The following is a 288,358-nucleotide window of genomic DNA, read 5'->3' on the forward strand; positions in this document are numbered from 1 at the left end:
ATAAAGATTATTATATTATTACTATTATAATGCCTGAAGAATTGACAGGTCACTTTTTTTTTTTTTTTACTGTGCGGAGCTGGTTTTTAAAGGTGTCTGGTGTAAAACATTGAAATGTTTGCACATCTCAAAAGTTGCACAAACATTTTGCTACTTTGTTGTGTTCAAACCAGCTCCGCTAAGGCTACTTTCACACTTCTGTCGGTACGGGGCCGTCGCCATGTGTCGGCCCGACGTACCAACTGACGTGAAATAAATGAACAACGGGGCCAGCGGATGCAGTTTTTCAACACATCCGCTGCCCCATTGTAATGTCCGGGGAGGAGGGGGTGGAGTTCCGGCCGCGCATGCATCGTCGGAAATGGCAGACACGTCGCACAAAAAAAGTTACATGTAACACTTTTTGTGCCCACGGTCTGCCAAAACACGACGCATCCGTCGCACGACGGATGCGACATGTGGCCATGCGTCGCTAATGCAAGTGTGTGGAGAAAAAACGCATCCTGCGGGCAACTTTGCAGGATGCGTTTTTTCTCAAACGACGGATTGTGACGGCCGTCATAAGACGGAAGTGTGAAAGTACCCTAAAGTGGCAAGTTAAACAAAATTTATGCCACCTTGGTGGCATAAATAACGCAAGAGGTGTACTTCAGTCTCTGACAAATATTTCTGGAGGAGTAGCATGCCAGTTATATACCCAATTCATTGTGTCATGTGTCTCTTAAAGGGAGGTAAGATTTGGCTAATCATGGTAATTAGAACCTGCTTGCTAAACGCCAGTCCTAATGAATCGAGCCTTTGGTGTTTTCCAAAACCTTAAGTTAATTAAAAATGATCAAAAGCCTGAACAAACTAATTTTTATTGAAAAAATACATGTTCATAAGAGCCTTTCAAGCATTTTATTGTAGCCCCTTTCAGGTATATTTTGGATCAGACATGCTCCAAAATACTCCACAAACTTCGTTTGAACAGACATGATCTAAGTGGGGTGTGCATAAAATGTACTTTTTTCCAGCAACAGCTACATTCGCATATATGGAGCACATTTTTAATCTCAAACTTCTTCAACAAATCTGCATGTAAATTCGCCCTTCTGAATTTTGGTCGTTAATATGATCATAATAGGCCCCATTAACATGTCCATGTTCTGCTAATGTTTTCCAGAGAGCACATTTATCCACTATATCCTCTAGATGCATTCAGACATTCAAGATTTGTCTGACTGGCCCAATTTGCGGACCAACCTTATGTCTATTAATGGGTTCCTAATGGAACACAAAATACAACAGGTGCTATTCATTTTGTATCAGTTTGGTGATTATCATGGATATGTGAATGGTGTCTAACTGTAGAGTATTTCCTACAATAGTAAGTGATGGCACATCACTAGATCTTGCCATCGCTTTCTGATCAGTAGTGATCTGACTCACTAGATCTTGCCATCGCTTTCTGATCAGTAGGGATCTGACAGCTACATTAAACACTAAAAATCTGATTCTTCTGTTCATCAACATACCAGTAACCACAACTTGTTGAAAAGTGAGGGACAGAATCTTTGAACTGAGAGATCTTCCTTAATCACTGTGGCAGATTGCTACGTGCGTAGGCCGAGATGTCAAAATTGCGTGTCTCAGTGGTTAGGAGAGCAATGACGAACTGGAATGAGAGCAAGAGATGCTCTAAAGGTACCTTCACACATAACTATTTCGTTAACGATATCGTTGCAAAGTCACGCTTTTTGTGACGTAGCAACAATCCCGCTAACTATCTCGTTATGTGTGACAGCGACCAACGATCAGGCCCTGCTGGGAGATCGTTGGTCGCTGGGGAATGATCAGGACCTTTTTTTTTTGGTCGCTGATCACCCGCTGTCATCGCTGGATCGGCATGTGTGATGCCGATCCAGCGATGTGTTCACTGGTAACCAGGGTAAATATCGGGTTACCATTATAAAAGTAAAACAAAAAAAAACAGTACATACTAACATTCCGATGTCTGTCACGTCCCCCGCCATCAGCTTCCCAGCACTGACTGTCAGCGCAGGGAAGTTTTTTTTTTTTTTTTTTAACTTTTACAATGGTAACCAGGGTAAATATCGGGTTACTAAGCGCGGCCCTGCACTTAGTAACCCGATATATACCCTGGTTACCCGGGGACTTCGGTATCGTTGAAGACAGTTTCAACGATGCCGAAGTCTTTCCCCTGATCGTTGGTCGCTGGAGAGAGCTGTCTGTGACAGCTCCCCAGCGACCACACAACGACTTACCAACGATCATGGCCAGGTCGTATCGCTGGTCGTGATCGTTGGTAAGTCGTTTAGTGTAACGGTTCCTTAAGGCTAACCTCTTCTTGGATGAATAATCAGATTAGAAGAATGGTGCGTACTGAGCCATTATGTACTATAAGTGAAATTGGACGTTGGGCTCATGTAAGGCTTCTTTCACACTTACGTCTTGAGAAGGCCGTTATAATGCGTCGGCGCGAAGTATCGACAGACGTTGTAAAAAGATTGGCAAACGGATGTAACGCATCCAGTAAACTGATGGATCTGTCGAATTCGGTAGTACCTGAATTTTAATGCCTAAAATTCTAGAGAGAGACTAGAAACTAGAAAATCCTTCCAGGCATGTTCAGAATGAAAAAATGGGATACGTCGCTGGATTCCTGTGTTTGACGGTCAGCGACGGATCCTGTGTCCATAGGCTTCCATTATAGCCAACGACTGACAGTTCAGGACCCGTCCGTCGCTGAGCAATTTTCCGACGTGCAAAAAAAACGTTCCTCTGAACGTTTTCTCCGCCCGACGGACCACTATTTTCCGAGAGATCCAGTGCATGACGGATGAAACGGAAGGCCATCCGTCACAATCCGTCGCTAATACAAGTCTATGGGAAAAAAACAGGATCCTGCAGAAAAATTTGCAGGATCCTGTTTTTTTCTAAAAATCGACGGATTTCGACGTGAGGAAAAAGACGTGAAACTGTGTCTAAACAAACCATCAAAGCTTTTGAATGACATTGGGCTACAAACCACAAGTTTAACTAGAGGTGTTCCATTCATCCCACACCACCACTTTCAAAGTCTATCATGGTGCAGAGCAGGACAGCAATAGAGGTTTGAATAGTGGCTTATCCTCTTTAGCATCTATTTGCTTTTGTCTTGGACGTAATGTATCCCAGGGATGAGCAAACCCTAACTAAAAGTTTGGGGTTCGTATTGGACGCTTAGTGTCTGGTGCTAAACTTCGAACACTAACTTCTTCTGGAAGTCTGGGAGGAGAGAGAATTTTCCGGCTCCAAAGTTCGGTTCCCAATTGTTTTCAGGTCTTGGTATTTAACTTAGGAATAAAGTTCGTGTCGGGTACCTGAACCTGATGTTCCACGGGTCCGCTCATCCCTAGTAATGAAAGTCGGAGATTGGTTAGGAGACCACATGGACAACACCGTGAAATGTCTTTCATGAGGAAACTGCATACTGTTCCTACTCATGGGATTATATTTTAGACCAGTCACTAGCATATGGCATCTGAAGTGACAGCATCGGATGTGATACGCTAACGCTCTGCTATGCGCGCGTGAGCCGAGTGTTCCTGCTCTGTGCTTTGAGCCTCTCATGCGATAATCGGAGCACAGGTGCAGAGGAGATGGTGAAATTAATTTCTCCATTGCCGGAATCTCCTGGACTAAAACTGCACTCTGATGCAATCCCAGCATGCTGTGATGTTTTCACATGCCGGATTGGCATGAGAAAATAACTGTAGATGCGAGCTGCATCAAAGTTTAACATTGGCCTCACTGCAATTCGATTTTTTTTTTTTTTCACTCTTCCGATTTCATCGCAAGTGTGAGCGAGCCCATAGGGTGGAATAGTCTTCATTTCAGGTACACTAACAGCTGAAGGTAAACTTTCACTGATTGACAATCGTTTAATACCCTGTTTACACAGACTAAGCTCAGGACGCATAGGCTGCCATAGTTCTCAGCAGTGCGAGTTCTATTTTTGCGCTGCACAAATGACAATTTTCTTGATGAAAGAGCGTTTTTGCTATGTGAATGGACATTGCATAAAAAATGTTATTAGGCACACGGGACTGACAGGTAGTCTATTATTACTCACCTCTGGAAAGATCTGATTGGTTGAGGAATCTGACAGATGTAAAGGCCATAGTTGGACCTCCATTGCTGCAGCAACCCATCCGTAAACACTTGGTCATGCTGTAGGGTTCCAATTAGCTGACACAGGGAATGATCTCCCCCTCAATTCCTCACATGACGCTGTCACTATTGACCGCAGAATGTGAGGGGGTTAAGGTGCTGGGATTGGAGCTCGCTCCTGTCCCAGCACAGGCAGCAGGAGCTTAGCCGTGTATTACTGCCATATCTTGTGGCTATCGATCACTACTCATGAGATCCTGATCGCTTTGATATGTCACTTACCAGGCTGTGATTCTGTTCCAGTAAAATCAGTGTTTTTTCAGCAGGAAATCATCACTACAGGACTAGGTGTCTGGTGCCTCCTAGTCAACTGATCTGTGTAACTATTCTCACACTAATTAGCAGCTTTCTGTCAATGTAAAGTGTACACAGAAAGCTGCCAATCAGTGGTGTGTGCGGTGTTGTTATACAGGGCTCAGCATCTGAGTACTGCTACATTTGAAGCAGAGAACACATGCAGGCCACCAATGACACACCGCTGGAATCAGTCTCTGCACCTACACCATGTTGCTCTTGATTTGCATAGCAAAAATCTGGTGCCAGATTCCCTAAAGTGCATACTACAAGTTACGGTAAGTGTGTCCTAGGTGGTATACTGCATATGGTAATATAATTTTACAATTGTTACGTTTGCCTTTTGGTTAAAAATAACCCAACACAACCTTGTGGAACAAAATTTTATTATACATATTCATAGCTTTCAATATATAAATTTAGAGGAAACTAGTATAACATTCCAGTTCAGTCACTTCCAGTGTATAACAGACCCCTGTTCCTATTATAAAACATTCATTATCTAAAAATAAAAAAAGAAATATATAAGACAAAATTGCCATCAATATTTTAATTGTGGAGCAATTCTTCCCTTTGACCAAATGCTTTACTGGTAACACTGACAGTGCAAAGTAGATTTCTTTCACACAGATATTACTAACCTTAGCTATAGATACGGTTTTCAGCATTTAAATACCTGGCAACAGTTTTATACATTTAGAAAAATGTGCGGTGAGGAAGATCCAGTCATTTCTCATTTACATATAAAACCCATCCTTCCCCTGATAAGTCTTGCCTATAGTGATAAGCAATCTTAAAGGAAATACTTATCACTGTCCTGTTGGCTGTTATCCGATTATATCCTTCATCCGTTTTTTCATTTTTATTTACCAAGAAAAAAAAAAATTAAAAATCAGTGCATTTTTTTTAAATGTTTCAGCAAAATGCCACTATCCTTTTTTTCGAAAAATGTGTTCTTGTATGACCTTTTGTGGAAATTAGAGGGAGTGCAATGAATCCCAAATATATTTTCACTAGCAGAATTGCCCCTCTTCGTAACTATCATGACTGAGAAGCCATAGAACTCCAGTGAGGTAAGCAAATTCCCAATGGTTGCCCTTGGCACTGTAACCTGCCACCGTGCTTCACTTTTGCAGCTCCCAACACTCCTCCTTGTAGGCCAGTGTTCCCCAACTCCGGTCCTCAAGAGCCACCAACAGGTCATGTTTTCAGGATTTCCTTAGTATTGCACAGCTGATGGAATTATTGCCTGTCCAGGTGATGCAATTATCACCTGTGCAATACTAAGGAAATCCTGAAAACGTGACCTGTTGGTGGCTCTTGAGGACTGGAGTTGGGGAACACTGTTCTAGAGGATGTAGTTCTGTTAGTAGAGAGCAGAGTTTCGCAAACTCCAGTCCTCACGGCCACCAACAGATGATGTTTTCAGGATTTCCTTAGTATTGCACAGGTGATGGAATAGTTATCAAGGCATCAAAAATTGCTAGTGTTACTCTCACCTGCGCAATATTAAGGAAATCCTGAAAATATGATCTGTTGGGGGCCATGAGGACTGGAGTTTGCGAAACATCAGTATGGAGTATATACAAAATAGCAAATAACTGCTTCTGCATTCTCCTTGCCAATAATTGTTTCACATTTTAAAATATAAGCCTATAATATAAAAAAAATATATTTACAGTGCAGATTTAACCAGTTGCATCCTTTTAACCATGAACTCACCCGATCTCTTCGCGAAAGGTAAATATTGGAAATGTGCAAGTTACCACAAAATGACTATTTGGGAATGAAATATAAAGGTATGTAATTATATATGAAATGAGTTGTATCCTTCATTAGCTGATAGTCTGCATATATCATTGTCAAGTGTCAAAGATATAAAAAATACAGCAGTGATTGCCGCTCCAGCTGATGCTATACGAAATCTATTTTACATAAATATCTCTATATTCAAAGAAACGCTTCTTTTAATGCTGCCAATGTCTAAGGGATTTGGTCTGTACAAGCAAAAATGTGCTAGCCACTGTTTGGCAGAATTGTCCATTTAGGCTATGTTCTCACTCTGGATTTTCACTGCATTTATTTTCTGCAGGCAGGTATTTTTGCTGGGTCTTTGCTTCATTTTTGCTACGTTTTTGTTGTCTTATGTACATGCTCATAAAGTTTAGTGCCCCTAAAAATTAACTATGCAACTTGCTTAAGGTTTTTGCACCAAAACCGCAGCCAAACACGATACGTGTATCTTTTTCTGCGTTTTTGCACGTACTCATTGCTTTCTAAGGGTGAAAAAATGCTGAAAGAAACATGCTACAGTTATAAAAAACGCAGCAGTTTTCCAAATCCGTTAGAAAAAAACCCAATGAGTGTGATTTCTGAAATCTCATATATTTTGCTGGTACTGTAAAACGCATCTTAAAATTTGCATAAAAAAGAAGGAAAAATGCGTTGTGTGAACATAGCATTAAAGCTAATCTGTCAGCAAGTTTTTTGCTATATGTGATTGCCAAATAATGTGGGGGCAGAAACCCTGGTTCCAGAGAGGTCACTGGGCTGCATAGTGCAGTTTGATAAAGTTACGGATCTACCAGTTCCCGAAATGCGGAGCTGTATACAACCCCGCCCACACCACCGATTGGCAACTTTCTGATTGGCAACTTTCTGTAAACAATGTGCATAATCAGTGGGCAGGGTTACACAGTAGGAGGACTACATCACACGTGACAACTAGTCCTCTATTGAAACTAACAAGCAGAATCAGAGTCTCTGCCCCTATATTATGCTGTTCTAAGATTACTTGGGAAAAGCCTGAAGTCACACACACATTGTTATACTAGCTAAGAGATGATGGGACCCGGGGATAAGAATTTCTGGAAATGCCACGGTTATATATTGTGCTTGCTAGAACACTGCCAGTCAACATAGAAGACTGACACATTTTGTATTAAATGTTCGTAAAATCGATTCAATGCTGCAGTGTTTCTATATGATAGTTGCAGATATTCAGCCAATTCTATCATCTAGATCAGAACCCGGAAAGATAATCATTTGCTTGACTTAGAATAAATAGATATAAAATAAAGTATCAAAATTCACAAGAACAACAAATAGGAATTGTAACCTATTGGGCTGGACGGCTTTAATAATGCTTGGTTAGAGAAGTAGCATATTCTATCTACTGTTCTGGTCTGATAAACCGTGTCCTTGATGGGTGACCTTGCATACCAAATATAAGGGGCTCTGCTACCCCTTGTCCTGCACTGCTGCCTCCCCCTGAACTGGGCTAAGTGCAGGATGCTTTATAGAGGTATATATTTCATAATGCTGCCCCCTGCAGACATGGGTTCTAGCTACAGAAGGCAAAGTTTGCACTTGATGGATTGTGCTCCACTGCCAATCAGATTGTGCCCCTAATAAACAGCCTTGTTTTTGCTAGTTCTTTTCTCAAAATGGCAGCACTATTTTATTCAGGCTGGGTCTTTTTTTTTTAGCTATTTGTTCCATTCATATCCTTCTGAAAGCCAACGATATCCTGAACATTCTTTAGTTAAAGGCATAGTTAAAAAAAAAAAATTCAAGTTTGGTCAAGATTTGGTCCATCAAACAAGAAGCTATGAGGCACAGCATTGCACATGAGATTCTAGTGAAACCTACAGTAGATTTTAAAGAACTTGTCCAGGATTAGACGAACATGGCTGCTTCTTTCTAAAACGGTGCCACTCATGCCCACAGGTTGTGTGTGGTATCGCAACACGGCTCCACTGAAGTCAATCTTCTAAAATACAATACCACACCGAACCTGTGGACAGATGTAATACCATTTCTACAAGAAAGCAGCTCGTTCTGGATAACCCATTTAAGGCAGATCTTCCAACATTTTTAGCCTTCTACAAATCTTTACTCATTACGAAAGAAATAATTTGCCAAAAAAGCTATAAATTCAATTCTTGTAATACAAATACTTGACCAGTGAGAGAAGTTTCTAGTTTGTCAATGACTTACCTACTAATATGTGCAGTTAGTAATGTATTATGTGGTGATTGACTTGAGACACGCTATGAGTTCCGAACCATTCTAGCTAACACTTTTTCTATTACTGTTCTCTTGGATAATAGACACGTATACATGAAAACAGAGTAAGAAAATGGTTTTATAACATTATATATACACCCATATTCACATTCTGTTGGTTTATCCCTTAAAAAGTAACAGTATACTCTAGTACAGTATACGCTAATGAAAAAAATCAGCAAATTCATAGAGATAAATCCAGTAACACACTGACCCCGGTTAATAAATGCATCAAATAAATGTCACCTTATTGCTTAAAGCAGTGTATCTCAAACTTGTTTTTTAAAGAAGTGGCAAAAGCTGCAGAATTTTCAGCAGCTACAACAATCCCCAATTTAGCAATATAATTACCTAATTTTCTGCAAATTTCATTGTTATGGAGAATTTAGGTCACAATTGAAAGAAATCTTAGCAATAGTCTTATTTTGGCCAGACTTCGTCAAAAGAAGGTGAAGCCCAGGCATCACCTTGGTCTTTTAGGCTTGGTTCTTAGAAGAAGTTTGAGAAGTTCTGACTTCAAGAATACTGTGCTAAAGCCCAAATTGTAGCTGGTCAAAACCTTGTGGCAAATGCTTTCTAGTTGTGCTGTCAGCAGTAATTCTGAAGATCTGTTCTCTTCTGTAGTCGGAAGTCCAGCATCAAATTTCATTGCTTGACATTTACCAAACCTTTGGTTGTGTATGTGACGTAGCTGGAGGCAAGAACTGCCTTTTTTTGCATGGCACCTTCAATGAGTGTATACCTCAAAATATAGCTTCATTTGTTCACTAATGCACTTTGTATTGCTGATTTTTTTTCTTTAGTTTTATTGGCTTTCATTTGCTTTATAAGTGGGTGTCCTCCTCTTCATCGAAATCTTCCCTGGTCAAGTTGTCAAGTGGAACAATCCAGCTATCTCCAAGCTCTCCATTAGGTCCACCCTTTTTCTCTTGCATTTCAGGGGAGGTCTCCATCACTTCAAGGGTTGGATTGTCATGATAACCATTTTCCATAGTCTGCAGCTCTTCAGTTAGTCTCTAGAAAAAAAATCACAATGAGATTGGATGTACAAAATCTTGTTCATGGCAAAATAGCGGCCTTAGAGTCTATCGTGACCTTTTCAGAAGTTAGCGACATTTAGGTGGTAAAAATAAACTTTTTTTTTTTACTCTTATGTCATTTTGTATTAATTCCTGAAAAACACCTGAAGGGATAATGAACCACCCGACAGCAGTTTTTAATATGTCGAGCGGTGCTGTTTTTAAAATGGTATCACTTTTTGGAGGCTTTCCAATATGTAGGACCCCCAAAGTCACTTGAAACCTGAATAGGTCCTTCAAAAAAATAAATTTTGTTAATGTCCTTGAAAAAATGAAAAATTACTGCTACATTTTTAAACCTAAAAGGTTAACAAAATTAAATAACACTTTACAAATGGTGCTGATGTAAAGCAGACATGAGGGAAATGTTATTTATTAAGGTTTTTCTGTGGTATGACTATCTGAATTAAAAGGACAATCATTCAAAGTTTAAAAAGTACAAAAAAAATACAATTTTGTCAAATTTCTGATTTTTTTTTTTTTTTTATAAATACAAAACGTATTGACCTAAATTTTACCATTATTATAAATTTTCATGTGCCACGAAAAAAACAAACTCAACATCACTGGGATTTGTTGAAGCATTCTAGAATTATTACCACCCAAAATGACATTAGTCAAATGTTAAACATTTGGCCCGGTCACTAAGGGGTTAATATTTTTATTAATATTTCAAGCATTTGCACAAACCACACTTAACAGCAAGGAGGTCCTAAAAAAATCCAAAACATATACTCACCTTCAGAAACCCACTGTTCCTTGGAACTGCTGCCCATCCTCCTCACTTCCTCTCCCATTGGGTGACATCATTTGACCACTGCAGCCAATCAGTAGCCACTGATTGGGTGTTGGTCACTCGCAGTTCGTGTCAGAAGAGGGAGGAGGAGGGGATTTGTTAGACAATTATTATTTAGTTTTTTTCTTTAAGACCACCTTGTCCCAGTTTTAAAATAATAAAAAGTAGTTGACAACACTTTTAAAGTCATAGGTCAAATATGTACTTTTATTTCCAGATTTCATCTTTGAACCTGTCATAGTGATGTTGAGCATGTCCATTTAGTTCCAGATTATAAGTTTGAACCTATAATACTTATGTATTTTGGCACAAAATCATGTTCCTAGCACATTTGAGATAAAGATACTCTGGAAAACTCCTTTAATGGATGGTTTCAAAGTAAATACTGCTGCTATCTGCAGTAACCTAATTTTTGCAATGTGTTTGGGAAATTCTATATTTTAGATGGGCATAGTTTTGGATGAAGATCCAGAAGGTGCTTCCATTTGAAGGTTTAAATTGCAATTCAATTGTCAGAGGTCTATTAGCAAAAAACGGTTTATTTTTGGCAAATTATAAAATATTTTTTGCTGTGATAACAGTTGAGCACTTGTCAATTTTCACAACCAAATGGATTTTAAAAAAACAACAAAACATTAAAAACATTGTACACAACACTTTTCAGCTATATAAGCCTCTATCAGGTATCTAATACAATATACCTCCTATGAACTATTTCATACCCTAATCCATTAGTTATGGGTGTGATTTCCGAAACTGGGGATCCAATCAATATTAGTCTTTTCCTTTTGTGTGTCTCATGAAGTGAATATTTAAATGTTTGTATCTAAGCATTGTGAAATCCAAATGAGGACCAGTGTTAGTGGAAAACTAGAAAAACAGCAAGAAATAGGGAACTTAAAACTTAAACGTTTAATACACCGATTAAAATTCATGACACATTTAAAATCAGACACCCAAACAATTAGAATATGCACAACCAAAATAGGGGAACTGATTATGGGCAAAGAGACTGCGAGTACCACTAGCAATATTATTACAATTTAGACACACAATTATTTAAATAAATCTGATGATCCTGTAAATTGTATTTAAATGGTCAAAGGGTTCATAGGAAAGAAGGAAAATCAGAACAATCTCACCAATCCGGTTGAAGATGCCACCTTCAAAATAATACCCTCCTAAATTTCAATAAAAAGCAACCCTTGAAACCATCACTTGATATTCAGTGAGCCATTCCAGATGGGACCGCCTTCCAACGCGTTTCTTCCTGAATGGAGTCATCAGGGGATATGGCAGTCAAACAATAGAGTGCCCAAACATTTCTGGCACTCTAAGAGCCTCATGCAAAGGGGATTCCACTTAAAATGTCTCTTTATATACCCCAGATAAGATAGAAAAATGGTCACTCTACCACTTCTTAATCATGTGCTGCTACTCTAATCGCACACCTGGCAAAGAACCAATCATCATGCGGTCAAAATCGTATACTCACATTTAATTGGAGACATACATGTTCCGTACGCATACAGGTTGAACACCCCCTTTTGCTGGAACGCACGCCACTATTGAAGGAAGTGCGCTTACAAACCATGCCTCGTTATCAATAAGACCCGAACGTCCGGTCTATGGAGCACAGGGATATCTGTCCAATAATGCCACTTTGCGCACCCATGAACCGCATGTCACCAATCAATGAAGCGCACCCACAAACCATGCCTCGCTCTCAACAAGATCCGCACTTCCGGTCCAAGGTCATCAGTCCAGCAGCATCGCTCTGCGCATGCGTGAACCGCACAGCGGTGAAACGCATGAATATATGCACTGGTTATTCAAAATACACATTTACGTACAGAAGTTTGGGACTGCGATGTGGACTCTGGTCGCCCCAAGTTTTGCAAACTTGTTCAAGGGGATGTTTGAGTCCCTGCCACCAATCAAGTCTCATAAGTACAGTGGCAATGTTAAATATTACCGCTGCTACATATGACTTATTCTTCATCCCGTGTGGCACAGAACAAGAGGCATTATTGTTTGTGGAGGAATTCAACAATAATGGTTGGGGACTCTCATTCATTGCAAATATAGCTAAAGCAAAAATTGTGTTTTTCGATTTCGAATTATATCCTGAAGATCAAAAGCAGAACTCTCTTCAAGCCGGTTGACACAAATGGCTATTTAGATTACTTTAGTTAACACTATTCCAAATGTAAAAAGAACATAACATCTAGTTAATTCCGTTGCATTAGACATAATTGTACTTCCACTACATGCTAAGTCCAACAATCATATGCTCTACTTTCTAGGTACAGTGAAAGATACCCTAGACCTTTAGTTTAGACAGCATATCCACATAATCTACTTCTGATTGCAGACTCCAATATGTTGGTCACACTACACAACGACTGCAGAACCGCATGAATGGCCACAGACATAATGTCAAAAGGATTTCTAAAACAAAATCTGTCCAAACACATCACCTTAATTCATAATAAAAATTTTTATTCCATACGGGTTATACCAATAGAATAAATTCCCTTATGGTACTAGAAATAGAAAATCAGTTCTTAATGCCAAGGAGTCCTACTGGATTTACAGACTAGGTAGTCTGTATCCAGATGGACTCAATGAGGAACTGGAACTTATAAACATAAATATTAGACATCACACCAGATATTATCCTACTTTCCAACTTGTGACTGTCAGGTTGGGCAACAATGGCATTCTCTGTGTGTATGACTGTCCCCCTGTATGAGAGAGAGTCTAAGCGGAGAGATTTGCATTCTTTGGGTGGTTTTTGGTGGCAGGCACGTCGGGCCATTTGGTCTGCAGGAAACCCCAGGCTGGCTGGTTGCGATGGGTGATCGCATTGGGCAGGGCACAGGCGTCTCCTACCTGAAGCTCACCTAGTGACCTCTGTGGGATCACCTCTTCTGTGAGGAATTGAATATTCACCATGTCAAATGAAGGCTATCAGACTGTCTGATTTCCAACAACATGTCTTAGTAGTAGCATGTTGCTCGTTCCTAGTGAGTTCCGTTTGTGTTTAAAAAAAAAAAACAAATCAGGGGCTCATGTTCACTATATTCACTTCATGAGACGCACAGATGAAAAAGGGTACTATTGATTTTATCCCCAGATAGTGAAACCGCACCCATAACTAATGAATTGGGGTATAAAATAGTTCATATGAGGTATATTATATTAGACACCAGATGACTGCTTGTATAGCTGAAATAACGTTGTGTAGAATGGTTTTAATATATCTATTTTTTTAAATCCATTTGCTTGTGAAAATTGACAATTGCACCCTGAATGCTAAACTTATCACAGCAAAAAATAAAAAAAATATTTTAAAATAATTTGCCTAAAATGAATACTTCTTGACTGATAGACCTCTAATCGAATTGGGATTTAAACCTTCAAATGGAAGCGCCTTCTGGATCTTCATCCAAAACTATGTCCACATGGAAAAATTTCAGGGAGAGGAAAACTACCCCCCATGGGTATGTGGCGGACTTAAACACATTCAGTACATCTTAACTACACTATTTGTAAGTCAGACAGACTTACCTGTTCTCTCTTGCGGGTTTGCCTTTGATGCCAACATCCATAGATAGCTGCAATGATAAGTAGAGCCACTGCAAGGGAGACTATTGCGCTGATCAGGGGAATGCTCACTACATCTTCTTCTTCAAATTTTGATTCATCAAATTGAAACAAATTGAAACTATCCTGAATATTCAGAAAAACATTAATTACCAAAGATGACATAAAGCAACAAATATGTACTGAACATAATACATAGTGATAGTGCAGTATCTACTGATGCATATGCCATTTATTTCCTATTGTTTATCGCCAACATAGAGTGGCTTGCGAAAGTATTCACCCCCTGGCAATTTTTGTTTTGCTACCTCACAACCTGGAATCTTTTTTTGAGGGTTTGCATCAGTTCATGTAAAGAACATACCTTCAACTGTGAAATTTTGGTTTTCTTTCTATTATGAAGCAAAGAACAAATAGGACAAAATAACTGAAAACTTCAGAGTGCATAACTATTCATCCCCCTAAAGACAATACTTTTTAGAACCTCCTTTTGCGGCAGATATAGCTACAAGTTACAAGTTAAATCTCTGAACTTTCCACATCTTGCCACTGGGATTTTTGCTAATTCCTCAAAGCAAAACTCCAGCTCTTTCAACTTGGTTTGCTCTGGTGAACAGCAAGCTTCAAGTCTGCACACTGTTCTCAATTGGATTAAGGTCTGGACTTTGACTAGGCTACTCCAAAACATTTACATTTCCCCTTAAACCACTTGTGATGCTTTAGCAGGATACTTGGGTCATTGTCTCAAATCCGTCCCAGTCTCAAATCACTGTCAGACTGAAACAGGTTTTGCTCAAGAATATCCCTGTATTTCGCACCATCCATCTTTCCCTCGACTAGAAACATTTTCCCTGTCTATGCTGCTGAGAAACATCCCTACAGCATGATGCTGCCACCGTCGTGTTTCTCTGCGGAGATGGTGTTCTTGGGTTGATGAGCTGTGTTGGTTTGGCGTTTACCTTGGTGGCCACAAAGTTTCATTTTGGCTCTCATCTGACCACAGCACCTTCCTCAGTACATTTAAGGAGTGTCCCACATGTCTTTTAGCAAACTCAAAACGAGCCTTACAATTTTTGTGTGAAACTAAAGGCATAATTTCTGCCCACACTTCCATAAAGGCCACTTCTATGGAGTGTATAGCTTATTGTGATCATGACCGACCATGTAGACAGATACTCCAATATTTGCTTGGGACCTCTGAAGCTCATCTAGGTTTACCTTTGGTTTCTGTGCTGCCTCTGTGATCAATGCCCTCCTTGCCCAGGCTGAGAGTTTTGATGGATGGCCCTCTCTTTGCAGGTTTGTTCTGGTACCATATTCTTTCGATTTGATGATTATGGATTTGAAGGTGCTCTGGGGGATCATCAGAGATTGGGATATTTTTTTTTTTAAAACCCAACCCTGAGTTGAACTTTTCAACAACTTTGTCCCTGGCTTGTTTGGAGATCTCCTTGGACTTAATGGTGTTGTTTGGTTAGTGTTTACTCTTGATTGATGGTGTTGCAGCCTCCGTGGCATTTCAGAAAAGGTGTGTATATACAGACAGACCATGTGAAACAGATTTCCTTTCACTAAGCATGTGACTTATGAAGGTAATGGCTTGCACCAGAAATTTTTAGGGGCTTCATAGCAAAAGTGGCGCATACATATGTACATGCTAATTTTTAGTTATCTAATCTCATGAATTTAATTTTGCATATAGTTTTCTCACTTCACTTAACCAACTTAGATCATTTAGTGCTTATGCATCACACACAAATCGGATTACAAAAATATTTAAACACAGGTTGTAATGTAACAAAATAGATGAAAAGTCAAGAAGGGTGAATACTTTCGCAAGCCACTGTATTTTGCTGTACATTACAGAGATTGTCATGACACATGTTCTTTATCTCCAAAATACAAATGGCAAATATTAATGGGAAGCCAATTACCCAGTGTGTTCTTGGCAGTGAACTTGGAGGAAACCCACACAAATTTAGGGTGGGTGCATACATATACTCCATGATGAAATTGTCTTTTGGCAGATTGAAAACCCAGGACCTGAGATGCAGAAAGTAACAGTGCTAAATATTGGAATAGAGAGCACTTTCTTTTTTTATCCTCTTGGTGACCTCTACAGTGGCTGTAGGCACTTACTGTATGGAGAGGACGAAGTAGTTGAAGCCACGCTATATAACATAGAAAAAACACGATCAAGAACAACCAACAAAATAATAATAGCAAATGATACAAATCCTTTATTAAATATGAATAAAATACAATATGTGATGAGGCCAGGGAGGGAAGTAGAAAAAACTCAGGTCACAATGTGCACCATGAAACGGCCAGGGGTACAAACATGTAGACCATATAAACAATATCAGTCAATATCTAAGTCCTAAATGAGGATTAATGGAGATGGCCATAGCAGGAAGACAATATCCAAATAGGAAGTACATCTAGAGAGTACAACAACAGTGGTTGCTAGACAAATACATCATATTTACCTGCACAGGCGCAAAATAAACCCCGGTCCACAGCGTGTACCCACCCCAATGCGCGTTTTGGCGTGATGAGCCTTTCTCAATTCATCACATATTGTATTTTATTCATATTTAATAAAGGATTTGTATCATTTGCTATTATTTTGTTGGGTTTTCTTGATCGTGTTTTTTCTATGGTTGTTTATCCTTGTGTAGCGATTATCCCATAGATTTGTCCGTTATGGCCCATATATAATATTGGATTATATATCAATTATTTTACAACTGTTATATGGGCATGCTTCTCATGAAGTTGTGGTTTTCATATTTTGCTATATAACATAGGTATTGGCTGTGTTATGACATCCAAAAGAAACTGCTTTGATTGAAGCAAGATAAGGAGCTAAAGGTACCGTCACACTCAGCAACTTTGCAACGAGAACAACAACGATCCGTGATGTTGCAGCGTCCTGGATAGCGATCTCGTTGTGTTTGACACGCAGCAGCGATCTGGATCCCGCTGTGCCATCGCTGGTCGGAGCTAGAAGTCCAGAACTTTATTTGGTCGTCAGGTCGGCGTGTATCGTCATGTTTGCCATCAAAAGCAACGATGCCAGCAACATTTTTACATGGAGCTAACAACCAGCGAGAACGATAAGTGAGTCGCCGTTACGTCACTGGATCGCTCATGCATCGTTCTGGAGTTGCTGTGTTTGACGTCTCTACAGCGACCTAAACAGCGACACTCCAGCGATCGGCTCGTTGTCTATATCGCTGCAGCGTCGCTGAGTGTGACGGTATCTTTAGGTAGAGTGGATTAGTTTCCAACAACCCCCCACTATTGTTGTGCAGATGAAATGCCTTGGCAGTTGTGTGCCTACTGAAGGTGCCTATGCTTGCCATGTTTGTATACCTATAAAGGTCCAGCATGTAGTGGGCTTCATAGATCAGTAATTATACAATAAACCATAATACTGCAATACTGAACTGCTATCAGGTGATCGCAGGTTCAAGTCCCATAACAATACCCATAAAACAAATGTAAGAATGTAAGAAATATTTTTTACAAATATAAACTCCCCTAACTTAGTTTATATCATCCACCTTTATCCAAAATGGAAAGAGTGAAATCTAAGAATTAAAAAGATATTATGGTTAGCATAATGTGGTGATTGAAGCAAGTACTAAAAAAAACCTATATAAACTTGATATGTTAATAACCATTTTGACCCATAGAACAAAGTAACCAAAACGTTTTTGCCCCAAGGTGAATATTGTAAAAACAAACCCTCTAAAACTACAACATTTCTGGGTTTTTTCTAATTCCATACTACTTCGATTTTTTTTTCCTGTTTTATAGTGCATTATATGGTAAATGAATGCTGCCATTCAAAACTATAACTGCATTCTAAAAAAAAGCCCCCCTTTACTTTGATGGAACAATAAAAAAAAGTTATGGTTTTAAGAAGGCTGGGAGGAAAAAAACACTAAAAATGTCAGTCTGCCAAGAATTAACATATATTTATCCCAAATAATGGCATACATTAGAGATACTAAATCAGAGTAAGGGCTCATTCACATGAATGTATTTTCGGTCTGAGTGCAAAACATCGGATCCCACTCGGACAAATGTTAATCTATTTGGCCGTGCACATGTCCAATATTTACCTTAGACCAAATCATTAATTGGATCAGATTATCAAATCGTACTTGACCATGCAAGTCAATGGGTTGGTAGAAAACATCGGACTGCTATCAGATGACATCTGAATGTGGTCTGATTTTCATAGACTGACAAAATAGAGAAAATGGAGATTTTTTTTCTTCCATCCTCTCATCTTAGAAAATCAGATCACACTATGATTTGCATAATCGACCCGATTCTCTTGCATGAAAGAAAATACGTCGGTGTGATGCTGGCTTAAGGCATGAGCATCATGTAGGAAGAAGAGGATGATTTATCCAAAGCCAACCAATCAGATTCCAGAAACCTCCCATTGATATACAGGTGCTTCTCATAAAATTAGAATATTATTAAAAAGTTAATTTGCTTAAGTTCTTAAATACAAAAAGTAGAACTCGTATTATATAGACTCATTACAAACAGAGGGATCTATTTCAAGTGTTTGTTTCTGTTAATGTTGATAATTATGGCTTACAGCCAATGCAAACCCAAAAGTCATTATCTCTGTCAATTAGAATAATTAACAAAAATACCTGCAAAGGCTTCCTAAGTGTTTAAAAATGTTCCTTGGTCTGTTTCAGTAGGCTCCACATTCATGGGGAATACTGCTGACTTGACAGATATCCAGAAAGCAGTCATTGACACACTCCACAAGGAGGTTAAGCCACAAAAGGTCATTGCTAAAGAAGCTGGCTGTTCAGAGTGTTGTATCCAAGCACATTAATGGAAAGTTGAGTGGAAGGAAAAACTGGTAGAAAAAGGTGCACAAGCAACTGGGGTAACAGCAGCCTTGAAAGGATTCTTAAGAAAAGGCCATTCAAAAATTTGGGGGAGATTCACAAGAACTGGACTGCTGCTGGAGTCATTGCTTCAAGAGCCACCACACACAGACATATCCAGGAGATGGGCTACAAGTGTCGCATTCCTTGGTCAAGCCACTCATGACCAATAGACAACGCCAGAAGCGATTTACCTGGGCCAAGGAGAAAAAGAACTGGACTGTTGCTCAGTGGTCCAAGGTGGTGTTTTCAGATGAAAGTAAATTTTGCATTTCATTTGGAAATCAAGGTCCCAGAGTCAGGAGGAAGAGTGGAGAAGCACACAATCCAAGCTGTTTGAGGTCTAGTGTAAAGTTACCACAATCAGTGATGGTTTGGGGAGCCATGTTATCTGCTGGTGTAGGTCCATTGTGTTTTATCAAGACCAAAGTCAGCACAGCCGTCTATCAGGAAATTTTAGAGCCCTTCATACTTCCCTCTGCCGACAAGCTTTTTGGAGATGGAAATTTCATTCTCCAGCACGACTTTGCACCTGTCCACAGTGTCAAGTGTACCAATACCTGGTTTAAAAACAACAGTATCACTGTGCTTGATTGGCCAGGAAACTCCCCTGTTCTTAACCCTTTAGAGAATCTATGGGGTATTGTCAAGAGGAAGATGAGACACCAGACCCAATAATGCAGACGAGCTGAAGCTATCAAAGCAACCTGGGTTTCCATAGCACCTCAGCAGTGCCACAGGCTGATTGCCTCCACGCCACGCCGCATTGATGCAGTAATTAATGCAAAAGAAACCCCAACCAAGTATTGAGTGCATTTACTGAAAATGCATTTCAGTATGCCAACATTTCGGATTTTAAAATCCTTTTTCAAGCTGGTGTTATAAAGTATTCTAGTTTACTTAGATAATGACTTTTGGGTTTTCATTGGTGTAAGCCATAATCATCAATATTAACAGAAATAAACACTTGAAATAGATCACTCTGTTTCTAATGACTTTATATAATATGAGATTCACTTTTGCTATTTAAGAACTGAAATTAACGTTTTGATAATTTTGTGAGAAGCACCTGTATGTTCTGATGAAGCTCGCCCACTACCCCCTCATTCACATTTATACTGTAAACTGGGAATGTTTGGGAAACAATTTACCTTTTTTATGTGCTTTAACGAGGCATATAAATCATCTGGTTGTAAGGAACCTTAAAAAAAAACAGATTGGTTATAAGTTGCTTTATTTTCCAGGGTTCATCGCATAGCAAATATTTATAGAGAACTATTGGACACAATATTTCCAGTAATATGCTAAGAGGATTAAAAATGTAAAAACATTGCCCCATAATTATTACTATGCTGACATCTTTTTTCCACATTTTACTCCCTTGTGTGACACATTTCTCAAACAATCTGTATCATTACTTAAGGGAATTTCCACAGTACTGGTCAATTTGTAAAAGTGGAGTAAAACTGGCTTAATGCACGAAGACCACTCCTGCTGGCAATACCCCTACTAACGTCATGTCGAGAGAGCAGCACTTTCTCTTCCACTCTGCTTTGTTGACTAGGCGTGACTGCTGATGTCATGCTAATTGGCAGCCAGTTCCACGCTGCATAACTACAGGGTGCCAGCTGTCAATCCACAAGATGTTGGTAGTCATGTACGCTCGACAAAGCAGCTCGTAAGAGGAGCTGCTGCTCTATTGATGTGAAGCAGCAGAATTGCTGGCAGGAGCAATCCGTCACCACTCAAAGCCGGCACCAGGTAGAACAGGCAGGTGCATGTCAGTTCTTGAGCCCATAGTTAAAAAAAAAAAAAAATAGTCCTGGACACCACCTTTAACTGCTGATTTGGAAATTACTCAGGTCAGAGCATCTAATCTACAGTGGGGCAAAAAAGTATTTAGTCAGTCAGCAATAGTGCAAGTTCCACCACTTAAAAAGATGAGAGGCGTCTGTAATTTACATCATAGGTAGACCTCAACTATGGGAGACAAACTGAGAAAAAAAAATCCATAAAATCACATTGTCTGTTTTTTTAACATTTTATTTGCATATTATGGTGGAAAATAAGTATTTGGTCAGAAACAAACAATCAAGATTTCTGGCTCTCACAGACCTGTAACTTCTTCTTTAAGAGTCTCCTCTTTCCTCCACTCATTACCTGTAGTAATGGCACCTGTTTAAACTTGTTATCAGTATAAAAAGACACCTGTGCACACCCTCAAACAGTCTGACTCCAAACTCCACTATGGTGAAGACCAAAGAGCTGTCAAAGGACACCAGAAACAAAATTGTAGCCCTGCACCAGGCTGGGAAGACTGAATCTGCAATAGCCAACCAGCTTGGAGTGAAGAAATCAACAGTGGGAGCAATAATTAGAAAATGGAAGACATACAAGACCACTGATAATCTCCCTCGATCTGGGGCTCCACGCAAAATCCCACCCCGTGGGGTCAGAATGATCACAAGAACGGTGAGCAAAAATCCCAGAACCACGCGGGGGGACCTAGTGAATGAACTGCAGAGAGCTGGGACCAATGTAACAAGGCCTACCGTAAGTAACACACTACGCCACCATGGACTCAGATCCTGCAGTGCCAGACGTGTCCCACTGCTTAAGCCAGTACATGTCCGGGCCCGTCTGAAGTTTGCTAGAGAGCATTTGGATGATCCAGAGGAGTTTTGGGAGAATGTCCTATGGTCTGATGAAACCAAACTGGAACTGTTTGGTAGAAACACAACTTGTCGTGTTTGGAGGAAAAAGAATACTGAGTTGCATCCATCAAACACCATACCTACTGTAAAGCATGGTGGTGGAAACATCATGCTTTGGGGCTGTTTCTCTGCAAAGGGGCCAGGACGACTGATCCGGGTACATGAAAGAATGAATGGGGCCATGTATCGTGAGATTTTGAATGCAAACCTCCTTCCATCAGCAAGGGCATTGAAGATGAAACGTGGCTGGGTCTTTCAACATGACAATGATCCAAAGCACACCGCCAGGGCAACGAAGGAGTGGCTTCGTAAGAAGCATTTCAAGGTCCTGGAGTGGCCTAGCCAGTCTCCAGATCTCAACCCTATAGAAAACCTTTGGAGGGAGTTGAAAGTCCGTGTTGCCAAGCGAAAAGCCAAAAACGTCACTGCTCTAGAGGAGATATGCATGGAGGAATGGACCAACATACCAACAACAGTGTGTGGCAACCTTGTGAAGACTTACAGAAAACGTTTGACCTCTCATTGCCAACAAAGGATATATTACAAAGTATTGAGATTAAATTTTGTTTCTGACCAAATACTTATTTTCCACCATAATATGCAAATAAAATGTTAAAAAAACAGACAATGTGAATTTCTGGATTTTTTTTTCTCAGTTTGTCTCCCATAGTTGAGGTCTACCTATGATGTAAATTACAGACGCCTCTCATCTTTTTAAGTGGTGGAACTTGCACTATTGCTGACTGACTAAATACTTTTTTGCCCCACTGTAAGTAAAGACAGTAATACACTAACCACTATATTTCTAGTCACTTGCTATTTTTCTATTTGAATTTTGGAGGCTGTGTATATTTCAGGAAAAAGGACAAGACCGTTCACATTTTTAATCTCATCTAGTTTTTCTTTTATGCTTCTCATAATCCTATAAATAACTTTATAATTCAATAACTCCAGACCTATCGGAATATTACTATGCACATAGCCTGCAAAGAACTTTATTACATTTGTCATACTCACTTTGCACATAGGCGTTGACAATCACCAGTTTATCAGAAGTTTCACCCAGATCAATATGGCATTTATCCTTGTTAGGCTGGTATCCAGGTTTTAAAGCTGTGCAGATATGTTTCAGTATTTCCTTTGCATCCTCTTCATCTTTATTGGCATTTTCCCCCTGAAAAAAAACAAAGACAGATGTAGTATTTTTTACCATCAAAAAGAATAACTGCGCATCATGATCAACACTATATACAGTACAGACCAAAAGTTTGGACACACCTCATTTAAAGAATTTTCTGTATTTTCATGACTATGAAAATTGTACATTCACACTGAAGGCATCAAAACTATGAATTAACATGTGGAATTATATATTTAAACAACTGTGAAACAGCTGAAATTATGTCTTATATTCTAGATTCTTTTGCTTTGATGACTGCTTTGCACACTCTTGGCATTCTCTTCATGAGCTTCAAGAGGTAGTCACCGGGAATGGTCTTCCAACAATCTTGAAGGAGTTCGCAGAGATGTTTAGCACTTGTTGGCCCTTTTGCCTTCACTCTGCGGTCCAGCTCACCCCAAACCATCTCGATTGGGTTCAGGTCTGGTGACTCTGGAGGCCAGGTCATCTGGTGTAGCACCCCATCACTCTCCTTCTTGGTCAAATAGCCCTTACACAGCCTGGAGGTGTGCCTTCAGTGTGAATGTACAATTTTCATAGTCATGAAAATACAGAAAAATCTTTAAATGAGAAGCTGTGTCCAAACTTTTGGTCTGTACTGTATATATATATATATATATATATATATATATATATATATATTGTTTTTTATTTTTACTTTCATTTCTAAAGTGGGTATGGCTAGGACTTGTCTAAGTGCTTGTTCAGATGAGCATCATATACAGATTTATGCTGTCCAATGTAATTCAATAGGATTCTTTGGTCAAAAGTTATATCACCCAGACCATGTGAAAAAGTGGCAAAATGCACTATTCTATCCTGAGTATTGGATGAGAAGCGCTTACACAAGCCTATATTTATGCATAAAAAAAGGATTCCATATGGATCATCTATGTAGAATCCGATTTTTATAGATACGTTGCTATTGTTAACCTAGAAAATGCCACACCGATCTCATATGGAGGTAAAAAAAAAATAGACACACGGATGACAGTATACATAGCTCTGGCAAAAATTAAGAGACCACCTCATCAAAACCCTCTCATGGGCAGCCCAATCTCCTGACCTGAACCCCATTGAAAACCTCTGGAATGTAATCAAGAGGATGATGGATAGTCACAAGCCATCAAACAAAGAAGAACTGCTTACATTTTTGCACCAGAAGCAGTGTGAGAGACTGGTGGAAAGCATGCCAAGACGCATGAAACTGTGATTAAAAATCATGGTATTCCACAAAATGTTGATTTCTGAACACTTCCTGAGTTAAAACATTAGTATTGTTGTTTATAAATGATTATGAACTTGTTTTCTTGGATTATTTGAGGTCTGAAAGCACAGTTTTTTTGTTTTTTTTTAAATTTGACCATTTTTCTTTGTTAGAAAATACAAAATGTATTGCTTGGAAATTCGGAGACATGTTGCCAGAAGTTTATAGAATAAAAGAACAATTTACATTGTACTCAAAAATATACCTATAAAGAGAAAAATCAGACAAACTGAACATTTTGTAGTGGTCTCTTAATTTTTGCCAGAGCTGTAGATGAAAATTTAAATAAAAAAAAGTCAGATGATTTTTGATATGCCATCTGACCTAAATTGTAGGCACATTTACCATCCTGTAAATACTGTTTTTGCAAAATTATGCCAAATTCAACTTCGTTTTAAAAGTTCAAAACTGTCCTGCTATTCTTCGGTAATGAATTAATGACACATTTTCTTTAATTAGTTTCAGCCTTAAAATTAACCCCTTAATCCCATATGACGTACTATCCCGTCCAGGTGACCTGGGACTTAATTCCCAGTGACGGGATAGTACGTCATATGCGATCGGCCGCGCTCACGGCCGCGCTCACTGCCTATCGCAGCTGACATCCGGCACTATGTGCCAGGTCACGGACTGCTCCCGGCACATTAACCCCCGGCACACCGCGATCAAAGATGATCGCGGTGTGCCGGCGGTGCAGGGAAGCATCGCGCAGGGAGGGGGCTCCCTGCGGGCTTCCCTGAGACGATCGGTACACGGTGATGTACTCACCGTGTACCGAGCGTCTTCTCCCTGCAGTCCCCGGATCCAAAATGGCCGCGGGGCTGCATCTGGGTCCTGCAGGGAGCACTTCTGGGTCAGGATCAGGCTGCAGCTGCAGCTCTAATCCTGCCCGGCTGTATGTCAGATCACCGATCTGACAGAGTGCTGTGCACACTGTCAGATCGGTGATCTGTGATTTTCCCCCCTGGGACAAAGTGAAAAAGTAAAAAAAAAAATTTCCACACGTGTAAAAAAAAAAAAAAATTCCTAAATAGAGAAGAAGAAAAAAAAATATTATTCCCATAAATACATTTCTTTATCTAAAAAAAAACAAACAATAAAAGTACACATATTTAGTATCGCCGCGTCCGTAACGACCCGACCTATAAAACTGGCCCACTAGTTAATCCCTTCAGTGAACACCGTAAGAAAAAAAAAAAAAACGAGCCAAAAAACAACGCTTTATTATAACGCTGAACAAAAAGTGGAATAACACGCGATCAAAAAGACGGATATAAATAACCATGGTACCTCTGAAAACGTCATCTTGTCCCGCAAAAAACGAGCCGCCATATAGCATCATAACCAAAAAAATAAAAAAGTTATAGTCCTCAGAATAAAGCGATGCCAAAATAATTATTTTTTCTATAAAATAGCTTTTATCGTATAAAAACATAAAAAAAAGATATAAATGAGGTATCGCTGTAATCGTACTGACCCGAAGAATAAAATTGCTTCATCAATTTTACCAAACGCGGAACGGTATAAACGCCTCCCCCAAAAGAAATTCATGAATAGCTGGTTTTTGGTCATTCTGCCTCACAAAAAATCGGAATAAAAAGCGATCAAAAACTGTCACGTGTCCGAAAATGTTACCGATAAAAACGTCAACTCGTCCCGCAAAAAACAAGACCTCACATGACTCTGTGGACCAAAATATGGAAAAATTATAGGTCTCAAAATGTGGAGACGCAAAAACTTTTTTGCTATAAAAAGCGTCTTTTAGTGTGTGACGGCTGCCAATCATAAAAATCCGATATAAAAAACGCTATAAAAGTAAATCAAACCCCCCTTCATCACCCCCTTAGTTAGGCTAGGTTCACATTGCGTTAATGGGTTAACGCTAACGGACAGCGTTGCACGGCGAAAATGTCACAATTAACGCCGTGCAACGGGTCCGTTAGCACACCCATTGACAGCAATGTGATTTTCGGGTGTAGCGCATCGCTAGAGCGTGCCATTTTCGGCTCACGCTAGCAAGGTGCCGTTCTTTTGTGGCGCGCCTCGGACGCTGCTTGCAGCGTCCGCGGCGCGCCCGAGGTCCGATCCCCGATCTTCCAGAGCGGGGACGTTAACGCGACCACTAAACACGACACCTAAAAAGACATTGCGTTAGCGCAATCCGCTAGCGCTAAACGGATTTCCCTAACGCAATGTGAACCTAGCCTTAGGGAAAAATAATAAAATTTAAAAAAATGTATTTATTTCCATTTTCCCATTAGGGTTAGGGTTAGGGCTAGGGTTAGGGTTTGGATTACATTTACGGTTGGGATTAGAATTAGGGGTGTGTCAGGGTTAGGTGTGTGGTTAGGGTTACAGTTGGGATTAGGGTTAGGGGTGCGTTTGGATTAGGGTTTCATTTATAATTGGGGGGTTTCCACTGTTTAGGCACATCAGGGGCTCTCCAAACGCGACATGGCGTCCGATCTCAATTCCAGCCAATTCTGCATTGAAAAAGTAAAACAGTGCTCCTTCACTTCCGAGCTCTCCCGTGCGCCCAAACGGGTTTACCCCAACATATGGGGTATCATCGTACTCGAGACAAATTGGACAACAACTTTTTGGGTCCAAGTTCTCTTGTTATCCTTGGGAAAATAAAAATTTGGGGTGATAAAAATCATTTTTGTGGAAAAAAAAAAAAGGATTTTTTATTTTCACGGCTCTGCGTTGTAAACTGTAGTGAAACACTTGGGGGTTCAAAGTTTTCACAATACATCTAGATAAGTTCCGTGGGAGGTCTAGTTTCCAATATGAGGTCACTTGTGGGGGGTTTGTAGTGTTTGGGTACATCAGGGGCTCTGCAAATGCAACGTGACTCCTGCAGACCAATCCATCTAAGTCTGCATTCCAAATGGGGCTCCTTCCCTTCCGAGCTCTGCCATGCGCCCAAACAGTGGTTCCCCCCCACATATTGGGTATCAGCGTACTCAGGACAAATTGGACAACAACTTTTGGGGTCCAATTTATTCTGTAACCCTTGTGAAAATACAAAACTGGGGGCTAAAAAATAATTTTTGTGAAAAAAAAAAAAAATTATTTTAACGGCTCTGCGTTATAAACTGTAGTGAAACACTTGGGGGTTCAAAGATCTCAAAACACATCTAGATAAGTTCCTTAGGGGGTCTAGTTTCCAAAATGGTGTCACTTGAGGGGGGTTTTAATGTTTAGGCACATCAGGGGCTCTCCAAACCAACATGGCGTCCCATCTTAATTCCAGTCAATTTTGCATTGAAAAGTCAAATGGCGCTCCTTCCCTTCCGAGCTCTGCTATGCGCCCAAAAAGTGGTTTACCCCCACATATGGGGTATCGTCGCACTCAGGACAAATTGCACAACAACTTTTGTGGTCTAATTTCTTCTCTTACCCTTGGGAAAATAAAAAATTGGTGGCGAAAAGATCATTTTTGTGAAAAAATATGATTTTTTATTTTTACGGCTCTGCATTATAAACTTCTGTGAAGCACTTGTTGGGTCAAAGTGCTCACCACACCTCTAGATAAGTTCCTTAAGGGGTCTACTTTCCAAAATGGTGTCACTTGTGGGGATTTCAATGTTTAGGCATATCAGGGGCTCTCCAAACGCAACATGGCATCCCATCTCAATTCCAGTCAATTTTGCATTGAAAAGTAAAATGGCGATCCTTCCCTTCCGAGCTCTGCCATACACCCAAACAATGGTTTACACCCATATATGGGGTATCGTCGCACTCAGGACAAATTGCATAACAACTTTTGTGGTCTAATTTCTTCTCTTACCCTTGGGAAAATAAAAAATTGGTGGCGAAAAGATCATTTTTGTGAAAAAATATGATTTTTTATTTTTACGGCTCTGCATTATAAACTTCTGTGAAGCACTTGTTGGGTCAAAGTGCTCACCACACCTCTAGATAAGTTCCTTAAGGGGTCTACTTTCCAAAATGGTGTCACTTGTGGGGATTTCAATGTTTATGCACATCAGGGGCTCTCCAAACGCAACATGGCATCCCATCTCAATTCTAGTCAATTTTGCATTGAAAAGTAAAATGGCGCTCCTTCCCTTCCGAGCTCTGCCATACACCCAAACAATGGTTTACACCCATATATGGGGTATCGTCGCACTCAGGACAAATTGCACAACAACTTTTGTGGTCTAATTTCTTCTTACCCTTGGGAAAATAAAAAATTGGTGGCGAAAAGATCATTTTTGTGAAAAAATATGATTTTTTATTTTTACGGCTTTGCATTATAAACTTCTGTGAAGCAATTGGTGGGTCAAAGTGGTCACCACACATCTAGATAAGTTCCTTAGGGTGTCTACTTTCCAAAATGGTGTCACTTGTGGGGGGTTTCAATGTTTAGGCACATGAGGGGCTCTCCAAACGCAACATGGCGTCCCATCTCAATTCCTGTCAATTTTGCATTGAAAAGTCAAATGGCGCTCCTTTCCTTCCGAGCTCTGCCATGCGCCCAAACAGTGGTTTACCCCCACATATGGGGTATCAGCGTACTCAGTACAGATTGCACAACAACGTTTGGCATCCATTTTATCCTGTTACCCTTGGTAAAATAAAACAAATTGGAGCTGAAATAAATTTTGTGTGAAAAAAAGTTAAATATTCATTTTTATTTAAACATTCCAAAAATTCCTGTGAAACCCCTGAAGGGTTAATAAACTTCTTGAATGTGGTTTTGAGCACCTTGAGGGGTGCAGTTTTTAGAATGGTGTCACACTTGGGTATTTTCTATCATATAGACCCCTCAAAATGACTTCAAATGAGATGTGGTCCCTAAAAAAAAATGGTGCAAAAATGAGAAATTGCTGGTCAACTTTTAACCCTTATTACTCCCTAACAAAAAAAAATTTTGGTTCCAAAATTGTGCTGATGTAAAGTAGACATGTGGGAAATGTGACTTATTAAGTATTTTGCGTGACATATCTCTGTGATTTAAGGGCATAAAAATTTAAAGTTGGAAAATTGCGAAATTTTCTAAATTTTTGCCAAATTTCCGTTTTTTTCACAAATAAACGCAAGTTATATCAAATAAATTTTACCACTAACATGAATTACAATATGTCACGAGAAAACAATGTCAGAATCGCCAAGATGCGTTGAAGCGTTCCAGAGTTATAACCTCAAAAGGACAGTGGTCAGAATTGTAAAAATTGGCCCGGTCATTAACGTGCAAACCACCCTCGGGGCTTATGGGGTTAAGAAACATTTTTTTTTTTTTTTGTTCAATTATTATTTTATTGGGACATAAGTGTTTAATGATTTTTTTTTTCTGCTAACAGCCACTAGAGGACATTGCTGGTGTTTTTGTGTGTGTTTTTATACAATGCTATATGTATAATAACAATTTAGTTAATTTACAGATCATGCAGACCAGCTCCAAAAGACTCCTCAATTAGGCTAGTTTCACATTTGCCGTTGAGTCCACAGCGTATCGTCTGCAACCGAAAACGCATGCAAAATTTTTTATCTGCATCAGCTTACGCATGACAGAAAAAAATGCTGTGTTTGCATGCGTTTTTGCATGCATTTGCACTTTTTATGCACATGCGTTCGATAGGAAAAATATTTTACAGGAGGATTTCCTTGAGACAAGCCACGCCCAATGGGCGTGTCTCATGGGATTTCTGTATATAGACCCTTGTGCAAACGCACGCGAACGCATGTCCTTGCTTTCCCCTAGACTGTAATGCGTTGTTTTGACGCACTCCTTCCGCAAGCGTCTGCATGCGTGTGGCGTTGGAAATTTGACACCTCAAAAATTGCAACAGGGTGCGTTAGCCGTGCCCCACCGCACACCGTGAAACGACGCATGCGTAAGCAAACGCAGGCGAACTCATGTAAACGCATGTACATGCGACCACAATGTAAAAGATATGAAATCAAGACGCATGCTGATTTATGTGTCAGAAACGCTGCGGACACAACCACAAATGTGAAACCGGCCTTACTCTGTGTGCACAAAGTCATAGACTTTAGTTGAGGTCTGGCAATTGCAACTACTGTACCTATACCAGATTATCTCAAAACATTTGCTAGTCCAGCATGGGATTACATTAATTTGATCACTGGTTGTTAAATTATATGAAAATAATTAGAGGTGGTTCAGTACGTTGGCATTGATGACTAGTGATGAGCGAGTATACTCGTTGCTCGTGTTTTCCTGAGCATGCTCAGGTGGTCTCCGAGTATTTGAGACTGCTCGGAGATTTAGTTTTCCTTGCCACATCTGCATGATTTGCGGCTACTAGACAGCTTGATTACATGTGGGGATTCCATAGCAACCAGGCAACCCCCACATGTACTCAGGCTGGCTAGCAGCTGTAAATCATGCAGCTGTGTCTACAAAAACTAAATCTCCGAGCAGTCTCAAATACTCGGAGACCACCTGAGCATGCTCGGGAAAACTCGAGCAACGAGTATATTTGCTCATCACTATTGATAACCTATCCTTAGGATAGATCAGCAATGTCTGACACCCAGCATCTCTGCCGATCAGCTCTTATCATTGTAAGGAGTGGCTGCCACTGGCTGGAAGCTGCTCTGTCTTCTGGTAGTGACTGAGGCTGGGTACTACACATCCACATCAAATTCAAATTAATAGGAGGCATTTGTATAGCAACCAGTCTTGGCCACTATCAGAAGTTGGCCAGCTCCACAAGTGAGTACTTCCAGCCGGCGGCCACTGCCATCGATGATAGCTGATCAGCGGGGGTGCCGGTGTCAGACCCCGGCGGATCAGACATTGATGACTTATCCTTTGGATAGGTCATTGATGCTACAGTAGTGATCAACCTATTTAATAATCATTTTACATACACACATACTCTACCCTAGAATCTTATATAAATTATAACCATACCTAGATGTAAAGAGGTAATATATAAAAGGTCAAAATGAAGGAAACTGAATGTCAAATATGAAATCTATATCAGCTAAGGAAAATTCGTAACTTTAAAATGTTTGTCTCTCAAAATTATTAATTGTGCCCAATCTGGTGATACACAGAAGAAACACAAGTACACAAGGAAATGACACTTTTAATAGGAATCTGCAGATGGCAGTATTGGAGTTCTGAATTACAAAACTTTTTTTTTGGCTTTTCTTAGCAATTCATTTTAAAGGGCTCCTGCATGCAATAAACAGTTCTCACTAAGGAAGCAAATATTAAAATGTAAAAGACATGACATTACATGCATCTATAAGATTAGTTATAAGAAGATGAAATGGACAAACAGCGCAGCTTAAGCAATTGATGAGAACAATATAATAGTGTATTGCCCATGACAAAGTAAACTAAGACCTCATTCAGATATCAATATTTTTGCATCAGTGTTTGTACTCCACAGCCAGGAGTGGATCTAAGGCCACGTGAACGCATTGAGTATTTGGTGAGGTTTTTTTTTAACTCTATTTGTAAGCCAAAACCAGAAATGGGTGAAAAATGCAGAAGTGGCGACGGGATTCTATGATTGTTCCTCTCCTGGTTTTGGCCTACAAATACTGTGGTAAAAAAACTCACCAAATACTCAATGTGTGCACGTGGCCTTACAGAGAAAAACTATAACACAGGGGAAAAACATTTTCTGTTGAGTTAGGTTTTTGAGCTGATTTATACTAAAATTGGCATGCTGATTCCAAAAATGTAGTCAGTTTTTTTCTAGCACGTCAAGTTTTTCCTACACAACTTACCTGCCAGAGAAGCACAATTGCACTGATATCTGTAATAAGACTTGTTATCTGATTACAATTCGACTCATATAGAGCTACGTGGCAACTTGTAAGAGTAGTCACAACTTTGTCATGCCTATTTCTTATATATTTCATTTTTTGTTCATATTTGTACTATTAAAAAAAAAACAACACTTTTTAGGTACAGTAGTTTACATAGTTTTGAGAAGACAAAAATCCTATAGTTCAAAAACTTGACGTGATAGAGAAAAACTGAGATCATTTCTGGATTCAGCATCCAAAAATTAATTAAGAACAGTTGTCTGACCTAACTCTTAAAAAATTGTGTTCCCCAGTGAATTGAAAGATTGACACTAGTGATGAGCGAGTGTACTCGTTGATGGGTTTTCCTGAGCACGCTCGGGTGGTCTCCGAGTATTTGTTACTGCTCGGAGATTTAGTTTTTGTTGAGGCAGCTGCATGATTTACGGCTGCTAGTCAGCCTGAGTACATGTGGGGGTTGCCTGGTTGCTAGGGAATCCCCACATGTATTCAAGCTGTCTATCAGCCGTAAATCATGTAGCTGCGGCAAGGAAAACGAAATCTCCGAGCAGTTACAAATACTCGGAGACCATCAGAGCGTGCTCGGGAAAACCCGATCAACGAGTACACTCGCTCATCACTAATTGACACCTCTTCTCTGTTTTAGAGACACTCTTAGCATTAGCATACAAATACTGATGAAATACTGATCAAAAATACTGATGTGTGAGTGAGGCCTAAGAAAGTTCACGTCTTGCTTCTCACACGTTTTTTTACCCATGTTTTTGGCGGCGTTCTTCTCACTCTGGTCATGTCACTGCAGAGTCATACGTTAGTAGTACAGACCGGGAAATCTATCAGTTCATACGTCAGACACATCCACAGGGATCTATTCACCTGACAGATGCCGAGAGATGCCAGATATTCCTATCAACAGACCCTTTTTCTCCTTCGTATTCTATGCTATTCTATACAGAGGTATCTTGGGGAAAAAAAGTATACCATAAAAAATAGATTTTGTTCATGGGAGTCTATGGCCTGAATCCTTGTAAAGCAAAAAAATGTAGGGAAATCCTCCACATGCCCACAACAGGAGGCGGCTCAATATAATGCGAACAGAGCTCAACCAGTGTGATAATTTAATAAGTAGAAAATTATTTCCCAGTGATGTATGTAGTGGAAAAGATAAATGTTATGGAGAATTGTGTGATTTCTTCCAGTTTCAGTGCAGTACTTACACAAATTCTTGAGGATTTTATATTAATCTTCACCAAAGATCCCCTATGTTCGTTTTTGCAACTGACCTACAGAATAAAAAAGAACATAAATGCTAATATAAGTTAAACTAGAAATAATGAAAAATGAGCCCATACAGAAACACATTCTTTTGGTTAATAAACCATGCATTCAATTTATTCTACAAAATAAAAAAGGCTTTTAGTCGTGACAGTGGTCAACATTTATAAAAAACAAAAACAACTTCATAGACTTTTATAGGGTGTAATAAGAATGTCGTTGTGGTGAACATGGAAGCAACTATGTAAAGCATCTACGGTATATATAAATGCAAAAATGGATCCTTTAAAATCAGCTCACTTCTCCGTGTCATTTATTTTTTATGGATCAGAGCAGGGCATGTACTTGGTTTAGAGAAAGGCCCCCGCTTAGATTCTCAGGAACCGCAGTACTAGGGCCAATGGCTGTAATTTGATGGCCACCAGCCCACTAATTTCTTCTTGTTCTATGAGCACGCAGACCGAGCTCTGCCATGTGCCCAAATAGTGGTTTTCATTCATATGAGAAGTATTTGCATACTCAGGAGAAATTGCACAACAAGTATTGGGATCCACTTTTTCCTGTTACCCTTGTGAAAATAAAAAAAAATTTGGGTCTAAAGTTAAATTTTGGGGAAAAAGAGTTAAATGTTAATTATTTTTTTTACCACATTCCAAAAATTCCTGAAGGGTTAATAAACTTGTTGAATGTGATTTTGAGCACCTTGAGGGGTGCAGTTTTTAGAATGGTGTCACTTTTGGGTATTTTTTCATATAGACCCCTCAAAATGACTTCAAATGGTTTTTTAAATTTTGTTGGAAAAAGGAGAAATTGCTGGTCAACCTTTAAACCTTATAACTTCCTAACAAAAAAATATGTTGTTTCCAAAATTGTGCTGAGGTAAAGTAGACATGTGGGAAATGTTATTTATTCACTATTTTGTGTGACATGTCTCTCTAATTTAACCCCTTCCCGCCGCGGCCCTTTTTCGTTTTTGTGTTTTCGTTTTTCGCTCCCCTCCTTCCCAGAGCCATAACTTTTTTTTTTTTTTTTTCCGTCAATATGGTCATGTGAGGGCTTATTTTTTGCGGGACGAGTTGTACTTTTGAACGACACCATTGGTTTTACCATATAGTGTACTAGAAAATAGGAAAAAAATTCCAAATGCGGTGAAATTGTTTTTTGTTTGGCTTTTTTGTTAGGTTCACTAAATGCTAAAACTGACCTGCCATTATGATTCTCCAGGTCATTTTGAGTTCATAGACACCAAACACGTCTAGGTTATTTTTTATCTAAGTGGTGAAAAAAAATTCAAAACTGTGCTAAAAACAAAAAAAAGCGCCATTTTCCAATACCTGTTGCGTCTCCATTTTTCGTGATCTGGGGTCGGGTGAGGACTTATTTTTTGTGTGCTGAGCTGACGTTTTTAATACCACTTTTGTGCAGATACGTTCTTTTGATCGCCTGTTATTGCTTTTTAATGCAATCACGCGGTTACTGAAAAACCGTTTTGAATTTCTGGCGTTTCAAATTTTTTTCTCGCTATGCCGTTTAGTGATCAGGTTAATGCTTTTTTTATTGATCAAGCGATTCTGAACGCGGCGATACCAAATATGTGTAGGGTTGATTTTTTTTTTTTTTATTGTTTTATTTTGGATGGGGCGATAGGGGGTGATTTAAACTTTTATATTTTTTTTTATTTTTTTCATATTTTTAAAAACATTTTTTTTTAACTTTTGACAAATAGCCTCTATGTTAGGCTAGAAGCTGGCATAGCCTTATCGGCTCTGCTACATAACAGCGATCATCAGATCGCTGCTATGTAGCTGAAATGCAGGCTTGCTATGAGCGCTGACAACAGGGGGTCGCTCACAGCAGGCCAGCATCAGTAACCTTAGAGGTCTCAAGGACCTCTATGGTTACTATCCTGATGCGCTCATTTCTGACCCCGCGGCCGGAAGTGCCGGTTAAATGCCGCTGTCAACGTTTGACAGCAACATTTAACAGGTTAATAACGGCGGGTGAATCGCGATTTCACCTGCCGCTATTGTGCGCACATGTCAGCTGTTCAAAACAGCTGACATGTCGCGACTTTGATGTGGGCTCACCGCCGTATTAGTCGAAAAGGGGTTAAGGGCATAAGAATTCAAAGTTTGAAAATACCCAAATTTTCCACATTTTAGCCAAATTTTTTATTTTTTCACATACGATAGAGGTATGTATGTATCTGTGTGTATGTATGTGTGTGTATATATACAGTGGGGCAAAAAAGTATTTAGTCAGTCAGCAATAGCGCAAGTTCCACCACTTAAAAAGATGAGAGGTGTCTGTAATTTACATCATAGGTAGACCTCAACTATGGGAGACAAACTGAGAAAAAAAAATCCAGAAAATCACATTGTCTGTTTTTTTAACATTTTTTTTGCATATTATGGTGGAAAATAAGTATTTGGTCAGAAACAAACAATCAAGATTTCTGGCTCTCACAGACCTGTAACTTCTTCTTAAAGAGTCTCTTCTTTCCTCCACTCATTACCTGTAGTAATGGCACGTGTTTAAACTTGTTATCAGTATAAAAAGACACCTGTGCACACCCTCAAACAGTCTGACTCCAAACTCCACTATGGTGAAGACCAAAGATCTGTCAAAGGACACCAGAAACAAAATTGTAGCCCTGCACCAGGCTGGGAAGACTGAATCTGCAATAGCCAACCAGCTTGGAGTGAAGAAATCAACAGTGGGAGCAATAATTAGAAAATGGAAGACATACAAGACCACTGATTATCTCCCTCGATCTGGGGCTCCACGCAAAATCCCACCCCGTGGGGTCAGAATGATCACAAGAACGGTGAGCAAAAATCCCAGAACCACGCGGGGGGACCTAGTGAATGAACTGCAGAGAGCTGGGACCAATGTAACAAGGCCTACCATAAGTAACACACTACGCCACCATGGACTCAGATCCTGCAGTGCCAGACGTGTCCCACTGCTTAAGCCAGTACATGTCCGGGCCCGTCTGAAGTTTACTAGAGAGCATTTGGATGATCCAGAGGAGTTTTGGGAGAATGTCCTATGGTCTGATGAAACCAAACTGGAACTGTTTGGTAGAAACACAACTTGGAGGAAAAAGAATACTGAGTTGCATCCATCAAACACCATACCTAATGTAAAGCATGGTGGTGGAAACATCATGCTTTGGGGCTGTTTCTCTGCAAAGGGGCCAGGACAACTGATCCGGGTACATGAAAGAATGAATGGGGCCATGTATCGTGAGATTTTGAGTGCAAACCTCCTTCCATCAGCAAGGGCATTGAAGATGAAGCGTGGCTGGGTCTTTCAACATGACAATGATCCAAAGCACACCACCAGGGCAACGAAGGAGTGGCTTCGTAAGAAGCATTTCAAGGTCCTGGAGTGGCCTAGCCAGTCTCCAGATCTCAACCCTATAGAAAACCTTTGGAGGGAGTTGAAAGTCCGTGTTGCCAAGCGAAAAGCCAAAAACATCACTGCTCTACAGGAGATCTGCATGGAGGAATGGACCAACATACCAACAACAGTGTGTGGCAACCTTGTGAAGACTTACAGAAAACGTTTGACCTCTGTCATTGCCAACAAAGGATATATTACAAAGTATTGAGATGAAATTTTGTTTCTGACCAAATACTTATTTTCCACCATAATATGCAAATAAAATGTTAAAAAAACAGACAATGTGATTTTCTGGATTTTTTTTTCTCAGTTTGTCTCCCATAGTTGAGGTCTACCTATGATGTAAATTACAAACGCCTCTCATCTTTTTAAGTGGTGGAACTTGCACTATTGCTGACTGACTAAATACTTTTTTGCCCCACTGTATATATATATATATATATATATATATATATATATATATATATATATATATATATTCATGTAAAAATGTTTGTAATACACAACTCGAAAACAGTATTTACCTCAATATTCTCCTCAGTATAGTTCACGGACGGTGATATCATGGGTGCTTCCTCTTTTTTGGAACCTGTGGTAGAATCTGAAATGGTGCCTGCTGTAGTCTTAGATGATGTCATTGGAGATGGTGACACACCAAAGGACGATGCCACAGTGCTACTGTAGTTTGTAACATTTTTATAAATGGTGTGTTCTGAAGTGAAGGCACGAGATGTCACAATTGGCTGCGTTGCATTTTCTGTAATGTTTGATTTTGATATACCTGTGAAAAGCCCCAAAAAGGACATGTAATGTAGCTCTGTAGTTTATTAGCGCTCGTTATTTCACATAAATATTCATACGTCGTATATGTACGGCACAAGAGTATGTAGTACAAGAAATCTGAAGATCGCAGGTTAAAGTCCACTAAAGGGACTAATAAATACAGTAAAAAGTAAAAAAAAGGTTTTTAAATGTATGAACAAAGTAAATCACCCCACTTGTCCCCCTATTAAAAATAGATATTTAAAATATAAATAAAATACATTGGTAAAGTCTGATCCATCAAAATATAAAATTAAGTAACCCAATTAGGAAACACCGTAAACAGAAAAAAAAAATACTAAATTGTGTTTTTGTGATTTCAACACCACCATAATACCCATCAACTAAAAAATAAAAACATTATGAATCTTCAAAAATGCTGACAATTTTTTTTTTAAATAAAATTTCTATTTTTTGGGGGGGCACTACTAACATAATAAAAAATAACTTGACAAGTTTAGGATCACTGTAATTGTTCTGAACTGGACAATTATGATACCAGGACACTTAACACACTATATACGCACTTGGAAGAAGGAAGCAAAAAATGTATACACAAAAATGGAAATTTGCCTTGTCGGAAAGTGGTTAATGATATCAGTTAATGCAGGGCCTTGACTATATAGAAATATTTTAACATGCCACTTTGCATTAAAATTAAAATCAGTGTCCATAGGATAACCATGAGTTGTGTAACCAAGGGAATTATTACCAGTTTGACGGTTAATGGAATTGTGCACTAATCTAAAATTTTTACTTTAAAGAGCCATACAATTTATGTAAAACTACATGAAAAAGTGATTTACTAGTCTCAGTTATGTATTTTTCTTATTGTGAAAAAGGTTAAGTGGCTTAAAGAAGCAGTACTCCTATCAAAGTTTTTTGCCCTTAATATATTGCAGTCATCATATTATATAGCACTGTGTACTTACAATTTCTCATTTTACCTTTCTACCCAGATAATTCTTCTCTTTTCTCTGCTCTATGTAGAAACAGGAAGTCTCTTGCCCCTGCATTTATCATTCCCCTCTTCATCTCCTGACCCAGCTGCTCCCTCCTCCCCCCTGCCAGGGACTTTTGCGGTGACTGATGACTCATGCATGAAAAATTGACCTCCTGTTTCTACTTAGAAATCAGCTAGTTAATTTTTAATAATGTGATGTCATAGACTTAATGGAAAAAAGAAGATTTTCCTGGGTAGATGGGCAAAATCAGCAATTGTAAGTACACAGTGTGATATAATAGGATTACAATATATTAAAAAGATACAAATTTTGAAGGGAAGAGTTCTTCTTTCAAGTGAATTTGTCAGCAGGTTTTCGCCACCTAGTCTAAGAGAATGTAGAGATAAAGACCCTGATTCTAGTGATGTCACGTGCTGGGCTGTTTGCTGTAATTTTGTCTCATAAATAAATATGACACACTTCACACATTTTGAACATGAACCTATTTGAGCTTAGTGTTACCTTGTTTTTTTGTATTTCAGTCTTCCGTTCTTTGATTTTTGTTAGTACGCATATTTCAATAAGTGAAAGAAGAACAGCAATACATTTAAACTTAAAAACGTAGCTTACCTTCGGCAGTACTGCTTTTGAAAACTAGTGTAGATGTTTTTGGCAAGTTTGTTGGTTGTGTGGCGTGGACACTAGGGCTTGCTGCAGTTGGCGTACTATTCTTTGTGGTTCTGACATGCGTGGATGTGCTCCTACTTGTTGCCGCGACTGTTGTTTTTTCCGTCTTGTCAGTTACTGGATGTGTGGCACCTTGGGAACCACTTATTGCTGTGGTACTTGGTTTAGTAGTTCCTACAGACATTTGGGGTAAAGCGGTTGTTGTTGTATGGGTTGTTGGTGCTGGAGTAGCAGCAGCCGTAATGGGGACTGCTGGTTTAGGTTGGGTCACAGTGCTCATCTTACTCATTGTTGTAGCCACTTGAGTAGTTACAGAAGGTGGAGATGAAGATGGAGCCACTGCTTTGGGCGTAGTTGCTGGATTAATTGTTGAATCTGCCCTGATTCCTGAAAAAGAAAATCAAGTGTAGTTTTCAAGTGCATTGTCATTTACGTCTTAAATACATATTTTCAAATTCATTAAATAAAAGAAAGTTGTAGGAAACTACAGCAGTTAGAAGAAGGCACATACGGTAATCTTTTCAGATGCCTTCAGGAAAGTTCTGCTCACCTCCAAGTGCTATCATAACAACATGCAAATATGGTGACAATGGTAGAAAAGATTGAGGGTCAAAGGCCGTGCTTCTATTTGCCTAGCCATCCTGCTTTTTTTTTCAGGGTGCAGTGAAACGTCAGAGGGAAATTGAAGTGGGAACTGATTCCTTTGTATTCTATGGGATTTTTCCCATCCATATGGAACATCAGTTATTTACCTGACTATTAAAGGGGATCTGACACCAGGTTTTTGCTGCCCCGCATGATGTAGGAGCAGATACCCTGATTCCAGTGTTGTCGCTTACTGGGCTGCATGCTGTCATTTTGATAAAATCCAATTGATCGGCTTCAGCTCTAGCAGTTATCTGAATGGAGTTCTGTATATAACCCTACCCACAACACTGATTGGCAACCTTCTGCCTAGGTACAGTGTATACAGAAATCATTGATGGGGCAGGGTTATACAGAGCTCATGAATATGGAGGACTTCAGTCCGGTAGAAAACAACACGGCCCCGATTCATCAAGACCGACATTTTTCACGCCAGTATTGAAGAGGTGTTGTACAAGCCTCTTAATGAATCAGGCAAGGCAGAAAGTGGCATGTGCGCCTCACCACATATTTTACTTCAATCAGGGACTAGATAAGATTTATGACGTGGGGTACGCCACAGCTCATCATGAATTTTACAAGCCATAGTAACCCTGCCTCTATCCGGCCCCAGCTGCACTGACTTCATTGGAGCTGGGTGAAAATGGCTTAAAAACACCAAAAGTCACAAAATGATTGCCTAGACCAGTGAGGCGTAAAAGATTCTTTGCAAAGATTTTCACACCATTTTTCTGGTGTAAAAGCTTTTATGAATCGAGGCCTACCAGTTTTGCTGTAGAAAGCTTGATAACAATTGATGCCGTTATGACATCGGTTGTGGTCATTTGAGGCGTAGTAAAATTGAATAATAGCTATGGAGGATACCCGCTACATAAAACATAACTTTTAATATATGCAATTAAAAAATATGGATCCTAACCAACACATAAACAAAGAAAACGTGCTCGTGTGAAACAGTGCTCAAAGATAAAAAATTGGAATGGTCTTACCAATTGGACGGACATATAGAGGAAATCCCTCAATTGTAGAAAGGAGGTGGTTCCAATTATAGTAGTCAGGTCAGAGGGTAGGGAAATAATATGTAACTGCTGCCTTCCCTGTATACCCCCCTAAGAGCTCCTGTCCTGACAAGGACAGGCCCCAAGTATGTCCTGCTATGGATACCCACCAACCAAGAGAGAAAAAACAGAAAAAGAGGACAAAAAATGGTGTCTCTTGTCTCCCAACGCGTTTCAACTCCAATGGGGGAGAATCATCAGGGGAGTTGTATAAGTCACGACCAATGGGTCTCTAATAATCCATAAAGAAAATAGTCAATTTTGTCCATAAGAGTCCGTGTAAAGCATGGGTCCCGCAGTGGCCGGGAATACCCATATAAGCACAGCAGATGATATTTGTGTCCGCAACTTGTGGAAGGTCCCCGCATACTGACCAAAGTTCCCTCCCTATATAGCCCCGCTCTCATGTCAGGTGTATAAAATAATTAACTAGATTAATGGTACATACCCATTTACATGCGGCGTGTGCCATGCCGCCAAGTTGTAGGCAGTTCCTGTTGCTGGAGCGTCCGTTACCGGAAGTGTGGACGCCATACTGCACGCGTCACTTCCGCCCACCATGTTATCGGAGCATAGTGATACTCCCCCTAGTTCCCCGTGCCTCCAGATGGCCATAATTCTCGTTCCCGGAAGTAACGACGCCATATTGGAAGCGTCACTTCCGTCCACCATCTTACTGGAGCACAACACTCTCCCTAATCCATTATGACGCCGGGACTCTCCGGCCAATACAGACATTAAACCAGAGGTCTCAACGTCATAATAGAGGGGTCAATATCGCCCACCATATTACCGGAGCGCATAGTTACCCCTGGTAAATTATGATATCGGGTGGTGGAATAATTCCAGCCACTATAAAATAGAAATATCATGGTTATATTAGAGGCGTTAGTACCACCCACCTTATTGTCAGGGCTCAATACACCTAAAAGAAATTATTAATCTATGCCAGATGCTATACCCATGAGTGCAAATACAAAAACACTGTAAGCTGAATATCATAATGGGCACATCATATGTATATGATCTCAAAATTGAAAATAGTAAAATTGAACCTTAGCTATGAATAAATGGAAACCCAGCTTTAGTAAGGAATGATAGGCCCCTTCTCAGTTTGTTTTATGTAATCCAGATTATAGTACTAGTCAGTGTTCCCCAAATCCAGGCCTCAACAGCCACTAACAGGTCATGTGTTCAGGATTTCCTTGGTATTGCAGAGGTGATGCAGTTATTCCCTGTGCAGGTACTTCAATTATCGCCTGTGCAATACTAAGGAAATCCTGAAAAGATGACCTGTTAGTGGCTCTTGAGGACTGGAGTTAGGGAACACTGTGCTAGATAGTAACATAGTAACATAGTTAGTGAGGCCGAAAAAAGACATTTGTCCATCCAGTTCAGCCTATATTCCATCATAATAAATCCCCAGATCTACGTCCTTCTACAGAACCTAATAATTGTATGATACAATATTGTTCTGCTCCAGGAAGACATCCAGGCCTCTCTTGAACCCCTCGACTGAGTTCGACTGAGATGAAAACATTAGCTTCATAAATAGATTGTCAGGGCTGTCCCCGAAAAAATGAAGCCGATTAGCAAAAGATAATTCATTTACGTATATAATAACCACATTAATCAACATAAAATAAATCCACAGCTTTTATCATTACTCTAAAATTCTTATTGCCAATTTTGACCAATTTATATAAGCAAAGTCTATAAATAATTGAAGAGGAAATTAAAATAAATTGCATGGAAATTAAGTGAATGCACCCCATTCAGACAGACAGGCAGGCAGACACATTTTTATACACAATGCTGGAAAACTTTTCACTTTCTTCTCGAGTTTCAAACATGGGAAAATCACAAATGGTCAGGTTATGCTTCCCAACATAATTAATACAATTGTGTACTGAAATATCCTTTAAAGTTAAGATGTTACTGAAACATGTGGAACAATGGACATCATGAAAGCTTTTAAATGGTATTTTTTTTTATTTCGGATAGTCTGATAGATGCGGGTCCCACCGCCAGTGACAGAGACAAAGGTAAGCACAGGTAGGACCTGCATCTTTCAGATATTTTTGCCATTTCTTGTGGATATGTCATAACTGTCTGGACAATTTTTTTCATTTTTGCACTTTCATTTTTTACTCAACTTCTTCCAAGAGCCATAGCCGTTTTAGTATTACGCCCACACAGATGTGCGCTATTTTTTATTCGTGGGACGTATTGTAGTTTTGAATGTTTTATTTTTAACATACAACATACTAAATAAAAGAGAAAAAAAAATCCAAGTGAGGTGAAATGGTGAAAAATGTGCAATTCCGCCATAGTTTTTGGGTTTTGTTTTGACCGAGTTCATTATATTGTAAAAATGACCCAGAAGAATGAATTTCCAGGTCAGTATGACTACAGAAATAATAGGCATGCATATCTTTTTTTTTTTTAATTATTTAAGTGGTGAAAAAAATTCAGTAAAAAAAAACTGGTGGTGGGGAGGTCTCTATTTTCTCAGACCAGTATGATTTTTACTTTTCCATCAATTGACCTGTGTGAAGGCATACATTTTTATTGATATTTTGAGGCCCATGTGACTTCTTCATAAATTTTCCCATTTGATCGCTTTTTATTGTAGTTTTTAAGAGAGGTGTGGTCACTGATAAATGGTGTTTTAGCTTAATTTGTTTCATATTTTTTATAGATTGGACATTTCCGAACAAGATACCAAAAAGGTTTGTTTTTTTATTTCTTTATTTTTAATAGGGAAAAAGTGGGTGATTCAAATTTGTATAGTTCTCTATTATTTGTTAGTCCCTCAGGGGACTAGAATCTGCGGTAATCTGATTGGTTGTACTATATACCGCAATGCCACAATGTTGCTATATAAAGTGTAAACCATTGTCTCCTTTACATTTCAGCATATAGCAGGTTTCCGGCTGACATAGTAACCCATCTGAGCCCCACGATTAAGTCAGGGGGTGCATGCACCACTTGTGATGTAATTAAAATGCTGCTGCCAGAGATGAAAACTAAATCTTCGAGCACTAAAAAATACTCTGAGGTCACTCGAGCGTGCTCGGGAAATCTCGAATAACGAGTATATTCGCTCATCACTACTTACAGCCAATGAAAACCGAAAAGTCATTATCTCAGTAAATTAGAATAATTAACAAAAAAACACCTGCAAAGGCTTCCTAAGCATTTAAAAAGATCCCTTAGTCTGTTTCAGGAGGCTCCACAATCATGGGGAAGACTGCTGACTTGACAGATGTCCAGAAGGCAGTCATTGACATACTCCTCAAGGAGGGTAAGCCACAAAAGGTCATTGCTAAAGAATCTGGCTGTTAAAGGAAACCTGTCACCCCCCCCCCCCCCCCGCCCCCGGGCATTTTTAAGTAAAAAAAAAGCCACCTTCAGCAACAATAAGGCTGCATTCCTAGGGACACTAAGCATAAGAGCCACCTTCACAGAATGCAGCCTTAGTGCTGCTGAAGGTGGCTCTTTTACTTCAAAACACCCTTGGGGGGTGACAGGTTCCCCTTAAGACTGCTGGGTCCAAGCATATTAATGGAAAGTTGAGTGGAAGGAAAAATTGTGGTAGAAAAAGGTGGACAAGCAAGCGGGATAACTGCAGCCTTGAAAGGATTGTTAAGAAAAGGCCATTCAAAAATTTGGAGAAGATTCACAAGGAGTGGACTACTGTTGGAGTCATTGCTTATAGAGCCACCACACACAGATGTATCCAGGACATTGGCTACAAGTGTCGAATTCCTAGTGTCAAGCCACTCATGACCAATAGACAACCCCAGAAGCGTCTTAACTGGGCTAAGGAGAAAATGAACTGGACTCTTGCTCAGTGGTCACAAAAGGTCATTGCTAAAGAAGCTGGCTGTTCAGAGTGCTGTATCCAAGCACATTAATGGAAAGTTGAATGGAAGGAAAAATTGTGGTAGAAAAAGCTCCGCAAGCTTCTTGGTACATATGGCCACCATCCCCATCCTAGTAAACATGGTTCACTTCATGGTGCAAACATGCAAAAAAAATAATAATAATTGTACTTACCTTTCTTCCTCTCCCTCGCAGCGCTGCGTCCTTTGCTTATGAAAGCATCTGATTTCCGCATGTAAGCAGTGCATTACATTACTGTCATGCGCCATCACACGCCAAGATCAGCTGCCAGAAAATTCACTGCTCCTCATGCCTGGGACTATGGGTGTGTGGAGCAGTGAATATTCATCTTGTATAATGGCAGGCACACTGTTTGCCGCAGCCGCCGGCTTCCTGCAGTGGCTAGGCGATCACATGTGGTCGCTATTAAAGAGAATTAATATTCACTGCTCTCCACACTCCCATGGGCATGGAGAGCAGTGCATATTCATTCTCTTTAATAGCGGGCACAAGTGATTGTCTGGCAGCTGCAGCAGCCGGCGGCTACAGCTAACAGTGTGGCCGCTATTAAAGAAAATTAATATTCATTGCTCCCCATGCCCATAGTTCCTCCCACCTCCCAGTGCTGGTTTCAGTGCATAGAGGTGAGAGCGACTACATGTGTGGGGAGCAATGAATATTCATTTTCTTTAGCAGCGAGCACGGTGTTAACTGCAGCCACCGGCTCCTGCCTCTTGTCACCTGCTGTTCCGCCTCTGCTGCCCTCCCATCCAGAGCCAGACTATAAGATAAGGTATATCCATACCATAAGATGCACCCCCCACTTTGCTACAAAATTTTGGAGGAAAAAAGTGCATCTTATAGTCCAAAAAATAATATATATATATATATATATATATATATATATATATATATATATACTGCTCAAAAAATAAAGGGAACACTATAATCCCACATCCTAGATATCACTGAATGAAATATTCCAGTTGCAAATTTTTATTCATTGCATATTGGAATGAGTTCAGAACAATAAAACATAACAATTATCATTGTAAATCAAAATGAATATCCCATGGAGGTCCGGATTTGGAATGATACTCAAAATCAAAGTGGAAAATCAAATTGCAGGCTTATCCAACTTCAGTGGCAATGCCTCATGACAAGGAAATGATGCTCCGTATTGTGCGTGGCCTCCACGTGCCTGTGTAACCTCCCTACTGCACAACGCCTGGGCATGCTCCTGATGAGCATCCTAGATATCACTTAATGAAATATTGCAGTTGTAAATCTTTATTCATTACATAGTGGAATGTGTTGAGAACAATAAAACCTAAAAATGATCAACGTAAATCACAACTAATATCCCACGGAGGTCTGGAGTTGGAATGATGCTCAAAATCAAAGTGGAAAATGAAGTTACAGGCTGATCCAAGTGGATTCCAGTGGAAATGCCTCAAGACAAGGAAATGATGCTCAGTAGTGTGTGTGGCCTCGACGTGCCTGTATGATCTCCCTACAATGCCTGGACATGCTCCTGATGAGGTAGCGGATGGTCTCCTGAGAGATCTCCTCCCAGACCTGAACTAAAGCATCCGCCAACCTCTGGACAGTCTTTGGTGCAACGTAACATTGGTGGATGGAGCGAGACATGATGTCCCAGATGTGCTCAATCGGATTCAGGTCTGGGGAATGGGCGGGCCAGTCCATAGCTTTAATGCCTTTATCTTGCAGGAACTGCTGACACACTCCGGCCACATGAGGTCTGGCATTGCCCTGCATTAGGAACCCAGGGCCAACCGCACCAGCATATGGTCTCACAAGGGGTCTGAGGATCTCATCTTGGTTACTTATTGGCAGTTAGGCTACCTCTGGCGAGCACATGGAGGGCTGTGCGGCCCTCCAAAGAAATGCCACACCACACCATTACTGACCCACTGCCATAACTTTCAATTGTGAAGAGCACAAGGTGCCAGTGGCGAATTTGCCAGTCTATGTGTTCTGTGGCGAATGCCAAGAGTCCTGCACGGTGTTGGGCTGTGAGCACAACCCCCATCTGTGGACGTCGGGCACACAGGCCATCCTCATGGAGTCGGTTTCTAACCATTTGTGAAGACACATGAACATTTTTGGCCTGCTGGAGGTCATTTTGCAAGGCTCTGGCAATGCTCCTCCTGTTCCCCCTTGCACAAAGGCGGAGATAGCGGTCCTGCTACTGGGTTGTTGCCCTCCTACGGCCCCCTTCACATCTCCTGGTTTACTGGCCTGACTCCTGGTAGCGCCTCCAGCCTATGGACACTACGCTGACAGACACAGCAAACCTTCTTGCCACAGCTTGCATTGATCTGCCATCCTGGATGAGCTGCACTACCTGAGCCACTTGTGTGGGTTGTAGAGTCCGTCTCATGCTAATACGAGTGTGAAAGCACAATCAACATTCAAAAGTGACTTAAACATCAGCCAGAAAGCATTGGTACGGAGATGTGGTCTGTGGTCCTCACCTGCAGAACCATTCCTTTATTGAGGGTGTCTTGATAATTGCCAATAATTTCCATCTGTTGTATATTCCATTTGCACAACAGCATGTGAAATTGATTGTCATTCAGTGTTGCTTCCTAAGTGGACAGTTTGATTTCACAGCAGTTTGATTTGCTTGGGGTTATATTCTGTTGTTTAAGTGTTCCCTTTATTTTTTTGAGCAGTGTATATACAATATATACACACATACATTTTTGGTATCACCAGAATTGTCACTTTTACAGCACTATGAAAAGCATGAACACAAAATACTGAAAAAATAATTGCAGAATTGTTTTTTTTTTACCACTTCAACCAACTTGGATTTTTTTCTAATTTTTCAGTACATTATGTATTAAAATGAGTGGTGTAATTTAAAACTACAAATAACCCACAACCAATAAGAAAGTTATGGCACTTCAAAGCAGGGGAGGAAAAGAGCGAAAGCACAGAACTAGAAAATTGCTTGGTCTCCAAAGGGTTAAAGCCTTGTTAGTCATTGCTAAGGCTCTGAACATATTTCAGTGGTCAACTTAAGGCAGAGTGTTTCTTGGCTGAGGGGAGAGACAGGGAATAAGAGGAGAGTTAAATTACAGTAAGTAGGCAGCAGAGTTGAGGTTGAATTGGCACAAGAATGTTAGATGGGAGACCACAGAGAAAGATATTGCAGTAATCTAGGTGAGGTATGATGAGGATTTGCACAAGCATTTTTTTAAATAGAATTAAAGAAAGATAATTTAAAAAATGTTTTTGAGATTGTGTTTGTTAGGGGTCGAGTTCCTGCCTCTGCACAGGGGGAATCTCGAGCCATCTCCGCTGCGGTCTCCCATTCTTCTCCTGCTGCAGTGGAGCCTGCTCAGTGGAGGCATCGGTCCCAGCGTCATGCTCAGTCTGGCACTGTGCAAAGGGTTACTGCTGTCCTTCCAGCTTCTGCCATTGTAGCCAGTACTGGTCAGCAGCGAGCAGACGTCTTTGGGACTAAGTCCTACTTTTCCCCTTCTGAGCATGCCCAGGGTAAGATCTCTCATTGGAGAGCAAGGGTCACATGTTCAGGTACTGCGGCAAATCCTATTGGTCCACTAGGAAGGTCCTGAAGGTGTTCAACGTCTGTGGCAGCCTCTCATTGGTCCTTCTAGGAAGGTCCTGTACGTGCTGCAGCTATAAGAGGTGCGCATGACCGCACGGCCATGCGCTAGTATCAATTTATGTATGAGCTCAGCGCCAGTGTGGTCATGTTTGTATGCAGTCAGGGACCCGGCTGAAATAAGCCCCTAGAATGCTGGCACCTCCGGCGAGGAGTTTCGTGTGTGTATTCAGGGACCCGGCTGAAATAAGCCCCTAGAATGCTGGCACCTCCGGCGAGGAGTTTCATGTCTGCATTTGACTGCATGAACACCATCTGCTCTACTAAGTTGCTGTGTGCCTCTGTGAGCCAAACAGGGCACAGCGTTATCTTTGCTAACAGACTCTGTGAAGTAACAGAGTCTGTTTATACTACTATATTGCACCGCCATATCTAGCTGCAGGTGCTTTCCTGCACGGTGGATCCCAGGTTGCGAACGCACCAACTTCTTTTAATAAATATATATTCGGTGCGTTCCGCCAACCCTAACAGTGTTGAGAAAAGGGAAAATTGCTTGGAAGAGTGGATTGAATGACAGGGTGGAATACCAGGAAAGCAGAATTCTGAGATTGGGGAAAGCATGGAGCTATTAGCTGGGATTGTTAGATCTGGTATGGGGTTGTGCAAGGTGAAAGCGGGAAGACAGTAAATGCCAAACTTGACAATTTCAGAGTGAGTAGCCAACCACTTCATTTGTATGGAGCATCTCTACTTACTGCCGGTCGATGATGTTGCAGTAGAAAATGATCAAGTAGTTGAATATACCGTATATACTCGTGTATAAGCCGAGTTTTTCAGCACTTTTTTTGTGCTAAAAACACCCCCCTCGCTTAGGCTAGGTTCACTTCGCTTAGGCTGCTGTTAACGCAAGTGCCGACATTCCATCACGCTAGCGCAGATAGAGCTAGCAGATGCTCTATCTGTACTAGCAGTGACGGACCCAGAAATGCTGCAGCCTGCGTCCCAGGGTCCGTCACTCAATGTCGGCACATCGCTAGCACACATCCATTGTGGGCGTGCGCTAGCGATGCGTCCTTCATAGGACTTAATGGCAGCGTTAACGGACTGCGTTATGCCGCGGTGTAACGTAGTCCGTCTAACGGACGCCACAGATGCAGTGTGAACCCAGCCTTATACACGAGTCATTGTCCAGAAAGCTGGCAGGGGAGGGCGAGCAGTGGAGCAGCGGCAGGAGCCGGTGGCTGTGGCTGTAACTGTACAGCTGCTAAAGAGGAATGAATATTCATTTCTCATAATAACGCACAGTGACAGCTGCAGTTGCCAGCTTCCAGAAGACATACTCACCCTCTTCCATGCCTTTGCAGCATCTGGTTGGTCCCGGCACCGGCAGCTCTTTCTGTGCTGAGCGATCATGTGGCACCGCTCATTAAGGTAATGAATATGCACGTCTCCACTCCTATAGGCGTGGAGCGCATATTCATTACCTTAGTGAGCGGTGCCACGTGATCACTCAGCACAGGAAGGGCTGTTGGAAGCCGGAATGAGATGCTGCGACGATGCGGAGGAGGGTGAGTAGGATGTTTTTTTTTTGTAATAGGAAGCATGCATACCAGGACCAGGGGAGCCATGCATACAACGATGAGAAGGGGAGAGCCGCGCATACCAGGACAGGACAGGAGGGTGAGCCATGCATACCAGGACAGGACGGGGGAGCCACGCATAGCAGGACAGCAATGGGGGAAGCGACGCATAGCAGGACAGTGACAGGGGAAGCCACACATAGCAGGACATTGAAGAGGGGAGAAGGCATACCCGGCTTATACTTGAGTCAATAAGCTTACCCAGTTTTCCGTGGCAAAATTAGGTGCCTCGGCTTATACTTGGGTTGGCTTGTTCTCGAGTATATATGGTAACTGCCCAATCCTTTTGATTTCCAGAGAGATACACATAGCGGAGGCTTTTTCACTTCGGCCTACTGAAGGGGCAGTTGTTAGAGATAGGTTGAAGAGATGGGTTAGGACTTGGGAGTAAGGTTGTAGAGATAAGATGGGATTGGTTCAAGTGCACAGATGAGGTGGAAAGTAAAGCCTTTCATCAGTAATAGTGGAAAATTAAGATATTGGGAAGTGCAGTGAGCAGTTGTGTACAAAAGTTGATGGGACTGGAGGTTTAACATTTTGGTAACGTTGTCAGTTTTATATTTGAGAAATATGGCAATGTCCTAATCTAAGATGAGAAATGCAGACTGAAAGCACCAGGGTTGTGAGACAAAGAATATAGGACACAAGAAAAACAGTTGGGTATTACAGAAATAAATTCAGGATTCAAATATATGAAATGTATGTGTTTCTACAAACTTCACACTCTGCATTCAGGTTGGAATATGCAAAACAAAGACATAGTGTTATCACAGTTTTACCTCCCACCAGACTAAAGAGATAGTCTACACGCTTTGCTCTCCTATAAAGATAACGGTGACCGATTCCTCACTAGTTGAATGGATCTGTCCTTATCATCCTAGTACACATTTGCTGTTGTTGACCACTATTGAGAATTAAATTAGATCTATATATCTTCATGCAGAACATGCTATACATGCATTAAATTTAGCAGCAAATTAAAAAACACACCTTAGATGTAAACATGATGCATAGTCTCAGTATCTGTTTTCTACCTGTGAGTATGAAGCCTTACTTTACATTTAGGTGTATCATACTCTCAAAAACCTACATCTCTGTTCCATTGGCTGTGAAGTGGATATTGAAAACTCCTACTTACAACAGTATAGCATTCAGTAAAATACCAAGTACAAGCTACCGGTAAATGTTCTTTTATTTATTTAACAAGCAAATTTACACTACTGACAAGATTTATTGGTGTTTTGGTTTGAGACTTAGGCCTCAATTCATCATTACTACTTTACCGTAGTTTTCTGGAGGAATTTGCTCTCTTTGTTGATGGCCTTGGTAAATGCTCATTATTCTCTAAAATTTACGCCATTTTTAAAGTTGTCTTTATTATTTTTATTCAACGACTTTGCTGGTCAAATGTTTTAGACTGATTCATGAAAAGCTGGAAATAGCAAGTGTAGGGCAGCACCTCACCACAAATAAATTGATATGTAGTTAGTGGTTCTAAGTATAACCAAAAGAGGATGGTCCCAATTCTCCATAAGATCCAAAAGTGAGAAAGCGACAACAGAATCCACAGTAGTAAACAGTATCTTCTTCTTTATTAATGCATCACATAATACAGGGTTACATTTCGACCTTACATGATAGATCTTTATCAAGCCAAGATACGTTTTGCTACCCTGGATGATGTTGTTGCTCTCTTCACTTTTAGATTAATGAAAAATGATTTTTACTAAATGTTGCATTTTTGGGCTCCTTCCTGGAGTAAGTTTTCTCTCAAAGTTTTTAATTTGGCAAATTTTTTTTCTTAAAACTTTGTTTAAAAAAAATCAATGAATACTATAAGACAAGAAAAGAAAAGTGACTTCAATAATTCACAGATGATGAATCAGGCCCATTAAGTATTATTGCTCCAAATATTTTGCACATTTTACTTTTAGTTAATAAAATTGCACTAAACTTCAATCTGCCATCGTCATTTCTTCATTGATGTTTAGACCCCTGATAAGCTGTTTGCAGCTTTTTCCAAATTTGGCATTTTTCTGTTTTGGCAGTGTCCCTACCAGTAATAAAGACTGGATGTTACGTATGTGTGTATCCAGGGTGCTACTGTCTTCATCAGCTCATATATCAACCCGACTCCAATATTTCATGTGCTTTCCTCCTTTTCTATAGCATATTTTCTCTGCCCTATCTGAGATGGTATTTTCTCCCCTTCCAACATTGTGGAAATCTGTGTATGATCCCATCTCCACTGGTATTTCTAACACTGTGAGAAAAAGGGAATATCAGAAATATTTGTCAGAATTGACCAACAGTTTTCATGGATTAGTAATATTGATGAGCGAGTGTGCTTGTTACTCGAGTTTTCTGAGCATGCTCGGGTGTTCTCTGATTATTTTGGGTGTGCTCGTAGATTGTTTGCGTCCCCCGCAGCTGCATGATTTGCAGCTGCTTGACAACCGGAACACATGCAGGGATTGCCTGTTTGCTAGGTGAATTCACACATGTATTCAGGCTGTAGAGCAGCTGCAAATCATGCAGCTGCGGGGACTCAAATAAAATCTCCGAGCACGCCCAAGATACTCAGAGAACACCCGAGCGTGCTCGGAAAACTCGAGTAACGAGCACACTCACTCATCACTAATTAGTAACCATTTAACTGCCCGATTATGCCCCATAAACCACCATTGATTGGCTATATTCAAGCTGATCAGCGGTAATTTACATAGTAACATAGTTAGGCCGAAAAAAGACATTTGTCCATCCAGTTCAGCCTATATTCCATCATAATAAATAACCAGATCTACGTCCTTCTACAGAACCTAATAATTGTATGATACAATATTGTTCTGCTCCAGGAAGACATCCAGGCCTCTCTTAACCCCTCGACTGAGTTCGCCATCACCACCTCCTCAGGCAAGCAATTCCAGATTCTCACTGCCCTAACAGTAAAGAATCCTCTTCTATGTTGGTGGAAAAACCTTCTCTCCTCCAGACGCAAAGAATGCCCCCTTGTGCCCGTCACCTTCCTTGGTATAAACAGATCCTCAGCGAGATATTTGTATTGTCCCCTTATAGACTTATACATGGTTATTAGATCGCCCCTCAGTCGTCTTTTTTCTAGACTAAATAATCCTAATTTCACTAATCTATCTGGGTATTGTAGTTCTCCCATCCCCTTTATTAATTTTGTTGCCCTCCTTTGTACTCTCTCTAGTTCCATTATATCCTTCCTGAGCACCGGTCCCCAATTACTGGTCAGTTTAAATCAGAAAAAGGAAAAACACCCTTAAAAATATCTTTAATGTATCATCATTAAAATGCAATAATATAAATAAATAATAACTACCAACAACATAACTCGAAGGTATTGCGGGGTTTTATTCCAGCCATAGTACAACAGGAACTCTTTACTAGAGAAAAATATTCCTGGTTAAATCCCTATTAATCCTCCTAATAGACTTTATACCTTCCTGGCAGTGGAGGTTGGCACCCTAAAATTCGACACTGCACCCCCACTCAATGTCAGCTGTCCCTTCTGACCCTAATCGGACCCTGACATCTACCCACGCCCACACCCCAACACCATACACACAACAAAAACCTAGGTCATGTTGTGAAAATGAAAAAATACATAAATATAAAAATAACACACAAGGTATATTGCTGCACACCAACTATAATATTTGCACAGACTATAGCACAGAAAAATATGCCCACCGATTCCCTTCTATACACATTAGAAGCCAGGAATATGACCTGGACTATTATTGTGTATTTTATACGCGTCTGCAATCTGCAAAACACAAAAAATAAATAGAGTAGAGGGGAACAAGGCCTTCCAGAACTTAATAGTTAGAGACCACAATGATGTATAAAGTGCTCTTGTGCATATTAGACTATTCTGCTGCCATTATTATTAGCTGCACGACAGACTTGCCATGACCCGGTCAAAGACATAGCGGACATGAACAAAAGCTTCACATAAATGAGAAATTTTACTGGTTTCTCACAACCACCGCGCTACAGATTGGCACACATTTTAGACAAAGATCCTGCCAGGGAATAACAGACACAGGCTACTGTAACCGCAATAGGTTGCTTAACTGAATGTATGTAGCATAGTGTGTCCCATGTCTCCATCCAAATATAGCAGACATAAATAGAAGCCTCACACAAGTGAACAGTTTCACTGGTCTCTCGTGGCTACACGTTATTGCGCTTAGCATAATCCTGCTATTCCTTATTGGCCACTACTCTCATATTTACACAGAATGATGTACTGCAAAGAACGATGATACTAATGCTGACATGTATGATCCAATCATCCGACAAATTGTTCATTCATTAAATACTGTATTTTTCAGAATATAAGACGCCCATGGCTTCAAGAAGATGGCCGCTGGAGGCGGCACTTGCATAGATTGAGATCTTGGCCGTGCTAAAATTCCAGTTTGCACAGGTGCTGCCTCCGGCATCTCATGGCTTAGGTAGAATGGGTGTCGGAAAAACAATGTACTCCACTCTACCTTACCAGCAACACAGGGTCTGGAGCATCTGCTCTGCTTCACTGCCGACATCAGGCTCACAGCATCTGGTCTGCCTCACTGCCAACGCCAGGCTAGCATGATCGCATCGCTTGGGCACCCACTTCTCCCACCCATGGCCCGCAGCATTGCCCCAGTTCTGCCACTGCCAGCAACCTGAGGAAGGGGCCATACTTCCTGTGACCCAGCTCCACCGCCGTCGCCCCCAGGTAAGGTACCTTAAAGTCGGACTATGAGATGGACCTCAATTTTATAACAAAAATTCTTTTTTTTTTCCTTATTTTCCTCCCCTAAATTTGGGGTGCACCTTATAGTTCAGTGTATCTTATAGTCCAAAAAATATGGTAATTGCCATCATGTTCACATTGGCCTGTGTAAATGGGATTTAATAAATAACTCGGCTAGATAAAGGTCCTGCAAACATTCTGTAGCAGCAAAATGGTAGAACATTTTTTAAATCTTGTTCACACAACTATATTTTCAGTCCGAGTACAGTCCGTGACAAAAAAGGACAGGGCTCAGACCAATGTTATTCAATGGGGCAGTACTGATAAGTGATTTTTTTCACTGACCAAATCTGCATGTGAAAAAAAAAAAATCGCTGCATGCACTAGTTTCTTCCCTAATTCCGAGATGAGATGCAACCCATTTAAGTCTATACACATGCAAAAAAAATTAGATGCCATACAGTGCCACGGTATAGCTTCGTGTTTAAAGGATACATTGAAATTCTGTAACATAGTATGCTGTAAATGGTCCAGCAAATGATTAATAGCTGCTGTTGTAAAAAAAAAAAATGGATTGCATACTGATGACAAGTGAAAAAAATCATCAGAGTTTTCTGAATGAAGCTATGAATGATTTTATTATACGGTCATGTGAATCTACTCTATTTAAAAAGTTTGTATCAATAAATGTCACAGTCAAAGAGTAAACTAACTGGATATATGAAGTATACACTGTATTTAATAATAAAATATAATATTGTACTTAATAAACAACTAAAAACAATACAAAATAAAAATGGATACCTCACAATGAAGAGGTACAGAACACACTTCACATATAACCCAACATAAGTATATTCATGGTAACTTAATGAAAATAGTTTTTTTGTGATCTAATATTTAAAAAGTTGATTAGCTTTGTATTTAGGAAGCAAATGAAAAACGGTGTGAAGCTGTACATAGCCTTTAAATTTGTTTTTGCATGTTTGGCTCTCGTGATGACTATCAGATATGATGAATGTTTTCCTAAAATGCAAAATTCCTAGAATCGTAAACCTTAGACAGAACAATTGTAAGTGAGGAATTCAAGGTTACTTCTGTTAAACACTGTAAAAAGCATCAGGGACAATAATAGCAACGGATTTTAAAAGAAGTATTTTCAAGCCTTAATGCATATGCCTACTTTTAGATTCATATATGTATACATATACTCACGAGCAAAGCCCACTCCATATAATGTGGGTTATGTAACTGTGTTATGTGGATTGCATCAAAAAGTAACTTTTGGGATCAGCAAGCTACGAGCATCTGCCACTTGCTCAAAAAAATTTAGTTTAATACCACTCAATAATCCCTGTGTTCCCAAGATTCTGCTACTCTTTTCTGTTATGTCAATCCAATTCAGAGATACTCACTCACATTTGTTGCTTTCGGAGTGCAGCATGTGAAATCTCTGCTTTGCAGTCCAACTGGGTGTTCCTTCAGAGTTTTCTCTGGGGGTGTGCACTTCCCCCCTTCTTCCAGACACTGCCAGTCACAGATGGGCAGTATCGGAGACTGATAGATCAGTTGTCTATCTCTGATTGGTAGCATCTAGTAGGGAGGGATGACAGTGCACACCCCGAGAGAAGATTGTGAGAAAATGAACAGTGGAAATACAAGCAGAGATTTCACAAACTGCACTACAAAATAAACAAATGGTAATATGTCAGAAATGGAGTGACAAAGTTCAAAACGGAAACGAGCAGCAGAATCAGTTGAGCTCAGGGATTGGTACAAGGTGTTTAAATAATTTTTTTGAGCAAGTGACAGATCCTCTTCAGTTTCTTAGATACCACTGTCTATCACTATAGCAGCTTTTAAAAGCTTAGACATGGGGGGAACAATTTCTGATGCTCATCGACACCTCGGTGAAACAATGGTAGGGTGCTGATGTGTTGTCATGCCATTTGTTCACATTTTCCTGTACATTTTATGGTAAAATTAATTGGGTCATGCAAACTACATCGTCTTACAAAAACAGAAGCCTTAATACAGCTATGTGGACAGTAAAAGGTTTGGGCTTTTGGAAGGCGATGAGGAAAAAAAAAACTAAAGTTGAAAAACTCAAAATGGCTGCTTCTTCAAGGGGGTTAAACATCACTTAACATTATATACATATAGAAATATTCACCTAATCCTTATTTACAGCCAGTAATACAGACAACAATTTTATTTACAATTTTATAGGATTCCGAGCTTTCCTCCAGCTTTCCCATGTTTAGTGTGTTTAATTAGTGGAGGCCAATGTACATATATGGTCATGTTCTCCTACAATTGCATTTTGTGCAGGAACAGAACTTTTAATACTTTCAAGTTAGGCCTCTTTCACGCTTCCGTTTTTTACAATCCGTCACAATCTGTCAAAATGTTGAAAAGACGGATCCTGTTCAGATTGTAAAAAATGGGTGCACTGGGACCGTTTTTTTGATGGATCCGTCGAGGCTATGTGCACATGTTGTGCATGTGTCTTTGCTTTGTTTTTCCACTGCAAAAACGCATACACAACACAACCCAGGTTAAAAATAATTAAAAAAAATAAAAAATAATGATATTCTTACCTTCCGGCGTCCCTCACAGCCTTCCCATGCTCGCGATGCCGCTCCCGTTCCCAGTAATGCTCTGGGAGCAATCACCTGTAATGACTTAGCGGTCTCACAAGACCGCTACGTCATCGGGTCATTTCGCAATGTATTACTGGGAACGGAAGCTGCCTGCAGCATCGCGAGCATTGGGAAGGCCGTGGGGGCGTAGGAAGGTAAGAATATCACAATTTTTTATTTATTTATTTATTTTTAACATTATATTTTTTTACTATTGATGCTGCATAGGCAGCATCAATAGTAAAAAGAGAGAGAGTGATAGAGAATTTCCCTGACGGGAAATTCTTCAGGGCATGCTCAGTTTCAAAAGACGGCATCCGTTGCTGACCGTCAAAAGCAGGAATCCAGCGACGATGCCATCCTGCGCCCATAGGCTTCCATTATAACCAACGACGGACAGCGCAGGATTCGTCACTGAGCGATTTTCCGATGTACAGAAAAAATGTTCCTCGGTGCGTTGTCTCCACCCGACAGACAGCAATTTTAAGACAAATCCAGCACACAATGGATGAAACAGAAGGCCATCCATCACAATCTGTCGCTAATACAAGTCTTTGAGAAAAAAACGGGAACATTTGCTGGATCCGTTTTTTTCACAAAACGACGGATTGTGACTGTGACGGAAAAAGAAAGAGGAAAGTGTGAAAGAGGCCTTAAGTGTCAGAAAATCACGTCCCCAACATAAACCTTACTATGATGCTTGAGAAATAAGGGAAATAATCATTCATTTCATGCCCTTTATGATAGCCTGTCTATATCCTGATGTCTCCTGTTGTTCGGAAAATGGATCAAGCTAATAGGATATTTACTTGTTTAGCATTTTATTTCTTCCACATCACCGCACGAACATACTGCCGGAAAAAGCCAAAGACTGCCGAGTGCAGTGAATACCGCCGGAAGGTAATGAGCGGCCCCGGAAGTAGATGCGGCCGAGAGACAGCGGGATGGGAGGACGTGTCGCTGGACAGGTAAGTATAATATTTATAATGTTTATTATTAATTTTGTTTTCTTTTACAGCCACCCTTGACCCGAACCGAACCCGAACTGTAAACCCGTGTTCGGGACCTTGCGATGGTACGGTCCTGAACTTTACAGTCTGGGTTCGCCCATCTCTAGTCACTATGCAATTAATATCCCAGATGGAAACAGCTCTTTGACCACTGATAGCCACAGGCTTATTATGCTGTAACTTATAATATCTTTGAGAATAATGAGTCAAACAAACAATACTTTGACCATTCACACGTTTGTCCAATAATGCATGGTACAGATCACTTTAAAAACAAGTTTCATTTTAGAAAGTTCCATGACTCTCACAGATGTGTCTTTAAGTGAGGATATCCGTAACCCTCTAAAGAAACTGGCAAAAGTCCAGATCTCAAGTAAAATGTATTGTGAGTGAGACTCCAAATATTTATACAAGCCATTCTCGGGTTCCATGTTGATGATTTTGCAACCTTCAACTCCTCTGGGGTCAGCAATAAAAAAAAATGACAGGTCATTGTTAGCTCCTGCAGAAGTTTCATCTAAATGTAACAATAAAAGAAATTGGATTAACAGGAAAATTTTGTTCTAGAAGTATGAACAGAAAACTAAAAAAAACAAGGAGATATTTTTGGGATTCAGTTGTATAAGCGTTTACTTTAAGTACGTAAACATGATGCTTATAAAGTTTAGTTTTTTAAAGTTGTCCCAGTTTATAAAACTAACACTTGCTATTGATGCCGTTGATCAGTGTTACCCTGCTTAGCCTAGTACATTTTACCAATATCTTTCACATCCATATTTCCATGGACACGTATTTCTATTTGATATGGAAGTTAGTGCATGAAAATTTCAAAGCCTTTTTAAATTCATGTTCACTAATAATAATAAAAAAAGGGCTTAAAGAGGACCTTTCAAATTCTTCATGTTGAACTGGAAGCACGATGTAAAGTGGCTGCAGAGCAAAATAAAACATGTTTTTTTAATTATGTCCCTCCGTTGCAGAGATATTAGAAATCAGAGATAACTTTTGTTAAAGTGGTTATCCAGACATAGTTGATTTTAGCACATCAGACAGATGTGTGACTCTGGATAGGTGGTGTGAAGGAGGTGGCAGTACAGCGGAGCTAATAGTGCTATCAGAGTAAGAGAGCTGTTAGAGGAATTTATAAAGTGAAACAGCTAAACTCAGTTGTGCTGCTTCTTTCGCCAAGGTGTGAATCATCCGTGCTCTAATCTCCAAGCACTTTCTAATTATGTACAAGGTTAGGCCAGGAGATCAGAGCTGTATCCTTACATCTCACACGCTGGGAAACCGAACCTATGGTGGGGACATTTTTTTTTTCTGCTTTGTTGCTGCTTGATTATGATTCAGTAACTCATACAGGAGGTAGAAGTAATGGAAAGAAATACCATAGAGGATGGATCTTTAACTGAGCTGCCAAAGACACCATATGATGAAAAAGGAGATCTAAGAGTCGATGTGTTGAAAATTTCGGTTTATTAGTCAGCGCATTTCAAAGTTCCCAGACTTTTTCATCAGGACAAAACCACATGTGGTTTGGTGTTGTGGTACACAACCCTACCAGGTGAGCACATCTCTGCGCCTATCGTTGTCATATCCTATATCTAGGTAAGACCCTATTTTGCGCTGATGTCTTCCAGTTTTCACCATATTCACCACCTTAATGAGCGGTACCACGTGACCTCTGAGCACAGGAAGAGCTGCAGGAAGGCACCGGCGGCCAGAACGAGATGCAGTGCCAGCGCCGAGGGCACGCAGTTAGGTAAGTATGATGTGTGCGCTGGCTCCTGGCACCCGCTGCTCCGCCGCCCCCTCCCCTGCTGGCTTTCTGTACCGTGATTCGTGTATATGCCGAGGGGGGTGTTTTCAGCACCAAAAAAATGTGCTGAAAAACTTGTCTTATACACGAGTATATGCGGTATTTCTTCCAGAAAATTATTGCAATTACACATGCTTTGTTACACATGTTTATTTTCTTTGTGTGTATTGGAACAACATAAAAAATTGGACATAATTTCACACAAAACCCCAAAAATGGACAGGACAAAATTAACACCTTTCCAAAATTGTGGATAATCAATTTTGTTTAAAGCATGTGATAATCGTATAAACTCAACTATGGCAGGTAACGCGTGAGGGCAATATGAAAATTATGCCTGGAACCAGATAAAAAGGGGAGACGTTGACTCAATCATTGCATTGTGCGTTTGTGTGTGCGCCACACTAAGCATGGCGAACAGAAAGAGGAGAAAAGAACTGTCTGAGGACTTCGGAACCAAAATTGTTGATATTTTTCAACAATTGTTGGCATTTTTCAATAATTTTAAGGTTACAAGTTCATATCCAGAGGTCTTGATGTTCCTTTGCCAATGTTGCCCAACATAATCAAGAAGTTTACAACGCATGGCACTGTAGCTAATCTTCCTGGACGTAGACGGCAAAGAAAAATTGACATAAGATTGCAACGCAGGATAGTCCAGATGGTGGAAAAGTGGCCCCAATCAAGTTCCAAAGGAAATCAAGCTATCCTGCAAGCTTAGGGTACATCAATGTTGGCGAAAAATATCCTTTGACATTTGAATGAAATGAGGCGTTATGGCATGAGACCCGAAAGGACCCCACCGCTGACACAGAGGCATAAAAAAGCTAGACTAGACTGCAGTTTGCCAAAACGTGCACGAGTAAGCCAAAATCATTCTGGGAAAGTGTGTTTTGGACAGAGGAGACCAAGACAGAGCTTTTTGGTAAAGCACATCATTGTAATGTTTACCAAAAATAAAATGAGGCATACAAAGAAAAGAACACAGTACCTACAGTCAAATATGGTGGAGGTTCAAAAATGTTTTGGGGTTGCTTTGTCTGGCACTGGTGCCTTGACTGCATGCATGGCATCATGAAACCTGAAGATTACCAAAGGATTTTGGGTCGCAATGTAGTGCCCAGTGTCAGAATTCTGGGTTTGCGTCCTAGGTCATGGGTCTTCCAGAAAGACAATAACCCCATACTTCAGCAATGGATGGAAACAAAGCACTGGATAGTTCTAAAGTGGCCAGCAACGTGTCCGGAACTAAATCCCATTGAACACATGCAGAGAGAATTTAAAATTGCTTTTGGGAGCAGACACCCATCAAATTTGAGAGACCTAGAACAGTGTGTAAAAGAAAAGTGGTCCAAAATTCCAGTTAAGAGGTGTAAGGGTATGTGCACACGTTGCGGATTCGTATGTGGATTTTCCTGAAAACACCGTGCGGATTTACCGCGGATTTACTGTGGTTTTTGCGCAGATTTCACATGCGTTTTCACACCTGCAGATTCCAATTATGGAACAGGTGTAAAAAGCTGCGGAATCCGCACAAAGAATTGACATGCTGCGGAAAACAAACCGCACGGAATTTTCTGCAGCATGTGCACTGCGGATTTGGTTTTCCAGAGGTTTACATGGTACTGATCCGCAGCCAAATCCGCAACGTGTGCACAGACCCTAAGAAGCTTGTTGATGGTTATCTGAAGTGATTGATTGCAGCTATTTATTCCAAAGGGTATGCAACCAAATATTAAGTTGAGGGTGCCAACAATTTTGTCCTGTCATTTTGGAGGTTTTGTATGAAGTTATGTACAATTTGACAATTTTTTCATTTTTTGTGTTGTTCCAGTACACACAAAGGAAATAAACATGTTTATAACAAAATATGTGTAATTGCAATTCAAGAGTGCCAACACCTTCGGGCATGTCTGTATTATCATATGATAATAGATAGATTAGCGAAATTAGGATTATTTAGTCTAGAAAAAAGACGACTGAGGGGCGATCTAATAACCATGTATAAGTCTATAAGGGGACAATACAAATATCTCGCTGAGGATCTGTTTATACCAAGGAAGGTGACGGGCACAAGGGGGCATTCTTTGCATCTGGAGGAGAGAAGGTTTTTCCACCAACATAGAAGAGGATTCTTTACTGTTAGGGCAGTGAGAATCTGGAATTGTTTGCCTGAGGAGGTGGTGATGGCGAACTCAGTCGAGGGGTTCAAGAGAGGCCTGGATGTCTTCCTGGAGCAGAACAATATTGTATCATACAATTATTAGGTTCTGTAGAAGGACGTAGATCTGGGGATTTATTATGATGGAATATAGGCTGAACTGGATGGACAAATGTCTTTTTTCGGCCTTACTAACTATGTTACTATGTTACTATAATGTTACTTGTCTTTCTATTAATTTAATTTTGACATACGACTGTGTGTCACGACTTCAGCATTAAGTTTCATTGTTGAGTTTGGTTTGCAGTACACAGTCTCCATCTAGTGGCTAAATTTGCTTAATCAGCAGCAGCAGTATTATGTCTCTCTCTTGCGAACATACTCTTCACTTGTAATGGTGCAAGAAGAAGCTCACTTCCTCAGACTGGAGTACAGAGGACAGCTACCTTTTTATCCCTATTGTGACAGCATAGCTGTTAAGAATGACTATATTGCACCTGTTTGCAGTCACCAAATATACAAGACTCAGTTCTGAATTAGTCAGCTGCATTTATAAGTCTGGAAGAGCAGTCTGGTTTAACAACGTTTGTTGTTTGTACATTGTTGACTCTATTTTGCCTCATGTATTTCTGGGTTGCCTTAACCCCTTAGTGACAGAGCCAATTTGATACTTAATGACCGAGCCAATTTTTACAATTCTGACCACTGTCACTTTATGAGGTTATAACTCTGGAACGCTTTAAGGGATCCCACTGATTCAGAGACTGTTTTTTCGTGACATATTGTACTTCATCTTAGTGGTAACATTTCTTTGATATTACTAGAGATTATTTATGAAAAAAAACGGAAATATGGCAAAAAAAATTAAAATTTTGCAATTTTCAAACTTTGTATTTTTATGCCCTTAAATCAGAGAGATATGTCACAAAAAATAGTTAATAAATAACATTTCCCACATGTCTACTTTACATCAGAACAATTTTGGAAACCAAATTTTTTTTTGTTAGGGAGTTATAAGGGTTAAAAGTTGACCAGCAATTTCTCATTTTTACAACACCATTTTTTTTAGGGACCACATCACATTTGAAGTCATTTTGAGGGGTCTATAATATGATAGAAAATAACCAAGTGTGACATCATTCTAAAAACTGCACCCCTCAAGGTGCTCAAAACCACATTCAAGAAGTTTATTAACCCTTTACGTGCTTCACAGGAACTGAAACAACGTGGAAGGAAAAAATGAACATTTAACTTTTTTTTGCAAACATTTTACTTCAGAACCATTTTTTTTATTTTAACAAGTGTAAAAACAGAAATTTAACCATAAATTTTGTTGTGCAATTTCTCCTGAATACGCCGATACCCCATATGTGGGGGTAAACCACTGTTTGGGCGCACGGCAGAGCTTGGAAAAGAAGGAGCGCCGTTTGACTTTTTCAATGCAGAATTGGCTGGAATTGAGATCGGATGCCATGTCACGTTTAGAGAGCCCCTGATGTGCCTAAACAGTGGAAATGCTCCACAAGTGACACCATTTTGGAAACTAGACCCCTTAAGGAACTTGTTTAGATGTGTGGTGAGCACTTTGAACCCCCAAGTGCTTCACAGGAGTTTATAACGTAGAGCCGTGAAAATAAAAAATCGCATTTGTTTACACAAAAAATGATCTTTTCGCCCACAAATTCTTATTTTCACAAGGGTAACAGGAGAAAATAGACCACAAAAGTTGTTGTGCAATTTCTGCTGAGTATGTCGATACCCCATATGTGGGGGTAAACCACTGTTTGGGCGCACCGCAGAGCTTGGAAGAGGAGTGCCGTTTTATTTTTTCAATGTAGAATTGTCTGGAATTGAGATCGGACGCCATGTCGCGTTTGGAGAGCCCCTGATGTGCCTAAACAGTAGAAACCCCCCACAAGTGACCTCATTTTGGAAACTAGACCCCTTAAGGAACTTATCTAGATGTGTGTTGAGCACTTTAAACCCCCAAGTGCTTCACAGACATTTATAAAGTAGAGCCGTGAAAATAAAAAATCCTTTTTTTTTTTCCTCAAAAATGAATTTTCAGCCTGCAATTTTTTTATTTTTTCAAGGGTAACAGGAGACATTGGACCCCAAAATCTGTTGACCAGTTTGTCCTGAGTATGCTGATACCCCATATGTGGGGGGAAGGCACTGTTTGGGCACCCATCGGGGCTCAGAAGAGAAGGAGCGCCGCTTGGAATGCAGACTTTGATGGGATGGTCTGCGGGCGTCATGTTGCTTTTGCAGAGCTCGTGATGTACCTAAACAGTAGAAACCCCCCACAAGTGACCCCAGTTTGGAAATTAGACACCCCAAAGAGATTATCTAGATGTGTGGTGAGCACTATGAACCCCCAATTGCTTCACAGAAGTTTATAATGTAGAGCCATGAAAATAAAAAAAATCATATTTTTTCCACAAAAATGATCTTTTCACCCCCAAATTTTTACTTTCACAAGGGTAACAGGAAAAATTGGACCGCAAAATGTATTGTGCAATTTATGCTGAGTAGGCTGATACCCCATATGTGGGGGGACTACTGTTTGGGTGCATGGCAGAGCTCGGAAGGGAAGGAGCGCCGTTTTGGAATGCAGACTTTGATAGAATGGTCTGCGGGCGTTATGTTGCATTTGCAGAGCCCCTGATCTACCTAAACAGTAGAAACCCCCAACAAGTGACCCCATTTTGGAAACTAGACACCCCAAGGAACTTATCTAGATGTGTGGTGAGAACTTTGAATACCCAAGTGCTTCACAGAAGTTTATAATGCAGAGTTGTGAAAATAAAAAAAAATTTTTTTCCACAAAAAAGATTTTTTAGCCCCCAAGTTTTTATTTTTACAAGGGTAACAGGAGAAATTGGACCCCGAAAGTTGTTGTCCAATTTATTCCGAGTACGCTGATGCCCCATATGAGGGGGTGAACCACTGTTTGGGCACACGGCAGAGCTCAGAAGGGAGGGAGCACCATTTGACTTTTTGAGCGCAAAATTGGCTGTCGTGTTTGGAGAGCCCCTGATGTACCTAAACAGTGGAAACGCCCCAATTCTAACTCCAACCCTAACCCCAACACACCCCTAACCCTAATCCCAACCCGATGCATAATCCTAATCACAACCCTAACGATAATCACAACCCTAACCCCAAAACAACCCTAATCAAAACCCTAAATCCAACACACCCCTAATCCTAATCTCAACACTAACCCTAATCTCAATACACCCCTAACCCTAATCCCAACCTTAACCCTAATCCCAAACCTAACCCTAATCCCAAACGTAACCGTTATGCCAACCCAAACCCTAACCCTAATCCCAACTCTAACCCTAACTTTAGCCGCAACCCTAGCCCTAACTTTAGCCCCAACCCTAGCCCTAACTTTAGCCCCCAACCCTAACCCTGACTTTAGCTCCAACCCTAACCCTAGCCCTAACCCTAAATTTAGCCCCAACCCTAACCCTAGCCCTAACTTTAGCCACAACCCTAACCCTAGCCCTAACTTTAGCCCCAACCCCAACCCTAGCCCTAAGTCTACTTTGACACTTGCGTCATGTGGCATCCATCACAATCCATCGTTTTGGACAAAAAACGGATCCAGCAAATGTGCCCACAGGATGTGTTTTTTGCCAATAAACTTGCATTGCCGACGGATCACGACAGATGGCCACACACCGCATCCGTCGTGCACTGGATCTGTTGTGTTTTGGCAGATCATCGTCACAAAAAAGCGTTCAATGCAACGTTTTTTTGTACGTCGCATCCGCCATTTCCGACCGCGCATGCATGGCCATAACTCCGCCCCCTCCTCCTTAGGACATAGACTGGGCAGCGGATGCGTTGAAAAACTGCATCCGCTGCCCACGTTGTGCACAATTTTCACAACGTGCGTCGGTATGTCGGGCCGACGCATTGCGACGGCACCGTACCGACGCAAGTGTAAAAGAAGCCTAACCCTAGCCCTAACCCAAAATTTAGCCCCATCCCTAACCCTAAATTTAGCCCCAACCCTAACCCTAAATTTAGCCCCAACCCTAACCCTAATTTTAGCCCCAACCCTAACCCTAAATTTAGCCCTAACCCTAAATTTAGCCCCAACCCTAACTCTAAATTTAGCCCCAACCCTAACCCTAAATTTAGCCCCAACCCTAACCCTAAATTTAGCCCCAACTCCTCTAGCTGCCGGCCGGCAGATCATGGCGGGCGCACTGCACATGCGCCCGCCATTTTCTTACCAGATGAAGAAGCCGGCGGGCAGGAGAGGACGCAGGAGGACCCAGGGACACCGGTAAGTATAACAGGGTTCCCGAATCCCCCTTTTTCTCTGTCCTCTGATGCGCAATCACATCAGAGGACAGAGAATTACATTTTTTTTGCCGCCGGTAAACCGTTAATTACCGGCGATCGCAAAACAGAGGTTGGTAAAAACCGACCCCGATCATGTTCTTTGGGGTATCGGCTACCCCTGGCAGCCGAGACCTCAAAGATCTTCCGGGTGCCGGCCGGCGGGCGCACTGCGCATGCGCCCGCCATTTTTTGGCCGGAGCAAGATGGCGGCGCCCATCGGGAGCCACGAGGAGCACCGGGGGAGACAGGTGAGTATCGGGGGGCTATCGGGGATCCCATTTCTCTGTCCTCTGATGTGCAATCACATCGGAGGACAGAGAAATTAAATGTTTTTTTTTCTTCTTGCGATCACCGGTAAACTGTTAATTACCGGCGATCGCAACCCGGGGGTCGGTAAAAAATACCCCGAATCATGTTCTCTGGGGTCTCGGCTACCTCCTGCAACCGAGACCCCAGAGAAAATCTGACTCTGGGGGGTGCTATTTACTTTTTCCACAGCGCCGTTAATTAACGGCGCTGTGGTTTAAGTACCCTTAACTGACGCTGTTAAAAGGCGTATCTGCGGTCGTTAAGGGGTTAATACATGGTCTGATTCTTTGTTATTTCATTTCTCCTAGTTTCACCAAATGTATTTACTAACATTCAATAAACTGCACAGACTTCATGATACAGTCTTCTTATTGGACTACAGTAGATTGGTTTAGCTGCCTGTCAGACTACGCACACACCTCAACATATACTGCAGAGATGACAGAACAGTAAGACAGCGGCTACCCAGCCAGTAGGATTTAGGACAGCTACAGCAATCTCTGCACAGCCAACCATTCACTTAAAGGCACCATGTCCCAATAATCTTCATACAGAACGAGATCTGTACCTTCTGTCTCTTCAAAGGCCTCATCTATAAGCATTGCCTGCACAAAAGCTGAAGCCGCCAAAACACAAGTAACCTTTTCTAACCAAGAAATGCAATTGACATTAGGTAAAGCGCGCTTGGAAGCAACAGTATCAGAGCGAGGAATTGAGAAGGCATACCTGAATGCTGCCATACTAAGGATAGCAGCAGAAAAGGAGGCTGTAGCCGCACTAGCTGAAGCAGGGTCCCTAGAAGCTACACAACACTCTGAATTCCAAAGGCAAAGCAATATGCCGAGCCAAACGCTTATACCACAGGATTAATTCCAACACACATCACAGTATAGTAATAAACTCCATGATTTAAACTGCAACGCTGAGCCAGTCCGAAAATGACAACACGATATCTTCAGTAAGTCAAACATGACTCAACATAGAGTCAGTGTGAATTCAGGACAGCTATAATCGTGAGAGCAATATGAGTTGCCCGCCAGGGCCGTGGGGTACTCGGTACCGGGTCCGGTCGGCTTAAAGGGGGATGTCACGGTGGCGGCGACCCAATCCGTAGCCCTGGGCGCCCATGTTCAAGGGAAAGTGTATAAAGGGGTTTTTGAATAGTTTGTGTTCGTGATGACACCTGTGGTATATGGTCAGTGGGGACCTACGCTGCTTAAAGGGGTCCACTGGGGTGATGTTAAGGCAGCGGAGATGGTATAACTTCCCATGGGTGAAGTAGGTCCCCAGGGCTCCCGGCATGTAGGTGAAGATGGTGAGTGGTGCAGTAAAGAACTGAGGACATGGGTTTGCTGTCTCTTTACCTGGTTTACTGAAGACTTCAGGCAACCACAGTCCAGGGCACCAGATCACAGGTACAGGCAGGGTCTGGCCGGCTTGGAAGCAAATTCAGAGTCCCCTTTACCAGGTGGAGTTAAAAGCCTTCCTATTAGCGCGGTGGTGTTGTAGTCCCTTACTGCCTATGGCTTCTGGCAAGGTCCTCACAGTTCTCTCTGTCCTCCTTAAAAGAAATCCCATATGACAGGTGGCTCGAGCCATTTTACAGGGTATCTATCATGACCCGGGCTCTATGCGCCACTGTGTCTCCTGGGTATTAGGGCAGACAGGTGATGTGTAATCCAGCTGTCCTGCCTGTTTCTGCTGCGCCTCCTAGAGTCCAACACAACATCGGTCTTCCGGCTACCGAAATCTGCGCTCTGCCAGGCAGGTAGCCCAGGTGCAGCTGTCCTCCCCAATTGTCACTCTCCTGTGCTTCGCTCTCCTGCATGCTCGCTACATGCTGTTCTTCCTTCTGTATATCACTATCCAGGAGCTGCAGCACCTCAGGCTGCACGGCCCCTCACACTGCTCTATGCCTCAGACTGCTCCAGTCTGCTGTCTGGCAAGAACTCCCTCTCACCAACTTTCCCTCCAGACCAGAATGTATTTATAGGGGAGCCACCCATAATCAGGATCAGAGCTCCCCCTTCTGGCCTGGAGTGTGAACATGTTGTGTGCTTTATGATTACCTGATAAGAAGATCTTCCATTGCTTCCAAGCGTGACATCACTCTCCCCATGAGGAAAGCAATGCCACTGTGACAACCAGGACCCTGGGGTGTCACAAATAAACAAGACAACTCTGCAAAAGACAACCCTGCCCCTTACCAGGCAACTGAAACAGATTATCTTTTGTCACGCCAAAGCAGTACGACACCGGCTGGTGCCACTCAGAGGATGAGCACACCTCACATCATTACCAGACTGACCCACCACCAATATATCCTGCTGATAAGCGGCTCACAATCGACTTTCCTAAGTTATTTACACCGTGTCAACTAGTCGTCTAAAGGCTCTTAAAATTCAATGACCGTGCTGAAGGCTAGAGACTGGAGAGCTTCTTTCCAAAATGTTACTAGAAATTTGGGGTTGTCACGCAGAGAAGAAATAGACCTCTTAGGAAAATATCTGGGAGAAGAGTCAGGCTTACATGTAACAAGGATCAGAGACATCAATATAAACTGCTCTGAGAATGGCCTCAAAATGATCTGGGATAGGCTAGATGAGTGTTACAGCCCAGCCGAGGCAATGGAAAGACCATTATTCAAAAGAATTGACGACTTTCCTAATATATTTAACAAAGGTCATCGGAAACTCAGAGAAATAAGTGACCTGCTAATGGAAGTCTAGGTTGCTAAATGTGAAGAGGACTTACAGGGTTTTGCGTATCTTGACACAACTAGATGTGTTATGGTGTCATTCACGAATATAAACACAATGTCCATTTTCATCTCTTCTCTTTTTTCGCAGAATTGGTGCACCAACAAGCTAGAATTAGGAACAACCCTAGTTTTGACTTTACACTGTGGTATACCACGCCAGCAACAGTTTCTAATCCACGCAAGACGTCAGTGGACAAGACTAATGTTTCTTCTCCTGGTTCTGTTCCCAGGTCTGTTGGCTATTTTCAGGTAAAATGAAGGAACAGGATCCCAGCAAGCAGTGCCCCCTCTATCAGAAGCCTCATCCTCTTCTGAAATGCAGAACCTTTAGAGGGAAACCCATGCAATATAGGGAGAGCTTCCTGAAAGAAATTTACATCTGCAACAAGTGCTGCTCACATACAACTCATTCCGCCAAGGACTGCAATCTCCGTGTAAAATGCTCAGAATGCGGCACTTTAGATCACAACACTGTGCTAAATGCTGGCCCAGCTCTATGGAGTGCACAATACACTTCAATGAGACAATGAGTATGGTGGGGAGGAAGAGAATACTGCTACAGCTTCATCAGAGATCACTTTGTAATGTACAGAAGTTTGCAAATGGACAATAGACAGTATGTCCTGTTCCAAAATTTACCTTGACAGAATGTATTCAAAAGGGACAAAACTGTATGCCATCTTGGATCATCAAAGTAACAGATCCTTGGCTAGATCAATGTTCTTCGACCTATTCAATATTAAAAGGGCCAAGCTACTCATTACTAATATGTTCAGGTACTGTGACCTCAGCAGGTAGGAAGGGTAATAAGTACAAAATTGAGTCCTTGGATGGGCAGGTCAGCCTGCCACTATCTATGATAATTGAATGTAACCAGATTCTTGACAACAGATCTGAAATTCCCACACCAGCTGTAGCAACCCACCACATTTACTTAAAACCTTTTATCAGAGCTTGACCACCAGGCCATATAATCCCTGCTCTTGGGAAGACATATCCTGCAAGTTCATAAAGTGAGATATCACATCAATGGGTTTCGCAATGCTCCCTATGCCCAAAGGCTAAGTCCAGGATGGGACATAATAGGAGACACATGCCTTAATCATATGCAAACTCATTCCTCTATTACAAGTATACTTAGAAATAAGCTGGTGAATGGTCATCCATCTCTGTTCCAACCCTGTAATAACAAATTTCATGTGAAGGAATTGCACACGACATCCAACTACCCAACCTTTAAACAGACTCCACTCATGAAAGCAGTATAATATCCAACAGCTATGAGGATCAAAAAAAGGGATAGGAACACATCGGCGCTCCCAGAGAAAGTAGGTTGAAAGCTGCTGGTGCCTAGACAGCTACTGTGCTATATCTGTCATGTATCAAAGGAAAAAAAAGTGTATGCAAATTAGGTCACCGCGCTAACCAAATATAAGAAGGTTCAATAAGCAAGTTTTACCATAACATAAGCAAAGACCAACAAAAATCTGAGTGACATTATATGTCAAAATACCATATCTCATTAAGTATAAATAGTCTTAACGTCACTACTAATAGGACTGGTGAATGGTCAATCATCAATTAAACTAGCAAACAACAGAGGATGATACAGAGACCAAAATTGGATATAAAAAATACACAACTTTTATTAGAAAATTTTTTCTTTTTAAAACAACAAGTGAAACACTGGATGAAACCACAGTGCTATATACAACCAAAAAGAAACACGGGATGGGTGAACCACGGCTACTCAATAATAAATCCTTTATATCGCTTGTTATATGTGCAATGCTGCATACACATATATCCTCAAAGTATAAGTCATTCTGTTAACCCCCTGATGAAGGCTCCGCCGAAACGCGCGTCGGGGTGATGTGGTGACCGCTGGCTCTCTTCTGTGCCCCCCTATGACCGCGGCAGGTGATTAAGGTCGTTTATACCTGGGTATGTTGCATCCTTCTTTACCTTTTTTGCCTGTATTACCACCGTAGTCCTAGCCATGGGCAGGTACATTCATCCTTATTCTAATCATTGGGGTTAACAGAATGACTTATACTTTGAGGATATATGTGTATGCAGCATTGCACATATAACAAGCGATATAAAGGATTTATTATTGAGTAGCTGTGGTTCACCCATCCTGTGTTTCTTTTTGGTTGTATATAGCACCGTGGTTTCATCCACTGTTTCACTTGTTGTTTTAAAAAAAAAAAAAAATTTCCAATAAAAGTTGTGTATTTTTTATATCCAATTTTGGTCTCTGTATCATGCTCTGTTGTTTGCAAGTTTTACCATAAGCACACTTGAGTGAATCCCAGGGTGTTAATAAACATGTAAATGAACAACCAATCCAGATAAATAAATCAATAACGTACTAACAGGCAGTCACCAACAGTGGTGACTAGAGTTGAGCGACCTTGACCTTTTTAGAGTCGAGCCGGGTTTCGCGAAACCCGACTATCTCAAAAGTCGGGTCGAGTGAAATCGGCCGATTATGACGTAAAGTCGGGATCGACCGAAACACGAAACCCAATGCAAGTCAAATGGGGCAGCATAGTCGGCAGTGAGTGGGGGCCAGGAAAACACCTAGAGTGCCCATTTTAATGTCAAAACCATCCATTCTTCTTAATGAAGCTTGTCAAGCGTAATTTACCTTATAATAATTGGAAGGCATTTGAAATTGGGGGTCATTTGGCTAAAGTTGTGGTGGGTAGGGCTGGTTCAAGTAATTAGTGGGCCCAGGAAATCTGGACCACGTCACGGCAGTGGAGCAGGGAGAGGTAAGTATTTCAACTTTGCAAGTGCTGTGAACCTGAGCAAGCAGGGGGGGCCCACTCGTTGGCATTGGCACTGGCACAGGGCCCCTCAAAGTACAGCGGTGTGTTTGCACGGCGGGGGCGCCTCCCACCGGCAGCAACACTTTTGCGTACCATGAGAGGCCCTGTGCCAGTGACGTCGCCAACTAGTATTCCTCCCCCCACCTGATGAAGGAACCTGCACTTTCATCTGCACCTTCCTGTTTGTCCCCGTGTAAGGTGGTATGGTATGCGGGAAGGGGGACCTGACTTTCAGCAGGGTCACAATCTTGCAGTGTAGCGTGCACGGGAAATGTTGCGTTATGGGTCAATGTACCAGCAGACTCATCTATCACTGGCTGGGCAATGGGCAGGATGAGGAGGAAACACAGATATAGGCCCAAAGAATAAAGTGGGCTAAATGCAGTTCAAAATTGGTAACACAGGACTAATCAGGGGGCATTGCAGTGGAGGACAACTGGAATGAGAGGCTGACACAGAGAGTAGGCCCAAATCAGTAAGTAGTCGAAATGCAGTTCAAAATTGGCAACAGTAGTAAACAGGCGGCACAGCTTTGTTCAGTGGAGGAGAACAGCAAGGAGTGGCAGACACCGATAGTAGGCCCCAACCCAACTAGTAGGCCAAATGCAGTCTAACATTAACAACTACTTAACGAGTGCCTGAAAACGGAATTTCAGGACAGGAAACCAGGAGAACAGCAAGGAGCGGCAGACACCGATAGTAGGCCCCAAACCAACTAGTACGCCAAATGCAGTTGTTCCGTTTAACCACAATTTAATGAGAGCCTGAAGATAGAAGTTCAGGAAAGGCAACCTGGAGAACACCTTGGAGTGGAACACACCATCTCTCTACACCCCATACCCAATTTGTAGGTCTAATGCAGCGTAGTTTCCAACAACTACTAAACGAGAGCATGATGATCGAAGCATTGGCGAGGAAACCTGGGGAACACCTTGGAGTGGAACACACCATCTCTCTACAGTGGAACACACCATCTCTCTACACCCCATACCCAATTTGTAGGCCTAATGCAGCGTAGTTTCCAACAACTACTAAACGAGAGCATGATGATCGAAGCATTGGCGAGGAAACCTGGGGAACACCTTGGAGTGGAACACACCATCTCTCTACAGTGGAACACACCATCTCTCTACACCCCATACCCAATTTGTAGGCCTAATGCAGCGTAGTTTCCAACAACTACTAAACGAGAGCCGGAAGATCGAAGCTCAGGAAAGGCAACCTGGAGAACACCTTGGAGTGGAACACACCATCTCTCTACACCCCATACCCAATTTGTAGGCCCAATTGTTGTGAGTTCTGTTTTTGGGCTCCCTCTGGTGGTTACTGATGGTACTGGGTGACTTGTCTTTCCTGGGTTTCTGGGTTCCACCTGTTCCATCAGCATATGGGAGTTTCCTATTTAACCTGGCTTTGCTGGCATTTCCTCGCCGGTTATCAATGTATCCAGTGTGTCTTGTTACCTCTGCTCCCTGCTCCTAGAACCTTCTGGACAAGCTAAGTTAGGATTTTCCTGTTTTGTGTTTTGCTTAATTTGGTTTTTAGTCCAGCCTGCAGATATGTGATTCTCTGCTGCTGGTTGCTCTAGTGGGCTGAAATTGCTTTTCATGTACCATGAGTTGGCACATGAGTTCAAGTAATTTCAGGATGGTTTTTTGAAGGGTTTTTCGCTGACCGCGCAGTTCACTTTTGTATCCTCTGCTATCTAGCTTTAGCGGGCCTCATTTTGCTGAAACTGTTTTCATACTACGTATGTGCTTTCCTCTCATTTCACCGTCATTATATGTGGGGGGCTGCTATTTGCTGTGGGGTATTTCTCTGGAGGCAAGAGAGGTCTGTGTTTCTTCTGATAGGGGAAGTTAGATCTTCGGCTGGAGCGAGACGTCAAGGATCATCGTAGGCACGTTCCCCGGCTACTTTTATTTGTGTGTTAGGTTCAGGGTCGCGGTCAGCTCAGGTTCCATCGCCCTAGAGCTTGTTTGTATCTGTGCTTGTCCTTTTTGTGATCCCCTGCCATTGGGATCATGACAGTATAACCGGCCCACAAAGTGTTAATTGTATTGGCTGAAGTAGGAGGATAAGTAGTCTGAGGAAGTTTTTTTTTTTTTTTTTTTTTTTCCCCTCAGAGTTTGCTGCCTAGCCTTATTGCAGCCTGGCTACTTCCTCCTCCTCTTAATCTTTGAATGGCTCTGATCTCAGCTGTTTATCATGGACGTCCAGAGTTTGGCTTCCAGCCTGAATAATCTTGCCACTAAGGTTCAAAATATACAGGATTTTGTTGTACATGCTCCTATGTCTGAACCTAGAATTCCTGTCCCAGAGTTTTTTTCTGGAGATAGATCTCGTTTTCTGAATTTTAGGAACAGTTGCAAGTTGTTTCTTTCTTTGAAATCTCGCTCCTCTGGAGACCCTGCTCAGCAAGTCAAGATAATTATATCTTTCCTGCGGGGTGACCCTCAGGATTGGGCATTTGCATTGGCACCAGGGGACCCTGCGTTGCTTAATGCAGATGCGTTTTTTCTGGCATTGGGTTTGCTCTATGAGGAACCTAACCAAGAGATTCAGGCTGAAAAAGCTTTGTTGGCCCTCTCTCAGGGGCAAGATGAAGCAGAAATTTATTGTCAAAAATTTCGGAAGTGGTCGGTACTTACTCAGTGGAATGAGTGCGCTCTGGCTGCAAAGTTTAGAGATGGCCTTTCTGAGGCCATTAAAGATGTTATGGTGGGGTTCCCTGCGCCTGCTGGTCTGAATGAGTCTATGACTATGGCTGTTCAGATTGATCGGCGTTTACGGGAGCGCAAACCTGTGCATCATTTGGCGGTGTCGTCTGAACCGTCACCTGAGATAATGCAATGTGATAGAATTCAGTCCAGAAGTGAACGGCAAAAGTATAGGCGGAAAAAAGGGTTGTGCTTTTATTGTGGTGATTCAGCTCATGTTATATCAGCATGCTCTAAACGCACAAAAAAGGTTGATAAGTCTGTTGCCATTAGTACTTTACAGTCTAAGTTCATTCTGTCTGTGACTCTGATTTGTTCATTATCATCCATTTCCGTCGATGCCTATGTGGATTCAGGCGCTGCCCTGAGTCTTATGGATTGGTCATTTGCCAATCGCTGTGGGTTTAGTCTGGAGCCTCTGGAAGTCCCTATTCCTTTGAAGGGAATTGACTCTACACCTTTGGCTATGAATAAACCTCAGTACTGGACACAAGTGACCATGCGTATGACTCCCGTTCATCAGGAGGTGATTCGCTTCCTGGTACTGTATAATTTGCATGATGTTCTAGTACTTGGTCTGCCATGGTTACAAACTCATAATCCAGTCCTTGACTGGAAATCAGTGTCTGTGTTAAGCTGGGGTTGTCAGGGGGTTCATGATGATGCACCTCCGATTTCTATCGCTTCATCTACTCCTTCTGAGATTCCTGTGTTTTTGTCTGACTATCGGGATGTTTTTGAGGAGCCTAAGCTCAGTTCGCTTCCTCCTCACAGGGATTGCGATTGTGCTATAAATTTAATTCCGGGCAGTAAATTTCCTAAAGGTCGTTTGTTCAATCTGTCAGTGCCAGAGCATACTGCTATGCGGGATTATGTTAAGGAGTCCTTGGAAAAGGGACATATCCGTCCATCTTTGTCCCCTTTGGGAGCAGGTTTTTTTTTCGTGGCCAAGAAAGATGGTTCCTTGAGGCCTTGTATAGATTATCGTCTTTTGAATAAGATTACCGTAAAATATCAGTATCCTTTGCCATTGTTGACTGATTTGTTTGCTCGCATTAAGGGGGCTAAATGGTTCACTAAGATTGATCTTCGGGGTGCGTATAATCTTATACGAATAAAGCAAGGTGATGAGTGGAAAACCGCATTTAATACGCCTGAGGGCCATTTTGAGTATTTGGTAATGCCTTTTGGACTTTCTAATGCTCCTTCAGTCTTCCAGTCCTTTATGCACGATATTTTCCGTGAATATCTGGATAAATTTATGATTGTGTATTTGGATGATATTTTGGTTTTTTCTGATGACTGGGAGTCTCATGTTCAGCAGGTCAGGAAGGTGTTTCAGGTCCTGCGGGCCAATTCCTTGTTTGTAAAAGGCTCAAAGTGTCTCTTTGGAGTCCAGAAGATTTCTTTCTTGGGGTATATTTTTTCCCCTTCTACTATTGAGATGGATCCCGTCAAGGTTCAGGCTATTTGTGACTGGACGCAGCCTACATCTCTTAAGAGTCTACAGAAGTTCTTGGGCTTTGCTAATTTCTATCGTCGTTTTATAACTAATTTTTCTAGTGTTGTTAAGCCTTTGACGGATTTGACTAAGAAGGGTGCTGATGTTGCTAATTGGTCTCCTGCGGCTGTGGAGGCCTTTCAGGAACTTAAGCGCCGGTTTTCTTCTGCTCCTGTGTTGCGTCAGCCAGATGTTTCGCTCCCTTTTCAGGTTGAGGTTGATGCTTCCGAGATTGGAGCGGGGGCGGTTTTGTCACAGAGAAGCTCCGATGGCTCAGTGATGAAGCCATGCGCGTTTTTTCTAGAAAGTTTTCGCCGGCTGAGCGGAATTATGATGTTGGTAATCGGGAACTTTTGGCCATGAAGTGGGCATTTGAGGAGTGGCGTCATTGGCTAGAGGGTGCTAGACATCGTGTGGTGGTCTTGACTGATCACAAAAATTTGATTTACCTTGAGTCTGCCAGGCGTCTGAATCCTAGACAGGCTCGTTGGTCACTGTTTGTCTTCTCGTTTTGTTCCTATGAAGGTCTCTTCTCCTAAGTTCAAGCCTCGGTTCATCGGTCCCTATAGGATCTTGGAAATTCTTAACCCTGTGTCGTTTCGTTTGGATCTCCCGGCATCGTTTGCTATTCATAATGTGTTTCATCGGTCGTTGTTGCGGAAGTATGAGGTACCTGTTGTTCCTTCTCTTGAGCCTCCTGCTCCAGTGCTGGTGGAGGGAGAATTGGAGTATGTTGTGGAGAAGATCTTGGATTCTCGTGTTTCCAGACGGAAACTCCAGTATTTGGTCAAGTGGAAGGGTTATGGTCAGGAGGATAATTCTTGGGTGGTTGCCTCGGAAGTTCATGCTGATGATTTGGTTCGCGCTTTTCATAGGGCTCATCCTGGTCGCCCTGGTGGTTCTTGTGAGGGTTCGGTGACCCCTCCTCAAGGGGGGGGTACTGTTGTGAGTTCTGTTTTTGGGCTCCCTCTGGTGGTTACTGATGGTACTGGGTGACTTGTCTTTCCTGGGTTTCTGGGTTCCACCTGTTCCATCAGCATATGGGAGTTTCCTATTTAACCTGGCTTTGCTGGCATTTCCTCGCCGGTTATCAATGTATCCAGTGTGTCTTGTTACCTCTGCTCCCTGCTCCTAGAACCTTCTGGACAAGCTAAGTTAGGATTTTCCTGTTTTGTGTTTTGCTTAATTTGGTTTTTAGTCCAGCCTGCAGATATGTGATTCTCTGCTGCTGGTTGCTCTAGTGGGCTGAAATTGCTTTTCATGTACCATGAGTTGGCACATGAGTTCAAGTAATTTCAGGATGGTTTTTTGAAGGGTTTTTCGCTGACCGCGCAGTTCACTTTTGTATCCTCTGCTATCTAGCTTTAGCGGGCCTCATTTTGCTGAAACTGTTTTCATACTACGTATGTGCTTTCCTCTCATTTCACCGTCATTATATGTGGGGGGCTGCTATTTGCTGTGGGGTATTTCTCTGGAGGCAAGAGAGGTCTGTGTTTCTTCTGATAGGGGAAGTTAGATCTTCGGCTGGAGCGAGACGTCTAGGATCATCGTAGGCACGTTCCCCGGCTACTTTTATTTGTGTGTTAGGTTCAGGGTCGCGGTCAGCTCAGGTTCCATCGCCCTAGAGCTTGTTTGTATCTGTGCTTGTCCTTTTTGTGATCCCCTGCCATTGGGATCATGACACCCAATGCAGCGTAGTTTCCAACAACTACTAAACGAGAGCATGATGATCGAAGCATTGGCGAGGAAACCTGGGGAACACCTTGGAGTGGAACACACCATCTCTCTACAGTGGAACACACCATCTCTCTACACCCCATACCCAATTTGTAGGCCTAATGCAGCGTAGTTTCCAACAACTACTAAACGAGAGCCGGAAGATCGAAGCTCAGGAAAGGCAACCTGGAGAACACCTTGGAGTGGAACACACCATCTCTCTACACCCCATACCCAATTTGTAGGCCCAATGCAGCGTAGTTTCCAACAACTACTAAACGAGAGCCGGAAGATCGAAGCAATGGAGAGGAAACCTGGGGAACACCTTGGAGTGTAACACACCATCTCTCTACACCCCATACCCAATTTGTAGGCCTAATGCAGCGTAGTTTCCAACAACTACTAAACGAGAGCATGATGATCGAAGCATTGGCGAGGAAACCTGGGGAACACCTTGGAGTGGAACACACCATCTCTCTACAGTGGAACACACCATCTCTCTACACCCCATACCCAATTTGTAGGCCTAATGCAGCGTAGTTTCCAACAACTACTAAACGAGAGCCGGAAGATCGAAGCTCAGGAAAGGCAACCTGGAGAACACCTTGGAGTGGAACACACCATCTCTCTACACCCCATACCCAATTTGTAGGCCCAATGCAGCGTAGTTTCCAACAACTACTAAACGAGAGCCGGAAGATCGAAGCAATGGAGAGGAAACCTGGGGAACACCTTGGAGTGTAACACACCATCTCTCTACACCCCATACCCAATTTGTAGGCCTAATGCAGCGTAGTTTCCAACAACTACTAAACGAGAGCCGGAAGATCGAAGCAATGGAGAGGAAACCTGGGGAACACCTTGGAGTGTAACACACCATCTCTCTACACCCCATACCCAATTTGTAGGCCTAATGCAGCGTAGTTTCCAACAACTACTAAACGAGAGCCGGAAGATCGAAGCTCAGGAAAGGCAACCTGGGGAACACCTTGGAGTGTAACAAACCCTCTCTCTACACCACGGAAGGGCTGATTCTTAGGAAGGAAGGCTGTCGGAAAGAAGCAGGGCGCGTCCGAGGGTGATTATATTCTTATTAGGTATATACTCACCCTCGGACGCGCCCTGCTTCTTTATTTGTAATGAATGTTTATTTGCAATGTGGTTTTGACTTACTCTATTTTTTTGGTAAATAATGATTTTATTATTTTCATTGTTTTGCATCTTCTTGGCAATAATATAAAGAAGACGCGACAGGACAACACTCGGTGGATGCCATATCTGTGTTTAAAATTGAAAAAACCTTTCAGTTAACTACTTGCAGGAGAAAGTTATTGTAGCTGGTGGCCATTTTTAGTACTGTACCAGATTTTTGTTGTATGTGTTTGTTTTTAATGTTAAAATGTCTGCATTTGATATCTCTCCAGTATTTTCTTTTTTATAAGCAAAATACTTATTTTTATATTTTCTGATGTTGGTTCCAGGGGTACACGGGCAGCAGTGGTGTGGTCAGTGGAGGCCTAGTGGAAGGAGTGACCGCAGACAGGCATCGAAGGCCTAAAATAATAACACATGGCTGTAGGCAATTTTAAATTGGTTCCAGGGGTACACGGGCAGCAGTGGTGTGGTCAGTGGAGGCCTAGTGGAAGGAGTCACCGCAGACAGGCATCGAAGGCCTAAAATAATAACACATGGCTGTAGGCAATTTTAAATTGGTTCCAGGGGTACACGGGCAGCAGTGGTGTGGTCAGTGGAGGCCTAGTGGAAGGAGTGACCGCAGACAGGCATCGAAGGCCTAAAATAATAACACATGGCTGTAGGCAATTTTAAATTGGTTCCAGGGGTACACGGGCAGCAGTAGTGTGGTCAGTGGAGGCCTAGTGGAAGGAGTCACCGCAGACAGGCATCGAAGGCCTAAAATAATAACACATGGCTGTAGGCAATTTTAAATTGGTTCCAGGGGTACACGGGCAGCAGTGGTGTGGTCAGTGGAGGCCTAGTGGAAGGAGTGACCGCAGACAGGCATCGAAGGCCTAAAATAATAACACATGGCTGTAGGCAATTTTAAATTGGTTCCAGGGGTACACGGGCAGCAGTGGTGTGGTCAGTGGAGGCCTAGTGGAAGGAGTCACCGCAGACAGGCATCGAAGGCCTAAAATAATAACACATGGCTGTAGGCAATTTTAAATTGGTTCCAGGGGTACACGGGCAGCAGTGGTGTGGTCAGTGGAGGCCTAGTGGAAGGAGTGACCACAGACAGGCATCGAAGGCCTAAAATAATAACACATGGCTGTAGGCAATTTTAAATTGGTTCCAGGGGTACACGGGCAGCAGTGGTGTGGTCAGTGGAGGCCTAGTGGAAGGAGTGACCGCAGACAGGCATCGAAGGCCTAAAATAATAACACATGGCTGTAGGCAATTTTAAATTGGTTACAGGGGTACACGGGCAGCAGTGGTGTGGTCAGTGGAGGCCTAGTGGAAGGAGTGACCACAGACAGGCATCGAAGGCCTAACATAACAAAAATGTCAATACAATGGTATTGTCAGTGGCAGGCATTGAAGGATGTCAGCGCATAGACTAAACATTGGTGGAGCTGTGAGATAATTTTGCAAGTGGTAGAGCACTGTTTGAGCTGGGGTGGGGGGAAACTGTCTTGTGGCCGGCGGTACAGGCCCAGGGCCCCTCATATTACAACGGTGTGTCTGACGTTGGGTGCGCACCACCACCGCCAGAGACACTTTATTGTACTAGGAGGGACCCAGTGGCAGTGCCGTCGACCAAAAGCGGGCTCACCCACCTCTTCAGACAAACTGCACTCTCACGGGTGCTGTCGCCAAGTGTCGATACCACGGCCCCGTGTGGGGAGTTTGGCCATTTAGTGAGGTGTAAACATGTCGTATGCTGGACAATCAGGTGCAGAAAATTACGAGATTGGAAAAGGCATTCAGAATAGTCCACAGGCAAGACCTTTTCATAGGAAAGCTAGGTGTCAGCCGGGCAAGGTGGGGCAAAAGATTTCGAAATCCAGTTGTGGTTCATTTTAATGAAGGTTAGATCATCTACATTTTGGGTAGCCAGACGAGTCCTTTTTTCTGTTAGTATTGAACCTGCAGCACTGAATACTCTTTCTGATAGGACACTAGCTGCCGGGCAAGCAAGCTCCTGCAATGCATATTCTGCCAATTCTGGCCAGGTGTCTAATTTTGATGCCCAGTAATCAAATGGGAATGACGGTTGAGGGAGAACATCGATAAGGGATGAAAAATAGTTTGTAACCATACTGGACAAATGTTGTCTCCTGTCACTTTGAATTGATGCTGCAGTACCTGTCCTGTCTGCGGTCATAGCAAAATCACTCCACAACCTGGTCAGAAAACCCCTCTGGCCAACGCCACTTCTGATTTCTGCCCCTCTAACTCCTCTGGTCTGCTGGCCCCTGCAGCTCGTGTGAGAACGATCACGGGTGCTGTGTGCAGGGAATGCCAGAAGCAAACGGTGAACAAGAGTTGATTGTTTGGTTGCTAATATTAGTTCCAAGTTCTCATGTGGCATTATATTTTGCAATTTGCCTTTATAGCGAGGATCAAGGAGGCAGGCCAACCAGTAATCGTCATCATTCATCATTTTAGTTATGCGTGTGTCCCTTTTGAGGATACGTAAGGCATAATCCGCCATGTGGGCCAAAGTTCCAGTTCCAGTTGGTTGAGGGGCAGTTTCAGGCAAATCCACGTCACTTGTGTCCCTCAAAAAACCAGAACCCGGCCTTGCCGCGCCACCAATTTCCAGTGGCCCCGGAAAAGCTTCCTCATTAAAAATATAATCATCCCCATCATCCTCCTCGTCCTCCTCCTCCTCTTCGCCCACTACCTCGTCCTGTACACTGCCCTGGCCAGACAATGGCTGACTGTCATCAAGGCTTTCCTCTTCATCAGCTGCAGACGCCTGATCCTTTATGTGCGTCAAACTTTGCATCAGCAGACGCATTAGGGGGATGCTCATGCTTATTATGGCGTTGTCTGCACTAACCAGCCGTGTGCATTCCTCAAAACACTGAAGGACTTGGCACATGTCTTGAATCTTCGACCACTGCACACCTGACAACTCCATGTCTGCCATCCTACTGCCTGCCCGTGTATGTGTATCCTCCCACAAAAACATAACAGCCCGCCTCTGTTCACACAGTCTCTGAAGCATGTGCAGTGTTGAGTTCCACCTTGTTGCAACGTCTATGATTAGGCGATGCTGGGGAAGGTTCAAAGAACGCTGATAGGTCTGCATACGGCTGGAGTGTACGGGCGAACGGCGGATATGTGAGCAAAGTCCACGCACTTTGAGGAGCAGGTCGGATAACCCCGGATAACTTTTCAGGAAGCACTGCACCACCAGGTTTAAGGTGTGAGCCAGGCAAGGAATGTGTTTCAGTTGGGAAAGGGAGATGGCAGCCATGAAATTCCTTCCGTTATCACTCACTACCTTGCCTGCCTCAAGATCTACAGTGCCCAGCCACGACTGCGTTTCTTTCTGCAAGAACTCGGACAGAACTTCCGCGGTGTGTCTGTTGTCGCCCAAACACTTCATAGCCAATACAGCCTGCTGACGTTTGCCAGTAGCTGCCCCATAATGGGAGACCTGGTGTGCAACAGTGGCAGCTGCGGATGGAGTGGTTGTGCGACTGCGGTCTGTGGACGAGCTCTCGCTTCTGCAGGAGGACGAAGAGGAGGAGGAGGGGGTGCGAACGGCTACAGCCAATTGTTTCCTAGACCGTGGGCTAGGCAGAACTGTCCCAAACTTGCTGTCCCCTGTGGACCCTGCATCCACCACATTTACCCAGTGTGCCGTGATGGACACGTAACGTCCCTGGCCATGCCTACTGGTCCATGCATCTGTTGTCAGGTGCACCTTTGTGCTCACAGATTGCCTGAGTGCATGGACGATGCGCTCTTTAACATGCTGGTGGAGGGCTGGGATGGCTTTTCTGGAAAAAAAGTGTCGACTGGGTAGCTCGTAGCGTGGTACAGCGTAGTCCATCAGGGCTTTGAAAGCTTCGCTTTCAACTAACCGGTAGGGCATCATCTCTAACGAGATTAGTCTAGCTATGTGTGCGTTCAAACCCTGTGTACGCGGATGCGAGGCTAAGTACTTCCTTTTTCTAACCATAGTCTCATGTAGGGTGAGCTGGACTGGAGAGCTGGAGATCGTGGAACTAGCGGGGGTGCCGGTGGACATGGCAGACTGAGAGACGGTGGGAGATGGTATTGTTGCCACCGGTGCCCTAGATGCAGTGTTTCCTACTACGAAACTGGTGATTCCCTGACCCTGACTGCTTTGGCCTGGCAAAGAAACCTGCACAGATACTGCAGGTGGTGCGGAAAATGGTGGCCCTACACTGCCGGAAGGGATGTTGCGTTGCTGACTAGCTTCATTGGCCGAGGGTGCTACAACCTTAAGGGACGTTTGGTAGTTAGTCCAGGCTTGCAAATGCATGGTGGTTAAATGTCTATGCATGCAACTTGTATTGAGACTTTTCAGATTCTGTCCTCTGCTTAAGGTAGTTGAACATTTTTGACAGATGACTTTGCGCTGATCAATTGGATGTTGTTTAAAAAAATGCCAGACTGCACTCTTTCTAGCATCGGATACCTTTTCAGGCATTGCAGACTGAGTTTTAACCGGATGGCCACGCTGTCCTCCAACAGGTTTTGGCTTTGCCACGCGTTTTGGGCAAGATACGGGCCCGGCAGATGGAACCTGTTGCGATGTTGATGCCTGCTGCGGCCCCTCCTCCTCCGCTTCAGAACTGCTGCCGCCTGCACCCTGTTCCCCCAATGGCTGCCAATTGGGGTCAAGAACTGGGTCATCTATTACCTCTTCTTGTAGCTCGTGTGCAACTTCGTCTGTGTCACCGTGTCGGTCGGTGGTATAGCGTTCGTGATGGGGCAACATAGTCTCATCAGGGTCTGATTCTTGATCAGCACCCTGCGAGGGCAATGTTGTGGTCTGAGTAAAAGGACCAGCATAGTAGTCTGGCTGTGGCTGTGCATCAGTGCACTCCATGTCAGATTCAACTTGTAATGGGCATGGACTGTTAACTGCTTCACTTTCTAAGCCAGGGACGGTATGTGTAAAGAGCTCCATGGAGTAACCCGTTGTGTCGCCTGCTGCATTCTTCTCTGTTGTTGTTTTTGCTGAAGAGGACAAGGAAGCGACTTGTCCCTGACCGTGAACATCCACTAACGACGCGCTGCTTTGACATTTACCAGTTTCACGAGAGGAGGCAAAAGAGCTAGAGGCTGAGTCAGCAAGATAAGCCAAAACTTGCTCTTGCTGCTCCGGCTTTAAAAGCGGTTTTCCTACTCCCAGAAAAGGGAGCGTTCGAGGCCTTGTGTAGCCAGACGACGAACCTGGCTCCACAGCTCCAGACTTAGGTGCAATATTTTTTTTTCCCACGACCAGCTGATGCTCCACCACTACCACTACCCTCATTACCAGCTGACAATGAACGCCCCCGGCCACGACCTCTTCCACCATACTTCCTCATTGTTTTAAAAACGTAAACAAACTAACGGTATTTGTTGCTGTCACACAAATTACACGGTGAGCTATAACTTCAGTATGATTTAGCTACCCCTTTACAGGTGAGTGAGACCACAACGAAAATCAGGCACAATGTTACACACTCTGTTGTTGGTGGCAATAAATGAGAGAGATGCCACACACGCAGGACTGTCACTGAAGCACAAATGTAAATATTAATCTCCCACTGATTTGATTTTTTTTTTTTTTTTAAGGGAGACTTTAGGAAAAAAAAAAATAGAATAAAATGATTTTTTCAGGGAGAATTTAGAAAACAAATAAAACAAAAAAAGGCTTTCTATGGCCCACTGAGTGAGAGATGACGCACACAGGAGTCAGGAGTGGCACACAAGCCCAGAGGCCAATATTTATCTCCCACTTTTTTTTTTTTGTTCCAGGGAAAATTTATAAACCCAATAAAAAAAATAATAAATAGGCTTTCTATGGCCCACTATCTGAGAGACAGAGAGAGATGGCACGCTTAGGACTGGCACACAAGCCCAAAGGCCAATATTAATCTCCCTTTTTTTTTAAGGGAGAATTTATAAAACAAAAAAAAAATAAATAAATAGGCTTTCTATGGCCCACTATTTGTGAGAGAGATGGCACGCTCAGGACTGGCACACAAGCCCAGAGGCCAATATTAATCTCCCACTTTTTTTTTTTTTCCAGGGAAAATTTATAAACCCAATAAAAAAAATAAATAGGCTTTCTATGGCCCACTATCTGAGAGAGAGAGATGGCACGCTTAGGACTGGCACACAAGCCCAAAGGCCAATATTAATCTCCCTTTTTTTTTAAGGGAGAATTTATAAAACCAAAAAAAAATAAATAAATAGGCTTTCTATGGCCCACTATTTGTGAGAGAGATGGCACGCTCAGGACTGGCACACAAGCCCAGAGGCCAATATTAATCTCCCACTTTTTTTTTTTTTTTCCAGGGAAAATTTATAAACCCATTAAAAAAAAAAAAATAAATAAATAGGCTTTCTATGGCCCACTATCTGAGAGAGAGAGATGGCACGCTTAGGACTGGCACACAAGCCCAAAGGCCAATATTAATCTCCCACTGATTGATTTATTGATTTTTTCAGGTAGAATTTAGAACCCAAATAAAGCAAAAAAAAAAAAAAATGGGCTTTCTATGGCCCACTGAGTGAGTGATGATGCACACAGGAGTCAGGAGTGGCACACAAGCCCTGAGGCCAATATTTTTCTCCCACTGATTGATGTAGTGATTTTTTCAGGTAGATTTTAGAACCAAAATCAAGCAAACAAATAAATAGGCTTTCTATGGCCCACTGAGTGAGTGATGATGCACACAGGAGTCAAGAGTGGCACACAAGCCCTGAGGCCAATATTTTTCTCCCACTGATTGATGTAGTGATTTTTTCAGGTAGATTTTATAACCCAAATCAAGCAAAAAAATAAATAGGCTTTCTATGGCCCACTGAGTGAGAGATGACACAGACAGGGATGGCACTCTAGCAGAAATGTCAATCTTAATCTCCCACAAAAAAAAAAAAAAACCAGGGAGTGTCCTTCAATTACTATCTCCCTGCAGTAATCTCAGCCAGGTATGGCAGGCAGCAATAAGGAGTGGACTGATGCACAAATTAAATAAAAAGTGTGTACAAACCAAAAAGATAGCTGTGCAGAAAGGAAGGAACAAGAGGATTTGTGCTTTGAAAAAAGCAGTTGGTTTGCACAGCGGCGTACACACAGCAATGCAGCTATCAGGGAGCCTTCTAGGGCAGCCCAATGAGCTACAGCGCTGAGGGGAAAAAAAAAAAAATGTAGCTTCCACTGTCCCTGCACACCGAAGGTGGTGTTGGGCAGTGGAAATCGCTACAGCACAAGCGGTTTGGTGGTTAATGGACCCTGCCTAACGCTATCCCTGCTTCTGACGAAGCGGCAGCAACCTCTCCCTAAGCTCAGATCAGCAGCAGTAACATGGCGGTCGGCGGGAACGCCCCTTTATAGCCCCTGTGACGCCGCAGACAGCAAGCCAATCACTGCAATGCCCTTCTCTAAGATGGTGGGGACCAGGACCTATGTCATCACGCTGCCCACACTCTGCGTTTACCTTCATTGGCTGAGAAATGGCGCTTTTCGCGTCATTGAAACGCGACTTTGGCGCGAAAGTCGCGTACCGCATGGCCGACCCCGCACAGGGGTCGGATCGGGTTTCATGAAACCCGACTTTGCCAAAAGTCGGCGACTTTTGAAAATGAACGACCCGTTTCGCTCAACCCTAGTGGTGACGGCCGGTGTTGAGATGTATATAAATGGCTACAGCCACCAATGATACTTGACTAATACCAGGATGGGATATCACAATGCCAGATAACAATTCCTCGCAGTCACTAATAATACTATGTCCAAATGCAATAGCAAGTGAATGTTTAAAAGGAAATTCCAATTTGAAAAAAAGTAAATAAATGACAAAACTATATATATAAGTAAAGCAAACTGCTCCGAAGTGATGGTGTGTTAAAAAGGAGTGACCTGCGGCCTGTATATCCAAAGCTGAGGGGTCAGAACGGCGGTGTGGGGTGGCAGAGCCACTTACTTGTTTGGGGAGCGTCCTCCCCTGTTAGTGCCCAGCCGCCATGCACCTAGAGCACCGCTGAGTGGCACACGTGGGCCGAAGAAGCGCCACTAGATGGAAGCGGTGTATGAAGGGGGCGTGGTCTGGGTGACATGACCTAGAATGGAAAGCAAAGAGCGGGGGATGGGTGCCGAGGTAGACCAAATTGCCCGCTCCTTTATAACACACCATCACTTCGGAGCAGCTTCAGCACCGACACTGCAGCTACGCTACATCAGTAAGTGTTTGCTTTACATATATATATATATATATATATATATATATAAATATATATAGTTTTGTCATTTATTTACTTTTTTCAAATTGGAATTTCCTTTTAAACATTCACTTGCTATTGCATTTGGACATAGTATTATTAGTGACTGCGAGGAATTGTTATCTGGTATTGTGATATCCCATCCTGGTATTAGTCGAGTATCATTGGTGGCTGTAGCCATTTATATTCATCTCAACACCAGCCGTCACCACTGTTGGTAGCTATGAGGATCAGTTAGGGTGTACAGTCTTCCAGAAAACAAAACAAGACAATCAGGTGGCAATTAGGGTTGAGCGAAACGGGTCGAACATTTTCAAAAGTCGCCGACTTTTGGCTAAGTCGGGGTTTCATGAAACCCGATCCGACCCCTGTGCGGGGTCGGCCATGCGGTACGCGACTTCGCGCCAAAGTCGCGTTTCAATGACGCGAAAAGCGCCATTTCTCAGCCAATGAAGGTAAACGCAGAGTGTGGGCAGCGTGATGACATAGGTCCTGGTCCCCACCATCTTAGAGAAGGGCATTGCAGTGATTGGCTTGCTGTCTGCGACGTCACAGGGGCTATAAAGAGGCGTTCCCGCCGACCGCCATCTTACTGCTGCTGATCTGAGCTTAGGGAGAGGTTGCTGCCGCTTTGTCAGAAGCAGGGATAGCGTTAGGCAGGGTCCATTAACCACAAAACCGCTTGTGCTGCAGCGATTTGCACTGTCCAACACCACCCTCGGTGTGCAGGGACAGTGGAAGTTTTTTTTTTTTTTTTTTTTCCCCTCAGCGCTGTAGCTCATTGGGCTGCCCTAGAAGGCTCCCTGATAGCTGCATTGCTGTGTGTACGCCGCTGTGCAAACCAACTGCTTTTTTCAAAGCACAAATCCTCTTGTTCCTTCCTTTCTGCACAGCTATCTTTTTTGTTTGTCCACACTTTTTATTTCATTTGTGCATCAGTCCACTCCTTATTGCTGCCTGCCATACCTGGCTGAGATTACTGCAGGCAGGGAGATAGTAGCTGCCTGCCATACCTGGCTGAGATTACTGCAGGCAGGGAGATAGTAATTGTAGGACATTCCCTGTTTTTTTTTTTTTTTTTTTTTTGGTGGGAGATTAAGATTGGCAATTTGGCATTTCTGCTAGAGTGCCATCCCTGTGTGTGCCATCTCTCTCACATAGTGGGCCATAGAAAGCCTTTTCATTTTTCTGTATTTTTTTTTGTGGGGTGTATAAATTCTCCCTGATAAAAATACAGTGGGAGATTAATATTGGCCTTTGGGCTTGTGTGCCAGTCCTGAGTGTGCCATCTCTCTCACAAATAGTGGGCCATAGAAAGCCTATTTTATTTTTTTTTGGGTTTTATAAATTCTCCCTGAAAAAAAGGGAGATTAATATTGGCCTCTGGGCTTGTGTGCCAGTCCTGAGCGTGCCATCTGTGCCAGCCCTGAGCGTGCCATCTCTCTCACAAATAGTGGGCCATAGAAAGCCTATTTAATTTTTTTTTTTGTTTTATAAATTTTCCCTGAAAAAAGGGAGATTAATATTGGCCTCTGGGCTTGTGTGCCAGTTGTGAGCGTGCCATCTGTGCCAGTCCTGAGCGTGCCATCTCTCTCACAAATAGTGGGCCATAGAAAGCCTATTTAATTTTTTTTTTGGTTTTATAAATTTTCCCTGAAAAAAGGGAGATTAATATTGGCCTCTGGGCTTGTGTGCCAGTTGTGAGCGTGCCATCTGTGCCAGTACTGAGCGTGCCATCTCTCTCACAAATAGTGGGCCATAGAAAGCCTATTTAAATATTTTTTTGGTTTTATAAATTCTCCCAGAAAAAAAGGGAGATTAATATTGGCCTCTGGGCTTCTGTGCCAGTCCTGAGCGTGCCATCTGTGCCAGTCCTGAGCGTCCCATCTCTCTCACAAATAGTGGGCCATAGAAAGCCTATTTTTTTTTTTTTTTGGGTTTTAGAAATTCTCCCTGAAAAAAAAAGGGAGATTAATATTGCCCTTTGGGCTTGTGTGCCAGTACTAAGCGTTCCATCTCTCTCTCTCTCTCTCAGTCAGTGGGCCATAGAACGCCTATTTTTGGTTTTATTTGTTTTCTAAATTCTCCCTGAAAAAATCATTTTATTTTATTTGGTTTCTAAATTCTTCCTGATAAAATCATATTTTTTTTATTATTTTTTTTTCTAAAGTCTCCCTGAAAAAAAAAAAAAAAAAACAAACAAAAAAAACAGTGGGAGATTAATATTGGCCTTTCTGCTTGTGTGCCAGTCTTGACTCCTGGGTGCGTCATCTCTCAGTCAGTGGGCCATAGAACGCCTATTTTTGGTTTTATTTGTTTTATAAATTCTCCCTGAAAAAATCATTTTATTTTATTTGGTTTCTAAATTCTTCCTGATAAAATCATATTTTTTTTATTATTTTTTTTTCTAAAGTCTCCCTGAAAAAAAAAAAAAAAAAACAAACAAAAAAAACAGTGGGAGATTAATATTGGCCTTTCTGCTTGTGTGCCAGTCTTGACTCCTGGGTGCGTCATCTCTCAGTCAGTGGGCCATAGAACGCCTATTTTTGGTTTTATTTGTTTTATAAATTCTCCCTGAAAAAATCATTTTATTTTATTTGGTTTCTAAATTCTTCCTGATAAAATCATATTTTTTTTATTATTTTTTTTTCTAAAGTCTCCCTGAAAAAAAAAAAAAAAAAAACAAACAAAAAAAACAGTGGGAGATTAATATTGGCCTTTCTGCTTGTGTGCCAGTCTTGACTCCTGGGTGTGCCATCTCTCTCTCTCTCTCTCTCTCTCTCTCTCTCTCTCTCCAATTGTGGTCCATAGAAAGCCTATATTTTTTTTCCTTGATTTGGGTTCCAAAATCTACCAGAGAAAATAACTACATCAATCATTGGTAGAAAAATATTGGCCTCTGGGCTTGTGTGCCACTCCTGACTCCTGTGTGCGTCATCTCTCAGTCAGTGGGCCATAGAACGCCTATTTTTGTTTTTATTTGTTTTATAAATTCTCCCTGAAAAAATCATTTTATTTTATTTGGTTTCTAAATTCTTCCTGATAAAATCATATTTTTTTTATTATTTTTTTTTTCTAAAGTCTCCCTGAAAAAAAAAAAAAAAAACAACCAAAAAAAACAGTGGGAGATTAATATTGGCCTTTCTGCTTGTGTGCCAGTCTTGACTCCTGGGTGTGCCATCTCTCTCTCTCTCTCTCTCTCTCTCTCTCTCCAATTGTGGTCCATAGAAAGCCTATATTTTTTTTCCTTGATTTGGGTTCCAAAATCTACCAGAGAAAATAACTCCATCAATCATTGGTAGAAAAATATTGGCCTCTGGGCTTGTGTGCCACTCCTGATTCCTGTGTGCGTCATCTCTCACTCAGTGGCCCATAGAAAGCATATAGTTTGTTACATTTGTTTTCTAAATTCTCCCTGCAAAAATCTATTTTTTTTTTTTTTGGGGGTTTCTAAAGTGTTCCTGAAAAAAATAAAAATAAAAAAAAAATAATAGTGTGACATTAATATTAACATTTGTGCTTCAGTGACAGTCCTGCGTGTGGGGCATCTCTCTAATTTGCAGCCACCAAAAAAAGAGTGTGTAACATTGGGCCTGATTTTCGCTGTGGTCTCACCAACCTGTAAAGGGGTAGCTAAATCATACTGAAGTTATAGCTCACCGTGTAAGTTGTGTGACTGCAACAAATAACGTTAGTTTGGTTACGTTTTTAAAACAATGAGGAAGTCTAGTGGAAGAGGTCGTGGCCGGGGGCGTTCATTGTCAGCTGGTAATGAGGGTAGTGGTAGTGGTGGAGCATCAGGTGGTCGTGGGGAAAAAAATATTGCACCTAAGTCTGGAGCTGTGGAGCCAGGTTCGTCGTCCGGCTACACAAGGCCTCGAACGCTCCCTTTTCTGGGATTAGGAAAACCGCTTTTAAAGCCGGAGCAGCAAGAGCAAGTTTTGGCTTATCTTGCTGACTCAGCCTCTAGCTCTTTTGCCTCCTCTCGTGAAACTGGTAAAAGTAAAAGCAGCGCGTCGTTAGTGGATGTTCACGGTCAGGGACAAGTCACTTCCTTGTCCTCTTCAGCAAAAACAACAACAGAGAAGAATGCAGCAGGCGACACAACGGGTTACTCCATGGAGCTCTTTACACATACCGTCCCTGGCTTAGAAAGTGAAGCAGTTAACAGTCCATGCCCATTACAAATTGAATCTGACATGGAGTGCACTGACGCACAGCCACAGCCAGACTACTATGCTGGTCCTTTGACTCAGACCACAACATTGCCCTCGCAGGGTGCTGATCAAGAATCAGACCCTGATGAGACTATGTTGCCCCATCACGAACGCTATACCACCGAACGACACGGTGACACAGACGAAGTTGCGCAGGAGGTACAAGAAGAGTTATTAGATGACCCAGTTTTTGACCCCGATTGGCAGCCATTGGGGGAACAGGGTGCAGGCGGCAGCAGTTCTGAAGCAGAGGAGGAGGAGGGGCCGCAGCAGGCATCAACATCGCCACAGGTTCCATCTGCCGGGCCCGTATCTTGCCCAAAACGCGTGGCAAAGCCAAAACCTGGTGGAGGACAGCGTGGCCATCCGGTTAAAGCTCAGTCTGCAATGCCTGAAAAGGTATCCGATGCTAGAAAGAGTGCAGTCTGGCATTTTTTTAAACAACATCCAATTGATCAGCGCAAAGTCATCTGTCAAAAATGTTCTACTTCCTTAAGCAGAGGTCAGAATCTGAAAAGTCTCAATACTAGTTGCATGCATAGACATTTAACCACCATGCATTTGAAAGCTTGGACTAACTACCAAACGTCCCTTAAGGTTGTTGCACCCTCGGCCAATGAAGCTAGTCATCAACGCAACATCCCTTCCGGCAGTGTAGGACCACCATTTAGCGCACCACCTGCTGTATCTGTGCAGGTATCTTTGCCAGGCCAAAGCAGTCAGGGTCAGGGAATCACCAGTTTCGTAGTAGGAAACACTGCATCTAGGGCACCGGCGGCAACAATACCATCTCCCACCGTCTCTCAGTCTGCCATGTCCACCGGCACCCCCGCTAGTTCCACGATCTCCAGCTCTCCAGTCCAGCTCACCCTACATGAGACTATGGTTAGAAAAAGGAAATACTTAGCCTCGCATCCGCGTACACAGGGTTTGAACGCCCACATAGCTAGACTAATCTCGTTAGAGATGATGCCCTACCGGTTAGTTGAAAGCGAAGCTTTCAAAGACCTGATGGACTACGCTGTACCACGCTACGAGCTACCCAGTCGACACTTTTTTTCCAGAAAAGCCATCCCAGCCCTCCACCAGCATGTTAAAGAGCGCATCGTCCATGCACTCAGGCAATCTGTGAGCACAAAGGTGCACCTGACAACAGATGCATGGACCAGTAGGCATGGCCAGGGACGTTACGTGTCCATCACGGCACACTGGGTAAATGTGGTGGATTCAGGGTCCACAGGGGACAGCAAGTTTGGGACAGTTCTGCCTAGCCCACGGTCTAGTAAACAGTTGTCTGTAGCCGTTCGCACCCCCTCCTCCTCCTCCTCCTCCTCGTCCTCCTGCAGAAGCAAGAGCTCGTCCACAGACCGCAGTCGCACAAACACTCCATCCGCACCTGCCACTGTTGCACACCAGGTCTCCCATTATGGGGCAGCTACTGGCATACGTCAGCAGGCTGTATTGGCTATGAAGTGTTTGGGCGACAATAGACACACCGCGGAAGTTCTGTCCGAGTTCTTGCAGCAAGAAACGCAGTCGTGGCTGGGCACTGTAGATCTTGAGGCAGGCAAGGTAGTGAGTGATAACGGAAGGAATTTCATGGCTGCCATCTCCCTTTCCCAACTGAAACACATTCCTTGCCTGGCTCACACCTTAAACCTGGTGGTGCAGTGCTTCCTGAAAAGTTATCCGGGGTTATCCGACCTGCTCCTCAAAGTGCGTGGACTTTGCGCACATATCCGCCGTTCGCCCGTACACTCCAGCCGTATGCAGACCTATCAGCGTTCTTTGAACCTTCCCCAGCATCGCCTAATCATAGACGTTGCAACAAGGTGGAACTCAACACTGCACATGCTTCAGAGACTGTGCGAACAGAGGCGGGCTGTTATGTTTTTGTGGGAGGATACACATACACGGGCAGGCAGTAGGATGGCAGACATGGAGTTGTCAGGTGTGCAGTGGTCGAAGATTCAAGACATGTGTCAAGTCCTTCAGTGTTTTGAGGAATGCACACGGCTGGTTAGTGCAGACAACGCCATAATAAGCATGAGCATCCCCCTAATGCGTCTGCTGATGCAAAGTTTGACGCACATAAAGGATCAGGCGTCTGCACCAGAGGAAGAGGAAAGCCTTGATGACAGTCAGCGATTGTCTGGTCAGGGCAGTGTACATGACGAGGTACCGGGCGAAGAGGAGGTGGAGGATGAGGAGGATGATGGGGATGAGTATATTTTTAATGAGGAAGCTTTCCCGGGGGCACGGGAAATTGGTGGCGTGGCAAGGCCGGGTTCTGGTTTTTTGAGGGACACAAGTGACGTAGATTTGCCTGCAACTGCCCCTCAACCAAGCACAACCGCAGATTTGACAACGGGAACTTTGGCCCACATGGCGGATTATGCCTTGCGTATCCTCAAAAGGGACACACGCATTACAAAAATGATGAACGATGACGATTACTGGTTGGCCTGCCTCCTTGATCCTCGCTATAAAGGCAAATTGCAAAATATTATGCCACATGAGAACTTGGAACTAATATTAGCAACAAAACAATCAACTCTTGTTGACCGTTTGCTTCTGGCATTCCCTGCACACAGCGCCCGTGATCGTTCTCACACGAGCTCCAGGGGCCAGCAGACCAGAGGTGTTAGAGGGGCAGAAATCAGAAGTGGCGTTGGCCAGAGGGGTTTTCTGACCAGGTTGTGGAGTGATTTTTCTATGACCGCAGACAGGACAGGTACTGCAGCATCAATTCAAAGTGACAGGAGACAACATTTGTCCAGTATGGTTACAAACTACTTTTCATCCCTTATCGACGTTCTCCCTCAACCGTCATTCCCATTTGATTACTGGGCATCCAAATTAGACACCTGGCCAGAATTGGCAGAATATGCATTGCAGGAGCTTGCTTGCCCGGCAGCTAGTGTCCTATCAGAAAGAGTATTCAGTGCTGCAGGTTCAATACTAACAGAAAAAAGGACTCGTCTGGCTACCCAAAATGTAGATGATCTAACCTTCATTAAAATGAACCACAACTGGATTTCAAAATCTTTTGCCCCACCCTGCCCGGCTGACACCTAGCTTTCCTATGAAAAGGTCTTGCCTGTGGACTATTCTGAATGACTTTTCCAATCTCGTAATTTTCTTCACCTGATTGTCCAGCATACGACATGTTTCCACCTCACGAAATGGCCAAACTCCCCACACGGGGCCGTGCTATCGCCACTTTGCGCTTGGACCCTTGAGAGTGCTGTTTGTCTGAAGAGGTGGGTGTGGCCGCTTTTGGTCGACGGCACTGCCACTGGGTCCCTCATAGTACAATAAAGTGTCTCTGGCGGTGGTGGTGCGCACCCAACGTCAGACACACCGTTGTAATATGAGGGGCCCTGTGCCTGTACCGCCGGCCACAAGACAGTTCCCCCCCCCAGCTCAAACAGTGCTCTACCACTAGCAAAATTATCTCTCACAGCTTCACCAATGTGTAGTCTAGGCGCTGACATCCTTCAATGCCTGGCACTGACAATACCATTGTTTTGACATTTTTGTTATGTTAGGCCTTCGAAGCCTGTCTGCGGTCCCTTCTTTCTACAACTACTACACTGACCAGGCCACTGCTGGCCGTGTTACCCTGGAACCAATTTAAAAGTGCCTACAGTCAGCCCAATTTTGTTATGTTAGGCCTTCGAAGACTGTCTGCCGTCACTCCTTCCACTAGACTTCCACTGACCAGACCACTGCTGCCCGTGTACCCCTGGAACCAATTTAAAAGTGCCTACAGCCAGCCCAAGTTTGTTATGTTAGGCCTTGGAAGCCTGTCTGCGGTCACTCCTTCCACTAGACTTCCACTGACCAGACCACTGCTGCCCATGTACCCCTGAAACCAATTTAAAAGTGCCTACAGCCTGCCCAAGTTTGTTATGTTAGGCCTTGGAAGCCTGTCTGCGGTCACTCCTTCCACTAGACTTCCACTGACCAGACCACTGCTGCCCGTGTACCCCTGGAACCAATTTAAAAGTGCCTACAGCTAGCCCAAGTTTGTTATGTTAGGCCTTCGAAGCCTGTCTGCGGTCACTCCTTCCACTAGACTTCCACAGACCAGACCACTGCTGCCCGTGTACCCCTGGAACCAATTTAAAAGTGCCTACAGCCAGCCCAAGTTTGTTATGTTAGGCCTTGGAAGCCTGTCTGCGGTCACTCCTTCCACTAGACTTCCACTGACCAGACCACTGCTGCCCGTGTACCCCTGGAACCAATTTAAAAGTGCCTACAGCCAGCCCAAGTTTGTTATGTTAGGCCTTCGAAGCCTGTCTGCGGTCACTCCTTCCACTAGACTTCCACAGACCAGACCACTGCTGCCCGTGTACCCCTGGAACCAATTTAAAAGTGCCTACAGCCAGCCCAAGTTTGTTATGTTAGGCCTTGGAAGCCTGTCTGCGGTCACTCCTTCCACTAGACTTCCACTGACCAGACCACTGCTGCCCATGTACCCCTGGAACCAATTTAAAAGTGCCTACAGCCAGCCCAAGTTTGTTATGTTAGGCCTTGGAAGCCTGTCTGCGGTCACTCCTTCCACTAGACTTCCACTGACCAGACCACTGCTGCCCGTGTACCCCTGGAACCAATTTAAAAGTGCCTACAGCCAGCCCAAGTTTGTTATGTTAGGCCTTCGAAGCCTGTCTGCGTCCCGTTCTTTCAACTACAACTACACTGACCAGGCCACTGATGGCCGTGTTCCCCTGGAACCAATTTTAACTTGCCTACAGCCAGCCCAATGTTAGGCCTTTGATGCCTGTCTGCCGTCACTCCTTCCACTAGGCCTCCACTGACCTGTCTATTGCTGCCCGTGTACCCCTTGAACCAACATCTTTAAATATAAAAAAAATTAATTTGATTATAAAAAATAAGATCGTGTTGAGATCTCAAATGCAGACATTTTAACAATCAAAACAAACACACAACAAATATCTGGAACTGTACTACAAAGGTCCAACAGCTACAATTTCTTTCTCCTGCAAGAAGTTAACTGAAAGTTTTTTGGAGTTGTTAACACAGATATGGCATCCACCGAGTGTTGTCCTGTCGCGTCTCCTTTAAATTATTTCCAATAAGATGTTAAACTATTAATTTAATAAAATCAATAATTAAAAAAATAATTGAGTAAGTCAAAAGCACATTGCAAATAAACATTAATTACAAATCAAGAAGCATGGCGCGTCCGAGGGTGAGTAGATACCGAATAAGAATATAATCACCCTCGGACGCGCAATGCTTATTTAAAACAGCCTTCCTTCCTAAGAATCAGCCCTTCCGTGGTGTAGAGAGAGGTTGTGTTACACTCCAAGGTGTTCCCCAGGTTGCCTTTCCTGAGCTTCGATCTTCCGGCTCTCGTTTAGTAGCTGTTGGAAACTACGCTGCATTAGGCCTACTAATTGTGTATGGGTGAAACAGTGGCGCATCTGCGGTCCCTCCTTCCACTAGGCCTCCACTGACCTGTCTACTGCGGCCCGTGTACCCCTTGAACCAACCTAATAAAATATTTAAAAAATTAATTTGATTATAAAAAATAAGATCGTGTTGAGATCTCAAATGCAGACATTTTAACAATCAAAACAAACACACAACAAATATCTGGAACTGTACTACAAAGGTCCAACAGCTACAATTTCTTTCTCCTGCAAGAAGTTAACTGAAAGTTTTTTGGAGTTGTTAACACAGATATGGCATCCACCGAGTGTTGTCCTGTCGCGTCTCCTTTAAATTATTTCCAATAAGATGTTAAACTATTAATTTAATAAAATCAATAATTAAAAAATTAATTGAGTAAGTCAAAAGCACATTGCAAATAAACATTAATTACAAATCAAGAAGCATGGCGCGTCCGAGGGTGAGTAGATACCGAATAAGAATATAATCACCCTCGGACGCGCAATGCTTATTTAAAACAGCCTTCCTTCCTAAGAATCAGCCCTTCCGTGGTGTAGAGAGAGGTTGTGTTACACTCCAAGGTGTTCCCCAGGTTGCCTTTCCTGAGCTTCGATCTTCCGGCTCTCGTTTAGTAGCTGTTGGAAACTACGCTGCATTAGGCCTACTAATTGTGTATGGGTGAAACAGTGGCGCATCTGCGGTCCCTCCTTCCACTAGGCCTCCACTGACCTGTCTACTGCGGCCCGTGTACCCCTTGAACCAACCTAATAAAATATTTAAAAAATTAATTTGATTATAAAAAATAAGATCGTGTTGAGATCTCAAATGCAGACATTTTAACAATCAAAACAAACACACAACAAATATCTGGAACTGTACTACAAAGGTCCAACAGCTACAATTTCTTTCTCCTGCAAGAAGTTAACTGAAAGTTTTTTGGAGTTGTTAACACAGATATGGCATCCACCGAGTGTTGTCCTGTCGCGTCTCCTTTAAATTATTTCCAATAAGATGTTAAACTATTAATTTAATAAAATCAATAATTAAAAAAATAATTGAGTAAGTCAAAAGCACATTGCAAATAAACATTAATTACAAATCAAGAAGCATGGCGCGTCCGAGGGTGAGTAGATACCGAATAAGAATATAATCACCCTCGGACGCGCAATGCTTATTTAAAACAGCCTTCCTTCCTAAGAATCAGCCCTTTCGTGGTGTAGAGAGAGGTTGTGTTACACTCCAAGGTGTTCCCCGGGTTGCCTTTCATGAGCTTCGATCTTCCGGCTCTCGTTTAGTAGTTGGTGGAAACTACGCTGCATTAGGCCTACAAATTTGGTATGGGGTGTAGAGACAGGTTGTGTTACACTCCAAGGTTTTCACCAGGTTGCCTTTCCTGAGCTTCGATCTTCATGCTCTCGTTTAGTAGTTGTAGAAAAGTACGCTGCATTAGGCCTACAAAATGGGTATGGGGTGGAGAGAGATGGTGTGTTACACTCCAAGGTGTTCCCCAGGTTGCCTTTCCTGAGCTTCGATCTTCATGCTCTCGTTTAGTAGGTGTCGGAAAGTAGGCTGCATTAGGCCTAAAAAATGGGGAATGGGGTGGAGAGAGATGGTGTGTTACACTCCAAGGTGTTCCCCAGGTTTCCTTGCCATTGCTTCGGTCTTCCGACTCTCGTTTAGTAGTTGTAGAAAAGTACACAGCATTAGGCCTACAAAATGGGTATGGGGTGGAGAGAGATGGTGTGTTACACTCCAAGGTGTTCCCCAGGTTGCCTTTCCTGAGCTTCGATCTTCATGCTCTCGTTTAGTAGGTGTCGGAAAGTAGGCTGCATTAGGCCTAAAAAATGGGGAATGGGGTGGAGAGAGATGGTGTGTTACACTCCAAGGTGTTCCCCAGGTTTCCTTGCCATTGCTTCGGTCTTCCGGCTCTCGTTTAGTAGTTGTAGAAAAGTACACTGCATTAGGCCTAAAAAATGGGTATGGGGTGGAGAGAGATGGTGTGTTACACTCCAAGGTGTTCCCCAGGTTGCCTTTCCTGAACTTCGATCTTCATGCTCTCGTTTAGTAGGTGTCGGAAAGTAGGCTGCATTAGGCCTACAAATTGGGTATGGGGTGGAGAGAGATGGTGTGTTACACTCCAAGGTGTTCCCCAGGTTTCCTTGCCATTGCTTCGGTCTTCCGACTCTCGTTTAGTAGTTGTAGAAAAGTACACAGCATTAGGCCTACAAAATGGGTATGGGGTGGAGAGAGATGGTGTGTTACACTCCAAGGTGTTCCCCAGGTTGCCTTTCCTGAGCTTCTATCTTCAGGCTCTCATTAAATTGTGGTTAAATGGAACAACTGCATTTGGCGTACTAGTTGGTTTGGGGCCTACTATCGGTGTCTGCCACTCCTTGCTGTTCTCCTGGTTTCCTGTCCTGAAATTCCATTTTCAGCCTCTCGTTAAGTAGTTGTTAATGTTAGACTGCATTTGGCCTACTAGTTGGGTTGGGGCCTACTATCGGTGTCTGCCACTCCTTGCTGTTCTCCTCCACTGAACAAAGCTGTGCCGCCTGTTTACTACGGTTGCCAATTTTGAACTGCATTTCGACTACTTACTGATTTGGCCCTACTCTCTGTGTCAGCCTCTCATTCCAGTTGTCCTCCACTGCAATGCCCCCTGGTTATTCCTGTGTTACCAATTTTGAACTGCATTTAGCCCACTTTCTTCTTTGGGCCTATATCTGTGTTTCCACTTCATCGTGCCCATTGCCCAGCCAGTGATAGATGAGTCTGCTGGTACATTGACCCATAACGCAACATTCCCCGTGCACGCTACACAACAACATTGTGACCCTGCTGAAAGTCAGGTTGCTCTTCCCGCATACCATACCACCTTACACGGGGACAAAGAGGAAGGTGCAGATGAAAGTGCAGGTTCCTTCATCAGGTGGGGGGAGGAATACTAGTTGGCGACGTCACTGGCACAGGGCCTCTCATAGTACGCAAAAGTGTTGCTGCCGGTGGGAGGCGCCCCCGCCGTGCAAACACACCGCTGTACTTTGAGGGGCCCTGTGCCAGTGCCAATGCCAACGAGTGGGCCCCCCCTGCTTGCTCAGGTTCACAGCACTTGCAAAGTTGAAATACTTACCTCTCCCTGCTCCACTGCCGTGACGTGGTCCAGATTTCCTGGGCCCACTAATTACTTGAACCAGCCCTACCCCCCACAACTTTAGCCAAATGACCCCCAATTTCAAATGCCTTCCAATTATTATAAGGTAAATTACGCTTGACAAGCTTCATTAAGAAGAATGGATGGTTTTGACATTAAAATGGGTACTCTAGGTGTTTTCCTGGCCCCCACTCACTGCCGACTATGCTGCCCCATTGACTTGCATTGGGTTTCGTGTTTCGGTCGATCCCGACTTTACGTCATAATCGGCCGATTTCACTCGACCCGACTTTGGACATAGTCGGGTTTCGCAAAACCCGGCTCGACTCTAAAAAGGTCAAGGTCGCTCAACTCTAGTGGCAATGTCTATGGAAGACAAGTTGTTCTTCGAGATAATGGACAAGGAAATTGTTTATGATGAGACTAACTGCTGGGTCGCACCTTTTCCCCTCAGAATCAACAGACTATGCTTGCCAAACAGAGATCAAGTGCTAAAACATATCTCCCCCCTCAAGCACTAATAGCAAAGGAAACTAGAGATGAAAAATCACTTTTCCTCCTTTACGCCAAAGATTTTCGAAAATGGTCATGCAGAGATAGCTCCCACTCTGAAAGACTCCAAAGAATGCTGATTCCTACACATGTTTGGAGTATACCACCCACAGAAGCCAGGTCATATTAAAGCTTTGTTTGATTCTAGTGCTAAGTTAAAAAATGTTCTTTGAACATTTTTCAATGTTCTTTGAACTATGTTCTTCTACACAGCCCCCCGAGGAAGCCATTTACACGAAACGCGCGTCGGGGCTTGTGCATTTGCTCCCTGCCGGGTATCCTCCCTCCCACATGGGTAAGCATTGGATCACTGTTATGTAGACTTGCTCAGCAGTTTACTTTTCATTCACTGGGGCTGGGCTCCGCACTGGTTTGAAAGATTGTCTTTCTTTATGGAGAATAGCATTTGCACTTTTTCTGCTCTGGGTCTTTATTACTTTTGTGACCTGTTGCTGTACTTATTTTAGTGGAGGTTCCTCGGTAGTCTGCAATGCCTATTGGTCTATCCCCCCCATTCTATCTTGTCTTGTATTTTGTATTTGGGCTACATGCCCACATGTACTGTTAAAATGAGTCTGTATAATAAAGATATGTTTTGTATTGCACTTTAGTCTCGTTGGAGAGCCTTATTTCTACATTGCACTACCATATATATTTCTGAGAGGATAAACTCTTTGTTCTCTGTAGGATTCTAACAGGTCCAGACCTCAAAAATAAACTTCTGGGAATACTTGTATGCTTGCATAAGGGTTCGATTGCCTATGTCGCTGACATCCAGTAAATGTTCCACTGCTTCCTCGTAAGAGAAAGGGACAGGAATCTGTTAAGGTGATCCTTCTAAAGACATCAGAGTATCGCATGAGAGTACACATGTTTGGCAAGAGTCCTTCCCCTGCAGTCACCATTTATGGAGTCAAAGGGTTTGCTTAAGAAGGAGAAGCAGAATATGGATAAGATGTCGAACAATTTATAGAAAAGGGCTTTTATGTCTAACTGTTTGAAAGCCATTCCTTTAAATGAGACAATCATCAGTCTTCTCAGGAGAGTCCAGAAGATGCTTGCCTACTCAAACCTCAGGTTTCACAAAATAGCCTCAAATAGCGAAGAACCGATTGAAGCATTCCCTTCTCAGGACTTATGAAATGGTCTGAGAGACTTAAACTTCGGGTAAGACCCTGTACCAATGCAGCACAACCTCAGACTTCTCTGGATTTTAAAGTCGGATGCCTTCACCTTTTCAAGTCAGCCAGGAAGAAAAACCCGTCACACGTAGAGGTGTTCTATCCACTCTCGACATCTTGTATGATCCCTTAGAATTTGCAGCTCCCATTACAATACCAGGTAAGGTCTTATTAAAAGATTTAACTTGTGAAACACCTTACTGGGATAAACCTCTACCACCTGACAAGAGGATCTTTTAGGAGGGATAGAGAAATCCCACATAGATGCAAAGCCAAGAACTCTACATATTCTCAGATGCTTTTGGCAATACAATTGCTGCTGTTGCCTACATTAAGACTGTGGACTCTAAAGGTCAGAGTCACTTTGGATTCATCATAGGGAAAGCCAAACTTGCACCGCTCCCAGAGCACACTATACCAATTTTAGACCTTTGTGCTGCAGTTTTAGCTGTTGAGTTAGGCTACGTTCATATTAGCGTTTCCCGACGCAGCGGCGACGCATGCGTCATGTGCCCCTATATTTAACATGGGGGGCGCATGGACATGCGTTGTGCTGCGTTGTGCTGCGTTTCCCGACGCATGCGTTTTTTTTGCCGCAAGCGTCGGGCAAAGAAAACGCAACAAGTTGCATTTTTTTGCGTCGAAATTTCGGCAAAAAACGACGCATGCGTCGCAAAACGCAGCGTTTTGCGTGCGTTTTGGTGCGTTTTTTTTGCGTTGTGCGTTGCGTCGCCGACGCAGCGGTGCACAACGCAAATGTGAACGTAGCCTTAGCTGAATTCTTTACATCTGAAATAGACATTGCATATGAAAAGACAATAAAGTGGTCTTCGTTTATAACCACAAGAAACTAGGCAGGTCTATGTTAACAATAGGGTGCAACAAATTAGAAGATTCTTCAATCAAAAGCAGGGATATTATGTATCTACAGACCAGATCACGCAACTACAGCAATTTATACAAGATGGCTAGAAAGCACAACATGGCTCTCTGGACCAAAACTATTATATAGTGAAGAACAATTCCTGGAAACCTTTGAACTGGTAGAAGGGGACTGAAATCCGCCCTCAGGTGTCTACACTTCATTCAACAACTTCTGATATCCAACTGGGATCCCACAGATTTGACAAGTTCTCAAGTGGCAAGTCATTTGTCTGAACTATCACCTGCTTGTCCCACATAACTTGCTCTTTTACAGACACCAGAACTTCTGACATAAAAAGATGTAAAGGCTGGCATCACTGTATAAATACCTATGGTTCCTCAGACTTCGATTTTTCTAGAAACCACCCTATCCTTATTGTTTAAAGAGAGGTCTACTTCAGAGAAATACAATGCTTTATGAATAAAACCTCAATATCAGTAAACACTGTTTTGAGAAAACTTTATCAATTTTCTGACAACAGTGACCTGCTGAGAGTAGGAAGCCAACTTAAAGAAGTCAAAATGGAGTTTATCAAGAAATTCCCTCTAAAAGTTGTGGAAAAAGTAATGTTGCTTATTTAATTGTGCAGCACTATTACAATCTAGTCAAATACCAGGAAAGGCTATTTGCAGAAGGGGCCATAAGAACTGCCAGACTATGGATTGTCGGCGCAAACAAACTCATCAGCAGTGTGCCAAACCCAACAGATAGCTGACCCACCAGTGGACAGTCTCAGCACGGACCCTACCTTTACCAGCTTTGGTTTTGATGTGTTTGAACCTTGGTTCGTTGTTACATGACGTACTGGATGCAGTCAAGCCAATAGTAAACGTTGGGTGTCATATTCACCTGCATGTCTATCAAGGCTGTCCACATAGAGTTCAATGAGTCCCTAGACACTTTCATCATTGCTGTCATGCTCTGACAATTTATTGCCATTCGAAGTCCCAACAAACACATACATTCAGACACAGGTACTAACTTTGTTGGTGCACCCAAAGAATTAGGAATTTCTTCAAATCTGGACCGCAAACTATTGAGAAATTTGTTAGCGACAAGAGTTGAACATGGACATTCAACCCACCTCACTTTTCTCATATGGGAGGAACTTCGGAAACAAATATTTTTGTGGTTCAAAGAATACTCAACTCCACTCTTCTACAAGTGGGCACAACAAGCGTGATAACATTTTATAGCCAAAGCTGTAGCTATAATAAAAGACAGATCTTGAATTCAGATTTCGAATGACTTTGAAGAGCTCTTATTATTGACTTCAGCCACTCTACTTACCAAGAAAACAGGGCTATTCTACGCACTTCCAGGAGAATTTGATGTCAAAGACCTCTACAGGCAATAATGGAGATAGGTACAAAGTCTTGGAAACACATTCTAGGACTGATGGCTACAGCAATACTTATCTATGCTGCAACCAGGAACAAAGTGGCAATCTACTAGGCCCAATCTCAACTTTGATAACCTTGTTCTTGTGAAAGACTGTCAAAACCACAGAAACCAGTTGTAACTTGGTCTAGTCACCGCAACGTTCACTAGCAAAGACTGAAAAGTCCACAAATTAGAAGTGAGGATGACCAGGGGAGACAAACCCAAGACTTTCCTCAGACCAATATCTGAACTAATTTTACTCCTATCCTTTGAGGATTAGGATGGTGCCATCCATTGATGCCAAGCATTTTACTAAAGAAATAAATCTAACGCTTGTCCAATGTGGTCAACAGAACCTGATGTAGACCAGATAGTGAAACTTGCAAAAAACAAAGCATAAAAAATACAAATAACTACAAAAAAATAACAGGTTCTGACAAGCACTTGAAAAATTGCATATTTTTCATTAAAAAAACTGACAACTTGGAGTTCTGTATGTCATCCACATGGCATCAGTTTTATACATCAAAATTAAGAAATAAAATGATAAATAGTTTCCTATGTTAGCAAGTTTGATGAGTAAATAGGGTATTATACAGATGTAAACCACTGCTCTTTACAATACTTGGTGCACTGGAAGGGGTATGGTCCTGAGGAGAGGAAGTGGGTACCGGCATCTGAGGTGAGGTTAATGCTAGTAAACTAATTTGGTCCTTCCATGAGGCCCATCTGGATAAATCGGGTCCCGAGTGTCCAGTGGCCCCTTGTAGAAGGGGGTAACTGTCAGGAGGGTGTCACGTCCCCCTGGAAGACCTGGAGTTAGAAGGTTAAGTTGGGTAATGAATGGCAGTCCTCTTTAGAGATGGTGTGATTAATGTCCTATTTTAAATGGACCCTGTCGTAGTCCTTTCCAAACAGTTGTAGGGTCTGTTGCTAGAACTGTCAGACCTTCAATCTAGGGTTCTGCACCAGCAGCATACTATTCATCTGGCAGGCAGTTGAGCTGAACCAGTACCTGAGGTGGCCCTCCCTGATAGGTTTTCTGGGGGATAAGATAAATTGGTTGCTTTCTGTGAAGCCTGCAAGTTTTATTTTAGGCTTCATATGTGTTCATCTGGAGCAAAGAGTTGGGATTGTTTTTCCTTACTTCAAGGAGATCTTCAATCCAGGGCCTATTCACTTCCGTCAGACTCACAGTTTCTCTGGTCAGTTAATGGGTTTTTTTAGGCTCTAGACCTCGTGTACAATGATCCGGACCGTGTCTCCCTTGCTGAGTCTGTTCAAACCTACACTACCGTTCAAAAGTTTAGGGTTATCCAGACAATTTTGTGTTTTCCATGAAAACTCATACTTTTATTAATCAAATGAGTTGCCAAATGAATTGAAAATCTAGTCCAGACATTGACAAGGTTCGAAAAAAAGATTTTTATTTGAAATAATAATTTTCTCCTCCAAACTTTGTTTTCGTCAAAGAATGCTCCCTTTGCAGCAATTACAGAATTGCAGACCTTTGGCGTTCTAGCTGTTAAATTGCTGAGGTAATCTGGAGAAATTTCACCCCATGCTTCCAGAAGCCTCTCCCACAGGTTGGTTTGGCTTGATGGGCACTTTTTGCGTACCATACGGTCAAGCGGCTTCCACAACAGCTCAATGGGGTTGAGATCTGGTGACTGCCTGCTTCTTCCCTAAATGGTTGTTGCATAATTTGGAGGTGTGCTTTGGGTCATTATCCTGTTGTAGGATGAAATTGCTCCAATCAAGCGCTGTCCACAGGGTATGGCATGGCGTTGCAAAATGGAGTGATAGCTCTCCTTATTCAAAATCCCTTTTACTTTGTACAAATCTCCCACTTTATAAGCACCAAAGCAACCCCAGACCATCACATTACCTCCTCCATGCTTGACAGATGCGTATCTTTTCAGTTGTTCTGCATCTCACAAATGTACTTCTGAGTGATCCAAACACCTCAAACTTGGATTTATCTGTTCATAACACTTTTTTCCAATCTTCCTCTGTCCAATGTCTTTGTTCTTTTGCCAATATTAACCTTTTCCTTTTATTAGCCAGTCTCAGATATGACTTTTTCTTTGCCACTCTGCCCTGAAGACCAGTATCCTGGAGTCACCTTTTCACTGTAGACGTTGACAATGGCGTTTTGCATGTACTATTTCATGAAGCTGGCAGTTGAGGACCTGTGAGGCATCGATTTCTCAAACTACAGACTCTAATGTACTTGTCTTGTTGCTCAGTTGTGCAGCAGGGCCTCCCACTTCTCTTTCTACTCTGGTTAGAGCCTGTTTGTGCTCTCCTCTGAAGGGAGTAGTACACACAGTTGTAGGAAATCTTCAGCTTCTTGGCAACTTCTCGCATGGAATAGCCTTCATTTCTAAGAACAAGAATAGACTGTCGAGTTTCACATGAAAGTTCTTTTTTTCTGGCCATTTTGAGAGTTTAATGGAACCAACAAATGTAATGCTCCTGCATCTCATCAGTACTGTGGTTTCTGTATGGTCCGCAGTCTAACAAAAAATCCCTGTACCACTTTACCATTATTAAAGACATACTGGGAGTTGTAGGTGCATGTGATACAATTGTATATGGGGCTGACCTGACATTACAGTTGACTGCTATACTAAGCTTAGTGATGTATTCATGTACTGATGATGGTTCTGTTGATGTATTAATGTACTGATGATGTTCTGGTGATGTATTCCTTTCCTGATGGTGGTTCAGGCAACATATTTCTGTACTCATGGTGGTTCTGGTGATGCGTTTCTGTTCTGATTGTAGTTCCAGTGATATATTAATGTAGTGATGGTGGTTCTGGTAATGAATTTCTGTTACTGCTGGTGGTCGTTCTTGGTCTGTTATTGGTTCTGATCCTGTTCACATGTAACAATCCATAACTTAAAAGCTTACATGTATCATGGCTAGGTGAAGATAGTATTGTGTTCTCGGACAAGTTGAGGGTTACTACATTTTTATTTATGTTAGGAGTATTAAAGGGATTTTCCAAGTTTGTGATGAAAGTTAGAAGTCACTCTATGTGACTGAAGACTTATAAATCCTTAAAGCAAATGCATTGCACACTGTCAGGATCCTCTGGTGCCGGCGATGAGAGCTAGAGTTTATGCAACTGCAATTATGCAATTTGCCTACATGTAGTTACGTGCCAACTAGACATTTGTGGCCTCACTCAATAAAAGTGAATAGAGTGAGGCCGGACATGTTTAGCTGGAATGTGGCAATAAGTATGCAAATCGCATACTTGCACTCACATGACCATCCACTCTTGCCGCCGGCACCAGAGGATCGTGACAGTGCACGGTACGCATATTGTGAGAATTCTAGTTTAAAGACCCGTTGAAGCGCAAGCATGGCGCGAAACGGCCATCGCGCAAGCACAGCGCGAAACGGCCATTGTTGTCTCCTGCTCACAAAAGCTCCGTATTCCACTCCCCCGGCCATGGGATTTTATATGAAGATTGAGTAAAGATTGGGATTTTCATTATGGTGAGTGCCTTCGCTCTTTTTTCTTATATATGGCTTTGGAAGTATTTGTTTTTCTAAGAGCACCCGGATTGATGATGTGCGGCTGACGTTTACATGACCTGTGGATTTACACCTGAGTCTCATGTTGGGATTATCCCGATAGTGTCGTCCTACAAACTTTTTTCTTTTGTTGGATTTTGGCCTTTTAAATATAACATTAAGCACTGTAGCATGCCCATTCCTAACAGCATGTTTTATACTCACTGTCAGGACTCAGCCTTGCTTGCTGGTTCTAGTGGTCATCAAATGATCACTTATATGTGATTGTCAGAATTACAACTAGCTTCTCTTCATTCTCCTCTCAGTGAAGCAGGGGCAGTAGTATTTCATTGAAGATTGGGAAAAACAGGAAAAGCAAATCATTGCCATATAAGTGGTCACATGACAACTACTCAAATGGATTGATCAGGTTTGGGGGGAGGGTAGCGCCAAGCTGAATTCTTTCCCCGGGTGCCAAAAAACCTAGATACACCTCTGCCTTTGGGATTAACTAAATAGAAGACTGGAAAACTGAACTAAACTCTCTCATCCAACATTCAATATCTGACATCACAAACATTTTTCTGAATGAATGGGGAAAAAATCCCACAAACACACACACACTACATCAAAAAATTCTCACAGGCACACTTCACTAAATCTTTTAGAAAACATTCCCAGAAGAGTGGAAGATGTCATGTCATAACTACAGAGTCAAACAACTCCATACTATTGCTTATGGATTTATTTAGAATGGGATATCATCATAAAAGCTCCTTTATGAGTAACGTGTAGGTATGTCAATACTTTTGTCCATATACTACATCTACCATGTTGATGATGCTCTTCTACAATAATATAAGCAAAGCTTTACTCTTTACGCTGTCTAAATCCTCAAAAAGAAAAATCCCCTTACCCAGAAATGGTTCTAGTTGCTAAATCCTTTCATATCCCATATGACTCACAATTAGGCTCTGACACAGCTTTTGTGGCTTATGCTAACAGTACTGTAACGGTAAATGGAAGATTAAAACCCACTGATAAACATCTAGAAATTAATGAAAAACAACAGCAAGCCAATAAAACGTACCATACAACTGCAAATAGTGGGCAAGATTGTTTTCAAATGCTATTCACTTTCATAATATCTGGATGCTGCCATTTTCTAAAACACAACTAAATGTAAAGTTTGAATTTGGCAATAGCGATTTTATTATCAGTGTACTATAAACTCATCTCTCCTTGTCATGTATGAAAACCCTCAGTATGGATATGTAATATCTGAACCAGAAATATACAGTGTTTTATCTCTGCCTCATTGTTTCAGAAAGGTTACCCTTCCATGCTGGATGGTCAGTGATGTCAGGACAGAAACATCCATAAATGAGTTATACTAATGGGAAGCTGGGTGTGTGTTATCTGAACGGATATTGTTTCACTAAAAAAGGTAACATGTCCCATAGAATTTAACTCCCTGAAGTCACCAAAAGGCTTCCTGACTCCGAGAGCAGAGAGGAAGGGAATTCCACTGGGCCTCAGCAGAACAAAAGCTACTTCACTAGTACAAATAGATTACGCTTATCGATTGAACTCTTAAGATATATCTGATAAATGAAGTTTAAATACTCTTAAAGTAAATGTCAAAGTAACATTTTAACAATGTGTATCCACAAAAGAAAAGTCATCTGGGATTGGCATGAAAACGGCAAAAGTTGCAACATTTTTGTGCAATTACAACTTGCAAAATTTTTGTTTTTCAGAGTTTTATACCCAAACTTTTTTCAATCATTTGCATATTATTATCATTAACATGTCTATCAACTCTGTGATTTTCACAATCCCATGACTTCTTCTTGGTGTTACAATTTCAATATTGAGGAGGCTATGTATTTAAACACAACAGCTAATATTAGGGGCATGACGAAACAAAAAAAATATAAATGATCAGTCCCCGCAACAGACTTCAACCCATTAGTAAAATGATATATAGGGTATTGTACAAATGGTTCACTCTAAATTCTGTAATATCTTGAATTGAATGAATACTATATGTCATGCTTTCCATTTAGAAAATGAAATGCTAAATTACATAACTACTAAAGCCACCAGTATAACAAAGACTTGAATTTTTTTAATCTTATTTGTATGTTTTATTTATTTTAAGAACAATATTTTATTTGTAAAGATATTCTCCCGATTTAACAATCACTTCCTAGGGGCTCCATGCAAAATAGCGATCGTTTGGGCTATCTCCCAACTCCACCATACACAGCAACCCTCCCACTGCTTAGTGCTCTTTTGTCCTTGGTTAGAAAGCTACTTCCAGACTCCTCTAGCGGCAGCTTATCTGACTGAGTACAGAAGGCTCATCAGCCGGAGGTCCATCAGCCGGAGGCTTCAGCACTCAGATGACATATGAATGTCACATGAGCGATGGTAAATGCAGCGTCAACCTTACTGAAATGGTGCTAGTCCGGGAGGTGAGTATACTTTTTTTATTTTTCGTGGGGCACCCAGCAGTGGACATCTCCTTTATGCTTTACTTTTGATGTCTATATGCATAAGGCATAGGACATATAAAAGAGAGTTGTGCTGACAAGGCAACCTCTTGAAAAGACCAAGTACTCTTGGGGTATGATATTCTAATAATAACAGGCCAGACCGCATATCAAATATAAGGGTTGGGGGGTCACTTGGGAAATAGCGATCACAAAATAATAAGTTTTCATGTATCCTTTAAAAAGATGTGTAGTAGAGGGGTTACAAGGACACTAAACTTCAGGAGGGCAAATTTCCAACGGATGAGAGAGGATCTTGGTGCAATTAACTGGGACGATATCCTGAGACACAAAAATACACAAAGAAAATGGGAGCCGTTTAAAGGCATCCTGGATAGGACCTGTGCACAGTATATACCGTATGGGAATAAACATACTAGAAATAGGAGGAAACCAATATGGCTAAATAGAGCTGTAAGGGGCGCAATAAGAGACAAAAAGAAAGCATTTAGAGAATTAAAGGAAGTAGGTAGTGAGGAGGCATTAAATAATTACAGAAAATTAAATAAATTCTGTAAAAAGCAAATCAAGGCAGCAAAGATTGAGACAGAGAGACTCATTGCCAGAGAGAGTAAAAATAATCCTAAAATATTCTTTAACTACATAAATAGTAAGAAACTAAAAAATGATAGTGTTGGCCCCCTTAAAAATAGTCTGGGTGAGATGGTGGATGAGGATGAGGAAAAAGCCAATATGCTAAATGACTTTTTTTTCATCAGTATTTACACAAGAAAATCCCATGGCAGACAAAATGTCTAGTGATAAAAATTCCCAATTAAATGTCACCTGCTTAACCCAGCAGGAAGTGCGGCGGCGTCTAAAAATCACTAAAATTGACAAATCTCCGGGCCCGGATGGGATACACCCTCGAGTACTGCAGGAATTAAGTACAGTCATTGATAGACCATTATTTTTAATCTTTAAAGACTCCATAATAACAGGGTCTGTGCCACAGGACTGGCGTATAGCAAATGTGGTGCCAATATTCAAAAAGGGAACAAAAACTGAACTCGGAAATTATAGGCCAGTAAGCTTAACCTCCACTGTGGGTAAAATCCTGGAGGGCATTCTAAGGGACGCTATAATGGAGTATCTGAAGAGGAATAACCTCATGACCCAGTATCAGCACGGGTTTACTACGGACCGTTCATGTCAGACTAATTTGATCAGTTTCTATGAAGAGGTAAGTTCCGGATTGGACCAAGGGAACCCAGTGGATGTAGTGTATATGGACTTTTCAAAAGCTTTTGATACGGTGCCACACAAAAGGTTGATATATAAAATGAGAATAATGGGGATAGGGGAAAATATGTGCAAGTGGGTTGAGAGCTGGCTCAGGGATAGGAAACAAAGGGTGGTTATTAATGGAGCACACTCGGACTGGGTAGCGGTTAGCAGTGGGGTACCACAGGGGTCAGTATTGGGCCCTCTTCTTTTTAACATATTTATTAATGACCTTGTAGGGGGCATTCAGAGTAGAATTTCAATTTTTGCAGATGACACTAAACTCTGCAGGGTAATCAATACAGAGGAGGACAATTTTATATTACAGGATGATTTATGTAAACTAGAAGCTTGGGCTGATAAATGGCAAATGAGCTTTAATGGGGATAAATGTAAGGTCATGCACTTGGGTAGAAGCAGTGGCGTAGGAAGGGGGGTGCGGGGGGGGGGGCGGTCCGCCCCGGGCGGCACAATGCTGGGGGCGGCCGGCGCTGCAGGAGAAGAAGATAAAAAAAAAAAAAAAAAAAAAAGACGCCCCTTTAAATCTTCGGGCGGCGCCGTCCGCCGCCACGACCAGGGCCAGCTCCCCCCACCCCCGGGTCCCGCCCCCCGCTCTAATACTCACCTCTCCTGGTTCCTGCGGCTTCAGCGTCCTCTGACTCTGCGACGTCTCAGAGCAGAGGGCGCGATGACGTCACTACTGTGCGCGCCGCTCTGCCTCTCTGTCCTGAGCGTCGCAGAGCCGGAGAGACGCTGACTGCACCGGACCTGCGCTGGGAACGGGAGAGGTGAGGATTTTACTTTTTTTTTTTTTTTCTTTATGTCTGACTGTCTGGGGCTGGGGCAATGCTGGAGACCATGGGGCAGATTGCTGGACACACTGGGGCAGTACTGGAGACCATGGGGCAGAATGCTGGACACACTGGGGCAATACAGGAGACCATGGGGCAGATTGCTGGACACACTGGGGCAATACAGGAGACTATGGGGCAGATTGCTGGACACACTGGGGCAATACAGGAGACCATGGGGCAGATTGCTGGACACACTGGGGCAATACAGGAGACCATGGGGCAGATTGCTGGACACACTGGGGCAATACAGGAGACTATGGGGCAGATTGCTGGACACACTGGGGCAATACTGGAGACCATGGGGCAGAATGCTGGACACACTGGGGCAATACTGGAGACCATGGGGCAGAATGCTGGACACACTGGGGCAATACTGGAGACCATGGGGCAGAATGCTGGACACACTGGGGCAATACTGGAGACCATGGGGCAGAATGCTGGACATACTGGGGCAATACTGGAGACCATGGGGCAGATTGCTGGACACACCGGGGCAATACTGGAGACCATGGGGCAGAATGCTGGACACACTGGGGCAATACAGGAGACCATGGGGCAGATTGCTGGACACACTGGGGCAATACTGGAGACCATGGGGCAGAATGCTGGACACACTGGGGCAGTACAGGAGACTATGGGGCAGAATGCTGGACACACTGAATACTGGAGACCATGGGGCAGATTTCAGGACACATTGAGGCAATGCTGGAGACCCTGGGGCAGACTTCTGGACATACTGGGGCAATACTGGAGACCATGGGGCAGATTGCTGGACACACCGGGGCAATACTGGAGACCATGGGGCAGAATGCTGGACACACTGGGGCAATACAGGAGACCATGGGGCAGATTGCTGGACACACTGGGGCAATACTGGAGACCCTGGGGCAGATTGCTGGACACACTGGGGCAATACTGGAGACCCTGGGGCAGATTTCTGGACACATTGAGGCAATGCTGGAGACCCTGGGGCAGACTTCTGGACACACTGGGGCAATGCTGGACACTGGGGCAGATTGCTGGACACACTGGGGGTAATATACTGGACACACTGGGGCAATGCTGGACACTGGGGGTAATATGCTGGACACACTGGGGCAGACTGCTGGACACACTGGGGAAAGGCTGGACACTGGGGCAGATTGCTGGACACACTGAGGGCAGATTGCTGGACACACTGGGGGTAATATGCTGGACATACTGGGGCAGATTGCTGGACACACTGGGGGTAATATGCTGGACACACTGGGGCAGATTGCTGGACAACATGGGGGTAATATGCTGGACACACTGGGGCAGATTGCTGGACAACATGGGGGTAATATGCTGGACACACTGGGGGCAGGACTTGAGGCATGGGCAGAATGTAGATACGGGGCATGATTGGAGACACGGGGCAGGATTGGATCATGGGGCAGGACGGATACGATGGAGGCTGGTGGGGCAGGATGGGGAGATCATATGGGGTAGAATGGATACTCATGAGGGCAGGATACGACAACATATGGCTGGAGCCAGGAATGAGATAAACGGGGCCAGGGTGGGGAATATTATTACCATAGGGGATAATTAAGGGATATTGTTACTGCAGTGATGTATTTATTTTATTTTTTGAGTATACTGTTTTAAATGGGGGGGCGGTCCTGTTACTGTGCAGAGTGACACTATATCACCTTTTTTTCTTCATGTGGTGTAATGTAGAAGTTGTGAAAAATTAAGTAATGTGTTCTGCAAGCGGAGCTCGAGATAACTGTGTTATTTCCTGCAGAAACGAGTCCTGGCTGGAAGGAATGATGGCGGTCTGTGCTGGATGAAAGATGAAGGACTTCACCTAGAGACGTCACTGGTGAGTCAGTGTTACCTATACACTGACACTATACACTGTATACTATATAGAGGTCCTGTGTATAATGTCACCAGTGATCTCTGTATTACCTCTACACAGACACTGCATACTAAGTACAGATCTCCTGTGAATACTGGCACTTATGGTGATAGTATTGTTGTTTTTTTTTATTACTGATCAGTATTGTAGTATTCAGTCACTATGTGGTGGTAATATGTGGTCTGGAAATGGTGCGGTGGTATTTGTCCCTTGTATGTAGTATTATTCGGTCACTATGTGGCCTGGTCATGGTGTGGTGGTATTAAGTCACAGGTGTGGCATGTGGGGGTGACACCATTAGGCCCAGTTTAAGTTCTACAAAACAGGAAAACCATTTTTGGTAACCTTTGTGTGTATTGGGATGGGGGGGGGGGCGCCAAACTCGGGATCAGCCCCGGGCGGCAAAAGCTCTAGCTACGCCTCTGGGTAGAAGTAATAAGATGTATAATTATGTGCTTAATTCTAAAACTCTGGGCAAAACCGTCAATGAAAAAGACCTGGGTGTATGGGTGGATGACAAACTCATATTCAGGGGCCAGTGTCAGGCAGCTGCTACAAAGGCAAATAAAATAATGGGATGCATTAAAAGAGGCATAGATGCTCATGAGGAGAATATAATTTTACCTCTATACAAGTCACTAGTTCGACCACACTTAGAATACTATGCACAGTTCTGGTCTCCGGTGTTTAAGAAAGACATAGCTGAACTGGAGCGGGTGCAGAGAAGAGCGACCAAGGTTATTAGAGGACTGGGGGGTCTGCAATACCAAGATAGGTTATTACACTTGGGGCTATTTAGTTTGGAAAAACGAAGACTAAGGGGTGATCTTATTTTAATGTATAAATATATGAGGGGACAGTACAAAGATCTTTCTGATGATATTTTTAATCATAGACCTGAAACAGGGACAAGGGGGCATCCTCTGCGTTTGGAGGAAAAAAGGTTTAAGCATAATAACAGACGCGGATTCTTTACTGTAAGAGCAGTGAGACTATGGAACTCTCTGCCGTATGATGTTGTAATGAGTGATTCATTCCTTAAATTTAAGAGGGGACTGGATACCTTTCTGGAAAAGTATAATGTTACAGGGTATATACACTAGATTCCTTGATAGGGCGTTGATCCAGGGAACTAGTCTGATTGCCGTATGTGGAGTCGGGAAGGAATTTTTTTCCCTAATGTGGAGCTTACTCTTTGCCACATGGGTTTTTTTTGCCTTCCTCTGGATCAACATGTTAGGGCATGTTAGGTTAGGCTATGGGTTGAACTAGATGGACATAAAGTCTTCCTTCAACCTTAATAACTATGTAACTATGTAAATTACAATTCTATATATTTATGTTGCAATAGAGAGGTCAAAAGTAACTTTTTTGCGGTCCTCATATATAGATCATGAATAGCAGTGCCAAACTCAATAACAGAAACTAAATATATTGAACTAAATGGAGTTGATGTTGAGCATGCACTCCATTCTTTCTCTAAAGGACTGCCAGAAATAGTCTAGTACAATCAACGATATTTACATTGAGAACAAGCAGAGCAGAGGTGCTAGTTCTCTGCTCCATTCAGACAGTGCTCTCGAGAGGCCCGTTTTCAGAATCAGTGGTGGTCCCATCAGCCCGACTCGAAGAGACCAGTAAATTATCTTCTTTGTTATGGAATTTGTACAAATCCTTTAAGATAATTGGTCCAGAGTAGAGATGATCGAATCTTTTGAAATTCAAATTTGTCGGCTTCTTCAAAATTTCCCCAAAAATTGAAGTTACTAAATTTATTGTGAATTACAGGTAAACCGTTTGCCCTAAAAGGACATAATCAATACTCTGAGGTCTCCTAGGACCGCAGTCAACCCATCTCGAGCCTTAGTAATGTCCAAGTGACTGCCGCCACATATATGGCTATGGATAAACAGATGGTAAAGATTCACTGCTGTTTTGTCACACACACTATCTGTGCAGTATAGTCAGAGTTTGGGGCATTTGTTTACTATTTTTATGGCTAGGCTGTGATATCCTTTGACTAAACAGATTAACCTCAAAATGGTTGCTGCGCTACATTCCCTGTCTCAGCTTTTATAGAGGCTATGATAAGTTGTGCTATACTAGGTGGTGTGATATCTGCAAAGCATTATTGGTGAGGCCGCCCAGTCATGCCTGATGTTATATTAGCTTTCTCTGATTAATGCAATCTTCTGCATTTTCATTCGAATTTACCCGGTCTAGCAAATTTCCTAAAATTCAACACAATTTTGATTTGCATCACATTGATTTGCTAATCTCAAGTACAAAGTGATGGAAATGTGCTCCAGGTTGTTTCAGGTTGAATTTCTATTTGCATTATGTGTCTGTTTGGGTACATCCCTTTCATATGTTCAGGATTTGGTCAGTATTTTACCTCAGTTTTTGTAAGCCTAAACCAGGAGTGTGTGATAAATATAGAAGTGGTGCATATGTTTCTATTATACTTTTCCTCTGATTGTTCCACTCCTGGGTTTGGCTTAAATCCTGAGGTAAAAAAATGATCAAATACTAATTCTGTGAACATGGTCTTAGGGTGACCGTTCCAATTTTAGTAAAACACTAAGTACAAATGATGATGCTGAGCATAATGATATACTAGAAATGCTTTGCTGGAAAAGATTCAATATATCTTGCATTTTATATATTGAATTAACTGATGTTTGCATGTATAGGAGCCAAGTGGTCAGGCCTACTCAGTGGCAGCTATCACTGTATGCACAGTCATACAGGGAAGGTAATCAATCACTGAATAGGACCGCTCACTGTAGTCATCAGTATACAAATATCAGGGATTTCAATTAAAAAAAAGCAAGTTTTAGTGAAACTTTTCCCATAAAATTGTATATGAATCTGATCAGCTTCTTCGGCCTTATAATATCCCACCTGCAGATCAGATACCATTGTCAACATGACAGGTTTCCTTTAAGTGCATCTAATCGGAACTAAAAATTATTTTTGCCATTGGATTTCATTACAAAATTTGCACCGTTAACTTCCTGTAGCCTCTGTGTTGCACTGCCTATTGCTGGCTGCATAAGCTAACTAAGAATACATCAGTCAGTCTGCTATGGCAGTCTGATAGAGAGTTTATAATTCTTGTAGTGTTTTTTTCCAACCTGCTCTCAGCTAATTTATGATCACAGACTACATCAAAGTAAAATGTGTAGAGAAACAAAGAACCTGTAAAAGCTAAATGGTGGAAATTTTTTAATGAAACCCAATTTAAAAAAATGATTTTTAGCCTCAACTACCTGCATTCGAGCTCCTTAACCCCTTAATGACTGCCGATACGCCTTTAAACAGCGGCATTTACTGGTACTGTGGTGTAGTGAGCCCTGTTGCAGGTAGGGGGCGCTGTATGGTCTCCCCAGAATACGCATGGAGGCATATTGAGGCCATTGGAATGCATGGCAGTCACAGGCATAACTGTTGTGACAAGACAAAGTCTGGCGTAATTGTGAATGACCAGTATGTGTGTCGCAGAGGAAGACACTCTGCACTGTCAGCCTGAAGTAAGAATGTTCTGGGACTTGTAGTCCTACAAGTAAACTGTGTTGCTTAACAAGGGAGACTGACAGGGCGAGTTATGAGAGATGGGTGGGTCAAACTAGCCACACACACAACTCCCACCTATGGGATTGGTTACAAGTATAATGTTACCAGGGTGTGGGTCACATGGTTGAGAGTGTTTGGACCTGATTGGTCTGTGCTGTAGGTCCTGGAAAGGCCTATGTGTTGTGAGTGCCGTCTTCCTGAATAGCACATGGTGGGGCTTTGGACCTGGTGGCCTGGGTGTTGGACGAGTGTCCTGAATAGCACCTGGACAGACCACATGTGTGAATAGAGCATGGGATAGCTCTAGGCTGAAAAGACACCATTCTGTTGAGGACCTTGGACTGACCAGGAGTCCTGGAAGATAACCCTGGACAAGGGGATTATAATATACCGTATATACTCGAGTATAAGCCGAGATTTTCAGCCCAAATTTTTGGGTTGAAAGTGCCCCTCTCGGCTTATACTCGAGTCAAGGTGGGTGGCAGGGTCGGCGGGTGAGGGCGCTGAGGTATACTTACCTAGTCCCAGCGATCCTCGCTCTGTCCCTGCTGTCCCACGGTCTTCTGTGCTGCAGCTTCTTCCCCTCTTCAGCGGTCACGTGGGACCGCTCATTACAGAAATGAATAGGCGGCTCCACCTCCCATAGGGGTGGAGCCGCCTATTCATTTCTCTAATCAGCGCTGCCGGTGACCGCTGATTAGAGAAAGAAGCTGCGGCACCGAAGACCAGCTGTGACAGGCAGGGGGAGCCGGACGTCGGGACTAGGTAAGTATGTAATAGTCACCTGTCCGCGTTCCAGCCGCCGGGCGCCGCTCCATCTTCCCGGCGCCTCCATCTTCCCGGCGTCTGCGCTCTGACTGTTCAGGTCAGAGGGCGCGATGACGCATATAGTGTGCGCGGCGCCCTCTGCCTGATCAGTCAGCGCAGAGACGCCGGGAAGATGGAGGCGCCGGAACGAGATGCCGGGAGCTGCAATCAAGAGAGGTGAGTATGGCTTTTTTTTTTTTTTTACTGCAGCAGCAGCGGCAATGGCACAGCTTTATATAGGGAACTATGGACGGTGCAGAGCACTATATGGCAGAGCTATAGGGAAATAATGAATGGTGCAGAGCACTATATGGGGCACAGCTATAGGGAACAATGAACGGTGCAGAGCACTATATGGGGCACAGCTATAGGGAACAATGAACGGTGCAGAGCACTATATGGGGCACAGCTATAGGGAACAATGAACGGTGCAGAGCACTATATGGGGCACAGCTATAGGGAACAATGAACGGTGCAGAGCACTATATGGGGCACAGCTATAGGGAACAATGAACGGTGCAGAGCACTATATGGGGCACAGCTATAGGGAACAATGAACGGTGCAGAGCACTATATGGGGCACAGCTATAGGGAACAATGAATGGTGCAGAGCACTTTATGGGGCACAGCTATAGGGAAATAATGAACGGTGCAGAGCACTATATGGGGCACAGCTATAGGGAAATAATGAACGGTGCAGAGCACTGTATGGGGCACAGCTATAGGGGCAATCATGAATGGTGCAGAGCACTATGTGGGGCACAGCTATGGGGCAATAATGAACATGCAGAGCACTATATGGCACAGCTATGGGGCAAGAATGATCTATTTTTATTCTTTGAAATTCACCGGTAAATGCTGCATTTCCACCCCAGGCTTATACTCGAGTCAATAAGTTTTCCCAGTTTTTTTGTGGCAAAATTAGGGGGGTCGGCTTATACTCGGGTCGGCTTATACTCGAGTATATACGGTACCTAAGAGAAGTTTATCTGCTACGTGAAACGACTGGGGGTCATGACATGTTCGTGGATGTATTGAAATGAACTTTACGTTATGTGGTTATGATGTTTAACCCCTTAGCGACCGCCGATACGCCTTTTAACGGCGGCCGCTAAGGGTACTTAAACCACAGCGCCGTTAATTAACGGCGCTGTGGAAAAAGTGAATAGCGCCCCCCACAGGCCGATTTTCTCCGGGGTCTCGGCTGCCGAGGGTAGCCGAGACCCCAGAGAACATGATTCGGGGTTTTTTTTAACCCACCCCGCATTTGCGATCGCCGGTAATTAACCGTTTACCGGCGATCACAAAAAAAAAAAAGCGATCTCTTTTTAATTTCTCTGTCCTCCGATGTGATCGCACATCGGAGGACAGAGAAAAGGGGTCCCAGGTGGCCCCCCAATACTCACCTAGCTCCCCCGATGCTCCTCGTGTCTCCCGGTGGGCGCCGCCATCTTCAAAATGGCGGGCGCATGCGCAGTGCGCCCGCCGGCCGGCCCCGGGAGAATCTTTGGGGTCTCGGCTGCCGGGGGTAGCCGAGACCCCAAAGAGCATGATCGGGGTCGGTATTACCGACCCCTGTTTTGCGATCGCCGGTAATTAACTGTTTACCGGCGACCGCAAAAAAAAAGTAAAGTGTAATTCTCTGTCCTCTGATGTGATCGCACATCAGAGGACAGAGAAATAGGGGGATTCGGGGACCCTAGCATACTCACCTAGGTCCCTGGATCCTCTTGCTGCTCCTCCTGGCCGCCGGCAGCAGAACATGGCGGACGCATGCCCAGTGCGCCCGCCATCTGTCTCCATCTGCCGGCCGGCAGGAGAACAGCAGTTGGGGCTAAAATTAGGGGTAGGGTTAGGGTTAGGGGTAGGGTTAGGGGTAGGGGTAGGGTTAGGGTTAGGGGTAGGGTTAGGGGTAGGGTTAGGGGTAGGGGTAGGGTTAGGGCTAGGGTTGGGGCTAAATTTAGGGTTAGGGTTGGGGCTAAATTTAGGGTTAGGGTTGGGGCTAAACTTAGGGTTAGGCTTCTTTCACACTTACGTCGGTACGGGGCCGTCGCAATGCGTCGGCCCGACATACCGACGCACGTTGTGAAAATTGTGCACAACGTGGGCAGCAGCTGTAGTTTTTCAACACATCCGCTGCCCAATCTATGTCCTGGGGAGGAGGGGGCGGAGTTACGGCCACGCATGCGCGGTCAGAAATGGCGGATGCGACGTACAAAAAAACGTTTCATTGAACGTTTTTTTGTGCCGACGCTCCGCCAAAACACAACTGATCCAGTGCACGACGGACGCGACGTGTGGCCATCCGTCACGATCCGTCGGCAATACAAGTCTATGGGCAAAAAACGCATCCTGCGGGCACATTTGCAGGATCCGTTTCTTGTCCAAAACGACGGATTGCGACGGAATGCCAAACGACGCAAGTGTGAAAGTAGCCCTAGGGCTAGGGTTAGGGTTGGGGCTAAAGTTAGGGCTAGGGTTGGGGCTAAAGTTAGGATTAGAGCTGGGATTAGGGTTAGGGTTTGGATTAGGGTTGGTATTAGGGTTAGGGTTGGCATTAGGGTTACGCTTGGGATTAGGGTTAGGTTTGGAATTAGGGTTAGGGTTGTGATTAGGGGTGTATTGGGATTAGGGTTAGGTTTGAGGTTAGGGTTGAGATTAGGATTAGGGGTGTGTTGGATTTAGGGTTTTGATTAGGGTTATGGTTAGGGTTGACATTAGGGTTGTTTTGGGGTAAGGGTTGTGATTATGGTTAGGGTTAGTGATTAGGATTATGGATGAGGTTGGGATTAGGGTTAGGGGTGTGTTGGGGTTAGGGTTGGAGCTAGAAAAGGGGGGTTTCCACTGTTTAGGTACATCAGGGGGTCTCCAAACACGACAGCCAATTTTGCGCTCAAAAAGTCAAATGGTGCTCCCTCCCTTCTGAGCTCTGCCGTGCGCCCAAACAGTGGGTTACCCCCACATATGGGGCATCAGCGTACTCGGGATAAATTGGACAACAACTTCTGGGGTCCAATTTCTCTTGTTACCCTTGTGAAAATAAAAACTTGGGGGCTACAAAATCTTTTTTGTGAAAAAAAAAATATTTTTTATTTTCACGACTCTGCATTCTAAACTTCTGTGAAGCACTTGGGCATTCAAAGTTCTCACCACACATCTAGATAAGTTCCTTGGGGGGTCTAGTTTCCAAAATGGGGTCACTTGTGGGGGGTTACTACAGTTTAGGTACATCAGGGGCTCTGTAATCGCAACATAATGCCCACAGACCATTCTATCAAGGTCTGCATTCCAAAAAGGCGCTCCTTCCCTTCCGAGCTCTGCCGTGCGCCCAAACAGTGGTTTACCCCCACATATGGCGCATCAGCGTACTCGGGATAAATTGGACAACAACTATTGCAGTCCAATTTCTCCTGTTACCCTTGTGAAAATAAAAACTTGGGGGCTACAATATCTTTTTTGTGGAAAAAAAAATATTTTTTATTTTCACGGCTCTGCATTATAAACTTCTGTGAAGCACTTGGGCATTCAAGGTTCTCACCACACATCTAGATAAGTTCCATGGGGGGTCTAGTTTCCAAAATGGGGTCACTTGTGGGGGATTTCTACTGTTTAGGCACATCAGGGGCTCTCCAAACGCGACATGGCGTCCTATCTCAATTCCAGCCAATTCTACATTGAAAAAGTAAAACGGCACTCTTTCTCTTCCAAGCTCTGCGGTGCGCCCAAACAGTGGTCTACACCCACATATTGGGTATCGACGTACTCAGGAGAAATTGCACAACAACTTTAGTGGTCTAATTTCTCCTGTTACCCTTGTGAAAATAAAAATTTGTGGGCAAAAAGATCATTTTTGTAGAAAAAATGCGATTTTTTTTTTCACGGCTCTACGTTATAAACTTCTGTGAAGCACATGGGGGTTCAAAGTGCGCGCCACACATCTAGATAAGTTCCTTAAGGGGTCTAGTTTCCAAAATGGTGTCACTTGTGGGGGGTTTCCACTGTTTAGGCACATCAGGGGCTCTCCAAACGCGACATGGCGTCCAATCTCAATTCCAGCCAATTCAACATTGAAAAAGTAAAACGGCGCTCCTTCACTTCCAAGCTCTGCGGTGCGCCCAAACAGTGGTTTACCCTCACATATGGGGTATCGACGTATTCAGGAGAAATCGCACAACAACTTTTGTGGTCTAATTTCTCCTGTTACCCTTGTGAAAATAAGAATTTGTGGGCGAAAAGATCATTTTTGTGTAAACAAAAGCGATTTTTTATTTTCATGGCTCTACGTTATAAACTTCTGTGAAGCACTTGGGGGTTCAAAGTGCTCACCACACATCTAGATAAGTTCCTTAAGGGGTCTAGTTTCCAAAATGGTGTCACTTGTGGGGAGTTTCCACTGTTTAGGCACATCAGGGGCTCTCTAAATGTGACATGGTGTCCGATCTCAATTCCAGCCAATTCTGCATTGAAAAAGTCAAACGGCGCTCCTTCACTTCTAAGTTCTGCGGTGCGCCCTAACAGTGGTTTACCCCCACATATGGGGTATTGGCGTATTCAGGAGAAATTGCATAACAAAATTTATGGTTACATTTCTGTTTTTACACTTGTGAAAATAAAAAAAATGGTTCTGAATTAAGATGTTTGCAAAAAAAAGTTAAATGTTCATTTTTTCCTTCCACATTGTTTCAGTTCCTGTGAAGCACGTAAAGGGTTAATAAACTTCTTGAATGTGGTTTTGAGAACCTTGAGGGGTGTAGTTTTTAGAATGGTGTCACACTTCATTATTTTCTATCATATAGACCCCTCAAAATGACTTCAAATGTGATGTGGTCCCTAAAAAAAAATGGTGTTGTAAAAATGAGAAATTGCTGGTCAACTTTTAACCCTTATAATTCCCTAACAAAAAAAAATTTTGTTTCCAAAATTGTGCTGATGTAAAGTAGACATGTGGGAAATGTTATTTATTAACTATTTTTCATGACATATCTCTCTGATTTAAGGGCATAAAAATACAAAGTTTGAAAATTGCAAAATTTTAAAAATTTTCGCCATATTTCCGTTTTTTTCATAAATAATCGCAAGTAATATCGAAGAAATGTTACCACTAACATGAAGTACAATATGTCACGAAAAAACAATCTCAGAATCAGCGGGATCCGTTGAAGCGTTCCAGAGTTATAACATCATAAAGTGACAGTGGTCAGAATTGCAAAAATTGGCCTGGTCATTAAGTACCAAATTGGCTCTGTCACTAAGGGGTTAATAAACCAAACAGACTGATTTATATGACGAAACCGTGTCTGAGTGCTTGAATCCCGTGCCAAGAGAGTGTCCCCCAAGATACGTAGTAAGTGAAATGCTAAAGTACTTCTTCCTCAGCGACGCTTTTTAACAGCGCTGAGAAATACAGATAGTACAGAAAGTATTCAGACCCCTTTACATTTTCCACTCTTTGTTTCATTGCAGCCATTTGGTAAATTCAGAAAAGTTCATTTTTTCTCATTAATGTACACTCTGCACCCCATCTTGACTGAGAAAAACAGAAATGTAGTAATTTTTGCAAATTTATAAAAAAAGAAAAACAGAAATCACATGGTCGTAAGTATTCAGACCAGCAGCATAGCTACGAGGGGGGCGGTCACCCAGGGCCCCGCGCTTTGAGGGCGGCCCACCCGGAGCTACGCTATTGTAATTGTATCGGCGTGTGCACTTCTTGCCGATAGTTACATTCTGCGGCAGAGCAGGGAGAATTGATCTCCCTGCACTGCCGCCCAGCCGCTATGGGGCCCCTGAGGAGGCGAAGGGATCGGTGCCAGCAGTGGGCCCCTCACCCATCATTGCAGGGTTTGCTGTATCGGCTGGATGCCGATACAGCTGACCGCAGTGATGAGAGAGGGAGCTTTATGCTCCCTCTCCCATCATCCCCCTGTCAGCATCTGACGTCGCTGACACTGACAGCGGGCGCAATGACATCAGTACAGTATTTGGCGCCTGCAGTCGGAGATGAGTGGGAGCAGGGAGCAGCGCAAGAACCAAGAGGAAGAGAGGTGAGTATTTAGTTTATGCAGCTACATTACACTACAGAGGGTGGCTATGGGAATGCATTATACTACAGAGGGTGGCTATGGGGCTGCATTACACTACAGAGGCTGCCTATAGGAGGGTGCATTATATTACAGAGGCTGCATATGGGATTGCATTACACTATAGAGGCTGCCTATGGGGGTGCATTATAGTGTACTGGCTGCCTATGGGGGTGCATTATACTGTACTGGCTGCCTATGGCGGTGCATTATACTATACTGGCTGCCTATGGGGGTGCATAATACTACAGAGGCTGCCTATAGGGGTGCATTAAACTGCAGGCTGCCTATGGGGGTGCATTATACTGTAGTGGCTGCCTATGGGGGTGCATTATACTATAGAGGCTGCCTATGGGGGTGCATTACATTATAGAGGATGCCTATGGGGGTGCATTATACTGTAGTGGCTGCCAATTTGGGTGCATTATACTATAGAGGATGCCTATGGGGGTGCATTATACTACAGAGGGTTGCATTACACTACAGAGGCTGCCTTTGGGGGTGCATTACATTATAGAGGATACCTATGGGGTGCAGGGCTGCAGTGATAGTTGACTTTGTGGAACTTTCTCCCAACCCATCTCCCTACTGCATCTCGGGAGCTCAGCCACAGTGATCTTGGGGTTCTTCTTTACCTGTCTCACCAAGGCTCTTCTCCCACGATTGCTCAGTTTGGCTGGATGGCCAGGTCTAGGAAGACTTCTGGTGGTCCCAAACTTCTTCCATTTAAGGATTATGGAGGCCACTGTGCTCTTAGGAACCTTGAGTACTGCAAAAATTCTGTTGTAACCTTGGCCAGATCTGTGCCTTGCCACAATTCTGTCTCTGAGCTACTTGGCCAGTTCCTTTGACCTCATAATTCTCATTTGGTCTGACATGCACTGTGAGCTGTGAGGTCTTATATAGATAGATGTGTGCCTTTCCAAATCAAATCTTATCATCCTATCAGTTTAATTAGACACAGCTGAACTGAAATGAAGGAGTAGAACCATCTCAAGAAGGATCACAAGGAAATGGACAGCATGTGACTTAAATGAGTGTCTGAGCAAAGGGTCTGAATACTTATGACCATGTGATATTTCAGTTTTTCTTTTTTATTAAATTTAAAAAAATGACTAAGTTTCTGTTTTTTTTCAGTCAAGATGGGGGATGCAGAGGGGACATTAATGATAAAAAAATAACTTTTTTGAATTTACCAAATGGCTGCAAAGAAATAAAGAGTGAAAAATTTAAAGGGGTCTGAATACTTTCCGTACCCCTGTAAGTGTATAGCGCCCTCCAGCGTCAGAAATTCTCTGGGGTCTTGGCTACCGGGGGTAGTTGAGACCTTAAAAAACATAATTCGAGTAGGTTTTTACCGTCCTCAGTCTTGTGATCGCCGTTATACATCGAATAACAATGATCGCAAAAAAAAAATCAGAATATCAATTCATTTCTCTCTTCTCTTATATGATCTAACATACCAGAGGAGAGAGAAATAGGGTCCCCCCAAATCCCTGCGGTACCTCCTCCATCCCCGAACCCTCCTGATCTGTTCCCCGGCCCTCCGCTTCCTCTTCCTGGAAGAAAATGCAGGTGCATGCACAGAGCACCCGCTGAGATCTGTCGGCCTGTACCCAACAACAATAGAATATTTTTAATATTGGTTCATTTTGATCACTGTAAATCAAACCCCCCTTTGTCACCCCTTAGTTAGCATAAAATAATAAAGTACAAAAATTGTTTTTTTTTTCCATTCTCTGCATTTAGGGTTAGGGATAGAGTTAGGGTTGGGGTTAGGTTTGTGTTGGGGTTAGGTTTGTGTTGGGGTTAGGGATGTTTTGGGGTTAGGGTTGTGTTGGGGTTACAGTTGTGCTGTTGGCTTTAGAGTAGTGTTGGGACTAGGGTTGGGGTTAGGGTTGTGGTTAGGATTAGGTTTAGGGGTGTGTTGAGGTTAGAATTGGGGGATTTCCACTGTTTAGGCACATCAGGGGGGTCTCCAAACGTGACATGGTGTCCGCCATCGATTCCAACCAATTTTGTGTTCAAAAAGTCAAACAGTGGTCCCTCCGTACTGAGCCCTGCCGTGCACCCAAACAGTGGCTTTCCCCCACGTACAGGGTATCGGCACACTCAGGAGAAATTGCACAACAAATTTTGTGGTCCATTTTCTCCTGATCCCCTTGTGAGAATGAAAAGGTTTGGGTCTAAAGTACATTTTTGTGAATAAAGTTAAATGTTAATTTTTTCCTTCTACATTGCTTTAGTTCTCGTGAAGGGTTAATAAACTTCTTGAATATGGTTTTGCACACCTTAAGAGGGGCCATTTTTAGAATGGTGTCACTTTTGGGTGTTTTCTGTTATACTGACCCCCCAAAGTCACTTCAAATGTGGTACCTAAAAATAATGGGTTTGTAAATTTAGTTGTAAAAGTGAGAAATCGCTGGTCTACTTTAAACCCTTATAACGTCCTAACAAATAAAAAAATGTCCAAAATTGTGCTGATGTAAAGTTGACATGTGGGAAATATAATTTATTAACTATTTTGTGTGACTTTCTGATTTAAGGACACAAAAATATAAAATTTGAAAATTGCAAAATTCTCAAACATTTTTGCCAAATTTCCGCTTTTTTTTTTTCATAAATAAACGCAAGTCATATCAAAGACATTTTACAACTGTCATGATGTACAATATGACTGTCACGGGGTGCCTAAGTAGGCTAAAGCTAATAACCCAGGCCCCTGCGATATCCCTCAGACTAGGGAAACCCTGTCTGTCCCTCTCCCAGAGATTACACTGATGGTGTGCTTGTCTGGGCCGCCAGGCCTGACCCTGACTCCTGTTTCAGTACTAATCTGAAATCTCCACCCTCCACCCAGTGATAATTCCTCTCACCAACCCCTACAGAAAGCACAGACAGGGTAAAAAAAAAAAAACGCACCACGCCGCAAACACTCAGGAAAAACACTATAATGTGCACAGGGCAAAACAAAACACAAATATGGGAAGGAGAAATATGACAAAGGATAATACACCACCAGATATGATATTTCCACTCCAAGACCACCACTCCGATCGGAGATCACCAGGTACAAGACACAAGCTATAATCGGCGACACCCAAAGTTCAGAAGAACTATTCAAAGGCTGTGGGCGTGACCCAGCCTCCAATCCGAGTACCAGCTAGATTAACCCCAGACAACCTAAATAAAATCTAGCGCCATTGAGCGCATAGTGGACGAACGCAGAATTACCGCTGTCTGTCGGACGCCCTAGTGTGAATAGCGTCCGACATGACAATGACACAAAAAAAACAATATCCAAATAACGGGGATCTGTTGAAGCGTTCCAGAGCTATAACCTCATAAAGTGACAGTAGTCAGAATTGTAAAAATTGGCTTGGTCACTAAGATCAAAATTGGCTTGGTCACTAAGTAGTTAAGTGCCAAGATATGTCACCGAATGAGAAGTAATGTGACTAAGGCTTTCTTCACAGTTTTTTTTTTCAATATTTTATTATGCAAATATATGTTTTTAGAGTTTCACTGCAATACTTTGAAGCATATTTATTTGCTCTAGTGATGAGCAAATATACTCATTACTCGAGATTTCTCAAGCATGCTCGGGGGTCCTCCGAGTATTTTTTAGTGCTCGGAGTTTTAGTTTTTCTTGCCGCAGCTGAGTGATTTACATCTGTTTGCCAGCATAAGTACATGTGGGGATTCCCTACCAACCAGGCAACCCCCACATGTACTTATGCTGGCTAACAGATGTAAATCATCCAGCTGTGGCAAGAAAAACTAAAACTACGAGCACTAAAAAATACTCGGAGGACCCCTGAGTATGCTTGAGAAATCTCGAGTAACGAGTACATTCGCTCATCACTAATTTGCTCTTTTTACTTTTACTTTTTTCTTTAAATGTTAATTTTCTGGCAATTTTCAAGTCATACCAAGAGGCCTGTGGTTAAAAAACAAACAAAAAAGCCCCCAAAATTCTTTGCATGTGCTGTTTTATATTTCACTATAGTCGAGTTTCAAGGCACATGTATGACCATCTGTCCATTTATGTTCTGGCTGCAGTCTTGAGGCCAGAAAAAAAAAAATGGCCAAAAATATCCAGTAAATCTGTAATGGATTTTTCCCACTGCAATTTATGTCCTATATGTATGTACAGCCTCAGACCGTACCATCCTTACCATACATATTTTACATACATTATTTAACTTAAAATTGTTCATATTTTTTCTGAAAATTCTAAGTATTGTTGAAATTTCCCCTTAGTTTGCAGGAGACTAATGAGGTTAAAAAGTGCAGCCCAGGATAGTGGGACTTGTTTGTTGATGGTGGGAAGGTCCTCAGCCTTATTTTGTCCATGGCTGACTCTTTGTACAATTGAAGAAAGTTTGCCAAAGGGAGGTAACTAATAGTACTCATTTCCTGAATGTGTTGTAAAAATAATCTTTTAAAAAGGGAAGAGGCAAAAGGTGAATAAAGGCACAGGAGTAATTGGAATGTACAGTGGAATTCGCTAGAGTCCACCAATCTCCAGGGACAATCTACTCTTTACCAAAGAAAGAAGTAACTAGCGAAAGACCAAATACAGATCACAACTTACTCCATAGACCCATTATAACTGGAATGTAGAAACACAAAAGATAGTCAGATAGTCATTAGAACGTTTAGAGAAGAGCGCAGATTCTCTACAATACAATAGCTTTCAATTCTGTAAACTACCTACACAGTGGTCTACGGCACAGACAGATGCTAGAGGAGGCATGAGTCAGGAAAGAGCCAGGATGGGTGTGGATGGGTAGTGACTGAGACAACAATGAGGAAAATATAGGCATTCGCTATTGGGGTACAATGTACAAGACATCGTCACATGCAACACAATCATATTCATCAGATATGAATCACTTGATAAGATTTTAGACTTACTTTGACACCTGTACATTTCCTGTTTATGTCATAAGAAAATGACCTATTGTTTGAAATAAGTTTTAACCCCTTCATGACCGGGGGATTTTTCGTTTTTCCGTGTTCGTTTTTCGCTCCCCTCCTTCCCAGAGCCATAACTTTTTTATTTTTCCGTGAATTTGGCCATATGAGGGCTTATTTTTTGCGGGACGAGTTGTATTTTTGAACGACATCATTGGTTTTAGCATGTCGTGTACTAGAAAACGGGAAAAAAATTCCAAGTGCGGTGAAATTGCAAAAAAAGTGCAATCCCACATTGGTTTTTTGTTTGGCTTTTTTGCTAGGTTCACTAAATGCTAAAATTGAACTGCCATTATGATTCTCCAGGTCATTACGAGTTCATAGACACCAAACATGACTAGGTTATTTTTTATCTAAGTGGTGAAAAAAAATTCCAAACTTTGCTAAAAAAAAAAAAAAAATTGCGCCATTTTCCGATACTCGTAGCGTCTCCATTTTTCATCATCTGGGGTCGGTTGAGGGCTTATTTTTTGCGTGCCAAGATGACGTTTTTAATGATAGCATTTCGGTGCAGATACGTTCTTTTGATCGCCCGTTATTGCATTTTAATGCAATGTCGCGGCGACCAAAAAAAGTAATTCTGGCGTTTCGAATTTTTTTCCCGCTACGCTGTTTAGCGATCAGGTTAAAACTTTTTTTTAATTGATAGATCAGGCGATTCTGAGCGCGGCGATACCAAATATGCGTAGACTTGATATTTTTTTTATTGATTTATTTTGATTGGGGCGAAAGGGGGGTGATTTAAACTTTTATGTTTTTTTTATTTTTTTCCCCTTTTTTTTAAACTTTTTTTTTAACTTTTGCCATGCTTCAATAGCCTCCATGAGAGGCTAGAAGCAGGCATAGCACGATCGGCTCTGCTACATAGCAGCGATCTGCTGATCGCTGCTATGTAGCAGAATTGCACGTGTGCTGTGAGCGCCGACCACAGGGTGGCGCTCACAGCGACGGGCAATCAGTAACCATAGAGGTCTCAAGGACCTCTATGGTTACCATTCACAAGCATCGCCGACCCCCGATCATGTGACGGGGGTCGGCGATGACGTCATTTCCGGCCGCCCGGCCAGAAGCGGTAGTTAAATGCCGCTGTCTGCGTTTGACAGCGGCATTTAACTAGTTAATAGGTGCGGGCAGATCGCGATTCTGCCCGCGCCTATTACGGGCACATGTCAGCTGTTCAAAACAGCTGACATGTCCCGGCTTTGGTGCGGGCTCACCGCGGAGCCCTGCATCAAAGCAGGGGAGCCGGCATCGGACGGTATAGTACGTCCGATGCCGGTAAGGGGTTAATGTAAACATTTTTTTTTTTTTTAAGAAAGTGTTTTGTTTTTTTTTAAATTTCCTTGTCACTGTATTAAAAAAAAAATTCTGAAATCTTTCTAATTTTACTCTGGCCACCAAACCTCATAATAGACTGACTCTTTCTGTTCTGTTGAGATCACTTTTCAGTTTCATCTCATTATCATTACAGGCAGGATTACAATGAAATGTAAGGCCTCTTTCACACTTCCGTCTTTCATCTCCCGTCATAATGCGTCGTTTTGTGAAAAAAAAAAAAGGATCCTGCGATTTTGCCCGCAGGATGCGTTTTTTTCTCATAGACTTGTATTAGCGAGGGATTGTGACGGATTGCCACATGTTTCATCCGTCGTGTGCTGGATCCGTCATTACTGTCCATCGGGTGGAGAAAATGTACAGATGAACGTTTTTTCTGCACGTCAGAAAATCGCTCAGCGACGGATCCTGTGCTGCCCGTGCTTGGCTATAATGGAAGCCTGTGGGCGCAGGATCCATCACTGACTGTGAAAAGCAGGAATCCAGCGACGGATGCTGTCTTTTCAAACCGAGAATGCCTGGAAGAATTTCCCGTCAGAGAAATTCTCTCTCGCACTCTCTCTGTTTACTATTGATGCTGCCTATTCAGCATCAATAGTAAAAAGATATAATGTTAAAAATAAAAAATTTAAAAAAAAATCGCAATATTCTCACCTTCTGGCGTCCCGCGCAGCGTTACCGATGCGAGACCGCTACGTCATCAGAGGTCATTGTAACGCAAGGCATTACTGGGAACGCCAGCTGCCGGGACCATCGCGAGCATCGGTAACGCTGAGCGGACGCCGAAAGATGAGAATATTGGGATTTTTTATTGTCTTTTATTTTTAACATGGGTTGTGTTGTGTATGCGTTTTCGCAGCGGAAAACCGCTGTGAAGACGCATACACAACAGATGAACATAGTCTCTACGGGTCCGTCGGAAAAATGGGCCCAGTGCACCAGTTTTACAATCTGCACAGGATCTGTCATTTCAACATTTTAACGGATCCTGTGCAGATTGTAAAAACGGAAGTGTGAAAGAGGCCTAACTTCTATATATATTGTTAAAACAGAATAACACTATTCACATGAGATGATGGTCAGAGCTTACCTCCTTTGCACAATAACCTCTGCATGGCTCACAGACGCTGCCCAACAACTGACCTAGAGAAGTCAATAAATATCTGCAGACTTCTAACGAGTAGTGTTGAGGTGAACGGACTGAAGGCCAGCAATAGCAGTATGCTAGACACACTTGGCACAAGCTGTCATGCTTATGCACACCCTTGAGTGCCAGGTATACTCTTCACCTGCTCCGACTAAAGGGAAGGAGGGGGTCTTTTGTAGAGCCTTTCAAGGTGCCATTAGTGGGGTAGCTGGTCGATGTGCACACTGGTCACATTTGGGTCAAACGCAACAAAAAACTATCGGTAAGGCAGAGACGAACCTAGCAAACCAAACTTGGAAGGTAAGGATGCATAAACAGGGATGTAGGAATCAGATGACACAATACACCAGACCGAGAGACAAACCAAAGAAACACGAAAGAGCTGCCAACCGTACAACTGAAGTACAACTGTATAATCAACGGTGAGCAAGAGGTTATGGCGGGTTTAAATATCCCTCTCTTAAGTCACCTGACACCGCTGAGGTAATTCCCAATCTCCACCCTCTGCTCAGATAGAGGAAGGGACGAGGAGGGCGGAGAGAAAGGAACCTCCCACCACATATCTGAACCAGAAGACATAGCGTCCCATGTCTCTTGTCAGCAGATAACGCTGGAGAACCCAGCGTCCCGGGACTCCTGAATAGCGTCAGAGCTGGGAGCGACATCGTTCCACTTCCCAGCAGGATGGTAACTTAGGTAATTTTCTGATGATAGCATCCACCATACTGTATCAGAGATATGGAGCTTTTAATTTAATGCACCTGGTATGCTACTCGCATGGTCTTTATCACTAGGGTGTTGCTCACAAGGTAATAACGCAGAAAAACATATAGTTACGCCTCCCCCAGAAAATCATGAGCGCATCGCCCCTTTTGTAAAGAACATAAAAATGTGCACATTAGGCTCAATAATTAAAAAGGCACAGATAGGGAAATGGGAGCAATGGTAATAAAATGCAAAACTGGTCACTTTTCCCCTGGTGACAGCCTGGTTCTCTTAAAGTTCATTTTCAAACACATTGTTTTACTTTTAACGATCCTGTAATACAGCCTTTATTATAGAGAAGACAAAATTCTGCAGATTTCAGCGATAAAACTTCCCTGCGTTCCTCCCTATCTGGTTCAGTCACTGTACAATAATATGATGCAGTAAAAAATAACTTTCCTTTTTCACATTATATTGGAGACAAGTAAGCTGCTAGAATATCAGAAAGGTTTTCTAAATGCAGCTCAAGAAAGAATAGACAATATATATACATACAGTTGATATAAAAAGTCTAAAGACCACTTTGAAAATGTTAGGTCATGTAAAAAAATATTAATTATCATTTCAGAACTTTTTCCACTTTTAAAGTTACTAGTGATGAGCGAATATACTCGTTACTCGAGATTTCCCGACCATGCTCGGGTGTCCTCCAAGTATTTTTTAATGTTCGGAGATTTAGTTTTCATCACCTCAGCTGAATGATTTACATCTGTTAGCCAAGCTAAGTACATGTGGGGGTTGCCTGGTTGCTGGGAATCCACACATGTACTTATGCTGGCTAACAGATGTAAATCACTCAGCTGCGGCAAGAAAAACTAAAACTCCGAGCACTAAAAAATACTCGGAGGACCCCCGAGCATGCTTGAGAAATCTCGAGTAATGAGTATATTTGCTCATCACTAGAGCAAATAAATATGCTTCAAAGTATTGCAGTGAAACTCTAAAAACATATATTTGCATAATAAAATATTGAAAAAAAAAACTGTGAAGAAAGCCTTAGTCACATTACTTCTAATCAAGCTGGCTAATAGCTGTAAATCATTCAGCTGAGGGGAGAAAAACTAAATCTCCGAGCACTAAAAATACTCGGAGGTCACCCGAGCGTGGTCGGGAAATCTCGAGTAACGAGTATATTCACTCATCACTAAAAGTTACTCATAATCTGTTCAAATCTATTGTGAAACAAAGAGAAATCATTTTGAAGGGAAAAAATGAAAGCTAAAATAACATACATGCAAGTGTGAACCCCTCTCTTACAGTTATATGAAAAAGTTTGGGCACCCCTATTAATCTTAAGCTTAATGTTTTATAAAAATTGTTTTTTTGCTATTTCAGTTTCATATATCTAATAACTGTTGGACACAGTAATGTTTCTGCCTTGAAATGAGGTTTATTGTACTAACAGAAAATGTGCAATCTGCATTCAAACTAAATTTGACAGGTGCATTAGTATGGGCACCCCACCAGAAAAGTGACATTAATATTTAGTAGATCCTCCTTTTGCAAAAATAACAGCCTCTAGTCGCTTCCTGTAGCTTTTAATGAGTTCCTGGATCCTGGATGAAGGTATTTTTGACCATTCCTCTTTACAAAACAATTCCAGTTCAGTTAAGTTTGATGGTCGCCGAGCATGGACAGCCCTCTTCAAATGATCCCACGGATGTTCAATGATATTCAGGTCTGGGGACTGGGATGGCCATTCCAGAACAGTGTAATTGTTCCTCTGCATGAATGCCTGAGTAGATTTGGAGCGGTGTTTTGGATCATTGTCTTGCTGAAAGATCCATCCCCTGCGTAACTTCAACTTTGTCACTGATTCATGAACATTATTGTCAAGAATCTGCTGATACTGAGAGGAATCCATGCATCCCTCAACTTTAACAAGATTCCCGGTGCCGGCATTGGCCACACAGCCCCAAAGCATGATGGAACCTCCACCAAATTTTACTGTGGGTAGCAAGTGTTTTTCTTGGAATGCTGTGTTTTTTGGCCACCATGCATAACGCCTTTTTGTATGACCAAACAACTCAATCTTGGTTTCATCAGTCCACAGGACCTTCTTCCAAAAAGAAATTGGCTTCTCCAAATGTGATTTTGCATACCTCAGCCGACTCTGTTTGTGGCGGGCTTGCAGAAACGGCTTCTTTCGCATCACTCTCCCATACAGCTTCTCCTTGTGCAAAGTGCGTTGTCTAGTTGACCGATGCACAGTGACACCATCTGCAGCAAGTTGATGCTGCAGCTCTCTGGAGGTGGTCTGAGGATTGTCCTTGACTGATCTCACCATTCTTGTTCTCTGCCTTTCTGATGTTTTTCTTGGCCTGCCACTTCTGGCCTTAACAAGAACTGTACCTATGTGCTTCCATTTCCTTACTATGTTCCTCACAGTGGAAATTGACAGGTTAAATCTCTGAGACAGCTTTTTGTATCCTTCCCCTTAACAACTATGTTGAATAATCTTTGTTTTCAGATCATTAGACAGTTGTTTTGAGGAGCCCATGATGCCACTCTTCAGAGGAGATTCAAACAGGAGAACAACTTGCAAGTGGCCACTTTAAGTAGCTTTTCTCATGATTGCATACACCTGGCTATGAAGTTCAAAGCTCAATGAGGTTAGAAAACCAAAAAAAGTGCTTTACTAAGTCAGTAAAAAGTAGGTAGGAGCATTTAAAACAAGAAAATGATAAGGGTGCCCATACTTATGCACCTGTCAAATTTTGTTTGAATGCAGATTGCACATTTTCTGTTAGTACAATAAACCTCATTTCAAGGCAGAAACATTACTGTGTCCAACAGATATTAGAAACTGAAATAGCTGTTGAAAAAAAAAACAATTTTTATAAAACATTAAGCTTAAGATTAATAGGGGTGCCCAAACTTTTTCATATAACTGTATAATTGGAGATGTGGTTGTATTCAGAATAAGGGTATGTGCACACGTTGCGGATTTCATGTGGATCCGCAGCGTTTTTTACCGTGCAGAAACGCTGCAGATCCGCAAGTAATTTACAGTACAAAGTAAATCAATGAGAAAAAAAAAACCGCTGTGCTAACGGGGCGGAAAAGCTGCGGATTAAAAGAAGTAGCATGTCACTACTTTTTTTCGGATCTGCAGTGTTTTTGTACCCATTCCATTATAGAAATCTGCAGGGGTAAAAAAACGCAAGAAATCCGCAGTAAATCCACTCAAAATCCTCACAAAAAAAACGCGACAAATCCGCACCTGCGTTTTCTGCCAAGAGATCCAGAATCCGCACTAAAAATTCCTAAGCCTAATCCGCAACGTGTGCACATAGCCTTAGGCAGTCACATTTAAACTCATGATAAATAGTAGTCCGCACACAGCTGCAATCATTTAAAGTGATTCTGATTAACCCAGATACTGTAAAATTGTGGTTGACAGAAAAGTGGAAGTTCTTCAAGTTGTATTTATTTTATCAATTACAAGTTAAAAACCTCAGACTAACATCTGAATTAATCATATGTTAATATTGGAGGGGAGTTAGACTATATATGAAGTCTGTTACCTGCACAAGGTCACCAGTTTTGGGGGGCTCCTGCAACCTTCAAAACATGTCCGACTATCTATTAGACTGCATGTAAGAGACTAAGCTAATAATTTATATGGCTCACAATTACTAGGGAACTGTTAGAGATACATAAATGATGGAGAGCAAAGTAATAAGGGTTCCATATTCAGTTTTTGTTCAGGAGTTTAGGATGTCTGTGTCCTTTCAAAATATCTAAGAGACCATGTTTAGGATCATGCAGACCACTGCTGATAAAGAAGGGTGGTCGTGTCCTTGTTTGCTTTTTGTAGGCTCCTAGACAACGCATCTAACATTCCTCACTAGCGCACTTTTTACCCTGAAATCTGAGCCAAAATATTTAACTGGTGTCAGGCTGTACCAGGAAAGACATGGCCATATATTACTCGAGAACACTGACTTCATGCTCATAACAACCTGCAAATTATCTCATAAAATTCAGTTTCATTTTTTTTTATTTTCAGAAACATTTCATTTGTCAAACTGGACATATCTGTGCCTGACAGTGCACCAGACGCATCTGCGATAGCACAGGCATGTTTTTTTATTATTATTCCCACCATTATTCATAGATAATGAGCTACATTTTCCAGTCTCTATTTCCAAAGTGCTGTAGTTCAAAAGGCTATGGGGATTATCCAGAGCAGAATGCTTAGTGAGTGTCTCATTTGTTTACATATTGACCCTTTCTTTGCTGCGCTTATCATTGGTATTATTGCTATTTGCTGATTTTGTTAATCACTTGAACGGTAATGATGAAAATTCCTTGCATTGTTTTTGATTATACAGAGATGATGCTAACATCACTTTTCCAATGCCTATAAAATAGTACAAAACTATTTCCATCCGACTTTTCTCATTGATCAAATGAGATCATTACCCTCGTTTGGCAAGTAACACATTGCTTGCTTTTCAAATTTAGTATGTAGGCACATTTAATGGCACCTTGAAGCTGATACAATCTGCTCATGGATCGAGCAATATACAGTATAGACCAAAGTTTGGACACACCTCATTTAAAGATTTTTCTGTATTTTCATGACTATGAAAATTGTACATTCACACTGAAGGCTTCAAAACTATGAATTGACACATGTGGAATTATATACAAAAAAGTGTGAAACAACTGAAATTATGTCTTATATTCTAGGTTCTTCAAAGTAGCCACATTTTGCTTTGATGACTGATTTGCTCATTCTTGGCATTCTCTTGATAAGCTTCAAGAGGTAGTCACCAGGAATGATCTTCCAACAATCTTAAAGGAGTTCAAAGAGATGCTTAGCACTTGTTGGCCCTTTTGCCTTCACTCTGCGGTCCAACTCACCCCAAACCATCTCGATTGGGTTCAGGTCTGGTGACTGTGGAGGCCAGGTCATCTGGTGTGGCACCACATCACTCTCCTTCTTGGTCAAATAGCCCTTACACAGCCTGGAGGTGTGTTGGTGTCATTGTCCTGCTGAAAAATAAATGATGGTCCAACTAAACGCAAACCGGATGGAATAGCATGCCGATGCAAGATGCTGTGGTAGCCATGCTGGTTCAGTATGCCTTCAATTTTGAATAAATCCCCAACAGTGTCACCAGCAAAGCACCCCCACATCATCACACCTTCTCCTTCATGCTTCACGGTGGGAACCAGGCATGTAGAGTCCATCCGTTCACCTTTTCTGCGTCGCACAAAGTCACGGTGGTTGGAACCAAAGATTTCAAATTTGGACTCATAAGAAAAAAGCACAGATTCCCAATGGTCTAATGTCCATTCTTTGTGTTCTTTAGCCCAAACAAGTCTCTTCTGCTTGCTGCCTGACCTTAGCAGTGGTTTCCTAGCAGCTATTTTACCATGAAGGCCTGCTGCACAAAGTCTCCTCTTCACAGTTGTTGTAGACATGTATCTGCTGCTAGAACTCTGTGTGGCATTGACCTGGTCTCTAATCTGAGCTGCTGTTAACCTGCGATTTCTGAGGCTGGTGACTTGGATAAATTTATCCTCAGAAGCAGAGGTGACTCTTGGTATTCCTTTCCTGGGGCGGTCCTCATGTGAGCCAGTTTCTCTGTAGCGCTTGATGGTTTTTGCAACTGCGCTTGGGGACACTTTCAAAGTTTTCCCAATTTTTTGGACTGTCTGACCTTCATTTCTTAAAGTAATGATGGCCTCTCGTTTTTCTTTACTTAGCTGCTTTTTTTCTTGCCATAATACAAATTCTAACAGTATATTCAGTAGGACTATCAGCTGTGTATCCACCAGACTTCTGCACAACACAACAGATGGTCCCAACCCCATTTATAAGGCAAGAAATCCCACTTATTAAACCTGACAGGGCACACCTGTGAAGTGAAAACCATTCCAGGTGACTACCTCTTGAAGCTCATCAAGAGAATGCCAAGAGTGTGCAAATCAGTCATCAAAGCAAAAGGTGGCTACTTTGAAGAACCTAGAATATAAGACATAATTTCAGTTGTTTCACACTTTTTTGTTAAGTATATAATTCCACATGTGTTAATTCATAGTTTTGATGCCTTCAGTGTGAATGTACAATTTTCATAGTCATGAAAATACAGAACAATCTTTAAATGAAAAGGTGTGTCCAAACTTTTGGTCTGTACTGTAAGTATAACACTAAATACAGGGGTCTTACATTAGTAGCACCACTCCAGAGCTACAATAAGAAAAACGCTGCAGTGGTGCTTTAATTTATCAATGACCATAATGTGCAAGAAAGTGCATACTCTTAAATGCTGCTCCCATAGCATCTGCTGTACCACTTACCCTTTTAAGTTACCTCCAGATGAAAAAATAGAAACGGATTGTGCCATGAGAAAACCGTTTCAATTCAATTTTTGATAATTTTTTTTCTACTTTAACATGCCTGTCAGTACTAAAGAAAATTGTACTATGACCACTGAGCCTCATAATACACTCAAACTCGCCATTGTGTAAAGATAACCTTTCAGTAGTCATCTCATTATTACCACAGACAGGAATATAATGAAAGGTAACACCTTTATACAGTATATAACACAGGATGGTATCGTTCACAATAGGTGATGGTAAAAGCTCTCTTCTTCCCCTTCCCTGCACAATGACCTCTGCACAGATCACAGAACATGCCTAGAAGGCTTTCCCATAGATGTAAATGAACATTTCCAGTCTGTAAATATAACTACAGGTAGCCATGGTCTAAGCGGCTGCTGTAAATTATATTTATTAATGCTGTTAACAGAGGAGAGTTGTTTGAAGATGCCTTCCTTCATAACCATATACAGATATTGGATTAATAAAATGTACAGTCAGAAAGTAAAAACTATTAAAATGTATATTATCTGGCATTTGTTATTAAAAACAAACATACTGTAGGTGATTCATTCCCTTACAGGGAATCTATTATCAGGTTTTTGCTACCTAATCTGAGAGCAAAAGATAGAGACCCTGATAGCAGTGATGCATCACTTACTGGGCTTCTTAGTCTAGTAATTGTAAAATAATTTGTTTATTGGCAGGAGATTATCACTAGGGGGCTAGTAATCCGGCTGCAATGTATTACAACCCTGCCCCCACCACTGATTGGCAGCTTTCTGCTTATGCACAGTGTACACAGAAAGCTGCCAATCAGTGGTGTGGGCGGGGATATACAAAGCTCAGCATTAAGAGAACTGTTAAATCTGCAACACATAAAAATGTGATTTTATGAAAATGACAGTGAGCAGACCACTGAAATCAGGGTCTTTGTTCGTGCATCATGGGATGGGGTAGCAAAAACTTGGTAAAAGATTCCCTATAAAATGGGTTTAAAAAAACATTTTAATTTACTTTATTTTACTTATAAGAATAAGTGATCCTCGATTCAAGACACCATTTGTAAGCCATGACGAATAGTCATTTGCTCTGAAGAACATGTGTGCATTACAATGCAATATGGTTCACCCTGAGGTACATGGACTTTTTGTAGCCAAACAACTTAATATACTTACTGGATTTTATCCCTACTTCTGCTGAATATATTTTCTCTTTAGATACAAAAAGTATGGGTTTGTACCTACAAAAAGTATATTTGGTGTCAGGTTGTCAACTGGATTCTGTAATTCTGCCTAAAATGTACAGAACACAGGACTTGCCTCAAATCATAGAACTCTTTAGATCGTTAGACTGTACATTGCCTAAACCAACCATATGATGCAGAATTTATTATTATTTATTTATATAGCACCATTAATTCCATGGTGCTAACATGAGAAAAGGGGTTACATAAAGGGTTATAGATAACATTTACAGTAAACAAATTTACAATGACAGACTGGTAGAGGGGAGAGGACCCTGTCCTTGCGGGCTTACATTCTGCGGGATAATGGGGAGGAGACAGAAGGTCGGGGGAGCGACAGCTCTGGTGGTGCTGAGGCGGCAGCTCTGGCGGTGGTGACTTGGCAGCTCTGGCGGTGGTGACGCGGCAGCTCTGGCTGTGGTGACGCGGCATCTCGGGTGGTGGTGAAGCGGCAACTCGGGTGGTTGGTGAGGCGGCAGCTCGAGTGGTGGTGAGGTGGCAGAATGGTTATTGCAGGCTGTAGGCTTTCCTGAAGAGATGGGTTTTCAGGTTCCGTCTGTAGGATCTGAGGGTGGTGGATAATCGGACGTGTTGAGGCGTGGAGTTCCCGAGGATGGGGATATTTGGGAGAAATCTTGGAGGCGGTTGTGTGAGTAACGAATAAGTGTGGAGGAAAGTAGGAGGTCTTGGGAGGATCGAAGATTATGTGAGGGAAGATATTGGGAAATTAGTTCAGAGATATAGGGAGGGGACAGGTTGTGGATGGCTTTGTAGATCAGTGTTAGTAGTTTGAACTGGATTCGTTGAGGAATTGGGAGCCAGTGGAAGGATTTGCAGAGGGGAGAAATGGGAGTAGCGAGGAGAGAGGTGGATTAGCCAGGCAGCAGAGTTGAGGACAGACTGGAGTGGTGCAAGAGAGTTAGCGGGGAGGCCACAGAGGAGGGTGTTGGAGTAATCGAAGCGGGAGATGATGAGGGCATGCACAAGAGTTTTAGTAGATTGTGGGCTGAGGAAGGGACAAATTCTGGCAATATTTTTGAGTTGGAGGCGACAGGAGGTGGCAACAGTTTGGACGTGCAGTTTGAAGGACAGGGCAGAGTCGAGAGTTACCCCAAGGCAGCGGATTTCAGGTGCAGGAGAGAGTGTGATGCCGTTTACTGATAGATTGATCAGGTAGGGGGGATACGCAAGATGGGGGAAAGATGATGAGTTCGGTTTTGTCTACATTGAGTTTTAGGAAGTGAGAGTTGAAGAAGGAGGATATGGCTGATAGATACTCCGCGATTCTGGACAGCAGAGAGGTGACATCTGGGCCAAAGAGGTAGATCTGAGTGTAGTCCACATACAGGTGGTACTGGAAGCCATGGGACTTTATGAGTTGTCCTAGGCCAAGAGTATAGATGGAAAAAAGTAGGGGCCCTAGGACAGAGCCTTGAGGCATTCCAACAGAGAGAGGGCAGGATGAGGAGGTAGTGTGGGAGTGGGAAACACTAAATGTGTGGTTGGAAAGGTATGAAACAATCCAGGACAGGGCAAGGCCTTTGATGCCAAGGGAAGAAAGAATCTGTAGCAGTAGGCAGTGGTCAACTGTGTCGAAAGCAGAGGATAAGTCGAGAAGGAGGAGGATGGAGAACTGTCTGTTAGCTTCGGCTGTAAGTCATTAGTAATTTTGGTCAGAGCAGTTTCAGTGGAGTGGTGGGGGCAGAAGCCAGATTGGAGGCTGTCAAGAAGAGGAGGAAAGCTGAGCATGGACATGCTGCTCAAGGAGTTTGGAAGCAAATGGGAGCAGTGATATGGGGCGATACCTGGGCATAGCAGTTGGGTCAAGGTTAGCTTTTTTGAGGATGAGCGTGATGGTGTCATGCTTGAAGGCAGAGGGGAAGATAGGGATAGGTTGAAGAGATGGGTTAGGGCTGGAATGAGCATGTTGGTGAGGTTGGGGAGCAGGTGGGAAGGGATGGGGTCAAGTGCACAGGTGATGAGGTGTGATTTGGAAAGGAGGTGAGTAAGTTCTTCTTCAGTGATGTTGAAGAAGGAAGTTATTAGGGAAGGGCAGAGGTCTGGTATATGGAGTGGTTGGGGTGGTGGAACAGTAAAGGTTTGCCTTGTTTGATCGATCTTGTTTTTGAAGTAGATGGAAAACTCCTCAGAAGATATGAGGGGAGTTGGAGGTGGCAGTGGTGGGCAGAGGAGAGAATTAAATGTGCTGAACAGTTGTTTTGGGTTGTATGATAATGAAGATACAAGGTTAGTGAAATAGGTCTGTTTAGCAGAAGTGAGGGCTAGTTTGAAGGCAAGTGTAGTTTGTTTTAAAGCAGTGAAGTCGCCTTGCAGGTGTGTTTTTTTTTCCAACGCAGCTCTGCGACACTGGATGCTTGTCAGAGTTTTTTGGTGAGGTTGTTATGCCAGGGTTGCCTATTGATTTGTCGCACTTTGCCATGCATGAGAGGGGAGACTGAGTCTATGGCTGATGTGAGGGTGGAGTTATAGAAAGCGGTGGCGCTGTCCGTGTGTAGAGTGAAGATATGGAGGACAGGGGTAGAAGACAGTCTGTGAATGTCTAGGTGTGCAAGGTTTCTGCGAGGATGTGGTAGTGGCTGGACATGGGGGGCAGGTGAGGAGGACAAGGATGAGAAGGTGAGTAGATGCTGGTCAGATAGGGGGAAGGGAGAGGGGGAATTTGATTACTATTGATTAAAACCAGCATATGATACTTTTTGATAAGCATTGTAGCCATAACAAGCCTTTCTATATTTAGCTGTTTGTCCATATCCTTTTTTTTCCAAGTTGTTTGACAATGCTATGAGGTGATATCCGTATTGCTGAGCACAGGCTTCCTGTCAAGACAGGATGGGGTTTCCATTTGATCTCAGAATGGCTCCATTGCAGACTGCACCTTAAACACAGATTAGACATTTTTGGACAATATATTTTGCTGGTTCTATATTTTAGTATTCAGATAGGAGACTGTGAGGATTATTCTTATTAATCTTTATTAAATTATTCACAGTCCGGAGGAAGATTGCATAAATATGTTTCATGACATTGGCTGCAGGAGATTTTATGAAATGGTGCCTGGTGGGGATCTGACCTTCCCTTGATCTCCTCCTTGCTGGTGAGAAAGCTGTGCAAGTTGCTTTCATTAATAAGAATAAGAGCAGCAGTAAAAGCTGAACGACAGCAAATAAAATAAAGAGACACACCCTAGAAAAGTAGGAGTTCTAGTACCAGACTTGGAATCTAAATACCAATATTAGGTGTGAGATGGGGCAAAACTATTACATGACTATGTATATAATGTGAAATCTAGTAAAAAAATATACCGTAAGAAGCCAGCAAAGCATTATACTTAGAGGGAATTTATCATGCAAAATACTTTTGTTTTCAGTTTGGCTCAAGGCAACCTTGCTGTTATTTGTGACAAATTTATCAAAATACCCCTTTGAAGTTGATTTGTCATACCCCTGTGTACATTTAAAACATTTTTTTAAAGTTTACAGGAGTGAGATTGAAAAAAAAAATCATCTGACTTTTTCATTTGCATCTATAGTTGCGGCCAATCTGGCAGCCATATACGTTTTTTAATCCAGTTTTGCAAACTGATCTGGGCAAGACACTAAATTCTAGTGCAGATAGAGTATACATATGGCACAGAGAAGGTTAGAAATTATTTTTTGATTTATTATTATTTATTTATTTATTTATTTTTTACAGATAATGAAACTTTGTCACTATTCTTTGCATAGACCCTACTTTTCATTAGGTCTCACTTTTCCATCAATACTATTTATTGAGTGTTTTTTGCTGGTTGTATCCATTTAAAGGGGAGGCAAGATAGACAGCCACATAGGATACAACTGCCTTTGCTACCTAAAAAGAACATGACAATCCTCCTACAACCTGATCAACAGTATTATTGTTCTCTTTTCATGAGCTGAATGTTGAGGTCTATGAGCAACATATAAGCATGGAGCCACTGTAGTTTATATTCATTTAAAGCACTACTCCAGTGTTTTTTCACTGCCAGAGTGTCACTAATGTCTATTCCCTTCTACAAGTAAGATATTTACCAGCTGCCATCTTCTTCTCTTAATGGCGCTGCTACGGTCCCGCACCACCATCTGTGACAGCAACTTCTGACTAGTCAGAAGGTAACTATCACAAACTCTCTTTCTGGCTCTCATAGACTGACATTGAGAAGTGTCTTCTGGTCCACACATCAAACACTGGAGTGATCCAGAAGGCCACAAACTGCACAAGATGACCATAGTGTCGCCGAGAACAGCAGAAAATGGCAGCTGGTAATCTACTACAGGCAGGGAACATACATTAATGCCACCATTCTGAGGGTAAATTTTTTTTAAAAAAGGACAAAGTGGTACCACGCCTTTTTAATGGCGCTGATAAATGTGTATACAGTAAAAAAAGAAAAGGTACACCAAAAAAATGGGATCACCAGTACAATAATAATATACAAAATAATCAATTTCTTTATTGAGAACAGCACACAAAACAGCACACAAAACACTTAAAAGACCTCCACCACATGAGTAGAGGTGGCGGGTCCACAATATAACATTATACAGACACTATATTGCACAAAATTACACTGACATGCCACATATAGTAAATAGTGGTCACTGACCACAATTATAACCCTTCATAGGTCGGATACCAATAAATGGTGATACACATGGATGAGCTCATGATAAATGACACACAATGTGTAAGCACACCACAATAATGAGAAGTATGGTTACCCCAATGGGCCCCCCAGTCCACAGCACACAGGACAGAAAGTCATACAGCATAGGTGCTAGGAAAAAGCAACTGTGGCAGACTAATCCAAGGTTACTGCCCAATGTCACAGGTGTACTCAAACCGTAATTATCTATCTCACCACCTATAGTACGTGTATAATGATCACAATACTTGGACAATGCTGCCAAATAATCTCAAAATACTATAGGTAAGCTTAGTGGATGCATTCCTAAAACGGAAAGTACTTGCAAGCAGCATAATACAAAGAATAGCAGGTTTACCCAGAATCCTTTGCAGTAGGCGGAGCTATGCAAATCATCTCTTTCCACCCCAGTCTAATCCACAGCGCTTGGAACCGCCAAGCGTGCAATGCTGCGGATAAGTTTCTAAATTTACACAGCCAACCAATTCCTACCTGTGGACACGTGTTTCGGGCTTTAGGCCCTCATCAGCACAGGGCTGGAATTGGTTGGCTGTATGGAGTGGGGCTCGGTGAGCAAGCGATACACACATGCTAGCCACCTTAGGGAGAGACCCAAGTTGGGCTAAATGTAGCGGGACGAAAGAGACCGAAAAGCCCTCTACTTAAAGGAAATACATAGTGGATGCATTCCTAAAACGGAAAGTACTTGCAAGCAGCATAATACAAAGAATAGCAGGTTTACCCAGAATCCTTTGCAGTAGGCGGAGCTATGCAAATCATCTCTTTCCACCCCAGTCTAATCCACAGCGCTTGGAACCGCCAAGCGTGCAATGCTGCGGATAAGTTTCTAAATTTACACAGCCAACCAATTCCTACCTGTGGACACGTGTTTCGGGCTTTAGGCCCTCATCAGCACAGGGCTGGAATTGGTTGGCTGTATGGAGTGGGGCTCGGTGAGCAAGCGATACACACATGCTAGCCACCTTAGGGAGAGACCCAAGTTGGGCTAAATGTAGCGGGACGAAAGAGACCGAAAAGCCCTCTACTTAAAGGAAATACATAGTGGATGCATTCCTAAAACGGAAAGTACTTGCAAGCAGCATAATACAAAGAATAGCAGGTAAAGCAGGTAAGCAGGTAAGCTTAACACCAGCTAGCACCAAAAAGCCCCAGCTGCTGACTGGAAAGGGTATCTCCCTACACTATCACCGGTCCTACCCAGCCCAGCACATAAACAGCCCTCAATATACTAAATCCCTAGTAGGCTGGCATAATGTCACCTATTGACCATATCAGTGTCCTGGACCAAGAAATGTGTATAGCGCCCCTCAGAGTCAGAATTTCCCCGGTAGCCGAGACCCCAGAGAACATGATTGAGGCCGGTTTTTACTGGCGCCAGTGTTGCTATCGCCGTTATTAACCGAATAACAGTGACTGCAAAAAGAGAAAAAGTCGAATTTCGCATTTAACTTCTCTCTCCTCTGATGTGATCGCACATCAGAGGAGAGAGAAATGGGGTCTCTTATCCCTCCCCCAGTACCTCCGTTGTCCCTGCAAACACCCCCTCCCCCCCGTGAAGTCCCCCAGGCCGCGTCTTCTTTGGACAAAAATGGCAGGCACATGCGCAGTGCACCCGCTGAGATCTACCAGCCGGCACTCAGCAACAATAGGAAATTTTATCCTACTGGTTCATTTTGATGATTGTGATAGACCCTATCACAGTGATCAAAATTAAAAAAATTGTAAATCAAACCCCTTTTATCACCCCCTTAATTAGGTAAAAATAATAAAATAAAATGTATTTATTTGCGTTTTTCATTAGGGTTAGAGTTGGGCTAAAGTTAGGGTTGGGCTAAAATGAGGGTGTCACGGTTCACACCATGCTGCCAACAATATGTCACAGATCCCAACAATATGTCAGGGATCCCGGGGAGGATACCTGAATCGTCCTCACTACTCACACCAATTTGTCATGGACCGGGGTTGTTTGATTGCCCCTGGTTCCTTCTGAAGGGGATTTATCTATGTCCCACTTCCCAGTTCTGGTTTAGAACTTGCAGCTCTCTGGTGCCCCCTTTACCCTCAGGTCAGATTAGGTACTGCACCTAGGGTAATTAGTCGCCAGAAAGGCTGCCTGCTATGTACTGGCTATTGGGTACGTTGCAGCGAGGGCAATATAACTACTCCCACGCAGGCGGGAACAATAATTATCAATGCCGCAGTCGCTACAAAGATTCTCAATCACACAGAACAAAGTATGCTGCCACCAGCTCCGATTCCACCGAAGGTTAACGGGTCTGGAGCCAACCCAAATCAGTAGTGTGATTCACTTCAGAGGAAGCGACAGTTTGTTCATAGAGCAGGAAGAAACAGCTAGTAAATTATATATTTTACTCCATAAAAAGTTAGGCAGTGTTTAAAAAGTATAAAATATATTACAAAGAAGACAAAATCATGTGTTCATTGCAGATTACAAAATAAAATAGGATGAACATTGAAAGAAAACACTTACAGGTCGGTCAGATCATTTCATATCAGCATGTCGGCCGTCTGCTCAGGAGATACATCCAGGTGCATTAGAACAGCTGTGCCGAGCTGCTGTTAGTTTTTTAGTCTTGGCCCAGGAAGCAAGCTAACAGCAGCTCGGCAGGGGTGAAGATATGCCCTCTGTCGTGACATCACTGAATAGCCTGAGTAATGATATGCACTCTTTTCCCAGTTATTTATGTTTTTGGAAGCCCCCAGACCAAGGCATTCCTTGGTCGAGGGGGGACAAGTGGTTTTATAGGATTGGTCACTGCAGTTTAAAAGCCACACCCTGCTCACACATTAGTATCAAGTTGCACAGTATCTCTGCCATAGGCTTTGTTTGTGGTATGAGCAAAGGCAGGGGAGAGAAAGGGAGGTCGCAGCTGCAGTGTGTATGTAGAAAGCCATGTAACCTTCTGAAACTAAACTCACAATATGACATTTTTGGCATTATTGTGACAGAGGGTTAGGGTTGGGCTAGCGTTAGGGTTAGGCTAAAGTTAAGGTTGGGCTAGAAATAGGGTTGTGGTTATGGTTAGGATTACAGTTAGAGTTGGAACTAGGGTTAGGGGTCTGTTAGGGTTAGGTTTGTGGTTAGGTTTATGGTTAGGGTTGGGATTAGGGTTAGGGGTGTGTTGTGGTTAGGGTTGGAGGTAGAATTGGGGGGTTCCACTGTTTACATACATCAGGAGTTCTCCAAACGCGATGGCACCACCATTGATTCCAGACAATTTTGCATTCAAAAAGTCAAACGGTGCTCCCTCCCTTCTGAGCCCTGCCATGCACTCAAACAGTGGCTTTCAACCACATATGAGGTATCGGCGTAGTCAGGAGAAATTTCTCAACAAATTGTGTGGTCCATTTTTTCCTGATAGCCTTGTGAAAATAAAAAAATGGTTCCAAAGTAAATTTTTTGTGAAAAAAGTAAAATGCTTATTTCTTCCTTCCACGTTACTTTATTTCTCGTGAAGCACATAAAGGGTTAATAAGCTTCTTGAATGTGGTTTTACGCACCTTAAAGGGTGCAGTTTTTAGAATGGTGTCAATTTGGGGTATTTTCTGTTATATTGACCCCCCAAGCTCACATCAAATGTGAGGTGGTCCTTAAAAAAATGGTTTTGTAAATTTTGTTGGAAAAATGAGAAATCGCTGGTTAACTTTTAACCCTTATAACATCTTACCAAAAAATATTGTTTCCAAAATTGTGCTGATGTAAAGTTGACATGTGGAAAATGTTATGTATTAACTATTTTGTGCGATATGATTCTCTGATTAAAAGTACAAAAATTAAAAGTTTGAAAATTGCTAAATTTAAATTTGTTTTGACAAATTTCCATTTTTTTCATAAATAAACGCATGTAATATCGAATAAATGTTACCACTAACATGAAGTACAATATGTCACGAAAAAACATTCTCAGAATCAGTGGGATACGTTGAAGCATTCCAGAGTTATAACCTCATAAAGTGACAGTGGTCAGAATTGTAAAAAATTGGCTTGGTCATTAAATACCAAACTGGCTCTGTCACTAAGGGGTTAATCTATGAGAGGCTTATTCTGGCTCTCATAGACTTACATTGAGAAGTGACCTACGGCTTGCTCAGCAATCACTTGAGTAATGTGGAAGGTCATAAACTTCAGAAGATGACAGAAGCGTCGCTAAGAACACAAGATGATGGCGACTGGACAGTATATTATGGGGGGAAAAGAACTTACTAGTGATTACACTCGAGTGGTGAAATAAAAAAAAATGGTGGCGTGGTATTTTAAGCATTGAGTCTGACACTGATGGGACACCATAACATATTTATGGGCATACTCTGGCATTCATTGACAGCCCAATGAGTCATCGTTTGGCAGACAGCTTTCTAATGTGTATGGGAGGCTTTATTAAAAAAAAATGTATTTGCGAAACAACTCTCCCACCTTCAAGCCTAAAAGCTCATATATATTGAGGACTAAAAGGAGATGGACAATTCTGCGTTATTTCTGCGTGAACAGTAGTGATTTCACGCTGAAGTATTATTTAATAAAAGCTTTATAAAACATTTCAAGTTTATATCAAACTTTAAAAATAATAAAAGACTACAATTTCTTTTAAGTGAGTTCAGTACGAACTTGAATTGCTGAAATACATAGTAAAGCTATGCTTAAATACTACCACTGCATGGAATGACTACTGTTCCAGCAGCAGGGCAGTCAACCTGAAATATCCATCACCTCTTATTCCTCAATATATTTGCAGAAGAGAATTTCCTTTTCCATTTGCTGTTGTGACGGCAGCAGCTATATACTCCATGGGTATACAATGGGGTTGTGACATTCACAACCTGATCAGGTGAGCACCCCTCTCGTCAAGACCACCCCCACTCTAACTTCCTCTGCTGTATACCGTATCACCCTATGTGCGCTTGTTTCTCTTCTAAAAGCACATTTACAAAGGCCAATATTCGTCAAGTGAGCGTTCATAAGAAAGCGTCTTCTCTTCCATTGACCCATGCAAACATATTGTGATCAGCCAATGAATATAGAACATGCTTGTCTTTCCACTGAGTGGATCATTCATGCTAGACAAGAAATCGTCATTTTAGTAGCACATTGTGCTGTTTAAAGAGAGTATGTGTTGCTTAAATCTTGCATGCTGTATGTGGATATAAAGATCATATTAATGTTTTGCTTGGACATTGTGGTGTGAATGAGCCATTAAATGAACTTCTTTTGACCTGTATATAATGAATTTGTGCTCATTAATAGCCTGAAATCAGATTGTTTACTTATTGAGCCTAACAAACTATATTTTTTACTAGATGGTGGCCCTATTCTAACGCATCGGGTATTCTAGAATATGTATAGTAGAGTATAGCACAGCCCACGCAGTATGTAACACAGCCCACGTAGTATATAACACAGCCCACGTAGTATATAACACAGGCCACGTAGTATATAACACAGCCCACTTAGTATGTAATACACCCCACATAGTATATAGCACAGTGACGTAGTATATAACACAGCCCACGCAGTATATAACACAGCCCAGTTAGTATATATAACACAGCACAAGTAGTATATAACACAGCCAACGTAGTATATAACACAGCCCACGTAGTATATAACACAGCCCACGTACTATATAACACAGCCCACATAGTATGTAACACACCCCACGTAGTATATAGCACAGTGACGTAGTATATAACACAGCCTACGCAGTATATAACACAGCCCATGTAGTATATTGCACAGCGATGTAGTATATAACACAGCCCACATAGTATATTGCACAGCCACGTAGTATGTAACACACCCCACATAGTATATAGCATAGCGACACAGTATATAACACAGCCCACGCAGTATATAACACAGCCCACATAGTATATAACACAGCCCACGTAGTATATTGCACAGCCACATGGTATATAACACAGCCACATAGTATATAGCACAGCGATGTAGTATATAACACAGGCCACGCAGTATATAACACAGCCCACGTAGTATATAACACAGCCACGTAGTATATAGCAGTGTGGGCACCATATCCCTGTTAAAAAAACAATTAAAATAAAAAAGTTATATACTCACCTTCTGGCAGCCCCCGGATCCAGCCCAGGCCTTTAGCGATGCTCCCCGTTCCCAGTAATGCCTTTCAGCAATAACACGTGATCATGTAGCTACGTCATCATCTCGCGAGACCGCCATGTGATCTCGAGTCATTGCCGCAATGCATTCTTAGGACCAGTGTGTCGCGAGGAGCGGGAAAGGTGCCAGAAAGTGAGAATATAATGATTTTTTATTATTTTTAACATTAAATGTTTTTACTATTGATGCTGCATCGGCAGCATCAATAGTAAAAAGTTGGTCACACAGGGTTAATAGCAGCGTTAACGGAGAGCTAAAACCCTATGTGGCCGCTGACTGGAGGGGAGTATGGAGGAGGCACTGACTGGAGGGTAGTAGGGAGGGGCCAATTCACAGCTCAACAGTGCCTGTCGCTGATTGGTCACGGCCAGCCGCGACCAATCAGCGACCCGAGATTTCCGTGACAGACAGACTTTCAAGACCACACTCACCACAGCTAAACAAACCTACTTCTCATCTCTCATACTGTATCCTCTCTGTCTCACAACCCTAAACAGTTATTCAACACCTTCAATTCTCTCCTCCGTCCCACAGCACCTTCTCCCTCCCCACTTATCTCCGCTCAAGACTTTGCCTCATTTTTCAAGCAGAAGATTGATAGCATCAGAGACAGTTATGGTCAACAACCCCCAGAACCCTTCCTCCCGACTTCCCAGCCCTCCACCTCCAAAACCAACTTCTCCACCATTACAGAAGATCAACTCTCCACTCTACTCTCAAGATCGCATCTCACCACCTGTGCACTTGACCCACTCCCATTCCACCTCATCCCAAACCTCACCACAGTCTTCATCCCAACCCTAACCCACCTCTTCAACCTATCACTAACAACTGGTGTTTTCCCCTCAAGCTTTAAACATGCCTCCATCACACCTATTCTCAAAAAGCCCTCTCTTGACACATCCTCTGTATCTAGCTATCGCCCTATATCACTTCTCCCTTATGCCTCCAAACTACTGGAACAACACGTTTACCTTGAACTGTCCACCCATCTCTCTTCTTGCTCCCTCTTTGACCGCTTACAGTCTGCCTTCCGGTCACACCATTCCACTGAAACTGCCCTAACTAAGGTCACCAATGACCTCTTAACTGCCAAGAGCAAGCAACACTACTCTGTCCTCCTCCTGGACCTGTCTGCTGCCTTTGACACAGTGGACCATTCCCTATTATTACAGACCTTCTCATCCCTTGGCATCACAGACTTGGCCCTATCCTGGATCTCGTCATACCTAACAGACCGGACATTCAGCATCTCCCACTCACACACCACCTCCTCACCTCGCCCCCTATCTGTCGGAGTCCCACAAGGTTCAGTCCTTGGGCCCCTGCTCTTCTCCATTTACACCTTTGGCCTGGGACAGCTCATAGAATCTCATGGCTTTCAGTATCACCTCTATGCTGATGACACACAGATCTACATCTCTGGACCAGATATCACCTCCCTACTAACCAGAATCCCTCAATGTCTGTCCACTATTTCATCCTTCTCTGCTAGATTTCTCAAACTTAACATGGACAAAACAGAATTCATCATCTTTCCCCCATCTCACGTGACCCCCCAACGAACCTATCCATTACAGTAAATGGCTGCCCACTCTCCCCAGTCCCACAAGCTCGCTGCCTTGGGGTAATCCTCGATGCTGATCTCTCCTTCAAACCACATATCCAAGCCCTTTCCACTTCCTGCCGACTTCAACTCAAAAATATTTCACGAATCCGTTCATTCCTCAACCAAGAATCTGCAAAAACCTAGTCCATGCCCTCATCATTTCTCGCCTTGACTACTGCAACCTCCTGCTCTGTGGCCTACCCTCTAACACTCTCGCACCCCTCCAATCTATTCTAAACTCTGATGCCCGACTAATCCACCTGTCCCCCCGCTATTCTCCGGCCTCTCCCCTCTGTCAATCCCTTCACTGGCTCCCCATTGCCCAGAGACTCCACTACAAAACCCTAACCATGACGTACAAAGCTATCCACAACCTGTCTCCTCCATACATCTGTGACCTCTTCTCCCGGTACTTACCTACGCGCAACCTCCGATCCTCACAAGATCTCCTTCTCTACTCTCCTCTTATCTCCTCTTCCCACAATCGTATACAAGATTTCTCTCGCGTATCACCCCTACTCTGGAACCCTCTACCACAACACATCAGACTCTCACCTACCATCGAAACCTTCAAAAAGAACCTGAAGACCCACCTCTTACGACAAGCCTACAACCTGCAGTAACCACTGATTGACCAAACCGCTGCATGACCAGCTATATCCTCACCTACTGTATTCTCACCCATCCCTTGTAGATTGTGAGCCTTCACGGGAAGGGTCCTCACTCCTCCTGTACCAGTTATAACTTATATTGTTTAAGATTATTGTACTTGTTTTTATTATGTATACCCCTCCTCACATGTAAAGCGCCATGGAATAAATGGCGCTATAACAATAAATAATAATAATAATAAAGTTAGAAACAGACGGAAGTGGACCTTAGGCAATTATATATATAGATAAGTCCCACAAAAAGTATCAAAATACTCCTAAGAATAAATGTAATGGCTGCAAAGGAATGACCAACAGATTAATTCATAGATGGGACAGTCAGAATAGGAGCTGCTCTTAGGCCCTGCTCACAACAGAGTATTAACCTCTGATTCATGTAAAAATTAGAAAAAGCTCCCAGTGTATACCTCTTAAAGAAGGCTGCAACATATTCCATTGTACAGGCTTACTGTGGACACATTACTCATAGAGTCCTATTGTAAAAAATGCATTTGTGACTATGTACCATTCTACTACTCTTGGTGTGAACTTGGGCTTTACCAATACCTTCTTTAATCCTTATAGGCAGAGATGAGCTAACCCGCACTGTAAAGATCGGGGTTCGTACCGGACACATAGAGTAAGAGGCTGAACTCCAAACACAGAATTCTCCTGTAAGTCCATATACAATTCAGGAGTCCGAGGAGGAAGAGAGAGAGAAGGAGAGCGAGAGGGAGCTTTCCAGTGCCAAAGTTCAGGTCCCCATTGCTTTCTACAAGGTTCAAGTTCGAGTACAGTTCAAGTACCCAAACTTGACTTTGGACTAAAGTTCGGTCGAACCCGACTAACTCATACTTAGACGGGTCCCCTGACCCCTACGTATAGGCCCTAAGAGGGTATATGGACAGAGGAAGTCATTGTGAAACAACCCTTTTATGTACCAGTTGTTTCCTCCAGTGAAATTACTGTACTTCTTCCTTCTATTAAATATTTCCATATCCTCTTCTAGAAACAATTCTAATATTTAATAGCATATCTACTGAAGAAATGCTTGCAGCTGGACAATTCTGGTGTAATATAATGACTATTATAAACCAAAGCATTGTGGCGAGGTCACAATGATAAACATAGCACAAGACAATGGGGAAGGAAATCCCTGCCCTCCATTTTCTACAACACACATGGGAAACAGGGACACGTAGACACAGCAGGTGAAGGAATACGACAGTTGGCACATACAGCACATTCGCTGACATTTAGCAATCATTACTTTCTCACTTAGTCACATAGATGAATGTTACATTTGGTATTTTACAGTGAAAGGTTTTCACTACCAATGATTTAGACTGGTTGCACATCGTTCGCTTTCGTGGAGTTAGAAGCATATATTGTATATGCATTTATAAATCTGCGTATGGTGGGCTGATTATTCTTCCTAATCTAACTATAGTGAGGACACATATACAGATATAATATACTGAATACTTTTACCAGGAAAATGCTTCCTACATCAGGCGCCACACAAAGGAAACCATTTAGTACTGGGCTTACAAGTTCTTTGATGTAGTTTGATACAACAAGTGCTTATAACTTTTCAGTGGTTGCACTTGGGTTACATCACAGACTTTATTCTTCCTATTATGATGGTACACAGCGTTATTCACTATTATTTTTGGTAAAAGGCATTAAATAGATCAGATGTAAAGTTGAATAGCTGTAAGATAGAGCGAATTCTTCCATGAGTGTGGGCAACTGAAAAGCTCTTTTTTTTTTACACACTGAACTTTTTTTTTTACACTCAGTTCACATCACCGTCAAATTTTCAGGCTCGTAACTTAAGACTTCATGTTGGGACTCAATAGCAGTAATAACGCCTTCCACTATTTTCTTACATGAACTCAAACAAAAATTGATCTAAGATAAAAGTGACCATTTTTACTTACAATGCCTCCATGGCTATAATGAAGAACAAAACTCTAATGAAGTTATACGAGTATAATCCCGTAACTGATGCAATAATACAATATGTTTCCACCTCAAACTAGGGTGTTCATCAGGTCAAAGGATAATTGAAACCTAAAGCTATCATCATAGTGTAAGACATAAATGCTGTCCACACCTTTGAAACCTGTTGGCCCAACATTTGTTCAACCAACAGCTAGCTTTCCTTATTTCCCCATAGACATGAACACTGGGCCGAACTTTCATGTGTTTTCTATGGGGTGAGCAGAGTAATCCACTGGTAGACACCTCTGGCAGTGGCCAGTCTCCCATGAAAACAAAAGGATCAGACATCTAACCCCTTAATGACAGCCAATACGTCTTTTAACTGACCTGAGATATAAGAGAATAGCCTCCCCATACAGGTGACAATCCAACATCTGTCGGCTGTCCACTATAGCTGACAACTTGCTGCATCACCCACGATCAGTGTTTGCACCGTCCAAATCTGTTTAACCCCTTAGATGCTGCTGTCAATAGTGACTACATCACTATAAATGGTTAACAGAGTGTGGGGGCTTCCTCTTTATCCAAATTGGTGCCCTCAGATCATGATTTTGTGGTCCTGATGTTTGTGGTGGCAATTCATGACCAAATCGCGGCCTTAGAGTCTGACTGCTGTAGTAATTTGTTCAGAAGTTAGAGACATTTAGGTGGTAAAAATACAAATTTTCATTTCTGTCATACCACTTTGCATTAATTCCTGTAAAGCACCTGAAGAGTTAATAATCTACCTGACAGCAGTTTTCAATAAAATAGGGGGTGCTGTTTTTAAAATGGTATCAGGTTTGGGGGTTTCCCAATATATGAGACCCCTAAAGTCACTTCAAACATGGATAAGTTCCTAAAAAAATAAATTTTGTAAATTTCCTTGAAAAAAAAGAAAAATTGCTGCTACATTTTTAAACCTCCTAAAATGCTAACAAAATAAAATAACATTTTACAAATGATGCTGATGTAAAGCCGACATGTGGGAAATGCTATTTATTAATGGTTTGCTGTGGTATGGCCATCTGGATTAAAGGGATAATCATTCAAATTTAGAAAATTGTAATTTTTTTAACATTTTTCTCAAATTTTTGATTTTTTTTATAAATAAACACAAAACATATTGACCTAAATTTACCATTATCATAAAGTATAATGTGTCATGAAAAAATAATCTCAAAATCACTGGGATTTGTTGAAGCGTTGCAGAATTATTACCACATAAAGTGACACTGGTCAGATTTTAAAAATTTGGCTCCGTCACTAAGGGGCTAAATTCAACCTGCTTGAATCATATCTCCCCACATCACCTGTAAGAACTGTAAAATACCTTATACAGTATTTTTTGCTGGAACCATCTAGAAACTAGATATAAGCTGCCTTTGCTATAAAAGTTAAAAAGAGTAAGACTACATTGTCGAAGAATCTGTTCAAAACCCCTCTCTAAGTTATTAAAGGGAACCTATCACACCCTTTTTTCCTGAACGAGATAAAAATACTGTTAAATAGGGCCTGAGCTGTGCGTTACTGTAGTGTATTTTGTGTACCCCGATTCCCCACCTATGCTGTCGAAATAACTTACCAAAGTCGCCATTTTCGCCTGTCAATCAGGCTGGTCAGGTCATATGGGCGTGGCGACATCGCTGTTTCTTCCCCCAGATCTTGCATATCTTTCCGTTGGTGGCGTAGTGGTTTGCGCATGCCCATCTTCTGAATCCACTGGGCAGGAGAAGATAAAATGCGCGATCTGCGCTATTTCCCTGGTGATCTGTGGGGGCGGCCATCTTCCTGAGGCCGCACGTGCGCATATGGAGTCCTCTGCTGCCCGGGGCTTCAGGAAAATGGCCACGGGATGCCGGGCGTGCGCAGATGGAGATCACGGCGGCCATTTTCCTGAAGCCGAGGGCTAGGGTTAGAGCTAAGGTGTCCAATTTCTCTTGATACCCTTGTGAAAATAAAAACTTGGGGGCTAAAAAATCTTTTTTATAAACTTCTGTGAAGCACATGGGGGTTCAAAGTGCTCACCACACATCTAGATAAGTTCCTTAAGGGGTCTAGTTTCCAAAATGGTGTCACTTGTGGCGGATTTCCACTTATTAGGCATATCAGGGGCTCTCCAAACACGACATAGCATCCAATCTCAATTCCAGCCAATTCTACATTGAAAAAGTAAAACGACACGCCTTCCCTTTCAAGCTCTGCGGTGCGCCCAAACAGTGGTTTACCCTCACATATGGGGTATCGACGTATTCAGGAGAAATCGCACAACAACTTTTGTGGTCTAATTTCTCCTGTTACCCTTGTGAAAATAAGAATTTGTGGGCGAAAAGATCATTTTTGTGTAAACAAAAGCAATTTTTTATTTTTACGGCTCTACGTTATAAACTTCTGTGAAGCACTTGGGGGTTCAAAGTGCTCACCACACATCTAGATAAGTTCCTTAAGGGGTCTAGTTTCCAAAATAGTGTCACTTGTGGGGAGTTTCCACTGTTTAGGCACATCAGGGGCTCTCCAAACGTGACATGGCGTCCGATCTCAATTCCAGCCAATTCTGCATTGAAAAAGTCAAACAGCGCTCCTTCACTTCTAAGTTCTGCGGTGCGTCCAAAAAGTGGTTTACCCCCACATATGGGGTATTGGCGTATTCAGGAGAACTTGCATAACAAAAAATTTATGGTTACATTTCTGTTTTTACACATGTGAAAATAAAAAAAATGGTTCTGAATTAAGATGTTTGCAAAAAAAAGTTAAATGTTCATTTTTTCCTTCCACATTGTTTCAGTTCCTGTGAAGCACGTAAAGGGTTAATAAACTTCTTGAATGTGGTTTTGAGAACCTTGAGGGGTGCAGTTTTTAGAATGGTGTCACACTTCGTTATTTTCTATCATATAGACCGCCCAAAATGACTTCAAATGTGATGTGGTCCCTAAAAAAAATGGTGATGTAAAAATGAGAAATTGATGGTCAACTTTTATCCCTTATAACTCCCTAACAAAAAAAAAAATTGTTTCCAAAATTGTGCTGATGTAAAGTAGACATGTGGGAAATGTTATTTATTAACTATTTTTCATGACATATCTCTCTGATTTAAGGGCATAAAAATACAAAGTTTGAAAATTGCAAAATTTTACAAATTTTCGCCATATTTCCGTTTTTTTCATAAACAATCGCAAGTAATATCGAAGAAATGTTACCACTATCATGAAGTACAATATGTCACGAAAAAACAATCTCAGAATCAGCGGGGTCCGTTGAAGCGTTCCAGAGTTATAACCTCATAAAGTGACAGTGGTCAGAATTGCAAAAATTGGCTCGGTCATTAAGTACCAAATTGGCTCTGTCACTAAGGGGTTAACAGTATTTTTTATCTCATGCTGAAAAAACGGGGTGACAGGTTCCCTTTAATGAAAATACCAGTTAAAATCTTGCATCATCCTGTGTTATTTTGTTTGGTGAAATGCTAGACTCCATTAGTCAGTGTGGTCTGTCAGGTGCTAGTGTTGGTACGTGGTCCTGAGCAGCCATTAATTTAGTTATTCTTCTCCTATGAGAAGCAGAACAGTAGAATTAAATAACACTGATGTCATCAAAGCCTAACAATTACAGCTTTCACATACTTTTCAAGCAGTGGTTTTCATCTCAAGTTCTCCCAACATACATGTATTTGTAATGATAGGTCACAGAGATGACTGGTTATTATGGAACAAGCTAAAAAATGCTGCATTGCTTTCACCTTACACCTCCAATGAAAGGTTCCAGTGTACAGTACTATGCAAATGCTGCATTGTTTTCTCCTTACACCTCCAATGAAAGGTTCCAGTGTACAGTACTATGCAAATGCTGCATTGTTTTCTCCTTACACCTACAATGAAAGGTTCCAGTGTACAGTACTATGCAAATGCTGCATTGTTTTCTCCTTACACCTCCAATGAAAGGTTCCAGTGTACAGTACTATGCAAATGCTGCATTGTTTTCTCCTTACACCTACAATGAAAGGTTCCAGTGTACAGTACTATGCAAATGCTGCATTGTTTTCTCCTTACACCTCCAATGAATGGTTCCAGTGTACAGTACTATGCAAAAGTGTTTTTAATTTATTTATTTTTTTTAATTCAAATCAAAATGTAAAGTGAATGAATGAAACTGAAATATAAATCATTTTGGTGTGACCGCCTTTTGCATTCAAAACAGCATAAAAGTATTATCAATTCTCCTAGGCAGTGCTGTGGAGTTTGAGTCAATGTCCATTTTGGTGGAGTTGGAGTAGGAGTCAGTCGGTTTAAAATGGACCGATTCTGACTCTTAAAAATATAACACATTGGGTACAGTAGTTCAATGCAGTATGTACAGAATATTTTTCATAACAATTTGGGAAAATTATGAAATGTCCTACAAATGTCTGTTCTGTTCCTGATCTAAGGATCTGGGCTTTTAGTTGAGATGAATATTTGCTGAACTTTACATATATGCTCAGTAATGGAGCTTCTCCTTCAGTGCTTTGGAGTCGGAGTCGGAGGTTTGGCTTACTGACTCCACAGCCCGGCTCCTAGGTACACTTACACAGTTTTTGAAGGCACTCTGCAGGGAGGTTGTCCCACATATCAAGGAGAACTGACCACAGAGATTCTGTTAATTGTATTCTTGTGGCAAAACTGTATTTTCATGTCATCCCACACAAACTAAATAATGTTCATCTTAGGGCTCTGTTGGGCCTTATCATTACTTTAAGGAGTACTTGAACTTCTTTACGATGAAGATAATTTATAATGGCTATATGATTGCAGTGATTGTTCTGCAGAGAAAACTGTTGCCAATAAGATGCCTTTCTGAAGGTATTGCATGATGGATGAGTATCTGCCTGTATTTCCCTTTGAAAATGGAACATTTCCAGCAGTGACATTAGCTCAGAACTGGTAGCAACTAGTGATGAGCGAGTCTGCTCGTTACTGGGGTTTAGTTTATGTTGACCAGCGGCATGATTTGCGGCTGCTAGACAGCTTGAATACATGTGGGGGTTGCTTAACAAACAGGCAATCCCCACATGTAAACTAAATCTCCGAGCACACTGAAATACTCGGAGACCACCCGAGCATGCTCGGAGAAACCCGAGTAACGAGCATACTTGCTCATCACTAGTAGCAAGCAATGGACCCAACTATAATCAAGTTTGGTCAAGATTATGCAGTCGGTGCTTAAAAGTACAGGCAAATATTTATCCATCATGTAAAATGATCAGGATGCACCCGATTGGCTCCAAATTTATTTTGCAGCCAGGCAACATCCACAAACATACAGCCAATATAATTAAGAACTATCTTGTGTGTCAAGAAGTAGCAGTAGTAGTCCTGGAACTGCTATTATGTCCCCTCAAAGAACCCTGATCTCAACCTCCCTGTTTTGTTGCTCCATAAACTACATGCAAGTGTACCTAGAAGAATTGGTACTTTCATGATGTTTTTAAAAGGAACCTGTCACCAGTTTCGGCTGATATGACTTACGGCCACCACCTTTCAGGGCTTATATACAGCATTCTATGATGCTGTAGATAAGCCCCCAGCATGACCTGCAAGAGAAGAAAAATAACTTTTATTATTCTCACGTGTGAGGCGATCCGGTCCAAGGGGTGTCGCTCTTCTTGGTCTGACGCATCTTCTTATGATCACTGCCCTTTTACTTGCTTATGGATGACGCGTCGCTGATTCATCCACACAGTGTCTTCGGCACCACGCTCCTGTGCAGGCGTAGTTCTCTGCCCTGGTGAGGGCAGAGAAAAGTACTGCAGTGCACAGGTGCCGGGGCTCTTTGACCTTTTCTGATACCTGCGCACTGCAGGATTTTGCTCTGCCCTCAACAGGGCAGATAAGGCTACTTTCACACTTCCGTCGGTACGGGCCCATCGCAATGCGTAGGGCCGACATACCGATGGACATTGTGAAATAACTGCAAGACGTGGGCAGCGGATGCAGTTTTTCAACGCATCCGCTGCCCATTCTGCAGGCCGGGAAGGAGGGGGCGGACTTTCGGCCACACATGCGTGGTCGAAAATGGCGGACATGTTGCACAAAAAAATGTTACATTGAACATTTTTTTGTGCGTCGCGTCCGCCAAAACACGATAGATCCATCGCAGGACGGATGCCCATCCGTCGCGATCCGTCGCTAATACAAGTGTATGGGCAAAAAAAGCATCCTGCAAGCACATTGACTGATTGCGACGGAGGACAAAAGACGGAAGTGTGAAAGTAGCCTAAGTATGCCTGCACAGGAGCGCGACTGTGTGGATGATGCAGGGAGACGTCATCCACACAAAGCAAGCAGGAGGGCAGCAATCATAAGAAGATGGGAGGCGCCAGACCAAGAAGAGTGACACCACTCGGACCGCCCCACAGATGAGCATAATAAAAGTTATTTTTCTTCTCTTACAAGTTTGGTTGGGGCTTATACACAGTATAGCCTTATAGAATACTATATATCAGCCCTGAAAGGTGATGGCCGTAACTCATATAGGCCAAAACTGCTGACAGGTTCACTTTAAGGCAGAGGGCAGGCACATCAAATATTGATCCTTTATTCATTCACTTTGCAATCTGTTAACTGAGAAAAGACAAACTATTAACAGTTCTATTTTTGAAAGCATTCTTATTTTGCACCATTTGTCCATCACTGCCTAAAACTTTTGCACTTACTGCATATACAGTGGGGCAAAAAAGTATTTAGTCAGTCAGCAATAGTGCAAGTTCCACCACTTAAAAAGATGAGAGGCGTCTGTAATTTACATCATAGGTAGACCTCAACTATGGGAGACAAACTGAGAAAAAAAAATCCAGAAAATCACATTGTCTGTTTTTTTAACATTTTATTTGCATATTATGGTGGAAAATAAGTATTTGGTCAGAAACAAAATTTCATCTCAATACTTTGTAATATATCCTTTGTTGGCAATGACAGAGGTCAAACGTTTTCTGTAAGTCTTCACAAGGTTGCCACACACTGTTGTTGGTATGTTGGCCCATTCCTCCATACAGATCTCCTCTAGAGCAGTGATGTTTTTGGCTTTTCGCTTGGCAACACGGACTTTCAACTCCCTCCAAAAGTTTTCTATAGGGTTGAGATCTGGAGACTGGCTAGGCCACTCCAAGACCTTGAAATGCTTCTTACGAAGCCACTCCTTCGTTGCCCTGGCGGTGTGCTTTGGATCATTGTCATGTTGAAAGACCCAGCCACGTTTCATCTTCAATGCCCTTGCTGATGGAAGGAGGTTTGCACTCAAAATCTCACGATACATGGCCCCATTCATTCTTTCATGTACCCGGATCAGTCGTGCTGGCCCCTTTGCAGAGAAACAGCCCCAAAGCATGATGTTTACACCACCATGCTTTACAGTAGGTATGGTGTTTGATGGATGCAACTCAGTATTCTTTTTCCTCCAAACACGACAAGTTGTGTTTCTACCAAACAGTTCCATTTTGGTTTCATCAGACCATAGGACATTCTCCCAAAACGCCTCTGGATCATCCAAATGCTCTCTAGCAAACTTCAGACGGGCCCGGACATGTACTGGCTTAAGCAGTGGGACACGTCTGGCACTGCAGGATCTGAGTCCATGGTGGCGTAGTGTGTTACTTATGGTAGGCCTTGTTACATTGGTCCCAGCTCTCTGCAGTTCATTCACTAGGTCCCCCCGCGTGGTTCTGGGATTTTTGCTCACCGTTCTTGTGATCATTCTGACCCCACGGGGTGGGATTTTGCGTGGAGCCCCAGATCGAGGGAGATTATCAGTGGTCTTGTATGTCTTCCATTTTCTAATTATTGCTCCCACTGTTGATTTCTTCACTCCAAGCTGGTTGGCTATTGCAGATTCAGTCTTCCCAGCCTGGTGCAGGGCTACAATTTTGTTTCTGGTGTCCTTTGACAGCTCTTTGGTCTTCACCATAGTGGAGTTTGGAGTCAGACTGTTTGAGGGTGTGCACAGGTGTCTTTTTATACTGATAACAAGTTTAAACAGGTGCCATTACTACAGGTAATGAGTGGAGGAAAGAGGAGACTCTTAAAGAAGAAGTTACAGGTCTGTGAGAGCCAGAAATCTTGATTGTTTGTTTCTGACCAAATACTTCTTTTCCACCATAATATGCAAATAAAATGTTAAAAAAACAGACAATGTGATTTTCTGGATTTTTTTTCTCAGTTTGTCTCCCATAGTTGAGGTCTACCTATGATGTAAATTACATACGCCTCTCATCTGTTTAAGTGGTGGAACTTGCACTATTGCTGACTGACTAAATACTTTTTTGCCCCACTGTATATATCTACTAAATACGATTGAAAAAAAACATATATCATATAGTTAACATTCTTATGGCAGCATTTTGCAGTATTTTACAGTAAAAAGAACAGTACAATTGAAAAAAATATATATCAACACATACCATCTCAACAGAGGCCACAAATACCATATTTTTCAGACTAAGATAAGATACACTTTTTCCCCCCCAAATTTTGTGGGAAAATGGGGGTGCGTCTTAGAGTCGGAATATACTTACGAATACTGTGGCAGCAGCAGGAGTTGGGCGATTCTGCGGCGGTCCGAGTCCGACGCTGCTGGGTGATGATCACACTTCATTCTCAGGCTGTTGTGGCTGGTGCAGCGGGTGCGGCAGGTTCAGCGGTGGTGCTCTGTGGTGCAGGGTGGTTCTGCCGGAATTTTATGAAAGCCCTGTGGCCCCGCACATCCATTGCTGCGATGTGGTGGCCTCCAGTAAAATGGCAGCCGCATCTCGGTACCGAGATCTCAATCTGAGCATGCGCCACCCCCGGCGGTCATTTTCTCGGAGGCCACCGCATCGCAGAAATGGATGTGTGAGGCCTCCGGGCTTTCATAAAATGCCGGCGGAGGCCCCCTGCACCACTCCCTAACTTGCCTCACCTGCCCACACCAGCCTCACCTGCCCACACCAGCCACACCAGCTGCACCAGCCTGGGATGGGATATCCCATAGGCCACAGCACCTGCCGCACCAACCTGGGATGGGAGTCATATTGTCAGACCACAGAACACCCCCTGTGACCACGCTCAGCAGCGCTGCCGATCCACCCGGTAAGCTGAATTCAGACTGTAAGACGGACCCCCATTTGACACATTAATTTTTTTCCCTATTTTCCTTCTGAAAAAAAAATTTGGGGTGCGTCTTATAGTCCGAAAAATATGGTACATTCTTTTTGTCTCCATGGTGTGTATGGAGCCCTATGGGATAGGGTCACTGAACAAATATAGCTCTGCATTTATCAGGGGTAATAGTACAGCATTCATAGATTGATAGAGCTGTATTTGTTCAGCTGCATAAATGTCATCCATGGCAATATATATTGTTGTATGTTATGGTTTTTTAATAGTGTAACAATATTCTATCTTGTGTATCAATATTAGTAGAAAAGAAGAAACAAATTTGGAAAATATAAAAATTAAAATGAGCATCATATTTGCAAGTGAAGTCTAAAGGGGCTGACCAATTTGAACACTTAGTAGAAGTTTAGAACCTTCTCTCATTGAGAATGAAGGGGCCACGCTGCTGTTTTAGTTCTGCAGTGCTCATTTTCCCTGCACAAGGGCTGCTGGGGCGGCCACACATGCATGGTGCGCTGTTTGTACATTACTTTGTAAACCCGTATGGAAGTTTCAATACTAGAAGTTTGTACCTAACAGCTGTGGTCCACTGGCCTAAATTACAGTATATTACATTGGAGATCCTTACCCCACAGTGTACTCGTACATATGGACAGCACATGACAATTCATCTTGTTCATCATGTTCACATGGAAAGCTCCTGACACGTACATGTGTCCATATGACTTTATTATCAGACGGATGTCAAAAGGGTATCCTATCGGCCTCCATCTGGCTGGTATATAACAGTTTTTCCCAAAATCCAATAAAGAAAAAACATTACATCTATATGTTTATTTAAACATTGATGCCTATGGGAGACAAATACCACTTTATGGCATCCATCACAAGGGTCAATTACCGTATAAGGATTTCATGACATATCTATTTAAAAGAATGCCATTATAGCCTATGGATGATGCCAATAATGGTATCCCTTGAAACCCTATAGAAAAGCTAATGACAATATTGTGGCCCAGTGGTACAAGATGCCACTTCTAGACACCTATGATCACCTTTAACTACTGTATATCGAGAGCTTTTTATGTGACTTTATGTGAACGGGGTTTACGTGGACAGAAGTACATGAAAACATTAACTGAATAAATGAATGAATAAATGGAAGGATGCAGTTTCTTAATGGATTCACTCTTGCTATATTAGCTGTTATAAATGTGCTAAATAATACTTCTAGAAATATACCTAACATTTATACTATGTACTCTGATATTTTTAAAATACACATGTATAAAAAAAAAAACAACAAACGTACTAAAGACAGTCACATGAATCACCAATTTACAGTACATTTTGGACACTTGGCTATTCTTGAAAATACCACAAAATCTTTTAAGTACATGTAAAAGGAAAGATTTAAAAAGACAAGTGTGATATGTTGGCTAATTCGCACAATAACTCCTAATAGGAGAACAGAGAAAAATACAATAACATGGTCTAGTAATAATAACTAAACAGCCAAGTCCTAGGTATTGTTATAGTTGCAAAACGAGGGTTTGTTCTTGGTATTTTTGCCAAATTTTTATCAGAACCACAATAGCAAATCGCTGTCAATGAGATTCGAGATGCTCAAAGTGTTACTCCGGCCATTTCAGTCAAAAGGAACAAAACTGCAGATGTGATGAAAGTTGGAACCTTGATAAAAAGCCTTATATTGCTCGACACAAACCCATTATATACGTATATATGCGTGCGTGTATATAATATATATATATATATATATATATATATATTTACACACACTTTGGGAGTCCTCCTTTCCCACAGCCAGTGCCTATTGTCAGCCGGTCTCTCCTAGGACTGTGTGACTGATCTGCCTCATCTTGAGGGGAGGAGATGGCTCCAACCAAGCGGGAAGTTTTAATGAATTCAAGGGACATGAGAGCACTTACCCAGAGCACAGAGCAATGGCAGCAGATAGCCCAGCCTGGTCATGTCTGCTGTCCTGAAGTGTTCTTATCTTACAGAAGCCCCTCTTGCTATCTTCTCCCCCAGAGTTGGTGTGTTATCTGCAGCCTGTGGACTTGCTTAGTGTGGGATTCCCTCTATGGCCAGTGATGCTCTGGCACTTGCTGCTCCTGCTCTAACCCCCCACTGACTGCCTGGGGAGGTATCAGGGGGGATCTGACAAGTACAAATCCACTCTGCTCTCTCCAATAGAAAAGTTGGGTGGACCTGCCCCAAAAAACAATAACATAGGAAACTCCTCCTTCAGCAGAGCACACCAAGATATGTGCAGGATGCCAGCTCAATGGAAATGACTCTCTGAAAGGAATGGCTGAGGAAGTCCTGTGCTAAAACAATCATTATACTCCGCTGCCTGTGAAGAACAATGAGGAGCCTTCTCTGCCCCCTGTTACCATGGCGTCTATGAGGGATCGCTACCCTTCATAATCTGCTCCAGACAGCTAGATCCTCCTAGTTATGGGGACAGGGATTAGCTGCAGCCCATTTGTCTACTAATTCCTCAAGATCAGCAATAACTGACATCACAGGACACGTTAGGGACTGGCCATCTTGTGTTTTCTGTAGATGTGCTCATCCGCCATGCCGGTGGGCTGATACGTTCCATATATATGTGTTATAAGGCTGCGTGCACTGGGATCTTATACCGCTACTAATGCTTGTGTTGCCCTTTCTAATCATGTTCCAGATTATTGCTTGCTGTCAGTGAATGGGAACTTTTTTTTGTTAACGTTCATCCCTCTCGTAAAGTGATGAAATACCGCTATGCTGCGTTAGTACTTTGTGATTGGTGGGGTCCTACATGTGCAGAATTCCAGCTCAATGGTCCGCGTATAAAAAAAAAATCGCAGCATGCGCTACCCTGACCTATATTCTGGATCAGTCATGGCTGCATTATAAGTATTAAGATATAAAAGTGTACTTGTCCTTTATTATTTCTGAAATTGTTCATGTAAAAAAACGGATGCCATACCAATGGACAAAACGGACATGCGGCTTTAACAAAACTGGACTTATTGATGGCGTATGGATGACAATACGGATGAAAAATTGTCACTTCTTTCTGTACATAAAACGGATGATTTTGCATATGCTCATGTGAACCCGGCCATATGAGAAGGAAAAACCCTTATAACATTCATTGGCTGAAAATAACAGTACAAGGCCAAATAGTGAATACAGCTGTATCCATTCTAGATAATCTAATGCACCGTTCACAGCTGCATTTAGAGTTTCCTGCTCCATTTTATACACAGAGAACAGAATCCACGTGAAACGATCGCAAACATAACGGACGCAAACTGACAAAAAAAAAAACATAATGGTCAGATGTTGGCTGTAAGTAAATAGGGAAATATAAATATGCCGTATGTATTTGTGCTTTTCTGAAGCGAGCTCTAGGTATATTGTGTGAGTCAAAAACAAAATGTGTCTGGAAAAAAAGCACTATAAAAGGAATGCGAAACACAAAACCTCATGAAAATTAAAAAGACAATGTAAAATGTGAAAGAAGCGTTAGGCTATGTTCACACGTTGCGTTTTTGCTGCGTTTTTTCCTGCAAGCAAAACCCGCTCTCTTGGCAGTAGAGAAGCTGCTTACAAAAATCAGGTTTTGCTGCGTATTTGCTGGGTTTTTATTTCGGTGTTTTTGCTGTCTCTTGTACATGCTGATAAAGTTTAGTGCCCCCCCAAAAAATACTTGATGCAACTTCCTTAGGTTTTTGCACCAAAAACGCAGCAAAACCCGATACCTGCGTTTTTTGGCTGCGTTTTTGCACTTACCCATTGTTTCCTATGGGTAAAAAAAAAGCTGCAAAAGAAGTGACTTACTGCGGTTTTCCAAATGAGTCAGGGAAAAAAAAAGAATGTGTGGGCGTCAGATTCCTGAAATCTCACAGCCTTTGTTGGTATTGTAAAATGCAGCATAAAAAAAAAAACGCCGCAAAAAATGCAATGTGTGAACACAGCCTAAAAGCACCAAAATAACTACTGATCATTGTTATGTTCATGGTACCGGTTCTGACCAATAAAGGGTTGTCAGACTATTTATAGGATCTGCTGGTAGTCAAATTAATAAGAATGTTGATAAATGTTATTTATGTGAAGAATGAACCCGTGAAGAAACACACATAGTAACACCGAAGCAGAAAGACTGGTAGGATTCCAAAGCTTCCGCCAACTATTCCACTATTTGTAATCAGCCTATTGTTTGCATAAGATGCTTTTTGTATCAATCGCCTTTGTTTCTCAAGACCTCTGCTTGCAGTCATTCAATAGGAACCTCTATTGTTTACTTCTAATGGATTAAAATCAAAAATAGGTCACACGTAAATGCTTGCTTTCCGCTCATTTTTAAACCTATTTTCTCGCTGCAGCCCTTTCCCAGCCATATAAACCACTTACTGATAAAAGTCTCGTACAGTTAGAAGAATAGCAAGATATACTGTTTTGTGTGGTTGTTTTCTTTCATAGTTCTTAAAATTAACAGTTATAAAAAATGCCATACTGAGAAATAAACGGTCGACGATGAAATAAAATAAAGAATATTTTGTACATTTAATTTTCATTTTAGCTGCTTTGTGTAGCACCGAAAAAAATGGAGGAAGGGCAAACTGTAGCTTAAAAATGCAGCCTGACCTACAAAAGTTTTGGCTTGAGGCCAATCTGTGAAAATAAAGCAAATTCCCTAAACTTATTAACAGAATGATGGAAAACAATAAACATTTTAGATCCTATATCTGACTCATAAAAACTGCGTGCCACCTAAGCTCGATCTGTTGTCTTGGCCCTTTTGCCTCTTTGATGCCCTCGGTAATATTTTCCAGGGTATATTTTGCCATCTTGTTTGTATACTAAGAGCTTGATTTGGAACTAATCCCACCAAATGCAAATGATTGAAGACAAAGGACACTTGCCCTCTCGAATCCAACCTCCAGCCCATCCAGAACTTGTCCAGAAAAGCTTTCTCACTGTCATGGCAACAGTTTAAATCCTCCCCAAGTGGATCATTGTTTAATTGTTTAATTCCTGCAGCAGTCCTGAGGAATTCTCTATTTGTTTTTAGGATAAAAGCCATAAGCGTCCACACATTCTTCTCCAATTTCACTCTCTATTAACCGCATTGCCGCTCCATCACAGAATGCAATGCTCTGCTGTGCCCTTTAATAGTAAGAAAGTATACATTTTATGACTGTTTTATTGCAGCCCTCATGCCCAATGCCGAGGTCACAAATTCTGTATTCTAATTATCTCCTATTTATAATCCGCCTTTATAATTTCATTATAATTTATGTTTATATTATACTAGATGGTGGCCCGATTCTAACGCATCGGGTATTCTAGAATATGCATGTCCATATTGCTCAGCCACATAGTACAGTCATGGCCAAAATTTTTGAGAATGACACCAAAATTATATTTTCACATGATCTGCTGCCCTCTGGTTTTTATTAGTGTTTGTCTGATGTTTATATCACATACAGAAATATAATTGCAATCATATTATCAGTACCAATAGGTTATATTGACAGAATGAGTTAATGCAGCAAGTCAATATTTGCAGTGTTGACCCTTCTTCTTCAAGACCTCTGCAATTCTCCCTGGCATGCTCTCAATCAACTTCTGGACCAAATCCTGACTGATAGCAGTCCATTCTTGCATAATCAATGCTTGCATTTTGCCAGAATTTGTTGGTTTTTGTTTGTCCACCCGTCTCTTGATGATTGACCACAAGTTCTCAATGGGATTAAGATCTGGGGAGTTTCCAGGCCATGGACCCAAAATCTCTGTTTTGTTCCATGAGCCATTTAGTTATCACCTTTGCTTTATGGCAAGGTGCTCCATCATGCTGGAAAAGGCATTGTTGGGTGCCAAACTGCTCTTGGACGGTTGGGAGAAGTTGCTCTTGGAGGACATTCTGGTACCATTCTTTATTCATGGCTGTGTTTTTAGGCAAGACTGTGAGTGAGCCGATTCCCTTGGCTGAGAAGCAACCCCACACATGAATGGTTTCAGGATGCTTTACAGTTGGCATGAGACAAGACTGGTGGTAGCGCTTACCTCATCTTCTCCGAATAAGCTGCTTTCCAGATGTCCCAAACAATCAAAAAGGGGATTCATCAGAGAAAATGACTTTGCCCCAGTCCTCAGCAGTCCACTCCCTGTACCTTTTGCAGAATATCAGTCGGTCCCTGATGTTTTTTTCTGGAGAGAAGTGGCTTCTTTGCTGCCCTCCTTGAAACCAGGCCTTGCTCAAAGAGTCTCCGCCTCACAGTACGTGCAGAAGCACTCACACCAGCTTGCTGCCATTCCTGAGCAAGCTCGGCACTGCTGGTAGTCCGATCCCGCAGCTGAAACAGTTTTAAGATACGGTCCTGGCGCTCGCTGGTCTTTCTTGGGCGCCCTGGAGCCTTTTTGACAACAATGGAAGCTCTCTCCTTGAAGTTCTTGATGATGCGATAGATTGTTGACTGAGGTGTAATCTTTGTAGCTGCGATACTCTTCCCTGTTAGGCCATTTTTGTGCAGTGCAATGATGGCTGCACGTGTTTCTTTAGAGATAACCATGGTTAATTGAAGAGAAACAATGATACCAAGCACCAGCCTCCTTTTAAGTGTCCAGTGATGTCATTCTTACTTAATCATGACTGATCGCCAGCCCTGTCCTCATCAACACCCACACCTGTGTTAATGGATCAATCACTAAAACGAGGTTAGCTGCTCCTTTTAAGGCAGGACTGCAATGATGTTGAAATGTGTTTTGGGGGTTAAAGTTCATTTTCTGGGCAAATATTGACTTTGCAAGTACAGTAATTGCTGTTAAGCTGATCACTCTGACATTCAGGAGTATATGCAAATTGTCATTAGAAAAAATGAAGACTTTGGAAAAATGAATATTTGTCTCATTCTCAAAATTTTTGTCCATGACTGTATATTGCCCAGCTACGTAGTATATTGCAGAGCTACGTAGTATATTGTTTGGCCACGTAGTATATTGCCCAGCCACGTAGTTTATTGCCCAGTCACGTAGTATATTGTGCAGCCTCGTAGTATATTGCCCAGTTATGCAGTATATTGTCCAGTGACGTAGTATATTGCCCAGTGACATAGTATACAGCACATACCCACGTAGTATATTGCACAGTGAAGTAGTATACAGCACAGAGCATATTGCCCAGCCACGTAGTATATTGCCCAGTCACGTAGTATATTGCCCAGCCATGTAGTATATTGCCCAGTGACGTAGTATATTGCGCAGCCACATAGTATATTGTCCAGTTACATAGTATATTGCGCAGTGACGTAGTATATGCGCAGCGACGTAGTATACAGCACAGAGCCACGTAGTATATTGCCCAGCCACATAGTATATTGCCCAGCCACGTAGTATATTGCCCAGTGACGTAGTATATTGCGCAGCCACATAGTATATTGTCCAGTTACGTAGTATATTGCGCAGTGACGTAGTATATTGCGCAGCAACGTAGTATACAGCACAGAGCCACGTAGTATATTGCCCAGCCACGTAGTATATTGCCCAGCCATGTAGTATATTGCCCAGTGACGTAGTATATTGCGCAGCCACATAGTATATTGTCCAGTTACGTAGTATATTGCGCAGTAATGTAGTATATTGCGCAGCGAAGTAGTATACAGCACAGAGCCACGTAGTATATTGCCCAGTGATGTAGTATACAGCACAGAGCCACGTAGTATATTGCACAGTGATGTAGTATACAGCACAGAGCATATTGCCCAGCCACGTAGTATATTGGCCAGTCACGTAGTATATTGCCTAGTTACGTAGTATATTGCCCAGTGACGTAGTATACAGCACAGAGCCACGTAGTATATTGCACAGCGATATAGTATATTGCACAGAGCATATTGCCCAGCCATGTAGTATATTGCCCAGTCACGTAGTATATTGGCCAGTCACGTAGTATATTGGCCAGTTACGTAGTATATTGCCCAGTGACGTAGTATACAGCACAGAGTCACGTAGTATATTGCCCAGTCACGTAGTATATTGGCCAGTCACATAGTATATTGCCCAGTGATGTAGTATACAGCACAGAGCCACGTAGTATATTGCCCAGTTACGTAGTATATTGCCCAGTGACGTAGTATACAGCACAGAGCCATGTAGTATATTGGCCAGTCACGTACTATATTGCCCAGGTACATAGTATATTGCCCAGCCACATTTGTCACAGATTAAAAAAAAAGAAAAACATATACTCACCTTTCCGAGGGCCCGTTGTAGTCCACGGCAGCTTCCAGTCCCAGGGTTGGTATGAGCGCAGGACCTGTGATGACGTCGCGGTCACATGACCGTGACGTCATGGCAGGTCTTTGTAGTGCAGGCACGCAGGGCCTGTGATGACGTCGCGGTCACATGACCGTAACGTCATGGCAGGTCCTTGTCGCACAGGCGCGCAGGGCCTGTGATGATGTCGCGGTCACATGACCATGACGTCATGGCAGGTCCTTCTGCCACCGGAACCTGCAACGGAAGATGACGGCCGGCACGAGCTGCAAAGGAGGGTGAGTATAGCAGGTTTTTTTTATTATTATTTTTAACATTACATGCATAGGCAGCATCAATAGTAAAAAGTTGGGGACACACAGGGTTAATAGCGGCGGTAACGGAGTGAGTTACCTGCGGCATAACGTGGTCCGTTACCGCCGGCATTAACCCTGTGTTAGCGATGACTGGAGGGGAGTATGCGGGCGACAGGCACTGACTGCGGGGAGTAAGGAGCGGCCATTTTTTTCCGGACTGTGCCTGTCGCTGATTGGTCGCGACAGCCATGACAGGCAGCTGCCGAGACCAATCAGCGAATGAATAACCGTGACAGAAAGACAGACAGACAGACAGAAGGACAGACGGAAGTGACCCTTAGACAATTATATAGTAGATATTACAAAGTATAGAATCTGTACAATGTAATATTTCTAGATTTTATGTAAAGCTAGTTATCTAGTGGAAGGGTTGCATAGGTCATGCATCAAATGTCAGGTTAAGTCAATCCCTAAAGGGCCATTTCATGTGACCCAAAAGTTGATCCATTGAGTTACTTTCTTCTAGAATATTGCTTCAATTGAGGAATTCTGTAATAAAGCGTTTAATTGAAAAAAGCACACTGTCAGATTTCTATGGATTCTGTAAGTACTGTCCCTTACAAGTCTATGGGTATTATATTTGGGTACGGTTGCTCAGTGGTTAGAACTGCAGCCTTGCAACGCTGGGGTCCTGGGTTCAAATCCCAACTGAAAGTATGTTCACCTTGTGTTTACATCGGTGTTCTCCATTTTTCTCCCTCACTTCAACAAAATGCTAATAGGGAATTTAGATTGTGAGCCACAATAGGAACCGTGATGATAATGCCTTTAAAGCGCTGTGGAATGAGTGGTGGTATATAAGTGAGTAAAATAAATATGTGGCTCCATGGAATGGACATTGTGGGACAGGGGAGTAATAAGCCCCATAGCTAGTGGAGAGCGAATGTGCTGGAATATCGTCTTATCCGAGCATCTGGGAATGCTTCTACATTATGTTCTAGCCCCTGTGGCTGCATGATGATCTCATTCGCTCATCTTTACTCATAATGCATTGCCACCTTTCCCATTTTAAACAGAACGTTCATTCTACCAGTAATATTATGCATGGTATAAACCACTAGTATAAATAAAATGTAATGTCACTTATTATGCTCTGGGGTCTATTTAGACCTCAGAGCACAATAAACATAAGATGTAAAACAAAAAAAAAAAACTCCTATACTCACCTCACATCTCCGGCCCATACAGTCCCTACCATCACTCATCCAGTTTTGCTTCTTTGGATCGCCAATTATCAAGCTGAAACCACAGGACCTCTCATCCTTATCCATGCTTTTATGAGGCCAGTGATGTTTCGCACGTTCACCTGCAATGTCATGATGCACGCCGTGATGCTATGACACTGTGACCTTTCATGTGCTTGTGCAGAATCTATGTGCAGGATTTTAGTGCGAGCGGTGGCAATCTGAGGATGCGGTGAGGAATGGATGGGTGATGTGGAGGGGCTGAAGAGGTGAATGGTAAGGTTTGAATAAGCATTTTTAAAATTATTTTTTAAAAATTTTAATGGCCTATTACAGTTCTGAAAAATTGCGGCCAGTTCCACTGGAATTTATTAACTCATTGTTACTCGCCACCCAAGAATGATCATTAAAGTATGCGCAAAAGAAAATCCTCCTTGCTGTATGCAAAGTTGATTGCTTACACCACCTTGTTGTCACAAAAGGCTTTTTATGTTTAATTCCTTAGTGACGGAGACAATTTTAACCTTAAAGGGGTTGTCTTGTGAACAAGGTTCATTTTAATCAATAGATGTGTTTAAAAAATGTTTATGCTGTACCAAGTTAATCTTATAAATGTGCCCCTGCTATATACTCTGTAATGGCTGTATCTGACCATGCAGAGACAGAATGGAGGAGCTGATCAAGCACCTGATCATAAGCCAGCAGCAGAAAATACAGCAGGAGACAAACTCCTGATGCAGCAGATCCAACAGCAGTAATGGTAGGTGGAGCTCAGGGCAGGGGATGTCCGCAGCAGAGAAACTGCCCCTTCCCCAAATCCAGGTGGTGATTCACATGTCCAGAAGACAATAAGGTGGGCCATGCAGAAGATGACCCCAAGGGATTATGTGGAAGCGTTTTTCATGGTTTTTGAGAGGGTGGCTGATCGGGAGAGACTTCCACCAGAGCAGTGGGCTGGTGCAATATTTGACAGGTGAACCTCAAAAGGTTTAGCACTGCAGGATGCCAAGGAATACCTCAAGTTAAAAACTGAAGTCTTGGCATGCCTGGGAGTAATTATAACGGTTAGAGCCCAACGAGTTCACCACTGAGCATATGCTAGCGACAAACCCCCTCGCTCGCAGATGTTTGACTTGCTACACCTAGTCCAGGAATGGTTGCAGCCAGAGTCTTCCATTACCGCCTAGATGGTCGAGTGGATGGTGATGGACAGAATCATCCACTCCCTTCCCATGCCAGAACAGACCTGAGTTGCCCAGGCCGAACCTCGGAATGCAGACAACCTGGTTGGCATGGTGGATAGGTACCAGGTTGTCGAGAAATCCATAGAGAAACAGGATATCATCACTTCCCTGTACTGGAAAGGGAGCGGAATCACTACAGAGGGGGTCTAGAGCCACAAATTGGGAGTGTCCAAATTCCACTGAGGGTCCTCCAAAAGCTGCTGTTAAGGATGTGATCTGTTGGCAATGTCACAATCCAATTTTTTCACTCTTGCAAGAGGTAGTATGAAAAAGTGGACCAGCAGTTTATTACCCACTTTCTTCAGAGCACAGTAATACTTCACATGTAGTCAAAAGTTCTGTATAGGCACATTGTATTTATTATCCATATTTGGAATGTAAATTTGGCTGGAATAGATTGCAGACAACAGGTTTCATTTGCAGAGCCCCTGAGGCAACAAAATATCAGAAAACCCAACAAATGACCCTATTTTGGAAACTAGACCCATAGAGGAATTCATCTAGAGGTGTGTTTAGCTTGTTTAACCGGTAGGTGCTTCACAGAACTTTTTAAAATGTGGATGTGAAAATGAAAATTATGTTTTTTACGCTAAAATGTATATTGACAATAAGAGAAAACAGACACCATAATTTGTTACAGAATTTTTCCGTAATGCGATAATGTCCTATATATGGTCAAGAACTGCTGTTTGGGCACACAGCAGGGCTTGGGAAGGAAAGAGCGCTATTTGATTTTTGGAGAGTAAATTTGTCTGGAATGGATTGTGAATGCCATGTCTCATTTGCAGAGCCCCAGACATGTCCAAACAGCAGAAACCCCCACAAATGACCCAATTTTGGAAACTAGACCCCTCAATGAATTAATCTAATGGTGTACTGGGCATTTTTAACCTACAGATGATTCACAAAACTTTACAGATGTGAAAACAAAAAGTTACATTTGTTCCGCTAAAATACTCTTTTAGCACCAAATTTATAATTTACATTGGGGTGATAAGAAAAAATAGATCTCATAATTTGTTATGCAGTTTTTATATAACATGGTAATACCCCATATGTGGTTGTAGTCTACTGTTTGAGCATACGGCAGGGATTGGATGACTTTAGAACTCAGATTCAGTTTGAATAGATTGTAGGCTCCATTAGCCGAGTGATTCCATTTTGGAAATTAGACCCCTCAAGCAATTCATCTAAGAGTGTAATGAGCATTTTTAACCTATAGGTGGTTTACAAAACTTTATAACATTTAGATCTGAAATCAAAAATTTACATTTTTTCTACTTAAATACTGTTTTAGCACTAAATTTACAATTATCATGAGTGGTAATAGGAGAAAATGGACACCATAATTTGTTATGCAATTTCTAATGAATGTGGCAGTACTCCATATGTGGTAGTAGACTACTACTTGAGCTCACAGCAGGGATCGGATGGGAAGGAGCGTTAAGGTACCTTTACACTAAACGACTTACCAACGATCACGACCAGCGATACGACCTGGCCGTGATCGTTGGTAAGGCTGCCGTCACACTCGCAGTATTTGGTCAGTATTTTACATCAGTATTTGTAAGCCAAAACCAGGAGTGGGTGATAAATACAGAAGTGGTGCATATGTTTCTATTCTACTTTTCCTCTAATTGTCCCACTCCTGGTTTTGGCTTACAAATACTGATGTAAAATACTGACCACATAATGCTAGTGTGACGGCAGCCTAAGTCGTTGTGTGGTTGCTGGGGAGCTGTCACACAGACGGCTCTCTCCAACGACCAACGATCAGGGGAAAGACTTCGGCATCGTTGAAACTGTCTTCAACGATGCCGAAGTCCCCCTGCAGCACCCGGTTAATCAGGGTAAACACTAAGTGCAGGGCCGCGCTTAGTAACCCGATATTTACCCTGGTTACCATTGTAAAAGTAAAAAAAAAAAAAACACTACATACTCACATTCTGATGTCTGTCACGTCCCCCGCCGGCATCCACAGGGTTAAAACTGCTTTCGGCAGGAGCGCTGCTAATGCACGCGCTGCTGCCGAGAGTTTCCCTGCACTGACTGTCAGCGCCGGCCGTAAAGCAGAGCACAGCGGTGGCATCACACACGCCAATCCAGCCATGACAGCGGGTGATCAGCAACCAAAAAAATGGTCCTGATCATTCCCCAACTACCAACGATCTTCCAGCAGGGGCCTGATCGTTGGTCGCTGTCACACATAACGAGATCGTTATTGGGATCGTTGCTACGTCACCAAAAGCGTGACGTTGCAACGATATGGTTAACGATATTGTTATGTGTGACGGTACCTTTACTTGGCTTTTAGAACGCAGATTCCATGTGAATAGATTGGGGTTGATATCAGCAGAGCTCCTGAGGTGTCAGGTCAACAGAAACCGCCACAAGTGACCCCGTATTGAAAACTTCACTGCTTAAGGAATTCATTTAGGAATTTAGCCAGTGTTTTGAACCCACAGGTGCCTCATTGAGTTTTATAACATTGGAATGTGAAAATATAAAATTATAATGATAAAAATGTAATTTTTTTTATTTGCTGCAAATTTGTCAGATACCCAATAGGTGGGTGAAACTGGATCCCACAATTTACTGCGCAATTTCTCCCAAAGGTGGAGATGCCCTATATGTGGCCAGAAGCTACTGTTAGGCCACAAGTCAGGGCTGAGAAGGCAGGAGCACTATTGGCACAGATTTTGCTAGAATAGTTTGAGGGCAACAGTTGCGGAGCCTTTAACATGCCAAAACAGCAGACAAACTGCAAAAGTGACCCCATTGTATAAATTGTACCTCTCAATTAATTAATCTATGGCTGCAGGTCCTGTTTTGTAACATCCATACCAGGTTTTATTCTGCAGAATTGCAAATATTTCAGTTTAGTGCCCAACTGCCCATACATTGTGCACCCATACAGTGCAGTGCCCCACATATTGTATCACCCCCTACATTGTTTCCTGCTTGTGCTTCTAAAGACACACACCTCATAAATTAAGTGTGCTCTCCGCACTACAACAATGCCAAACTTGGCCACTTACTGCAGTTTAGGCACAGTGGGGCTCAGAAGGAAGTGGCATTTGGATTTAAGGGCACAGATTTCACTGAATTTTATTTTAGGGGGTGGGAGCCTCCGCTTTTCCTGAGTCTTTGTTATACCAGTAACATGGGTACCCCCCTATACTTTCAGTGACAGATGACAGAACTGAGTGGAGGCTGGTTTTGTGCGTGATAAGTTAGGAATTTTGTTGGTAACATTCTGGGGTACATAACATTGTTTGATCACTTTCAGGGCAGGAATCACATAATTTTTAGGCATTCACAGAACTGAGGTTAACCACACTTGTGTGCTAAAAGGATGCCTGAAATGATGGGACACCGCCAGAACACAGACCAGACGGAGTCCAAAGAGACCTCATGTACCTAATAAATGAGTGGTTCCATCAAGGGTTTCGTATGAATCGCTTTTTGGGGGATTTACATGGAAACTCTGACATAAGCTCTCAGCGGAGAGCACAGAATAAATGTAATCCGAGCCTTATTCCAATTTTTGGGAGGCAGAATGAACAAATAGACATCAGTACAAGAATAGTTATTATTGTTATTTTCCCACAGTTCACCATGTAGTATTAGTGATAAGAAGGCTTTATTATTCGGGTTGGTGTGATTACATCGATAACAGATTTAGATGGGGTTTTTAATGTTTTACTGCTATCACACAGTAAAAATGCTTTTTCAATAAAAAAATCATTTTTTTCGTCGCCATATTCTGAGAGCTGTAACATTTTATTATTTATCAAACAGAGCTGCATGAGGGCTTATTTTTTGTGTGACAAGTTGATTTTTTTTGTAACATATTGGGGCACATAACGTTTGATCGCTTTTTAATCAGATTTTTCAGACGCAAAATGAACAAAAAGCAGCAATTCAGTTACAGTTTTATTTTTTGCACAGTTCATTGCGCGGTTACTAGATCTATTTTTTTATGCTTTGCTACTTTTAGAGACTAAAACAGTATTTTACAACAATGAATCTGTTTTTGAATCACCATATTCTGAGCGCTTTAACTTTTTTGCTGACTGAGCCTTACTAGCCTTGCAGCGCTGGAGTCCTGGGTTCTAATCCCACTCAGGACAACATCTGCAAACAGTTTGTATGTTCTTTCCGTGTTTGCGTGGGTTTCCTCCGGGCACTCCGGTTTCCTCCCACATTCCAAAGACATACTGATAAGGAATTTAGATTGTGAGCCCCATCGGGGACAGTGATGATAATGTGTGCAAACTCTAAAGCGCTGCAGAATATGTTAGCGCTATATAAAAATAAAGATTATTATTATTATTACTAGGGCTTGTTTTTTGCGGGATGGTTTGGCGTTTCATTTAAACCATGTTTTTCTACATATGATTTTTGATCACTTTTTATTCAATTTTTTTGTGTGTCAGTTTGATAAAAAGCAGCATTTTTGTAGTGTTTTTATTATTATTTGTTTACAGAGTTTACTGTACTGAATATATAACATGATAGTTTTATAGTTCGGGTCGTTATAATTATGTGTACTTTTTTGTTTTTTATTGTTTTAACGCAAACACTACATTTTTATTGGCAAAATGGCTTTTTGTGATTTGTGTGTGCTTTTTTGTGTGTTATTTTTACTTTACATATTTTATTTGACTTTTTACACTTTTTTACTAAGTCCCACTGTGGGACATGTATATTTTGTACTTTGATCGTTAGTCTCATACACTGCAGTACTTGTGTGCTACAGTGCCTGAGACCTGTTAGGCACAATTTACAGTTGGGCGTAAAAGGCCACAGTACCCTGGGGTCATCAGACGACTTTGGGGTACCATGGCAGCGATCAGCACCTGCATTTATGATTGTGGGGTTCCATACTGTGAAAGAGGGTCTTTTAACCCCTTTTAACTAATTAGATCCCGCTGTCGCGATTGACAGCGGTATTGGCCCAATCGGCAACAAAATCGTCTGGGGCCAATACTGCAGGGTGTCAACTGTCATATACAGCTGCCACAGACAGGAATTCTGCCAGGTGGGCTGCGCTATTCACTTATTCCTCAGTGCTGTTAAAAAGCACTGAATAAGGCCCCTTAATGACCCCCATTAAAAGGCATATTGGCAGTTGTTAAGGGCTTAATCTGTAGAAAGCATTAAGAAACTGGTGTCATACAGCCACATAAAGTATAAATGCACATTTAGCCATCAGACCAATCCAAGTGTCATAGCTTTTGCATGGGCCCCTGTTTTAAAATATATTAGACCAGTGGCATAACTTGAAACTCATGGGCCCTGATGCGAAAGCTTCAACCGGGCCCCCCAAATATTTTAAATCTTTAATAGCAATAGTCTTTTTCTATAGGCCAAAGAGACTTTTAGGGCCCCCTAGGCTCCAGGGCCCGGGTGCGATTGCAACCCTTGCACCTGTTGTAGTTACACCCCTGTATTAGACTGTAAGGCTGTGTTACTATGATGAGTTTTTGGTGAGTTTTCAATGCTATATATTTTGGCTACATTACAGCATCTTACAGTCCCAGCAAAGTGGATGGGATTTATAGAAATCTTATGCCAACTGTATTTCCTATGCAGCCTAAACTGACCTGTGGTGCGTGTTTCAAATCCACAATAAGTCAATCTCTCTTTCCAGTATGCTGAGTTTTATGTGCAGATACTCCCCATAGAATTGCATTAGATGAGGAAAATCTAAAGGTAAATGGACTAAAAATGCTTGTAATCCACAAATAACTGTATCAATGAAGTTTTGTCAAAGCCAAATGCCAGTAAGTGTTTTCTTTAAAGGGACTCTGTCACCTGAATTTGGAGGGAACAATCTTCAGCCATGGAGGCGGGGTTTTCGGGTGTTTGATTCACCCTTTCCTTACCCGCTGGCTGCATGCTGGCCGCAATGTTGGATTGAAGTTCATTCTCTCTCCTCCGTAGTACATGCCTGCACATGCAATCTTGCCTTGCGCAGGCGTGTACTATGGAGGACAGAGAATGAACTTCAATCCAATATTGCAGCCAGCATGCAGCCAGCGGGTAAGGAAAGGGTGAATCAAACACCCAAACACCCCGCCTCTATGGCTGAAAATTGTTCCCTCCAAATTCAGGTGACAGAGTCCCTTTAAAGAATGACACACCAAAAAGAGACAAGAACTGCAGCGCCAAAAACGCGATAAAAAACGAATCTAAAAAATCACAAGCGCAAGTAACCTAATGAACATGATAGGCTCAGAAATGCTGCAAAAACATCTGCAGCATGAAAAACTCATTAAATACTCACCGTGGGAATGTAGCAAAGGAGAATGTTCTATAGATACCATTCACAGTATATCAGTCTTATTTTGTGAGTGGAGGAGAAGCACTGTTGTAATTTTCTAGAAAATGCAGAGTTTATACAAACGATTGGTTCTTAGACACCCAAGCATCTGTTTTCTTTTACTATCAGACAGTTAAAATAACTTTTGAGTAAAATTGAACAGAGACCATCTATCAGTCTGTATTCCACTGGTCCAAAATGACTAGTCATGCTATTTTTTTTCACATTTTTCTTTTTTTTTTATCCCTCATTCCTGGTGCATTGCACAGTTGGCAGATCACAGCATGCCTTCTCTCATGCATTATTTTGATATTTTTTCCGAATGTCTTTGATAAGAAAATACAATAAAACTGATTTGCACAAGAAGAAAGAAGAAAACAAAAGATGTGCACACAGTGATTTGAAAAAAGTATTCATACCTCCTAAAATTTTCCACATTTTTTTTACGTTACACCCACAAACTTAAATGTATTATTTGGGGGATTGTATCTGAAAGGTCAACACAATGTAACAAGTATGTGTGAAGTTTAAAGGAAATGATACATAATTTTTCTAATTATTTAAAAAATATAAATCTGAAAACTGTAACATTTGCATGCTGCTCCCCTGTAGTCTGATTCTTTGTAGGACTCCCTATCACTGCAATTACTCCTATAAATCTATTGGTGTATGTCTCTGAATGCTTTGTGCATCTAGAGGCTGAGACTTTTTGCCCATTCTTCTTTGTGAACTAGCTCTAGCTTAGTGAGATTGGATGATGAGTGTCTGTGAACAGAAATGTTCAAGTCTTCCCACATGAGTGATGGATGTGGGATGGGATGGATCCTCACTTCCCCATAAAACCTCTGATAAGCCTCAACCCTAATAAGTACAAAATACAAGAGTTTGGATGTGAAAAGGGCCACAGCTTTATTTAAGTCAAAGGATTATACAACCATAATTGTCAGGTGGAGTCCATGGTCTCAGGGATTCCCGGATACTGTGATATCCCAGATGTCCAACCTACTTTACCAGGCCGAATAGCCGAAGCGTTAGGCCGGCGTCACACTAGAGAGTTTTTACGGACGTATGAGAGGTGCATTGCACACTGACCAATATCCAACCACTACACGGGAATGGGAAGAGAGAGGCTAAGTGTCAGAATAGGCGCATCTTACAGATGTGCCTTTTCTGGGGTGGCTGGGGGCAGATGTTTTTAGCCAGGGGGGTCCTATAACCATGGTACCTCCCTAGGCTATTAATATCTGCCCTAAGTCACTGACTTTACCACTCTCGAAATATAGAAAGGACAGCGCCACACCAGGAAGTGACAGACAGTAACTTTCTTTATTCTGCCTCCTGCGGCAGGAGGCAGAATAAAGAAAGTTACTGTCTGTCACTTCCTGGTGTGGCGCTGTCCTTTCTATATTTCGATTGTGGACTCTTTTGCTGAGACGGACCCCCTGGTGTGGACGAGCGCCCTGATGTCCATGGAGACGGTGTCAGTATTGGGTGCGGTCTAACACATTTGTTGGTGACTTTACCACTCTGGCGGAGAAAATTGCGCAGGAGCCAGCGACAATTTTTTCCATGATTTAACCCTAAATATGCTAAAAAATAAGGGATATGAAATGATTTACTGTATGTAAACCATGTCTCATATCCTGTCGGGTTTGGGAAGGAGATAGGAAAAGCCGGCAATTGAATTACCGGCTTTTAAGCTATCTGGCGCTGTATTAAATATGAATATATATATATGTGTCTCACTGACATATATATATATATATATATATATATATATATACTGTATATATGTTTTCATGAATATTTGAGCCCATGGATCCATTGTATGTCCGTTTTGCAAGCCGGCGAGAAAATCTCGCTGTACGGATGCCATACGGATTACTTCCGGAGGATGACATGCGTATAATACGCTGCCACACCCTGCCTACGGATGACATACGGATCACTATTTTGGAAACATTTCTGCGTATTACGCATGTAAAATACGCACCGTATTTCGCTACGCTGAGTGTGACACCGACCTTACCGTGCTATATCCTTCAGGCTGGCTCCCCGTAGCCGAGCCTGTTCACCATTTCTGCAACTTCTACCTGACTCCTAAACCGAAGCTGTGACAATTCACATAAAAGATAAATTTAAAGCCATATAAGTCAATTTTTCCTTTTTTTAAAATTCAGTGGTGTTAACATAAAGTATAGCCCCTGCATATGTTATAGCAAGGGCATTATACAAAAAAAATGTAAAAATGTAAATTTAAAAATTTAGCCTCTAGATGTGCAAAGCTTATAGAACCATACCCCAAAAGACTTGCAGAAGAAATTGAAGTGAAAGGTGATCCTACAAAGATTTTTCTCTTTATAGGTATATTTTTGAGTAAAATGTAAATTGTTCTTTTGGTCTATAAACTTCTGACAACATGTCTCTGAATATCCAAGTGTGACGCCAAAGAGACCGGGGTACCCAGCACCGGACCAATGGGGTCTGTCTCTTGAGGGGGGTGTCACGGGTGGCTTGACCCGGTGCTGTGGCCTCAGGCAATGCACAGTGTAAAGGGTATCGTGAGGGAACAGGCACTTACTTGATCAGCAGCAGGTTCTCCCAGCGGTGATGATCCCAATCCTGGATAGATGGCTATTGTCCAAATGAAAGACTGAGGCACTGAAACGTTTAACCAGTTTACTTTAACATAAAAGGATTTACAACCAGTCCTGTCACCGGAGTCTGTATGGGAACTCTGAGTTACTTTGACCCTGCCGGGGTCTTCGCCTCTTATTGTACGCAATATCTGTGTGGCCCTGCTGCTGTATGTGAACTGGCTGCCGGCCCAATCTGTCCCCTCCGGGTCCTGGTTCGACGGGCAACCCGAGTCCTTTTATCGGCTTACCCCCTCCAGGAGTACCGCTGAACTCTGTGTCTGTTGCTGCGTCCGACCCTAGTGAAGCTGATATCACCTCACGTTTTTCCGGTTGCTGTATTATATGTAATGAATACAGCCACGGATCCGGTATCCGTCTTTGCGCCTGTTCTGGGTAGTGATTAATGCTACCCGGTTCTCACAATGTCCTTTTTCTCTATCCCTCTTCTCCTCAGGCCGGTGATTTAGGCCTGGTAACAGTCACAGGGCTGTTAGAGATTCAACTGTATGACCTCTCACTTTCAGCTCCTTAGCCCAACTGCCAGTTCTTCTCTCAGACCAGAATGGATCAAGGGGAGTCTCTGGAGCTCCCCCTTCTGGCCGGAGGTGGTAGTGCAGTCTTGCTATTTTAGTATTTGCATTTACTGTCAGTAACTATTTTTGTGGCAAATACCCCTAGGGGTGCCACATTCCCCCTTAGTTAAGAACAGTACTCCGGGACTGTGGGACAATAACATTTTGAAATAACAATTAATATGTACAGAGTCTTAAAAATGAAAAGTTACAAAAACCACTCGAGGAAACAAAAATATAGTTCTGTACAAAGTCACTTCAAATAGCGTCCGTTAATACAGTTCTATCCTTGAAGGTATTAGGAAAGGCACTGTACTTAGTGTCCAGGAATTTAGTTCCATTTTTCCAACGGAGTTATCAATATAAAGTCTAAAGAAAGTTCAAAAAGAGCGAGGAGCAAAGTTCAAAAAGCAGTCTTTCCGGAGCTTTGATTTAGTGCCTCCGGGCTGATAAAAAGTTCAAGAATATGCAAGAAGTTCATACAGACAAGTCTCTGTAGGCACTGGGCTTAAACGTTGCAGACTGATAACAATGACTATACTACATTTTCTGTTTAACTATATACGGCATAACATATATACAATTCACATTATGAGCTTTATAGTTGGTAATCTGCATACCTGGCCGGTAATTGACCCTGGGTACTACGCTGTGATCTACGTAATAGCGGTGTCTCTTCATGTGGTGTACTACTGTCTACTGCGGATGTAGTATCTGCCCGCTCTGCTAAAGATAATTCCACGACTATGGAGTTGGCAAGTCCACCGTGAATGGGATTACTCTGACCAGGAATCTGTTCTTCCTGGCCTGGAACCTCCTGTAGTACGGGGTCAGCCTCTTCCTGTCTTGGGACTTCTGGTATTGGGTTCGGTGTTGGATAAAAGGCCACCATGGGAACCACTACTGCACCATGGTATGTTAGTAGGGTTTTGGGAAAGTCTCCTATACAGGTGTGATACACTTCCTCTTCTTTTTCCTTTACTTTTTGAACCTGTATGGGTTGAATAACTTCTGGTTCTGGCTGGACAACGTCTGGCTCTTTCAATGCTTCCGGACATAATTTAAGATTGTCTCTTGACACTAGTACAGATGTTAAGCCTCCGTTTTTGCTAATGAGACACATTTTAGGATTATCCACTCTTGTTGGTAAAACTGTGTAGGGTACGGCTTCCCACTGATTGTCCAGTTTATTGGTTCGACGATTTCTCTTGAGCACTTGGTCACCTGGTCTTAATGGGGTCGCTAGAGCATTCTGGTTGAAAGTTCGCTCTTGTCTTTCTCTAGTTTGCTGAAGGCTTCTTTCCACACTCTCTTGCACTTGGCGATACTGCTTTTGCCGTATGATATCCCAATTGGAGTCTTGGACTTCTGCGTCTGGTTTCAGAATTCCCATTTCTAGATCGATTGGTAATTGGCCGGGTCTTGCACGCATAAGGTAAGCTGGGGTGCAATTGGTGGAACTCACCGGGACATGATTATACAGATCCACCAAGTCAGGCAATTTCTCTGGCCATTGATTCCTTTCTGCCTCAGGTAAAGTCTTTAGTAGTTCTATTACAATATGGTTCATCTTCTCGCATAAGCCGTTTGTTTGTGGATGATAGGCCGTCGTCCGGATCTTTTTGCAACCATACATATTACAGAATTCTCTGAAGATCTCTGATTCAAAGGCTGTACCCTGGTCGGTGAGAACCTGTTCCGGATATCCATGGGGTCTACAAAAGTACGTTTGGAACGCTTTGGCTGCTGTTTTTGCTGTCAGATCTTTTACGGGTACTACTACCAAGAAGCGTGAATAATGGTCCACGATGGTCAAGGCATAGACATAGCCAGACCGGCTTGGTGTCAACTTCACGTGGTCCATGGCTACAAGTTCAAGTGGTTGTTTGGTGATTATGGGCTGCAGTGGTGCTCTTTGGTTCTTTTGATCGTTTCTTCTGAGGTTGCACGGGCCACAATTTCTGCACCACTGTTCGATTGATTTTCTCATCCCGACCCAATAAAATCTTTCTCTTAGAAGTACTTCTAACTTTTTCCAACCGAAGTGACCAGCACCATTATGGTAAGCTTCGAGGACCATCTTGACATCTTGTTTAGGCACGATAATCTGCCAAACCAATTCATGTGTTTTCGGATTGGTGTACCTTCTACAGAGCTTCCCTTGATACAGGAACATTTTGCCTCTCTCTTTCCAGAGTTGATGCGTCTCTTCTGGGGCATCCTCATCGGGATATGCACTTTGCTCAGTTAACAGTTCCTTCACCAACTTCACAGCCGGATTGCTGTCTTGGGTGTCAGCCCATCTATGGTGTGCTAACGGATTTAAATTCACCTCTTGTTGTTTCTGATAGCTACTTGACTGATGATGTTTTGCCTTGGGATGATGGAAGGCTGGTAGTTCAATTTCTTCAAGCTCCCCCATTTCTTCTTCTACATCTCTCAAGTGTGGCATCCGGGATAGGGCATCGGCATTTCCATTCTTGCGACCTGCTCGATACTTGATCTTGAAGTTGTAATTAGATAACCGGGCTATCCATCGCTGTTCTAACGCACCTAATTTGGCTGTGTCCAGGTGGGTCAACGGATTGTTGTCAGTATAGACAATAAATTCTGCAGCGGCCAGATAGTGTTTGAAACGTTCAGTCACAGCCCAAACTACTGCCAGTAGTTCCAATTTGAAGGAGCTGTAATTTTCTGAATTTCTTTCAGTAGGCCGGAGCTTTCTACTTGCAAAGGCGATGACTTTCTCCCGACCTTCTTGCTTTTGTGACAGCACCGCTCCTAGTCCCACATTACTGGCATCGGTGTAGAGGATGAAAGGTTGATGGTAATCTGGGTATGCCAGAACCTCTTCTCCGGTTAGTGCCTTCTTTAGTTGTTCAAAGGAGTCTTCCCTTTCGTCGTTCCACTGAAAAGGAGGGTTTCGGTTTGAAGGTTTCTTCGTCTGTCCTACCAAGGTGTCTTGCAAGGGTGCTGCCAACTTGGTAAATCCTTTTATAAATCTGCGATAGTAACCCACCAATCCCAGGAATTGTCTCACTTCTTTTGCGCTGGTAGGTCTTGGCCAATCCCTTATGGCGCTTATTTTCTCGGGATCTGGTGCTACTCCCTCCGAACTCACGATGTGTCCCAGGTACTGTACCTTTGGCTTGAGAAGGTGACATTTGGATGGCTTGACTTTCATGCCATACCTGGATAAGGCTTCGAACACTTCTGCCACGTCTATTAAGTGTTGTTCGTAAGTCTTTGAGTAGACGATCACATCATCTAGGTACAGGAGGACGGTCTCGAAGTTCTTGTGTCCGAGGCAGCATTCCATTAGCCGCTGGAAGGTACCGGATGCGTTGCAGAGTCCGAACGGCATGCGATTAAATTCACATAGACCCATTGGTGTGGTGAATGCCGTCTTTTCCTTATCTCGCTCAGCCACAGGGACTTGCCAATACCCGCTTGTTAAGTCTAAGGTGGAAAAATAATTAGCAGATTTCAAAGCAGTTAAGGACTCTTCTATCCTAGGCAAGGGGTAGGCGTCTTTATGGGTGATGTTATTAATCTTCCGGTAGTCTACGCACATTCTCATGGTTCCGTCCTTTTTTTTTTCCTGCTGGCAGGATTGGGCAGTTTCAGCAATTTGCTGTAAGACAGAAATGACTTCGGAAAAGCAGTTCTCTAACACATTCATTCCTATCAATACAGTTGGTTCACAGTTCCGCCGGTTAACATCAACAACAATTATACCCTGTTTCTTCAATTCTACTTTACCAATCTTTATGGTCATCTCCCTGAATCCTAGTTTCCGTACCAACTTACCATTACTGGCCCATATATCTAGTTCAACATCAGAGGGCCCTTTATCAATATCTGCATCAGCCCAGTACCTCTTATAAAGGATATACGGTATAGATGAAATCTGGGAACCTGTGTCCAGCAAAGCGTTGAGGGGCATTCCGTCCAGCACGATAGGGATAATGGGTCGTCCTCCGATGTACCTGTCGTGCCAGGGTGTTGGGCCTTGAAAGTTCATTCCTGCGAAGCGGCCCGCATTCCCAGGGGATTCCCGTTTAAATCACAATCTCGTGCAAAGTGGCCTGGCTGCTGGCAACGGCGGCAAATGGGCTGTCCATCCGGTTGGTAGCGGTCGCGGGGTCGTCCTCTCCATGTCGGGTATCTCCGGGGTCTCATCCATGGAACACCTTCTCTACGGTTTGACAACTCCATCTTGGGTCCTCTCATCTCCTGCATGGTTTTAGCCATTGAAGCAACAACATCAGTTAAAGAGTCAAGCTTTTGTTGAAGAGCCTCATTAGTACTGGGCCCCAGGGGCTTAGCAATGGCCCCGGACATAGCTGATGTCACTGGTACTCCATGTTGTTGAGGAGCCTCTGCCATGAGTTGCGCAGGATCCTGATCCCGAGGTGCCTCTGCCAGCTGGAGACGTATAACGCTCTCCTTTAATTGGGCAAATGTCAATTCAGGGTTCTTAAAAACAAGCATGCTCACATGCCCCCGGTGAGAAGGGGTGTAGAGTCCCTCAATAAATTGATCTCTTAGCAGTTTATCCGCTCCGGTGTTAAAAATGGGTTCAGCCAGTGTAAGTGATTTAAGGGCTTCCTGCAGGTTTAAGGCAAAGTCTCTCACGCCCTCATTAACTTTTTGTTTGCAATTAAAGAATCGTACTTTAGCTTTGCTGCTGGCAGTGGTTTCAAATGTTGCTTTTAATCCAGCAAATATGCGTTCAACAGTGCCTTTTAGATCAGCTGCCCATGCTGTGACTTCTCGCTTAGCATGGCCACTTAACTGCATCATCAGGAGACTAACACGCTGAACTTCACCCACAGGGAACATGTCAAAATGGGCCAGCATCTTTTCTCTGAAATCGTCAAGGGTATTAGGCTCACCTTCATACATTGGAAGCCATGGGCCACCCGGGGTATATGGCATCAGCACCGGCATGATGGGCGCCACTCCTTGCACCGCTGCGCTACCGGACTCTCTATCGACACTCTGTCTTTCAGCTGCATTAGCGTCGCCGGGTGCTGCGGCGTCTCCGTGCTGCGACATACTGTGCCCCCTTAGTTAATCCGGACCCTTCCGGTCCTCCGCTTCCGTCGGGATAGTGTAGATTCGTTCCGCTGTGCAGCAGGATCGATTTTCCCCTTGCTCTGATGTCAGAGCGCTCAGCTTGGTGCCGCCCACAATGACACGCCCCCTGCTGCTCCCACCCACCGCGCTCTGTAATGGCGGATTCTGAAGTTTTTCAGTTAGACTGGGGCTCAGGTGATGGCGTAGCTCAATTAACAGTCTCGTGCCTAACGGTTATGAAGTGATTACCTCAGGGGATGGCGGCCATCTTTACTCCATTATAACCAATGGGGAAAAGTCACTTTCAATAGTTTTCAATGGAGAATGGATTTTTCTTTAATAAAGTCAATTTTCAAGATTTTTCATCCAAGTTTTCACAGTTTTGGGCTCCAATCACGGCACACAATACCCGGTATACGGGCTGGCTAGATCCTGTTCGTGACGCCAATTGTGACGCCCAAGAGACCGGGGTACCCAGCACCGGACCAATGGGGTCTGTCTCTTGAGGGGGGTGTCACGGGTGGCTTGACCCGGTGCTGTGGCCTCAGGCAATGCACAGTGTAAAGGGTATCGTGAGGGAACAGGCACTTACTTGATCAGCAGCAGGTTCTCCCAGCGGTGATGATCCCAATCCTGGATAGATGGCTATTGTCCAAATGAAAGACTGAGGCACTGAAACGTTTAACCAGTTTACTTTAACATAAAAGGATTTACAACCAGTCCTGTCACCGGAGTCTGTATGGGAACTCTGAGTTACTTTGACCCTGCCGGGGTCTTCGCCTCTTATTGTACGCAATATCTGTGTGGCCCTGCTGCTGTATGTGAACTGGCTGCCGGCCCAATCTGTCCCCTCCGGGTCCTGGTTCGACGGGCAACCCGAGTCCTTTTATCGGCTTACCCCCTCCAGGAGTACCGCTGAACTCTGTGTCTATTGCTGCGTCCGACCCTAGTGAAGCTGATATCACCTCACGTTTTTCCGGTTGCTGTATTATATGTAATGAATACAGCCACGGATCCGGTATCCGTCTTTGCGCCTGTTCTGGGTAGTGATTAATGCTACCCGGTTCTCACAATGTCCTTTTTCTCTATCCCTCTTCTCCTCAGGCCGGTGATTTAGGCCTGGTAACAGTCACAGGGCTGTTAGAGATTCAACTGTATGACCTCTCACTTTCAGCTCCTTAGCCCAACTGCCAGTTCTTCTCTCAGACCAGAATGGATCAAGGGGAGTCTCTGGAGCTCCCCCTTCTGGCCGGAGGTGGTAGTGCAGTCTTGCTATTTTAGTATTTGCATTTACTGTCAGTAACTATTTTTGTGGCAAATACCCCTAGGGGTGCCACACAAGCAATACATTTTGTAGTTTTTTTCCGAAAAAGACAAATGGTCAAAATAAAAAAAACCCAGTGCTTTCGGGATTTGGATGTTTCGCCCCCAGCAGTTCGCCCCTGGGTACATTTCGCCCCCGAACATTTCATCCCTAGCATTTGGCTCCCAGGATGTTTTGCCCCCGCACATTTCACCCCCGCACATTTTGCCCCCAGCAGTTTGCCCTTGGGTACATTTTGCCCCCACACATTTCGTCCCCAGCATTTGGTCCCCAGGATGTTTCGCCCACGGCAGTTCACCCCCAGCAGTTCGCCCCCGGATGTTTGTACATTTCGAAGCCAAACATTTCATCCCCAGCATTTGGCCCTCAGGATGTTTCACCCCTGCACATTTTGCCCCCAGCAGATCGCCCCCAGCAGTTTGCCCACTTCGCCCCCGGCAGTTTGCCCACGGATGTTTCGCACCCGGTGGTTCACCCCCAGCAGTTCGCGCCCGGATTATTGTACCCTTGCGGTTCATGAAATCCCATCCGTCATTAATGTTTCATCCCCAGCAGTTTGCCCCCAGCAGTTCACCCCCAGATGTTTTGCCCCCGAATGTTTCTCCTATAGAATTTTGTCCCTGGATGTGTTGCCTTCTGATGTTTTGCCCCTAACATTTTGACCCCAGATGTTTCACCCTCAACTTTTGGGGTCAGCATGCAGGGAACAAAACATCTAGGGCTGAACATACCTGGGGTAAAATGTACAGGTCCTAATTGCTGGGGATTCCTGTGGCTGCCTTTTCAGCAGCTCACCCAGTGTCTCTTCTGGCTGGCCTTAAAGGAGTATTATCACCCTAGAACAAAAAAAATGACAGCTGCAGCTCTTTGGGTCACGGAGTGCAGTATAGAGGTTCCCCGTGATGTCTTCTCCTGCTTCTGGCTGTCTTTTCATCTTGCCTGGATCACTGATCCATGAAGCAAGATGAATGCCAATCTCCAGGTCGCTCACTGACATGACGTCACTCCTGCCCCATTCATCAGTCAATCCAGGGGGCAGGATGCCTCTCCAGTCACCAAGACACTGCTGCACATGCGCAGTGCCACGATGAGATCAGGCAGAAGAAGAGGAAGCTGGGAAGAAGGAGAGGACTCGTGGTGGCCTCCGGATCCAGCATGGCGATCGCCAGCCCACACAGCCAGGAGAAGATCAGGCAAAGATGAGCAGAAGACCTCTAGGTAAGTACCAGGAGGGGAAGATCGGCAGCATGCTTACCACAACATGATTGCTGAAAGCATGCTGCCTTATTTTGCTGTTTGGCATGAGAATACCCCTTTAATGCAGGCTATGTATGGAAGCAGGGGGATTGTTGCCTGACTACAGGGTTAATCCCACCAACCATCTCTGCAGAACTGAAATATTGGCTTTGCTGAACTAAAGTGGTGGTTAACCAGCTTCTACAGCTTCTAGTGGGTTTTTTAGCGGATTTTTATGATTGGCAGCCGTCACACACTGAAAGACACTTTTTATTGCAAAAAATATTTTTTGCGTTACCACATTTTGAGAGCTATAATTTTTCCATATTTGGGTCCACAGAATCGTGTCAGGTCTTGTTTTTGTGGGACGAGTTGACGTTTTTGTTGGTAACATTTTCGGGAACGTGACATTTTTTGATCGCTTTTTATTCTGATTTTTGTGAGGCAGAATGACCAAAAACCAGCTATTCATGAATTTCTTTTGGGGGAGGCGTTTATACCGTTCCGCGTTTGGTAAAATGGATAAAGCAGTTTTATTCTTCGGGTTAGTTCGATTACAGCGATACCTCATTTATATTTTTTTATGTTTTGGCGCTTTTATACGATAAAAACTTTTATAGAAAAAATAATTATTTTTGCATCGCTTTATTCTGAGGACTATAACTTTTTTTAATTTTTTTGCTGATGATGCTGTTTGGTGGCTCCTTTTTAGCCGGACAAGATGACATTTTCAGCGGTACCATGGTTATTTATATCTGTCTTTTTGATTGCGTGTTATTCCACTTTTTGTTTGGCGGTATGATAGTAAAGTGTTGTTTTTTGCCTCATTTTCTTTTTTTTTTTTGCGGTGTTCACTGAAGGGGTTAACTAGTGGGAAAGTTTTATCGGTCGGGTCGTTATGGATGCGGCAATACTAAATAGGTGTACTTTTATTGTTTTTTTATTTAGATAAAGAAATGTATTTATAGGAACAATATATATATATTTTTTTTTAGAAATTTTTTTAGGAATTTTTTTTTTTTTTTTACACATGTGAATATTTTTTTTTTTACACTATAATATTACCGGGGGGGAGGATCATGTTATAGTGTAAGATCGCTGATCTGACACTTTGCTGTGCACTGTGTCAGATCAGCGATCTGACGTGCACTCAGGGAGGCTTCCCGGCACCTACTCTGAGCGGGCGCTGTGAAGCCACCTCCCTGCAGGACCCGGATGCCATGGCCATTTTGGATCCGGGCCTGCTGCTAGGAGGAGGAGGTAAGAGACCCTTGCAGCAACGCGATCACATCCCGTTGCTCCGGGGGTCTCAGGGAAGCACCCTCCCTGCGCGATGCTTCCCTATACCGCCGGAACACTGCGATCATGTTTGATCGCAGTGTGTCGGGGGTTAATGTGCCGGGGGCGGTCCGTAACTGCTCCTGGCACATAGTGCCGGATGTCAGCTGCGATAGTCAGCTGACTCCCGGCCGCGATCGGCCGCGCTTCCCTTGTATGCGCGGCTGATCGCTCTGGATGTACTATTCTGTCCTTGGGAATTAGGGCCCACCCCACATGGACGGAATAGTACATCCAATGGCAGAAAGGGGTTAATCTCCTAAAATTTATTGCTATATTGCTACAAGGCAGAAATATATATTTAGCCGGAACTTGTGGTAAAATACAGTTGGAGCGCCCCCAGACACAGGGCCACGAGTTCTCGGTACCGGGCCTCTCTGGTCCGGTGCTGAGGCTGTCACGGTGGCTAGACCCGGTCCGTGACCCTGCTAAGGGGCGTCCAGTAAAGGGGTTATAGTCTGTCAGGGGTTCGTGATGCCACCTGTGGTGTTCGGTCAGGGTGACCGACGCTGCTATGGGGTCCGCTGGGGTGATGGAATGGCAGCTGGATGGTATACCTTCCCACAGGTGAAGTATGTCCCCAGGGCTTCCGAGTGGTGTAGGTGGATGGCGATGGTGTAAAGCGCAGTCAATAATGAGGACATAAGGTTGCAGTCTCTTTACCTCTTTACTGAAGGCTTCAGGATCCTCAATCCAGAGTATGTTTAACAGGGCTCTCTGAGACCGGCCGGTCCGATGGGCACATCCAGAGTTTCCTTCGCAGATGGAAATCGCTGCCTACCACTAGCGCCTGAGTGTTGTAGTCCTACCCTGCTGAGCATTCGGAATAGTTCTCACAACTGCTGTTCTCGTTCGTTCGTTCTCTACAGCTCTCTCGTTCTTTGGCTCCAGATGTTACTAGTTTCTAACGTCCCCCAGGTATGTTATGGCTAGGACGCCACCCGTATGACGGGAAGGCTCAGAGCTCTTCCGGGGACCCTAGAGATGCCCCTCTCCACGCGTTGCCCCCTATGTCTTCGTAGGTGTAGTAAGGTAGACAGCCAACCTATAATTAACTGTCCGGCGGAGTTTGAAGTAAGGCCTGAAGTCAGTTACTCCTGCGGTGTTCCGGCCACCGACTATGCGCCTCAGTAAGATGTTGCCTCTGTCTCTCGGCACGACTCCTACTGGCTCTCCTTTGTGCTTGATCTCGTTTACACTGTTCCACAATATCCTTCCCTTCGTGTCTCTCTCCTGGATACCGCCGCAGGGTGTGCAGGAGTGGTTCCGTTACGTTCTGTTTTGTTCACTAGGCACCTGCCAGGTTCCCACGCCTGACAGGGACTGCCCTGTGCCTTCTCCCTGCAACACCCCCTGCCACGGGATGTTGCCTGAATCCAACCTAGTCAGCTTCTGACTAACTTCCTCCCTAGCCCCTAGTTTTACCAATGTGAGGAGTGGCCCAATAAATAAAGCCTTTTTCTCTCCCTAGTGGCCGGAGTGTGAAGTGTAATGTGTTCTGGTGATACCTGGTCAGGAGAATTCCTTAGTGCCATCAGACGTACCGCCACTCCCCTTAGCGGCAGAGTGCCATACTGCAACGACCAGGTCTCTGGGGTGCTGCACTATGACCATTATTCAAGTGAAGTTTTAAAGGGAATATGTCACCCCAAATATCATATATGAGCTAAGGCCACCGGCATCAGGGGCTTTTCTACAACATTCTGGCAAGAAAGGTAAGAAACAGCAGCAATAGTACACACGGCACTCAGGGCTTCTTGGCGGTGCTCAAGTTAGGTATCCAACCCGTCAAATGTACGTAATAAATTACTTGGCACTCAGGAAATCTTGTTGCAAGATAAGAAATTAGTTTATTCAGTGCATCCAGTTCCAACTTTTAAACGTTTTCGGTCTTAACAACAGACCTTCATCAGAAATAGTTTTTATGGAATACTGGAAGACGTAATAAAATATATGAGGGCAATCAGAGGAGCCAGCGTCAGGTAGGTACCGGGACCAGAAAGCGCCTGAGAGTCTGGAGGAGGAGGAGAGGAAAAAGCGCTGTACGGGGCGAGATGCTCGCAGGGGCAGTAGCGCTGGGTTCTCAGAGGACATCGGCGCCGAGCTGCAGAGGTCGCAAGGTACCCGGGACTGGTACCTTGGTAAGAAAAACAGGTTATATTATACTCACCCAGGGGCGGTCCTGGTTCGTTTTGGGTCTGATGGGCGTCGTGGTCCGGGTCCAGCACCTCCCATCTTCATATGATGACGTCCTCTTCTTGTCTTGCTGCCGCAGCTCCTGCGCAGGCATGCTGATCTGCCCTGTTGAGGGCAGAGCAAAGTACTGCAGTGCACATGCGCCGGGAAAGGTCAGAGAGGCCCAGCGCCTGCGCACTGCAGTACTTTGCTCTGCCCTCAACAGGGCAGACAAAGTTTGTCTGCACCGGAGCCGCAGCAGGAAGACAAGAAGAGGACATCATCGTATGAAGATGGGAGGTACTGGACCTGGACCGCAACTCCCATCGGACCCGAAACTAACCGGGACCACCCCAGGGTGAGTATAATATACTCACATGGCCCAATTCTAACGCATCGGGTATTCTAGAATATGTATGTAAGAATATGTATGTAGTTTATTTATGAAGATTTCAGAATAATGCAATGAATACACAGGATTCGGCCGTCCGGGCATGACCAATTAGCGAAGCATCATTCAAATCCCATGCCAATTCGCGGCCGGACTGCTGTTGCTGATTGGTTGCGCCCGGCCGGCCATGAACAATCAGTGAAGCCAAGGGCCAGCTCCAGGTTTTTGAGGGCCCTGGGCGAAAGAGTCTCACAACCCATATAGCATATAACACAGCCCACGTAGTATATAGCACAGCCATGTAGTATATAGAACAGCCACGTAGTATATAGCACAGCTACGTAGTATATAACACAGACACATAGTATATAGAACAGCCATGTACTATATTGCACAGCCACATAGTATATAGCACAGCCACGTAGTATATAGCACAGCCTAGGCAGTATATAACACAGCCCACATAGTATATAGCACAGCCCACGTAGTATATAGCACAGCGCACGCAGTATATAACAGCCCATGCAGTATATAACACAGCTCACGTAGTATATAGCACAGCCCATGTAGCATATAGCACAGCCCACACAGTATATAACACAGCCCACGTAGTATATAACTCAGCCACATAGTATGTAGCACGCCCACGTAGTATATAACTCAGCCACATAGTATATAGCACACCCACGTAGTATATTGCACAGCCACATAGTATATAGCACAGCCCACATAGTATATAGCACAGCAACGTAGTATATAACACAGCCCATGCAGTATATAACACAGCCCACGCAGTATATAACACAAACAGACAAACAGACGGAAGTTGACCTTAGAAAATTATATATATAGATCCTGTTTTTCTTACCTTTCAGGTTACATTGGGGGCTTATCTACAGCATTGCAGAATGCTGTAGATAAGCCCCTGATGCCGGTGGCCTTAGCTCATATATGATTTTTGGGGTGACAGATTCCCTTTAAAGTCTAGATCCCCAAATCACACAGTAGAATATATGTCCACTTTTTTACACATTTTTTTATGGACCCATCATACATTAAAGGCTGTAAAGCGCTGCGGAATATGTTGGCGCTATATAAATAAAGATTATTATTATTAGGTCCTGCTTAATTGAGACTGGCATATAAAACATATGTTATATGCAAGATAGAGAAAGGCAAGACTATGGCACCCATTCATCACTGGCATTGCATACCCCAGCCTTAATGTGGGCCATGCCGGAATAAGATGCACCAAATTCAATAAGTGGAGCACACTACTTAATGTGAGAGTCTAAACTCTCTATGACACATAGTACTATTTGACTTAACAATATCATTGTAAATGCTCCTTGACCTTTTCCAATTTATAACATTTAAAGCATTTTCTAATCAAATTATGAAATACAGGTTCACACGATCAAACAAAATGAGTCAAAGCATTGGTACCACTTTGACATTATAAAGATAATTAAATAGACATAAAGCAGGAATTGGTTATAAGGAGGCTGTCCAGGACAGGGATTTTGATTACATATCCTTAGGGTTCATGCATATTTGCCATATGACGTCAAACAAAATATCAGATCACACCTCGACCAATGTTAGTCTATAGGGCAGAGCACAAGTCCTCCAACAAATAAAACACTGATCACAACAACTGAGAATGACCAAACACTCATGACACTCGGATCCAAAACACAGATGAGCAACATTTCATATTTTAATATATGAGAAAAATGACTTCTGAGTGAGGCCTTAAGCCTAATTATTCTCTTTGCTGCTCCATAGAACTGCATAATGTACTTTACAATCAATAGTAATGAAAATAGTTGAAACTAATTATTGCTAATAATGCTATAATAAACACAAATGGATAACAGCAACAGTCACTGGCAAGATAGGTCTTAACATAAATTACGTTGATGCCTCTTTAAGCACAGAAATTTGTGGAATTCTTAAAGTGTTTCTCCCATTGCATCATGTTCTGTGACCAGGAATACTAATATGGAAATCACTTTGTCCTAATTCCAGGCTGCTGACATGGTCCTGCTGTTAATGAAGTAAAGACAAATGTGAAAACGCTTACACAAGGTTCTCAGGTTTTACTATTATATTTCTTTTCGTAATTAATGTATCTACTCTTCTCACGTTTTACCTACAAAGCTGCCATCAGAGATATAGGGGACCCAATACAATTAAATGGTAAGAATTCCATGGGCATCCTCGGATGTTTTTCTGGTTGTTGGCCCTAATACAACCATGTGCTAAAAAACCTCACATTAAGATGCCGTGTTGTTAATAATCATAATGTTGCGGTACCCATGCTACATAATGATGGATCTATTATACAATATGACAGCTAGTGGTCAATAGAGGTAAGACAGCAGGGAACCATTGTGACAAATCTATTATAAATGATCACCACTAAGGGTCTGTGGGAGATGAATATGGATGAGCGGACCCGTGGAAATTTGGGTTCTGGTACCCATCCCGAAGTTTGGTTACCAGAACTATACCCGATCTTGAACCAGAACCAGAACCCCTTTGAAAACAATGGAGACCTGAATTTTGGACCTGATGAAAAAGGATCTGGTGAAAAAAAATCTCTCTCTCTCTCTCTAGCTCATCTCTAGAGGTGAATAAACAGAAATATACAAAAGTTTTAGTTAAAAGTGAAAAAATGCTGCAAAGTAATAATTTTAAGAAAGTGTTAACAGTCTATTTTTTATCAAATAATATGCAAAGTGAATGAACAAAAATAAAATCTAAATCATATCAATATTCGGTGTGACCATCATTTGACTTCAAAATAGTGTCAAAGCATGAATTCTAGGTACACTTGCATACAGTTTCTGAATGAACCCAAGGAAATTGTTCCAAACATCTTGGAGAAGTAACTGTTTCTTCGTGTCAGCTCAGGCAGACTCGATGATGTTGAGATCAGAGCTCTATGGAGGCAATATCATCATTTCTTGGACTTCATGTTCTTCTTTACGCTGAAGATCATCCTTAATGACAATGGTTGTATGTTTGGGGTTGTTGTCCTGCTGCAGTCTGGAGCAAATCAGACACATCCCTGATGGTAATATAGGAAGGAAAATTATCTGCCTGTATTTCTCAGCTTTAAGGACCCTAAGAAATTGGCAATGTTGAGGGCCATAGGCACATTGGTGGGCTAAGGAGACTCAGTGCAGCAGGTGATTTACACATCATGCCTACTTCCCTTTTAAATCAGAAGATGTCTTGCAGTGCCATCAGCTCATAACTGGCAGCAACCAGTGAGATCCAACTATACCTATCTACTGTTTGGAGAAATGTGGCCAGAAATGGTCTTTATGGAAGAATAGTGGTTAAAAACCGTACCTTTGAAATGGAAACAAGGCCACATGATTCATCTATGCAACTAGAGTGCAGAAAAATGGCAGCAGGGGCTCTTTTCAAAATGTGCAATATTTGGGTGCAACAAAAAGCAGTTTGTCAAAGAGCTCGAGAGCGAAGCAATAATGAGTATATGCAGTAAAGAATGAGGGGGAGCGGCCTTGAAAATTTAGGGCTGCATTTCAGCAAATGGAGTTGGTAATTTGATCAAGATTAAAGGGAGAGCAAAAAAGTTATCCTTGCACTCTTGTAACAGAAACTGAGCTCTATGACTACAAGGTATAAAAAATATATTAGCTTCTTTTGGTATTAAAGACTTTATAGATTCCTATATAAATATTGATCCTAAATATTATCCAGTTTGAAGTGAATATGATACAGTTTTACTAAAAAATGTTTCTTTTTGCAAAAAGAGAATGGAATACAATGCATTTTGACAGTAGCTCTCTCATAGAGAACACTGAAGAGCTTGGCAGAGCTAGCACTCCTGTGTATGGAAAAGTCAGGCAAAATAGCTGAGCAATTATTTTGTGTACAGCTATCTAAAGTGTATGGGAGTACTTTAGAATTTTATTAACTTAGATATGTACTCCATGATAATAAGAAGTTCTGGATTCTTCCAGTTGAAGGCAATTTGGTTATGTGCTTGAGCATAACATGGGCATAGCTCCCAACCATCTTGGATCCAGCAGGAATGAACTGATCCAGTCCCGGGGGGCCCCCCTACAGTCTAGTACGGTGGTGCACACGGCTTTCTGCCAGCTCCGTGATACATGGTTTTCTCCTTGCTTTGGGGTCCTGGAGGTGCTCCTGGAAACTATAAATCCCTTTCTCGGTATCTTCATGGCTCCTCGAACTAACACAGGACAGCCACCCTCGGTGCACCCGGAAAAGTCTGTGAAATCTCACAAGTCCGTCCGTTACAGGCTGGGGGTCCTCTCTTGCAGCTATATCAGGACACAGTTCTCCTCTCTTGTAGCTATAAGCACAAAGTTCTCTCTGCAGCAGCCTCAGCTCACACACGCTGCTCAAGCTCCACCCCTGACATCTGCACAGTCCAGTTCATTCACACAGTATATCCCAGAAGAGAAGCAGAACATTCCATCCTGCCATACAAGGGGGTGCAGTCTCTTAAAGTAACAGCGTGTTCCTTACTGTCCATAACAGCACCACCCTCCTACACTGTCTTGACTTCCACTTACTCTCGCTATCCTTGTGATGTCTCCTCTTTGTCATCTTCATGGCTTTGTGGCTTCTCCAGGGGAGACCGGGTCAGTATGTCTCTGCCCTGCACATACTTTAATTAATTAAATAAACAATTCTACTCTTACCTTTCAATTGGATTTAAACTCACAACCTAAATCTATGTACCACAGCCTTCACTGACAAGTATGGTATAATTTTCTTTACTTAAATATGCATTGTAGTCCATGAAATCATAGATAGATTGCACTGGTACACAGAGATACATATGTATATATCAATGTATTTCTATTTACCTGTATTCTAGAGGTAAAGTAAAAGTAAGATTTTTCGCTTCCCATTAATTGCTAAAATATAATTAAAAACATTTACAGAAATTTAATTTGTGTGCTTTAAAAAAAGAAAGAAATAAACCTCACAGATCAGCAAATAACAGTCATATTTGGTATCCCTGTAATCGTAACAACTCACACAACACAGTGATCAGATTTTTTATGATCATTGGTAAATGGCGTACAAAATCGGTGTGATTTATTTTTCTGTTCTCCAATAAACCCATAAAAAGTAATGTAACAATGAGGCTGTGTTTATGTGTAGCGAAAATGCATTTTTTACCTTTTTTTCTGCAATTGAATGAATATTGCATGTTTGCTGCATTTTTGTATGCATTTTCCTCCTTATTTGATGCTTTGATTTGAAGCAGTATTTTAATGCTTTTTTACTAGTACAGAGAAGCTTTGATTCCACATTAAAAAAATGCAATATAATTTTTAGTTGCATTTTTTTTCATGCTCATAGAAGCTTATAAAAAAATATACATACATAAAACCATGCATTAACAAAAAGCAGATTTAGATCCCATTAACTGCACGAAGGGAACCATGTGAATAAAAAGAGAATATCTTTATTAAATAATAAACATAAAAAACAAGACCTGATATATTACAACAAAGTGTCCAGTGAGAGATATAAGAACCTACGTACTGTCCATAAAAATAGCAGCAATATTAACCAATTATAATGGTATGTCCGTATAATTTGCTATATAAAAAGCTAGATGAGTAAGCTATGATGCCTGCTGGTAAACAATAGTGTTATCCACAATACAGAGATACAGGGGGAAGTAACAATTCTCCCACGTGCCTAAGCAATACCCCCGTTCACACAGACAGCTCTCCAGCGACCAACGATCCTGAAGTCCCCGGGTAACCAGGGTAAACATCGGGTTACTAAGCGCAGGGCCACGCTTAGTAACCCGATGTTTACCCTGGTTACCGTTGTAAGTGTAAAAAAACAAACACTACATACTTACATTCCCGGTGTCTGGTCATGTCCCTCGCCTTCAGCTTCCAGCACTGACTGAGCGCCGGCCGTAAAGTACAGCGGTGACATCACCGCTGTGCTTTGCTTTACGGCTGGCCGGCGCTCACCAGTCAGTGCGGGAAGCTGAAGGCGAGGGACATGACCAGACACCGGGAATGTAAGTATGTAGTGTTTGTTTTTTTACATTTACAACAGTAACCAGGGTAAACATCGAGTTACTAAGCGCGGCCCTGCGCTTAGTAACCCGATGTTTACCCTGGTTACCAGTGACAACATCGCTGAATCGGCACCACACACGCCGATTCAGCGATGTCTGCGGGAGATCCAGCGACAAAATAAAGTGCTGGACTTTCCCCAGCGACCAACGATCTCCCAGCAGGGGCCTGATCGTTGGTCGCTGTCACACAGAACGATTTAGTTAACGATATCGTTGCTATGTCACAAAAAGCAACGATATCGTTAACGATATCGTTCAGTGTGACGGTACCTTTAGTCACCAACACAATCCTCCTTCTAGCTCCTATGTTTCTAAGCATTTTCAATGGACAACAAATATATATATATATGAATATGATAGTACCGTAATGAAGTAGGTCCCTTCTCTCACGTGCTCCCCGACGTGCGTTTCACCCAGAGCTTCTTCGTGGTGACCAATAATTAATATTTTGGGACATATTTATATATATATATTAGTAATTCCTGTACAGGCTAATCCACAATCCGCTGCGCTTCTATTGCTTATTTACAATTATAACCGCCATATTTGCTTTGCATACATGGATATTGGTTAATTGATATTCCCTTGTTGGGTTTGTACCTTGCTAATTCCCCCTTTTTAGTACTAGTGGTATTTTCCTCCCCTTCTTATCATAATGGTTTGTTTTTTTGTCAAATTTGTTTTAATATTTATCAATAAATTTACTATTTTACTTATTTGATCCTCTTTTCACTTCTTTTCTTCTATGGTACTCCATATTAGAATATGTGTGTTGCATTGTTGAAGTGACTTTAGCCACAAATGATCTAGGACTACGGAAATAATGTTCATATTTCTGCTGGTTTTTTTGTGCAGAAATGATGCTGTGTTTAACTGTTCAAGTAAATCAGTTGTGATTTCATGAAAACTGCACAATTCAACGTTATCTTTAGATGCACTTTTGTTGATTTTTTTTCCTGTACAGGCTTCTCTGTGGAGCCTGACAAAAAAACACGTAAAAAGCTGCAGTTACTTCTTTAAGTGTAGAATGAAAGCTTTTCTGTACTATAAAAACATTAAAAATGTTGCTTCAAATCTTGCTAAAAAATGCATCAAATAAAGGGAAAAATGCATAAAAAATACAGTAACCAGAGAAGATTGTTATTGCGTAGTTTGGTGCGGGCACCTGCAGAAAACAAAAAACACAGTATTTACGCTTTTTGTGAACACGGCTTACAGACGCTAAAAAATAAAATATAGTGAAACTACATAAAAATGTGAAAGTCCTGGCAACAACTATGATTGAGTGAACAAAAAATAAATCCATTTGTCACATCTGGCGATGAGCAGGAGTCACAGATGATGTCGCACCAGTTCTGGATGATCAAAAGGGAGGATGCTGGAAAATAAGATATTTGTGGGCCTCTCATCCAGTCACCAGATACCACTGGCATGGACATTGCACCGTGAAGCGATCTCCTAGTGCCGATATAGGTCTATGCCCTGCTGTCCATGGCAGTCAGCTGACTATCTCTCAGTGCCACAGCTCTTTTTGATATCTTCTCTTCCCAAAGTTAAAAGAAATGGTTAATTAAAGCCAAATACCGTACCAGGAAGTAACAAAAACAAAGCAGCTTTATTTAACCCCATAGTGACTGAGCCAATTTTGACCTCAATGACCAAGCCAAATTTTACAATTCTGACCAGTGTCACTATATAGCCGGGGTCACACTAGCGTATGGCATCCCATGTGAGATGCTAATGACTTTCGGCTCCTGCTCTGCTGCAAGTTGGAGCCGAATGTCATGCTACTTTGCTCCGAGCATCTCGCACAGCTGCGGAGGAGGCGAGGAAAGGGATTTCTCTATCTCCTTCACTGCCGACGTCGGTGTATATCGCACCACACTCAGATGATATCGAAGTGATGTGCGTTGTCACTCGCACCCAGGGGCGGATTATCAGAGGGTCAATATGGGCGGTAGCCCCGGGCCCAGTGGTCTGGGGGGGCCCTGGGCTACCGCACAGATTGACCCTCTGATAATCATCTGTGAATGCCGGCGGCCGCCGCCGGCATTTATGTGCCCCCCCGCCGTACCCGGTGGGCAGAGAGAGGGGGCCCGCATCGGGCCCCTTCTCATCTGCTCACCGGGCCCCTTCCGGCGCTGCGGCGGTTTCCTATTGACGTGCGGGCGCGCTCCCGCACGTCAATAGTTAACAACAGCCGCCAGCCAAATGGAGGCTGGCGGCTGATGTCGGCCGCAGGCGCACACGTCACCGGCGTCTGACGTCATTGTCAGTCGCCGGCGAGTGTGCGCTGCTGCAGGGAGCTCGCCGCCTGGAGCGCGGACAGGTGAGGAGACTGCTTGTTTTTTTTGTTTTTTTTTAATAATGGTGGACACACTGAGGGCAATGCTGGAGGACACTGGGGCAATGCTGGAGGACACTGGGGCAGATTGCTGGAGGACACTGGGGCAGATTGCTGGAGGACACTGGGGCAGATTGCTGGAGGACACTCGGGCAGATGGCTGGAGAACACTGGGGCAGATGGCTGGAGGACACTGGGGCAGATTGCTGGAGGACACTGGGGCAATGCTGGAGGACACTGGGGCAGATTGCTGGAGGACACTGGGGCAGATGGCTGCAGGACACTGGGGCAGATTGCTGGAGGACACTGGGGCAGATTGCTGGAGGACACTGGGGCAGATTGCTGGAGACACTGGGGCAATGCTGGAGACACTGGGGGAAATGCTGGACATACTGGGGCAGATTGCTGGACACACGGTTGGTAATATTCTGGACACACTGTCTGGGGGCAATGCTGGACGCACTGGGGCAGATTGCTGGACACACTGGAGGCAATATGCTGGACACACTGGGGCTCTATACTGGACATACTGGGGCAGATTGCTGGACACACTGGGGGTAATATGCTGGACACACTGGGGCAGATTGCTGGACACACTGGGGAAGATTGCTGGACACACTGTCTGGGGGCAATGCTGGACACACTGGGGCAGATTGCTGGACACACTGTCTGGGGGCAATGCTGGACACACTGGGGGCAATATGCTGGAGACACTGGGGCAGATTGCTGGACACTGGGGCAATATGCTGGACATACTGGGGCAGATTGCTGGACACACTGGCGGCAGGACTGGAGGCATGGGCAGAATGTAGACACGGGGCATGATTGGAGACATGGGGCAGAATGAAAGACATGGGGCAGGATTGGATCATGGGGCAGGATGGATACGATGGAGACATATGGGGCAGGATGTGGAGATCATATGGGGTAGAATGGATACTCATGAGGGCAGGATGCGAGAACATATGGCTGGAGCCAGGAATGAGACACACGGGGCCAGGATGTGGAATATTATTACCATAGGGGCTAATTAAGGGATATTATTACTGCAGTGATGTATTTATTTTATTTTTTGAGTATACTGTTTTAAATGGGGGTCGGTCCTGTTACTGTGCAGAGTGACACTATATCGCCTTTTTTTCTTCATGTGGTGTAATGTAGAAGTTGTGAAAAATTAAGTAATGTGTTCTACAAGCGGAGCTCGAGATAACTGTGTTATTTCCTGCAGAAACGAGTCCTGGCTGGAAGAAATGATGGCGGTCTGTGCGTGTCCGAGGGTGAGTATAGCGCTTTCCTTACCCAAGCCTGGGTGGTTAGTGGCGTTCGTCAGTGCGGCACTGCATGCACTCTCGTGCCTTTATATACTATTTTTATAGTTTCCTTACACACCCAGTTGCGGTGTTGTGCCAGCAAGTGGTCTAATCGGACTTCAATCCTGTGTTGGGGTTGTGTTCGCTGACTTCTTGCTCGCGCTCTATGTGCGGTACCGCGGTCCTGTGACTCAACAGGATCGCTTCCTTCACGCAGGGTGAAGTTAACCCTTGCGTGTATACTTTTCGCACCGCCATATAGTCCGTCTTACTAGCAGCAGGGTTTTTACCTGCACGGTGGACCTCGGACTGCGAACGCACCTAGTTTCATATCATCTATACTTGGTGCGTTCCGCCAGTCCTTAACAGAAAGTTAGAAGGGATAAAAGTTGACCAGCTATTTCTCATTTTTCCAACAAAATTTACAAAACCATTTTTTAAGGGTCCACGTTACATGTGAAGTGACTTTGACGGGTCTATATGGCAAAAAATACCCCAAAGTGACACCATTCTAAAAACTGCTCCCGTCAAGGTGTTCAAAAGAACATTCAAGAAGTTGATTAACCCTACAACTGTAGCAATGTGGAAGGAAAAAATGAACAACTTTTTCCACAAAAAAATGTACTTTAGACCCAAACAATTTCTCCTGAGTAGGGTTGAGTGAAACGGGTCGGCCAGATTCAGAAGTCGCCGACTTTTGGCGACCCTGTGTGGGGTTGGCCATGAGGTCGGCGATCTTCTGAACTGGAATCGGAATTCTGATACCGATTCCCGATATGTTTAAGATATCGGTAATCGGTATCGGAATTCAGATTTAAGTGTAGAATAAAGAATAAAAATAAAAAATATTGCTATACTCACCCTCGGACACGCCCTGGTTGTAACCGGGAGCCTTCCTTCCTAAGAATGAGTGCCTGAAGGACCTTTCGATGACGTCGCGGCTTGTGATTGGTCGCGTGATGCCCATGTGACCACTCACGCGACCAATCACAAGCCGCGACGTCATCGAAAGACCTTCAGGCGCTCATTCTTTCAAAATTGTGTAGCAAGCACTTACACTCAACACTAGTCATCATATCATCATCATTTTTGTTTTTTTACTTTAAAAAAACAATTCTAACTCCAACCCTAAGCCCAACCCTAACATAACTCTAACCCCAACCCTAACCCCGACCCTAACCCTAATAGAAACCTAACCCTAACCCTAAACCCAACCTCAACCCTAACTGCAAAGAATGGAAAAAAATACAACTTTTTTTTATTTTGATCACTAAAATATGGTCTATCACAGTGATTAAAAGAAATCAATAAGAAAAATTCCCTATTGTTGCTGGGTACTGGCCGTTCATTTTTTTCCATGAAGATGATGTGGAGAACAGGGGAATGGAGCAGGAGGGCCTGGGGGATGATTCAGGTATCGGGGAGGGGGTTCGGGGGATCCCATTTCTCTCTTCTCTGATATGTTTGATCATATCAGAGGAGAGAGAAATTAAATTTAATTCAGACACTGTTATTTGTAATCGCTGTTATTTGGTGAATTTGGCAATCATGTGACAGGGGACCATAAAAACCAGCCCTGATGATGTTCTCCAGGGTCTCAACTACCCCCGATAGCTGAGACACCAGACATTTTCTGATGCTGGAGGCACTATACCCTTATACCTCAGCACTGTTAAAAAGCGGCGCTGAGGAATAAGTACCCTTAACTGCCACCATATAAAGGTGTATTGGCGGTTGTTAAGGTGTTAAAGCATAACATAACAAAAGAGACAAAAACCTCACCATCAAATGCGCTATAAAAACACATGTATAAAAAACACACTCAAAAAAGCAATGACAAATCACAAGTAACATAATTTACATAATTGGTGCAGAAATGCTGTAGAGAATCTATAACATCAAAAACTCACAAAAAACTCCTCGTGGGCCTAAAAGATTATGTGCTTGCAATGTCATAAAGCCTACTTTCCTATGTTTCCTTGGAAAATGATGTGTAAATTACATAAAGAATTGCTTCATGTTAAAGCTCATGTTAAACACACACACCGCTCACATATCAGACACAGCACACACACCGCTCACATATCAGACACAGCACACACACACCGCTCACATATCAGACACAGCACACACACCGCTCACATATCAGACACAGCACACACACACCGCTCACATATCAGACACAGCACACAGACACAGCACACACACACCGCTCACATATCAGACACAGCACACACACCGCTCACATATCAGACACAGCACACACACCGCTCACATATCAGACACAGCACACACACACCGCTCACATATCAGACACAGCACACACACACCGCTCACATATCAGACACAGCACACACACCGCTCACATATCAGACACAGCACACACACCGCTCACATATCAGACACAGCACACACACACCGCTCACATATCAGACACAGCACACACACCGCTCACATATCAGACACAGCACACACACACCGCTCACATATCAGACACAGCACACACACACCGCTCACATATCAGACACAGCACACACACCGCTCACATATCAGACACAGCACACACACCGCTCACATATCAGACACAGCACACACACACCGCTCACATATCAGACACAGCACACACACCGCTCACATATCAGACACAGCACACAGACACAGCACACACACACCGCTCACATATCAGACACAGCACACACACCGCTCACAGAGCGCACACAGCGCATATATCAGACACCGCACACACAACGCGTACACACATACACCGCTCACATATCAGACACAGCACACACACCGCTCACATATCAGACACAGCACACACACTGCTCACATATCAGACACAGCACACACACACCGCGCCGGCGATTACCGGTCCGGTGGAGGGATGTGTGTGCACAGGCAGTGAGGCAGGGACTGTGGGGGGTGTGGGGGGGGGGGGGGGCATTTTTCCGTACGCCTCAGGCAGCAGAGAGGCTAGGTTCACCCCTGCTTAGTAAGGAAGTCTGGAAGCATTGCAAACACTATTAACCTGCAGATTAACCTTGTTTCTGCTGATTACTAGCATTTGGGACCATGACAGGTTCCTTTAAGTCTGTTACTAAACAGTCATTATAAGGAAACTATCAATCCATCTATTGTTTCCAACCTAGTAAAAACACGACCAGTTCAGGTGATTGTATAGAACTATCAGGACACAGACAGAAAAGGGGCCCTGTGAAAGAACAGTATAAGGGCCTTTTGCAGTCTGATAGCCCATCATAATGCACAATTTCACCTGCTTTGCAGGTCAAAATGGGTCCTCTAACTTCTTGGGCCCCTGTGTGGCTTCACAGGTTGCACCAATCCAATAACATGTCACCCCTGTATCAGGATGTACACATCAGATTGCACAAAAAAATTTTTTTTAGTTAGGCTGGCATCACACTAATGTAGAATACGGCCGAGTGCTATGCGAGAAAACATCGCATAGCACTCGGCCCAGTGTTAATCTATGGGACAGCTCACATCACCATTTATTTTCTCTGCCATATTCGGCTTGCGTGTAAAATCGCAGCATGCCGCGATTGTCACAGAGACTCGGCCGAGACTCGCCAATGCAAGCCTATGGGTGTGAGAAAAAAATCGCACAGCACTCGGACCATGAGAGTGCTGTCTGATTTTTACGCACCGGTGTCCTTTGAAAAGCCAGCAATTCATGTGCTGCATACAGTAATATCACACTGACAGGTTAGAATAAAATAGATATATACACATAGGATACATAGATATATAGATGTCAGTGACACACACATATATATGTTTATATATTACATAGACAGACAGAAGAAAAGCCGGCAATTCTGCAGCCGGGTAGTGTAAAATCACAGCAGGAGACGACAGGATAGAAGAGTTGAATTACACACAGTAAATGCAAATAGAATAGGTAAATATACAGATGTCAGTGACATATACAATTAGTACAGTGTGTGTGCAAATTACTGTACATGTATTTCTTTCTTCCAATTAAAGGACTTTTTTTCTGGGTGTCTGTGTTTTCATACAATGTGACTATGGGGTTAGTAATGAGGGCATCTTATTGACGCCTCTCCATTACTAACCTTGGGGCTTGATGTCATCTGAAAATACAAAAGTGACATCAACCCCCCCCAACTTTCACCCCCCTTGCTACTGCTACAGGGCAAGTTGGAAGAGTGAGGCTAAGTGTCAGAATTGGTGCATCTTAGAGGTGCACCTTTTCTGGGGGCAGCTGAGAGCTGATGTTTTAGCCTGGGGGGCCAGTATCCATGGCCCCTTCCTAGGCTATTAATATCAGCCCGCAGCTGTCTGCATAGCCTTTGCTGGATATTAGTTATAGGGGGACCCTACGTTATTTTTGTTAGGTCCCCATTTTAATAGCCAGCAAAGGCTAAATATACAGTTGTGAGCTGATATTAATAGCCTGGGAAGCTCCATGGGTATTACCCCTTCCCAGGCTATAAACATCTGCCCCGAGCTGTCTGCTGCTTACGAAAATGACATGAGAGCCCACTCCTTTTTTTCAGAAAAATAATCTTTTATTAATTAAATACATGTACAGTAAGCTGCACATAGAGTGCACTAATGTAATGTATTTGTCACTGACATCTATATATCTACCCATTCTATTCGTATTTACTGTATGTAATCCATCTCTTCTATCCTGTCGGCTCCTGAAGTGATTTTACAATACACGGCACAAGAATTGCCGGCTTTTCTTCTATCTACCTATGCAATATATATATATATATATTTATATACTCTATGTGTATACAGTACAGACCAAAAGGTGTGCAAATCAGTCATCAAAGCAAAAGGTGGCTACTTTGAAGAACCTAGAATATAAGACATATTTTCAGTTGTTTCCACGCTTTTTTGTTAAGGATATAATTCCACATGTGTTAATTCATAGTTTTGATGCCTTCAGTGTGAATTTACAATTTTCATAGTCATGAATAGTGTTGAGCGATACCTTCCGATATCGGAAAGTATCGGTATCGGTTTGGATCGGCCGATATTCAAAAAATATCGGATATCGCCGATACCCGATCCCAATGCAAGTCAATGGGACCAAAATATCGGAATTAAAATAAACCCTTTCTTTCCTTGTAGGTTCATTCTACATGAAGGAAAACAACTAAGAATAATGTAGGATGTATGGGGGAGGTGGCGGAGACATTAAAGGCAATGAGGATTAGTCCAATCAAATAGAATAGCATGATTTTTTTTTTTTTAAAGACGTTCGGATTGAAAAAGATATTGACTATGTAAATTTTTTTTTATTTTGTCATATATTGATGTTTCACTATTCCACGACCTTCCCCTTCTTTTTTTTCCTTTTCCCACACTTTCATCTTCATCATCATCAGCATCTTTGACATCAACTTCTTCACCTTATTCATCTTCTTCTTCATCTTCTACCTATTTTTTTTTTTTATTACATTCTTCATATTCATTTTCTTCAACTATTATTATTCTTCCTATTCTACATATTCTTTTTATTCCACTGTTATTATTCTTCCTATTCTACTTCTTCATCATATTCTCATTTGTGACAGGCATTCCCGTAGTTGTTATCTATAAAAGTTGGAAGATTACACCTTCCGTTCTGCCAGTCACAAAAGTTACATTTGTCCGCGTTCAGATTGGCCTGCAGCATCAGGCTTTATCCAGGGGCACCACGAGGAGGAACGGACTCACCCCCATACACTGCTTAGTCTTCTTCTGCATATAATTTAGATAATATCTTTTGCTCTGATATTAAGTGTTATGCTTAATGTTCTTCTGCTCTTTGTTCTGCAGCCTCTTGTTCTTCTGCTTCTCGGTCTTCCATGTCGTCGTCTCCAGGGTCGTCGTCTTCAGTGTCGTCATCTCCGCCGTCGTCGTCTCCGCCGTCGTCGTCTCCGTCGTCGTCTCCGCCGCCGTCGTCGTCGTCATCGGGGTGGTCTTCCGGGTCGTCGACTTTAGAGTCTTCAACTTGGAAATGTAGCAGAAGGTACAAGAAGGCTGAGAAAATGCCAAGAACCAGCTGATGGAACTGGAACTCGGATGGCTACCCGAAGGTTCAAGAGCCTATGGAACTACCGAGGACCAGCTGACGTTACTGGAACCCGGTTACTAAGCAGGAGGTACCCGTGCTAAAAAGCACTACCAAGGACCGCCTGACGTTGGCGGAACTCGGATACCCAGAAGGAGGCACCTAAGCCAAAGGCTCTGCCCGGAACCAGCTGACGTTACTGGAACCAGGATGGGGAGCAGAAGGTACAAGAGCAAAAGACACTGCCGAGAACCAGCTGACGGTACTGGAACCCGGATGGGTAGCCGAAGGTCCAAGAGCCAATGGAACTACCGAGGACCAGCTGACGTTACTGGAACCTGGTTACTAAGCAGGAGGTACCCGTGCCTGAAAGCACTACCAAGGACCACCTGACGTTGGTGGAACTTGGATACCCAGAAGGAGGCACCTAAGCCAAAGGCTCTGCCCGGAACCAGCTGACGTTACTGGAATCAGGATGGGGAGCAGAAGGTACAAGAGCAAAAGACACTGCCTAGAACCAGCTGACGGTGCTGGAACCAGGTGGTGGACCCGAAGGCCCACAGGAGAGGAGAGAACAGCTAGGCCGCGAGGCAGCCGCAGTTACCGAACCCCAACAGTCCTACAGGGGGAGCTGGGCCTACTGGCACTACAGAACCAGCCTTGACTACCAGTTCACGCAGCCCACATAGGAAGCTCCTAAACTGGAGGCACCCTGGAGTTGGCTAACTCGACCGCACCACGACGGGGCAAGCATAGGCGTCTCAGTGAAGTTGACACAACCCGGAAACAGCTGACGGTGCTGAAACCAGGCTTGGCACGAGGGAGTACCTGTGACAAGAACACTGCCGAGAACCAGCTGGCGGTGCTGGAACCCGGATGCGTTGCCCCAGTGTGCAAGAGCCAATGGCACGACCGAGGACCAGCTGACGGTGCTGGAACCCGGTTACTAAGCTGTAGGTGCCCGCGCTTAAAAGCACTACCAAGGACCGCCTGGCGTTGGCGGAACTCGGATACCCAGGAGGAGGCACCTAAGCCAAAGGCTCGGCCCGGAACCAGCTGACGGTGCTGGAACCAGGTGGTGGACCCGAAGGTCCACAGGAGAGGAGAGAACAGCTAGGCCGCGAGGCAGCCGCAGTTACCGAACCCCAACAGTCCTACAGGGGGAGCTGGGCCTACTGGCACTACAGAACCAGCCTTGACTACCAGTTCACGCAGCCCACATAGGAAGCTCCTAAACTGGAGGCACCCTGGAGTTGGCTAACTCGACCGCACCACGACGGGGCAAGCATAGGCGTCTCAGTGAAGTTGACACAACCCCGAAACAGCTGACGGTGCTGAAACCAGGCTTGGCACGAGGGAGTACCTGTGACAAGAACACTGCCGAGAACCAGCTGGCGGTGCTGGAACCCGGATGCGTTGCCCCAGTGTGCAAGAGCCAATGGCACGACCGAGGACCAGCTGACGGTGCTGGAACCCGGTTACTAAGCTGTAGGTGCCCGCGCTTAAAAGCACTACCAAGGACCGCCTGGCGTTGGCGGAACTCGGATACCCAGGAGGAGGCACCTAAGCCAAAGGCTCGGCCCGGAACCAGCTGACGGTGCTGGAACCAGGTGGTGGACCCGAAGGTCCACAGGAGAGGAGAGAACAGCTAGGCCGCGAGGCAGCCGCAGTTACCGAACCCCAACAGTCCTACAGGGGGAGCTGGGCCTACTGGCACTACAGAACCAGCCTTGACTACCAGTTCACGCAGCCCACATAGGAAGCTCCTAAACTGGAGGCACCCTGGAGTTGGCTAACTCGACCGCACCACGACGGGGCAAGCATAGGCGTCTCAGTGAAGTTGACACAACCCGGAAACAGCTGACGGTGCTGAAACCAGGCTTGGCACGAGGGAGTACCTGTGACAAGAACACTGCCGAGAACCAGCTGGCGGTGCTGGAACCCAGATGCGTTGCCCCAGTGTGCAAGAGCCAATGGCACGACCGAGGACCAGCTGACGGTGCTGGAACCCGGTTACTAAGCTGTAGGTGCCCGCGCTTAAAAGCACTACCAAGGACCGCCTGGCGTTGGCGGAACTCGGATACCCAGGAGGAGGCACCTAAGCCAAAGGCTCGGCCCGGAACCAGCTGACGGTGCTGGAACCAGGTGGTGGACCCGAAGGTCCACAGGAGAGGAGAGAACAGCTAGGCCGCGAGGCAGCCGCAGTTACCGAACCCCAACAGTCCTACAGGGGGAGCTGGGCCTACTGGCACTACAGAACCAGCCTTGACTACCAGTTCACGCAGCCCACATAGGAAGCTCCTAAACTGGAGGCACCCTGGAGTTGGCTAACTCGACCGCACCACGACGGGGCAAGCATAGGCGTCTCAGTGAAGTTGACACAACCCGGAAACAGCTGACGGTGCTGAAACCAGGCTTGGCACGAGGGAGTACCTGTGACAAGAACACTGCCGAGAACCAGCTGGCGGTGCTGGAACCCGGATGCGTTGCCCCAGTGTGCAAGAGCCAATGGCACGACCGAGGACCAGCTGATGGTGCTGGAACCCGGTTACTAAGCTGTAGGTGCCCGCGCTTAAAAGCACTACCAAGGACCGCCTGGCGTTGGCGGAACTCGGATACCCAGGAGGAGGCACCTAAGCCAAAGGCTCGGCCCGGAACCAGCTGACGGTGCTGGAACCAGGTGGTGGACCCGAAGGTCCACAGGAGAGGAGAGAACAGCTAGGCCGCGAGGCAGCCGCAGTTACCGAACCCCAACAGTCCTACAGGGGGAGCTGGGCCTACTGGCACTACAGAACCAGCCTTGACTACCAGTTCACGCAGCCCACATAGGAAGCTCCTAAACTGGAGGCACCCTGGAGTTGGCTAACTCGACCGCACCACGACGGGGCAAGCATAGGCGTCTCAGTGAAGTTGACACAACCCGGAAACAGCTGACGGTGCTGAAACCAGGCTTGGCACGAGGGAGTACCTGTGATAAGAACACTGCCGAGAACCAGCTGGCGGTGCTGGAACCCGGATGCGTTGCCCCAGTGTGCAAGAGCCAATGGCACGACCGAGGACCAGCTGACGGTGCTGGAACCCGGTTACTAAGCTGTAGGTGCCCGCGCTTAAAAGCACTACCAAGGACCGCCTGGCGTTGGCGGAACTCGGATACCCAGGAGGAGGCACCTAAGCCAAAGGCTCGGCCCGGAACCAGCTGACGGTGCTGGAACCAGGTGGTGGACCCGAAGGTCCACAGGAGAGGAGAGAACAGCTAGGCCGCGAGGCAGCCGCAGTTACCGAACCCCAACAGTCCTACAGGGGGAGCTGGGCCTACTGGCACTACAGAACCAGCCTTGACTACCAGTTCATGCAGCCCACATAGGAAGCTCCTAAACTGGAGGCACCCTGGAGTTGGCTAACTCGACCGCACCACGACGGGGCAAGCATAGGCATCTCAGTGAAGTTGACACAACCCGGAAACAGCTGACGGTGCTGAAACCAGGCTTGGCACGAGGGAGTACCTGTGACAAGAACACTGCCGAGAACCAGCTGGCGGTGCTGGAACCCGGATGCGTTGCCCCAGTGTGCAAGAGCCAATGGCACGACTGAGGACCAGCTGACGGTGCTGGAACCCGGTTACTAAGCTGTAGGTGCCCGCGCTTAAAAGCACTACCAAGGACCGCCTGGCGTTGGCGGAACTCGGATACCCAGGAGGAGGCACCTAAGCCAAAGGCTCGGCCCGGAACCAGCTGACGGTGCTGGAACCAGGTGGTGGACCCGAAGGTCCACAGGAGAGGAGAGAACAGCTAGGCCGCGAGGCAGCCGCAGTTACCGAACCCCAACAGTCCTACAGGGGGAGCTGGGCCTACTGGCACTACAGAACCAGCCTTGACTACCAGTTCACGCAGCCCACATAGGAAGCTCCTAAACTGGAGGCACCCTGGAGTTGGCTAACTCGACCGCACCACGACGGGGCAAGCATAGGCGTCTCAGTGAAGTTGACACAACCCGGAAACAGCTGACGGTGCTGAAACCAGGCTTGGCACGAGGGAGTACCTGTGACAAGAACACTGCCGAGAACCAGCTGGCGGTGCTGGAACCCGGATGCGTTGCCCCAGTGTGCAAGAGCCAATGGCACGACCGAGGACCAGCTGATGGTGCTGGAACCCGGTTACTAAGCTGTAGGTGCCCGCGCTTAAAAGCACTACCAAGGACCGCCTGGCGTTGGCGGAACTCGGATACCCAGGAGGAGGCACCTAAGCCAAAGGCTCGGCCCGGAACCAGCTGACGGTGCTGGAACCAGGTGGTGGACCCGAAGGTCCACAGGAGAGGAGAGAACAGCTAGGCCGCGAGGCAGCCGCAGTTACCGAACCCCAACAGTCCTACAGGGGGAGCTGGGCCTACTGGCACTACAGAACCAGCCTTGACTACCAGTTCACGCAGCCCACATAGGAAGCTCCTAAACTGGAGGCACCCTGGAGTTGGCTAACTCGACCGCACCACGACGGGGCAAGCATAGGCGTCTCAGTGAAGTTGACACAACCCGGAAACAGCTGACGGTGCTGAAACCAGGCTTGGCACGAGGGAGTACCTGTGACAAGAACACTGCCGAGAACCAGCTGGCGGTGCTGGAACCCGGATGCGTTGCCCCAGTGTGCAAGAGCCAATGGCACGACCGAGGACCAGCTGACGGTGCTGGAACCCGGTTACTAAGCTGTAGGTGCCCGCGCTTAAAAGCACTACCAAGGACCGCCTGGCGTTGGCGGAACTCGGATACCCAGGAGGAGGCACCTAAGCCAAAGGCTCGGCCCGGAACCAGCTGACGGTGCTGGAACCAGGTGGTGGACCCGAAGGTCCACAGGAGAGGAGAGAACAGCTAGGCCGCGAGGCAGCCGCAGTTACCGAACCCCAACAGTCCTACAGGGGGAGCTGGGCCTACTGGCACTACAGAACCAGCCTTGACTACCAGTTCACGCAGCCCACATAGGAAGCTCCTAAACTGGAGGCACCCTGGAGTTGGCTAACTCGACCGCACCACGACGGGGCAAGCATAGGCGTCTCAGTGAAGTTGACACAACCCGGAAACAGCTGACGGTGCTGAAACCAGGCTTGGCACGAGGGAGTACCTGTGACAAGAACACTGCCGAGAACCAGCTGGCGGTGCTGGAACCCGGATGCGTTGCCCCAGTGTGCAAGAGCCAATGGCACGACTGAGGACCAGCTGACGGTGCTGGAACCCGGTTACTAAGCTGTAGGTGCCCGCGCTTAAAAGCACTACCAAGGACCGCCTGGCGTTGGCGGAACTCGGATACCCAGGAGGAGGCACCTAAGCCAAAGGCTCGGCCCGGAACCAGCTGACGGTGCTGGAACCAGGTGGTGGACCCGAAGGTCCACAGGAGAGGAGAGAACAGCTAGGCCGCGAGGCAGCCGCAGTTACCGAACCCCAACAGTCCTACAGGGGGAGCTGGGCCTACTGGCACTACAGAACCAGCCTTGACTACCAGTTCACGCAGCCCACATAGGAAGCTCCTAAACTGGAGGCACCCTGGAGTTGGCTAACTCGACCGCACCACGACGGGGCAAGCATAGGCGTCTCAGTGAAGTTGACACAACCCGGAAACAGCTGACGGTGCTGAAACCAGGCTTGGCACGAGGGAGTACCTGTGACAAGAACACTGCCGAGAACCAGCTGGCGGTGCTGGAACCCAGATGCGTTGCCCCAGTGTGCAAGAGCCAATGGCACGACCGAGGACCAGCTGACGGTGCTGGAACCCGGTTACTAAGCTGTAGGTGCCCGCGCTTAAAAGCACTACCAAGGACCGCCTGGCGTTGGCGGAACTCGGATACCCAGGAGGAGGCACCTAAGCCAAAGGCTCGGCCCGGAACCAGCTGACGGTGCTGGAACCAGGTGGTGGACCCGAAGGTCCACAGGAGAGGAGAGAACAGCTAGGCCGCGAGGCAGCCGCAGTTACCGAACCCCAACAGTCCTACAGGGGGAGCTGGGCCTACTGGCACTACAGAACCAGCCTTGACTACCAGTTCACGCAGCCCACATAGGAAGCTCCTAAACTGGAGGCACCCTGGAGTTGGCTAACTCGACCGCACCACGACGGGGCAAGCATAGGCGTCTCAGTGAAGTTGACACAACCCGGAAACAGCTGACGGTGCTGAAACCAGGCTTGGCACGAGGGAGTACCTGTGACAAGAACACTGCCGAGAACCAGCTGGCGGTGCTGGAACCCGGATGCGTTGCCCCAGTGTGCAAGAGCCAATGGCACGACCGAGGACCAGCTGATGGTGCTGGAACCCGGTTACTAAGCTGTAGGTGCCCGCGCTTAAAAGCACTACCAAGGACCGCCTGGCGTTGGCGGAACTCGGATACCCAGGAGGAGGCACCTAAGCCAAAGGCTCGGCCCGGAACCAGCTGACGGTGCTGGAACCAGGTGGTGGACCCGAAGGTCCACAGGAGAGGAGAGAACAGCTAGGCCGCGAGGCAGCCGCAGTTACCGAACCCCAACAGTCCTACAGGGGGAGCTGGGCCTACTGGCACTACAGAACCAGCCTTGACTACCAGTTCACGCAGCCCACATAGGAAGCTCCTAAACTGGAGGCACCCTGGAGTTGGCTAACTCGACCGCACCACGACGGGGCAAGCATAGGCGTCTCAGTGAAGTTGACACAACCCGGAAACAGCTGACGGTGCTGAAACCAGGCTTGGCACGAGGGAGTACCTGTGACAAGAACACTGCCGAGAACCAGCTGGCGGTGCTGGAACCCGGATGCGTTGCCCCAGTGTGCAAGAGCCAATGGCACGACCGAGGACCAGCTGACGGTGCTGGAACCCGGTTACTAAGCTGTAGGTGCCCGCGCTTAAAAGCACTACCAAGGACCGCCTGGCGTTGGCGGAACTCGGATACCCAGGAGGAGGCACCTAAGCCAAAGGCTCGGCCCGGAACCAGCTGACGGTGCTGGAACCAGGTGGTGGACCCGAAGGTCCACAGGAGAGGAGAGAACAGCTAGGCCGCGAGGCAGCCGCAGTTACCGAACCCCAACAGTCCTACAGGGGGAGCTGGGCCTACTGGCACTACAGAACCAGCCTTGACTACCAGTTCACGCAGCCCACATAGGAAGCTCCTAAACTGGAGGCACCCTGGAGTTGGCTAACTCGACCGCACCACGACGGGGCAAGCATAGGCGTCTCAGTGAAGTTGACACAACCCGGAAACAGCTGACGGTGCTGAAACCAGGCTTGGCACGAGGGAGTACCTGTGACAAGAACACTGCCGAGAACCAGCTGGCGGTGCTGGAACCCAGATGCGTTGCCCCAGTGTGCAAGAGCCAATGGCACGACTGAGGACCAGCTGACGGTGCTGGAACCCGGTTACTAAGCTGTAGGTGCCCGCGCTTAAAAGCACTACCAAGGACCGCCTGGCGTTGGCGGAACTCGGATACCCAGGAGGAGGCACCTAAGCCAAAGGCTCGGCCCGGAACCAGCTGACGGTGCTGGAACCAGGTGGTGGACCCGAAGGTCCACAGGAGAGGAGAGAACAGCTAGGCCGCGAGGCAGCCGCAGTTACCGAACCCCAACAGTCCTACAGGGGGAGCTGGGCCTACTGGCACTACAGAACCAGCCTTGACTACCAGTTCACGCAGCCCACATAGGAAGCTCCTAAACTGGAGGCACCCTGGAGTTGGCTAACTCGACCGCACCACGACGGGGCAAGCATAGGCGTCTCAGTGAAGTTGACACAACCCGGAAACAGCTGACGGTGCTGAAACCAGGCTTGGCACGAGGGAGTACCTGTGACAAGAACACTGCCGAGAACCAGCTGGCGGTGCTGGAACCCAGATGCGTTGCCCCAGTGTGCAAGAGCCAATGGCACGACCGAGGACCAGCTGACGGTGCTGGAACCCGGTTACTAAGCTGTAGGTGCCCGCGCTTAAAAGCACTACCAAGGACCGCCTGGCGTTGGCGGAACTCGGATACCCAGGAGGAGGCACCTAAGCCAAAGGCTCGGCCCGGAACCAGCTGACGGTGCTGGAACCAGGTGGTGGACCCGAAGGTCCACAGGAGAGGAGAGAACAGCTAGGCCGCGAGGCAGCCGCAGTTACCGAACCCCAACAGTCCTACAGGGGGAGCTGGGCCTACTGGCACTACAGAACCAGCCTTGACTACCAGTTCACGCAGCCCACATAGGAAGCTCCTAAACTGGAGGCACCCTGGAGTTGGCTAACTCGACCGCACCACGACGGGGCAAGCATAGGCGTCTCAGTGAAGTTGACACAACCCGGAAACAGCTGACGGTGCTGAAACCAGGCTTGGCACGAGGGAGTACCTGTGACAAGAACACTGCCGAGAACCAGCTGGCGGTGCTGGAACCCGGATGCGTTGCCCCAGTGTGCAAGAGCCAATGGCACGACCGAGGACCAGCTGACGGTGCTGGAACCCGGTTACTAAGCTGTAGGTGCCCGCGCTTAAAAGCACTACCAAGGACCGCCTGGCGTTGGCGGAACTCGGATACCCAGGAGGAGGCACCTAAGCCAAAGGCTCGGCCCGGAACCAGCTGACGGTGCTGGAACCAGGTGGTGGACCCGAAGGTCCACAGGAGAGGAGAGAACAGCTAGGCCGCGAGGCAGCCGCAGTTACCGAACCCCAACAGTCCTACAGGGGGAGCTGGGCCTACTGGCACTACAGAACCAGCCTTGACTACCAGTTCACGCAGCCCACATAGGAAGCTCCTAAACTGGGGGCACCCTGGAGTTGGCTAACTCGACCGCACCACGACGGGGCAAGCATAGGCGTCTCAGTGAAGTTGACACAACCCGGAAACAGCTGACGGTGCTGAAACCAGGCTTGGCACGAGGGAGTACCTGTGACAAGAACACTGCCGAGAACCAGCTGGCGGTGCTGGAACCCGGATGCGTTGCCCCAGTGTGCAAGAGCCAATGGCACGACTGAGGACCAGCTGACGGTGCTGGAACCCGGTTACTAAGCTGTAGGTGCCCGCGCTTAAAAGCGCTACCAAGGACCGCCTGGCGTTGGCGGAACTCGGATACCCAGGAGGAGGCACCTAAGCCAAAGGCTCGGCCCGGAACCAGCTGACGGTGCTGGAACCAGGTGGTGGACCCGAAGGTCCACAGGAGAGGAGAGAACAGCTAGGCCGCGAGGCAGCCGCAGTTACCGAACCCCAACAGTCCTACAGGGGGAGCTGGGCCTACTGGCACTACAGAACCAGCCTTGACTACCAGTTCACGCAGCCCACATAGGAAGCTCCTAAACTGGAGGCACCCTGGAGTTGGCTAACTCGACCGCACCACGACGGGGCAAGCATAGGCGTCTCAGTGAAGTTGACACAACCCGGAAACAGCTGACGGTGCTGAAACCAGGCTTGGCACGAGGGAGTACCTGTGACAAGAACACTGCCGAGAACCAGCTGGCGGTGCTGGAAGCCGGATGCGTTGCCCCAGTGTGCAAGAGCCAATGGCACGACCGAGGACCAGCTGACGGTGCTGGAACCCGGTTACTAAGCTGTAGGTGCCCGTGCTTAAAAGCACTACCAAGGACCGCCTGGCGTTGGCGGAACTCGGATACCCAGGAGGAGGCACCTAAGCCAAAGGCTCGGCCCGGAACCAGCTGACGGTGCTGGAACCAGGTGGTGGACCCGAAGGTCCACAGGAGAGGAGAGAACAGCTAGGCCGCGAGGCAGCCGCAGTTACCGAACCCCAACAGTCCTACAGGGGGAGCTGGGCCTACTGGCACTACAGAACCAGCCTTGACTACCAGTTCACGCAGCCCACATAGGAAGCTCCTAAACTGGAGGCACCCTGGAGTTGGCTAACTCGACCGCACCACGACGGGGCAAGCATAGGCGTCTCAGTGAAGTTGACACAACCCGGAAACAGCTGACGGTGCTGAAACCAGGCTTGGCACGAGGGAGTACCTGTGACAAGAACACTGCCGAGAACCAGCTGGCGGTGCTGGAACCCGGATGCGTTGCCCCAGTGTGCAAGAGCCAATGGCACGACCGAGGACCAGCTGACGGTGCTGGAACCCGGTTACTAAGCTGTAGGTGCCCGCGCTTAAAAGCACTACCAAGGACCGCCTGGCGTTGGCGGAACTCGGATACCCAGGAGGAGGCACCTAAGCCAAAGGCTCGGCCCGGAACCAGCTGACGGTGCTGGAACCAGGTGGTGGGCCCGAAGGCCCACAGGAGAGGAGAGAACAGCTAGGCCGCGAGGCAGCCGCAGTTACCGAACCCCAACAGTCCTACAGGGGGAGCTGGGCCTACTGGCACTACAGAACCAGCCTTGACTACCAGTTCACGCAGCCCACATAGGAAGCTCCTAAACTGGAGGCACCCTGGAGTTGGCTAACTCGACCGCACCACGACGGGGCAAGCATAGGCGTCTCAGTGAAGTTGACACAACCCGGAAACAGCTGACGGTGCTGAAACCAGGCTTGGCACGAGGGAGTACCTGTGACAAGAACACTGCCGAGAACCAGCTGGCGGTGCTGGAACCCAGATGCGTTGCCTTGCCTATTAAAGATTGTCTTCCTAGAGCCCCAACTAGCGGTGTTGGAGCAAAGGGTAAGCAGGGGGAGATGAGTGTAGGCCGAAGCCTGCACTGGAGGCAGCTTTGTGTCTGCGTTGCGTTTGCAGGACACTTTGCCGGCTACACACTGGGGGAACAGCTGGCGTTGCTGAACCCCACTAACACAATGGCGTGTGTTTTTCTCTGTGCAGCTAGCACTTGCGGGCAAAAACTAGCGATGTTAGAGCCCGTGTTGAAGCAGGAGGAGGAGGAGAGGAGCAGAGTGTAGGCCGAAGCCTAGTTGAACCAATTTCAAAGGAAACCTTTAACCCCCCCCTCAGGTGTTACAAAGTACAAGAGACACACCTTGTGCAGTATTAATGCCGCACAAGTGAAAGGTTGCTCTATTAATTTGTCTACTTGCACACGCTGAATGAAAGACATACACAATTTACCCCATTCTACAGTCAAACTGTAGTGGATGCGTGACTTGGTTTTTTGATGAGACGCAGCACAGGTGTCCAAAATAACGCCTTGGTGCTTGGCGCAGCTTCCTGAGCGTTGTTATTTGCTGTACAGGAGTCTGCGCTCTTGTGTTATCCCTTGGCAATGCCCTGTTAGCGCTGCCCATCTTATGACATCATTTCATGTTGGCCGGTGCGGTTAACGATGGCCATAAATCCCAGACCCACAGTGACTTTTCATAAAGCCACACTGCGGTGCTGGGATTCGTGGCCTTGAGCAGTAAATATTTTGGCCGCTCACACACGTCCTTACACCTGCTTCAGACTGGGCGGCCTCTGCTGATCCCTTCTCGCATGCCGCGGCCATGAGGCTGCACAGTCTGAAGAAGGCGGAAGGAGATGAGTTAAGACAGGCGAAGATATGCACTGCTCGTGCCCATCAATCACACTCTCGCAGTCAAAATAATTAAGACAACGAGGAGCATTTTATTCAGGCAGGGCGGACGAACAGGCGCAAGTAGCCAACCAATGATGTCAGAAGATGGGAAGCGCTACCAAGGGGGGTGCTGCGTATCATTAGAAAGGAAAGTCACACCTCAGGGACAGTGGAATGGTCTCAAAGAGACACATTTTGTACGTGTTGAGTTCCACGTGGGCAAGGAGAAAACATCAGCCACCTTGTACAAATGCAGCAGTACTGCTGTACAAGGTGGCTGTTATACATAGAAACACCTGGGGGTGGGGGCCAGGCTCCCTTCAATTTCAGTTCATGTGCCTGCGTGGCGTTTGCAGGTCACGTTGCAAGCTGCACAGCAGGGGAACAGCTGGCGTTGCTGAACCCCACTAACACATTGCCTGGTGTTTTTCTCTGTGCAGATCGCATGTCCGGGCAAAAACTGGCGGTGTTTGAGCCCAGGGTGAGCAGGAGGAGGAGAGGAGCAAAGTGTAGGCCGAAGCCTGCACTGGTGGCAGCTTTTGGTCGGTTGTGCCAGCGTGGCTTGTGCTGGACACGATGCCGGCTACACAGCGGGGGAACAGCTGGCGGTGCTGAACCCCACTAACACATTGGCTGGTGTTTTTCTCTGTGCAGCTAGCATTTCCGGGTAAAAACTAGCGTTGTTAGAGCCCAGGGTCAGCAGGAGGAGTAGAGGAGCAGAGTGTAGGCCGAAGCCTAGTTGAACCAATTTCAAAGGTTACCTTTAACCCCCCCCTCAGGTGTTGCAAGGTACAAGAGCCACACCTTGAACAGCATTAATGATGCACAAGTAAAAGGTTGCTCTATTAATTTGTCTACTTGCACAAGCTGAATGCAACACGTACACTATTTAGCCCATTATACTGTTAAACAGTAGTGGAGGCGTGACTTGTCTTTTTAAAGAAAAGCAGCACAGGTGTCGAAAACAACACCTTTTTGCATGGGCGCAGCTTCCTGAGCGTTGTTAGTTGCTGTACAGGAGTCTGCGCTCTTGTGATCCTTTGGCCATGCGCTGTGAGCGCTTCCTGTCTTATGACCTCATTTCATGTTGGCCGTTGCGGTTAGCGGTGGACATGAATCCCAGACCCACAGTGTGTTTTCAAAAAATCACACTGCGGTGCTGGGATTCGTGCCCTGGTGCAGTAAATATTTTTGACGCTCACACATGTCCTTACACCTGCTTCATACTGGGCGGCCTCATCTGATCCCTTATCGCCTGCCGCGGCCATGAGGACACCCAGTCTGAAGAAGGCGGAAGGAGATGAGTGAACACAGGCAAACATATGCACTGCACATGCCCATCAATCACACCCTCGCTGTCCAAAAAAATAAGACACCGAGGGGCGTTGTTTCGAGCAGGGGAGATGCACAGGCGCAGCCAGCTAACCAATGATGTCAAAAGACGGGCAGCGCTAACAAGGGTGGTGCTGCGTGTCATTACAAAGGAAAGTCACACCTCAGGGACATTGTAATGGTCTCTAATGAGACACATTTTGTACGTGTTGAGTTCCACGTGGGCAAGGAGAAAAAGTCAGCCACCTTGTACAAATGCAGCAGTACTGCTGTACAAGGTGGCTGTTATACATAGAAACACCTGTGGGTGGGGGGCAGGCTCCCTTCAATTTCAGTTCATGTGCCTGCGTGGCGTTTGCAGGTCACGTTGCAAGCTACACAGCAGGGGAACAGCTGGCGTTGCTGAACCCCACTGACACATTGACTGGTGTTTTTCTCTGTGCAGATTGCATGTCCGGGCAAAAACTAGCGGTGTTAGAGCCCAGGGTCAGCAGGAGGAGGAGGAGAGGAGCAAAGTGTAGGCCGAAGCCTGCACTGGTGGCAGCTTTTGGTCGGTTGTGCCAGCGTGGCTTGTACTGGACACGATGCCGGCTACACAGCGGGGGAACAGCTGGCGGTGCTGAACCCCACTAACACATTGGCTGGTGTTTTTCTCTGTGCAGCTAGCATTTTCGGGCAAAGACTAGCGTTGTTAGAGCCCAGGGTCAGCAGGAGGAGGAGAGGAGCAGAGTGTAGGCCGAAGCCTAGTTGAACCAATTTCAAAGGTTACCTTTAACCCCCCCTCAGGTGTTACAAAGTACAAGAGCCACTCCTTCTGCAGCATTAATGCTGCACAAGTAAAAGGTTGCTCTATTAATTTGTCTACTTGCACAAGCTGAATGCAACACGTACACTATTTAGCCCATTATACTGTTAAACAGTAGTGGAGGCGTGACTTGTCTTTTTAAAGAAAAGCAGCACAGGTGTCGAAAACAACACCTTTTTGCATGGGCGCAGCTTCCTGAGCGTTGTTAGTTGCTGTACAGGAGTCTGCGCTCTTGTGATCCTTTGGCCATGCGCTGTGAGCGCTTCCTGTCTTATGACCTCATTTCATGTTGGCCGTTGCGGTTAGCGATGAACATGAATCCCAGACCCACAGTGTGTTTTTAAAAAATCACACTGCGGTGCTGGGATTCGTGCCCTGGTGCACTAAATATGTTTGCCGCTCACACATGTCCTTACACCTGCTTCAGACTGGGCGGCCTCATCTGATCCCTTATCGCATGCCGCAGCCATGAGGACACCCAGTCTGAAGAAGGCGGAAGGAGGTGACTTAAAACAGGCGAACATATGCACTGCACATGCCCATCAATAACACCCTCGCATCCAAAATATGAGACAACGAGGGGCGTTGTGTCGGGCAGGGCGGACGCACAGGCACAGGCAGCCAACCAATGATGTCAGAAGACGGGCAGCGCAGGGCCGTATTTGCCACTAGGCACTTGAGGGCACGTGCCTAGGGCGGCGGGATGCGGGGGGGCGCCCTTGAGCTAGGTTTTTTCCTTTTTTTTTTTTTTTAATTTTATAAAACTCCGGGGTCAAGTTTCCGCCCCCCCTCCTCCCTCCCCCCTTCCCGCCCCCCCCTCCTCCCTCCTTCCCGCCCAACTCCCTCCCTCCCTGAAGACGTAATACTCACCTTCCTCCAGCGGTGGCTGCAACTGCGTCTCAGCGCCGTCCTGTCTTCAGCGGTCACATGGTACCGATCATTAAGGGTGATGAATATGCGCATATTCATCACCCTTAATTAGCGCTACCATGTGACCGCTGAAGACAGGAAGGAAGACGCTGAGATGCCAGGAAGTTCTGTGCTGCGCGCCGGTGAGAGGTAAGTATGACAGGGAAAAAAGTGGGGTGCCGTGCACACAGGGGAGGAGGATGGGGAGCCGTGCATACAGGGGAGAAGGATGGGGAGTCGTGCATACAGGGGAGAATGATGGGGAGCCGTGCACACAGGGGAGAAGGATGGGGAGCCGTGCATACAGGGGAGAAGGATGGGGAGCCGTGCATACAGGGGAGGATGGGGAGTCGTGCATACAGGGGAGAAGGATGGGGAGCCGTGCACACAGGGGAGAAGGATGGGGAGCCATGTACACAGGGGAGAAGGATGGGGAGCCGTGCACACAGGGGAGAAGATTGGGGAGCCGTGCACACAGGGGAGAAGGATGGGGAGCCATGTACACAGGGGAGAAGGATGGGGAGCCGTGCACACAGGGGAGAAGGATGGGGAGCCGTGCACACAGGGGAGAAGGATGGGGAGCCGTGCACACAGGGGAGAAGGATGGGGAGCCGTGCATACAGGGGAGAAGGATGGGGAGCCGTGCATACAGGGGAGAAGGATGGGGAGCCGTGCATACAGGGGAGAAGGATGGGGAGCCATGAACGCAGGGGAGAAGGATGGGGAGCCATGAACGCAGAGTGGGAGGATGGGGGAGCCATGAACGCAGAGTGGGAGGATGGGGGAGCCATGAACGCAGGGGAGAAGGATGGGGGAGCCATGAACGCAGGGGAGAAGGATGGGGAGCCATGAACGCAGAGTGGGAGGATGGGGGAGCCATGCTTGCAGGGGAGAAGGATGGGGGAGCCATGAACGCAGGGTGGGAGGATGGGGGAGGCATGAACGCAGTGTGGGAGGATGGAGTATAAATATGGAGTATAAATACTGGGCCCTATAAGGGGGACACAGTGTGAGAGGACAGTGTGAAGAGGGGACTGGTATAGAAAGGAGAGGACAGTGTGAAGAGCATGTACCATAAGAGGGACAGTGTGGGGGTCATACTTTGTGCAGACAATATAGTGAGGGGCAATTTTTTATTTGGGAGCATTATAATGACACTTGTATCTTTAAGGGCGTCATGTGGAGACTTTCTGCAAAAGAGCGGCGAAGATGGAAGTCTGCAGAGACGGCTGTGGATGAGAAAACTCATCATGGGATCTGGACAAGATGAAGAAAAGGAGAACGGCTCCAGAGGCGACGTCATCTATCAGGTACCTGGATGTAAATGTTATTTGTGATGCTAACTCTCATGTTTTTATATATGTTAGGAGATTTAAAGGGACACTGTCACCTGAATTTGGAGGGAACAATTTTCAGCCATAGGGGTGGGGTTTTCGGGTGTTTGATTCACCCTTTCCATACCCGCTGGCTGCATGCTGGCTGCAATATTGGATTGAAGCTCATTCTCTGTCCTCCGTAGTACATACTGTACCTGCACAATCTGCAATCTTGCCTTGCGCAGGCGTGTACTATGGAGGACAGAGAATGAGCTTCAATCCAATATTGCAGCCAGCATGCAGCCAGCGGGTAAGGAAAGGGTGAATCAAACACCCGAAAGCCCCGCCCCTATGGCTGAAAATTGTTCCCTCCAAATTCAGGTGACAGAGTCCCTTTTAAAGGGGATGTCCAGGCTTGTGATGAGTCTGCAGTCATTCTTTGTGACTGCAGACTTCTGAATTCTCACAGTGCACACTGCACGCTGTCAGGATTCTCTCATGCTGGGGATTTACATTAATGCGATCACATGCTGACTAGACATGCGTGACCTCCGTCAATGAAAATGAACTGAGCGAGGCCGGGCACATCTAGTCAGAATGTGGTCAGAAGTCTACAAATCACATACTTGTGCTGACATGACCATCCACCGGCAAGGGAGAATCCTAAAAGTGCAGTGCATGCGTTGTGAGAATTCGGAAGCTGCGATGTCAGGATTCAGCTCTGCAAGTTCCAGTAGTCGTCACATGGACACGTCACTCATATGCGATTTTTCAGACTTAGGGTGTGTGTCCACGTTCAGGATTGCATCAGGATTTGGTCAGTATTTTACATCAGTATTTGTAGCCAAAACCAGGAGTGGGTGATAAATACAGAAGTGGAGCATATGGTTCTATTATAGTTTTCCTCTAATTGTTCCACTCCTGGTTTTGGCTACAAATACTGATGAAAAATCCTGACCAAATCCTGATGCAATCCTGAACGTGGACACATACTCTTATTTTCCTGTGACATCGAGCTTCTCTTCTGCTTCTCTTAGTTTTTCACTGAACATTGAGAGCATTAGGGAGAGGAGCTCGTGGGTACATGACTGAGTGTGCAAATCACATATGTCCTTGGCGGAGGGGGGGCACCAAAATGAATTCTTTCCCCGGGTGCCAGAAACCCTAGATACACCTCTGCTGGTATGCTACTGCGAGCGGTGATTACCGGGTGCGGTGGAGGGAGGTCTGTGCACAGGCAGTGAGGCAGGGACTGAGGGTGTGCACAGAGAGGATGGAGACCCGGAGACTGCCCGTCCCAGTCTACGCCGTAGCCTAGAGCCCTCATTATCATAGGAATATGGCAGTTAATAAATTGCTTTTCTGAAGCTTTATAGTGTAGTTTTAGGTCAGGGAGGGTTGGATAGGGATGAGCTAGCAAGGTGCAGGGACAGGTAATGATGGCTACTTGCGAACATGTGCGGCAATTGCGGTTTTGCACTTACGATGATACATAAAACACTGCTAGTAGTGTTTTTTCTCATTGCTGCAAGTACCGCATTTGCCGGATGGCGGCAAAACCGCAAGAGCCGCACATGTCTGTAAGTCCCATAGGGAATGAATGAGGCCGAACGCAGTGTTGCCCTAAGTGATCCATTACGCGGCAGATGCGGAAAAACTGTCGGATCTGCTGCAAAAGGCGACTTTCACATCAGCGATTTTTGCCAAAGTCACTGCCGATAGTGTCATACTCACCAAAGGGGGAGGCAGCACTAAAAGTGCCTAGGGCAGCAGAAACTCTAAATACGGCCCTGGGGCAGCGCTAACAATGGGGGTGCTGCGTGTCATTAAAAAGGAAAGTCACACCTCAGGGACATTAGCATTGGTCTCTAATGAGACACATTTTGTACGTGTTGAGTTCCACGTGGGCAAGGAGAAAACATCAGCCACCTTGTACAAATGCAGCAGTACTGCTGTACAAGGTGGCTGTTATACATAGAAACACCTGGGGGTGGGGGGCAGGCTCCCTTCAATTTCAGTTCATGTGCCTGCGTGGCGTTTGCAGGTCACGTTGCAAGCTACACAGCAGGGGAACAGCTGGCGTTGCTGAACCCCACTGACACATTGACTGGTGTTTTTCTCTGTGCAGATTGCTTGTCCGGGCAAAAACTAGCGGTGTTAGAGCCCAGGGTCAGCAGGAGGAGGAGGAGAGGAGCAAAGTGTAGGCCGAAGCCTGCACTGGTGGCAGCTTTTGGTCGGTTGTGCCAGCGTGGCTTATGCTGGACACGTTGCCGACTACACAGCAGGGGAACAGCTGGCGTTGCTGAACCGCACTAACACATTGGCTGGTGTTTTTCTCTGTGCAGCTAGCAGTTCCGGGCAAAAACTAGCGGTGTTTGAGCCCAGGGTCAGCAGGAGGAGTAGAGGAGCAGAGTGTAGGCCGAAGCCTAGTTGAACCAATTTCAAAGGTTACCTTTAACCCCCCCCTCAGGTGTTGCAAGGTACAAGAGCCACACCTTGAACAGCATTAATGATGCACAAGTCAAAGGTTGCTCTATTTAATTTTGCTCCTTGCACACGCTGAATTAAACACGTACACTATTTAGCCCATTATACTGTCAAACAGTAGTGGAGGCGTGACTACTAGTCTTTTTAAGGAGACGCAGCACAGGTGTACAAATTTACACCTAGGTGCTGTGCGCAGATTCCTTACCGTTGTTATTTGCAGTACAGGAAACTGCGCTCTTGTGTTATCCCTTGGCAATACCCTGTTAGTGCAGGCCGTCTCATGACCTCATTTCATGTTGGCCGGTGCGGTTAACGATGGCCATAAATCCCAGACCCACAGTGGCTTTTCCTAAAGTCACACTGCGGTGCTGGGATTCGTGGCCTTGTGCAGTAAATATGTTCGCCGCTCACACATGTCCTTACACCTGCTTCAGACTGGGCGGCCTCAGCTGATCCCTTATCTCATGCCGCGGCCATGAGGCCGAACAGTCAGAAGAAGGCGGAAGGAGGGGAGTGAAGACAGGGGAACATATGCACTGCTCGTGCCCATCAATCACACCCTCGCAGTCAAAATATATGAGACAACGGGGGGCGTTGTGTCGGGCAGGGGGGATGCACAGGCACAGCCAGCCAACCAATGATGTCAGGAGACGGGCAGCGCTAACAATGGGGGTGCTGCGTGTCATTAAAAAGGAAAGTCACACCTCAGGGACATTGTAATGGTCTGTAATGAGACACATTTTGTACTTGTTGAGTTCCACGTGTGCAAGGAGAAAAAGTCAGCCACCTTGTACAAATACAGCAGTACTGCTGTACAAGGTGGCTGTTATACATAGAAACACCTGGGGGGTGGGGGGCAGGCTCCCTTCAATTTCAGTTCATGTGCCTGCGTGGCGTTTGCAGGACACGTTGCCAGCTACACAGCAGGGGAACAGCTGGCGGTGCTGAACCCCACTAACACATTGGCTGGTGTTTTTCTCTGTGCAGCTAGCATGTCCGGGCAGAAACTGGCGTTGTTTGAGCCCAGGGTCAGCAGGAGGAGGAGAGGAGCAAAGTGTAGGCCGAAGCCTGCACTGGTGGCAGCTTTTGGTCAGTTGTGCCAGCGTGGCTTGTGCTGGACATGATGCCGACTACACAGCAGGGGAACAGCTGGTGGTGCTGAACCCCACTAACAGATTGGCTGGTGTTTCTCTCTGTGCAGCTAGCATGTCCGGGCAGAAACTGGCGGTGTTTGAGCCCAGGGTCAGCAGGAGAGGAGCAGAGTGTAGGCCGAAGCCTAGTTGAACCAATTTCAAAGGTTACCTTTAACCCCCCTCAGGTGTTGCAAGGTACAAGAGCCACACCTTGTGCAGCATTAATGCTGCACAAGTAAAAGGTTGCTCTATTTGTTTTGCTCCTTGCACACGCTGACTAAAACACGTACACTATTTAGCCCATTATACTGTCAAACAGTTGTGGAGGCGTGACTTGTCTTTTTAAGGAGACGCAGCACAGGTGTCAAAATTTGCACCTAGGTACTGGGCGCAGATTCCTGAGCGTTGTTATTTGCTGTACAGGAGTCTGCGCTATTGTGATCCCTTGGCCATGCGCTGTGAGCGCTTCCTGTCTTCTGACCTCATTTCATGTCGGCCGTTGCGGTTAGCGATGGACATGAATCCCAGACCCACAGTGTGTTTTCAAAAAATCACACTGCGTGGCTGGGATTCGTGGCCTTGTGCAGTAAATAGGTTTGCCGCTTACACATGTCCTTACACCTGCTCCAGACTGGGCGGCCTCAGCTGATCCCTTATCGCCTACCACGGCCAGGAGGCCGCACAGTCTGAAGAAGGCGGAAGGAGATGAGTTAAGACAGGCGAACATATGCACTGCTCGTGCCCATAAACCACACCCTCGCTGACAAAATAAATATGACAACGAGGGGCGTTGTTTCTAGCAGGGCGGATGCACAGGCGCAGCCTGCTAACCATGATGACAAAAGACGGGAAACGCTACCAAGGGGGGTGCTGCGTATCATTACAAAGGAAAGTCACACCTCAGGGACAGTGGAATGGTCTCAATGAGACACATTTTGTACGTGTTGAGTTCCACGTGGGCAAAGAGAAAAAGTCAGCCACCTTGTACAAATGCAGCAGTACTGCTGTACTAGGTGGCTGTTATACATAGAAACACCTGGGGGGGTGGGGCCAGGTTCCCTTTAATTTCAGTTCCTGTGCCTGCATGGCGTTTGCAGGTCACGTTGCCGGCTACACAGCAGGGGAACAGCTGGCGTTGCTGAACCCCACTAACACATTGGCTGGTGTTTTTCTCTGTGCAGCTAGCACTTCCGGGCAAAAACTAGCGGTGTTTGAGCCCAGGGTCAGCAGGAGGAGGAGAGGAGCAGAGTGTAGGCCGAAGCCTGCACTGGTGGCAGCTTTTGTTCTGTTGTGCCAGCGTGGCTTGTGCTGGACACGTTGCCGACTACACAGCAGGGGAACAGCTGGCGGTGCTGAACCCCACTGACACATCACCTAGTGTTTTTTCTGTGTAGACAACACTTCCAGGTGGCAACTGACAGTGTTGAAACCCAGGGAATCAAAGAGGAGCAGAGTGTAGGCCGAAGCCTGCAGTGGAGCAAGTTGAAAGGGAACCTTTAACCCCCTCCCCCCCAGGCATTTGTTGCTGAAAGAGCCATCTTGTACAGCAGTAATACTGCACATGGAAAATGGTGGCTCCGAAAATTATGCTCCTTGCAAACGCTGAAGTACACACTCATATAATGTGTCCCTTCACACCGTCAAACCATCCCGGAAGTGGGACTTTCCTTTGTAATGTGACACAGCACAGCCGTCATTCCAACCCCCTTGGTGCCGGGCGCCACCTCCTCAGCGTTGTTTGGTTCTGTCACGGAGCCCGCGCTGTAATGTTATCCCTTGGCCATGCACAGTTAGCGGTGCCCGTCTTCTGACATCATGTAGGTGTCAGGCTGGCAGTGCCTGTGCGTCCAAGCTGCCCGAGATCCAACCTTGCAGTGTCATCTAATGTAGTCCCACTGCGGGCCAGGGATCCATGGGCATGCGCAGTGCATATCATCGCCTCTCACTCACCTCCTTCCTGCTTCTTCAGACTGTGCGGCGTCACGGCCGTGGCATGCTATTAGGGATCAGCTGACGCCGCCTAGTCTGAAGAAGCGTGAAGAAGGGGAGTGAGAGGCTAGTATATGCACTGCGCATGGCCATGGATACCAGGCCCACTGTGGGATCACATTAGACGACACTGCGAGGTGTGATTTCGGGCAGCGTGGACGCACAGGCGCAGCCAGGACGACAACAAATGATGTCAGAGGACGGGCAGCGCAAACTGTGCATGGCCAAGGGATAACATAACAGCGCAGGGTCCATGACGGAATCAAACAACGCTAAGGAGGCAGCGCACGGTGCCAAGGGGGTAGCAATGACGGCTGTGCTGCGTCACATTACAAAGGAAAGTCCCACCTCCGGGACGGTTGGACGGTGTGAGGGGACACATTACATGAGTGTGTAGTTCAGCGTTTGCAAGGAGCATAATTTCAAGAGCGACCTTTCCCTTGTGCAGTATTAGTGCTGCACATGGTGGCTCTTTCAGTAACAAACGCCTAGGGGGGGGGGGGGACAGGTCCCCTTACATTTTAGTTGTGCCAGCGTGGCGGTCGCATGACACATTGCCGGATACACAGCTGGGGATCAGCTGACGTTACTGAACCCCAATAACAGAGGAGCGACTGTTGACTGTGCACACAGCACTTCCAGGCACCAACTGGCGGTGTTAGAGCCCAGGGACAGCAGGAGGAGCAGATTGGAGGTATTGCCACACACACAGCTGGGGATCTGCTGACGTTACTGAACCCCAATAACAGAGGAGAGACTGTTGACTGTGCACACAGCACTTCCAGGCACCAACTGGCGGTGTTAGAGCCCAGGGACAGCAGGAGGAGCAGATTGGAGGTATTGCCGCACACACAGCTGGGGATCAGCTGACGTTACTGAACCCCAATAACAGAGGAGCGACTGTTGACTGTGCACACAGCACTTCCAGGCACCAACTGGCGGTGTTAGAGCCCAGGGACAGCAGGAGGAGCAGATTGGAGGTATTGCCGCACACACAGCTGGGGATCAGCTGACGTTACTGAACCCCAATAACAGAGGAGCGACTGTTGACTGTGCACACAGCACTTCCAGGCACCAACTGGCGGTGTTAGAGCCCAGGGACAGCAGGAGGAGCAGATTGGAGGTATTGCCACACACACAGCTGGGGATCAGCTGACGTTACTGAACCCCAATAACAGAGGAGCGACTGTTGACTGTGCACACAGCACTTCCGGGCACCAACTGGCGGTGTTAGAGCCCAGGGACAGCAGGAGGAGCAGAGGAACAGAGTGTAGGCCGAAGCCTGATTGGAGCAAGTTGAAAGGAAACCTTTAACCCCCCCCCCCCAAGACGTTTGTAGCTGAAAGAGCCATCTTGTGCAGCACTAAGGATGCAAAAGGAAAAGGTTGCTCTTTTAATTATGCTCCTTGCAAACACCGAAGTAAACACTAAAAATGTGTCCCTTTATACCGTTAAACCGTTCCGGAGGTGCGAATTTCCTTCGTAATGGGACACAGCACAGCTGTCATTCCTATCCCCTTGATGCCGTGCGCTGCCTCCTCAGCGTTGTTTTAAGCTGTCACGGAGCCTGCGCTGTTCTGTTAGCCCTTGGCCATGCCCAATTAGCGCTGCCTGTCTTCTGACATAATTTGGTGTCAGGCTGTCAGTGCCTGTGCGTCCACGCGACTCCAGATCTCACCTCGCAGTGTCGTCTATTGTAATCCCACTGCGGGCCTTGGATCCATGGACATGCACAGTGCATATCCTCGACTCTCACTCCCCTCCTTCCCTCTTCTTCAGACTGTGCGGTGTCACGGCCGTGGCATGCTAGGGATCAGCTGACGGCGCACAGTCTAAAGAAGGCGGAGGGAAATGAGCGAGAGCCCGAGGGGAAGATATGCACTGCGCATGCCCATGGATCCCAGGCCCGCAGTGTGACTCAATCAGAAGACACTGCGAGGCGGGATCTCGGGCACCGCGGCCGCACAGGCGCAGCCAGCCTGACACCAAATTATGTCAGAAGACAGGCAGCGCAAATAGGGCATGACCAAGGGATAACAGAACAGCGCAGGCTCCGTGACAGCTTAAAAAAACGCTGAGGAGGCAGCGCATGGCACCAAGGGGGTAGGAATGACGGCTGTGCTGCATCACATTACGAAGGAAAGTCCCAGCTCCGGGACGGTATAACGGTATCAGTGAACACATTTTATAAGTGTTAAGTTCTGCGTGTGCAAAGAGCTAAAAAAAAAGAGCTACCTTTTCCTTGTGCAGCATTACTGCTGCACAAGATGGCTCTTTCAGTAACAAACGACGGGGGGGGGGACAGGTTCCCTTACATTTAGGTTGTTGTGCCAGCGTGGCGGTCGCAGGACACATTGCCGGCTACACAGCTGGGGATCAGCTGACGTTACTGAAACCCAATAACACTGGGTCGTATGTTTTTACTGTGCAGCCTGCACTTCTGAGCCGCAACTGGCGGTGTTGGAGCCCAGGAATAGCAGTTCAGGTGGTAGAAAGATGAACACAGCAGGAGACCTGGATGACACCCAATTACTTAATCAGGCAGAGGAGTGGCAAATTCCTGCGAGATCCAGGCCTGGTTCATTTTCAGGAAAGTAAGCCGGTCAACGTTATCGGAGGATAGTCGCATGCGACGGTCTGTTAGTACACCACCTGCGGCACTAAAGACACGTTCCGATAAGACACTAGCCGCAGGGCAAGCCAGCACCTCCAATGCATACTGGCTTAGCTCTGGCCATGTATCCAGCTTAGAGACCCAAAACTTGAACGGGGAAGAGCCGTCTGGGAGTACAGTAAGAGGGCAAGCCATGTAGTCTGTCACCATCTGACGGAACCGTTGCCTCCTGCTGACTGGAGCCGCCGGTGATGGTGTAGACATTTGGGGCGGGCACACAAAAGTGTGCCAGAGTTGTGCCATACTGGGCTTGCCTTGGGCAGAGGCACTGCTTCTGCTCCCTCTTTGGGCAGAGCCTCCCCCACTGCCTCGACGCACTGAGCTGCTTTGTAAAGCACTAGCAGCACTCCTCTCAGTTGGACAGGAGAAGATGATGGAATTCACCAGTGTGTCGTGGTACTCCCGCAATTTACGCTCCCGGGTCAACGCAGGGATGAGGTTTTGGACGTTGTCCCGGTAGCGAGGATCGAGGAGGGTGAACACCCAATAATCAGGCATGTTGAGAATGTGGTCGATGCGGCGGTCGTTTCTCAGGCACTGCAGCATGAAATCCACCATGTGCTGCAGAGTGCCAACTGGCCCAGAAACGCTGTCCCCTGCTTGAGACATGATCTCTGCCCGCTCGTCATCACCCCACCCTCGCTGTACACACTGACCACTGGACAATTGTGTCGCTCCCTCCTCTGGACGGAGCTCTTCCTCCTCCATTGACTCCTCCTCATCCTCCTCACAAATTGGCCCCTGCATACCCCTTTGTGAGGAACCACGTGGCGCTGACTCTCCAGAAGCTGATGGAAAAGGTGACTCCTCATCCTCCACCTCTTCCACCACATCATCCCTTAACCCTTGCAAAGTTTGCTGAAGCAGGCAGATAAGGGGGACAGTCATGCTGACTAGTGCATCATCTGCACTTGCCATCCGCGTGGAATAATCAAAAGGACGCAAAACCTGGCAGACGTCCTTCATAGTGGCCCACTCTGTGGTTGTGAAGTCTGATCGGCGCTGACTGCGACTTCTTTGCGCCTGATGCAGCTGGTACTCCATAACTGCTTGCTGCTGCTCACACAACCGCTCCAACATATGTAACGTGGAATTCCACCGGGTAGGTAGGTCACATATGATGCGGTGTTCCGGAAGGCGGAATCGGCGCTGCAGAGCAGCAATGCGGGATCTGGCCAAGCTGGAACGCCGCAAGTGAGCACACTCTAGGCGGACCTTGTGCAGCAGGGCATCAAGATCCGGATAGTCCCTCAGAAAACTCTGCACAACCAAATTGAGCACATGTGCCAGACATGGGATGTGAGTGAGGTTGCCAAGAGCCAAAGCTGCCACCAGATTTCGGCCATTGTCACACACTACCATGCCTGGCTGGAGATTCGCTGGCAGTAACCACACATCGCTCTCCTGCTTTATGGCATTCCAGAGCTCCTGCGCTGTGTGGCTTCGATGCCCCAATGAAACTAGTTTCAAGACGGCCTGCTGACGTTTGGCCACGGCTGTGCTCATGTCGGTCATAGGTAAACGTTCACGGGTCCATGTGGGGGTGGACTGTGACGGATCCTGCAGAGAGGAATCAGAGGAACTGGTGTAAGAGGAGGAGTCGATGCGTACAGACTGGATTCCTGCAATCCTTGGAGTGGGCAGGACACGTCCTGCGCCACTCGCACGATCTGTACCTGGCTCAACAACATTAACCCAATGGGCAGTGAGGGAAACATATCGCCCCTGTCCATGCTGACTGGTCCACGCATCGGTGGTGAGGTGGACCTTGCTACTGACGGCGTTCAGTAGCGCATGTTTTATGTTTGCCTCAACATGCCTGTGCAGGGCAGGGACAGCCTGCCTGCTGAAGTAAAAGCGGCTGGGCACCTTGTACTGTGGGACTGCCAATGCCATCAAGTCACGGAAGCTGTCAGTCTCCACCAGCCTGAACGAGAGCATTTCCAGGGACAACAGTTTGGCAATGCCTGCATTCAGAGCCTGTGCTCGGGGGTGGTTGGCCGAGAATGCCCGCCTTTTCTCCCATGCCTGTACTACCGATGGCTGTAGAGTAGACTGGGAGTGTGAGGATGACTGGGAAGGTGGTGCTGTGGGTGGAATTACACAAGGTCTCTGGGAGGAAGCCAAACCAGCTGTGCGTGAGCTGGAGGAAGAGGCAACACGAGCTGAAGAGGTGGTAGCTGCCGCTGTTGGTTGGCCTACATCTTCAGTGTGTTTCTGTAACTCCACCGCGTGCCTGGTCCGCACATGTTTCCACATATTTGTGGTATTGAGGTTGCTGACATTTTTCCCTCTTTTTACTTTATGATGACACAGCTTGCATTTGACAAAACAAATGTCATCTGCAACTGTGTCAAAAAAGGACCAGGCACTGCAAGTCTTGGGAGCGCCCTTTTTGGCTTTGGAAAGAGACAGGCTCCTAACGGGTGCCAAAGTGGAGGCTACAGGCTCCGCAGTCTTCCCCCTCCCTCTCCCTCTTTGGCCCGTAAGAGGAAGCTCTTCCTCTGAGCTGCTCCCACCACCTTCCTGTTCCTCACGCCACGATGGGTCAAGGACCTCATCATCTCCACTACCCTCTGCCACCAACTGCTCCTCCTGGGTAGTCTCAGCAGTACAGTACGCACGAGAAAGCGGCACCTGAGTTTCATCATCAGATGCGTACTGCGCTGTGGTCACCGGAGGCACTGACCCACCTGCCTCTTCAGAGTCAGAGAGAAAAAGGTGTTGGGCATCACTGCACACTGCCTCTTCTTCCATTTCTCCAATGCTGCTTGGCTGGCCCCCTGTTTCCAAGCCAAGAGATTCAGAGAACAGAAGTAGAGACGGCTCCTGTCCTGGGCTCTCTGACTGCCTGGCCAATTTGGCAGGTGGTGAAGAGACAGATGGCTGCTCTCCAGTGCTCTGTGCCTGAGAGGATGTGGCACTAACTGAAGTCGATGCCGAGGCGTTAGCTGCCATCCACCCGACAACGGCTTCAATTTGGTCTTCACGCAGCAGCGGTGCACGGCGCTCTCCGACAAAGCTGCGCATGAAGGACTGTTCCCTGCTGAAACTGAGTGACGATGAGTCACCGGCGCCCGCAGCAGGCACAGAATCACCACGTCCTCTCCCTGCTCCGCGCCCACGCCCACGTGCCTTACTCCCTGCCCTCTTCATCTTGGTTGACAGATAAAGATAAGCAGAAAAGTACTAAGGCCTTAGTGTGCTTATTCCTGTAATGCTCCTCCTAACAGGTGTAAGAAACACTAATGTTGTAAATTGTGGACTAAACTTTATTATTTTTCAAATGTGGCCTACACAAGTGTTAAGTTGTGTTTGGTGAACTTAACTTTTTTTTTTGTGCAGATCGGGCTACAGAGCTAGTTTAAATCACACGGAGACCGTGCAGACAGCCGTAAACGGCGCTGCAAGGCCAAAAAACCCTCCTCTAGGTTATCCTATATAGTGTTTTTCCACTATTTAGCTGGATACAAGTGGAAAGACACTAATAGGAATTTTTTTTTTCAAATTTTAAACTGGCTGCACTATTTGAAAAAAAGGAAATTGTTTTTCAAGGTATGAGGCAGTAACGCACCCTGAGCTGAATCCAACCGGCTATGGCTGCACACAGACTACAGGGCGAGCTGCGCTCACACAGAGACCGTGCAGACAGCCGTAAACGGCGCTGCAAGGCCCCAAAAAAACCCTCTAGGTTATCCTATGTAGTGTTTTTCCACAATTGAGCTGGAGACTGGTGGAAAGACACTAATAGGAATTTTTTTTTTTTTCAAATTTTAAACAGGCTGCACTATTTCAAAAAAAGGAAAATTTTTCTCAAGGTATGAGCCAGTAACGAACCCTGAGCTGAATCCAACCGGCTATGGCTGCACACAGACTACAGGGCGAGCTGGGCTCACACGGAGACCGTGCAGACAGCCGTAAACGGCGCTGCAAGGCCAAAAAACCCTCTTCTAGGTTATCCTATATAGTGTTTTTCCACTATTTAGCTGGATACGAGTGGAAAGACACTTATAGGATTTTTTTTTTTCAAATTTTAAACAGGCTGCACTATTTGAAAAAAAAGGAAAATTTTTCGCAAGGTATGAGCCAGTAACGAACCCTGAGCTGAATCCAACCGGCTATGGCTGCACACAGACTACAGGGCGAGCTGGGCTCACACGGAGACCGTGCAGACAGCCGTAAACGGCGCTGCAAGGCCAAAAAACTCTCCTCTAGGTTATCCTATATAGTGTTTTTCCACTATTTAGCTGGATACGAGTGGAAAGACACTAATAGGAATTTTTTTTTTCAAATTTTAAACTGGCTGCACTATTTGAAAAAAAGGAAAATTTTTCTCAAGGTATGAGCCAGTAACGAACCCTGAGCTGAATCCAACCGGCTATGGCTGCACACAGACTACAGGGCGAGCTGGGCTCACACGGAGACCGTGCAGACAGCCGTAAACGGCGCTGCAAGGCCCAAAAACCCCCCTCTAGGTTATCCTATGTAGTGTTTTTCCACAATAGAGCTGGAGACTGTTGGAAAAACACTAATAGGAAATTTGAGAAAAAATGTGCAGCAGGCTGCACTAAGAGCAAAAAAGAACAACTGTGTGAGGCAGTGTGAACCCCCCCTGAGCTGAATACAACCGGGTATATGGCTGCACACAGACTACAGAGTGAGCTGCACACACACACACACACAGAGACCTTGCAGAACGCTGTTAAAACAGCGCTGCAAGGCAAGAGCAAGGTGAACAGTGAAGAACACACAGCGTTTTGCTAAATTAGCCTTTGGAAAGGAAAATAAAGCAATTAGCAAGCTCAACTGGCCCTCAGTTAGAACACAGCGTCCTGTCCCTAACTGAAATCACAGCAGAGTGAGCGCAAAATGGCGGCAGCGCTTTTTTATAGTGCAGAGTGACATCATTTCAGCAGCCAATCCCAGCCTTGCCAGTACTTACATGCCCACCATGCTAAACAGGATGTGCCCACACTTCCAATCATTCCTCATTGGCTGCTGCGTTCAATTTGAATTCTGGGAACTTCCGATTCCGGTATCCGATACACGGGAAGTATCGGAATTCGGTATCGGAATTCCAATACCGCAAATATCGGCCGATACCCGATACTTGCGGTATCGGAATGCTCAACACTAGTCATGAAAATGCAGAAAAATCTTTAAATGAGAAGGTGTGTCCAAACTTTTGGTCTGTGCTGTATATCTATTCTATTCTTACCTGTCTATCTATATATATGTGTGTGTTTTGATGAATATTTCCTTTGAAAGCGATGTGTAGATGACATAGAGAATTGGTGTATGTAAAAGCTGATGTTAAAATCGCAGTGCAATCGGATAGCAATCGCACTGCATTCGGATGTAAATCGGATGCTACTGTAGGTGTGACAGTTTGGTTTGTACTCGCATGACACTTGCATTACACTCGTGCGACTCTCGGCAGGGAGACTCGGACCGATTTTTCATACGGTTAGTGTGACTCCGGCCTAAGAAAAATAAACAAATTTCAAAAACAACTATATGCAGTTTAACTTATGTACAACTTCGCTACTACTATAAAAGCAAAAGAAAAAAGCAGCTTCTGATTGTTTTTCTACTTTGTAGAAGCTTTATGTTTTTTACCTGGCAAAGGCAGCCATCTCATTTCAAGTTAACATCTGCAGTAAAACGCTGGTTATTTTCCATTGTATTCTGGTAACCTGAACATAACTGAGCTTGATGTTTTTTAATTTTTTCTCCCAATTTAGCAATCACCGGATGCCTGCTTGTGGGATTGTCTCCATACTCCCAGCTACTGGTGAGGATCGTGGGAGTCATTCTTAGCATTCTTGAAGGCTTGCACAGGATGTCGCTCTTTTATGATTTAGCACTAATGACTTTATATACAATATGTTCAAAAGAAGGTGTGTGTTTTGTCACAAAATTACCCCAAAACATATTTTCATAGGTTTTAGTAAAGCAGGATTGTAGTGTGCATTACTTTTTCAGTTAAAAAAAACCCAATATGACAAAAAACAACAGCACTTTATTACAGCATGTCCAAATACACCTTTATGACAAAAAGGAAGGCGTAGACCGGGTTTCTCAATGTATCCATGCTGACCACACACGATGGAAATGTTCTTGAAAACTTTATTGTGCCGACGCGTTTCGTGGCCACTTCCTCAGGGCCAAAGATTTTACAGTGTCTGTTTACAGCAGTGGTTTTATACAGAATCGTCATGGCATCACAATTACAAACAAACCAACATCACTTCCTGTGGGAACGCCCCCTTCAGTGTCAGAATGTCATACACCAGTTACAATTACTTTATTTCAAAATCTACACTCTGATGAGAGGAAGAGGACTAGAACTCTAGTGCCACCTATTGGAAGTAGCCATCCTAACAGTCAATGTCGACTATTTAACAAGCCTTGTCACATGACTTAGGATAATAGCCAAACCAGAATCCCAATTTGCAGACACTGTGTTTCGGGGTACTGCCCCTCGTCAGTGCAAAGCAGAGATCTGGTTTGGCTGATTGAGAGGCGTCTGACCGGGATCCAAGAAGTATCGTTTTTCCTTGCAGAGAGTGGCATGATATGCATGTCGAGGTGAGGAGACTTAAAGCCGCAATGCTCCTCTGGGAAATATGCAAATTGTCTCTTCAGAGAGGAAGAGGACTAGAACTCTAGTGCCACCTATTGGAAGTAGCAATCCTAACAGTCAATGTCGACTCTTTAACGAGCCTTGTCACATGACTTAGGATAATAGCCAAACCAGAATCTCAATTTTCAGACACTGTGTTTCGGGGTACTGCCCCTCGTCACCTCGACATGCTTATCATGTCACTCTCCGCAAGGAGAAACAATACTTCTTGAATCACACTCTGATGAAACACACTATCCACCTAAAACTTTAGTCTTTAATTAAAAAAAAATATATAAAAAAACAATAATCGCTGCATATTTTTTTTAATAAGAAATGGAGCTGGCTGGAATCAAACTCACAAGTTTTGGGCAAGCCAGAACACTTAGGGTTCCCCATTACCATCATACTATCTCTCCACTTGTTGGGAACGGTTGAGCCTTTAGACAAAACCTTCATGACATCCCAAACAAACAAACATCACTTCCTGTGAAAACGCCCACTCAAATATCATGATGTCACACGACAGTCACAATTTTAATATAACATGCCAATCCAGTTTTGTTATTTGATTGTTGCTATGGGAAACAATATGTGGGACGCACCACACAGCCTCTATATTTAAGGATGAACTCACATACAGTTAGGGCCAGAAATATTTGGACAGTGACAAAAGTTTTGTAATTTTAGCTGTTTGCAAAAACATGTTCAGAAATAAAATTATATATGTAATATGGGCTGAAAGTGCACACTCCCAGCTGCAATATGATAGTTTCCACATCCAAATCGGAGAAAGGGTTTAGGAATCATAGCTCTGTAATGCATAGCGTCCTCTTTTTCAAGGGACCAAAAGTAATTGGACAATGGACTCTAAGGGCTGCAATTAACTCTGAAGGCGTCTCCCTCGTTAGCCTGTAATCAATGAAGTAGTTAAAAGGTCAGGGGTGGATTCCAGGTGTGTGGTTTTGCATTTGGAAGCTGTTGCTGTGAGCAGACAACATGCGGTCAAAGGAACTCTCAATTGAGGTGAAGCAGAACATCCTGAGGCTGAAAAAAAAGAAAAACTCCATCAGAGAGATAGCAGACATGCTTGGAGTAGCAAAATCAACAGTTGGGTACATTCTGAGAAAAAAGGAATTGACTGGTGAGCTTGGGAACTCAAAAAGGCCTGGGCGTCCACGGATGACAACAGTGGTGGATGATCGCCGCATACTTAATTTGGTGAAGAAGAACCCGTTCACAACATCAACTGAAGTCCAGAACACTCTCAGTGAAGTAGGTGTATCTGTCTCTAAGTCAACAGTAAAGAGAAGACTCCATGACAGTAAATACAAAGGGTTCACATCTAGATGCAAACCATTCATCAATACCAAAAATAGACAGGCCAGAGTTAAATTTGCAGAAAAACACCTCAAGAAGCCAGCTCAGTTCTGGAAAAGTATTCTATGGACAGATGAGACAAAGATCAACCTGTACCAGAATGATGGGAAGAAAAAAGTTTGGAGAAGAAAGGGAACGGCACATGATCCAAGGCACACCACATCCTCTGTAAAACATGGTGGAGGCAACGTGATGGCATGGGCATGCATGGCTTTCAATGGCACTGGGTCACTTGTGTTTATTGATGACATAAGAGCAGACAAGAGTAGCCGGATGAATTCTGAAGTGTACCGGGATATACTTTCAGCCCAGATTCAGCCAAATGCTGCAAAGTTGATTGGACGGCGCTTCATAGTACAGATGGACAATGACCCCAAGCATACAGCCAAAGCTACCCAGGAGTTCATGAGTGCCAAAAAGTGGAACATTCTGCAATGGCCAAGTCAATCTCCAGATCTAAACCCAATTGAGCATGCATTTCACTTGCTCAAAGCCAGACTTAAGACGGAAAGACCCACAAACAAGCAAGACCTGAAGGCTGCGGCTGTAAAGGCCTGGCAAAGCATTAAGAAGGAGGAAACCCAGCGTTTGGTGATGTCCATGGGTTTCAGACTTAAGGCAGTGATTGCCTCCAAAGGATTTGCAACAAAATATTGAAAATAAAAATATTTTGTTTGGGTTATGTTTATTTGTCCAATTACTTTTGACCTCCTAAAATGTGGAGTGTTTGTAAAGAAATGTGTACAATTCCTACATTTTCTATCAGATATTTTTGTTCAACCCTTCAAATTAAACGTTACAATCTGCACTTGAATTCTGTTGTAGAGGTTTCATTTCAAATCCAATGTGGTGGCATGCAGAGCCCAACTCGCGAAAATTGTGTCACTGTCCAAATATTTCTGGCCCTAACTGTAGACACAACATCTCCAAGGGATATCTGAAACACGGCTTGTCTGGACACTGTTTTGAAAAACACGGGAACAAAGCCCCAATACGAGTTACAACTATAGATCATGTACCAGCGGATACCCAAAATAGATTACAGTGTCTAAATAAGAGAGAAGTTTATTGGATATACAAATTAGATACTATTCATCCAAAAGGTCTTAATGAGCTGGTAGATAATTTTTGATAAGCCATCCTTTATGGTTTCTTATCCCTAGTGGCCCGACGGATCTCCTAATCACATATCCATTCCCCAGAAATGGAGATTTAGTATAATGTTAATGGGAAGTATTTGGTGTTCTGCCTTGCCCAAAACCTATGGGTTCGAGTCTAGCCATTTTATTTTTATAAAATCTTAACACATTTTGATTATAGGTTTTATATATGGTTTTAAATAAAAAAATATATTGTTTAGAGGTTTAATGTGTTTTATCAGAGGTTATATATTGATGTAAAGATATTGTGACTGTAATGTGACATCATGATATTGGAGGGGGCGTTTTCGCAGGAAGTGATGTTTGTTTGGGATGTCATGAAGGTTTTGTCTAAAGCCTCAACTATTCCCAACAAGTGGAGAGACAGTATGATGGTAATGGGGAACCCTAAGTGTTGTGGCTTGCCCAAAACTTGTGAGTTTGATTCCAGCCAACTCCATTTTTTATTTAAAAAAAAAAAATGCAGCGATCATTGTTTTTTTTATATATTTTTTAATTAAAGACTGAAGTTTTAGGTGGATAGTGTGTTTCATCAGAGTTTAGATTTTGAAATAAAGTAATTGTAACTGGTGTATGACATTCTGACACTGGAGGGGGCGTTCCCACAGGAAGTTTGTTTGTAATTGTGATGCCATGAAAATTCTGTATAAAACCACTGCTGTAAACAGACACTGTAAAATCTTTGGTCCTGAGGAAGTGGCAGATTGCCACGAAATGCATCGGCACAATAAAGTTTTCAAGAACATTGCCATCGTGTGTGGTCAGCGCGGATACATTAAGAAACCCGGTCTTCGCCTTCCTTGTTTGCCACATTGCTATCCACGGGAGCAGGGCCGGCGTCAGCACCCGGCACAGCGGGCAAATGCCGGGGCCTTGGGAAGAAAGGGGGGCCCACTAGCAGCTGGGAGAGCAGAGCAGGAGATAACATGCTCTCTCCGCCCACAAAGTCACTGCTGGCTGCATTCTCTTAACCCCTATGTGCCAGCTCTGACACAAGCATCTTCTCACTGAGTCAGTGCAGCCAGGCAGGCACACATAGGGGTTAAGAGAAGGCAGCCAGCGTGACTGTTTGTGGGCGGAGAGAGCAGTTCTCTGCTCTGGCCCCTGGCTGGCTGCAGACAGTGCTGCAGTGCTGAACTTATCAGGAAGATTCCGGAGGAGCTAGTCCTACCAGAGTGCAAAGGTATCCAGCAATAATTGCAGTTGGTCCTGTGGCTCAGTCTGCTGCTGTCTGTCTCTGCTGCCTAAAAATGTGGGTGATGTCTGGAGGAGCAGCTGGTGGGGTGCAGCCTGCAGCCACCCAGCTCTCCCAGAACCCCAGAATACATGCATGCTGCACCAAACCTGCACCAGTGGGGTAGGAAGAAGCTTAACCCCTTCCCATCTGTATGAAGGTTATTGCTAAACCTTAAATATAACAATCTGACCCGCATAAATGGGGTTAACCAGATGCCAGGAGGAAGGGGAGCTGCTGCCATGTGGGCTGTAGGTTGGGGCCCCGTGGCCCCAGGCTGGTGACTGGAGGGACTCTGCCCAGTGCCGGCATGTGGGTGATTTCTGCTCCGGAGTCTCAGCTTCTCTCCTCCAGGTCACACTGTGCAGTCACAGCAACATTGGTTGTGTCTGTCCAGGTCCCAGCAGCTGCCACTGCTCCCACCAAGGACATGGCATCACTTAACCCTTCCCCTGCAGCCACCGGCAACAAATCCACATTATTCCTTGATTAAATCAGGTTCCAACCCAATAGAGGAGCAGACATTTCCTGCTGCCATTAGGGTCCGGGAGGGGGTGACATTGGCTGCCCTGCTACTCTGTAGTGGGGGGTGACAAGTGTAACATGGGGTAACGATGAAGGAGAAATGCACAGGATAATAGTGAGAGTGACAGAGGGCAGTGTATGGTATGGAGCAGTCACGGGTGGGCTGCAGGATCCCCCCATACTGTACATGATTGCTCGGGACAGGGAGGCGTTTAATGAGCTTCTAATGACGGGGCACTAATTGGGTCATTAGGGTTTGTGGAAAGGATTCAGCATCAGGTCCCTCATTAATGCCCGAGCGATGTTACTTTGTAGCACAGATCTGTTAGGGCCGCAAAACCAAACAACGTTGTTTATGTAGAAAAGTCTTTGTTTCATAGAAAAACTCAAAACAGAAAAGATTTTCTGATACAACAACGCCCTGCTCACGACACTGCACAGCACCTCTCCTGTATATATACACTGCACAGCACCTTTCCCCCTGTATATATACACTGCACAGCACCTTTCCTCCTGTATGTATACATTGCACAGCACCTCTCCTGTATATATACACTGCACAGCACCTTTCCTCCTGTATATATACACTGCACAGTACCACTCCTCCTGTCCTGTATATATACACTGCAGAATTTACAATAGCTGTCACTCATGTAAGAAGTGAAATCTGGCATTGTACTATACATTTCTCTGCCGTATCTGTTCATCATAAATCGGGTATGTGTTAAAGGGGGGGGGGCCCACTGAGACTCTTTCGCCTGGGGCCCTCAAAAACCTGGAGCCGGCCCTGCACGGGAGTCTGCAGTGACCACTGTTTCGTCTCACATTCTGTAAGGGGTTGTGACTTTTCACGACCTCTAAGGCCGGCGTCACACTAGCGAGTTTTACGGACATATGAGCGCATTAAATACATCCGTAAAACACGCATTACACACGGCCCAATTATTCTCTATGCCCCTGCTCCTATCTGTCGTATTTTACTGATCTGTATTATACGGCTTTCTACGGCCGTAGAAAATCGCAGCATGCTGTGTTTGTCACCATATTGCGCAAAAAAATCACCAATGCAAGTCTATGCGGGCCTGAAAAATACAGATTACACACGGACCAGCAGTGTGACTTGCGAGAAATACGCAGCGGTGTTAGCGAGAAAAGCCGGCAATTCAGTGCGGTGTACAGTAAAATCACACTGACAGCTTACAATAGAATAGGTGGAATAAATATGTACACATAGAATAGGTATATATATATATATATGTCAGTAAGACACATATATGTATATATATTAATATTTCATCCAGCGCTAGATAGCTTAAAAGCTGGTAATTCAATTGCCGACTTTTGCTATCTCCTTCCTAAACCCGACATGATATGAGACATGGATTACATACAGTAAACCATGTCATATCCCCCTTTTTTTGCATATTCCACACTACTAATGTTAGTAGTGTGTATGTGCAAAATTTGGGCGTTCTAGCTATTAAATTAAAGGGTTAAATGGTGGGAAAAATTGGCGTGAGCTCCCGTGCAATTTTCTCCGCCAGAGTAGTAAAGCCAGTGACTGAGGGCAGATATTAATAGCCTGGAGAGGGTCCATGGTTATTGCCCCCCCCCTGGCTAAAAACATCTGCCCCCAGCCACCCCAGAAAAGGCACATCTGGGAGATGCGCCTATTCTGGCACTTGGCCACTCTCTTCCCATTCCCGTGTAGCGGTGGGATATGGGGTAATGAAGGGTTAATGCCACCTTGCTATTGTAAGGTGACATTAAGCCAGATTAATAATGGAGAGGCGTCAATTATGACACCTATCCATTATTAATCCAATTGTATGAAAGAGTTAAAAAAACACACACACATTATTAAAAAGTAATTTAATGAAATAAACACACCGTTTGTTGTAATATTTTATTGTACGCTCAATCCACTGGCTGGAGACCCTCGCTCTGTGATAAAGAAAAAATAATAAACCAACAATATACATACCTTCCGAGGATCTGTAACATCCCACGTTGTAAATCCATCTGAAGGGGTTAATTTTTTTTACAGCCAGGAGCTCTGCTACAATGCAGCTATGCTTCTGACTGTAAAACCCCAGCGAATGAATGGAAACTAGGTCAATGACCTGTAGTTACCTTCATTCGCGGTGAGGCGCCCTCTGCTGGATGTCCTTCGAGCGTGGGAAAAATTCAGAAAAGTTCCCAGGCTCGAGTTCATATGAGGACAACCAGCAGAGGGCGCCTCACCGCGAATGAAGGTAACTACAGGTCATTGACCTAGTTTCCATTCATTCGCTGGGGTTTTACTGTCAGGAGCATAGCTGCATTATAGCAGAGCTCCTGGCTGTAAAAAAAATTAACCCCTTCAGATGGATTTACAACATGGGACGTTACAGATCCTCGGAAGGTATGTATATTGTTGGTTTATTATTTTTTCTTTGTCACAGAGCGAGGGTCTTCAGCCAGTGGATTGAGCGTACAATAAAATATTACAACAAACGGTGTGTTTATTTCATCAAATTACTTTTTAATAATATGTGTGTGTTTTTTTTAACTCTTTCATACAATTGGATTAATAATGGATAGGTGTCATAATTGACGCCTCTCCATTATTAATCTGACTTAATGTCACCTTACAATAGCAAGGTGGCATTAACCCTTCATTACCCCATATCCCACCGCTACACGGGAATGGGAAGAGAGTGGCCAAGTGCCAGAATAGGCGCATCTTACAGATGTGCCTTTTCTGGGGTGGCTGGGGGCAGATGTTTTTAGCCAGGGGGGGCCAATAACCATGGACCCTCTCCAGGCTATTAATATCTGCCCTCAGTCACTGGCTTTACTACTCTGGCGGAGAAAACTCTTTAATTTAATAGCTAGAGCGGCCAAATTTTGCACATACACACTACTAACATTAGTAGTGTGGAATATTAAAAAAAAAAGGGGTGTATGACATGGTTTACTGTATGTAAACCATGTCTCATATCATGTCGGGTTTAGGAAAGAGATAGCAAAAGCCGGCAATTGAATTACCGGCTTTTAAGCTATCTCGCGCTGGATGAAATATTAATATATATATATGTATATATATATGTGTCTCACTAACATATATATATATATATATATATATATATATGTATATATATATATATATATATATATATATATACAGTATATATGTTTTTATTATTTTTTGAGCACATGGATCCCTTGTATATCCGTATGTCGGTTTTGCAAGCCTGCGAGAAAATCTCGCAGTACGGATGCCATACGGATTTCATACGGAGGATGCCATGCGCAAAATACGCTGACACACCCTGCCTACGGAGGAGATACGGACCACTATTTTGGGGACTTTTCAGCGTATTACGGCCGTAAAATACGGACCGTATTGTCTTACGCCGAGTGTGACGCCGGCCTAAAGGTGAGTGCACCTACCGTGTATTGTCATCCAAATTATCACTTTTATTGCCCTATGTGCGCTCTCTCTCCTTAATTTTAAATACACCTTTAAACAGGGCCAGACTGGAACTAAAACTCAGCCCTGGCATTTGAGGGCACACACTCCCACCCGCTGCATGGTGAATTAAATATTTTTGTGCACTTGTGAGTTACTGTATGGCTGATTTGGGTATACGTGAAATTTTTTAAATAAAAAATGCTGTAAACTGCACTTTATCATGGACAGAAAAAACTAAACTGATATGATGTAGAATACAAATTTCCCTCCAGAAAAATGTTTATTTCTTTCCACTTGGGGGGCTGACAATTTTGTAATAGAGTTCGATGATTCCAAAAACGCTATGTTTGATAAATTGGCTTTCCACCGCTTTGTCATGTAACTGTAGGTATCTGATATCCATAGTTCTGGTTTTGTGCTGAATATATTCTCATCATCTTCTCTCAATGTTCTGCCAAGTAAGACCTCTTTCACACATCAGTGACAGTTTTCCCACGTACCGTGTGTTTCCACAGACCGCAAAATGTTCTGCACACGTGCACACGGATGACACATCCCGTCACCTGAGAAGCAGTGATAACCAGCTATGCTGAAGCCAACAGGTGAGGGTTTCAGCCATCAGCTGTGAGTTTTGCCTAGCTGGTTGTAGAAAATACAGGGGATCCCATGTCAAATTTTTTATTTATTCATTTGTTTACAGCGCAGGCGGCAGGTGATGAATACTCCCATCAGCCGCTGCCTGCACTCACTGTTATTAGTGGCAGCAGGTGTAGGCTAATGGGAGTAATAGTCCCATCAGCTGCAGCCTGCTGTCATTGTTATCACTTGAATATAACACTCATCATTCTCCCTTGCTCGCGCTGATCGCCGGCAGAGCAGGAGAGAATGATGAGCCGTCTTCAGCACCCGATGCTGGGAACAGCTCTTACTTTAACGCTTCTTCCCTGGCGCCAGTTTTCCATAAACTTCATTGTTAAAAAAAGATCAATTTGAAACCAACTTTTTTGTTAACGGATTGCTGTTGGATCTGTTCTAACCAGAGGCGGATTATGAGGTCAATCTGGGCGGTAGCCCAGGGCCCAGTGGTGTGAGGGGGGCCCTGGGCAACCACTCAGATTGAAGGCCGCCATCAGGGCATTACTGCCAGGGCATTATCTGCTCGCCGGGCCCCTACAGGCGCACGTCAGTAGTTAACAGCCGCCAGCCAATTGGAGGCTGGCAGCTGAAGTCAGCCGCAGCATGCATGTCGCCGGCGTCTGATGCCATTGTCAGCCGCCGGCGAGTGCGCACTTCAGCCGCGTGGAGGGAGCTTCGCCGAAGGAGCGCAGACAGGTGAGGAGAACTCGATTTTTTTTTGTTTTTTTTTATTACGAATGGCAATCCGGGGGGCCCAGGCCAGAATGCTGGACACCGGGGGCAAAGATGCTGGACACACTGGGGGCAGAGATGCAGGACACACTGGGGGCGAGATGCTGGACACAATGGGGGCAGAGATGCTGGACACACTGGGGGGCAGAATGCTGGACACACTGGGGGCAATATGCTGGAGACACTGGGGGCAATATGCTGGAGACACTGGGGGCAATATGCTGGAAACACTGGAGGCAATATGCTGGAAACAATGGGGGCAGATTGCTGGACACACTGGGGGCAGATTGCTGGACACACTGGGGGCAATATGCTGGAGACACTGGGGGCAGTATGCTGGAGACACCGGGGCAGAATGCTGGAGACACTGGGGCAATATGCTGGACACACTGGGGCAGATTGCTGGACACACTGGGGCAATATGCTGGAGACACTGTGCAGATTGCTGGACAAAGTGGGGGCAGATTGCTGGACACAGTGTGGGCAATATGCTGGAGACACTGGGGCAGATTGCTGGACACACTAGGGGCAATATGCTGGAGACACTGGGGCAGAATGCTGGACACACTGGGGGCAGATTGCTGGACACACTGGGGGCAGATTGCTGGACACACTTGGGGCAGAATGCTGGAGACATTGGGGCAGATTGCTGGACACACTGGGGGCAATATGCTGGAGACACTGGGGCTGAATGCTGGACACACTGGGGGCAATATGCTGGAGACACTGGGGGCAATATGCTGGAGACACTGGGGGCAATATGTTGGAGACACTGGGGCTAATATGCTGGAGATACTGGGGGCAATATGCTGGACACACTGGGGGCAGAATGCTGGACACACTGGGGCAATATGCTGGACACACTGGGGGCAATATGCTGGACACACTGGGGCAGGATGCTGGACACACTGGGGGCAGGATGCTGGACACACTGGGGGCAGGATGCTGGACACACTGGGGGCAATATGCTGGACACACTGGGGGCAGGATGCTGGACACACTGGGGGCAGGATGCTGGACACACTGGGGGCAGGAAGCTGGACACACTGGGGGCAGGATGCTGGACACACTGGGGGCAGGATGCTGGACACACTGGGGGCAGGATGCTGGACACACTGGGGGCAGAGATGCTGGACACAGGGGGCAGAGATGCTGGACACTGGGAGCAGAGATGCTGGACACACTGGGGGCAGGACTGGAGACAGATGGGGCAGGATTGGAGACGTAGGCAGAATGTACATACGGGGCATGATTGGAGACATGGAGCAGGATTGGAGACAGATCATGCAGGATCATGGGGCAGGATGGATACGATGGAGACTGATGGGGCAGGATGGGGAGATCATATGGGGCAGAATGGATACTCATGAGGGCAGGATGGGAGAGTGCCGCACCCCCACATAAGGGCAATGGGGTACTCGGTACCGGGTCCTTCAGTTCCCTCAGCTGGGATGTCACGGTGGCCCGACCCGGACCATGGCCCTATGAGGGGCGCCCAAATTAAATAGGGCTCAAATAGTTTGTAGATGATGGTAGTGTTCGTGACACCACCTGTGGTGTTCGGTCAGGGTGACCGACGCTGCTTAGGGGTCCACTGGGGTGATGGAATGGCACCTAGATGGTATACCTTCCCACAGGTGAAGTATATCCCCAGGGCTTCCCAGATGTGTAGATGTTGATGGTAGATGGTGCAAGTCACGGTAAATAACGAGGACACAATGGGTGCAGTCTCTTTACCTTTACTGAAGGCTTCAGCATCCACAGTCCAGGGTGCCGGATGACAGGGTAGGCAGAGTCCGGCCGGTCTGATGGCAATTCCAGAGTCCCCTTGTCCAGGTGGAAATCAGTAGCCTTCCCCTTGCGCACAGTAACGTAGTAGGTCCCTACGTGCATTAGCTCCCATAGGGTCCTCACTCTTGTTACTCTTCTCTCTGTCCCCCAGATGGATAGGACAAACCCGTATGATGGTGGTGGCCTGAAGCTATTTTATAGGGACCCTAGCGTTGCCCCTCCTCCGCGTTGCCACCTTGTCTGCTTAGGTTCTTAGGTCGGGCAGCCAACTTGGAATTGACTGTCCTGCCGGTCTCTGAAGTAAAGCGTAGAGTCTCTTACTCCCTCGGTGTTCCGGCCACCGGTTCTGCGCTCAGTGGTAGACAGCCTGCTTCTAGCTTGTCTCCCACTGGTGTTTTACTCCTGTTTCTACGACTTCTGTGCTCACTCACTACGGCACACTTCCTTTCTTGTCCTTTCTTAGGAGTCTGCCGCATGGGTTGCAGGCGCAGCTCCGTATCCTTCTTTTCCTTTCCTGGGCCGAGCCCAGTCTGCTCCTCTCCTCTCCTCCTCCTAAACTGTCTGACTTCCTAACTAAACCCCCAGTTTTACCCAAGTGTGAGGAGTGGCCTAATTGATAGAACCTTTTGCTCCCCCTGGTGGCCGGCGTGTGAAGTGTGTGTGGCTGTGATACCTGGCAGGGTGAACTCCTTTGGTGCCATCAGACGTAACATCGCTCCCCCTGGTGGAAGAACAACATTACTGCAATGACCAGGACTCTGGGGCGCTGCTAGAGCATATGGCTGGAGCCAGGAATGAGATATACGGGGTCAGGATGGGGGATATTATAATTACCATAGGGGCTAAGTAAGGGATATTATTACTGCAGTGGTGTATTTATTTTTTGAGGACACTCTTTTAAATGGGGGGGGGGCGGTCCTGTTACTGTGTAGTGACACTATGTTGCCTCTTTTTCTTCATGTGGTGTAATGTATAAGTTGGGAAAAATTAAGTAATGTGTTCTGCAAGCGGAGCTCGAGATAACTGTTATTTCCTGCAGAGACGAGTCCTGGCTGGATGAAGTGATGGCGGTCTGTGCTGGATGTAGGAAGAAGGACTTCACCTAGAGACGTCACTGGTGAGTCAGTGTTACCTATACACTGACACTAGGGTTGAGCAAAACGGGTCGGCCATTTTCAGAAGTCGCCGACTTTTGGCAAAGTCGGGTTTCGTAAAACTCGACCCGACCCCTGTGTGGGGTCGGCCATGAAGTCGGCGATCTTCTGAATCTGGTATCGGAATTCCGATCCCGAGTTCCGATATGTTTGCAATATCGGAAATCGGTATCGGAATCCATATTTAAGTGCAAAATAAAGAATTAAAATAAAAAATATTGCTATACTCACCCTCTGACGCGCCCTGGTACTAACTGGCAGCCTTTCTTCCTTCGAATCAGCGCTTGCAGGACCTTGCGGTGACTTCGCGGCTTGTGATTGGTCGCGCGACCGCCCATGTGACCGCTCGCGCGACCAATCACAAGCCGCGACGTCACCGCAAGGTCCTGCAAGCGCTGATTCTTAGGAAGGAAGGCTGCCGGAAAGAAGCAGGGCGCGTCCGAGGGTGAGTATATACCTAATAGGAATATACTCACCCTCGGACGCGCCCTGCTTCTTTCCGGCAGCCTTCCTTCCTAAGAATCAGCGCTTGCAGGACCTTGCGGTGACGTTGCGGCTTGTGATTGGTCGCGCAAGCGGTCACATGGGCGGTCGCGCGACCAATCACAAGCCGCGACGTCACCGCAAGGTCCTGCAAGCGCTGATTCGAAGGAAGGAAGGTTCCCGGTTAGTACCAAGCCGCGTCCGAGGGTGAGTATAGCGATATTTTTTATTTTAATTCTTTATTTTACACTTAAATATGGATCACAGGGCCTGAAGGAGAGTTTCCTCTCCTTCAGACCCTGGGAACCATTGGAAACCCAATGCACTGCATTGGGTTTCGAGTTTCGGCTGACCCCGACCCCGACTTTTTTATAGGATCGGCCGATTTCACTCGACCCGACTTTTGAAAAAGTCTGGTTTCGTGAAACCCGACCCGATCCTATAAAAGTAAAAGTCGCTCAACCCTAACTGACACTATACGCTGTATAGTATGTACAGAGATTCTGTGTATAATGTCACGTTGATCACTGTTTTACCCGTACACAGACACTGCACACGAAGTACTAAGTACAGATCTCCTGTGAATACTGGCACTTATGGTGATAGTATTGTGTTGTTTTTTTTGTTTTTTTGTTTTTTTTCTTCGTAACTGAAGGGTAAATTGACTAGATCAATGCATGTTTGACAGGTTATAGTTTCACACAGCAACTATTTTTCTGGAATAATCTGGTTCAGGTATATGATGACCCCATCACATAACCCCGTCACAGTGTCTGAACAGCCCAGGGCCCTGGCTACCCTTAATCCACCCCTGGTTCTAACTGATGATTACTGGCCATGTGAACAGAGCCTTACTTTAGGGAGTCATGCTTTTTCAGTCCTTGGGAAATTATGGTCTTATCCCCTCACTGCTTAGACTCGCTGAGATCATTCTAGAGGTCATTAGACGCCATCTTTTCTAGAAAAATGGTTACAATACGTCTAAGAATAGATGTGCCCGCCATTCTTCCCTTTCTTTTTTGCTTATATTTTATGTTACATAGATTTCCTTAGTATATTTATATTTCTTCTCCCCTTACATTTTTATCTCTCCTTACATGTATGTCTTGTATGTTAGCTTAAACATAGTAAGTAGCACATTAGACACTTAGATTATGAGTCGTGTATAATAAATGCATATTTCAGGGTTATGTGCTTCTGAGGCCTCATTAGTGCTGCCTTCCTCAGACGAAACCTGGTTGCGACCAAGTATAATGTGGGGTTAACCAGTCTCAGCTACCAGTTTGGGTCACAAACCCCTTTTTCTGTTTGCTTTGATGTTTACTCATTGTTTATTATGTTTACACCCCAAATCCCTCCTAAACCTGGAGATCAAACCCATGAAAGCAATTTATAAATGATCATAACCCGTCTATGAAGGTAATTATCATCTCCTTAATATTTGCTTCCCTGTGCCCCACACTGCAACATGAGACCATTAATAGTCTGTGTGGGCAACGAGGGCTGCAGTAAGCAGCAGAGATGTAAGCATTAAAGGGAATCTGTCAGCATGTTTTTCTATGTAATCTGAGGCATCATACGGTAGGGGTTAAAACACTGAACTCAATGATGTTTCGCACTGAAGCTTTAATCACCGTGTGATTAACATTGAGGTGACTAGCTGGTCTTGTGAGCCCTGGACCAACTTCGCCCTCTTCTTTGATAAGCACCTCACTGTCTATAGCAGACCTGGGCAAGATGCGGCCCGCTGGCCGCATCCGGCCCGCCTGACGGTTGTAAACGGCCCGCCGCCCCAGGCACCGCTCGGCTCCCCTTCCCTTCAGCCACGCCTGCGCCTGTGCGCCCTGCATTCAAACTCCTGTCCGCTGAGAGGCGCTGACCGCCGCTGGCACTTCCGCATCAGGGAAGCGCCAGCAGCAGGTGACGTCCCTCAGCGTGACACATGCTGCTGCTCTGCTCCGTTGCGCTGGACGCCGGTGTTCTGTGTGGCACTGCAGCGCTGTACTAAGGTCACTTGTGGAGTCGGACGGTGCCGGTGGTCGGTGGTAAGGGCTCTGGGTTATCTGCTCCTCAGTACTTGCGCACTGGGTCATCTGCTCCGCTGTACTTGGGCTCTGGGTTATCTGCTCCTCTGTACTTGTGCTCTGGGTTATCTGCTCCTCAGTACTTGTGCTCTGGGTTATTATCTGCTCCTCAGTACTTGTGCTCTGGGTTATTATCTGCTCCTCAGTACTTGTGCTCTGGGTTATCTGCTCCTCAGTACTTGTGCTCTGGGTTATTATCTGCTCCTCACTACTTGTGCTCTGGGTTATTATCTGCTCCTCAGTACTTGTGCTCTGGGTTATCTGCTCCTCAGTACTTGTGCACTGAGTTATTATCTGCTCCTCAGTACTTGTGCACTGGGTTATTATCTGCTCCTCTGTACTTGTGCACTGGGTTATTATCTGCTCAGTACTTGTGCTCTGGGTTATTATCTGCTCCTCAGTACTTGTGCTCTGGGTTATTATCTGCTCCTCAGTACTTGTGCACTGGGTTATTATCTGCTCCTCAGTACTTGTGCACTGGGTTATTATCTGCTCAGTACTTGTGCTCTGGGTTATTATCTGCTCCTCAGTACTTGTGCACTGGGTTATTATCTGCTCCTCAGTACTTGTGCACTGGGTTATTATCTGCACCTCTGTACTTGTGCACTGGGTTATTATCTGCTCAGTACTTGTGCACTGGGTTATTATCTGCACCTCTGTACTTGTGCACTGGGTTATTATCTGCTCAGTACTTGTGCACTGGGTTATTATCTGCTCCTCAGTACTTGTGCACTGAGTTATTATCTGCACCTCTGTACTTGTGCACTGGGTTATTATCTGCACCTCTGTACTTGTGCTCTGGGTTATTATCTGCTCAGTACTTGTGCTCTGGGTTATTATCTGCTCCTCAGTACTTGTGCACTGGGTTATTATCTGCTCCTCAGTACTTGTGCTCTGGGTTATTATCTGCTCCTCAGTACTTGTGCTCTGGGTTATCTGCTCCTCTGTACTTGTGCTCTGGGTTATTATCTGCTCCTCAGTACTTGTGCTCTGGGTTATTATCTGCTCCTCAGTACTTGTGCACTGGGTTATTATCTGCTCCTCTGTACTTGTGCACTGGGTTATTATCTGCTCCTCAGTACTTGTGCTCTGGGTTATTATCTGCTCCTCAGTACTTGTGCTCTGGGTTATCTGCTCCTCTGTACTTGTGCTCTGGGTTATTATCTGCTCCTCTGTACTTGTGCTCTGGGTTATCTGCTCCTCAGTACTTGTGCACTGGGTTATTATCTGCTCCTCAGTACTTGTGCACTGGGTTATTATCTGCTCCTCAGTACTTGTGCACTGGGTTATTATCTGCTCCTCAGTACTTGTGCTCTGGGTTATTATCTGCTCCTCTGTACTTGTGCACTGGGTTATTATCTGCTCAGTACTTGTGCTCTGGGTTATTATCTGCTCCTCAGTACTTGTGCACTGGGTTATTATCTGCTCCTCAGTACTTGTGCACTGGGTTATTATCTGCTCCTCAGTACTTGTGCACTGGGTTATTATCTGCACTAATGAAATCTGGACATTATGGGGGCACTAATGAAATCTGGACATTATGGGGGCACTAATGAATGAAATCTGGACATTATGGGGGCACAAATGAAATCTGGACATTATGGGGGCACTAATGAAATCTGGACATTATGGGAGCACTAATGAATGAAATCTGGACATTATGGGGGCACTAATGAAATCTGGACATTATGGGGCCACTAATTAATGAAATCTGGATATTATGGGGGCACAAATGAAATCTGGACATTATGGGGCCACTAATTAATGAAATCTGGATATTATGGGGGCACAAATGAAATCTGGACATTATGGGGGCACTAATGAAATCTGGACATTATGGGGGCACTAATGAATGAAATCTGGACATTATGGGGGCACTAATGAATGAAATCTGGACATTATGGGGGCACAAATGAGATCTGGACATTATGGGGGCACCAAAATGAATGCCCATCATATGTATCATGTAACCCGCCCGCCATAAATTAATAGTACTCATGAAGAAAAGAAACCTTGCAATATTTATTGTATAAAACTGCATTTTCTCCTTCTGCAGAGAATCGTGACTCCCATCAGAAGAATTAGCCCTTACATATGTCTGCTAAAAAAAGAAAGATTGATGGAGAATGCAGAGTTTTTAACAAGGAATGGACTTCTAAATATTTATTTACTGAAACCAAAGGCAAAGCTGTGTGCTTAGTTTGTGGAGAGCAAATAGCTGTGTTTAAAGATTATAATTTAAATCGCCATTACGAAACAAAACATGCACAGAAATACAAGAACTTGACAGAGGCAGAGCGGGCACGGGCATCTGAAGATTTGCTATCAAAACTGCAAACGCAGAAAAGATTTTTTACAAAGCTCCACGCATCCAGGGATGCAGCCATCAGGACAAGCTTTGTAATATCCCACAAAATTGCTAGAAACAGTAAGCCATTCTCTGATGGGGAGTTTGTGAAAGAATGTTTGGTGGACTCTGTAGCAATAATTTGTCCTGAGAAAAAAGAAGCATTTTCACATGTGTCCCTCTCCAGGCGAACCGTAACAAGACGGGTAGAAGACAATGCGGGGAATTTGGAGTTGCAGCTTAAAAACAAAGTTGATCATTTTATTTTTTTTTCCCTGGCTCTGGACGAGAGCTGTGATGTCCGTGATACTGCCCAGTTACTTATCTTTGTACGCGGAATAACAAATAACTTTGAGATGACTGAAGAGCTGGTAGCTTTGCGATCATTGAAAGGTACCACGAAAAGGAGTGATTTGTTCACCGAAGTAAATGCATCCGTGGACAAACTGGGCTTAAAATGGAACACATTAGTAAGTGTTATAACCGATGGATGTCCAAATAAGACAGGGAAAAATGTTGGACTTTTGAAGCGGATGCAAGATAAAGTGAATGAAATAAACCCAGAACAGAAATTGATATTTTTGCATTGCATTATACATCAAGAAGTGCTGTGCAAGTCGGTGCTACAAATCAGCCATGTTGTTGATGTTGTAACTAAGACAGTTAATTTCATCAGGGCAAGAGCACTGAATCACAGACAATTTGTTTCACTGTTGGAGGAACAAGAAAGTGAACATAGTGACATAGGCTACCACACAGCTGTGAGGTGGCTCAGCCTTGGGAAGGTGCTCAAAAGAGTATGGGACCTGAGAGCTGAGATTCAGACATTTTGTCAAATGAAAGGCAAAGACATCCCTGAATTCTCAGATAAGCACTGGATAGCAGATCTGGCCTTTGCCATTGATGTGACTACACTAATGAATGAGCTGAATACCAAGCTGCAAGGCAAAGGCCTCTTTGCACATGAAATGTTCTCCTTGGTGACAGCTTTCATGAGAAAATTGAAGTTTCTTTCTAGCCAATTGAAGATCAATATTCTCACTCACATGCCAACACTGAAAGAAGTCACACCATCAGCTGATCACCTCGACAAGTATTCATCCATGTTTGCGGCTTTACATGATGAATTTTCCAGAAGATTTGAAGACTTTAAAGCAGTGGAGAGTGAAATGCACATGGTTTCTTCTCCTTTTACATGCTGTGTGGATAATGCCCCCAGTGATATCCAGTTAGAACTCATTGATCTGCAGTCTGACAATCTACTGAAAGAGCTTTTTAAATCCGTATCACTGCTGGAGTTTTATTCTTCTCTCAAAGAGGAAAACTTTCCACACATAAGGAGGCATGCTCAGAGGATGTTAGTTCTCTTTGGAGCTACCTACGTATGTGAACAAACATTCTCACTGAAGTTCAACAAATCCAGATACAGATCCTCTCTCAGTGATGATCACTTGTGTGCTGTTCTTCGCATATCCACCTCAGATATTGAACCTAACTTCAGTGAACTTGTTCGGGCCCAAAACAGGCTAGATTACTCTCATTGAAGATTCTCATGTTATTGAAATGGTTAATGTACTGTTATTTACCAAGTTAAAGGGATGCCGGTTAAAAAAACTAACATATCTTGATCTACAACACTGTTGTAACAACAGCAAGTTTTCTACAGTTTTCTACAGTTAACACAAGCTCGTTGCAGTGCAGTTCATCATCTCATCATTAAATAATGATGTAAGTATGTCTTCCGTATTTTCTTTGTATTGTAAATCTCTGCATTGTTTAACATACTGTTTGTTCATGAAAATATAGCATATGTATACTACAGTATTGGGTAAAAATTAGTTAATTATATTAGTCCGGCCCTCTAAAACCATCCAAATTTCTCATGCGGCCCCAAGGCAAAATTAATTGCCCACCCCTGCTGCAGCTCAAACTGTCAGATCAGTCAGTGAGGATTTAGGGCAGGTTACATGGAGATATTTTAAATCAGTATGTGTTATCAGATGCCACAGGTGCCAGGAGAGGTGACAGTGATCCAGTTATTATTTCTCTCTGTTCCCCTCTGGTTTTTAGCTTACAAATACTGATGTAAATTACTGCCCCAAATACATTTTTGTCTCCCAAATCATAACATTATGGACATGAAATTACTTGTGTTAAAAGGTAGCTTCAAATCTCAGAGAGACAGAAGAGTCTGGGAATATAAACTGATGACGACCTTTGACAGTCTAACTGCAGGAATGAATGTGTCGCATGGATTTATGTCATTTTACATCAACTAAGGAACTTATAGTCTGAGGGGTCATCACAACAGAACCAGACCCCAATAAAACAATCCTTATCTAAGAACTGGCCCAATATTTATGGACATAACTGTTTATCACTCATGGTAATTCTGCTTCTTTTTTTCTATGCTATGTTGTGCATAAATATATGATTCTTCAGAATTTGTTTTAGTCTTTGCCTGATGAAGAGACCTGTGTAGTCTTGAAAGCTTGCAATTTGTTACCATCTTTTCAGTTAGCCATTAAAAGGTATCAACCACTGAGGACTCTCAATTCTAAATATTTTGCCCCAAATATTCACTGTATGAATGAGGCAAGGAAGACACTGGCAATCCTGTAATATACTGTCAGTCCTTACACCGAGGGTGAGTGCACACTTGTAGGGGCTGCGGGTCGGCATATGTCCAGATTCAGTGATGTGCGATGGACCCCGACGCCCAAACATGAATCAGACAGAAGCACAAAATAAATACACGGAGCATTGTAATGAGGTGACAACTTTATTTACATTCACATGACACCAAAAATAGCACAACCCCCAACTCACGGAAAGTCACACCTCAGCACTAAGGAGAGGAAAAAACCCCTGTGGTGGAAACCTCTAGGTAACCATGGCTGGAGGATCGCCCTTCCCTCGGGCTTAGAGAGTTAAGCTGGAGTCACACATAATGATATCGTTAATGATATCGTTGCAACGTCACGCTTTTGGTGACGTAGCAATGATCTCGCTAACGATCTCGTTATGTGTGACAGCGACCAACGATCAGGCCCCTGCTGGGAGATCGTTGGTCGTTGGGGAATGATCAGGACCATTTTTTGGTCACTGATCACCCGCTGTCATCGCTGGATCGGCGGGTGTGACGCCGATCCAGTGATGTGTTCACTTGTAACCAGGGTAAATATTGGGTTACTAAGCGCAGGGCCGTGCTTAGTAACCCGATATTTACCCTGGTTACCATTGTAAAAGTTAAAAAAAAACAGTACATACTCACATTCTGATGTCTGTCGCGTCCACAGGGTTAAAACTGCTTTCGGCAGGAGCGCTGCTAATGTGTCAGCGTCAGCCATAAAGCAGAGCACAGCGGTGACGTCACCGCTGTTACTGCCGGCGCTGACACAGTCAGTGCAGGGAAGCTCTCGGCAGCAGCGCGTGCATTAGCAGCGCTCTTGTCGAAAGCAGTTTTAACCCTGTGGACGCCGGCGGGGGACGTGACAGACATCAGAATGTGAGTATGTAGTGTTTTTTTTTTTTACTTTTACAATGGTAACCAGGGTAAATATCGGGTTACTAAGCGCGGCCCTGCACTTAGTAACCCGATGTTTACCCTGGTTCCCCGGGTACTGCAGGGGGACTTCGGCATTGTTTAAGACAGTTTCAACAATGCCGAAGTCATTCCCCTGATCGTTGGTCGCTGGAGAGAGCTGTCTGTGTGACTGCTCCCCAGCGACCACACAACGACTTACCAACGATCACGGCCAGGTCGTATCGCTGGTCATGATCGTTGGTATGTCGTTTAGTGTGACTAAAGCTTAAGTGTCGATATAACAGAGGAAACGGCAGAATTTTACAATTTGTAAATTTTACCAGATTTACAGAGACTGACATAACAAATATTGACTAACTGTGATAAACCGGATGTGGGAGAGATCTGGCTGTGATATCTGTCACCACATTGGCTGCCAGAACCAATTTGGCTGATCTGATTCCCAGGTGGATGCACTAGATTATTTCTCCTTTACAGGTCCAGGTCCAAGTCTCAAGAAGTCAGACACTTGGTGAAAAGGATTGTTGGTTATGGATGATCCTTAATAGGATAAATATCCCCTTCCCCATCCCAATTTATCACCCATTAAGGTCATAGAACTCCAAAAGGAGAGCAGCTCTTTGTAGGGGGTAACAGAAGGGGATCCTGTGCGGGGGAATCCCCTCTGTTACCTTCTTATTCTCTGGGGGTGTCTAAAGCAGACAAACCCTTTCCCTGCTAGAACCTCCAAATTACCACAAGGTCGGCACATTATGTGGGGTGGTCAAGCTCATTGTCCTCAGGCGTATCAGTAATGGCGCTGATCCTGGCAGCACATTCTTCTTTTCTGGAATCTTCTTTTTGACACTTGTTTATGACCTCATAACAGTTGTCATGATTACTAGAGGGGCTATTACTGATGCAGGGCCCAAGTATTAACCATTTCATCCTTGGTAATTCGCTCTCATTATAGAGGCAAATAACTGCACTTGTTAGCAGCAGGCGCCTTATCATTATGGCTTCCCTTAGGCACCATAATAAATACAGATTACAGATTAAACGTGGAAGTGTTTCAGGAGGGTTTTTGCACTTTTTTAGATGCACGGATTGGACTTATAACTAGAGGAAAAAATTAAGAGGAAATTACTTGTCAAATAATATTATATGGAATTGCATTTCAAGCATTTTCCTAGTGTACATTCTACATATCTATGTAGTTATATAGGTTTAAAGGGAACATGTCACCAGTTTTGGCTGATATAAGTTACAGCCATCACCTTTCAGGGCTTATATACAGCATTCTATAATACTGTAGATAAGCCCCCAACCTGACCTGTAAGGCTACGTTCACACTAGCGTTCTGCTAGTGTGCGTCGCCTTAGCGTCGGGCGACGCAACGGCGACACAAGCGTCATGCGCCCCTATTTTTAACATGGGGGACGCATGCGTTTTTGTGTGTTGCGTTTTGCAACACTTGCGTCTTTTTTGCCGCTAGCGTTGGACCAAGAAAACGCAGCAAGTTGCATTTTTCTTGCGTCCGATTTTCGGCAAAAAACGATGCACGCGTCGCAAAACGCAGCGTTTTTGCGTGCGTTTTGCCGCGTTTTTGTGTGTGTCGTGCGTTGCGTCGCCGACGCAGCGGCGCGCAACGCTAGTCTGAACGTAGCCTAAGAGAAGAAAAATAACTTTTATTATACTCACCTGTAGGGCGGTCTGGTCAAAGGGGTGTCACTCCTCTCGGTCCAGTGCCTCGCATCTTCTTACGGTCGCCGTCCTCCTGCTTGTTTCGTGTGGATTATGTGTCCCTACATCATACACACAGACTCCTTGGCACTGCGATCCTGCGAAGGCATACTTCTCTATTACAGGATATCATTTGTATTTATAGATACAAATGATATCCTGTAGTAATGTTATAATCTAGATTCCACATTTGAACTTATTCTAAATTCCAAATATCTTTTTTAAAATGTGGAGTCCAAATTGGATCCAACATCCAAGATGTGGCCTTGGGATTTATAGATATTTATACATTTGGATCACAGGATTTTATCTCTCTTTTTATTCATCCAGAAATCTTGTTTGCTTTTGCAGCTACTTCCTGACCTTGAGTACTGCTGCTCCGCTTACTTGTAATCAGAATACCCAAGTCCTTGTCCTTTTCTGTAATCTCTAATATATTTACATTTATTCTATATGCAGCAGTAAGATTACTCTTGCTGAGGTGCATTGCTCTATTTATTAACATTAAACTTCATCTGCCATGTGTTTTCCCTTGCAGGAATCCTTTTCCAGATTCTTTTGTAATATTATACTGTCAGAAGTTAATAATCAACATATGCAGTTTGGAGGGTGCCTAGATCCATTGGAAAAGGTAGGGATATCCAGCCGTCTTTTGGATAAAAAAAATTAAAAACAATTTTATTTGTAGAATTGAATAAAAACAGAACATTTTTTCTATAATACTGGGAATGTTCTGTATTTATGGATTCTGCTAAAAAAATGCGGACTTTTTTTTATCCCAAAAAATGACAAGATATCCCTATCTTTTCCTATGGCTACCATCAAGCAGGAGTGGTTTTTCATCAGAGCTGAGGATTCGCTTTCTAGTTCAACATTGGATCGCTGGATCACTCTCTCTTATTTATTGCCTTGACCATTCACTTTTAGATTTAGAACAGTTGCAGGACTTAAAATAATTTTTACTTAAAGGGCATTTGTCAACAGTTTTTTGCTATGTCATCTGAGAGCAGCTTAACGTAGGAAAAGAGACCCTGAATCCAATGATGTATCTCTTCGTTTACTGAGTGCAGCCATTCTGACACAGAGTTTTTAGATTTAGCAATGCAGCAGAGCTGAGAAAGCTAACCCCACCCACACCAGGCTCTCATGCACATAGCTATAGACCAGGGGTGGGCAATTAATTTTGCCATGGGGCTGCATGAGAAATTTGGATGGTTTTAGAGGGCCGGACTAATATAATTAACTAATTTTTACCCAATACTGTAGTATACATATGCTATATTTTCATGAACAAACAGTATGTTAAACAATGCAGAGATTTACAATACAAAGAAAATACGGAAGACATACTTACATCATTATTTAATGATGAGATGATGAACTGCACTGCAACGAGCTTGTGTTAACTGTAGAAAACTGTAGAAAACTTGCTGTTGTTACAACAGTGTTGTAGATCAAGATATGTTAGTTTTTTTAACCGGCATCCCTTTAACTTGGTAAATAACAGTACATTAACCATTTCAATAACATGAGAATCTTCAATGAGAGTAATCTAGCCTGTTTTGGGCCCGAACAAGTTCACTGAAGTTAGGTTCAATATCTGAGGTGGATATGCGAAGAACAGCACACAAGTGATCATCACTGAGAGAGGATCTGTATCTGGATTTGTTGAACTTCATCAGTGAGAATGTTTGTTCACATACGTAGGTAGATCCAAAGAGAACTAACATCCTCTGAGCATGCCTCCTTATGTGTGGAAAGTTTTCCTCTTTGAGAGAAGAATAAAACTCCAGCAGTGATACGGATTTAAAAAGCTCTTTCAGTAGATTGTCAGACTGCAGATCAATGAGTTCTAACTGGATATCACTGGGGGCATTATCCACACAGCATGTAAAAGGAGAAGAAACCATGTGCATTTCACTCTCCACTGCTTTAACCCCTTTCTGCCATTAGACGTACTATTGCGTCCATGTGGGGTGGGCTTTACTTCCCAAGGACGCAATAGTACGTCATATGCGATCGGCAGCGCTCACGGGGGGAGCGCCGCCGATCGCGGCCGGGTGTCAGCTGTTTATCGCAGCTGACATCCGGCACTATGTGCCAGGAGCGGTCACGGACCGCCCCCGGCACATTAACCCCCGGCACACCGCGATCAAAGATGATCGCGATGTGCCGGCGGTACAGGGAAGCACCGCGCAGGGAGGGGGCTCCCTGCGGGCTTCCCTGAGCCCCCCGCAGCAACGCGATGTGATCGCGTTGCTGCGAGGGTCTCACCTCCCTCCCTGCTCCCTCCAGCCCCGGATCCAAGATGGCCGCGGATCCGGGTCCTGCAGGGAGGGAGGTGGCTTCACAGAGCCTGCTCAGAGCAGGCACTGTGAAGCAGCCTGCACTCCTATCAGATCAGTGATCTGACAGAGTGCTGTGCAAACTGTCAGATCACTGATCTGTGATGTCCCCCCCTGGGACAAAGTAAAAAAGTAAAAAAAAAAAATTTCAAATGTGTAAAAAAAATAAAAAAAAATATTCCAAAATAATGAAAAAAAAAAAAAATATTATTCCCATAAATACATTTCTTTATCTAAATAATAAAAAAAAAAACAATAAAAGTACACATATTTAGTATCGCCGCGTCCGTAACGGCCCGACCTATAAAACTGGCCCACTAGTTAACCCCTTCAGTAAACACCGTAAGAAAAAAAAAAAAAAGAGGCAAAAAACAACGCTTTATTATCATACCGCCGAACAAAAAGTGGAATAACACGCGATCAAAAAGACAGATATAACTAACCATGGTACCGCTGAAAGCGTCATCTTGTCCCGCAAAAAACGAGCCGCCATACAGCATCATTAGCAAAAAAATAAAAAAGTTATAGTCCTGAGAATAAAGTGATGCAAAAATAATTATTTTTTCTATAAAATAGTTTTTATCGTATAAAAGCGCCAAAACATAAAAAAATGATATAAATGAGGTATCGCTGTAATCGTACTGACCCGAAGAATAAAACTGCTTCATCAATTTTACCAAACGCGGAACGCCTCCCCCAAAAGAAATTCATGAATAGCTGGTTTTTGGTCATTCTGCCTCACAAAAATCGGAATAAAAAGCGATCAAAAAATGGCACGTGCCCGAAAATGTTACCAATAAAAACATCAACTCGTCCCGCAAAAAACAAGACCTCACATGACTCTGTGGACCAAAATATAAAAAATTATAGCTCTCAAAATGTGGTAACGCAAAAAATATTTTTTGCAATAAAAAGCGTCTTTCAGTGTGTGACGGCTGCCAATCATAAAAATCCGCTAAAAAACCCGCTATAAAAGTAAATCAAACCCCCCTTCATCACCCCCTTAGTTAGGGAAAAATTTAAAAAATGTATTTATTTCCATTTTCCCATTAGGGCTAGGGTTAGAGTTAGGGCTAGGGTTAGGGCTAGGGCTAGGGCTAGGGTTAGGGCTAGGGTTAGGGTTAGGTTTAGGGCTAGGGTTAGGGTTAGGGCTAGGGTTAGGGCTAGGGCTACAGTTTGGGTTGGGGCTAAAGTTACAGTTAGGGTTTAGATTACATTTACGGTTGGGAATAGGGTTGGGATTAGGGTTAGGGGTGTGTCAGGGTTAGAGGTGTGGTTAGGGTTACTGTTGGGATTAGGGTTAGGGATGTGTTTGGATTAGGGTTTCAGTTATAATTGGGTGGTTTCCACTGTTTAGGCACATCAGTGGCTCTCCAAACGCGACATGGCGTCCGATCTCAATTCCAGCCAATTCTGCGTTGAAAAAGTAAAACAGTGCTTCTTCCCTTCCGAGCTCTCCCGTGTGCCCAAACAGGGGTTTACCCCAACATATGGGGTATCAGCGTACTCAGGACAAATTGGACAACAACTTTTGGGGTCGAATTTCTCCTCTTACCCTCGGGAAAATACAAAACTGGGGGCTAAAAAATAATTTTGGGGGGAAAGATTTTTTTTTTTAATTTTCACGGCTCTGCGTTACAAACTGTAGTGAAACACTTGGGGGTTCAAAGCTATCACAACACATCTAGATGAGTTCCTTAGGGGGTCTAGTTTCCAAAATGGTGTCACTTGTGGGAGGTTTCTACTGTTTAGGTACATTAGGGGCTCTGCAAATGCAATGTGACACCTGCAGACCATTCCATCTAAGTCCTCATTCCAAATGGAGCTCCTTCCCTTCCTAGCCCTCCCATGCGCCCAAACAGTGGTTCCCCCCCACATATGGGGTATCAGCGCACTCAGGACAAATTGGACAACAAATTGTGGGGTCGAATTTCTCCTGTTACCCTCGGGAAAATACAAAACTGGGGGCTAAAAAATAATTTTTGTGGGAAAAAATTTTTGTTTTATTTTTACGGCTCTCCATTATAAACTTCTGTGAAGCCCTTGGTGGGTCAAAGCGCTCAGCACACATCTAGATAAGTTCCTAAGGGGGTCTACTTTCCAAAATGGTGTCACTTGTGGGGGGTTTCAATGTTTAGGCACATCAGTGGCTCTTCAAACGCAACATGGCGTCCCATCTCAATTCCTGTCAATTTTGCTTTGAAAAGTCAAACGGCGCTCCTTCCCTTCCGAGCTCTCCCATCCACCCAAACAGTGGTTTACCCCCACATATGGGGTATCAGCGTACTCAGGACAAATTGTACAACAACTTTTGGGGTCCAATTTCTTCTCTTACCCTTGGGAAAATAAAAAATTGGGGGCAAAAAGATAATTTTTGTGAAAAAATATGATTTTTTATTTTTACGGTTCTACATTATAAACTTCTGTGAAGCACTTGGTGGGTCAAAGTGCTCACCACACCTCTAGATAAGTTCCTTAGGGGGTCTACTTTCCAAAATGGTGTCACTTGTGGGGGGTTTCAATGTTTAGGCACATCAGTGGCTCTTCAAACGCAACATGAGGTCCCATCTCAATTCCTGTCAATTTTGCATTGAAAAGTCAAATATGGGCTATCAGCGTACTCAGGACAAATTGTACAACAATGTTTGGGGTCCATTTTCTCCTGTTACCCTTGGTAAAATAAAACAAATTGGAGCTGAATTAAATTTTTTGTGAAAAAAAGTTAAATGTTCATTTTTATTTAAACATTCAAAAAATTCCTGTGAAGCATCAGAAGGGTTAATAAACTTCTTGAATATGGTTTTGAGCACCTTGAGGGGTGTAGTTTTTAGAATGGTGTCACACTTGGGTATTTTCTATCATATAGACCCCTCAAAATGACTTCAAATGAGATGTGGTCCCTAAAATAAAATGGTGTTGTAGAAATGAGAAATTGCTGGTCAACTTTTAACCCTTATAACTCCCTAACAAAAAAAAATTTTGTTTCCAAAATTGTTCTGATGTAAAGTAGACATGTGGGAAATGTTATTTATTAAGTATTTTGTGTGACATATCTCTGTGATTTAATTGCATAAAAATTCAAAGTTGGAAAATTGCGAAATTTTCATAATTTTCGCCAAATTTCCGTTTTTTTCACAAATAAACGCAGGTACTATCAAATAATTTTTACCATTGTCATGAAGTACAATATGTCACGAGAAAACAATGTCAGAATCACCAGGATCCATTGAAGCGTTCCAGAGTTATAACCTCATAAAGGGACAGTGGTCAGAATTGTAAAAATTGGCCCGGTCATTAACGTGCAAACCACCCTTGGGGGTAAAGGGGTTAAAGTCTTCAAATCTTCTGGAAAATTCATCATGTAAAGCCGCAAACATGGATGAATACTTGTCGAGGTGATCAGCTGATGGTGTGACTTCTTTCAGTGTTGGCATGTGAGTGAGAATATTGATCTTCAATTGGCTAGAAAGAAACTTCAATTTTCTCATGAAAGCTGTCACCAAGGAGAACATTTCATGTGCAAAGAGGCCTTTGCCTTGCAGCTTGGTATTCAGCTCATTCATTAGTGTAGTCACATCAATGGCAAAGGCCAGATCTGCTATCCAGTGCTTATCTGAGAATTCAGGGATGTCTTTGCCTTTCATTTGACAAAATGTCTGAATCTCAGCTCTCAGGTCCCATACTCTTTTGAGCACCTTCCCAAGGCTGAGCCACCTCACAGCTGTGTGGTAGCCTATGTCACTATGTTCACTTTCTTGTTCCTCCAACAGTGAAACAAATTGTCTGTGATTCAGTGCTCTTGCCCTGATGAAATTAACTGTCTTAGTTACAACATCAACAACATGGCTGATTTGTAGCACCGACTTGCACAGCACTTCTTGATGTATAATGCAATGCAAAAATATCAATTTCTGTTCTGGGTTTATTTCATTCACTTTATCTTGCATCCGCTTCAAAAGTCCAACATTTTTCCCTGTCATATTTGGACATCCATCGGTTATAACACTTACTAATGTGTTCCATTTTAAGCCCAGTTTGTCCACGGATGCATTTACTTCGGTGAACAAATCACTCCTTTTCGTGGTACCTTTCAATGATCGCAAAGCTACCAGCTCTTCAGTCATCTCAAAGTTATTTGTTATTCCGCGTACAAAGATAAGTAACTGGGCAGTATCACGGACATCACAGCTCTCGTCCAGAGCCAGGGAAAAAAAAATAAAATGATCAACTTTGTTTTTAAGCTGCAACTCCAAATTCCCCGCAATGTCTTCTACCCGTCTTGTTACGGTTCGCCTGGAGAGGGACACATGTGAAAATGCTTCTTTTTTCTCAGGACAAATTATTGCTACAGAGTCCACCAAACATTCTTTCACAAACTCCCCATCAGAGAATGGCTTACTGTTTCTAGCAATTTTGTGGGATATTACAAAGCTTGTCCTGATGGCTGCATCCCTGGATGCGTGGAGCTTTGTAAAAAATCTTTTCTGCGTTTGCAGTTTTGATAGCAAATCTTCAGATGCCCGTGCCCGCTCTGCCTCTGTCAAGTTCTTGTATTTCTGTGCATGTTTTGTTTCGTAATGGCGATTTAAATTATAATCTTTAAACACAGCTATTTGCTCTCCACAAACTAAGCACACAGCTTTGCCTTTGGTTTCAGTAAATAAATATTTAGAAGTCCATTCCTTGTTAAAAACTCTGCATTCTCCATCAATCTTTCTTTTTTTAGCAGACATATGTAAGGGCTAATTCTTCTGATGGGAGTCACGATTCTCTGCAGAAGGAGAAAATGCAGTTTTATACAATAAATATTGCAAGGTTTCTTTTCTTCATGAGTACTATTAATTTATGGCGGGCGGGTTACATGATACATATGATGGGCATTCATTTTGGTGCCCCCATAATGTCCAGATCTCATTTGTGCCCCCATAATGTCCAGATTTCATTCATTAGTGCCCCCATAATGTCCAGATTTCATTCATTAGTGCCCCCATAATGTCCAGATTTCATTAGTGCCCCCATAATGTCCAGATTTCATTTGTGCCCCCATAATATCCAGATTTCATTAATTAGTGGCCCCATAATGTCCAGATTTCATTAGTGCCCCCATAATGTCCAGATTTCATTCATTAGTGCTCCCATAATGTCCAGATTTCATTAGTGCCCCCATAATGTCCAGATTTCATTTGTGCCCCCATAATGTCCAGATTTCATTCATTAGTGCCCCCATAATGTCCAGATTTCATTAGTGCCCCCATAATGTCCAGATTTCATTAGTGCAGATAATAACCCAGTGCACAAGTACTGAGGAGCAGATAATAACCCAGTGCACAAGTACTGAGCAGATAATAACCCAGTGCACAAGTACTGAGGAGCAGATAATAACCCAGAGCACAAGTACTGAGGAGCAGATAACCCAGAGCACAAGTACTGAGGAGCAGATAATAACCCAGTGCACAAGTACAGAGGAGCAGATAATAACCCAGTGCACAAGTACTGAGGAGCAGATAATAACCCAGAGCACAAGTACAGAGGAGCAGATAACCCAGAGCACAAGTACTGAGGAGCAGATAATAACCCAGAGCACAAGTACTGAGGAGCAGATAATAACCCAGTGCACAAGTACAGAGGAGCAGATAATAACCCAGTGCACAAGTACTGAGGAGCAGATAATAACCCAGAGCACAAGTACTGAGGAGCAGATAATAACCCAGAGCACAAGTACAGAGGAGCAGATAACCCAGAGCACAAGTACTGAGGAGCAGATAATAACCCAGAGCACAAGTACTGAGGAGCAGATAATAACCCAGTGCACAAGTACTGAGGAGCAGATAATAACCCAGAGCACAAGTACTGAGGAGCAGATAATAACCCAGTGCACAAGTACTGAGGAGCAGATAATAACCCAGAGCACAAGTACTGAGCAGATAATAACCCAGAGCACAAGTACAGAGGTGCAGATAATAACCCAGTGCACAAGCACTGAGCAGATAATAACCCAGTGCACAAGTACTGAGGAGCAGATAATAACCCAGTGCACAAGTACTGAGGAGCAGATAATAACCCAGAGCACAAGTACTGAGCAGATAATAACCCAGTGCACAAGTACTGAGGAGCAGATAATAACCCAGTGCACAAGTACTGAGGAGCAGATAATAACCCAGAGCACAAGTACTGAGCAGATAATAACCCAGTGCACAAGTACTGAGGAGCAGATAATAACCCAGTGCACAAGTACTGAGGAGCAGATAATAACCCAGAGCACAAGTACTGAGGAGCAGATAATAACCCAGAGCACAAGTACTGAGCAGATAATAACCCAGTGCACAAGTACAGAGGAGCAGATAATAACCCAGTGCACAAGTACTGAGGAGCAGATAATAACTCAGTGCACAAGTACTGAGGAGCAGATAATAACCCAGTGCACAAGTACTGAGCAGATAATAACCCAGTGCACAAGTACAGAGGTGCAGATAATAACCCAGTGCACAAGTACAGAGGTGCAGATAATAACCCAGTGCACAAGTACAGAGGTGCAGATAATAACCCAGTGCACAAGTACTGAGGAGCAGATAATAACCCAGTGCACAAGTACTGAGGAGCAGATAATAACCCAGAGCACAAGTACTGAGCAGATAATAACCCAGTGCACAAGTACTGAGGAGCAGATAACCCAGTGCACAAGTACTGAGGAGCAGATAATAACCCAGAGCACAAGTACTGAGCAGATAATAACCCAGTGCACAAGTACTGAGGAGCAGATAATAACCCAGTGCACAAGTACTGAGGAGCAGATAATAACCCAGAGCACAAGTACTGAGGAGCAGATAATAACCCAGAGCACAAGTACTGAGCAGATAATAACCCAGTGCACAAGTACTGAGGAGCAGATAATAACCCAGTGCACAAGTACTGAGGAGCAGATAATAACTCAGTGCACAAGTACTGAGGAGCAGATAACCCAGAGCACAAGTACTGAGGAGCAGATAATAACCCAGAGCACAAGTACTGAGGAGCAGATAATAACCCAGAGCACAAGTACTGAGGAGCAGATAATAACCCAGAGCACAAGTACTGAGGAGCAGATAACCCAGAGCACAAGTACTGAGGAGCAGATAATAACCCAGAGCACAAGTACTGAGGAGCAGATAATAACCCAGTGCACAAGTACTGAGCAGATAATAACCCAGTGCACAAGTACAGAGGAGCAGATAATAACCCAGTGCACAAGTACTGAGCAGATAATAACCCAGAGCACAAGTACAGAGGTGCAGATAATAACCCAGTGCACAAGTACAGAGGTGCAGATAATAACTCAGTGCACAAGTACTGAGGAGCAGATAATAACCCAGTGCACAAGTACTGAGCAGATAATAACCCAGTGCACAAGTACTGAGGAGCAGATAATAACCCAGTGCACAAGTACTGAGCAGATAATAACCCAGTGCACAAGTACAGAGGTGCAGATAATAACCCAGTGCACAAGTACTGAGCAGATAATAACCCAGTGCACAAGTACAGAGGTGCAGATAATAACCCAGTGCACAAGTACTGAGCAGATAATAACCCAGTGCACAAGTACAGAGGTGCAGATAATAATCCAGTGCACAAGTACTGAGGAGCAGATAATAACCCAGTGCACAAGTACTGAGGAGCAGATAATAACCCAGAGCACAAGTACTGAGCAGATAATAACCCAGTGCACAAGTACTGAGGAGCAGATAATAACCCAGTGCACAAGTACTGAGGAGCAGATAATAACCCAGAGCACAAGTACTGAGCAGATAATAACCCAGTGCACAAGTACTGAGGAGCAGATAATAACCCAGTGCACAAGTACTGAGGAGCAGATAATAACCCAGAGCACAAGTACTGAGCAGATAATAACCCAGAGCACAAGTACTGAGCAGATAATAACCCAGTGCACAAGTACAGAGGAGCAGATAATAACCCAGAGCACAAGTACTGAGGAGCAGATAATAACCCAGTGCACAAGTACTGAGGAGCAGATAATAACTCAGTGCACAAGTACTGAGGAGCAGATAATAACCCAGAGCACAAGTACAGAGGTGCAGATAATAACCCAGTGCACAAGTACTGAGCAGATAATAACCCAGTGCACAAGTACAGAGGTGCAGATAATAACCCAGTGCACAAGTACTGAGGAGCAGATAATAACCCAGTGCACAAGTACTGAGGAGCAGATAATAACCCAGAGCACAAGTACTGAGCAGATAATAACCCAGTGCACAAGTACTGAGGAGCAGATAATAACCCAGTGCACAAGTACTGAGGAGCAGATAATAACCCAGAGCACAAGTACTGAGCAGAAATAACCCAGTGCATAAGTACTGAGGAGCAGATAATAACCCAGTGCACAAGTACTGAGGAGCAGATAATAACCCAGAGCACAAGTACTGAGGAGCAGATAATAACCCAGAGCACAAGTACTGAGCAGATAATAACCCAGTGCACAAGTACAGAGGAGCAGATAATAACCCAGTGCACAAGTACTGAGGAGCAGATAATTACCCAGTGCACAAGTACTGAGGAGCAGATAATAACCCAGTGCACAAGTACTGAGGAGCAGATAATAACCCAGTGCACAAGTACTGAGGAGCAGATAATAACCCAGAGCACAAGTACTGAGCAGATAATAACCCAGTGCACAAGTACTGAGGAGCAGATAATAACCCAGTGCACAAGTACTGAGGAGCAGATAATAACCCAGAGCACAAGTACTGAGCAGATAATAACCCAGTGCACAAGTACAGAGGAGCAGATAATAACCCAGTGCACAAGTACTGAGGAGCAGATAATAACCCAGTGCACAAGTACTGAGGAGCAGATAATAACCCAGAGCACAAGTACTGAGCAGATAATAACCCAGTGCACAAGTACTGAGGAGCAGATAATAACCCAGTGCACAAGTACTGAGGAGCAGATAATAACCCAGAGCACAAGTACTGAGCAGATAATAACCCAGTGCATAAGTACTGAGGAGCAGATAATAACCCAGTGCACAAGTACTGAGGAGCAGATAATAACCCAGAGCACAAGTACTGAGGAGCAGATAATAACCCAGAGCACAAGTACTGAGCAGATAATAACCCAGTGCACAAGTACTGAGGAGCAGATAATTACCCAGTGCACAAGTACTGAGGAGCAGATAATAACCCAGTGCACAAGTACTGAGGAGCAGATAATAACCCAGTGCACAAGTACTGAGGAGCAGATAATAACCCAGAGCACAAGTACTGAGCAGATAATAACCCAGTGCACAAGTACTGAGGAGCAGATAATAACCCAGTGCACAAGTACTGAGGAGCAGATAATAACCCAGAGCACAAGTACTGAGCAGATAATAACCCAGTGCATAAGTACTGAGGAGCAGATAATAACCCAGTGCACAAGTACTGAGGAGCAGATAATAACCCAGAGCACAAGTACTGAGGAGCAGATAATAACCCAGAGCACAAGTACTGAGCAGATAATAACCCAGTGCACAAGTACTGAGGAGCAGATAATAACCCAGTGCACAAGTACTGAGGAGCAGATAATAACCCAGAGCACAAGTACTGAGCAGATAATAACCCAGTGCACAAGTACTGAGGAGCAGATAATAACCCAGTGCACAAGTACTGAGGAGCAGATAATAACCCAGAGCACAAGTACTGAGCAGATAATAACCCAGTGCACAAGTACAGAGGAGCAGATAATAACCCAGTGCACAAGTACTGAGGAGCAGATAATAACCCAGAGCGCAAGTACTGAGGAGCAGATAATAACCCAGAGCACAAGTACTGAGGAGCAGATAACCCAGAGCACAAGTACAGAGGAGCACATAACCCAGAGCACAAGTACTGAGGAGCAGATAACCCAGAGCCCAAGTACTGAGGAGCAGATAACCCAGAGCCCAAGTACAGCGGAGCAGATGACCCAGTGCGCAAGTACTGAGGAGCAGATAACCCAGAGCCCTTACCACCGACCACCGGCACCGTCCGACTCCACAAGTGACCTCAGTACAGCGCTGCAGTGCCACACAGAACACCGGCGTCCGGCGCAACGGAGCAGAGCAGCAGCATGTGTCACGCTGAGGGACGTCACCTGCTGCTGGCGCTTCCCTGATGCGGAAGTGCCAGCGGCGGTCAGCGCCTCTCAGCGGACAGGAGTTTGAATGCAGGGCGCACAGGCGCAGGCGTGGCTGAAGGGAAGGGGAGCCGAGCGGTGCCTGGGGCGGCGGGCGGCGGGCCGTTTACAACCGTCAGGCGGGCCGGATGCGGCCCGCGGGCCGCATCTTGCCCAGGTCTGGTGTAGGGGTGTCATCTAGATTTCATGTATTATGGGAAACTGGGGATTATATAGTGAAGTATGGATTGTGGCTCCATTGTCTCTGGATCAGAATAGCGCCAACACATGGCATTGCTAACAAGTTCAACTTTTACCTGTATCTGCATCCTCAGGACATGGATTTAGTTGCAAACTAAAGAAAACATTGACATTGGCTCCTGACATCTGACTTATATTGTCACAGTCTTTAATAACGTTTTGCCAGCTCCAGAAGTCCATGTAAAAACATCCAGGCTTTATTTGGTTCTCCTAGTGTATCCTCACCCATCCCCTGTAGACTGTGAGCCCTCGCGGGCAGAGTCGTCTCTCCTTCTGTACTTGTGTGTGCCTTGTATTGCTCATGTTTATTGTGCTTGTCTATATTTGCCCCTTTTTCACATGTAAAGCGCCATAGAATAAATGGCGCTATAATAATGAATAATAATAATCCGACTTAAGCCCAAAATCGCAAACCACAAGCATTGGTTACTGACAATGACCACAGGAGGCGCTCTGTCATTGCAAAGCTAAGTCCTGACTCCCACCACCAGGCGCTTTCTGTCTCAGACGATCTTCAGAATGCCTTGTTGTAGTGATGCCTGGGTGCAAAAATGACTGCACCACCCAACCAAGAGGAGATGAAACTAACCGTGTTGTCTGGTGTAGGGGATGTAAAACACTGTGGGGTTTGGTTATGAATCTTCCTTAATTTTGGGATGTGATGCACTACTTAGGTAGGAGATGCGACCTTTAAAAAAGGAAGAACATATATTAATAATATAGTAATGGAGCAACCAGGATGCTAAACTTTAGGAAAGCAAATTTCCATCTACTGATGGATGATCTAGATGCAATTACAATGGCAATGTGCTAGAAAATAAAAATAAACAAAGCAAATGGGAGACTTTTATAAGCATCCTGAATAGGACCTGTGCACAATATACGGCTCTGGCAAAAATTAAGAGACCACTGCAAAATGTTCAGTTTGTCTGATTTTTCTCTTTATACGTATATTTTTGAGTAAAATGTAAATTGTTCTTTTACTCTATAAACTTCTGACAACACGTCTCCGAATTTCCAAGCAATAAATTTTGTATTTTTTTTCTGAAAATGAGAAATGGACAAAATAAAAAAAAACCCCAGTGCTTTCAGACCTCAAATTATGCAAAGAAAACAAGTTCATAATCATTTAGAAACAACAATACTAATGTTTTAACTCAGAAAGAGTTCAGAAATCCATGTTTTGTGGAATAACCATGATTTTTAATCACAGCTTTCATGCATCTTGGCATGCTTTCCACCAGTCTTTCACATTGCTTCTGGTGCAAAAATGTAAGCAGTTCTTCTTTGTTTGATGGCTTGTGACTATCCATCATCCTCTTGATTACATTCCAGAGGTTTTCAATCTGGTTCCAGTCTTGAGTTTGGGCTGCCCATAACAGGGTTTTGATATGGTGGTCTCTTAATTTTTGCCAGAGCTGTATATACACATTTAATGAAGAAAAAAATTAATGAGTGCTTCTTTAACCCCTTAATCCCATTGGACGCACTATCTCGTCGAGGTGACTTGGGACTAAATTCCCAGTGATGGGATAGTACATCCAGCTCGATCAGCTGCGCTCACGGGGGGAGCACGGCCAATCACGGCTGGGTGTCAGCTGACTATCACAGCTGACATCCGGCACTATGTGCCAGGAGCAGTCATGGACCGCCCCCGGCACATTAACCCCTGGCACACTGCGATCAAACATGATCGCAGTGTTCCGGCTGCATAGGGAAGCATCGCACAGGGAGGGAGCTCCCTGCGTGCTTCCCTGAGACCCTCGGAACAACGTGATCGCGTTGCTCCGAGGGTCTACTACTTTCTTCTCCCTGCAGGTCCTGGATCCAAAATGGCCACGGAGCTGCATCCGGGTCCTGCAGGGAGGTGGCTTACCAGCACCTGCTCAGAGCAAGTGCTGGTAAGCCTGCAGCCCTGCATGTCAGATCGCTTATCTGACACAGTGCTGTGCAAAGTGTCAGACCAGCGATCTGACCCTATAACATGATGCCCCGCTGGGGCAATGTTGTAAAATAAAAATAAAATATTCACATGTATAAAATAAAATATATATATATATTGTTCCCATAAATACATTTATCTGAATAATAAAAAAAACAATAAAAGTACACATATTTAGTATCACCGTGTCCATAACGACCCCACATATAAAACTGTCCCACTAGTTAACCCCTTCAATGAATGCGGTAAAAAAAAAGGCAAAAAACACTTTATCATACCGCCGAACAAAAAGTGGAATAACACGTGATCAAAAAACAGATATAAATAAACATGGTACCACTGAAAATGTTATCTTGTCCCACAAAAAACGAGCCCCCATACACCATCAACAGCGAAAAATTAAAAAAGTCATAGTCCTCAGAATAAAGCAATGCAAAAATAATAATTTTTTCTATAAAATAGTTTTTATCGTATAAAAGCCCGAAAACATAAAAAAAGATATAAATGAGGTATCGCTGTAAACGTACAATAAAACTGCTTTATCAATTTTACCAAAACGTTGAATGGTATAAACGCCCCCCAAAAAGAAATTCATGAATAGCTGATTTTGGTCATTCTGCCTCACAAAAATCGGAATAAAAAGCGATCAAAAATTGTCACGTGCCCAAAAATGTTACCAATAAAAACGTCAACTCGTTCTGCAAAAAACAAGACCTCACATGACTCTGTGGACCAAAATATGGAAAAATTATAGCTGTCAAAGTGTGGAGATGCAAAAACTTTTTTGCAATAAAAAGCATATTTTAGTCTGACGATTGTCAATCATAAAAATACGCTAAAAATGCTATAAAAGTAAATCAAACACCCCCTTCATCACCCCCTTAGCTAGGGAAAAATAATAAAATAAAAAAATGTATTTATTTCCATTTTCCCATTAGGGTTAGGGCTAGGGTTAGGGTTAAGGCTAGGATTAGGAATAGGGGTTAGGGCTAGGGTTAGGGGTAGGGTTAGGGCTACGGTTGGGGCTAGAGTTAGGGTTGGGGTTAGGGTTTCAGTTGGACAACAACTTGGACAACAACTTTTGGGGTCCAATTTCTCTTGTTACCCTTGGGAAAATAAAAATTTGGGGGGCTAAAGAAACAGTTTTGTGGGAGAAAAAATATTTTTTACTTTCACGGCTCTGCATTATAAACTGTAGTAAAACACTTGGGGGTTCAAAGTTCTCACAACACATCTAGATAAGTTCCTTGGGGGGTCTAGTTTCCAATATGGGGTCACTTTTGGGGGGTTTCTACTGTTTAGGTACATTAGGGGCTCTGCAAACAACAATGTGATGCCTGCAGACCAATCCATCTAAGTCTGCATTCCAAATGGCGCTCCTTCCCTTCCGAGCTCTGCCATGCGCCCAAACGGTGGTTCCCTCCACATATGGAGAATCAGCGTACTCAGGACAAATTGAACAACAACTTTTGTGGTCCAATTTCTCCTGTTAGCCTTGGGAAAATACAAAACTGGGGCTAAAAATAATTTTTGTGGGAAAAATATTTGTCTTATTTTCATGGCTCTTCGTTATAAACTGTAGTGAAACACTTGGGGGTTCAAAGCTCTCACCACACATCTAGATAAGTTCCTTAAGGGGTCTACTTTCCAAAATGGTGTCACTTGTGGGGAGTTTCAATGTTTAGGCACATCAGTGGCTCTCCAAACGCAACATGGCGTCCCATCTCAATTCCAGTCAATTTTGCATTGAAAAGTCACAGCGCTCCTTCCCTTCTGAGCTCTGCCATGTGCCCAAACAGTGATTTACCCCCACATATGGGGTATCAGCTTACTCAGGACAAATTGCACAACAAGTTTTGGGGTCTAATTTCTTCTCTTACTCTTGGAAAAATAAAAAATTGTTGGTGAAAATATCATTTTTGTGAAAAAATGTGATTTTTTATTTTTATGGCTCTGCATTATAAACTACTGTGAAGCACTTGGTGGGTCAAAGTGTTCACCACACCTCTAGATAAGTTCCTTAGGGGTCTACTTTCCAAAATGGTGTCACTTGTGGGTGGTTTCAATGTTTAGGCACATCAGGGGCTCTCCAAATGCATCATGGCGTCTCATCTCAATTTCTGTCAATTTTGCATTGAAAAGTCAAACGGTGCTCCTTCACTTCCGAACTCAGCCATGCGCCCAAACAGTGGTTTACCCCCACATAGGGGGTATCAGCGTACTCAGGACAAATTGCACATGCAATTTTTACCAAATTTCCACCAAATTTCCATTTTTTCACAAATAAACGCAAGTCTTATCGAAGACATTTTACCACCATCATGAATTACAATATGTCACGAGAAAACAGTGTCAGAATCATCAGGATCCGTTGAAGCGATCCAGAGTTATAACCTCATAAAGGGACAGTGGTAAGAATTGTAAAAATTGGCCCGCTCATTAACGTGCAAACCACCCTTGGAGCTTAAGGGGTTAAATGTAGTGTGCATATCTGATAAAAAGTCATAGTATATAGCGATCTCTGAGTCCCTGAAATATTAGAATGGTTTCTTTTATCACCTTTTTTACCTACTAGAAAAGTGTATATGAGTTACAGGTGGCTATATCTATCAATGTTAGTGGCTCTAAATAGCAGTTTATGGCATTTGAGTTTTCCATGCAGCCACATGCGCTTATGGCCTTCTCCTCTCTAGTATGTTAACTGTTATGGCTGGCAATCAGGCAACACAGCGTGCAGTAATCAGCGCACATACAGAGATCTAGCAATAACCAAAAACAATAGGACGAGCTCTGAGACGTGGAATCTCTGTAGACTGCAGTACCTGATCTATCCTCACACAACTATAAGCAGCAGTGGATTGCGCCTATCACTACCTATGCAACTCGACACTGCCTGAGGAGCTGACTAGCCTGAAGATAGAAATACAAGCCTGACTTACCTCAGAGAAATACCCCAAAGGAATAGGCAGCCCCCCACATATAATGACTGTTAGCAAGATGAAAAGACAAACGTAGGAATGAAATAGACTCAGCAAAGTGAGGCCCGATATTCTAGACAGAGCGAGGATAGCAAAGAGAACTATGCAGTCTACAAAAAACCCTAAAACGAAAACCACGCAAAGGGGCAAAAAGACCCACCGTGCCGAACTAACAGCACGGCGGTGCACTCCTTTGCTTCTCAGAGCTTCCAGCAAAAGTTAATAGCAAGCTGGACAGAAAGAACAGAAAACAAACTAGAAGCACTTATCTAGCAGAGCAGCAGGCCCAAGGAAAGATGCAGTAGCTCAGATCCAACACTGGAACATTGACAAGGAGCAAGGAAGACAGACTCAGGTGGAGCTAAATAGCAAGGCAGCCAACGAGCTCACCAAAACACCTGAGGGAGGAAGCCCAGAGACTGCAATACCACTTGTGACCACAGAAGTGAATTCAGCCACAGAATTCACAACAGTACCCCCCCCTTGAGGAGGGGTCACCGAACCCTCACCAGAACCCCCAGGCCGACCAGGATGAGCCACATGAAAGGCACGAACAAGATCTGGGGCATGGACATCAGAGGCAAAAACCCAGGAATTATCTTCCTGAGCATAACCCTTCCATTTGACCAGATACTGGAGTTTCCGTCTAGAGACACGAGAATCCAAAATCTTCTCCACAATATACTCCAATTCCCCCTCCACCAAAACAGGGGCAGGAGGCTCCACAGATGGAACCATAGGTGCCACGTATCTCCTCAACAACGACCTATGGAATACATTATGTATGGAAAAGGAGTCTGGGAGGATCAGACGAAAAGACACCGGATTGAGAATCTCAGAAATCCTATACGGACCAATAAAACGAGGTTTAAATTTAGGAGAGGAAACCTTCATAGGAATATGACGAGAAGATAACCAAACCAGATCCCCAACACGAAGTCGGGGTCCCACACGGCGTCTGCGATTAGCGAAAAGCTGAGCCTTCTCCTGGGACAAGGTCAAATTGTCCACTACCTGAGTCCAGATCTGCTGCAACCTGTCCACCACAGAATCCACACCAGGACAGTCCGAAGACTCAACCTGTCCTGAAGAGAAACGAGGATGGAACCCAGAATTGCAGAAAAATGGAGAGACCAAGGTAGCCGAGCTGGCCCGATTATTAAGGGCGAACTCAGCCAACGGCAAAAAGGATACCCAATCATCCTGGTCAGCGGAAACAAAACATCTCAGATATGTTTCCAAGGTCTGATTGGTTCGTTTGGTCTGGCCATTAGTCTGAGGATGGAAGGCCGAGGAGAAAGATAGGTCAATGCCCATCCTACCACAAAAGGCTCGCCAGAACCTCGAGACAAACTGGGAACCTCTGTCAGAAACAATATTCTCAGGAATGCCATGTAAACGAACCACATGCTGGAAGAACAAAGGCACCAAATCAGAGGAGGAAGGCAATTTAACCAAGGGCACCAGATGGACCATTTTAGAAAAGCGATCACAGACCACCCAAATGACCGACATTTTTTGAGAAACGGGAAGGTCAGAAATGAAATCCATCGAAATATGTGTCCAAGGCCTCTTCGGGACCGGCAAGGGCAAAAGCAACCCACTGGCACGTGAAGAGCAGGGCTTAGCCCTAGCACAAATTCCACAGGACTGCACAAAAGCACGCACATCCCGCGACAGAGATGGCCACCAGAAGGATCTAGCAACCAACTCCCTGGTACCAAAGATTCCTGGATGACCGGCCAGCACCGAACAATGAAGTTCAGAGATAACTTTACTAGTCCACCTATCAGGGACGAACAGTTTCTCGGCCGGACAACGATCAGGTTTATTACCTGAAATTTCTGCAACACTCTCCGCAAATCAGGGGAGATGGCAGACACAATGACTCCTTCCTTGAGGATACTCGCCGGCTCAGATAACCCCGGAGAGTCGGGCACAAAACTCCTAGACAGAGCATCCGCCTTCACATTTTTAGAGCCCGGAAGGTATGAAATCACAAAATCAAAACGAGCAAAAAATAACGACCAACGGGCCTGTCTAGGATTCAAGCGCTTGGCAGACTCAAGATAAGTAAGGTTCTTATGATCAGTCAAAACCACCACGCGATGCTTAGCACCCTCAAGCCAATGACGCCACTCCTCGAATGCCCACTTCATGGCCAGCAACTCTCGGTTGCCCACATCATAATTACGCTCAGCAGCAGAAAATTTCCTAGAAAAGAAAGCACATGGTTTGAACACTGAGCAACCAGAACCTCTCTGTGACAAAACCGCCCCTGCACCAATCTCAGAAGCATCAACCTCGACCTGGAACGGAAGAGAAACATCAGGTTGACACAACACAGGGGCACAGCAAAAACGACGCTTCAACTCCTGAAAAGCTTCCACGGCAGCAGAAGACCAATTAACCAAATCAGCACCCTTCTTGGTCAAATCGGTCAATGGTCTGGCAATGCTAGAAAAATTACAGATGAAGCGACGATAAAAATTAGCAAAGCCCAGGAATTTCTGCAGACTTTTTAGAGATGTCGGCTGAGTCCAATCCTGGATGGCCTGAACCTTAACCGGATCCATCTCGATAGTAGAAGGGGAAAAGATGAACCCCAAAAATGAAACTTTCTGCACACCGAAGAGACACTTTGATCCCTTCACGAACAAGGAATTAGCACGCAGTACCTGGAAAACCATTCTGACTTGCTTCACATGAGACTCCCAATCATCTGAGAAGATCAAAATGTCATCCAAGTAAACAATCAAGAATTTATCCAGATACTCACGGAAAATGTCATGCATAAAAGACTGAAAAACAGATGGAGCATTGGCAAGTCCGAACGGCATCACCAGATACTCAAAATGACCCTCGGGCGTATTAAATGCCGTTTTCCATTCATCTCCCTGCCTGATTCTCACCAGATTATACACACCACGAAGATCAATCTTAGTAAACCAACTAGTCCCCTTAATCCGAGCAAACAAGTCAGAAATCAATGGCAAGGGATACTGAAACTTAACAGTGATCTTATTAAGAAGGCGGTAATCAATACACGGTCTTAGCGAACCATCCTTCTTGGCTACAAAAAAGAACCCTGCTCCCAATGGTGACGACGATGGGCGAATATGTCCCTTCTCCAGGGACTCCTTCACATAACTGCGCATAGCGGTGTGTTCAGGTACGGACAAATTAAATAAACGACCCTTAGGGAATTTACTACCAGGAATCAAATCGATAGCACAATCACAATTCCTATGCGGAGGTAGGGCATCAGACTTGGACTCTTCAAATACATCCTGAAAGTCCGACAAGAACTCTGGGATGTCAGAAGGAATGGATGACGAAATAGACAAAAATGGAACATCACCATGTACTCCCTGACAACCCCAGCTGGTTACCGACATAGAGTTCCAATCCAATACTGGATTATGGGTTTGTAGCCATGGCAACCCCAACACGACCACATCATGCAAATTATGCAGTACCAGAAAGCGAATAACTTCCTGATGTGCAGGAGCAATGCACATGGTCAGCTGGGCCCAGTACTGAGGCTTATTCTTGGCCAAAGGTGTAGCATCAATTCCTCTCAACGGAATAGGACACCGCAAAGGCTCCAAGAAAAATCCACAACGTTTAGCATAATCCAAATCCATCAGATTCAGGGCAGCGCCTGAATCCACAAACGCCATGACAGAATACGATGACAAAGAGCACATTAAGGTAATGGACAAAAGGAATTTGGACTGTACAGTACCAATAACGGCAGAGCTATCGAACCGCCTAGTGCGTTTAGGACAATTAGAAATAGCATGAGTAGAATCACCACAATAGAAACACAGTCTGTTCAGACGTCTGTGTTCTTGCCGTTCTACTTTAGTCATAGTCCTGTCGCACTGCATAGGCTCAGGTTTACTCTCAGACAATACCGCCAGATGGTGCACAGATTTACGCTCGCGCAAGCGACGACCGATCTGAATGGCCAAGGACATAGACTCATTCAAACCAGCAGGCATAGGAAATCCCACCATTACATCCTTAAGAGCTTCAGAGAGACCCTTTCTGAACAAAGCCGCTAGTGCAGATTCATTCCACAGAGTGAGTACTGACCACTTCCTAAATTTCTGACAATATACTTCTACATCATCCTGACCCTGGCATAAAGCCAGCAGATTTTTCTCAGCCTGATCCACTGAATTAGGCTCATCGTAAAGCAATCCCAGCGCCTGGAAAAATGCATCAACATTACTCAATGCAGAATCTCCTGGTGCAAGAGAAAACGCCCAGTCCTGTGGGTCGCCGCGCAAAAAAGAAATAATAATCAAAACCTGTTGAATAGGATTATCAGAAGAATGAGGTTTCAAGGCCAAAAATAGCTTACAATTATTTCTGAAGCTCAGGAACTTAGTTCTGTCACCAAAAAACAAATCAGGAATCGGAATTCTTGGTTCTAGCATCGATTTCTGATCAATAGTATCTTGAATC

At 44.2% G+C, this 288,358-nt stretch overlaps 3 protein-coding genes across 3 annotated transcripts; 1 reads left to right on the forward strand and 2 right to left on the reverse strand.

Moving 5' to 3' along the window:
- Positions 1–4,878: 4,878 nt before the first annotated feature.
- PODXL (podocalyxin like) lies at positions 4,879–167,466 on the reverse strand. Its single transcript, XM_069765351.1, has 8 exons — positions 167,259–167,466; positions 38,991–39,434; positions 37,119–37,375; positions 33,129–33,194; positions 22,721–22,877; positions 20,141–20,190; positions 14,026–14,187; positions 4,879–9,593 (listed from the first exon to the last, which is right to left on the reverse strand). Exons 1-8 carry the CDS (start codon positions 167,299–167,301, stop codon positions 9,402–9,404), a joined length of 1,371 nt encoding a protein of 456 aa, XP_069621452.1. The 5' UTR covers positions 167,302–167,466; the 3' UTR covers positions 4,879–9,401.
- A 93,243-nt stretch (positions 167,467–260,709) lies between these two features.
- On the forward strand, positions 260,710–262,506 carry LOC138674527 (general transcription factor II-I repeat domain-containing protein 2B-like). Its single transcript, XM_069762352.1, has one exon. The coding sequence runs from the start codon at positions 260,710–260,712 to the stop codon at positions 262,504–262,506; it is 1,797 nt and encodes a 598-aa protein (XP_069618453.1).
- A 5,263-nt stretch (positions 262,507–267,769) lies between these two features.
- On the reverse strand, positions 267,770–273,309 carry LOC138674528 (general transcription factor II-I repeat domain-containing protein 2B-like). The gene is made up of 2 exons (XM_069762353.1): positions 271,876–273,309; positions 267,770–268,174 (listed from the first exon to the last, which is right to left on the reverse strand). The coding sequence occupies exons 1-2, from the start codon at positions 273,307–273,309 to the stop codon at positions 267,770–267,772; spliced, it is 1,839 nt and encodes a 612-aa protein (XP_069618454.1).
- Positions 273,310–288,358: the final 15,049 nt, after the last annotated feature.

Source organism: Ranitomeya imitator, chromosome 4 (genome assembly GCF_032444005.1).
Source record: "Ranitomeya imitator isolate aRanImi1 chromosome 4, aRanImi1.pri, whole genome shotgun sequence".
Taxonomy (NCBI): Eukaryota; Metazoa; Chordata; class Amphibia; order Anura; family Dendrobatidae; genus Ranitomeya; species Ranitomeya imitator.

What these genes read in the sequence shown, in the direction of transcription:
- LOC138674528 (XM_069762353.1), bottom strand. Translation starts at nt 273,309, where the DNA reads ATGTCTGCTAAAAAAAGAAAGATTGATGGAGAATGCAGAGTTTTTAAC. An exon ending in CCCCCAAGGGTGGTTTGCAC is followed by an intron (nt 268,175 to 271,875) that starts GTTAATGACCGG and finishes GTCTAATGGCAG; the next exon opens with AAAGGGGTTAAAGCAGTGGA.
- LOC138674527 (XM_069762352.1), top strand. Translation starts at nt 260,710, where the DNA reads ATGTCTGCTAAAAAAAGAAAGATTGATGGAGAATGCAGAGTTTTTAAC.
- PODXL (XM_069765351.1), bottom strand. Translation starts at nt 167,301, where the DNA reads ATGACCAGGCTGGGCTATCTGCTGCCATTGCTCTGTGCTCTGG. An exon ending in TAAAATCCTCAAGAATTTGT is followed by an intron (nt 22,878 to 33,128) that starts GTAAGTACTGCA and finishes GTTTTTTTTCAG; the next exon opens with GGGGAAAATGCCAATAAAGA. An exon ending in CGTTAAAGCACATAAAAAAG is followed by an intron (nt 14,188 to 20,140) that starts GTAAATTGTTTC and finishes CTGAATATTCAG; the next exon opens with GATAGTTTCAATTTGTTTCA.